Source organism: Sturnus vulgaris, chromosome 2 (genome assembly GCF_052056855.1).
Source record: "Sturnus vulgaris isolate bStuVul1 chromosome 2, bStuVul1.hap1, whole genome shotgun sequence".
Lineage (NCBI taxonomy): Eukaryota > Metazoa > Chordata > Aves > Passeriformes > Sturnidae > Sturnus > Sturnus vulgaris.
The window spans coordinates 2,838,938-3,124,809 of record NC_142244.1 but is presented as its reverse complement, the minus strand read 5'-3'; the positions used below and the strand labels follow the sequence as shown (position 1 = coordinate 3,124,809).

At 40.0% G+C, this 285,872-nt stretch overlaps 8 protein-coding genes across 34 annotated transcripts; 6 read left to right on the top strand and 2 right to left on the bottom strand.

Moving 5' to 3' along the window:
* The first annotated feature begins 5,571 nt into the window (after positions 1–5,571).
* HJURP (Holliday junction recognition protein) lies at positions 5,572–41,646 on the top strand. Of its 3 annotated transcripts, none has more exons than XM_088156792.1 (25): positions 5,572–5,687; positions 6,534–6,600; positions 9,643–9,707; positions 10,601–10,628; positions 13,659–13,714; positions 14,282–14,321; positions 15,641–15,699; positions 16,833–16,931; positions 17,599–17,659; positions 20,098–20,159; positions 21,293–21,391; positions 22,059–22,119; positions 24,558–24,619; positions 25,753–25,851; positions 26,519–26,579; positions 29,018–29,079; positions 30,213–30,311; positions 30,979–31,039; positions 33,478–33,539; positions 34,690–34,788; positions 35,455–35,515; positions 37,887–38,050; positions 38,553–38,616; positions 38,786–38,873; positions 40,895–41,646. In XM_088156792.1, the coding sequence occupies exons 1-25, from the start codon at positions 5,604–5,606 to the stop codon at positions 40,938–40,940; spliced, it is 1,809 nt and encodes a 602-aa protein (XP_088012918.1). In that variant the 5' UTR covers positions 5,572–5,603; the 3' UTR covers positions 40,941–41,646. The 3 variants fall into 3 exon arrangements, with proteins under 3 accessions (XP_088012918.1, XP_088012902.1, XP_088012911.1); XM_088156776.1 differs by having other exon boundaries at positions 36,462–38,050; XM_088156785.1 differs by lacking the exon at positions 5,572–5,687 and adding an exon at positions 5,799–5,875 and having other exon boundaries at positions 36,462–38,050.
* Positions 41,647–43,908: 2,262 nt separating this feature from the next.
* Positions 43,909–56,082, bottom strand: TRAT1 (T cell receptor associated transmembrane adaptor 1). The gene is made up of 6 exons (XM_014892237.2): positions 55,915–56,082; positions 50,502–50,612; positions 48,930–48,966; positions 47,533–47,594; positions 46,181–46,239; positions 43,909–45,032 (listed from the first exon to the last, which is right to left on the bottom strand). Exons 2-6 carry the CDS (start codon positions 50,602–50,604, stop codon positions 44,775–44,777), a joined length of 519 nt encoding a protein of 172 aa, XP_014747723.1. The 5' UTR covers positions 50,605–50,612; positions 55,915–56,082; the 3' UTR covers positions 43,909–44,774.
* Positions 56,083–107,099: 51,017 nt separating this feature from the next.
* LOC106862941 (SH2 domain-containing protein 1B) lies at positions 107,100–117,381 on the top strand. The gene is made up of 4 exons (XM_014892208.2): positions 107,100–107,624; positions 111,435–111,498; positions 113,792–113,960; positions 117,194–117,381. Exons 1-4 carry the CDS (start codon positions 107,239–107,241, stop codon positions 117,232–117,234), a joined length of 660 nt encoding a protein of 219 aa, XP_014747694.1. The 5' UTR covers positions 107,100–107,238; the 3' UTR covers positions 117,235–117,381.
* A 3,267-nt stretch (positions 117,382–120,648) lies between these two features.
* On the top strand, positions 120,649–145,331 carry CIP2A (cellular inhibitor of PP2A). The gene is made up of 21 exons (XM_014892239.2): positions 120,649–120,785; positions 121,709–121,856; positions 123,136–123,248; positions 124,424–124,518; positions 125,153–125,249; positions 126,181–126,303; positions 126,443–126,585; positions 127,292–127,367; positions 128,456–128,683; positions 129,144–129,303; positions 130,072–130,213; positions 130,949–131,048; positions 131,948–132,066; positions 134,570–134,762; positions 136,988–137,062; positions 137,146–137,256; positions 137,995–138,191; positions 140,095–140,208; positions 142,039–142,121; positions 142,624–142,763; positions 143,774–145,331. The coding sequence occupies exons 1-21, from the start codon at positions 120,684–120,686 to the stop codon at positions 143,942–143,944; spliced, it is 2,730 nt and encodes a 909-aa protein (XP_014747725.2). The 5' UTR covers positions 120,649–120,683; the 3' UTR covers positions 143,945–145,331.
* A 19,111-nt stretch (positions 145,332–164,442) lies between these two features.
* On the top strand, positions 164,443–210,723 carry MYH15 (myosin heavy chain 15). The gene is made up of 43 exons (XM_088156587.1): positions 164,443–164,532; positions 167,411–167,559; positions 168,604–168,707; positions 169,233–169,376; positions 170,829–170,985; positions 172,532–172,559; positions 173,413–173,506; positions 174,828–174,845; positions 175,428–175,520; positions 176,789–176,852; positions 176,946–177,044; positions 178,846–178,949; positions 179,361–179,499; positions 180,080–180,198; positions 181,261–181,410; positions 181,687–181,857; positions 182,962–183,141; positions 184,414–184,546; positions 186,317–186,384; positions 187,790–187,877; positions 188,107–188,224; positions 188,459–188,582; positions 189,271–189,407; positions 189,786–190,041; positions 190,467–190,709; positions 191,240–191,416; positions 191,941–192,086; positions 192,679–192,769; positions 193,712–194,101; positions 195,392–195,518; positions 196,632–196,750; positions 197,203–197,399; positions 199,049–199,398; positions 199,936–200,060; positions 201,429–201,544; positions 203,494–203,686; positions 204,347–204,550; positions 205,550–205,675; positions 206,066–206,236; positions 206,715–206,819; positions 208,081–208,176; positions 208,714–208,851; positions 210,592–210,723. Exons 2-43 carry the CDS (start codon positions 167,466–167,468, stop codon positions 210,607–210,609), a joined length of 5,814 nt encoding a protein of 1,937 aa, XP_088012713.1. The 5' UTR covers positions 164,443–164,532; positions 167,411–167,465; the 3' UTR covers positions 210,610–210,723.
* Positions 184,946–232,260, bottom strand: HHLA2 (HHLA2 member of B7 family). 11 transcript variants are annotated; one of them, XM_088156660.1, is made up of 10 exons: positions 225,745–225,911; positions 221,981–222,074; positions 220,168–220,488; positions 219,468–219,731; positions 218,046–218,087; positions 217,378–217,668; positions 215,513–215,601; positions 213,782–213,921; positions 191,296–191,344; positions 184,946–189,300 (listed from the first exon to the last, which is right to left on the bottom strand). In XM_088156660.1, exons 2-9 carry the CDS (start codon positions 222,042–222,044, stop codon positions 191,326–191,328), a joined length of 1,230 nt encoding a protein of 409 aa, XP_088012786.1. In that variant the 5' UTR covers positions 222,045–222,074; positions 225,745–225,911; the 3' UTR covers positions 184,946–189,300; positions 191,296–191,325. The 11 variants fall into 11 exon arrangements, with proteins under 11 accessions (XP_088012786.1, XP_088012758.1, XP_088012762.1 ...); XM_088156632.1 differs by lacking the exons at positions 184,946–189,300; positions 191,296–191,344; positions 225,745–225,911 and adding exons at positions 212,555–213,506; positions 228,995–229,124; positions 231,719–232,260; XM_088156636.1 differs by lacking the exons at positions 184,946–189,300; positions 191,296–191,344 and adding exons at positions 212,555–213,506; positions 224,379–224,434 and having other exon boundaries at positions 225,745–225,883.
* Positions 225,930–259,654, top strand: IFT57 (intraflagellar transport 57). Of its 5 annotated transcripts, XM_088156594.1 has the most exons (14): positions 225,930–226,128; positions 227,516–227,678; positions 229,265–229,383; positions 230,281–230,371; positions 232,300–232,368; positions 232,895–233,017; positions 235,118–235,189; positions 235,782–235,913; positions 236,831–236,893; positions 238,610–238,676; positions 239,196–239,359; positions 242,625–242,670; positions 243,427–243,448; positions 244,095–244,187. In XM_088156594.1, exons 1-13 carry the CDS (start codon positions 225,953–225,955, stop codon positions 243,444–243,446), a joined length of 1,305 nt encoding a protein of 434 aa, XP_088012720.1. In that variant the 5' UTR covers positions 225,930–225,952; the 3' UTR covers positions 243,447–243,448; positions 244,095–244,187. The 5 variants fall into 5 exon arrangements, with proteins under 5 accessions (XP_088012720.1, XP_088012733.1, XP_088012728.1 ...); XM_088156607.1 differs by lacking the exons at positions 242,625–242,670; positions 243,427–243,448; positions 244,095–244,187 and adding an exon at positions 259,598–259,654; XM_088156602.1 differs by lacking the exons at positions 242,625–242,670; positions 243,427–243,448.
* CD47 (CD47 molecule) lies at positions 256,579–277,379 on the top strand. 11 transcript variants are annotated; one of them, XR_015799545.1, is made up of 12 exons: positions 256,585–256,727; positions 259,837–260,187; positions 261,527–261,565; positions 263,769–263,858; positions 265,533–265,634; positions 266,018–266,110; positions 266,627–266,722; positions 268,254–268,346; positions 270,047–270,078; positions 272,254–272,383; positions 273,051–273,078; positions 275,034–277,379. XR_015799545.1 is itself a non-coding variant. In XM_014892232.2 (12 exons), the coding sequence occupies exons 1-11, from the start codon at positions 256,682–256,684 to the stop codon at positions 273,074–273,076; spliced, it is 993 nt and encodes a 330-aa protein (XP_014747718.1). In that variant the 5' UTR covers positions 256,585–256,681; the 3' UTR covers positions 273,077–273,078; positions 275,034–277,379. The 11 variants fall into 11 exon arrangements, 8 of the variants coding, with proteins under 8 accessions (XP_014747718.1, XP_014747721.1, XP_014747719.1 ...); XM_014892232.2 differs by having other exon boundaries at positions 272,359–272,383; XM_088156732.1 differs by lacking the exon at positions 256,585–256,727 and adding an exon at positions 259,615–259,652 and having other exon boundaries at positions 272,359–272,383.
* The last annotated feature ends 8,493 nt before the right edge of the window (positions 277,380–285,872 follow it).

The window sequence follows — 285,872 nt, the reverse complement described above, 5'->3', positions numbered from 1 at the left end:
TTCTTCATTCCCACTGATCTGATCAACAGAATGACATTGATCACAATGAGTGCTGTGTTCAAACATTTTAAACGATTTAATTGGCTCATGCAGGACAGAGGTTAGGTAGCAGTGATGATTACAGCACATCTTTTAGTGGTCTCTGTTACAGATGAATGTGCTTTTATATCACCTCCGATGTACCTGACTGCAGTCATTCATTTGTGCAAGCTGGCAGGAACAAACAGGGTCACAAGCAGTGGTTGCTTCCTTTCCTTCAAAGGCAGATTGAAAAAGACACGACTAGCAGCTGTGCAAGCCTCAGGAGCACCAGCATCCAGGGGGGACATCCTGAGCCTTCCATACTGACCTGTGTGGGAACACCCCAGAGATTAGTTATGATTAGTTAGATGTTAATACTGTCAAGCACAGGGATGCTAGACCAGAATTTAGGGTGCACTTTCAATGATGTGCCAACAGCACGTGCACAACCCTGGGCAAATCACTCAACTCTGTGCCTTGGGTTTTCTGTCTATCAAGGCAAAGTTAATGATCCTTGCCATGTTACATGAAGCAGTTTGATGTCTATGCAAGAGAGGCATGATGTGACTGTTTGAGCTTTACCATTTGTTCAGCACATTGGTGACACTCAATTCTTTGCCAACCCAAGAAGGAGCTACAGAGCTACTTCTACAAAGCCAGAGAGAGTGAAGACTTTGGAGCAAAAGTCAATCCAGACACTTTCAACAGATGTTGAAAACTGAGGACAGTGATGAGTAGTGAAAGGGACAAGAATTGCTCATTCCTTTTCAAGGAAATTCTTATTCTTGGCTTCAATAGTAATACATAATCTGATCCATTAGATCAAATTCCTGAGCTTTGTACCCTGAGTCCTAAATGATTAAAAATTACTTTTGTTCTCACTTCTGCATTCCCACATGTGATGGAAAAAGGATTGACCATTTCATGGTGATTGTTGTCCTAGTAATTGCTTATTTCTCTATCCACAGACAAAGTGGTTGAACTTGGGACCCGTCTTTATAAATGAGCTGGCAATCAGACATATCTCAGAAAGAAGGCTTCAGAAATAACCAGGTAATACAGCAGAAATAACTTGATGTAAGTTGAGTACTGCCAGCAGCCAAGCATCCACATGCACCCCAGGACAGGGGACAGAACAGGAAGAGAAAATGTAAGAAAACTGAGGAGTTAAGATAAAGACATTTGAGTAAGGGACAAAAGGAGGAAAATAATCCTATGAGAACTAAGTGATGCAAAGACAATGACTCACTATTTCCCACATGAGAAATCTGCAAGTAATGGCCAACATGAAAGAAAAAATCCCTCATCTTCTTCTTCCTCTACTTCAGGTTTAATTGCTGAGCATAACGTTGTACAACATGGAACACCCCTTTGCTCAATTCAGATCAGGTGTCTTATCGGGTCTCCTCCTAACTTCTTGCACAGGTCCAGCCTACTCATACTCACTGGAGTGGAGGAGGAGCAGCACAGCAGGGGAAAAAGCAAAAGCCTTGTGTTTGCAACTACTGTTCAGCAATAGCCACATAGCTATTATCTTAACAACATCATTTTCTTTAGCCATAAACCCAAAATTTAACACCAAAGGGCTGCTAGGAACAGTTAGCTTCATCCCAGCCAGATCCAGTAGATCACAACCAAAAAATTAAAATAATGAAGTCCCATTCTGGCAGACGAATGATTAGACTGGAACGAATAAAATTACTCCCAAACAAAATAACATATGGTCTTGACAACTGGGGGCAGTACAAAGCCTTCAGAAAACAAGCCATCCAGCAACTGCAGCCTTAAGAGCCTGCCCCAAATATACTTCCAGCACGACTGCACACAATTTTCAGAAATAGGGACCTAAATAATGTTACTCATCCCAGGACTGTGTTTGGAAGCTCAGCAACATTTTTGACTTGACAAGCAAGATTTTTGATGCCTTCCTGATGGCCAAGAGTGGTTGTTTCTTTGTTTTCTTTTCTTTCATGCTTTATATAAGCAGAGCCATGGAGTGCTTGGGTGTGTTTAATTATGATAAGGTTTGAAAACATTTGTCTGTGTAACAGACACTCATGCAGAGACTGCCTTATGTGAAGAAATTAATTTATGACTTTGGATGGAGTTGTAAGAAGGAGTAAAATAGCACTTTCCCTCCCACTTCTCTGAGAGCAGGGAAGGCAAGGCTCCTTGCAGAGGGAATGACACAAAGTGCCTGTGCAGCACCTGGCCTGCACTGACTCTTTTACTGTGGTGTTTTCCTGGGATGCTCCCGCTTCCCTTTTCCACAGCTCTCCTGCATGCCTACAGCTACTCCCCCCTCCACTCTCCTCAGTGTTTTTTTACAGTCTCTGACTCTCTAATTATATTCAGTGCCTTGACACTAGCTGAGCTGTGCAAGGCTTTCTGGAAAAGAGCAGTTATTTAATGCCTTCAAACTCCCTTGTACAAAGAGAGAGAGCAGCATGCAATCCAGAAGAAATATACTGAAGAGAGAGGAGTTTGTCATTTCAATAGTCAATGTGATGTTTTGGCTGTATCTGAAGATCAACATTTACAGAAAATAAATGTGTAAATTGCTTTTTATATGGTCCTTCAGAGGTTGCTTTCAGAAAATTATTTATTGTTCCAGATGTCTACATATTCAAGGATACTGACTGACTGGAGAAAGTTCAGAACATAATAGTAAAAATGTGCAGATGTTTTATTTTTTAAAACAGTGATAAATGGATTAAAGGTATAAAAATACAGCTTGAGGCTGGACTAAATGACGAGCTGGGGAGGGCACAGGCCTCTCCAAATATGAATAAACAACATGAATAAAACAATTACACACAGCAGTAAACCATAGGGTAAACAATGACACACTCAACTCAGAGCCACAAATTATTCTTCCACAGGTCAAATGAATCAAAGAATAGTTGAAGTTAAATCTTCTGTCAATCAAACATTTCTGCACAGACCTACTCAAGAGAAAGGCAGTAGATGTAGAGCTAGGACAGAAGAGAGGATGAGCTCCTGGTGCTACACAGGCACCAAAGAAGTCTGCTTCTTGAAACATCTGTTTCTCTACCATAATAATACATTCTCTTTTTTCCAGCAAAAAATAGCACCATGTTCACTCTTATTACTAAATAAAGAGTGAACATGGTGCCATTTTCTTTAGCTTGTCAACAGTTTGATCCACAATCTAGCTTTGCAGTCTACATAAATTCACCCAGACATTAGCTAATCCTTGTTGACTTTGTGGTTCTTAAGGTCATGCAGTTTAAAAATTTTTGGTTACACCTTGTCAAATATACCAGTTACTGCTGGTTTAGGACAGTTTTCATACACAGCTGCTGAATGTCAATCTCATTTTCTTGTACAGGTGGTAGAAGAATTTTTTTGCACTTGAGTGCCCCTGTCACTCTATTGAGGTGTACAACGAATTCAAACCAGACAAAAGTAACTTCCAGATAAAACTGAAATAACTGGATCATACCCTTGCTTTCCTAGGTTGGTGATTACCTCAAATATAAAATAAGTCAGGGGCTACTTCTGTTATTTCTAGTAGAAAATTACACATTAAGGTATTAACAGACATTAAGGCTGTAAAGTGAATGAGTCCTAAGGTAGGCAATGTCAGAGGAAAGTAATTAATGTCATCCTGTGTGTGCACTGTATTTCAATCTTAAATTACCAAAGCACTGCAAGGGGACCACAGAACACCACCACAAAGGCCATGATGACTCTAAACCTGCCAGTGATAAACCAGATATTCTGATGCCTCTTTGTTCCCCACACGTGACATAAGGCATTTTTTTCCATATGATTAGCACTTTGAAAGTTGGAAGTGTTGAACAGTTAGTTACCTGTTATTTCCTTTTATCCTTCTTTAAATGTGGGGCTCCAGGTCTCATTCTCTCTACATCAGGCAAAGCTTGCCCTGAGCATGTATAGATTTACTTGTCTACTAAGAAAATCCCTACTACTATTCCAAACTATCCCAATATTTGACCATGTTGAAAATATCACAGAAATTATATTTCACCTATTAAAGTAGTATATTTTACTGTAGTAGAAGTAGTAGTATATTTTACTGATGGGAAAGCAAAGATTATAGGGACTTGCTTCAAACCACTGAGTGCCCATCAATTTTGTCAATCTGCAATACAGAGATTCTAATTTATTCAGGGTAGTTACACTTTCCCCCTCCTATTTTTAAATCTTAGGAAGTTTATAAAAGCTTTGATATATTCAAAGCATGGCTTCCATCAAAGTGAATGAAAAGACAAAGCATTGAGAGCTTCTGCAAATCTACTCCTAGGTGTGTATCAAGAAAATAAAGAATATAGAATTAGGTGTTTCTCAGTGAGACTATGTGGTTTTTACGATGATTTGTCCTGCAGTCATCCAGATGCAAGTACAGTGACAAATGTAGGATTGCAAACTGTTGTGTCACCTTGGAATGACCACACTCATTTTTCTCTTCCTGCAAGCTGAAACGAACACTTCAGCACTCTTCCAGCTGCCTTGCTCAGCACACACATGTGAATTAACCACTGAATGCAGTATTTCATGCAGTGGTGGCAGAAAAATCATGCTCTGAAAACTGGTGAAGCCATAATGAAGAACCAGAAACAAGGTAAGGCCTTACTGCAGAATTTGTCACCGTGAAAACCTCACAATGACATACTAGTAGGAATGTTAAAAGTGTGGATGAAACAACATATTCTTCTGAAGTCCTACCATTTAAAAAAAAGTAATAATACAACTGAGTAATAAGCAAACACCAATCAGCTTTATACAAAAAATGCATCTGTCTTTATGTTACCAAAATTGCCAATGTTTTTGTAACGGGAGGTTCCAGAGATTTTGATGTGCTGATGGTATTTTGCTTTTTCAAAAAAAACTTTATTTGTAGAAAAACAACGGTTACTTGAAGAATATTGGGAAGGAACGGAATGGTATCCAAAATACCAGTGCCAGCGGGAAGGTCACGCTTTGGCTTTGCCAGTTCCAGTCCTCCCCAGAGGCCTCTAGCCTGCAGCCTCAGGAGAGGGACTGGGGAGGGCGTGACTGCCGGGCGCAGAACACCAAATTCCCCAGTCCTGACTCCCGTGGCCGTCTGTGCCGAATCCGTTAGACAAACAACACTGTAAGTCTCTTCTAAGGAGCTGCCCAGGCCGCAGAGAGCCCTCAGCCAGCTTCTCCTCAGCGGCTGCGCGTCCCGACAGTGGGACGCGGGCCTCGTGCCCAGGCAGCTCCGTGCGCCGCAGCCAATGGGAGCCCGCCACCGGCCCCGCAGCCAATGGGAGCCCGCCGCCGGCCGCTGTTGCCAGCTAGAACAGTGACCCGGAGCTGCGCATGGCTCGGCTCTCCAAGCCAGGAGTCGAGGGGGGGTGACCGGGCACTCTGCAGCGGCAGCAGCCAATCAGAATACAAAGCCCGCCCCCCGCGAGCTTGGACTGGCTGCAGGCCCAGAACTGATTTGAGCAAGAGCCAATCGGAGGAGGCGAGCAGGGCGAAGGCGCGCGGTTTGAATCGGGGTGGGAGCGGCTGCCTTCTACCGGTTGTGGCGAGCGGGGGGCGCCCGGCGGTGGGAGAGGCTCTGCGCCATGGAGCAGGATGCGGCGGTGCGGGAGGGGCTGCGGCGCAGCAACGCCCGCTTCATGGCCTCCATAAGCCGCATCATGGAACGGGTGAGCTGTGCGACCGGGGTGGCCGCGGGTTCCGGGCGCCGTCCTGAGGCGGGCGGGGAAGCGGGAACTGAGAGCAGCGGTGCGGTCTGTGCGGAGCTGCGCACTCCTGCGCCTTGGCAGGAGCGGGCTGGAAGAGGCAGCTCCTGGAATACAGCCATAAAACGGGCACCTGAGACTACCAGTGCTGGGTACGGGATTGGTCACAAGTGCGAGCTGACCGGACAGTGTCCTTAACCCCGATTAGTTTGCGTTAGACGGGGGGGGGGGGTTCCATGAATCTACAGAAAGCGGGGGACTCGCTCCGTGAATCCTCCCCCCTCGAGAGCCATTTTGTGTTTAAGGTGTGGGAATGGTTCTCCTCCGTGCACAGACGCTCGCGTTAATCCTGCATGCCGGCTTTGCCGTTCGGGCCGTGTTTTGTGCTGCCACCGGGCTAAATCTGCTCTAGAAGGTTTTTCTCGGCTAGTGGCACATTGGATATTTTTACACGTCATGAGCTGTTGGTCTTAGGTGGGGGCTGCTTTTAGTTTCTACAGTGGAAGTTTGGGTGAAACTTCTTAAGAGAGTGACTTAAGTGCTTTTGCAAACTCTGGAGCCCTGTTTTGGCACTGGCTGGCTTACACCTTGAGGTTGAATGGCTTGCACGCATGCTTAAAATTTATTCTAGGAGTTAATATTTCCAGATTGCTGACTTCTAGTTTTAGCCAATGAAACAACATACTAATAACTTCATGTTTAGGATTAAAAAAAAAAAAAAGTTGTCCTAAAAGCAATATGTAAAACGGACGTTAAAGATATGGCTTTGATCGTTTGTTCTAATATTTAATGTTTTTTTTTTTAATTTAGTATAATCATCCTTTTGAAGATGACTTACTAGTTTCCATGGATACTCTCACTTATGATACACCTGAGGGTAAGAACTCCTTAAACCTACAAGTTTACGTACTGTATCTTTAGACTTAGTAAAGCATGCAAGTATTGGCAGCTACAGAATATTTAAGTGTGACAGATACTGAACTTTGTTCACTAAGGTATGACATTTGATATGTAAACTTGGGTATAATACCGGGAATTTACTCATTCGTGCACTTTTAGTCTATTGCATGTTCCCATTTTAGACAAGACAATAGTTATTAGCAAAGTTCAAGCTAAAAATGGGTAATGTTTGGACGACTTGTAAGAAGAATCGAAATGGAGAAGACTGAGAAGAAGCAAAGGAACAGAGACATTAGCAGGAGCTGATATGCATGAATGGATTGTGTATTTTCATCTCCACTTAATATTCTGCATGCTGCTCTGATAGATTTCTGCTATGCCAAACATCAGGATGGAATAGGTAGACAGTCTTTTTAACTTTTCATTGAATGTTCCCCTGTGGACCTGTGACAATTTTTATCCAGTTTTTCGTTGTAATGGCTGATCCATTATAGAGCAATAATGCTTATGCAAAGTTTACTGAGAAAAAAAAAAGCTGTTGTTTTAATATATATTGCTCAGGTTTTTAGTAGGATTTGTGACTTAGTCCTTAGTATCTTGGTGGCTTTTCTGGGAAATGAAATGTTTCTGGCAGGTTTTATTATCACTGAAGTGAGGATTGTGATACCTTGTCAGGAGCTGATGCTGGCTAAATGCCAGTGCACCTATGAAAAAAATCATTCATTCTCCTCTGCTATAGTTGAGCAGAAGAGGGGAAAAGAACAATTAAAAAGTTCATGGGGTGATAAGGATTAGGAGACAAACACTTTAAAAGGTATGAAGGAAAATTTATTAACAGAATTGAAACTATGATAATGAGAACTAAAACCTTTAGAACACTTTTCCCTTCCCCCCCAGTCTTTTTTTCTTTCTCAATGACAGCATCGGGAGACAAAAACGTGGGTGTTTTGGTCAGTATGTCACTTATAAATTTTTTTCTTCAGCTCACTTAGGGAGAGTAGTCTCTTTTGCTATGCCATGGGGTCCTTTCTACAGGAGAGAGTTTTCTGTGAACTTTTTTAATGTGGTTTTAATTTTTTCAAGTCGCAATTGTTATGAATGATGTTCTATTTGTCCAATTTATCAAACAACAAGATTAAATTTAGCGGCAAATTTTTAATAGCAACAATTGTATATAAATGAATACAATCCAAGTATTAGATACGTATATTTGAGAATATACAAGATTTGGAAGTGAGTAATTTAGTATAATTGAGGCTCGTGTAAAGCATAAGCAAAACCGACCAGGGACAAGGGGAAGGACTTGCCCCTCCTCACGTACCAACGATCAAGGCCAAAAATCCTACCTATATACTAATACATATTAATACAGAATTTTCTGGAAAACTCCTCCTAGTTTCTGTTCCTAAAGTCCACATCACTATGTTGTATGGCACATGCTCTACTAGTAGTTAGGGGTCTCTCATCCTGTTGAGGGTCTTATTTCTGATGAAGGCTCCTCATCTTCATCAATGACCGAGGTGTGACCTGCAGGTAGCACATGTGTCCTATGTAACCGAGCAGATGTTTTCCATAATAAGACTTTAATTGAGTCCCATGCCTGGAATCATCCCATTTTGGCCCATTTCAAGGTTTAAACTTTCTATTTCTAGATGCTGCTTATCAAACCTACATCCTTCTAACATCTGGAGAATTCCATCTACTTTGTCTTGCTCATCTCCTTTTTGCTTTGTAACAATTATTTTCTATGGACTTGAGTACACTTTTGCTAATACAATTTTATTAGCACGAATCACATTTATCAAGTCTACCCAAAACCTGCTTCAACATGGGTGAGTCAACGGGCAGAGCAGTCTTCTCACAACTGCTTTTTTCCCTGGGCCATTACTTCATGGGCTACAATTTTTAAGGATCAGCTGTTCTAGTATAAAAGCAAGGGTCGTTTTCTTCTATCTCTGGAAGCAAGAGTTCTCTCTCTCTCTGTTCACGCCTCTCACCAGTTCACAGCTTCTTAGCATTCACTTCACGAATTACAGGGAAATAATTTGTAGTATTATAGTCCTCACCACAGCTTGCAGAAGAATTTCAGCTTCAAGCACCTCTTCCTCCCCCTCCCGCCTTTAGCGTCACTAAGTTGTTTTCTTCACGTGTGTTCACCTTTCCCTTTTCTCTGATTCGGGAGAGAATTGGTGTCCGTAGGTTCGCCTGCTCTCAAGTTCTATCAATTGAAAAGGTTTGTACAAAGTTCTGCAGCGTGGAAAGGCGGGTCCCGCCCTCCTCGTCTCTCGCACGTGATCACTGGTTCCCGCCTGCTTCATTTCGCGCCTATCCTTCATGCGGCCGCCAAAATGAAGAATTGTCCTTCTGTCCGCGGCACGGCTGGCTAAAAGCGCCCAAACGAATCAAGTTCACTGCGAGCCATGCCGAGAGAGCAGAGGCGGCCCGCGGGGCCCGCTCCCGGCCCGCCGGGCCCGCTCCCGACGCTGGTCTCGCCCGCATGGCTCTGCAGGGAAAGGGACCGGCCGGGAGAGGGAGGAAACATTACAGAGGACTGTAATAGACAGCTTTGGATTTGTAAAGGTTTGGTCATGCTTTTGGGTTAGTGACCTCAATATGGAATGAATATGATCTCCATCTTGTAGAGCCTTAATTATGGCTTTAGCTAACCTCAGATACCATGAGGTCTGCATTCATCAACTAAAAACTAAAAGTATTTGCCCTTTTTTCCCCTCTTGGTAGCATATGGGGCTGTAATGATCTTTGGATTTTAGATCAGTCTTGTTAGACACAGCATGTGATTATTTTCTTGCCTTGCTTGACTTCTCAATTAACTTGAATTACTGTATTCTACTGGTTTGTTTTCCTCTAAATTTTTTTTTCAGCGAATGTGGTGGAGACTGTTCAGATTTGATAATGCTCTGTTATTCTATAATGTGTTCTTCCTAAATGTTTGACTGATATTCAGTATAGATGGTGTTACAAGAAAAGATGTGTTAATATTGTTGCTTTCTTTTTCTAGGGCCAAAACGATGGGGGCAAGTGTCAAGGAAGGATGTTAAAAAATGGAAGAAGGACATATTTAAGGTATTTAATAATACAGTCGTACCATGCAGCCAAAATGCAGCAAAATTTATGTATGTATAGATAGGATTATATTCTAATCTTGCCATGCTATATAATATTTTCAGCTGTATTAATGAGGTCAATATTTGCTTTAAAATAGGGTTTTAGGACAGTGTTAAGTTTTCAGATGCATTAGACTATAATAGATGACCATTTATCACCACTTGTAAACCAGGAGAAATTTTTAATTGATGTCTGTTGGGAATGTGTATTTTTGGAACTGATCCGAATGTTTGAATCAATTTATCTTGCTTCAGGTAATCAGCTTATCTATTCCATAGGGCTTTTTGATTTAATCTTTTTCTTCTTTTCCCTCTGAAATATTGCCAGACTAATTAAAGAATCTTTGCAGTGTGTCAGACAAACCCATGGCCTATATGGTATGTCTTGGTAGTTAACACAGAAGCTGCTCTAAACCCTACAGAGTCAGGGCATGGGGAATGAAATTCAGTCTGAGGGAACAAGAGTGGATTTAATGGAGACCAGAAAGAGGCTGTATTCGTGGTTCCCTTTCCACTCCTGGTAATAGCTCATGCACAGCCTACTCAGCATTGCTGCACAAGTTTCCCCACTAAATCCATTAAAAACTGTAAGGGAATTTCTCTGTCTTAGCCTCTTATGTGGGCCAAGGGATGTTCTTGAAGTCATTTTAGCAGCAAAAGTAATGGAAAAAGTGAATGATCAGGTGGGTTTTGCTAAATACTTGTGGCTTTTCTGGTCAGGCTGTGGGAAACGTGGGGAAATCAAATGGTTATGTAGTTGTGGGCTGTACTAAAGTAAATAAGGGCAATGGTTAAAATTACTTTGCTATTCTTACATTATTCTGTTTTGTTGTTTGGTTTTTTTTATTGCAGCATAATAGACGAAGTCGAAGGAATACAGGTAAAGTGTTAAAATTAAAAAAAGCTACTATAAATTATCTTATCCAGAGAGTCTTGTCTTAAAAGAAGATACTCAGGTTCATGCTAAATCCTTTAGGATGCTCACTGGGTTTTGACTGAGAAACCGTCTAATAAATCAGCAATACTTATGTTCATAAGGATTCAGAAATGTAATTTAAAATGTTCAAGATGAGTAAATTTATTGCTGCAATCATAAGAAGCTGATTAAAATAAGCATCCCTTATCAATTAATCAAAGTTTTTTGTTGTATTTGTCAGATAATCATTAAATCTTAAAAATTCCAATCCTGACTTACTTGCATGTAGTAGAGAAATATGAATGTTGTTAGCTTTTTGAAGATTACTAGGTAAGTGGGCATATTAAGAAATATGTACTGAAAGAATCTCATGAAAGTTGCATAATAGGCTATCAAAAATCTAGCAGATTATTCAGTATACTCAATGAATCAGGATGCCTCCAGGAAAAAGTAGCATACAGTTTACTTCGTTAGAAATCAAGTTCCGGGATAGAAATAAAAGCAAGTCTGTACACCAGAGTGTAAATATGATACTACTTATGGGGGTGTGTGACATCTGAACACTTTTCTGAAAAGGAGCTGTATGTTCCAATAAAATACATATTTCTACTGGGATAAATGATTGGGGGGAGGGGGAATTTTCCAGCATAGTACTGTGAAGGTATGTTGGGCTCTATTCTCTCAGGGTTTTGAAGTGGGGTTTTTCTGGTGTTATTTTATTTCATTGATCTGAGAAACTTTTATTTAGAACACTAGTGGACAGAGCGCTGCCTAGCACCTCTCTTCCTCCACAACACTACCAAAAATCTGTCCATACAATGGTCAGGTACAGGCTTTGAACCAAACAAAGGAATTTAAATGTAGAGCTGGGAAATAAGAGTCTGGTACTAAAAGTTTCAGATGATCCAGACCTTTGCCTCTTGCTCCATTTAGCTGATGGGGCCAAGTAGTACAAAAATTTGGCTATAGTCTGTGGTAAAACTTGGAAAGAAAGTAATTTTTTTTTAATTTCAAAGATACAGTATTTGAAGTCTTTTAGAAGAGATATTTTGCTAATATTTGCCAATCTAATTCAGGGTCTGACTGTGTTAGAAGCTCCTAAAAATGAGTTTACTTGGAGTTTTTTAATGCTGCAAAGTCTTGATGTTACTAATTTTAAATTTAGTGTACTGCATTAGAGATGACATAGAAAAGCAGAAAAATGGATAATATGTATTTTTGCAATTTCTAATGTAACTCGCTAAAAGTATTTTTTAATTTTATTTTAAGTTATCCTAGGGAAGAAATACCTAACTAAATACTAAAGTTGGGTGAACAACTTTCGTTATAAAAAGCAAGCCTGCACAGATTTATATTTATACATGTATATTTACATATTCTATAGAAAATAGAATCTCAGCGAATTTATCCAGGTTAAGAAAACCCTATCTTGCTCTGACTTTTTTTGAAACACAAAGACATGTGAGTAAACATTTGAGCTGTCTGGTTGTAGCTGATGTTAGCCTTAAAAAAAAAACCAACCAAAAAACAAAACAAAAAAAACCCAAAAAACAAACAAAAAAACCACCAAAAACAAACAAACAAAAAAATAAAAAAAAAAAAAACAACAAAAAACCACCAAAAACTCACACAACTAAAACCCTCAACCCAAAAAAGAAAAAAGATACTTCTGACTATGGGTTATTAGAACTAATGTATGTCATTTACTTACTTGTTTACTCTTAACTAGACCTAAATGATTTCAATTAAGATACATAAAGTTTTGTGCTATTAAGTGTAAACATTAAACCAAATATTTATCCGTGAACCCCTCCCCTTAGAATATAAGTAGTGTTTTTTCCAACTCACAACTCTGAATTTTGCTAGATTCAAGTTTTACTGTTTAGATAGAATGTCCAGCACCCTCATCAAGTTTTACTGATTAAAATGACAATGTTTAGAGTGGTGTGCTTTGTTTTTTTTAATATATAGCAGCTCTCGATAAGGGAGGACCGGGTATGTTAAATTTCAGCCTCCAAGAGAAGTGATATTTCTGTCATGTATTAGCCACTTAAAGTGGTTTCTTTCCTTGAGAATTTCTTCAAACAAAATTTCTTCAACAAAATATTCTCTGTAGTGTTTTGTAGACCTTGCTCAGTAAGGGATTTCAACTGGAAACTGTGTTCTTCTAATTTCCTGTCTACTCAATCCAAATATGCTTGGAAAATGCACTATTCAGCTTCTAAAAAAATATATTGTAAAGGAGGTACTACAGTAGTGTTTTGCAAAGTAATGAAGATTACTTTCCAGAGGAGGTTACAACCTTAAGCCAGAGCCTTCTAGTTATATGCTTGATGAATTTTATGAGAGAGTGGTTTTATAGCCATTGGTTGGAAAACTGTGCTTAGAATAATTATCAGTGGTCTGTGTCAAAACTTGAGGGAAACATGGGGGATGTTTTTACAGGATTTGTCCTGTGCACTTACACTTTATTTAAGTAAATAACAGAAGTGGGGATACGCTTAATTAAGTCTCAGATGATACCAGGTAGGGTTGACCACTGAGAAAGATGTCTGACAAATTTGGGCTAAAACTTAAAGTAAAATTTGTTCGATTTCTTGCAAGGAAGTTCAGACTAATAGACTTATTTTGGAATAATCAGATGCTAAAGAGGCAATTTTGAAAGCTGCTTGAGCCAACCAAGGATATCACACCCCACTGTAAAAATAGCACACACCATGCTAGAAGATAGGCACAGGTACCTTGAGCATAAAGCACACAAAGCGAGTTTCCATCACTGTTCAACAGTGATAAAAAATGTGCTGGAGTACTTTGTTTTGTGTTTCATAGTAGTGTGATTGGCTGGAGTGAGTCATATAAAGAAATCAATTACTAAAGCCACTGTGATAGGACATAAATAGAGAGAAAAATAAAAGAAATTTAAAACAAAAATAACAAGAGGGGCTAGATATTGTAAAAGTAATGGAATTTTTTTTCCTTCCCACTCATGCTAAGAAATATCCAAGCAACAGAGCAGTGATTCTGAAGATGAGCACTCAACAGTACACCAGGTATGGGCACCAAATTGCATCTGTTTTTGTGGAGTGTTCCAGGCTGTGTGAGGCTTTCAGCAATCTGGCCGTCACAGAGAGGTTGGTACTAGAAGATCCTTAAGGTCCCTTCTAACCCCAGCCATCCTGTGACAGCCTCTTTGAGAAAATGTGTTTACGTAGTCAAAAGCTAAGAAATCATTTATCAGCGGGTGGCCCTGTACCGCAGTGTCAGTTGTGGATTTAAACTGAATTAAGTTTATTTGGAGGTAAAGAGAGAGCAGTTGGATGTAGGCTTTTAACCATCAAGTGCTTTTTAAGTTAGACAATATGTGGATCTAACTTCTAAAATTATTTGTAAAATCTGTGTAGTCTAGAATAGCTTCTTTTGACTCAAATTAAGTTTGTGTATAGATTTGTTATTAAAGATGGTGTGATTTGGAGAGAATCTTTGGAATACAACTGTATTTATTTCATTACCACCACCCCTCAAAAAAATTGAGCAAGTAGTGAAAGCAGAAAATTTTACAGGTTAATTAATACAGCTTAAGCTACCAGGTATTAAAATTCCTTTCATGTGCTTTTAAGGAATCTTCTGAGAGCTCTGGTGTGGATACATCTGGTACAGGTGAGTTTTTTAATTTACAACTCATCTAACTTTTTTTTAACTTTTTGAGAAAGGTACAACTAACTTTTTCATTACTTTGTAATATAGTAAAATTGGTTTTTATACATGTTCTGTACCCTTTCAGAAGGTAGAGAATACAAATAGCAAGAGTCTGAGGTATGGGTAGTTCTCTGAAATCAATGGTCGTATTCCTCTTTGAAATTTCAGGACTGAAATTATCAGATTCCCTGATACATTGGAAAGTCGGTTTGGAATATGTTCAACTGTCCTTTCTTATTAAAGAAAGGAACAGTGAAATAAAAACCTTGGCCTAGGTGTCAGTAGAAGTTTTATCAGTAGTTAAAATACATACATTAAATATTAGGGGCGTGGTAAGCAGAAGTTTGCAGTCAATCACAACAGTTTTTGGCTGTGTTTGTAAAGGTTTTGACATCAGTCTTGTGAAGTTTTGTGGGGAGCTTTTGACCTTATATTCCCAAGTAATTGTTTGATTGTGTTAATTAGTGGCCACAGTCTTTGACTGGTTTTTTTTTAACATTTAAAACTGGTATTGCTCAACATTTTTGATTTTTGAACAAATAAAAACTTCTACTATTTTTCATAGATTAAGCTATGGCTGGGCATTAGCTAGCAGTTAATGTTTGAAAGAGCAGTTGCAGAAAAGCACAGTTAGCTTAGGCTTTAAATATTCAGGTATTAAATTAGCTTGTTCATATACATAGCTGCCTCTAAGGATGACAATATAGTTTCCTACTATCATTTCAGTGGATAATTGCAAATAAGTATTAGAATTATTAAATATCTGCCAATTTAGAAAGCATGACTTCTTTTCTTAACCTGCTCCATGAAACATAGGAAAAATATTTCACAGGCAGCTGTAGTTCAGCTTTTATAAGAGTCCTTCAACTTCTGCACCTGTGGGATTAGTGAATTCCTTCAGACTGGTATTTTCATAGCAACATAAAATAAAGTGATTATCCACTTCTCCTCCACTAAGGAATGGTCTACGAAGAGATGGGAGAGAAAGAGCTTTAAAAATATTTCACTCTATCAAATGCTTAATATTCTAATCTTACAGAATTCATTGCAAACAAGTGTTCTTTACCCTTCCTTGCTCTACTCAAATCATTTATGACCCCGCACACCATGCTTTTCAATTGGAGTAGAAATGGAAATGTAATACAGGTAAAATTTATGGTGTAGAAAAATGTTTTCTGGAATGAAATTGGTGCGCTCAATAACTTGCACAATGTGGGCTTAAAAATATTTCTGGTTTGAATTCAACTGTATTTTATTTAATAGTTGCCTTAAAATTGCAGGTGGAGAAAGTGGTGATATACTCTCAGTAAGAAGAAAATTGGAGGATATTCAGCTCCAGGTAGAAATTTTGGGTGTCTAATATGTTAATCTAATGATTTTGTGTTCAATGGAAACTGTTAAATATTTGCATGGTTCACACATGCCTGATGAGATGATACGGTTAGAAGGAGACTTGATATAGTCTCCATCTTGATGCATGTTTTTAGCCAATGAGAGGTTCAAGGAATAGCGTCACAAAGAGCAATGGCAAGTGATATATTATTGTCCAGTGTTATTATTGACGAGGAGGCCAGAGAAAGCCATACAATGTACTGCACCAACAGGCAGCCCTGAGAAAGGCTTTCATAGGTGAGGCAAAAGAGTAACCACATGGATCATAAGGTGAATACAACTATAAAAAGTACGGTCTTTTACTTGAGAGCCTTGCATAAATAGGTAACATGATTTAAAGCGAATGGCTGCTGTAACAGAAGCAGCCTGGAATCTTGTGCTGTTGCTGCCCAAACTGGACTATGGTCAGGACTACCCAGAGTATTTACACTGTGGAAGAAAAATACAGCACACGCTTTGTGTGTGCAGCCCATTTTAATCCTGTGTTCTGCTTCCTCAAACACCATTATCAAAAATGGGATTTACCTCCCTTACTTGTTCAGCATAGCGCTTGTGTCCTCTCTCTCTGACAACAGTTTATGCAATCTGCATCTGAAAATGACGGTTTCACTGATGAATTGCCTTTTCTTACAAAACTCTCTTAGATTTTACATAGAGGGTCATTGTCGCATAGACCTTAATTTGTGTATGAGTTCTCACAGGATGTGAAGAATACATGTAAAGATTTGCAGCTGTAATTATCAGAGCTTTGTGACCCTTTTCCTTTTTTCTCTTTTCTTTATTTGGTTGGTTTGTCTTAATCGGTGGCTCTTTAAGGCAGTGTGTGCTCCTCCCTGGATCAACTAGATAATTATTCCATTTTAGATATCTTCACACGTAGTTCCTTCTTTGGCTTTGTGCAGTGATTTTTGGTTTGGGGTTTGTTTTTCTTCCCATAAAATGTGTTCATTAAAAATAGGTTTATGCTGGTTGCATATCCTCATCTGAAGAATACTAATTTGCAGTTACTCTGAATAATCAGTTTGGAGCTGGCCGTGCCAATAATTTCTCTGTGGTTTAATAATTCTATTTTCCTCTAAGAATCTGAATGTAGGTGATGGACAAATGCAGAAGAAAGAAGTGGTTGAAGTGGATTGGATAGTGCAAGCTGGTGAGAAGGATATACCCAGATGGGTAACGGTAATCTATTTCCCTTCTTCTAAGTTATTAGCTAGTTAGAATAAAACTAAGTGGATAGCACAATGAATTCTACCACAAGTTCTCTGGTTCTCCCATGGTTTCTCTGCTTGATGAAATTTATTTTCACTTTTTTCACTTTCATACTTGGTTCTTTGAACCGTGATGTGCAGGTTGATCTTTGAGCAGTAAATTTTCCACAAATTCTAAACCTGAGCTTTGCAGGGCAAAAAAAAAAAAAAAATTGGCTTTGTTTTGCTTTGGGGGATGAGGAAGATCAGAGGTGAAGTGTTACGATACAGGGTACAGCTTCTCTTTTCTGCTGGAGCTGCCAGAGGTGTCCAGATTATTCAGGGGGGTGTGTATGTTTATGTCCATGGATAAATTCTTGTACTTGGGAAAGGAGTTAATACATGATAAATAATGTATAAGTTGGAAAAAATGATCAATAGCTCTCCAAGATTAAACTAGTAACTCCTAAAACTTCTTCCTGAAATCTTAGACTCCTTGTCTTCCATTTTGCCTCACTTTGGCTGAGCCCCTCAAGACCATAACTGTACATAACCCAGAGCAGCAAGAGGAGAGGGAGTCACAAGTAATGTTGTGATGTCCTCTTCAACATTCAAAAAGTTCAGGACATCAGATGGTTTTTTCCTTCTTTGTTTTTCAGATGTCAACTCCATATTTGTCAAGGCGTCGTCGTTTATCTTCGCCAGTCCGAGAACCGTTAGGTGCGCTTAAGTCTTTTGTCTCTTGGTCAAATATATTACGTAGAAAATGTGGTTTTATTAAAATTCTTTAGAAAAGAATATTTCCTTTCTTGTAAACACAAAGGCATTATTTATCCAGCTGAGAAGTTGAATAGGGTGGATTTCAAAGGGAAGTTAGACGTGATTTTGCTTATGGCAAAATGTATTTGAAATACAGAAACTAAATAACTTGTGTACCTAAATCCCGCTTTTCATACGCAGCCTCAGGAACAATTCGCATAGTTAGGAAATTCAGCAGCATTTAGTTCACTGTAGGCAATATTTTCTAGTTTTGCTTGTAAGTGTCCTTTGTCCTTGGCTCTTGTGGGATAAGCAAGTGAAGTGCTTCAGACTCTGCTATTTTCATAGCAGCATACCGTAAAGCAATTGTCCATTTCTCCTCCTCCTCTTATGAATGGTGTATGAAGAGATTGGAGAGCATTTGTAGAAACCTCCGTGAGTTCCAGCTACCTCCGAATGCTGTAAGACGTCGAAATTAGATTCTTGGGGATATGGGATTGGATTCCTCACATAAAAATTTGAGTTCACCCCGGTGTTTGGGATGTCTGGTCTTTTGGCTGTTTTGGTGGGGTTTTCAGGGCTTTTTTTCTTGGCTTGGTCTTGATGGTTTTTTTTTAAACATATAAAATGTTACGAGTAGGGCATACTAACCAGAAAAGACCTATCTTTGGATCTTTTCTCTCAAATTTTAGTTTTGGCAGGTGTTTTCCATTGTTAGTATTAATATAGAACACTTTTCTCAGTGGGGGCAGAGTTCGTTCCAGGTATTATACACTATTTTTGTGTTGAATGTATGCAAAGCCTGTCTACAGCAGGCAAAAGTCAAGTGGAACAGCTCTCACCTGGACCTGCAAGTATTAGTCTGTCCTTAACGGGGAAAGTTATTAGGATTGCCCTCTTTGCTTTCACAGGAAGCAGTATGGTAGAGTATATCTGAACGATTACTTGCATCTAGCAGGATACTATTCACAGAAAAATGAATTTATTTGGAGAAAGGGGTAAATAAGTTATAATTTAGGTAATAATACTGTTTGGATGCATCTCCTGTGAAATAGCTTTCTGTATTATAGGTTGCATTTTTGAGAGAGAAGGGTGGAAGTTTTCCTTTTTTACCTCTCTGTTCTGCCTTTGAGGTGCAAAGGAGTTACTGAATTTCCCTCTTGGCCTTGAAAAGCATTTCTAGATTCGCTAGAGAAAATAGTTTTCTTTTTCCATTCTGTATCATGGCCCTCTGCTAATAACTGAAGTTCCAGTGATTTGAAAGTATGATTTCCAGTACATTGAAGATACAGTAAAATCAGTTTTTTGAGGATTCACACTTATAAGAATATTCCACGAATCAACTCGTTCTTTGATGCAAGCTGTTTCTGAATAATTTATAATTGACGTGATGAAGTCAGCCATTCCTGGACACAGGAGTTGTTGTGTTATCTCAAGAACTGCCCATTTCTGTAGCAGTCCTGTCTTATATCTTGATGAACAATTAAGAAGCAATCTGACAGGTTTGTGCTCAGTTCTACTGGGGGAAGAAGATTGCATAGCAGAAAGCAATTTAAGAATAGCATGATGAGGCAGTCATGTGGTAGGTATTATAACCAAGACTTTTTTCACTCACCGTTTCCAGGGTTCTTCTCCTCTCCTTTTTTCTTTCCTCTGCTGAGTCCAGGGAAATTCAGAAATCAGGGCTTAAAATGCAGTCACATATTTTATTCTTGTGGATGACTGATTTTAGCAAAAGATGAATTGGAAAGCCTGGCTACGTCTAGGAAAAAATATTTTCTCGCCTTTCATTCACAAAGATACCCATAGAATACCCAAAAACTGAGTTAAAAGACTTGGATTTGTTTTTTCATATTCTCAAGTGCGCCTTATTTCTCACTTTGTGAGTTCCAAGGTGATCTTGACAATAGGAAGCTACTAAGAGGAAGTGTGATAGAAAGTCCTTGCTACCATTGTTGGGATATTTAGGAATGTAGTGGGGATTATGCATTAATGAATAATGAATCTTACAGAGCAAGAAAAGAGAGAGCTTTAAAAGTATTTTACTCTCTGAAATGTTTAATGTACGTTTAACATATAAATAATAAGAAAGATTTAGATATGTATAAATAATAATAAATGTTTAATATATAAAATGTTTAATATTCTAATCGTAAAGAACTGATTGCAAACACACGTTCCTTACCCTTCTTTGCTTCCCTCAAGTTGTTTATGAACCCAAAACCCTTCTTTTTCAATTGGAATTGAAATGGAAATGTAATACAGGTGAAATTTATAGTGTAGAAAAATGTTTTCTAGAATGAAATTGGTGCACTCAATAACTTGCACAATGTGGGCTTAAAAATATTTCTGGTTTGAATTCAACTGTATTTTATTTAATAGTTGCCTTAAAATTGCAGGTGGAGAAAGTAGTGGTGATACAGTCTCAGCAAGAAGAAAATCGGAGGACATTCAGCTCCAGGTAGAAATTTTGGGTGTCCAATATGTTAATCTAATGATTTTGTGTTCAATGGAAACTGTTAAATATTTGCATGGTTCACACATGCCTGATGAGATGATACGGTTAGAAGGAGACTTGATATAGTCTCCATCTTGATGCATGTTTTTAGCCAATGAGAGGTTCAAGGAATAGCGTCACAAAGAGCAATGGCAAGTGATATATTATTGTCCAGTGTTATTATTGACGAGGAGGCCAGAGAAAGCCATACAATGTACTGCACCAACAGGCAGCCCTGAGAAAGGCTTTCATAGGTGAGGCAAAAGAGTAACCACATGGATCATAAGGTGAATACAACTATAAAAAGTACGGTCTTTTACTTGAGAGCCTTGCATAAATAGGTAACATGATTTAAAGCGAATGGCTGCTGTAACAGAAGCAGCCTGGAATCTTGTGCTGTTGCTGCCCAAACTGGACTATGGTCAGGACTACCCAGAGTATTTACACTGTGGAAGAAAAATACAGCACACGCTTTGTGTGTGCAGCCCATTTTAATCCTGTGTTCTGCTTCCTCAAACACCATTATCAAAAATGGGATTTACCTCCCTTACTTGTTCAGCATAGCGCTTGTGTCCTCTCTCTCTGACAACAGTTTATGCAATCTGCATCTGAAAATGACGGTTTCACTGATGAATTGCCTTTTCTTGCAAAACTCTCTTAGATTTTACATAGAGGGTCATTGTCGCATAGACCTTAATTTGTGTATGAGTTCTCACAGGATGTGAAGAATACATGTAAAGATTTGCAGCTGTAATTATCAGAGCTTTGTGACCCTTTTCCTTTTTTCTCTTTTCTTTATTTGGTTGGTTTGTCTTAATCGGTGGCTCTTTAAGGCAGTGTGTGCTCCTCCCTGGATCAACTAGATAATTATTCCATTTTAGATATCTTCACACGTAGTTCCTTCTTTGGCTTTGTGCAGTGATTTTTGGTTTGGGGTTTGTTTTTCTTCCCATAAAATGTGTTCATTAAAAATAGGTTTATGCTGGTTGCATATCCTCATCTGAAGAATACTAATTTGCAGTTACTCTGAATAATCAGTTTGGAGCTGGCCGTGCCAATAATTTCTCTGTGGTTTAATAATTCTATTTTCCTCTAAGAATCTGAATGTAGGTGATGGACAAATGCAGAAGAAAGAAGTGGTTGAAGTGGATTGGATAGTGCAAGCTGGTGAGAAGGATATACCCAGATGGGTAACGGTAATCTATTTCCCTTCTTCTAAGTTATTAGCTAGTTAGAATAAAACTAAGTGGATAGCACAATGAATTCTACCACAAGTTCTCTGGTTCTCCCATGGTTTCTCTGCTTGATGAAATTTATTTTCACTTTTTTCACTTTCATACTTGGTTCTTTGAACCGTGATGTGCAGGTTGATCTTTGAGCAGTAAATTTTCCACAAATTCTAAACCTGAGCTTTGCAGGGCAAAAAAAAAAAAAAAATTGGCTTTGTTTTGCTTTGGGGGATGAGGAAGATCAGAGGTGAAGTGTTACGATACAGGGTACAGCTTCTCTTTTCTGCTGGAGCTGCCAGAGGTGTCCAGATTATTCAGGGGGGTGTGTATGTTTATGTCCATGGATAAATTCTTGTACTTGGGAAAGGAGTTAATACATGATAAATAATGTATAAGTTGAAAAAAATGATCAATAGCTCTCCAAGATTAAACTAGTAACTCCTAAAACTTCTTCCTGAAATCTTAGACTCCTTGTCTTCCATTTTGCCTCACTTTGGCTGAGCCCCTCAAGACCATAACTGTACATAACCCAGAGCAGCAAGAGGAGAGGGAGTCACAAGTAATGTTGTGATGTCCTCTTCAACATTCAAAAAGTTCAGGACATCAGATGGTTTTTTCCTTCTTTGTGTTTCAGATGTCAACTCCATATTTGTCAAGGCGTCGTCGTTTATCTTCGCCAGTCCGAGAACCGTTAGGTGCGCTTAAGTCTTTTGTCTCTTGGTCAAATATATTACGTAGAAAATGTGGTTTTATTAAAATTCATTAGAAAAGAATATTTCCTTTCTTGTAAACACAAAGGCATTATTTATCCAGCTGAGAAGTTGAATAGGGTGGATTTCAAAGGGAAGTTAGACGTGATTTTGCTTATGGCAAAATGTATTTGAAATACAGAAACTAAATAACTTGTGTACCTAAATCCCGCTTTTCATACGCAGCCTCAGGAACAATTCGCATAGTTAGGAAATTCAGCAGCATTTAGTTCACTGTAGGCAATATTTTCTAGTTTTGCTTGTAAGTGTCCTTTGTCCTTGGCTCTTGTGGGATAAGCAAGTGAAGTGCTTCAGACTCTGCTATTTTCATAGCAGCATACCGTAAAGCGATTGTCCATTTCTCCTCCTCCTCTTATGAATGGTGTATGAAGAGATTGGAGAGCATTTGTAGAAACCTCCGTGAGTTCCAGCTACCTCCGAATGCTGTAAGACGTCGAAATTAGATTCTTGGGGATATGGGATTGGATTCCTCACATAAAAATTTGAGTTCACCCCGGTGTTTGGGATGTCTGGTCTTTTGGCTGTTTTGGTGGGGTTTTCAGGGCTTTTTTTCTTGGCTTGGTCTTGATGGTTTTTTTTTAAACATATAAAATGTTACGAGTAGGGCATACTAACCAGAAAAGACCTATCTTTGGATCTTTTCTCTCAAATTTTAGTTTTGGCAGGTGTTTTCCATTGTTAGTATTAATATAGAACACTTTTCTCAGTGGGGGCAGAGTTCGTTCCAGGTATTATACACTATTTTTGTGTTGAATGTATGCAAAGCCTGTCTACAGCAGGCAAAAGTCAAGTGGAACAGCTCTCACCTGGACCTGCAAGTATTAGTCTGTCCTTAACGGGGAAAGTTACTAGGATTGCCCTCTTTGCTTTCACAGGAAGCAGTATGGTAGAGTATATCTGAACGATTACTTGCATCTAGCAGGATACTATTCACAGAAAAATGAATTTATTTGGAGAAAGGGGTAAATAAGTTATAATTTAGGTAATAATACTGTTTGGATGCATCTCCTGTGAAATAGCTTTCTGTATTATAGGTTGCATTTTTGAGAGAGAAGGGTGGAAGTTTTCCTTTTTTACCTCTCTGTTCTGCCTTTGAGGTGCAAAGGAGTTACTGAATTTCCCTCTTGGCCTTGAAAAGCATTTCTAGATTCGCTAGAGAAAATAGTTTTCTTTTTCCATTCTGTATCATGGCCCTCTGCTAATAACTGAAGTTCCAGTGATTTGAAAGTATGATTTCCAGTACATTGAAGATACAGTAAAATCAGTTTTTTGAGGATTCACACTTATAAGAATATTCCACGAATCAACTCGTTCTTTGATGCAAGCTGTTTCTGAATAATTTATAATTGACGTGATGAAGTCAGCCATTCCTGGACACAGGAGTTGTTGTGTTATCTCAAGAACTGCCCATTTCTGTAGCAGTCCTGTCTTATATCTTGATGAACAATTAAGAAGCAATCTGACAGGTTTGTGCTCAGTTCTACTGGGGGAAGAAGATTGCATAGCAGAAAGCAATTTAAGAATAGCATGATGAGGCAGTCATGTGGTAGGTATTATAACCAAGACTTTTTTCACTCACCGTTTCCAGGGTTCTTCTCCTCTCCTTTTTTCTTTCCTCTGCTGAGTCCAGGGAAATTCAGAAATCAGGGCTTAAAATGCAGTCACATATTTTATTCTTGTGGATGACTGATTTTAGCAAAAGATGAATTGGAAAGCCTGGCTACGTCTAGGAAAAAATATTTTCTCGCCTTTCATTCACAAAGATACCCATAGAATACCCAAAAACTGAGTTAAAAGACTTGGATTTGTTTTTTCATATTCTCAAGTGCGCCTTATTTCTCACTTTGTGAGTTCCAAGGTGATCTTGACAATAGGAAGCTACTAAGAGGAAGTGTGATAGAAAGTCCTTGCTACCATTGTTGGGATATTTAGGAATGTAGTGGGGATTATGCATTAATGAATAATGAATCTTACAGAGCAAGAAAAGAGAGAGCTTTAAAAGTATTTTACTCTCTGAAATGTTTAATGTACGTTTAACATATAAATAATAAGAAAGATTTAGATATGTATAAATAATAATAAATGTTTAATATATAAAATGTTTAATATTCTAATCGTAAAGAACTGATTGCAAACACACGTTCCTTACCCTTCTTTGCTTCCCTCAAGTTGTTTATGAACCCAAAACCCTTCTTTTTCAATTGGAATTGAAATGGAAATGTAATACAGGTGAAATTTATAGTGTAGAAAAATGTTTTCTAGAATGAAATTGGTGCACTCAATAACTTGCACAATGTGGGCTTAAAAATATTTCTGGTTTGAATTCAACTGTATTTTATTTAATAGTTGCCTTAAAATTGCAGGTGGAGAAAGTAGTGGTGATACAGTCTCAGCAAGAAGAAAATCGGAGGACATTCAGCTCCAGGTAGAAATTTTGGGTGTCCAATATGTTAATCTAATGATTTTGTGTTCAATGGAAACTGTTAAATATTTGCATGGTTCACACATGCCTGATGAGATGATACGGTTAGAAGGAGACTTGATATAGTCTCCATCTTGATGCATGTTTTTAGCCAATGAGAGGTTCAAGGAATAGCGTCACAAAGAGCAATGGCAAGTGATATATTATTGTCCAGTGTTATTATTGACGAGGAGGCCAGAGAAAGCCATACAATGTACTGCACCAACAGGCAGCCCTGAGAAAGGCTTTCATAGGTGAGGCAAAAGAGTAACCACATGGATCATAAGGTGAATACAACTATAAAAAGTACGGTCTTTTACTTGAGAGCCTTGCATAAATAGGTAACATGATTTAAAGCGAATGGCTGCTGTAACAGAAGCAGCCTGGAATCTTGTGCTGTTGCTGCCCAAACTGGACTATGGTCAGGACTACCCAGAGTATTTACACTGTGGAAGAAAAATACAGCACACGCTTTGTGTGTGCAGCCCATTTTAATCCTGTGTTCTGCTTCCTCAAACACCATTATCAAAAATGGGATTTACCTCCCTTACTTGTTCAGCATAGCGCTTGTGTCCTCTCTCTCTGACAACAGTTTATGCAATCTGCATCTGAAAATGACGGTTTCACTGATGAATTGCCTTTTCTTGCAAAACTCTCTTAGATTTTACATAGAGGGTCATTGTCGCATAGACCTTAATTTGTGTATGAGTTCTCACAGGATGTGAAGAATACATGTAAAGATTTGCAGCTGTAATTATCAGAGCTTTGTGACCCTTTTCCTTTTTTCTCTTTTCTTTATTTGGTTGGTTTGTCTTAATCGGTGGCTCTTTAAGGCAGTGTGTGCTCCTCCCTGGATCAACTAGATAATTATTCCATTTTAGATATCTTCACACGTAGTTCCTTCTTTGGCTTTGTGCAGTGATTTTTGGTTTGGGGTTTGTTTTTCTTCCCATAAAATGTGTTCATTAAAAATAGGTTTATGCTGGTTGCATATCCTCATCTGAAGAATACTAATTTGCAGTTACTCTGAATAATCAGTTTGGAGCTGGCCGTGCCAATAATTTCTCTGTGGTTTAATAATTCTATTTTCCTCTAAGAATCTGAATGTAGGTGATGGACAAATGCAGAAGAAAGAAGTGGTTGAAGTGGATTGGATAGTGCAAGCTGGTGAGAAGGATATACCCAGATGGGTAACGGTAATCTATTTCCCTTCTTCTAAGTTATTAGCTAGTTAGAATAAAACTAAGTGGATAGCACAATGAATTCTACCACAAGTTCTCTGGTTCTCCCATGGTTTCTCTGCTTGATGAAATTTATTTTCACTTTTTTCACTTCCATACTTGGTTCTTTGAACCGTGATGTGCAGGTTGATCTTTGAGCAGTAAATTTTCCACAAATTCTAAACCTGAGCTTTGCAGGGCAAAAAAAAAAAAAAAATTGGCTTTGTTTTGCTTTGGGGGATGAGGAAGATCAGAGGTGAAGTGTTACGATACAGGGTACAGCTTCTCTTTTCTGCTGGAGCTGCCAGAGGTGTCCAGATTATTCAGGGGGGTGTGTATGTTTATGTCCATGGATAAATTCTTGTACTTGGGAAAGGAGTTAATACATGATAAATAATGTATAAGTTGAAAAAAATGATCAATAGCTCTCCAAGATTAAACTAGTAACTCCTAAAACTTCTTCCTGAAATCTTAGACTCCTTGTCTTCCATTTTGCCTCACTTTGGCTGAGCCCCTCAAGACCATAACTGTACATAACCCAGAGCAGCAAGAGGAGAGGGAGTCACAAGTAATGTTGTGATGTCCTCTTCAACATTCAAAAAGTTCAGGACATCAGATGGTTTTTTCCTTCTTTGTTTTTCAGATGTCAACTCCATATTTGTCAAGGCGTCGTCGTTTATCTTCGCCAGTCCGAGAACCGTTAGGTGCGCTTAAGTCTTTTGTCTCTTGGTCAAATATATTACGTAGAAAATGTGGTTTTATTAAAATTCATTAGAAAAGAATATTTCCTTTCTTGTAAACACAAAGGCATTATTTATCCAGCTGAGAAGTTGAATAGGGTGGATTTCAAAGGGAAGTTAGACGTGATTTTGCTTATGGCAAAATGTATTTGAAATACAGAAACTAAATAACTTGTGTACCTAAATCCCGCTTTTCATACGCAGCCTCAGGAACAATTCGCATAGTTAGGAAATTCAGCAGCATTTAGTTCACTGTAGGCAATATTTTCTAGTTTTGCTTGTAAGTGTCCTTTGTCCTTGGCTCTTGTGGGATAAGCAAGTGAAGTGCTTCAGACTCTGCTATTTTCATAGCAGCATACCGTAAAGCGATTGTCCATTTCTCCTCCTCCTCTTATGAATGGTGTATGAAGAGATTGGAGAGCATTTGTAGAAACCTCCGTGAGTTCCAGCTACCTCCGAATGCTGTAAGACGTCGAAATTAGATTCTTGGGGATATGGGATTGGATTCCTCACATAAAAATTTGAGTTCACCCCGGTGTTTGGGATGTCTGGTCTTTTGGCTGTTTTGGTGGGGTTTTCAGGGCTTTTTTTCTTGGCTTGGTCTTGATGGTTTTTTTTTAAACATATAAAATGTTACGAGTAGGGCATACTAACCAGAAAAGACCTATCTTTGGATCTTTTCTCTCAAATTTTAGTTTTGGCAGGTGTTTTCCATTGTTAGTATTAATATAGAACACTTTTTTCAGTGGGGGCAGAGTTCGTTCCAGGTATTATACACTATTTTTGTGTTGAATGTATGCAAAGCCTGTCTACAGCAGGCAAAAGTCAAGTGGAACAGCTCTCACCTGGACCTGCAAGTATTAGTCTGTCCTTAACGGGGAAAGTTATTAGGATTGCCCTCTTTGCTTTCACAGGAAGCAGTATGGTAGAGTATATCTGAACGATTACTTGCATCTAGCAGGATACTATTCACAGAAAAATGAATTTATTTGGAGAAAGGGGTAAATAAGTTATAATTTAGGTAATAATACTGTTTGGATGCATCTCCTGTGAAATAGCTTTCTGTATTATAGGTTGCATTTTTGAGAGAGAAGGGTGGAAGTTTTCCTTTTTTACCTCTCTGTTCTGCCTTTGAGGTGCAAAGGAGTTACTGAATTTCCCTCTTGGCCTTGAAAAGCATTTCTAGATTCGCTAGAGAAAATAGTTTTCTTTTTCCATTCTGTATCATGGCCCTCTGCTAATAACTGAAGTTCCAGTGATTTGAAAGTATGATTTCCAGTACATTGAAGATACAGTAAAATCAGTTTTTTGAGGATTCACACTTATAAGAATATTCCACGAATCAACTCGTTCTTTGATGCAAGCTGTTTCTGAATAATTTATAATTGACGTGATGAAGTCAGCCATTCCTGGACACAGGAGTTGTTGTGTTATCTCAAGAACTGCCCATTTCTGTAGCAGTCCTGTCTTATATCTTGATGAACAATTAAGAAGCAATCTGACAGGTTTGTGCTCAGTTCTACTGGGGGAAGAAGATTGCATAGCAGAAAGCAATTTAAGAATAGCATGATGAGGCAGTCATGTGGTAGGTATTATAACCAAGACTTTTTTCACTCACCGTTTCCAGGGTTCTTCTCCTCTCCTTTTTTCTTTCCTCTGCTGAGTCCAGGGAAATTCAGAAATCAGGGCTTAAAATGCAGTCACATATTTTATTCTTGTGGATGACTGATTTTAGCAAAAGATGAATTGGAAAGCCTGGCTACGTCTAGGAAAAAATATTTTCTCGCCTTTCATTCACAAAGATACCCATAGAATACCCAAAAACTGAGTTAAAAGACTTGGATTTGTTTTTTCATATTCTCAAGTGCGCCTTATTTCTCACTTTGTGAGTTCCAAGGTGATCTTGACAATAGGAAGCTACTAAGAGGAAGTGTGATAGAAAGTCCTTGCTACCATTGTTGGGATATTTAGGAATGTAGTGGGGATTATGCATTAATGAATAATGAATCTTACAGAGCAAGAAAAGAGAGAGCTTTAAAAGTATTTTACTCTCTGAAATGTTTAATGTACGTTTAACATATAAATAATAAGAAAGATTTAGATATGTATAAATAATAATAAATGTTTAATATATAAAATGTTTAATATTCTAATCGTAAAGAACTGATTGCAAACACACGTTCCTTACCCTTCTTTGCTTCCCTCAAGTTGTTTATGAACCCAAAACCCTTCTTTTTCAATTGGAATTGAAATGGAAATGTAATACAGGTGAAATTTATAGTGTAGAAAAATGTTTTCTAGAATGAAATTGGTGCACTCAATAACTTGCACAATGTGGGCTTAAAAATATTTCTGGTTTGAATTCAACTGTATTTTATTTAATAGTTGCCTTAAAATTGCAGGTGGAGAAAGTAGTGGTGATACAGTCTCAGCAAGAAGAAAATCGGAGGACATTCAGCTCCAGGTAGAAATTTTGGGTGTCCAATATGTTAATCTAATGATTTTGTGTTCAATGGAAACTGTTAAATATTTGCATGGTTCACACATGCCTGATGAGATGATACGGTTAGAAGGAGACTTGATATAGTCTCCATCTTGATGCATGTTTTTAGCCAATGAGAGGTTCAAGGAATAGCGTCACAAAGAGCAATGGCAAGTGATATATTATTGTCCAGTGTTATTATTGACGAGGAGGCCAGAGAAAGCCATACAATGTACTGCACCAACAGGCAGCCCTGAGAAAGGCTTTCATAGGTGAGGCAAAAGAGTAACCACATGGATCATAAGGTGAATACAACTATAAAAAGTACGGTCTTTTACTTGATAGCCTTGCATAAATAGGTAACATGATTTAAAGCGAATGGCTGCTGTAACAGAAGCAGCCTGGAATCTTGTGCTGTTGCTGCCCAAACTGGACTATGGTCAGGACTACCCAGAGTATTTACACTGTGGAAGAAAAATACAGCACACGCTTTGTGTGTGCAGCCCATTTTAATCCTGTGTTCTGCTTCCTCAAACACCATTATCAAAAATGGGATTTACCTCCCTTACTTGTTCAGCATAGCGCTTGTGTCCTCTCTCTCTGACAACAGTTTATGCAATCTGCATCTGAAAATGACGGTTTCACTGATGAATTGCCTTTTCTTACAAAACTCTCTTAGATTTTACATAGAGGGTCATTGTCGCATAGACCTTAATTTGTGTATGAGTTCTCACAGGATGTGAAGAATACATGTAAAGATTTGCAGCTGTAATTATCAGAGCTTTGTGACCCTTTTCCTTTTTTCTCTTTTCTTTATTTGGTTGGTTTGTCTTAATCGGTGGCTCTTTAAGGCAGTGTGTGCTCCTCCCTGGATCAACTAGATAATTATTCCATTTTAGATATCTTCACACGTAGTTCCTTCTTTGGCTTTGTGCAGTGATTTTTGGTTTGGGGTTTGTTTTTCTTCCCATAAAATGTGTTCATTAAAAATAGGTTTATGCTGGTTGCATATCCTCATCTGAAGAATACTAATTTGCAGTTACTCTGAATAATCAGTTTGGAGCTGGCCGTGCCAATAATTTCTCTGTGGTTTAATAATTCTATTTTCCTCTAAGAATCTGAATGTAGGTGATGGACAAATGCAGAAGAAAGAAGTGGTTGAAGTGGATTGGATAGTGCAAGCTGGTGAGAAGGATATACCCAGATGGGTAACGGTAATCTATTTCCCTTCTTCTAAGTTATTAGCTAGTTAGAATAAAACTAAGTGGATAGCACAATGAATTCTACCACAAGTTCTCTGGTTCTCCCATGGTTTCTCTGCTTGATGAAATTTATTTTCACTTTTTTCACTTTCATACTTGGTTCTTTGAACCGTGATGTGCAGGTTGATCTTTGAGCAGTAAATTTTCCACAAATTCTAAACCTGAGCTTTGCAGGGCAAAAAAAAAAAAAAAATTGGCTTTGTTTTGCTTTGGGGGATGAGGAAGATCAGAGGTGAAGTGTTACGATACAGGGTACAGCTTCTCTTTTCTGCTGGAGCTGCCAGAGGTGTCCAGATTATTCAGGGGGGTGTGTATGTTTATGTCCATGGATAAATTCTTGTACTTGGGAAAGGAGTTAATACATGATAAATAATGTATAAGTTGAAAAAAATGATCAATAGCTCTCCAAGATTAAACTAGTAACTCCTAAAACTTCTTCCTGAAATCTTAGACTCCTTGTCTTCCATTTTGCCTCACTTTGGCTGAGCCCCTCAAGACCATAACTGTACATAACCCAGAGCAGCAAGAGGAGAGGGAGTCACAAGTAATGTTGTGATGTCCTCTTCAACATTCAAAAAGTTCAGGACATCAGATGGTTTTTTCCTTCTTTGTGTTTCAGATGTCAACTCCATATTTGTCAAGGCGTCGTCGTTTATCTTCGCCAGTCCGAGAACCGTTAGGTGCGCTTAAGTCTTTTGTCTCTTGGTCAAATATATTACGTAGAAAATGTGGTTTTATTAAAATTCATTAGAAAAGAATATTTCCTTTCTTGTAAACACAAAGGCATTATTTATCCAGCTGAGAAGTTGAATAGGGTGGATTTCAAAGGGAAGTTAGACGTGATTTTGCTTATGGCAAAATGTATTTGAAATACAGAAACTAAATAACTTGTGTACCTAAATCCCGCTTTTCATACGCAGCCTCAGGAACAATTCGCATAGTTAGGAAATTCAGCAGCATTTAGTTCACTGTAGGCAATATTTTCTAGTTTTGCTTGTAAGTGTCCTTTGTCCTTGGCTCTTGTGGGATAAGCAAGTGAAGTGCTTCAGACTCTGCTATTTTCATAGCAGCATACCGTAAAGCAATTGTCCATTTCTCCTCCTCCTCTTATGAATGGTGTATGAAGAGATTGGAGAGCATTTGTAGAAACCTCCGTGAGTTCCAGCTACCTCCGAATGCTGTAAGACGTCGAAATTAGATTCTTGGGGATATGGGATTGGATTCCTCACATAAAAATTTGAGTTCACCCCGGTGTTTGGGATGTCTGGTCTTTTGGCTGTTTTGGTGGGGTTTTCAGGGCTTTTTTTCTTGGCTTGGTCTTGATGGTTTTTTTTTAAACATATAAAATGTTACGAGTAGGGCATACTAACCAGAAAAGACCTATCTTTGGATCTTTTCTCTCAAATTTTAGTTTTGGCAGGCGTTTTCCATTGTTAGTATTAATATAGAACACTTTTCTCAGTGGGGGCAGAGTTCGTTCCAGGTATTATACACTATTTTTGTGTTGAATGTATGCAAAGCCTGTCTACAGCAGGCAAAAGTCAAGTGGAACAGCTCTCACCTGGACCTGCAAGTATTAGTCTGTCCTTAACGGGGAAAGTTATTAGGATTGCCCTCTTTGCTTTCACAGGAAGCAGTATGGTAGAGTATATCTGAACGATTACTTGCATCTAGCAGGATACTATTCACAGAAAAATGAATTTATTTGGAGAAAGGGGTAAATAAGTTATAATTTAGGTAATAATACTGTTTGGATGCATCTCCTGTGAAATAGCTTTCTGTATTATAGGTTGCATTTTTGAGAGAGAAGGGTGGAAGTTTTCCTTTTTTACCTCTCTGTTCTGCCTTTGAGGTGCAAAGGAGTTACTGAATTTCCCTCTTGGCCTTGAAAAGCATTTCTAGATTCGCTAGAGAAAATAGTTTTCTTTTTCCATTCTGTATCATGGCCCTCTGCTAATAACTGAAGTTCCAGTGATTTGAAAGTATGATTTCCAGTACATTGAAGATATAGTAAAATCAGTTTTTTGAGGATTCACACTTATAAGAATATTCCACGAATCAACTCGTTCTTTGATGCAAGCTGTTTCTGAATAATTTATAATTGACGTGATGAAGTCAGCCATTCCTGGACACAGGAGTTGTTGTGTTATCTCAAGAACTGCCCATTTCTGTAGCAGTCCTGTCTTATATCTTGATGAACAATTAAGAAGCAATCTGACAGGTTTGTGCTCAGTTCTACTGGGGGAAGAAGATTGCATAGCAGAAAGCAATTTAAGAATAGCATGATGAGGCAGTCATGTGGTAGGTATTATAACCAAGACTTTTTTCACTCACCGTTTCCAGGGTTCTTCTCCTCTCCTTTTTTCTTTCCTCTGCTGAGTCCAGGGAAATTCAGAAATCAGGGCTTAAAATGCAGTCACATATTTTATTCTTGTGGATGACTGATTTTAGCAAAAGATGAATTGGAAAGCCTGGCTACGTCTAGGAAAAAATATTTTCTCGCCTTTCATTCACAAAGATACCCATAGAATACCCAAAAACTGAGTTAAAAGACTTGGATTTGTTTTTTCATATTCTCAAGTGCGCCTTATTTCTCACTTTGTGAGTTCCAAGGTGATCTTGACAATAGGAAGCTACTAAGAGGAAGTGTGATAGAAAGTCCTTGCTACCATTGTTGGGATATTTAGGAATGTAGTGGGGATTATGCATTAATGAATAATGAATCTTACAGAGCAAGAAAAGAGAGAGCTTTAAAAGTATTTTACTCTCTGAAATGTTTAATGTACGTTTAACATATAAATAATAAGAAAGATTTAGATATGTATAAATAATAATAAATGTTTAATATATAAAATGTTTAACATTCTAATCGTAAAGAACTGATTGCAAACACACGTTCCTTACCCTTCTTTGCTTCCCTCAAGTTGTTTATGAACCCAAAACCCTTCTTTTTCAATTGGAATTGAAATGGAAATGTAATACAGGTGAAATTTATAGTGTAGAAAAATGTTTTCTAGAATGAAATTGGTGCACTCAATAACTTGCACAATGTGGGCTTAAAAATATTTCTGGTTTGAATTCAACTGTATTTTATTTAATAGTTGCCTTAAAATTGCAGGTGGAGAAAGTAGTGGTGATACAGTCTCAGCAAGAAGAAAATCGGAGGACATTCAGCTCCAGGTAGAAATTTTGGGTGTCCAATATGTTAATCTAATGATTTTGTGTTCAATGGAAACTGTTAAATATTTGCATGGTTCACACATGCCTGATGAGATGATACGGTTAGAAGGAGACTTGATATAGTCTCCATCTTGATGCATGTTTTTAGCCAATGAGAGGTTCAAGGAATAGCGTCACAAAGAGCAATGGCAAGTGATATATTATTGTCCAGTGTTATTATTGACGAGGAGGCCAGAGAAAGCCATACAATGTACTGCACCAACAGGCAGCCCTGAGAAAGGCTTTCATAGGTGAGGCAAAAGAGTAACCACATGGATCATAAGGTGAATACAACTATAAAAAGTACGGTCTTTTACTTGAGAGCCTTGCATAAATAGGTAACATGATTTAAAGCGAATGGCAAACGTGAAAGAATGGCTGCTGTAACAGAAGCAGCCTGGAATCTTGTGCTGTTGCTGCCCAAACTGGACTATGGTCAGGACTACCCAGAGTATTTACACTGTGGAAGAAAAATACAGCACACGCTTTGTGTGTGCAGCCCATTTTAATCCTGTGTTCTGCTTCCTCAAACACCATTATCAAAAATGGGATTTACCTCCCTTACTTGTTCAGCATAGCGCTTGTGTCCTCTCTCTCTGACAACAGTTTATGCAATCTGCATCTGAAAATGACGGTTTCACTGATGAATTGCCTTTTCTTACAAAACTCTCTTAGATTTTACATAGAGGGTCATTGTCGCATAGACCTTAATTTGTGTATGAGTTCTCACAGGATGTGAAGAATACATGTAAAGATTTGCAGCTGTAATTATCAGAGCTTTGTGACCCTTTTCCTTTTTTCTCTTTTCTTTATTTGGTTGGTTTGTCTTAATCGGTGGCTCTTTAAGGCAGTGTGTGCTCCTCCCTGGATCAACTAGATAATTATTCCATTTTAGATATCTTCACACGTAGTTCCTTCTTTGGCTTTGTGCAGTGATTTTTGGTTTGGGGTTTGTTTTTCTTCCCATAAAATGTGTTCATTAAAAATAGGTTTATGCTGGTTGCATATCCTCATCTGAAGAATACTAATTTGCAGTTACTCTGAATAATCAGTTTGGAGCTGGCCGTGCCAATAATTTCTCTGTGGTTTAATAATTTTATTTTCCTCTAAGAATCTGAATGTAGGTGATGGACAAATGCAGAAGAAAGAAGTGGTTGAAGTGGATTGGATAGTGCAAGCTGGTGAGAAGGATATACCCAGATGGATAACGGTAATCTATTTCCCCTCTTCTAAGTTATTAGCTAGTTAGAATAAAACTAAGTGGATAGCACAATGAATTCTACCACAAGTTCTCTGGTTCTCCCATGGTTTCTCTGCTTGATGAAATTTATTTTCACTTTTTTCACTTTCATACTTGGTTCTTTGAACCGTGATGTGCAGGTTGATCTTTGAGCAGTAAATTTTCCAAAAATTCTAAATCTGAGCTTTGCAGGGCAAAAAAAAAAAAAAATTGGCTTTGTTTTGCTTTGGGGGATGAGGAAGATCAGAGGTGAAGTGTTACGATACAGGGTACAGCTTCTCTTTTCTGCTGGAGCTGCCAGAGGTGTCCAGATTATTCAGGGGGGTGTGTATGTTTATGTCCATGGATAAATTCTTGTACTTGGGAAAGGAGTTAATACATGATAAATAATGTATAAGTTGGAAAAAATGATCAATAGCTCTCCAAGATTAAACTAGTAACTCCTAAAACTTCTTCCTGAAATCTTAGACTCCTTGTCTTCCATTTTGCCTCACTTTGGCTGAGCCCCTCAAGACCATAACTGTACATAACCCAGAGCAGCAAGAGGAGAGGGAGTCACAAGTAATGTTGTGATGTCATCTTCAACATTCAAAAAGTTCAGGACATCAGATGGTTTTTTCCTTCTTTGTTTTTCAGATGTCAACTCCATATTTGTCAAGGCGTCGTCGTTTATCTTCGCCAGTCCGAGAACCGTTAGGTGCGCTTAAGTCTTTTGTCTCTTGGTCAAATATATTACGTAGAAAATGTGGTTTTATTAAAATTCATTAGAAAAGAATATTTCCTTTCTTGTAAACACAAAGGCATTATTTATCCAGCTGAGAAGTTGAATAGGGTGGATTTCAAAGGGAAGTTAGACGTGATTTTGCTTATGGCAAAATGTATTTGAAATACAGAAACTAAATAACTTGTGTACCTAAATCCCCCTTTGGTAATACGATTCTGCTGTGTTTAGCTCTCTGAACGCAGTATTTTTTAGTTGTCCTTATTTTACATTCATGGAATGTAATACAGCAGCTCTTTGGTCTGTTGGTCGCTGGTAGTTAAGGTGGTACTTTTCTATAAACTTTCTTGAGATGTTTCCCAGACTTGGTGCAAACCTATGAGTTTTGGTCTTAATATTTTAGACTTAACAACTCCAAGAAGCATTATTTTCATCTTCTTTCTGGAAAGCAAAACCTGCGCTTTTACTAGCCAAGTACAAAGCTTTCAAGCAACACGGAAAAAAAAGTAACAAAATGTTTTGGGTTAGGCTCTTTCTTCTGAGCAGGAGTCCAAAGGGCCAAGAAGTCTTCCTCTGCAATGAATATCTTTATATTATGCTACTTTGAAGGTTTTTGTCCAAGACCTTTAAATTCTTTCCTTTGTAATATTTGAACTCCATACGGTTAGGAATTTTATTAATTTCTTCCCTAATTAATTGCATGTTACTCATCCATTTAATTTGGCACTAATGGATGTTTAATTAACGATTAAGCTTAGTTCTTAATGAAATATGCTATTATAGTGAGGCTATCTGGATCATCTGCAGTTGTTTTTAATTCATATAGTATATTAGTGGAAGTGCCTTAATAGATTTGGGTTTTTTTTCTGTCTTCTGTTGTTTTTTACTTCTGGTTTGTTTTGGGGGTTTTTTTTCTGATTAGGCAATCAAGCTGCTGTTTGCAGAAAGAAGCTAGAGTTGTCAAATGAATGTTCTTCATCCAAATATCTACACTTACAACTTTCTGATGCTCCCAGTTCATCAAATAAAATAGCCTCATCTATGCATCAGCCTTGTCCAGAACTGAGCTCAACTTTGTCTGATAGTATCCATGGAGAATACCAGTCTGCAGATGAGGAATGCTCCTGGAGCAATACAAGTCTTGCAGACTTGTATCCAGGAATGTTAGAGATATTTACAGAGCTCATGACAAAGCATTCTCAGAGGAAAGTGTTAAAGTACATGTTTGGACAGTTAAGGTCCAAGAGATGTCATTCTAGAAGACCAAAGCTCAATGTCACCCTAGACAAAATGAGAGGGTTCGGACCCTGTAAACTAAAGAAAGGATTTCACAGCACATGTAGCTGTAGAAGTGAAGACAACCAGAGTACAACTTTCGGAAATGAGGGCAGAGAGTTCTCTTGTGATAGCTGCCTCATTAGTAGTTCATCTGGTCTGCTGCCCTATGCTTCTACTGATACAAATGAAATCACAATGGGCTACTCTAACGCAAGTTTACAACATTTGACATCTGGAAAGGGCCAAGAAGTCTACAAGCACACTGCTTTTCCTGATGTTACGGTTAGAATGGGAGAGACATCTTTAGTTCAAGATGATTTACAGACTCCTGCCTCACCAAAGAATTCAGAATACGTAGAAAGTGAAAAATTGGCTTACAGACGTTTCTCAGAACCCAGTTTTATAACATCTACTGCCAGTTCAGATTCAAGAGTGCTTCATCTTGTAAAAGAGAGTGAAACTCAGAAAACTGACTTTTGTGTTGGTACCTTAGAGTCACTTTCATCTGCTTGTAGTTCCTCTGGCAATAGGAACAATTCAATCCCTATCCTAAGTTGTTCTCCTGCAAGATCATCAAATACTGCATTCATATATCCTGAAAAAATAATTTCTAAAAGACAAACTTCTTTCCAGCACAAAGGCTTAGTTTCTTCCTCGTTTATGAAGCAGAATCCTTCAAAGATGCCCAATAAATATGAAGATGCGTTTGAGGAACTCTACTACAAAGTGTGTTCTGAAGAATTCCAAAAGTCTTTGACATTGACAAGACCTCTTATAAACTCACAGAACCTTGAAGAAAAAGGAAGATTAGTGAAGAGCGATTTAAGTCGTTTTAGGCAGTCCATGAAACAGATTGTTACAGAATTTGACAAGATCTATGGGGAACTGTGTAGGAATTCTGTTCCAAAATTTCCTGGGTTTCAGACAGCTTCAAATTTCAGAAAATATGAAGAAATACAGATGCCTGAAACTGTAAATGCTCTTGTTAATTCTCCTGTCCAAACTTATTCTGCAATTTCCAAAGTTAAAAGAACAAAAAATTTTCAAAACTATCTTCTTTGTTCACCAGTAAAGCGACTGAAACTTACACCGGAACATAGTTCTTCTTCAAAGAAGTGTCAGGAGGTTTCCCCCAGTGAAAAGGGTCATCTTCAGAGAACTGATACGGATCTTTTGAGCACATACAACTGCAGCAACCCCCACTTTTTTGGACATCACAGCTGTCATTGTCAGGTATTTAAAGGACCTTGGGGAAAAAAAAAATTGTGCATCTTTAGATATTTGGAAAAGAGCTTAAGAATGGATTAGAGCTGCAAGCTGTTGGAAGTAGTGATAGCATACTTGCAGTGCTTTTTGGTCAGTAGGGACGTTTTACAGCTCTGGGAGCTTCTGGATAGCAGGTGTCCCCTGGCTCATGTGAGGAAGCAGTCAATACTTATTAAATTTGAAATGGTTTTAAATGAAAGATTTGATTCCATTTTAATAGACAATGGCACTGGATAAAATGGTCTCAAATAGTGACTCAGTTATGGTCTTGTCCTGAAATGATGGCATTAATTTTTTAGATGGACAAGGTGAAGCAAACAAATTGATCTTGGTAGGGTTTCACAGGAATCATTAAACTTGTTTATTTAAATCAAATGCTTATTTCCAAGTTCAGAGCCATTTCTTCTGAGACAAGCTGTGAAATAGTATATTTTTTTATGGATGTTATATATTGCTGCTTTATTTTCAGGGCTCTGGATATCATGATTCTTCAGATAAAAGTTTTCTTGGTGATCCTGGCACTTCCCTGCAAGGTTAGGTTCAGACACTTTATTAATTTGCACAAGAGTATTTTTCTTAAGGAAATTTGCCCATTCAAGTATTTCCAGTGTTTAAATAGGCTAATACTTAAACAACATTCTGTAATGTTCAGGCTATTCAACATTGTTCTTGCCCTTTTCATCCACTGTTTCTCATCACCAGAATCTGGAACTGCAGGTGTGCACCCTGGTTGGCCTGGGGCAATGGAGAATTGCCGCTCTCTCAGAAATGTGAGGAAGCGTCACCGAAGGTAATAATAATTGCCTTTTTAAAAAAAGAGATTTCAAAATGAATTCTTACTCCTCTACACCTGTATTAAAGGTATGGAGGTGACATACATACTTGTAGAATGAATATGAGTGTGGGGAGAGCCCAAGACTTGAACACTGAGAGGCAAGTGTCTGTGGTCAAAATTAGCCAGACTCCAGCAAGGAGAGCGGCTGAGCACAGGACCGGAAGTTGACCTAACTGAATACCTGCTGTAGTCCTTATCTGATGTTCATTATAGTGGCATTTATTACTTTAGATATGCTATGGAACTGTTTTGATTGTGGCTGTGTGTTTAAGCTGCAAGTCTCCTCAAAGAGGAGTGCAGCATATTGTCATTTAAAAGGATTTGCAAAAGTTGGCCTCCTTGCAAGTTGGGCATCATTACCTGCATTTTGGCTCTGTGTAAACACGCAGTGGCTCTGCTTGGAACACATCAGAGATCCTCTCCTCCTGCTATTATCACTACTAGCAGTGTATTTAGATCTCTGGAAGCAAGACATTCTTTCTAGTTCCCTTAATACTGGCCTAATATGTCTGTTTTTATTAGAAGATATGTAACTTTTAGAGGAATATCAAACTTCAGATCTCGGATTTTTAATTACAAACATTTAATATTATAAGGATTTAAAAATCATTAAAAGCTTTCTAAAAAATTCCTAATTTTATTTATCAAAACATTTCTTACATGCTGGTTTTTGCCGTAACTGTAATTTGTCACCACGAGCTGTTGGTTTCCCAAACTCAGTCAAGAAATATTTTCACTATGCTTGAGATGATCATACAGCTGATATCAACATTTTCTGACAATGGTTGAAGTAGAGGTTCAAAGGAAGGCTGAAAGCATTTTTAAACTACTTGTATGGAGAATTTTAACAAGAAAAGAAAATTACCGATGTAAAGAAACATTTGTTTAAGCAAATGCGGAATTGAAGTTTAAAGACTTGTATTACAAATACATGCAATATTGATAAAAATTATATTTGGATTATTTATTATATAATGGAAGATTGGAGACAAGCTGATGAGTATGCAAGGACATTTCTGAAATGCTGAGTGTGCCCACTTAGCTTAGCAAAATTCTCCTTAATTCTTGGATTTCCTTTTTTTTTTTCTTCACTACATTATCCTGTCTCCCCATACAAAATAACCATTCCTGTAAGATTAGTTATTGTTCTAAAGGAAAAGGTTTTTCTTAATGCATATAAGTAGAGAATTCAAGATTTCAGAGTTTTCTTCTATGTCATCTGGAATAAAAATCTATTTCTTTGTTCTTTAATTACACAAAGATATGTTTGCTGATTTGTAGCCAGAATGGACTGTCAGCTGGCAAGCTTCCTGAGGCCTGTGGTGTGATATTTTTAGCTTTCTATGGTTCCCAGCAGTGTAGCTTTTTAATAGCTTCAGATCTCTCAGAAGTTTAATGCCTAAGCCATGTGGCAAAATGCTGTACGTTGTAATGAATAGTTGTGAAAAGAAAAGGAATATTGTCTTTCTATCTGGAAATAGATTGCCTTGATCTAGAAGTTGATTAGAAAAGAGATTTCTGAAAAGGAAGTGTTCATAACTAATGAACTTTTCTTCAGCTCTATGTAACTGCTGTCCTACAGCTTTACTGCTATACTTAATGTCAGATGTACACCAAATTAGCTCAAAATATGCGAGAAACTTTATGCAATTTTTAAAGTAATATGCAAGGTGTTCTCACTTGTGTCTTTAACTTTTGGCTAGTTGTGAATACATTCCAAGATTGCATCTCCAAGTTTAATAGATATAACTATTTATATCATAACTTAGATTGATATAGTAGCACTACTGAGGCATTAAAATGGTATAGCATGAAAAGCTTCCTCTGAAAGCACATGGGAAAGCAGACAAGGAGCTGTGCTGCTGTTCACAATCAAGATGTTTGTTTCATTCTGTTCATTGGAGTTTCAGCAAATATATTATTTTTGTGTAATTTACTTGATCACCTAAACAGAAATTTTGGTTTTTTTTCCTTAGGGTGTACAGAAAATTAAGCTACACTGATGGGAAAGACCAATCGTAGGAATCTCACCAAGAAGCATTCATGGACTGATAAAATATGACAGTTTCATACAGGTTGGGTTTTATTCAGTGTTGTTTGTTCTTCCAAGAGTTAAGGGTTTATAATTGTATGTAGGCAATACACAATTAGTTCTGGTTTTTACTTCCTTGTAATACAAATCTTTGGGAAAGGATTCATCCCTTTTGACAGTTTGTCAAATACTTGATTTATAGCCAAGTTGGAATTTAATACTTGGCAGTATTTGTGATCTGTATTTTTTATTTCCTAATGAGCTTTAATTCTTACTGTATTAATAAGGAACAAGTTCATTTACCTAAATTGCTGCCTATTCATATTTTTGAGTGTATCAGTACAGAACCAAATTCAGTGCTATATGCCGTGTTTAATGTTAACATTTTTTAAGTAGATCACCAAAGTTGTTATAAAAAGCTTTGATTCTTACTGTGTTAATAAGAAACAAGTTCGCTTACCTAAATTGCTGTTTGTTCGTGCTTTTTGACTCCATCAGCACAAACCCAAAATGACTGCTATGTGCTATGATTTGAGTCTGTTATGCAATGTTAATGTTAAGAGTTTAAGTAAATCCCTAAAGTTGATTGTTCAGTAAAATGTTCTACTCTTTAGTAGATTTGAGAATTGTATTGTGTTTTGACAAAATTTTACCTGACACAATATACATTCTAAATAAAGAACTGTTCTGAACAAATACCTGCCTTCAACATTTTTTTTAATACCTATGTAAATTCTCAGGGGGAGTTTGTATACCTGCATGAGCAAGTCCATAAGAATGAGGTATCAGGGGTCCCACAGGTTTCACTGCTGTGGCCTTTCCTGGCAAGGGGATTGTGTTAGTGGTAATTGCCAGATCATGTACTTGCTGTTTTGTCAGCACTGCCCCTTGTTACCTTTCTGAGCTTCAGAAGAGGAAGAAATTGGAGGTTTTTTTTCTTTATTTCCAGACACACAGGAGGGTTTTATTTTAGCTCTTAAAATCAAAATCTTTTTATCTTAAGTATTGTTCTTGAATAGGACAAGATGCCAATTCTAGTGAGGTTTTCTCTGCAATGAGAACTTCTGCACACACATTTTCTCCTTCATAATTTGGATGTTACCTTTCTTTCTATGACAGCAACAAAATACTGTCTTTTAGAAATGCTCTTGGGGCTCTTTTTTCTTCCTTTTCCAAACATGGATGCACTGTAGGGAATATGTTTTGTGAACTATCTTCCTCTTGGATTTGTTAAGGTAATTATTTCCCAGTATTTCTTGATACACCAGTACTGAGACATTGCATAATTCATTGTTTTCTGCTCTGAAGTAACTTAGAAGTCAACTGGAATTGGGTTTTGGACCTGTTCTGAATCTAGATATGACTTCTATACAGCAACTTTAATGCGGCTCACACAGGTAAGGAAGGTAAGTTTGTTTATTCAACATAGCAAAATTGTCTCCATGAAGATTACTTTGAAATAATTTAAAGAGGTCATTCTTGGAAAATCTTTAAGTGTTGGAAGATAAGATCATGCCAATGCCATGTTTTGGTGCTAGCAGTAGCAAAAAAGGGAGAAAGAGTAAGAGTTGGTATTTTTAGAGTTGATCCTGTATATCATGTGAGTCAGCAGACTTAAAAGCATGATGCAAGCAAAAGTCTGTATTGTTTTTCCTAACGATACTGTTTGGCCAGGTACATCTGCAGTGATTATCAAAGACTATAATTACTGCTGGATTACATTTGTCTCAAAAAGATGTCAGTGGTGCTACCTGCTCTCTCATGTTTTGAATTCCATTCTTCTACCCTTCCAAACAGTTTTGCTTTTTCCACCATATTTCTTCTTGTTTACTCATTCTTTACTGTTCCATTGAACTTGAATGTTAAGCTTACTGTTAATAAGCTTGCTTCTCTTTGCTATAATTTTTTTTTAAGGAACAGTGGAAAAACAGATGAGGTTACTGAGACAATATGAACCTAGAACTTAGCACCTCGTATGTGGTAGTTAGTTAAAATTTGTTTTATACATAAACTATCGTATACTGGTTAAATTCTTTATGTAGATATTTCTTTAATATCTCGATCTTCAACAATATTGAATATGCTTTTAGATATAAGGATGCAATAGTCACTTGAAAACTATCTCAGAACTCATTAAAAAACTTAGGTCATTCGATTGCTTATTTAAGCAGATGGGGAGGGTAAAGAGCCAAAAGAATAAAGCTAAATTTGAATGTGTCAGTATTACAAATGCCTTGGGAATAGTTGATAGGATGTTAAAGATCATCCTGTCTGAGAGCCGCAATCAGTAATTTATTGGAGGCAGTGATTAAATGTGAAAAGGGAGTGTGTGTGTGTATATATATATATATATATATATATATATATATGGCTAATGTTTACCAAAATGCTCTGCTCTTTGAACAAACTATGTTGCAAAGGAAATCAGCTGATGAAAATTGGCATAGACACATAGCTGGACTAAACAATGAAGACTGAGAATAGAAAGGAAACTAAATATACTTAAATCCCATGAAGTGGACTAACTATTACATGTACACTCAATGAGAGAAGTGGATACTTCATTTGCATTAAATTAGTTATCAGACTGAAATGACAGGTTGAATTTAATAATTGATTTTTTTTATTTTTTTTTCCCATTATTTGTCTCATCCCTTGATGTGTCTATCCATTTCTGCTGTTAAAAGGTGTTGGTTCTCTGTACTATGGGACTTTTGTTTCCAGGACTATCTCTTTCAGAACCTCACACAGTTTTAGGGCTTTGTGTGCTTCATAGTTTCAAGCTCCTAGGCACTGCTCTGTGTGGATTTTAAAGGCTCCAATATCCTAGTTTTTTGCGAAGGTGGGAGTGTCTGACACCTAGAGGCAGACACATTACATCAACTTGCTTTATTGTTTCCTGCTGCAACTGCTTAATGACTCCCAGAATATAAAAATAGATAACCACTCTATAAAAAGTTACCATTTACAGAGTTTATTCTTCAAATGAATGTGCACACAGTGAGTGAAGGGTTTGGGGAAATAAGAAGCTCTTTGTTTTTGTAAAATAGTAAGGATGGCAATGGAAAACCCCATAGGAATGTAAACATAACATAGAGTATTAGAAGGAAGAAATCCTCCCTGGATTTATTGTTATAGATGGTTCAATAATATCTTTGTGGAACCTTGAATACAGCTGTATACAATATAACACTAGTAGAGGAGTTGAGATTTGAGATGTATTCTAATATTGCTAGAGGAAATTAAAGGTATATAAAGGTACTGCTAAGTCTCATGAAATGTACAATTACTACTTTAAATCAGCTGTTAAATTATTCTCCAGTCATTGCCATAGACCAGTCGCAGTCACAAAGCTCACAGTGTGGAGCAGCAGATCAGTTCTTAATTGGTAAAACAGCTAATCACCAAGTGTGCAAGAATGAAACAATCTCATTTCAAAAGTATTGCAGTTAATATAGAATTGTACTCTGCTTGAGCTGTATAGACAGCAAGGGGGTCTTTTAGAAGTGCTTGAAAGTTGATGATTGTTGAAAACAGGATCAATTTTTACTGGAACCACAACCATGTGAATGCTGAGCTATCAGCTTCTGCAGCTTTTTCAAATTTTCTTCTGAAAGGCAGATGCATCTGAGTGGCAGTCTGGACCTGTGTCTTGCTTAGTCTATAAATATGCTTGGCAGGCAGTTTGGAACACTTAACTTACCCATTTCATACCACTGTTTAGTATGTCAGCTTTCTGGAATATTATCCCTAATCCTTCATTGTTCCTCTAGAATGAAAAAGCAAATCTCACTTTATTGTTACATCTTTGGCTCATTGCATATTCAGTTCTCCCCCTTTGTGCTGTGAATCAAGCCCATTAATCTGATGGGATCATCATGAATGGCTTCTACTTTTGCTGTGTTTTCAGCAGCCAGCTGCTCGCTGTTGAGGTAAATGCTAACTTTGGAAGCCACCCTGGGGTTAGGTGATCTTTCTTCATCTTCTTCTAATGAAGGATCTTTCTTTCTCCTTGGTTTTCTGCATTTTCCCTTGGCACTGTGATTAAGTGAGGCATAACACATCTGATTGGCAGACTCCACCTAAAAGAAAATTCACTTTAACATCCAGTAGTTATCTGTGCTTTAAATTTATATCTAAGACTTCAAGTATATCTAGACTCTAATCATAATTCTACCTGAAATTTGCCTAAAGTAGCTGAAAAGCAACTCATTAAAAGTACAAATGATTAAACTCTGGGAACATGGAAAACAGATCAATATAAGCTAATGGTAAATGACTCATAGTGGCAATATGGAAAAATTTATTAAGGTATCATTGGAAAGATTCTCTGTGGGAAGGAGGGAAGCTTATAAGTCCAGGTTCTTTGGGATGCAAGACATTATTGATCTAGTTTCCTTCTCATTTTTTTATTTTTTAGTTAGAATCTAGTTATTAATGTTATTAACAGGCTTTGTCTGTGCAGAAAACCAAAGCTGGATGATTCTTGCCTGTATATACGATCTCATTTCCAGTGCTTTTTGTTGCTATGTATGCTTTTTGTGTCTCCTGTATTTTTGTGCTTTTCAAGCCAGACCATCAATGACTATTGATACTGGAATGTCTAGATTTAAGAAGTTGTTCCTTACCTCCTGGCAATACCCTGTGACAATGTCTGAAAATCAGTCCTTATGCAATATGTGGCAGTCAGCTCAGGAAATTAATGCTAGGAATGCTTCAATTAGAGGCAAATCTCATTTGAAGCTTACATGCTTCAAGGCAAGCAGGTATCTCAACAAAGTATAAATCAATAGAGAGCAATCTTTCCCTGGTTAAGGCATATAGATTTTGCACTAGACAGGAGAAAGCCAGTCAAGCTCATGAGTACCATGTGATGAAGCTTGTGGTTTCACTTGGTTGATAATTAAACCAAATAAAATTATTTCTTTACATAAGCCATGGTCACGGATGCAAATTTAATGCCACGTGATCAGCATGCCTGTGGCTGAGCTTTATTATGCTGTATTGTATGGAACTGAACTCTCTATAATTATGCTTCCTTATTAATAACTATGGGCCATTAATGGAGAGTCAAGTTTGTACTGAAATACCTTGATGAACTGAGATACCAATGCATTGTAATTTTTGTGAGAGTGTGAAGATTTTTGTTATATACTCTTATAGGATAAATGAACTCTGAGACAGACCATATTATCCTAATTCAGAAATCCATAACTAAAATTAGAAATACCTGTAGCTGATTAACTGGTCTTTGAGGCCGGGACTTCATCTGCTCGTAACAACATTCTTCTGTAATTTATCAAAGTAGAAAAATCTTTTTATTAAGACATGCTACTGAGTCTTAAAAGATCAGGCCAACCGATTCTCTCTGCTAGAGAATGCACTCCCCCCAGTTTGCTTTGGTAGGATGTTTGTTTTGAAATCACACACAGATCTCTCCCTATAATTATAGAGAAGTAAATAGCTAAGAAACTAAGACATACTGTGAAAATGAAAATCATGTTGTGTTCATATGAAGAAGTTTCTCATTATTTGCTATATAGGCATCATTTTAGAGTGGTGGGAGGACTTCTTGCAATTAAGAGGTAGCCACATACTGATGATTTTTTTCAGCACAGCAGTCTTTTCTTTGGCTGAGAAAGAGGTTGTGAGTTGCAGCAGCTGGTGATTAAATTATATTCCTGAGTCTACTTCAGTTTTCTGTGAATTTGATTCTCGTTATTTTCTCATATCTCATTTTAGCCACCAGTAGAAAAGATTACTTCCTTACAGTTTTCAGACTTTTATAATGTCACTGCATTTGAGTGTTGACTTGATTAAATTTATGCAAACTGTGCGTGAAAAAGTTGGGTTTGTTTGGGCTTCTTTTTTCCTGCAGTTCAAGTGCTTTAGTTTTGCTTAGCCCCAATTACGGCTTTCAGAAGAAGTTGTGTTCTTGCACCTTAAATACTGCTTTAACTCTTTAAGGGCTTCAAGAGACAAACCCTCAGCACATTTGGCTCTCACTGCAGTTATATGATGTTGCAGCCTTTAATGTGGTGTCTCTCTGCCAAGGATTAACTAGAGCACAGTAAAGCAAAGCCAAGCTGTCTGTCCACCTTTCAGCTGCTGGGCTTCAGCACATTTGTCAGTGTTGCTGGTGATATGTGGATGCCACAGCAGAGAACTGGTATGTGTTTGTTTCTGCCTGCTTTTGTGAGAGCACTGACCTTGGGCCGTGAGTAATACGTGCTTTAGATTGCTTTGATAGGCATGGATCAAGCTGTTGTTTCAGTCAGTGCAGCTTTACATTTAGACAAGCTCTTTGCTTTGAGATACTTGGCTGAGCAGGACCATATGGACTGTAAAAAATCAAATTTGGTATGAGATCTGTTCATATAAATAGTACTGCAATATGAAGGTTTGCATTTCTATCCCAAGTATCTTTTAATAATTACAATTATAACAATAGTTGAAAAGATGTAGAGTATAAAGTTTGCCATTTGAGAAATGCAAAATATGTCAGTCATTTTTTAATCATGCATTTCTGTAACCACTGAATGGCTATAAAATATAGACATATGTTCCTAAAATGAAGCTTACCTAAAATATCTTGATTGAGATTGCCATAAACTGGATAATCTTCTGTGTCATAGCCATCATAGCTACATGGGGAATGAAAAAATACTTTTAATTCACAGAATATGCTTTATTTAGCACACCCATACTCTATTTTATTAAATGTTTTATGCACATATGCAGATTGTGTGTGTATATCTTCTATCTATAGCAGATTGTTTATGATCTTATAAACAAAACCAAAAATATCAGAAGGCGCAGAAATTGCAGTGTTGGTATTGTCAGGAGAGATTTGTTACCTAGCCCAGAATTGAACTCTCCTTTCCTGTAACCTCATTAAGTACAAAGCTAATCTCAAGACTATTAAGCTACAGTTTGAGGTAGGGTAAGAAATATTAATGATCACTGAACGGAACCCAATTCATGTCCTCTGAGACCACTCTGCAATGTAAACTAAAGCACCATATGTGTATTTCTGGGGGATGTTCTCAAAAGGTCCCCTCTTGATTCAACTAAAATGCTTCTGTTGATGCAGACAGGACCAAAGCCAAGTTCGGCTTTGCATTTTTAATTGTATGTTGTGTTTCATTACGTAGTGTTAATTGAAAATGTTTCTAGGTGGGTCTGTAAAATGGGAATTGCTAGTGCGAAGTGCTGTGTAACCTTTCCTGCACCCATTGCATCTCATCAGGGGTGAAGTCGTGCTCTAACACCACATTCAGGGGTGGTTTTCATCTGAACAGGCAGTAATAGACAAATACAGACTTCACAATTTCAAGAAAATTTGTAATTGAGAATTGGTTTTGGGTATCAGGTACAAGCTTTTGTATTTTTATTTCAAGGGCCTTTTATATTTGGGTTGAGATGAGACTTTAGCCATCTCAGTTTTCTAAAGTTTGGGCTTGGTTTGGGATTTTTTTCTGTACGGCAGAAGAGAGAGACTTGGAACAGAAATGTGTAACAGATCATGAGGTATCCTGCAGCTGTAAACAGACTGTTTTATTGCTTTTGGCCATGTGTAAAAGATGGCTATGAAATGTAAATATATGTAAATTATTGCTCCACAAGTATTAACTATCAGACCATAATTTATCACTGTTTTGTGAGAACCGAGAGTTCTTTTAAATTATTATGGAATTATTAAGTGATAGGTAATGGTGGTTTAGCTCAATATCTTGCACTTTCAGATAAAATTATAGTATTAGCATGCAATTATTTCATTGTTGATAAAATGACTGGAGGTTTTATCTCACATGTGAATTTTTTTCCCTGGGTTTTTTTGAAAACTCTTTTTCCACAACCAACATTGCTAGGCAGACTGCATGAGATGTTGAATCTTCTTCTATGCCATCCCTCCAAAGCTGTCATAATTTATTGCATATTTACCCTTGCCAGAAATAAACTCTTTTTATACAACTTACCTTGGATTGTTCTCTTCATAGTCTTTATGCATTTTAGCTGGAAAATTTGTTTAAAAAAAACAAGAGAAAATGAAACATGTTATTTTAGAACACTCCAGATAATTGTCTCAACAGGCATGCTTTTGGTTTTGTTTTAGAGAATAGAGTTGAAAGCTCTGGTTCTCAGCATCTTCAGTTGTCCCTCTACTTTTCTCAAATACTTTTGTCAAATACAAGAAATGTTTGTGTTATGGCCCTGTGCTGTGGCTGCAAAGTCTACATTAGTTTAAAGTACCCAAAAAATGTAACACATACGATTCGGTCTTTATTTCCTCTACCTTCTGCTTCTCCCTTATCTTTTTCTCTCAGATTTTCTCTGTCCGGGGAGGTGAATCATGTTAATATTACGAAGGATTTATTTATTTTATTAGTTCTGCTGCTATGTCTGAAAAAGATATCCTGTGATCCACACAAATGAAGAAACTGAAGCAGAGAGGCAATGGCTACAAAGAAATTTCATGCTAGAGCTTTATTAATAATTCAGGAATGCCTGATTTTCTTAACTCCGCTCCAAGTCTCCAGAATTTACCACAGTAAGCTCCAATCCGATGAATAATGCAGCATCAGCCACTCTGACCTAAACCTTGGTCAGGTTAGTTTTATAAATGACTGTGATTCTTCCTCACAGAAATACCTGCCTAGTAGCCCTAAACCACAAAATAAACCAAAAAGCTCAACCCACACCCATCCCAAAGGACTCCAGCAACTCTCTTAATAATACTTGGTGAGCTCAGTTTGTAAGCACAGGCCTTCTGTTTATGTAGGTTATATGCACATGTGTATTTAGCCTTGTTGAAGTCACCAGTGTTGGCCTTCCCATACTTAAATGTACAGCACAGGTGCAGTTTTCCCTGGATAAAGGGAATGGGGAGGATTGTACAACTTTCTAACCATAGAATTGATCGTGTAAGACAGGTTGCACTGGCACAACCTGCCAAAAAGTAAAAGTTGATTTCAACCAAAACCAGAGTATGACTGTAGTCATATGAGACATATTAGCTTAAGAAATACAGTAGAATCCTATTATGAAAAGCAATTAGAATTTTTTTTTTTCCAAAATACCCTGGCATAAAATCCATATGAAATCTGAAATTCAAATGAGCATTTGGTAATTTGGGGGGGAGAAAATTTTCTCCAATTTATTTTGTACCAATGTGTCTACTTAAATTTAAATTCGAAGTATAAATAATTAGCAGTTATAGGAAAAGTATACTTCCTAGGCAAGGAAATTGCAGGTATTAAAAATATACTTGAGTTCTGATTAGATTTTTAAACTCTTCTTGTTCTGCTGGTTTGCCTTCAGAGAATGATTTGGGTAGCTGGTTTTAGCAGTGGATCAGACAGTGAGCAATCACTCTGTAATCATACCTAACTCTGCTAAAAGTTTTCAAAAGCTAAATCCTCTCTAGTAAAATCATCCTTGCCAAAATACAATTTTAAGATGCAGAAGCATCAATTTGTCGACTTGATATCTCTGAGCAGGGATGGCTTCAAACACTGAAACTTGATTCCTTACAAAGAGATATTACTTACCTTGCTTCTTTTTCATACAGTGTGAAATATTCAGTGTCAATGAAACAAGCAGAGCCAAACTCAGGAAGGCCAAAACTCCCCAGATAGAAAAATGGCAGTCCATTTCTGTAACTGGAAGAAAATCTGCTATTTGTGTTGTCTAACAGTTTTACTGCATTCTTCATGCTTGGCTGATTTTTGCTTTCTGTAATCGAAGCTGCTATTTTGTTTACTCTCTGACAGCTATCGCTATACAAGCTAAATAATTAATATCATAACGAGATGCTAAATACTAAGAAAGCAACTTTAATAAACTGTTAGCAGAAATACTATTTCATTGGAATTCAGCCAAAGATTAAGCTAGTGGTTTGCCTGTAAGATGCAGTAAAAATCAGAAATTCATAAAGAAAAAAAGCCATTTTACTGGATAGTTTTGAAATTATTTTTGCAGTTATCTTTAAGTTAGTAAATTCTTAGCTGAATTCTGGAGATCATGAAAGTAGTTCTGAATTTAGTCAAAACAAATTTGCCGATGTGTCTCTGAATTATAAGACTGTAACATTTTAAAAATCCCTCCCAAAAAAAGTCAAAATTTGGTTATGTTTTCTTGCATTGTTTTCCAGCTATTAAAACCACTTGTATTTATTTTCTTGCCTGAGAAACCAGAGGAAATGATGTTCAAGAGTAAGCATTAGCTGGGAACCAGTATTACTGCAAAGAAAACAGCTCCTGGAAAATCACTTGGTAAAAAAAACCAAAACAAAAAAAATCTTCTTTTGCTCTAAACTTGCCTCTCCTTGCAATAAGAAAGAGAGGAAACAACCCTCTGCACGAAATCTGTTTTTTTCATTTATTAATTCTTTGATTAACCTAGCTCATACAAGTTTTCCATCACAAACCATGCTGAAGAAAATAACCCATTTGTGGCTGTGTAGTGGCCAAAATTATCGGCGTTGCTGTGAATGGCTTGCAAAAGCCTTCCTTGACAGAGGAAACAATGAGCCAAATAAATGAGTGAAAGGAGCTTGCAGCTGGGTTCTGAACTTTCCCCAGGGGTGTGGTTCATGTTTGAAATAAAGCCTGCCCGATGTCCAGAACCAACGAACTCCTCTAATAGTGCAAAAAAAGAAGAGTGTAGCTGGAGCAGAGCGGTCAAGGGGCTGGATTGGACAATGCTGATCCTTAATGCACTTTGTCGTTTTTTGACATATCTGGATTCCCTGGGCAAGCTGCCATTTTGTTTGTTTCTGCAGTAAAGCCGGGTTGAAGGAGTACAGGAATGCACTTTTCCATGTTGCTGGCCAGGGAATGGTGGCAATGCATTTGCTCCTGCTGAGAAGACACAGTGCTGCTGTTCCTTGACTGACTGGCTCCAGCTCAAAATCTTCCTACAGGTTTTGCTCCCTCATTGTGCTGGTGTTGCCAATGCTTTTTTTGTTTTGTTGTACTCTAACCCTCAGATGCCTTTACAATGACAAAACAAGATAAGATAAGCCCTGGTAGTAAAATCACAAATCACCTAGAATCGCCTAGGCTTCTGGGATGCAGGTTTCTTTCCTGATCAGAACTCTCTTTTAAAAGGAACAAAGCAAAGCAAATAAGCTGTAATTTTCTGACAGGCTTCTTTTTTTTTTTTTTTTTTTTTTTGCACATGGTTCTTTCAGTGACCATTTATTCTTCTTTTTAAACTAAGTATCCTGTTTCCCTTCCTTTCTACCACTTGACGTTTTCCAAAGGTTTTTGAGAGTTCTTTATCACTGCAATACTCCTTTTCATCTTGAAAGGCACTTTTTTTGCAATGAGATACAGACATTCATGAGGAGAGACAGCATCCCCAGGAAGCAGCTCTACATCAATCCTACTTTTCAGGGAAGGAATTAAAAGAATGGGAGATCCTACACTGAGATGATGTTATCAGGGTGTATCAAGAATCACCAGTCTTTGGAACCTGGTTACTGTGCAATTAGTCACTCCATATTGCATCCCATGCAACCTGTTCAAAACTACAAGTCTGTCCAGGACAAGAAATTTCAAGTTTCACTGTTGTGCCTAAATAATCAGAATCATATCTCATTCTTCTCCTGTCTTTTTATCTTTTCTGATATGATTGGTTTCCATTCTTCTCGCTTTATTTCATATTTCTTTTCCTACAAGCACTTTTTCCAGGGAGCAGAAGCAGTATTATGGTCTATGAGAAGCGAAGAACATGTAACTGTGATAGAATCACAGAATCAACTGTGGAAAATCACAGAATCCATGTTGGAAAAGTCCTCTGAGATCATTGAGTCCAGCCTGTGACTGAACAGCACCTTGCCAACTGCACCATGGCACTCAGTGCCACGTCCAGTCTTTCCTGAAACACCTCAGGGACAGGGACTCCACCAGTTCCCTGGCTGGGCAGCCCATTCCACAAGCCACAACACTGTGATTCACTAGAATAAAAAGAGTGAACAGGTACCTAAAGTAGTTATGACCTAATGTTGTTCCTTTTTCTTCACATAGAATATTGTCATTTATCTCTATGATTCAGGAATTCAATTTTTCCCCAGTGTTTCCAGAGTAGAAGGAAAATTTAGTTTCAATTTGACTATTTTCACCCCTTAACTGGCATACGTTTTGCTGACAAGTATTATTTTCCTGTTTCAGCTTTTGATTTAAATTGAAATTATTATCTGGAAAATAGTAAAGGTTGGATATAATTTTTTTCTTTTTAGCTTTCAAGTTTAAATTCTATAGTATTTGAGCAATCCTATTTCTCAAGAACTTTAAAAACATTCTAGGAAAAAGAAATATATGAAACTTGTATTTCTCATTAAATGTACCAGTGTTTTAAATCTCACAATCTATAGTTCTTTCTTAACCATGAATTAGGAAATCTATGGGTGTGGGTAGATTAAGAAAAGAACATTTAAATTTCTTCCTGGATGAACACTACTTTGTTTATTTTTAAATTTATTTTCCACAACACTGACTTAAACATCTGCTTGTGTTTCAGTAGAATGTATACAAACATATGTGTGACTTCAGTATATTTTTGTTTGTTTGTTTTTGCAATACTAGCTATTGTTTTTCAGTCAACACTACTTACATGGGAGAAACAACAGCAGTTTTTACTTAACCAATAAAACCATAGTAAACACCTTGATCAGAGGTGTAGTGGTGCTGTTCTGAGAGCTCTATGCCATTCTAACATTAGTTTCAAGCTAATCATATCACCCAGGCATAAAATATGAGAAATTCCAATTTTATATCCTAGCTTTACAGATATGCAACTCCCAGATCTTTCCCATGTCTTCTTGTCCTTATAGGTGTTTCTGATATGTTGCTTACATTTATAGATGCATTATTTCAATATTAACTACTCTGACAACAGCAGCATTAAAAGGAAAGCTGACTGTGTGAAGAACACTTTGTCTCCACAGATAACTACACTGCACTCCCTAAATGTACAATAGCAGATGCAACCTCTCACAGTTAACAGGTTGTGCTAAAGACAAAAATATGATAAGGAGACTGTAGATGGTGAGTGAGAAATAAACAGTAAGTCTATTAGACTAATTATATTCCATTTTGAAATTGTCTTTAATTCTATTCTCTAATTTTAATTCTCATTCAAGTAATCTATTCTCAAATGGAGCAAAAGTATATTAATCCTTTTTATGTAACATATAATTAGTGCAAAGAACCCGTGACACTGTATTCATTCAAGCCATCAAATTGAATATTTTTTTTTAATGTTGTATTTTTTGAAAAAAGTCATATGGAATAAATAGGCTGCTTGGGAATAGGACACTTTGATTCTAAAACGATAAATTCCTTCACAGTTTTCTGTGATAGTCTGTCTGTGATAGGAAAACTTAAGGGTGGTAGTAGTTTGTTACAAAAAATAATATTGAAGTATTCTTAAAGTAATATGCTCCTCTGTGAAAGGAAAAAGTTCATTATTATACCCAAAGGTTTCAGGAGAGGGACAACTATTCTTGTTCTATTGTTAGAAGACTTTGGGATGTGTGAGTGGAGAAGCAGTATATTTAATTATGATAAAGATGACAGTATTTTGATTAACTAACATCAGACTCTCTCTAGTATTAATGATATATTCTTATGCTGCTGTTCTTCCATTTCTCTTTGAAAACCAGGTTAAACTTGGAGTAGCATCCAAGTAGAACATCTGTCTTAGGTAAGTTACTTCATTTGGATAATATTTTTACTTTTCTGACTTTAGGGATGGGGTTGCTCACCATCTCTTAGTATATTTTACAGTGTTATGAACTGAAGGTACCAAATTCACACCACAAAATAGAGACAAACAAAAGACCTTCTAAATACGTAGTTAATTGTGCTTTTTCTCTTTACAAGTCTATTGATAACTTTCTTCACCAACAGAGACAAGACATGGGAATAAATAGAGTTTTGCTTATTTGTTCTTAGGTTTTCTCTTTACAGGATTCATTATACTGTCACTGGAGGGTTGTGAGAGAAAATAAATTAAAAAAAACCCCAAAAGAACATCAACACCAATAACAAAAAGCCCAACCAAAAAAACCCAAAAGCCTCCAAAACATTCTAATCTTTCCTGGATTAATTTCTGCTATTCATTTTACTGCAACTCAAAGGAGTGGACATAATCCTGTACTTCTGTGCAGGGAGTGGAGCCAGATTTAACCATTTGTGTTGGATATTTGTCCTCTTAACAACATAAGAATAGGTAGCAGGAGTGCTATGTTTTGTTCCTCCTTGCTCTAATGTATTTTGTGTAGAGAATCCATCAGGAAGGATAACAGGGAGATTAGCATACTTCTACCAGGTTTTTGTACTGGAAAGGAATGTGAGGTGAGGAACAGATATCATCTAGCTGGACATGCCATCTGTGGTATCAACGTGTTATCCACAGAGGGAGGTTAATTGCTACCAGATTTATGGTGAGGATCTGGAGCACAAAATGGTTTTCCTTTCTTTCCTCTTGTTTGTGTCTACAAATTTGTTAAAGATTAGATAAAACTGTCTTTCCTCCCCCCTTCCAATTAAGTGTTGATTATAAATAATATTTTGTACTAATGGCCCTTTGAAGAAGAAACCCGTTAAGAGACTGATGAATGTTAAATTAGCATTAAAAATGCTTTCACCTGCGTGAGATTTTAATACAGGATTAATTATCTGAAAAAGATTCCTTAAACTGTAATTAATTAGCGCATAACTAATTGGTTTGTAAGATATCAACTTCATACTTCAGAAGGGAAACAGCACATTGTAAAATAAGAAGGCCTACAGCACAGTATTTTCAGCATAAAACTAATGCCAGTGCTTAATCTTCATTACCAAACCTTAATTAATGAAGGTTTAGCACCCTGAGCCACCTTCTTGGAAGGCTGCTAATCTACCATAGCGTGGTTCTACTGCTCCTACGTTTAAAAGTTTAAAAGATAAGGCTTACCTGGTTTTGTTGTTTCTAGGAATACTCCCCTCCCCTTTATCCAACAGGAAATCAAGTTATGTTGGCAGATGTTGGATACTCTCTTGTTTTGAACCTGGCAACGTGAACCTGCCTTTAGAGTTGCTGTCAATCTCAAATCCCTCCAGTCTTCTTTTTCACCTCCTTTCTTACAAACAGGAAATGTGGTTCAGCTTTTACCAGCAAACACGCATTCTCCTTCAATGTTTGCCTCCAAGAGAGAATTAAAGTATTTATGTGTACCCTTGTATTTATTATCCACCTGTCTTGCCTCAGAGGAACATTTATAGGACTATTTGTTTCATTTATCTTTTGTAATATTCATATTCACACTCTAAGTCTCCTTGGGTTTAACGTTATGTTGAATTCAACAGAAGTATTTAGTACTTGTTAAACTAAATTACAGAATTGTTTTACCTAGGAGTGTTATGTGATTCTTCATCTCTTGAAGTTTCTAAACCAAGTCTGAAAATCATTGCTGAGAGCCTACAGTTTAGCAACATCAAGATTCAGAGGCATGATGAAGGAATTATAACACTGCCAGCTCTTGAAAGTCAGGTTAGAATAACATATTGTCATTCCTCCATTCTTTAGAGTTTATGAATCTGGAGCCACACTCCAGTACTGTTGTGGAAAGAAAGGATAAATCATCATGTGGCTTACTGTGTGTATTTCTCTTTAGAATTTAATGCAACATGTCTGTGTTTAGGTAGAGAAGCCATTTTATTCTCAGAATTGGAGTAGCTTCTTCCAGAGGAAGCTTGCACACTGAGCACTGTCACAGAAACCTTCTGTGAACTTCTGATGGTTTAGGTATAGTTTGGGTTTTGGGGTTTTTCTTCAGAGCAAACAGTTTGATTTCCTACAACGTATAATGTAGAAGTAGGAGGGGTTTCTTAGGAAAAAAATGTGAATCACATGACCATGTTTGTCTTTTTGGAATACATAAACTGAAATAGCCTTCAGTGTAGTCTAAGGAACAGTGTAAAGCTCTGCTCTTCAAGAAAGACTCTCATGTGAGAAAATGTCCTCTGCAATCTGTGTTTACTTGGCATGCTATTACTTTGGATTATTATTTTTGTATTAACTGCCCTGGATCAAGGCTTAAGAAATAATTTACTGTATTAGTATCTTATTTGAACATGAAGGAACAGATTAGTGTTTATTAGTTTAATATATCCCATCCAAGTCTAAGGGTGATATATTCTTAACTACTCGGAGCTTTATCATAATGAAGTGAATAGAGCAGGAGGAAATAATCTGAAAATTCTCAAAATGGTGGGAATTCTTATAGAAGGATACCAGACTGAGAGAGAAACTGGAGAGGGTGGAAGACATGCATTGTGAAAATGAAGACAGTTGCTTAATTTCTCAGCTAAGAGCTCGAGGAGTAAATCTGAGATCTGCAGAGGATTCAGAATAAAATGCTTATCAGCCTGAACAAGAAGCTTACAAGAAATAAACTCCTTTGGAGATAATTAGGAGCATAATGGAAAGGTGAATACTGAGAATGCAGCAGGGGATTTCTGGGTTTGTAGTCCTGCTGGTGTGTTAATAAATCTGCTCTCCAAGAGCAAATCATTGCTGTACTGTATCAGCTCCAAATGGCTGCAAAAGCAAAGTCTATTGAAATAAATGTGAACTTGGTGTGCTATTTTGGGCAACCTGCAAGAGACAGAAGGCTCTGTTAGATAGCAAGAAAATATTCGCTTCAGGCAGTAAAATCCATTGTGAATATGAGGCTTCTTTTTTTTCCTTTCCTTTGTATCAGTGCTACATTAAAATCTTAGGGAGCCAGTAGTCTGCCTAAAGTGCTGTTATTCAGGATAACAGAGACAAGGACAAATAATAACTATATTTAGAAAGAAAGACAGGACATAAGGTAATGCTACTTCATCCTCACCTATTGCACACAAAGGCATTTCCTCCTCTTTTTTAAGTCCCCAAGCTATAAATTTCTGGGTGCATATTCTGGGAAAGTATCTCTGCCTGCTGAACTACTTATGTGATCTTTGGTAAACGTATGATGCTGGTATCTCAAGAGAAGAGCCTGTCTCAAGTGGACATCTGCCTTGGCTGGGAATAGCTCTTGCTACTAGAGTTCTTAGAGAAGGTAAATGGAGCACAATTAAATATTGATGTCCCCAGATGTATATGAAGGAGTGGGTCTGTGCTGAAATGGAGTCAAACAGTACAGCGAGTTGCATACATAGAGCATGTATGCAAGTTGCCAGCAAGTTGTGCTTTTCTAAGACTGCAGAATGCATGTTTATTCTGGTTTCCTGAAGGTGAAAGAAGTGGCACAACTGACACCAGCATCAGGCCTCAAATGCCTGCTTTCTCTATGACTACTCAAATTGCAACCTTTCTTTGAAAAATCATATCATTTTCTATCCTAAGTGTTGTAGTGGAAATCCCCTTGCAAAGAATGTAAGAGACACGGTTTGTAGTAGAAGTCTTGAAAAGAATAGGTGTTCCTGCAAGATGTAAATTATACTTCTGTTTGAAATGGAAATCTGTTTCTAATACTGAAATTTCAGAATTTTCTGGGCAAAGTAACTACAGCAGAAATGTTTTTAGTTTTGTTTATTGTGAACTGGAGTCTGCTCTGGTTCTAGTCTCACAAACATATTGGAGAAGTAGAATTGTTCTTTTAAGCTGAGCATGTGACTCTTTACTTCAGTGTCAGGTGCAGACCTGGTCTTCTTGTGCAGTGAACACAAATGAGAACAGTGCTACAGGAGAGAGGTTGGTTTAAAATAGCTGTCAGAAAGAGTGAGGCCTTCCAAGTGAGCTTCAAACGCTGCAGAGAGCTCTTCTATCTCTTACAGTGAATTTTGTACTAATAATAAAATTTTAAAAACTAGTTAAGGTGCTTTATGCATTTTAGACAAGCCTGTCTTTAATCACCGCTTTACTTAAAACCAGTGTTAAGCAGAAAGTTATCTCATTAACTGCCCTTGAAATTGTGGCTCCTATTAAAAGCAGTATCATGGGTTTCCTGTGGAGAAACCACTGGGTGGTTTTATTTCTGAATGCTACAAAACCTTATTATCAAAGCCTATAAACAGAAAAATTCCTGTCTTGATAATTCTACACTGAAACATTTCCCTTGAAATCTAACACTGCATACTTGTGCAGCTTTGGGTGGGGTTTTCTGTGCTGCACGCTTTGAGATAGCAGAGCAGTCCCTGTGTGCTTAGCAGAGAAAACAGCCCAGATGCCACTTAATTCAAAACCTGCAGAAGTAAAGTGTGGCTTTTCCATTGACTTCACTAGATTTTATTTTCAGTTTAGACAGACACGGTATCCTGGGAGAGAAGTAATCTCTAGTGATTTTTCTTTCAATAGCCATGAGAAGAATAAATTTCCTGTTAAAGTGCTATAATCTATATACCAGGTTCTAGGAATCTTTTAGTTCCCTCTTGACACACTTGTACAAGAGTGTGAGAAAACACTTTCCCCTGGGCAGCCAAAGGCCTGGCCCTGCAACTATTCCTCATGTGAGGCATCCTAGTGAATCCAGCAGGCTCCACTCTGTGCTTGGTAGCCAGCTTGCAACTCTATCAACTTTGACCAAAGTGCAAGAAGAATTTGTGAGCAAGATGGCAACCCTAAAATACCGACCTTGTTCTTTTAAAAGTTTCTTGGGACTACCACAAGCGTGTCCAGATGGCTCTGTTGGAGCTAGTGTAGAAAACCCAAACTCGTGTGCATGTGTCCTGAAGCCTCGTGGAGGATCACCCTGAGCAGCCTGGATGTGTCCTGAGCTGATCAGCTGACTCCTCGCTTGTCCTGGTTGCTGCAGTGATGAAGCTGACTCCTGCTCTGCAGCTTAGCTTTCATATGGGCTTTCTCATCGTGTCTAAGAGAATGTCAGAGGCTTGTCCTCTGGGTTCCAATCAGTTAAATTTGTTCTACGTCGACTGAAGCGTCCCCAGCCACAGTTCTGAATAAAAACAGTCCTTACAGTGGGCAAAACAACTCTTGTGCTCTACTGAGTGTCTGGTATTGCAGGTAAGGAATTGTTGTAACTCAGGATGCTGTCTCTGCATTTGATTGAACGCTGTCTCTTCCACCACTGTATTATCACAGCATGGTTCATGTTGGCCTGTCCTTCTGGGCACAAGAAAAGTTCTGAGCTCTTTAAAGTCTGGTGGAGACCTAGTCTAGGCTGTCTTGTTGAGGGTTCTTGTAAGAAGTCAGACTCTGGTGTATATGTGAATGCTTCCACTTCCCTTTGCAGTGATATTGCAGGTGAAAGCACTTGAACTACATGGTTTTCTCCTCTAAAATGGAGTAATGAATTTGAACTGAATCACTTGACTACTGAACCCTTCAGCTTAACAGTGTTGTGGTTGCATCTCTATTTAAAGAAGTTTCTGGTAAGCAGATAAAAGCGCTCATCTTGCCACATTCACGGCTGTTAAAACATTGTTTTCTTACTACTTCCTGTTGAGCAGCACATTTGAGCACAGCAAAGGGTGTGCTGCTTCTTTCGTAGTTTAAACTGTCAGAGACTTGTTAGCATTTACAGAAAATAAGAACACAGGTGTGTGGAAAAGGGCTGTCTTGTCCCACAAAATGTTGAAAGCCTATCAAGTGACTGTCCTACATTTTGACATTTCTCAGAGGCCAAAGTAGGTACTGTTCCAGGAGTTTGAGCATGAGAGTTGAGTTAGAGTGTCTGTGTTAAGGAGGCAGGGCATAGGCAGAACTCCTGTCTCTGTGTGACAGATGAAAAATGCAGTCGTGGACCCCTTTAGGTATCGTGAGTGACCTCATTCTGTTATGCACAAATGCTGCAGCTGCAAAGGGAGGACTTTGGTTTGGAACTAGATGATCTTTAATGTTCCTTCCAAACCATTCCATGATTCCATGACAAATTTTTCAAAGAGAATTTTCCCAAGAGAAATGTCATGGCAAATTTCACTAAACTTCCTGGTTAACAAGACCATATTCTTTCAAAAGTCTGGCATTGCCAAAACACTGATAGGCTCTTAAATAAACTTTGTTGTGGCTACCTTGAACTATCAAAATAATCTCATTACTTCCATTTTTGTTTTGTTTATATTCTAGGCTACTAAAGTTCTTTTTATTCATGTTCTGTCCTTAATAACTCTTATTTTGAGTTTGGTTAAGAAAGGTGTTTTTCTCTTTTATGAAACGTGCTCCTCAGGAGTATTTCCTATCTTCTTTATTGTGTGTGCAGCTCCCACTTCCATAGTTGATGACTAGGAAAGAGTTGCTCTGTGTGCTATTCTTGGTGCCAATAAATTCTTGCTGGATTGCTTAGTCAGTTCTTTATTTGTAGCACTATCCAGGGATGAAGAAATATTTGCATGAGTGGATTTCCTCTTTTTATAATCTAGAGAAAAAAATTACTTAATATTTAAAGGTGATAGCAAATTGTGCGATCTGGTTGCTATTTAGAGATTTCTGTTCAGATACTGAGGTAACTGATGCATAAAATAAGATCCACATCCTTCTACATCACCACTGATGTGTGTGTAGGTTTGGTTCTCCATGTCAGATATGGCTGGGGGAGCAAAGATATTGTGACTGAGATGGGAGTTGAATTACTTCAAAGCAGCCAGCAGTGCTATCCCTGTATGTGAGCACTGCAGAAATAGATGGCATTTCCATCTTGAAAACTGGCTGTCATTTTAGCAGAAAGTGTGCTATAGCTATGTAGTTCATAGAATACTCCTTAGGTCACGCTCTGCAGCTGCTGAAAAGAAAGATTCTTCTCAATGGAGCTCAGGAACTTGATGGCAATCCCTTCAAGCAGAGGAAGCAGGTAGATCAAGACATTTTCCAACTTCTCCTACACCTTCCCAGTAAAGAGGTAGCATGGTTTTAAATAGTATAGAGGGGTAGAGAGGAAAAGGGAGGTGGATTAAATGCTGTACTCACATCTCAGTGAGGGAACAGAAAAAGTACCAGCATGCCTGAAGCTTGAAAGCAAAGTGAAGCAAGCAAGAGAATAGTGTTAGTATGTGATCTTTGTGCACAGAGCTTTAATTTCCTCTCAGTACATAAATAAATGCGTGCTTAAAACTGTTCATCTTTGTTGTGACTCAAGCATCCTGGGTAAAGCATTGGTTTCAAACATTGCTCTACCCTTTTCTTGAAGTGAAACATTTTTTAGGAGTTAGAGCATCATGCTAAAATTGAGGGAAGAGTGTAAATTATTTTCTGTCAGCTTTGAAAAGTTATCCATTTTAGCTGAACAGTCAACAGGCTGGGTTTTTCAGCTACTTGGGGGAAAAGAAAAATGTGGTAAAGGTTGACCATTCCGGTTTGTGTCTTTCTCCTACTGAAGGCTTTTTTTTATGTGTTTGAAACCATGAACATCATGACTTTACATCATGGGACAGACAGTTCACAGAGGGTCACTGGATCACAGAGATGACAGGTTCTGATATGTTTTGCACTAGTTTTCCTGGAGTTGTGCTCAGCTCAGTACCAATAGCAAAACTGTGGCTCGCAAAGAAAAGCTGGAATCTTTTCCATAGGTACATGACTGGTTTTCTTTTAACCATTCTTAACTTTCAGTATACATCAAAAGTTTACACTGATAACACTATTGAACAAACATGCAATTTTGACATCAAAACCCAGAGTTTCTTTCTCCATAACTGGAGGCTAAAGAGGTTCTTTTTAAGAAACTGATGATAGCTTCTCTTTTTTTCAATTGTGAGGAAAAAGCTCAGAGGCCTCACTAAGTTTTCTATGTCACTGGTTAAATGTATAATTGGGTGCATGATTCATATGTTAATACTGTGACTTGAAGCTAATTTTTTCCCTGCTATCATATAATGAAGTTCTGTATTTTAATGTTCCTGCTTATTTTAGGCAATGAAATCCAGAGACAGCCATACAAAAAATAATCTGTACCAAAGTGCTTTTTAAAACATGATATTATTACAGGACTGTCTTTGAAATGCAGCAAAACTCTTCATAAAGTGAAACCAATAAATACTGTGCACCATATAGAGGATGATCATACACCCAGCCTTGAATCAGAATGCAGACCTTACCCAGCAGCAGCTCTGTGAGATTGTTTAAAGCCTTGATGGAAGGGTGATACTCAGCGAGGAATGCAGGTTGGCTTCTGCTGAGTGCAGGTAATTACACACAGCTTCCTTCACACGCTGGAGTAACTTTTTCTCTTTGCACAAACAGATCTATGGTATATATGCAGAGTCTTGGCTCTGCGTTTCCTTTGAGCATTACTGTATTTGCAAGTTCAGGTCTCCAATGGCTTGCTGAGAGCATTAATTCATGTCTAATTTAGCACTAGAGAAATCTGAAGATTTAATGCATTTATAGATAAATGTATGCAGGTTTCAGGAAGGGCATTGTACTAGTACTTCTACAATTCCTGGGGTGAGGCAGTTCCTACCCTACCTAACAGGCTTGTGGTTTATAGCATGATTTACTGTATCAACTGGGTAATATTCCCTGTGGCTGTAGAGAGCCTGACAAACTATGAAATACTAACTGTACTTCTCACTTTGATGCCAGTGTTTTTAAAGATGTCATATAGAGAATTTAGATGGTTAAATTTCAGGTTTGGAGAGACAAAGGAGGGAGCAGAGCATTGTTATCAGGCATCTCACTAATGTGTGGCTGGCAGCACTTACAGTGCCATCCTTTTATGTCTCTGCTTTTCTGCTGTGACACCTGATGCTTTGAGCATCCTGGTCCTGTGGTGGGTGAGGGACTCCCCCTGGGCTGAACAGCTGGCAGTTTGCTGTGGGCAGGCTACATTTGGAGCACTGTCTTTCCTGACATGACTTGCTTCCCTAGCTGCAGAGCAGAGCTGGAGTGTCTCTCCTGCACTGATTCACAAAGGAAGGTTCTGATGACAGTGAAGCATGTGATGGGAGACAATTGGGCAAGGTTGTCTTACCTCAGATGAGAGGCCTGACAGCCTTAATAGGAAAAAGAACAGATGCTTGGCAGCATGCACAGCCCTTTAGCAGCATGTCACTGATGTCTCCTAATGGAAGGTGGAGGGGAGTGTGGGGAAATCTTTTAAACTTAGAGCACGCTGACCAAGTAGTGAGGTGCCACCTATGAAACTAGCATTTCTTAGAGCCAACTGGTTTCTTGAGTAGTCAGAGAGATCCTATCTCACTTCAGGGTTATTTTGTACAGATCTGCCATATCCTTCCCTTCCCTCAGCAGCACACTGAGGGTGCCGATTAATTGGCAGCTGCCCTGCTGCAGCTCAGAGATGAAGATGTTTGTTATCCTGGAGTGAAATCAATACCTGTGTTGCTTTATATCCAATGCCTGTGATTTCTGGCAAGCATAATGACTTTTCTGCTAGCTTAACCCTAACTAAGATTTAATTAGAGGATTTTAAAGTGGTAAATACATCCATCTGCCCTGTACAAAGACTTTCTTACAATTATAAGCTGAGCAGCCAGAGTATCAGATCCTTCCAGCAGACATCTGTGTAAATTTGGAGAGCTTTTCAAGCTCCTTTGTTTCAGGTCAGCTCTGTACTGTGCTTATCTTTCTACCTTTAAGAATAGAACCTGTCCCATTCCCTCAGCAGGAGCTAGACTCTTCCCGGTGCCAGTAAATTCCATACTCTTTTGTTACCATTTCCTCTGCCCTTCTCTGCTCAAAGCGTGTCTTATCTAGAGAGAGCAGAGCATGGAGTGTAAATAAACCAATTTATATGTTAGGTAAACATCAGGTCAAGATACATAATTCAGTTTACCACAGCAGGGTGGCATTTCTGAGAGAGATTTTTAAGGTACAGAGGGGGATTTTCTGGGCTATCAGACACATGGCTTCTGTCAGGAGAAAAAATACTGGGGGTTTGTGTTGTTTCATTAGAATAAGGAATGAAAAAGCAGAGTGCACTGAGTGCCAAAGCTGTATTTATCTTCATGCCATATTCAGTGCTTTCTCAAGGCAAATATTCTAGCTCAAAGAAATCATGAAAATGCAGACTGAGATAGCAGGTTCTAAAGTCTCTGTGCATACTTTTCAGCAGCACATTTTGAAGTTGAATTCCTTTGCTCTCAGGAAATTCCTCAGGTTATGGATACTTGAGTTTAACAATTACTCGGTTACATCAAAGGTTGAATGGGATCATGAGTCTTACTGGGAAGGATAACTGGGCAATACTGCAGGGAAAAGAAAGGCAATATTCAAGACGAAAAGAAGTAAAAAATAAATGTGTGGGTGAAAAACACAGAGCAGAACTCTAATTGTTTCAGTAAAGGATAGTTAACAAAGGCCCCATGATATGAGACATACTTCATTAAAGTAGCCAGGAGCACTGAGCCTCAGATGATGGTGCTAAGCTCTGTGGTGGAGCTCTTGGACAGCATCCTTCCTGAAATCTTCGGGAGCCCTGCTGCAAGAGCAAAACTGAGTCTTTATGTAAGGACCGTGCCAGGTCAGGAACAACAGGTAATGGAGATATGAACCTTATCTATTTATGTCAAAAAAATTGTTGAATTTTTTGAATTGAAATGTTGAATCCCCTCATCTGCTCTAAGGAAGTACTGTGCCTCCTGCCAAGCACACAGACCAGGCTCTACACAAAGGCAAAAGAGTAACAACAAACCAACCAAAAAAGAAGAGCTTTTCTGGGTTCAAAAAGGGAGCAGCTGCAGAGGAGTTAATTCTTGAGGAAGTCTAAATTCTCTCTGTGTGGTTTGCTGTAGGTTACCTTCAGTGACAGAGATTTAAAGACTCAGTCTCAGGCCTTTGAGGAATAACACCTCTTGACCAGGTGTAAATGTGCTAGGGAATTAAGGCAGCAGTACAGGTTAAAGATATCCCCTTGAAGTTTGGGGATTTTTTTTTGGGTGGGGGTGAAATTTTTGGCTCATTTTATTAGCTTGTTTCCCCTCTGGTGGAGAAACTCATGGACAAGTACTGCAGTGTATTGCTACCTCAGTGGTGTCAGTGCCACTTTTTGTGGTTTGTGGTCTTAGCACTGTTGTGGACTGGCTGTATTTTGCAATATTCTTAATAAATTTATGTCATTTAATACTACACATTGTCTTTAAAGCAGCTTCTAGAGCCAGACTCAGAAGGTAGCCATGAAGAAAAAAATGCTGTTTATAGAAGCCTATAGACTTAAAAGGCAACTCAAAGGACAGAGTTCTGCTCAGTATTGCATCATTTATAGCACTTTCATGTAAGTGTGCCATCTTCCTTGATTTATGTGTATGTATATTTGGAGTTATTTTCTTCCTATTATCCCAGAAATTGATTCTCTTTCGTCATGCCTCTGAGCCTATTTACAGACCTTGTGATATTCCATCACCTGCCTGAGTTACAGTGAATTCAGTGGAACAAATGCCCAGATGCTCCATTTCCAGAGTAAGGAAAGGGCATTTGTGCCTGCCTGTGGAGATGAGGACAGCTGGATTTGCTGCTGGATAGATCATGCATATCTCTGTTTTGGGTCTCAGAAAATGGGATGGTATTTGTGCTGCTTTCCTAGGATGTGTCCTTCCTCATTCTGCACTTGGAAATTTTATCTGAATGTGACTGTTTGCAGTGTTTAGGATTCTGAGAAGCCTAATAGGAGTAAGTGGTGTTACAGAGGTGTGCAGGGTGGTTTTCATGCACCTTCAATGTGTTAAATTTATATGCTGTCTGTAAGCACTGTGCACCCATAAGCACTTGTGAGAGGTGATGTCACTCTGCTGCTCAGGATAACCACGGACAGAAGCATGGTGAGGCCCCTTCAGAAGCACTTACAAAAGCAGGTTCACACTAGTATTTACTGAGTGGTAGCCTTCCAGAAAGGCACAGAAATCCTACATGTTCTCTGCCTCCTTTGGTTATTTACCATGACAGATAATTCTAAAGTTCCTGATTGAACCCATTGAGCACTAATATGATTGTTGTCCAGCCCGTTAGAGGGAATAGGGTCTGGCAATTTGAGGAGATGAAGAAGGGGGTGTGGAAAAAGTGCGTAGAGATTTCAGCCCCAGGCATAAAAGCACTGTGCTTAGAAGTAACCTCTGAGAGAATATGAAGAGCACCATCTACTGATGCAGAAGAAGATGTACCATTTGTATACAAAGCCTTTTTTTCTTGTCCTTCTCCTTAGACAAGTTGTTGGTGGCTTTCTGAATGCAAACTTTAATCTAGATTTTGATTGTCACTGGCAAGATATTTTAACTATTGACTCCCCTTGCCAATGGTGCTGAAAGAGAAAAGAGTGTGTTTGTACATGGTCTGTTCTGACCCTCAGCAATCCCAGCAAAGAAGGGGCCTCGTTAGCACCCTTGATATGGATAGATGTGCATGCCAAATATATCAGCTGCCTGCCTAATCTTTATTGTCATGGCCACTGCTTTCACTATCAGCTTAGAAAAGCATGTTGAGTTGCCACAGACCATCATGGTCTTTTTCCAGTGCCAACTCCCCTCAGCTTCCCAGCTGAGAGCTGAATGACTTGTGACAAACTTACCTGACATCTTTATGTGCTTTATGCTTGGAGCATTCCACAACCTTTAGGCACTTGACACTGTCAGGGTTTGTTGTGCATGGGAGTGGATCATGAAGGTCCTGTTGCTGTCAGCTCCTAGGCAGACTCTGCTGTGTTCACCTGAGAAATTTAGAATCATCTTAAAATGCACTTTTTGTTCCTCTGGACCTCAGTCAGCCCAACTTGTCCTCCCTCTGCTAGGGAGAAATAACTCTATATTCAATCTTGTTTCTTCATCACTGACTAGTGCTCCATCATCAGGGCCTCTTTTTCAGTGTTAGATTGGGCATGAAGTTGCATCATTCAGAATCTCAAGTTAGTTAATTTAAGTTTGCCTTAAGGGAGCTCTGACTGGAATGATTAGACCTGCACAGATATGTGTCTCAGATGTTGTAATCTTTCTATCCTGTTACTGCCTGATGATGTATGAAGAGGGAGCACAGCCTTGCTTGCTATTTTACAGAAGCAGAAGGCTCCCTCTTTTGTTGTACACCAGCACCACTTAGTGCTGAGATGTTCCAGAGGTCACTAATAGAAAAATATGTTTATATATGCTCATGTTCAATTTCTAAGTGAAGCCTTCATTTGTGAGGCTTTGTATTAGCACTTAACTATTTTTTGGTCTGTCTTTGCTTTTTCGTCCGTGCCTACCTCTATTTAATAGAAAATACAGCATCTTTTCCTACTGGAGCAGTGTATTTGCAAGTACACAACTTATTCAGTGGAGTCTAGGGTACAACCCATGTCTTGGGCTACCTCTTCCCAGTCATCAGCCAGTCAGTTCTAAAATTACAGATCCAGAAACTATTGAAGTTACAGATTTAAAGATTCTGGGTGTTCTGCATTTCTAGGTTTCATAAAATCTAGTAGGTATGAACAGATTGAATAAAGTCAGAATATTAACAAGGGAGACAGAATCTTAGAATTGGTTAGTCTAGTGAAAAAAATACTAAAGTGATCTTCAGGATAGTGAAGTGCTACCATCTTGGAGTTGGCTTTTGTTTAGTTTTTTTTTCCATCCATTAATCAGCTTATTTAGTAGAGGGATTTTCTTCTTACTTTGTTTTACAGAAACTGAACAGTCTGGTGAGTTTGGTTTAGTGCAGATGATTATAGAGAGGGGCAAGGATCTTTTTACCTGCTTGTGTCCATTATCTCTGAACTGAATAAAAAAATATTTCTGGAACCATAGTAGCATCTCGTTTCTTAGGAGGGAAAGGGACAAGTAAACCATTGAACCATTCAACTCTCCTGAACATGTTCTTCCTAATGTCAGAGGAATCTAAGACTTGGGTCAAGCTACTGCTGCCCTACCTTGCTCCAAGACATAAACAAACATGAGCAAAAAGAAATGTGTAAGATTTTTATGCATCATAGGCTTGTACCAAATCATACTTCTGGCACCTTACACATGTTTAAATGTGACACTTTGAATACAGGCTTGAGCTGTGTCATAGCAAATTTGTTTCTTTTATTGTCACAGAGAACGTTCGGTGGCCACTTTCTGAAAAAAAGCATCTTTTGCTTGCTCAACGCTTTATTTAGGCCATTTTCTTATTTTATTGTAAGACATTATTGCAGATTCCTGTTCCCTCAGCAAGTGAACTGAAGACTTTGTTGCTCTTTTTTTTGTGTACTAAATAATTTGGTGGTAGTAACTGATTTGTCTAGTAAAGAAAATCAAATGGACAATTGGTGACAATTTCTAGAGCTAAAAGAATTTAATATTTCACAACAAAATATATTTAGGATCAGAAACAGATCTCCAGATTGGACAGAAGATTTTGTGATCTATATTGTTTTTTACAATAAGTAGTGCAGCTATTGTATCTTTGCATATTGATTAGGGAAAAGTAATGATATAGTTCAATTTTTTAAACTGTTTCATTATCCTAAAAGATATGTGTAGATAAAAAAAAAAACCACACATTTTGGGGGGGTGGTTTACTTTGTATCTCTTTCTTCAGGTTTGAAACTCAGGCAGATCTTGCAGCAAAGATGATGTTTCAGGAACAGCAGTGTGAAATAATTTTCTTCATGACACTTCTCTTCTGTAAAATTCAAGGGTTTGGTCTTAAACTGCAAGGAAAGATTTTTCTGTAAGATTTAACACTCCAGCAAAATAAGGCTAAACAGAAATACAAAAGTGTTCTAGCTGTGTATTTGTCATTTGTTCCATGCCAGTGGCTTGCAAAACTTAAAATTTTATCTTGAGACTTGAACTTAGAAAATACTTTTCTTCTATTATAATCTACTCCTGGGAAGTTTGGGGAACAAGTAGGATAGTGAGACCTTATGTGTCATTTTGGGCTCTGCCAGAGCCCTGTGAGTCCGTGGTGCCATTTGCATCTCATGTCTAGCATTAATGGCCTTTACAGATGAGTTTACCCAAGATAAAGCCGTTCTCTTGTGGTGTCAAACTCGACATCAGCCAATTTTATATCTACCCAATGACTGTATGAATAGCAATATGCATCTCTTTTTTTGAGTAGCTTGTCTAGAAAGCTCACAATTTGACATAACATTCACTGTATGATTTTTCCTCCAGAATGTCATCTTAAATGAGATCTAAAATTTTCATTAAAATTCTTTTAATGTTTCATTTTGGAATTGCTTGAGCAAGTACTTCTTGAATAGGTTCTTGAATGTCCTGTTTCAGAACCATGTCACCATGTATTTCTTCCCTTAAAAATTGTGGATATATAGTACATAGCTTTCAGAAAATCATTTTAAATGGTTGACTTTTTGTCCCTTTTGGGGTCAAAACTCTTTGAAACCTTGGATTCCTTCAAAGGACAAAGTGTATTGTAGCTATGACTAGTCAGACTAATGTGTCACTGCAGTGTAACATGTTCTTCTGAGTTTATTATGAAAACAACTTTTATTTCTTCGAGTGGGTCTACAGAGGAAAATGAGAACGCTAAATGCAACAAGGACTGAAGAGACAGGAAGCTATGAAACAAAAATAATATATATATGCAAGGGAAGTGGAAAAGTATGTGGCAAGAAGCAGTAATTAGGGCAACAAAAGACATACAGCCAAATAAATAATAGAACTGAAGACACCTGAATGAAAGTGGATGCTTTTATAAAAAAAAGAAGACCCTAAAGCAAGAGGCTAGAAGGGTTTTTTTATCACTGTTGAAATGAGATGTGAAGGGATGTAAGGGAGCGAGACCTGTGGTGAATTCATAAGGAAAGGAAGGTGAGTGGAGGAAGAAAGGGAAAATTTTCTGTTGATGCTTTAAGCAGGTTCAAGCCAGATCTTCAGGGGCTGGAATATTTCCCTCCCTTACTGCAGCAAGCATGTCGGGTCACTGGTTAGCACCTGTGAGATGTGAAGTGACTTGCTGAGGGCTTCAGTCACCTGGTGTCTGCTGTCTCTCCACTGTTCAGGATGCTGCCCACCTCTGCATGCTAATAAATCTCAACAAGCCTGAAGGCCCCCTAATGGAAAATGGTTTTATGGGGACATTAAGTAATGTGCATAGCAGTCAGCTCCCAGAGAAAAGCTCTGGGACTCACTGTGGGCAAGAACAGTGTCTCAGAAAGCTCAAAGGGATTGCTGAACACAACTAGGCAAATTAGAGGAACTAGACAATGGTTTAGAAGATGAATGCCAAAGGTAAGAGAAAAGGTCATTGACCTTTCATGATATGCAGCCCTTGTTAGCAGCAATGCTGTACAGTGAATTATCCTTTCCTCCTGTCACTTGCCTGACCGGCTGATAAGCCCATTTGAACCTTTGCAATTCAATCCAATACAATTCATTATACCCTCTTCAAATATTAATTCTGTCCCGTACTCCTACCCCCTATTTCAGCTGCATAAGAAATAAGTGAGGCTAAAGCCTATATTTAATTTTCATGCACAAATTAAAGGCTAGATGACTGTACTGTGCAGAGTCCTTGTAGTAGTAGTGAGCTGTCATTCTGATAGTGAAATCAGTGTGTGGCTGAAGATGGTGTCCTGGAAAATTAATTTCCTTGGGAGGGTCTTGGCAGCAGGGTTTCAGGCTCCTTATTAATATCTCTCAGCCAGTGTCCTGAACCTTAGTCTTTCTCCTTTTAACTCTTGAGTAATTTAGGTCAAGGAAGACAGTGAGAAATCAGCTCCCTTCTGAAGGTCAGGAAGAAAACAACTGCAAGAGCTCCAAGTAAATCCAGACCAAACTCATTTAGCAGCAGCTACATAAAAGATGTAGGGAGTTGCTTGGTGGGTTCATAAACTAACTGCTGGAGCAAATACCAGCAACAACTATACAGAGAAGGGTTATAATGGCAGTTCTAGGCTAAAAAAGGGATCTAATTCACATGTCCTTCAATAATGGGATTCTGAGAACATGTGAATCCTAATTCCTCCTTCACCCACACTTTTATTTAGAATGACAATTTGTAATGAAGGAGCAAACTGGCTTGTGGTAAAAAGAGCAGGCTCCAGGAGGTCTGGTGACAGAATACCCCAAATGGCTAGAGCAGGGTACAGCAGATCAAAGAATTTCCCCCTTCAGTCAGCTATTTTGAATTCAGGAAACATGGGATGAAATACTAAATATTGAATTCAGGGCAGGTGGCATAACTTCAGATGAACTCAGCCATTATGATATCTCATCATTTGGTCAGTACTGGTAACCCAGGACTTAAATATTCTTAAAATAGTTCTGTATGGTCCTTGCAGCTACATTCCAGATCTGCTCTTCTTGGCTCTAGCAGATGCCTCATTACTGTGCTGATGTAAGAGGAAGCACCAAGAGCAAACTTGCTTTGATTGTTAAGTATTGTTAAGGAATTGGGTCACCTAATCCAACCCCTCTGCAGTAATCAGGGACATCTTCAACTAGATCAGATTACTCAGAGCCTTGTCCCTCCTGACTCTGGGCACTTACAGGGATGGGGCATCTACCACCTCTCTGGGCAACCTGTTCCAGTGTTTTACACACACAAAACAGAGTGTAGTGAAATGCAGTTCCACTTTCTTTCAGTTCACAGCTTTCTTTTCAGCAGTTTGTTCATGCCACCAACACAAGGTTGTATTACCTGTTCACTTCAAATCTTCACACACGAGGGAATCATAACTCCTGGTACCTTGTATAGACAGAAATTAAAGAGATCTGTAAGAACTGTTTGTCTCTTGTCTATTAGCTGCTTTCCTGCTAGATGTCATGACTCCTGGTCAAGTGGTTGAGGACATCCAAGAGCAAGCCTGCTTGGAAAACAGTGGTGTGGAGTGCAGTCTGTGGTGTGGACTCTGCAGGGCAGCTCCACCAAGGTCAGCTAAGTATGCAAATTCTTGACTGCTTTTACAAATGCTAGCTGATATAAAACTAACAGGAATTACAGGAGCTGCTAGCCATTTCTGGTGCTAGTGAACACCAACACGTTATTTTAGTGGGGGGAAGGAGGAAAAAAGCAGTGATTTGTGGTGTTCAGTAGTTCCTGCATACTGATGGTGTCATGGCTTAACCCTGGCTGGTAACTAAGCACCACACAGTCTGAGAGTAAGTATGAGGTTGGTCCATGGTCACTGAGTATTTCTCTTGGGTTTTTAGCTGTCCATAAGAGCACTGATACTTTCATAGAATATTTGAAACATTGTTTGAATGCCAATGTAAATACCCAGTGTCAAATCAGCAGTGTTAATGAATGAAGGCATACTGAAAGCTAGCATCCAGATGGTACCTGACATGAATAGTAAGTCTAAAAAATATACTGCTGTGAGTACTGCCCACTGGATCAGCTGGGTGGTCAGTACAGCATGCAAATAATATTTGCTTGAGGTGCTCATCTTAGGATTTCATTATTTTGATTGAAAAGAAGAATTATTGGTGGCTTGTTAAGATAATTTGATTTAAAGCACTTAAAGGGAAAGTCAATTCATTTTTTTCTTCAGGCCAAAGAATAAAAACTGTGAAATACACAAAAAACTTCTAAGGATATCAACATTTGAAATAAAGTTAGTCCCTTTACATTCATAAGACTTGGGGATTGCCTTTATTCCAGGCAACTGAAATACTCTGTTATCTCTGAGAATGGCTTGCAAGTTGCTACACGAAATCAAATTTTAAAGCTCTCAAGAAAAGAAAACAAGCCAGGGTTATGCTCCTTGCATGCTGTGCTAAAACAGTAAGTTTTTCAAAGTAAAACACACCATATATTTAACTTTCCTGGCAAGGTACAGGAAGAATAGGAGGAGGACATAATTTTTTTTATCTTTTTTTTTTTTAGTTCAGGGTCATTCATCTTTCACTCTTCTTCTAATATTCATATCCATATATAATAAGGAATCTCTTGGTGGCTGCAAATGTGATCTGGCAGATTATTTTCTTTGACGCTGGAAAGAACATGAAGGAAACCTGCAGCTATTTAATGCATTATTTTATAGTTGCATTGGTAAATGTACATATTAAAAGACTGGAGTTAGATTTCCTTGTAATTATGTGTATATTTTAGGCAAGGATGTTAAAATTCCTGGGATGCCAGAAAGACTAATGCTGTCTCAAAAAATAGATGTATGCATAAGTAACTATTAGTGTTGCATTGCTTGGTAAACATTACTACAAAACCATGAAAATAGGAATAAAGGACAAATCTTCCATATATTCTAAATATTGCACAAACTACCCATGTAGCTACTTTGTACTTAGTGTTCTGGACGAATATTCCTTTGCATATATGCTTACATGTGTATGTGTATGGAAGTATTGCTTCATGTCCCAGTTCTCACTGTCAGGCTCTCAGAGTAATTCAGCAGTTTACCAGCATAATTACTATAATATTTATGTAAAAACTTGTCATTGTTACAATTTATTGCTTTTTTTCTGCCCAGTAGGCTCCTTTCTTCCAGGGCAGAAAGGATCCTGGAGGAGGGACTTACTTATCTCTGGTTGCAGTGTTCAGAAAGATAGTAGGTAGAACTAAAAATGAACTGACAACAGGTAAGTCCTTTGTCTTCTGGTCTGATATTAAATAAAGGTTTGGGCCTCCTGCAGATCATAGGCAATATCTATTAAATCTATTTTCAAGTGATCTTCTTTTGGGAAAGCACTAAGCTGAAGTACCTTTCACTTGCCTTTGTCTTCTTCAGTAGCATACTACCTAGCCTATAAATGGTACCTCTTATTCCCCTCATGTTTAAACATTTCCTAAAGTTTCAATATACTAATTTCCAAACCTCTTCATCTGAGTCGTTGTTCCCTCTCCAGCACTTAGAATGCAAATGCTGTGAAATAGTGTAGCATTAGAAAGTGCTAATTAGCTCAACGTGAAACACCTAAATGAAGAGAGTGTGGGTAGGTTATCTATCTCCATCAACCTACTAGATTTTTTCCTAATAACTTTCTCATTAATTTAGAAATACATTTTCTAGTCTCTCATGGCTGTTGAATGAGTCCTACAATAGTTAAATAATATGAAAAGACTGAATGCTTTGCAGATCTCTAAATGGCCACTTGAAGTTATTTAAATCTTACAGCTGCTTTTCTTAGATAATATCTTCTGATAATTAAACTGAGCCTTTTGAAAGCTCATCTTTTTTCCTTTTGAATATAAAAGGAGACCAAAACAGAGTATTTCATGGGAGAACAGTAAAATCTAGAATTATGGAAAGTTCTTGCCTCCCATGAATAAACCAGAGATTGCAACATGCTCAGAGGGAAGCGAGTTGAGTTCCATAATTTCCAGTAAGACCCTCGCTGCTTCAGTGGCAGGAAGGAAAAGGTGGCTCAGAACTACTCTGCTTAGCCTCACACTAAAAGGGAATGTGTTCCCTTATTTCCAGCATCAGCAGTCAAGAGAAAACATTCCCACTTGGGTATTTTAGGATTTCAGATGGACTTAGGACTTTCCAACCATTTTCCTAAAGCTGTCTTGAAATACTGTTTGACATCTTAGTAGAACATTAGAGTAACAGAATTAACAGAAGAAATTTGAGTCACAGAGAAACTTGAGGCAATGTATTGTTACCAGGTTAGGGTTGTGTGGTTTATAATGATAAACTGCAGGGACTTTCTTCCACTTTCACTGTTTGCAGATTAAAGAAACACTGCAGAGCAGCTTTGTCACACTGAAGTTTCAAGACCAAAGTTTAATTTAATTGCTTTGCATTTGGGTAACAAGGACAGCAAGTGAGGACATAGCATGATGTCCTGCATTGCTGGGGTGTCTCTTTGTTCAGATTATCAAGATTTTGGCAAAGCAACAGGATAGGAAATGTGACAAATTCAGAAAAAAAGAAGGAACCTGTAGGAAGAATTGGAGAAATGAAGAGTTTGAGCTAATTATCAAATCTGGCATTGCTGGCAACTGGTCACCTCTATGCATTTAATCAAATTTTCCTTAATTTACACCTGAGAGGTACATTTAAGAGGTATTTTAAAACATATTTTAGAGGGAAAAAATAAAAAATAAATAAAATCAGCAGCTACTTAGTTATATTTTACTTATTTTCTTCAGTTTAACAAAGGATCTACCAGCTCAACTCAGGTTTCCCAAGAGGATTCAGAAATACATTGTTGAAGATGCTTTGTTTTATCTCAACCTCTATTTTTCAGATTATGTTAGGACAAAGTAGGAAACATGCATTTTGTCATGACTCAGAGCAGCTGTTGCAGGTGTTGTGCGTTGGAATTTGTGGGATCTTACACTGATTATGGCATTAGAAAAGAATTACTCAGGAAATCAATTACATATGTCCTTATGCAAAAAGCCATTGCTCAAATTTAATTGGGTAGGATTACAAGTGAAAAATGGCCTTCATTAGCATAATGTTATTTTCAGGATACTGGTAGGGATTAGGAGTTTCTCCAGAGAATATGCAGACCACATTCATCAACAGAAAACAACAGCAATTCTCACTTCAAGAAAAACTGATTTACATAACTAGCCTTAAATCATGATACAGGTTTTATAAATGACTCTGTCAATCTAAAAGATGCTTGCTATTCAAATTATGAAGCCTCTGTGAGTACAGGCCCATTTCTCTGAATAGAGAGACCATGAAAACATCTGTAACTCTGGCATAAAACTGATGTATTGTGTAATAATGTTTCACATAGAACCTGGTGCTTCATTTATCATCAATGTCTATATAGCTAGGTTTGGTACAGGTTACAAATGAAACCCTGAATGCTTCGGTCACATCACAGATGGTAATAAAATGGCATAATAGAGAGGTTGAGCGAGATGAATTTGAGATATAATGACTCCTTCAAGCCAAATGCTCATGATTAGTAGAGGAGGACGGATGGGAATCTGTGCTTTAGAATTATGCTGAGCATCTTCCTACCAATAGCAAATTGATCAATCTGCTGTGGAAGAAGTAAATAGATAGAAGGCGGGTTTCTTACCTATCTACTTGCCTAATTCAGCTCATTTTAGCAGCTTTGACATATCACTAGTTGCTGGTTTTGAACATTTACTTTCCCTAAGTGCAGATCAAAATCACAGGGAAAAGTAGGAGTTAAAATCCAGCAGAATGCAGATTTGGTAGGAAAGGTGAAATGGGGTAGAGAACAGGGTAGGAAAAAGAGGGTGAAAGAGACAGGATTCAGGAAAGTCTAAGGATAAATTTAAAGCTTAAATGCAAAGCAACCCATATAACTGAAAGCTGGGGTGCTTTTTTTTTTTTTTTTTTTCTCTTACAGTAATCCATGTGTGAATTAACAGTGAGTAAAGAGTTAAGCCTTCTTGACCACAGCCTGGATCTGGAACTCTTCTGACCAAGCCCTAGAGATTTAGTTTTATTTCCTTAAGAGCTCTTGGCATGTGTCTGCAGCATGGGAATAAGGCTACTTCCTGATAGCACTGACTTGTGTCATGTGTGAGCAGTTCAATGTGACAAGAGGGACTCATGCATGGGAGGTCAAAGTGGTTTAAGTTGCTAGTCAAGCCAACTGCAGCCTGGCCACTTTGCTCAGTTCATGAACTCCGCTTTGTATCTGAAAGCAGCTGAGGCAAAATTAAAGTCAGCAATGCCTCCTGTGAAGTCTAACTGCTCTTGCCTTTATGTGTCTTTAAATATTCTACTCCCTGATCCTTATTCTTTGCCAAATACTCTGCTCATGGATGGGACAAAGGTTTTCAGAGGTGTCCATTACAGCATTAGGTCCTTACCTAGAAGTATCTTATACTGTCGTTGTTCATGTTGCATTCAGGCACAGGAACATCAGCAAGGCTGTAAGAGGATTTTTAGGTAACGTATCTTAATTTCCGTGGTAGGTTGTGTGGATGCATCTGTGAGCTCCCGTGCTGTATACTTCTAATTAACTACTGGGCAGTGGGGTTTCATAATATCTCACCATTCCACTTGCTAGAAAATAATTGTTTATAGAAAAAAAGGAAATTATCTATATAAACTGCAGAATTCTAGCAAATGTATCAGGTTCCTTTTGACTTGCTTCAGAGATGCAATGATAAATCTTACTTGATGTTTTATGCCACTCTCTTTCTAAGGAGAAAACTACTTTTAACAAGAATGTAGAAGAGCTTGCAGTTTCCTTAGTTCTCTCCTGAAATCTCAGATTATAGTTAATCCTGTGCTTTTCAGATTTACTCTTTTGATTCCCACAGGACAACAGATCTGCTTCTGAAAGCTTTTCTCTCCCGCCTCTCTCATCTTGATCCCACATGCTGTTTTTCAAGGTGACACACTACTCTTCAAACATAGGAGGAGGTGGGGAAGGAGGGGAGGGGGGAAAACCATTCCATTTTAAATTGGTGCAAAATGAAATAAGACTATAAAACGTTACAAAGAAAACATTTAATCTCCCAAAGCATTACAGGGCCAGCACATCCCCACCTTCTGCATCCCTGTAATCCTATTAGATAACACCAGGAATAAGCAGCTGGCACAATAAAAAATGCCATATAAATGATTTTGAACTGCTTGAAAGTATGAGCAAATAAAAAGGTAAGATGGATGAAAAGCACTGGGAACGTGACAAGAATATGTGAGTATTCGGCCCCTAGTCTTGTGCATAATGGCTGTCACTCAAGTGTGTCTAGTTCAGACTTGGGAAGATATTCATTCCACTGGAGACTTTTTGATCTGGGTATCATTTTGCATGAAAGTTTTCATGAATTGTTTCTTTCAGTAGTTTGATGATATTTCTTTCTTGGCTAAATGAAGAGAAGTATTTGTGAGAAATCTGCAATTTGAAAATGTTTCCAAGGAATATGATCACCTGAGTGCCTATCTCTGCTTTTCAATGTGTCCTGTAATTCACTAGTCAGGAATGAGGAGGTGGTGAGGGGCTGCTGATACCTGGTGCCCCTGCTCCTTCAGGTACTCCTTGCAGCAGAATGCTCTGGTGAATGTCCTGGTAATTGCTGGGGTTTTGGTTTTTTTAATCTGATGCCTCTCCATTCATGAAGTGCAAAGTATTTACAGAGCTGTCACTTCTGCCTCTGGAAGGAAACTAAGGCAGAGGAGAGAGGGTTGACTTGCACTCAAGGAGACAATGTAAATGCAGAAATACAGTTTAGGTTTTAGTGCCGTGTTTTCTCTGGTGATGTGTTCCTGTCTCCAGTTCTCCAGCAGAGCAGGGTTACTCACTCCCTAACAAAGGAAAGTGTTGAGCCCATATAATGTTCCTTTCAGATGCAGACTGTAAAAAGCTACCCAGGTGTCTAACCCCAAGCCAGTGAACCTACATCTGCACCAACCTAGATTTTCCAAAATTTAATTAATTTGTGAAATTTGACTTTTGAAAAGTCAGATGTAACCGTGGACCTCCTACATCCTTATTTCCACTGTGGCAATATGAATAGGCTGCATCAAAAATTTCTTAATAGGGTTCCTTTTTAAGGTTAATTAAGGCCTTGGAAGAGGTGGTTGGGATTTTTCCACCCCATTCAGGACATATATGACTTTAAAGCAAAACAATTACCCATTACTTCTCATGGCTGTGACTATGCCAGATGCACAAGTTGCCACAATTATAATGCAGACAAGAAACTTTGCATGTGATGTCCCAGAAGGGGCTTGTGATGTTTTTACTCCTAAACAGAACGTAGCACAACTTTAGGATTGAGATCCAGTCCTGGTAACTTTTTCCACACTTTCTTAAAATTAAGTCCAAGTATTAGTCCCAGCTACAAGCAGGGCCAAATTCAGGAAATAGGGAGGAAAGGCAAGGACAGGTGAAAAGATTTCATTGTTTTAAACCAGATCCACAGATTAGAAAGAAGATGAAAACATATACCTGTCAGGAATGTTTAAAAAAAAAAACCGAATGTTTCTAAATAGCAAATGTACACACCTTTTCTTTAGAAATCGTTTTTGCTTCAGAACACTTTGTTAAAGTTGAATATTAGTAAACAGGGAAGACATTGGCAGAAACTGACACCTTGGCAAGCTCTAAACCAAAATCCACACATTTGCCATCACTGTTTGCTGATTGCATGGCATAAGTGTGGCAATGAATATAGGCTTTCATTTCCAAGATGTAAACTTTTGAAACTTTGATAAACAAGAAGCCCCTTTGAGTGAACTGCTATGTGAAATCCATGATTTGTCCATCACCTTGCTACTGCCAGGATTTCTAGCAGCCACAGGTCTCTTACTTGCTCCAAGCCCATGATTAGAGCACACCTTCATGCCAAAACAGGAGCGATGTGTAGGACTGTAAGAAAATTTGGGAATTATTTGTGGTCATACTGGGACTCAGCCTGTGGATAAGCACAGGCTTTCAGTGTCCATGGCTGCCTCTTGTAGATTAGAGGCTTTAATGTCATTGTGAATTTAACATTCTTTCATTACCTGCCATTTAGTTGTGGGGGTTTTTCTCTTTTCTTTGCCGTAGAGTCTTCACTTACCATGGTTTCCACTCAGAAGATTGCCTTCAAACTTGCTTTTGCCATCATGTTCAGAGATTATGTCTTTAGTTTCACCCTGTGTGTGCTCAGAATAGAGGGTTAGTTTCTTCTGGGTGTTGTTTAGGAGCTGCCTGTTCCAGTAGACTTCAAATGCAGCATCAGACAGAGACTTGAATAAAAAAGCAAGTAGTGCTGATGTGCCATATTTAACACAGGCTGTGCAGGGAAATCAACCTTGAAATATTTGTGTTGTTCTGCTCCTTCTCTAGTTCTTAGGTTAATGTTTCAAAATTATTCCTAGGTCTTCGTGGTAGCTTAAAGAATAATTTATATCCTGGTGTAGTCACTTATTAACATTATTGTACTTAAAAACAGCCTCTATTCTAAGCCTAAAACCCCTGTTAATATTGTGGAAGCAGCACTGTTAATATTGTACAGCAGTTGCCAACTACACAGCCTTGGAGTGGGGAGATGCCCAACTGCTGTCCTACAACAACTAGTTTAACACCACTGGTTTGTGTGCAGGTCAGTGGGGGAATCCTGTTCATTTTGTAATTCACACAATTTATTCTGTAAAAAGAGTTTTTAGGGGAATCTACATAAAGTAAACCTCTCGCATCCAGAAATGGTCCAGCTTTGATTAGGCACCAGAGCTGGATACCCCAAATCCTGTTCTGTCCATCACCCACTGAAGAAGGTTTGGTGATCTGCCTTTCTACAGAACCAAGTGCTGTAGGACTCTGTGATTTTTGGAGCACTTCCATGAGCATTGGCCTCTGGGGGCACAGAAGCAGCACCTGCTTTGTGCTCTCACCTGAGAGGGATTTATGCATGTGCACATTACACTGAGATAACAAAACTCTGAAACCCTGCTCTAATTTTAATAAGTGTTAAAGCACTGGAGAAACCTAACTCCAAACCAGAGCATCTTTGTGGGGAAGTCCTCTGACTGGTTCTGAGTTTCTTCAGAGGGTGAGAGAGCTATTGCCTTTTTCCAAGCTACTCAAGGGCTTAGAGATTTCAATGTGAAATATTTCAAAACAACACTGCGCTTCATTTAATGTGGAGCTGCAAAGGATACTTCTAAGTATCAGGCAGTGTTTGTGCTACATGAGCTGTGAAATACCTAACAGCAGCAAAACACCCACAGCAGTCAGCACACCTTTGTGGTCCTGAGGCTCTGGAGCATTTCTGAAAGTGTTAAATTCAGATTCGCCGCTTCAAATGTTATAGCTAGAAATAGCCCTACCCACATTAGTTTCTTGATTCAAGAAAAGTCTACCTTTTTCTGCATGTATTTTAGGAAAAAAAAAAAAAAAACAAAACAAAAAGAGAAAACAAGAAAAAAGAAAAGGCTAGAGATTTCTTTACCAAAAGCTGAGAGCCTACAGAGCTGTCTGAGAGGTAACTAATTCATGGTGGATCCTGGGAGGACACACAGCTAAGGAAAGTGATGCAAATAATTGCTTTTTAAAATTTATGTGTAATAATCACTCCAATGAGTGAAAAGTGATTTTTAGGTTAGGATAATGGGAAGCAGCTGGCTGCACGTAGAATAGACCAAAGAACATATTAATACTTCTGCAGAACAGATAAAATTCAATTTACCCTTCCAGTGCTCATAGTCACAACAATCATCACATTCTGGTGTAAGAGGCATGGAAGAAGAAGCAGGTGGAGAAAAGATGGAGTATTTCAGCCAGCTCATGAGAACTGAAGTTTTAGAGTAAACTCCTGCATTTAAAGTCAAGGCAGGTGTATTTTATATGAGGAAAACATTATTTATTTCCTTTTCCCTTTTTAATCAGTACAATTCTCCCAAATTTGTCATAGTAATTATTCTGAAAGCTTCATGGAATAACAAACATAAACTTTTATCATATTGTATTTAATTACATATGTCATACTTCCACTTTATAATTACCTTTCATTTATAAGGTTGTGAAGATTACTTTAATGACTTTTCAATTATTTTGCAATTAATTGGTTTTAATTTCCATGCTCCTTTCATAGGGATGTCTGCAAATTACTTTGTGGATGAGTGAGGAGGAATGTTGCAGAAGGTTCTGCTTCTGTTTCTTTTTCTGAAAAACAAGCTGGTGAAATAGAGTCAAGCATTCAGCGTACATTAAAAGCTCACACACATGACATTTGGAAAACAATTTGTAACTATAATTTTAGATGTGATGATAGAACTGAATTGATGGCCTAGAAACAATATCCTTGGTGAACATTTGAAGCTTATAGAAAACTCCTTGCTGAATGCCTTGAAGTATAGGAGCTCCAGATCTAGACCAAGAATCTCACCCAGCTCCTGGACTCTCATGATTAAATCAGAATGTGTTTTATTCTTGCTTTTAGGAAAAAAAAACCGACAGCCACCAAAAAAAAAACCCCACAGTGTAAATGTAATTTTAAAAATATTTGAGACAAATAATTCAGAGGTAGACTACTTTTATTTGCTTCAGCTCTGAAATGGCTTCCCAGTGAAAGTATGGGCTGTCATAGCAGCAGGGATACAGTATGCAGTTATACAGTAGAAGTTCCTTGTGATGCTGCTTTGCCTTTTGAACTGATAATCTAAGTTTTTAATTACTGAAGTGCTGTGTCTGAAGGCAACCAATATTTGATATTTCAAGGGCTGATTAACATTTCCTGTGACCCATAAAACCATGCATTTCCTCTTACATAGCAAACAACCTGGAAAAAGAAAAGCCACTGTTTATTTTCCCAGATGGTGAGAAGGAATCTGCATCCCACTGGTAATCAGTAAACCATTTACTTTGATTATTTCCGGGGTTTGGATTCTTACATTGCACTGCATTAGTTCTACATGGAATAACAATGCTCACCTGAACTAGAGGAAAGTAAATAGCAGATGGGAAGGGGTAGCAGTTCAACAGTCTATAAAATATGTATGAAAATTATCCAAATTCTCAACAGATAGGCTTTTTGAAATAGCTGGAGGTTAACTCAGCAGAACCACAAGCTGAAAGAGATACTTAAACTCACTTATACTCAGAGGTAGACAGACCAAAAGCCAGGCTGATTAAATGGACTCCAAAGAAAAAAGTTTTGTTTTGGCACATGAAACTATGGAAGTGCTGCAAATTAGAGATTTCTATTACAAAACTAAATGTCTGGTGAAGAACATGAGCTTTGTGCATAATTGGGACAAATACAGGTGCACAGGAATTCTGTAAGTTTAAATGTGCCTCATCCTCAGAATATAAATGTATCATTATTGCAGCTGTTTTTACAAAGAAATACCAGTATTTCCTATTACAAAAGAAAAAGAAAACAGTCTCAGATTCAGATTTGGGTCGTAAAAGGTGTAGTTGAAAATGAAGGGTTTTAAGAAAGCAAAGCTAATGCAGAGACTATTTCAAATTCAGATGAAATCAATTCACTGTAATTTTGTATGCATATTAAGTAGAAAGACAATCTGGGGGGGCGGAGGAGGTAGGAGCAAGTGAGACACAGTGAGTTGAAGAGGAATCCATCCCACGTTTCAGCAAATCAAGGAGATGAAGGAGCAGTCTGGTGTGGACTTAGAGCACTGCCTGCCTACAGCAGCTGAGCTGCCCAGGAGAAGCCTCGGTGCTCCACGGTGATGGAGATGGTTCAGGGACGTGCCAGCAGCTGCTACTCAGATTGAGTGAAAAGGAGAGCAGTCCATGCAGGAAGCAGGTTATCCCCCCAGGTGCTGGAACCCTGAAGCCTGGGAGTTTGGAACTTTCTGGGCTTTCAGCCCCAGAAGAGCACTGCTTTTGACTTGAGGCCTTGGAGAAGGCTTCCAAATTTGAGGGATAGAGTTGGAATCACTAGTGTATAGTTTGAATAGAGGTGTGTAATTTCACACGGTGAAGGGTTTAGAATTTGGGGTTTTAGAATATAAGTATGGGATAAGATGGAGTTTCTTAGGCAGTGGATCTTCTTCCTTCTTGTTTCTTCTTCTTGATTTCAGGTAGTGGTTTTTGGTTGGATATAAAGTACTGCACTGCAAGTCACAGGTGTTTCATTATTAGGTCAAAAGAATAAATAATATAAATGTTAGCTTTTAATTAGATAGTTTGCCTCTAAAAGACCTTGTAACTAGCAAGATACCCAGCATTTTCTCTTGCTTTTGGCTTGTTAGCTAGAAGTGCTGCAGAACTCTCTGTACTTTAAATAAGAATTCATAAACAACTGAGTCCGACCAAGAAAATCTGTTTCTCGTGCATTCAATCCTGACTCTGAGTAAAAACAGGAAAAAAAAAAAAAAAAGATAACCACTAATATATAGAACTGCTATTACCCAAGTACTACAGCTTTACGTGGAACAAGGTTTGTCTTTGGTTTGTTCTCACTGGAGCATCCAGATGTAAAAGTGCATATATGGACACGATGCTCTTATGATATAGAGAAGAGCTGGCGTTGATGTTTTAGGAATAGAAACTGAAATGTAGAATAGTTCTCTGCTCACTCCAGTGCAAACAAACACTCAAGTTCCACCCTGCTGTACCTCATACAGCAGAATCTCTGAATATATGAGAAAAAGGAGGGAGGATTTTAGATTTTTTTAGTCATGCTACCTGTGGCTGAAAGGAAGTTCTAAAATATAGGTAGGGTTACGAGTAACTCTGTGAAAGCTGCAGGGAAGAGTCTGATTTATCCCTCCTCCAATTTCACCTTTACTCTCTCCTGCCTAAATCTTGCTCAGCCTCTTCCTACTTGCCCCAACAGACAAATTTCTCTACTCCACTCCTGCAAAAACCTAGAAGAAAAAGGAAAGGTAATGTGTAAGCAGGGGAAGCTCTCAGAGCATGTAAGGGATGAAAAAGGTATTGGAAAACTGAGGGATAGCCTGAACCAAAAAAACTCTCCTTTGATTTTGCAGAATTTTTGAAGGCTGTTATCCTACAAAAGTATATCCTTGCTCCCACTTGTGCCAATAGAAATGGCTCCACAAATAGTTGCACATGTGAAAACATTTCACATCAGTGAGGTAGTTGTAATTATGTTTTTGTTTTCCAAGTAGAGCCATAAAAAGTACTTCAGATTAAGGCTCATCCTACATGGGGATCGACTAGCTATTTACTGAAACTCATGGATCCAGAGATAGGCCGTTTGTTGAGAATGTGCTTGTTCCATCTATGGAAAAGGGGATGCATGAGCCTGGCCATGTCATGGTCTTGCTTTTAGCCCTATGTGTTTTTCATGTGACAAAAGCCTAAAATCCTTTTTAGTTTGGGTCACTGACTACTTTGTCACTACTTTAGCAGGTTCCTATCCACTATGGTATTCTTCACAGGTTTAAAGTTGTGAGTACCAGCAGAAGAAAGAGTCTATATTTTTGACTCAGTAGCGAAATTAATTTTGTCAAAGTCCTATAACCATGTAAGACCTGTAATAGATGCCTTTATCCAAAAAATGGCGCTTTTTTTGCTTTTTTTTTTTTGTCAAGTAAAAGAAGTTCTCTAACTCTGCTAGTTCTGTAAGGATCACTAAAAGAAGAACAAAACAGGTTCCAATTGGAAAGAAGAGTAGCCTTCTGCATTTAAAAGTAATTTTCTGTCTGGGATTCTCGTTCTAAACTGTAAAATCCCACTTTGCCTAGGTATGATTCCTGGTGTCAAACATGCAGTATAAACGCTGAAATTTTAAACTGCTTACTTTCATAGACCAAGTTGTTATGCTTTCCAGCTTGTATTGGCCTTAAAAGTGATATCCCCATAAATATCAATGTGAGTATCAAGGACAATGAAAATAAGCCCTGTGTGATGCAATCCTGCAGGTTTTGTGCATTCTGGTCATGATTCACCAAAGCACTGAGTAGCATATATTTTGTCTTATATGCACCTCTTGAACTCAGCAGGGACATTTGCATAGTTAAAGGTAAGGATGCATTTGAGCACTCAACTGGATTACATTCAGAGCAATTCTCAGCTATCAAGGGCTTGTTTACTGAAAATAAAGTAGCAGAACTTGCCAGAGAGAAACACTGATGTGTCACTGTCAAGTACTGCTTTACTTTTCAGAAACCACCAAAGTTTAGTTATATACAACCATTGTTAATTATGAGCCTTCCTCCCAGGCTATAAATATTTATTTAACAGACAGAGGAGTGTTAATGTACAGAACAGTGCAATGCAACTAAATAGTTAAATTCTCAGTCTTGAATGCTGATAAGATAAATTTCAAAGGAAAGACTTCTACACACAAAAATCCAGCTAATGTTGAGAACGCAGACAATTATTCTAAATAAATGTATAATTATAATAAGATTTGGACAAGTTTCTTGAGAGCTGGATCACTGTTACCCAAATGAAGGTGTCCCTATCACCACCTCACCCCACCTACATCTTGCTGGATTCTTTTCTGTTAGCACATCTCTACTAATCAGTGAACTTCTCTTAAAGAACTCATTTTTTCCTTTGTTTTTTGATTCAGCAAAGTTTACTTCTAGATCTTTTATTCTTGACTTGCACGCAATTCATAACAAAATGTTTCCTTCTTTCTAAAATCATTCTCCTCCTTTAAACAGTGGAAGGGGAAAGAGTTTTCAGACAAAAAATTAGGCAAATCTTTTTAATCAACAACTGTATCAAGTTTGGGGTTTGGTTTTTTTGTTTGGTTTTGTTTTTTTTTAAATGTTGTTTAGCTCTAATATTATTTTTATATGATAGATCCAATGAAAAATCAAATCTTTTCAGTCAGTCTATTGTTCTCAAAGTTTAAATATACCATGTTGAACAGGAACATTCAACTAGCCTAATGACTGCTACTAATAAATAAACAAATTTGTGTTATAAGAATCCTAAAAATCTGCCCTTTCACTGAAGAATACACTCAAATATGCTTAAGAAGAATGCAAGTTAAGTTTGCCCCTTCCATTAGTAATATATATACAGCACTAATTATACTAATTTCTTTTTTAGAATCAACATAATAATGATGAAATAAAAGTTCAGACAGCGACAATGGGGAAAAATATATATTAGTAACAAGTATATTGGTCCCATACCTTCCTACTGGACAGGTAAGTTCTTCCAATGAGTTTTAGTTACAAAAAGTACAACAATTCAAAAACAAATTGTGAATACATTGTTTAGCGTGGCTTCCAAGTTAGAAAAGTGTCACCTCCCATATAAACACAAAGTGTAACTTAGCTTGTTTGTCTACAAATCTGTTGGATATGCAGCACGTTTTTCAGTTGCTTATGCAAGGATTGTCAGTGGAAAAATAAAGTGCTAACCACAGAGGCTATGTAAAGCTAAACCATTCCTAAAGAGGCTGATAAGAGATGGCAGAGATGGGAAAACCTAACAAAAAAAACCTGATGAAGTAATGAAATAAGCCCATGGATACGATCAATCTTTAGGTAAATAATTTTAAAACAACCTTTAGCCTTAGGGAGATCATGTTTCTTTTAGACATAGAATGAGCCAGCTGCATCAGCAAATCCATCTCTCAAGGGTTGCCATTTATTCTGATGTTGAATGTTAGAGCTGCAGGCAATGAAAATTACTGATCAAAATCTGTATTTTTAAAATGTTTGCACTGGGGTGATAAACTTCAGTGAGCTATAGTTGATGTTTCTTGGGGTAAGGAAACATCTGAGTATTATAATGGTCAAGGTTTTAGTTGTTTGTGAACCTCTCTGACTTGATCACAGCTCACTTACCAGATCTGTCCTTCATGTTGAAATAACATTTCAGGGTCTAGCATGTAACCAAAGACTGTCCTCTGATTCTTTGCTTGTGTTTCTTTTTGATTCAAGGGTGCAGCCAACAGAGCTTTTCCATTTGCTTCCATGTTTTAGCAATCCAGAAGGGCTGTCTGTGATCAAGACCCTTGCAATGGGACCCTCAGCATGGCTGCAGTAAGAATAGTGCATGGTCCAAAGGGGGATGCTGAGGGAGTACTGGTGTGTTAAACACAGAGAACTCCCCAACCTTTTGCAACAACAGCCTTTTGCAACCAATACAAGTTGAGAAGAACTCACAAGTGCAAATCATCTGATCTTCATTCATCCTAGCCACTGTTTGTTTACTGGAAGCAGTTCCTTCTGAAAATTGAAATGCTTGAATTTACTGGGGATTGGTAACAAAAAATTACATGCTCACCAAAGGTAAGAGACATAATCTCGAATTTCATCAATGCTGTGTGTTGTCTCTTTTGGACCTCTTGTTGCTTCTTGGAAAAGAAGTTTTAAAATCTGAGTTGTAAAAAGCTTTCAGTCTAAGTGTTGAGAAACGTTTTACTTCTGTAGCCCAACTCTGAGCAGACTTAGACAGGCATTTATGACAAACTCTTTGAAAGCTTAATCCTCTGAGTTTTGGCAATGATGGTAATGGTTGTCCCATTATAGTGAGTCCTAGAACTGGGAATAAAGAGTCCAGACGGTCCTGTTTATTGAGGGCATTTTACTATTGGGCTTGCCTATGCCAAATCAAGCACAAACAATTAGTCTACATAAACTGCTTTGATCTGTGTGCTTAAGGAGAATGACATAGTGCAAAGCAGAGTTAAACTGTTAGGGAACTCTTTCTGATGCAAAGAGCTGCCCACTGTCTCTGCCACTGAGCTCTTCAACCAACACATAGAGAAGAAGCATAAGCAAAACTTAGGGCTGATCCTCAATGGTGCCAGAAAGATGATGGTTTGGCACTTCCATTCCAAAAGCAAAAGTAGGGGACAATTCCAAGCCACGCTTGGACATGTAACTGCTTGCCTTCTCTTAGCTCCTAGCTCTTCCCCAACATCAATCTGCTTTATTTTTTTGTACTATGAGTATGTTTTATTAAAAAGCAAGGATAAGTTAAGGTCTTGAAAACCCTTAACTATTATGTGATTGTAGAAATATGGTTTTCTGCCATATTTTTCTGTTTTGCTCTATCTGAACTAGAATTTATTTCTGGAGTCAGTGTTTGTCTGCAGTAGGCAGCCTGACAAGGCCACATGAAGAGCAAATAGTGCATATTGGACCAGAAAGCTCCAATTCTTCCTTACTGATCTAGAGCACATAATCACAGCCTCTGAAGCCATTCTGGGCAACTGGGGAAAGGTTAGGACATGGATAGGGAATACATTCTTGAATCTGGCAGAACAGGGCTGTTAGGAAAGTGTCATGCTAAAACACTGACATAAAGAGGAAATCTTTTGAAAAGCACTGGCTTTGTGCCCCAAGCTTGTCAGAGAAATTTCCAAGAAGCTGTGCCTATTCTTCCAATCACTCTTTTGCCTGAATGGTGTATGGCAAGATGACCCTTGTGTAACACATGTAAGGGCTGAATTCATTAACCACCAGCACTGCCTGAAAGCTTCTTCTTTGCCTCAGAGCACGAGGGTGGTATAATTTATGGAATTCAAGACTGATAGATGGAATTATTTTGACCTTGTTGGTTACACAAGCAAGGTTATGTGTGCTAGTCCAACTCTAAGTACAAAGAATATATCTAAAATGCTGGGTTAGGGGATACAGAGATCAAAGGCATTATGAACCATATAAAGAAGTCACTTTAAAATGGGCAATAGTGCTTGCCTTGAGAAATCAGAAAGATTCCTAATTTCAGCTCCTTATTTTCAGTCATGTACTGTTGAATCCTGTGCCTACAAAGCAAAATGAGCACTAAATAATTTGCTCAAAATGGTTTAAGAATAGCATTTTAGTTTTCTAGCCAGCATAGTTTGATGCATAATTTTTCACTTCTCTAAGGAAATACTGTGATTGCTCAAAAGAGGTTCTTCATACAAAATAGCTTGATTTGAAACCTGAGACAGAAGCTCTCTGCACCAAAAAAATTATGTTTTTCCCCCCTGAGCACCCTGTATAACACACCCAGAATATGCTGCAATCTGAATAGTCCATTTAAACATAACCTTTGGTTTTCATCCTTACTGCAACTGGAAACACTACTATTCTACAGTTTCTATACTTTGAGATTCAGAAATAAAGATTTATAATTAAGTAATAGAAAATGTATGGGATTGACTAGTATATAGGTGGCACTCAATTGTAGCTGTCTACAATAGGCTTAAAAATATGAAAGTTGTTAAATGTAAAATAATAATTACCTTGCAATGGAAGAAAATTACTGAGAACAAATGTTTTAGCACTTGAGTCCCTTAATTTTTGCAAGTTTGCACCATTATTTAAATACCACAGGTCATCTCCTGACTTGCTCTGGAAAAAACCAAAAATTTAATTTCCCTCTCCATTTAGCAGTGACTAATATTACAACTGGATGTCTATATTGATAGAGATCTTATGCCTAAATTACAGATGGCCAAATTTGGCAATCACAAGACCTTTTCTCTCTTTATTGATGCAACCAAAGCTGATATTTCCTCTAAGTGATTTGAAGTGACAGGCCAGAAAGCAAAGCAGTATCTGGCTTCTACTTCAGCAGTATTTCTGCACAGCAGTACAGAATCAGAAAAAACTTTTTTTTATTGTTCTCTCTTTAGGAGCAGGATATAATATTTGACCAAACAGGATTCCCTTGTGTTTCTGCAAATCTCTGAAGTCATATTTATGACTGTAGTCATATCCTACCTGGGGGCTGCACCTGGGATGTGATTACTGCCTCTGCTAGTGCTGGCCTCCACCAGAAAGCAGGCAGGACCCTTGTGGCCAGCAGGGAGCATGAATATTCATTGCAGAGAGCAAGAGCCATGCTGGGTTCTGGGTCAGCCCCTGTGATCGGGATGTGGCCTTCAGCAGACTGAGGTTCACCTGTGAAACACCAAAGTGCAAAGGAGCTGACACCCAATGCAACCGCGCTTGCTATACAGCAACACTAGATAGCACATTTCAGGATCAAAATGCCAGACAGCACTAAGAGAGCCACTGGCAAACAGCTAATAAAAAAAGACGTTACCACAACAATTTCAAGTGATGCTGGAGAGCAGAGCTCCAGTTTCAAGAAAGCTGGACTTGCACAAGCACATTCTAATCCCCTTTAATTCTGTCATGTGAGAAACATCACTACACTAATGGCTTGGGTGTTTTGTTCTGTTCACTTTCAAATGAATAAATGGAAAATCTATATTAAGAAAGTAAGCAAGCAAAGGTGAGCCTTGTTTTTTCTGTGAACACCTGCAATAGAGATTTTAAAAGACTGATGTAAAACAAAGCACAAGACAAAATGCGTCAGAAGCATTTGAATAACAAGGAAACAGAAGGAGGTGTAGCAAAAAGCACTGGTGATTCAATACCATTCATCAAGATTTGTACTTTTACAGACCTTTTAAAGATAAACAAGGACACACATGGACAGAAAAATAACCAAGCATAATTGCTGAGACTCTCAGGGCACAGCAAATTGGCTGGAACTACAAGAGGAACTGTTAACTGGCAGTCACTATTGCACTCAACTAATCCTTTCATATCATAGGCAAAGAAAGGAAAAATGAGATTCAAGTAAAAGCCAAGGGAAACCCCAAGTTAAAATGCTGAAAACTTGTACTAAGTGCCTTGATTTTAGAAGTTTTACACAGCCTGTGCCTATGAAGAGTGTCTTGACAAAACAGAATAAAATGCTGTTTTTCCCTTAGGGAAATAAATTAATAGTTGAATTAATAAAAAATATTCAGTTGTAACAAATCTAAATTACTTGAAACTGAACAATCAGAAAAAGGATGAAAATATTCAGGCCGCATGTTCAGAAGCACAGGAGTGCTTAATCAGATGGCCAGGGCAAACATTGCCAATGCTCTGCTGTCAGCAGAGAGGGATTACTGTATCCCTATCCATATTATCCCAACTGGTACACAAAGGCTGCTCTCTGTATAAACTCCAGTCTCATTTTGCATGAGGAAAGCCTACATAACTTTTTCAGGACAGTCAAAGTGCAAGTTGTGATTTGTAACATCGGGCAGATATCAGAGAAGCTTCTCAAAGAAGGCATTTAACTGTTTCCTTGTCTCTGTGCTTGGGGTGTGTGATGAGGCAGATGCAAAGGAAGATAAAGAAGAAAATCACAGTGCAAATCAGGACATTTAAAAAATTGAATTTCCAGTAGGAAAATCGGCTAAAAGTTGATACATTTTACTGTGAAGCAGGGCAATGGCGATTCTCAGAGCAAAGTTCTGAAATATTCAAATCCCAAACTTTGAAAAGAAATAATCTTTTTAAACCTTTGAATTGAAACAAATGAGTTTATATTGAGGTTTTTTCAGTCAAAATCATGAAAGAATCATAAATCTGATTTAAATAAGAAGTTCTGAATCAAAATCTGTACCCCCTTAAACAAGCAGATTGCAATCAAATCTGGAACTTCATGGCAAAAATGCATAAGAAATAAGGCTTACCCTCTTCAAATCTTTCTCAAAACAACTTTTATCTTTCATAATCACCTTTTATGTTTTCCACTGATTTGGAAGCCAGATTTGTGAATTGTCTTTGAATGTTACTTCTGTTCCCTAGATAAAATATACTTCTCATCTTCGCATAGAACAAGCTTGGGTTTTCTTTTCTGTAATATAGCAAGAAAACAGATGTGAGTTAGTGTTCTGGAATCAGGAGTGTTAAAATGACATTAAATCTTCAAGTAAATGGCATTTGAGAACCAGAAGCAGGTAGAACTTACTGGCAAGTCATCTCTTGTAGCCTTCTGCTATGAATGAAACCAATCTTCAGATTTCCTAGGAGCACAGTATAAACTGGCAAATGAGATGCAGAATTATTGAAGTGCCATATTTACTTTAAGGTGCACCATTGATTTAATCTTGTGTTTGAAAGAAGATGTGGGGAATGGGAGATAGGACCAAAAAAAATGCAACAGCTGTTCCATTAACAAAAACTGCTTTCACTTTGCTACTTCTGTGTGCATGGATGGTAAAAATATGGTATTCATTTTGCAAAACAGAAACTAGATTATTTCAGATTAACTTCTCATTTAGTTCCAATTTCTAGCTAAATGTGGGTCAGAACAGTCTCATTGACACTGAGGGAAGAAGCAGGTATAAAATTATTTATTGCTGTAATTCTATGCCTGCCTTGGTCCATCCATTTCCATAAGCCCTATGACAGCTGAAGTGCACATCATCACGTGCCTTAGTTGTTGGAGAGGATTTGCCATCTTCAGAATTCAATCAGTTGTAATTGCTATTTCCACCAAGCTGCTGCTTGTATAGCAGCATATTTACACAACAACAACAACAAAATACACTTGTTGATGTAAAACATTTCCTCTCTAGGCTGGTCAGGGCTTCAGTCCAAGCCTGCCAGATGTACACACTGCACCAGCAGCACCTGGAGCCTCATCATTTCCACCCTGCAGAACAGGACCCCAAATAGCCATTGCTCCTCTCCCACCTTGCACTGGCACCAGGGAACACGAGTTTGCTTCAGGCAATGTTCAAGCCCACTTCTGAGGGCTTGGCTGTTCTGGTAAAGTTCCTTGTTGCAATGAAAATTGTCCAAAACAGACAAATAATCTTGGAGGAACATTGGTGATATTAGAAAAATCAAACATGGTACTTGAAAAACAACTTAAAGTTAAAAAGTTTAAAGTTTCCTCACTTCATCTATTCAAGAATTTACTAATTATATCTAACAGTTGTGTCTTGTTTTCCCACTGAGATCTGAGTCACAAAATCATGAGCCAGCATTATGTATTGGCAATATTTGTGTGGATCATCCTTACACCATAATACTCTCCAGTCCCTGATGGATATTTTAAAGAAATTTGCTACATGGAGAGACTTGTCTAGGACTAAATGGAATTCAGTGGTCATCATTATTTCTCCCAGTCCTCTTACCATCTTTGTTGATGGCTGTGCTAAGAAATGACTAACACCTAGTCTGAATACAGCCTGCATCCATTCTGTAGGACAGAAACTGAACCAACTGATTGTCTTAGGCTCTGTGGCCTTGGCTTAGGCTTCTCCCTGTAGCAGTGAAATCATCTTTGTGCAAATATGAAACATTTGATTTGAATTTAGGAAAGATGCATACTTTTGCATCCCAGAGGAGAGAGTAAAACAGCTTAGGCCTCTTTGGTATGTGACCACAAAGAATTCTATCATTTTCACTTGATAACTTTATTCCAACTGTTCTTTCATTATGACATTTATTTATATCTCCTTTTGAAACATAGGTGAAACATATACCCATATTTTAAAGTATTTATTACAAATAAGAAAGGATTATACAATGCAGTGGACTTCTCAGTGGGTTGGAACAGATTAAGCTTCTTTATAAAGAAATCTCTTCTTCTTTCATCCTAATTCTGTAGTGCTCTTAGAGACAATATCCAACTGCAGCCCAAATACACAGAAAGCTCATACAAAATGTTAAGCCTGATCTTTCATCATCACAGCTATCATGCTGCTTTCCATTAAGGAAGTCATGTTAGAGGCTTTTATCATGAATCGGGAGGTGACTAAATGCCAGTGTCTGGTAATACAAAAGATCCCTGTGATCTTGAACCTGCTTTTGGTTTGTTCATCCCCCACCACCTACACTTGTGTTTCTGCAAGTGGCCATTCTGAATAGTAAAGTAGATTGGAAAGTTGATTTATACTTGAAAACTTTTAAATTATATTCATTTCCAGTTTGGAAGCAGGAAAAATTATTATCTCTATTGATTTAAGACTTTGGATAGTATATCTCTCCATGTCTTTAATAACAAGATGGCTAGCAGTAAATTCACTAGCACTGATTGATCACTGACTGATACCCTGCAATTGTGAACAGCTGATTAGCCCTTCACTTATGTGCTTCTAATCAGACATAATAACCTGGCTATAGGTACTGCTACCTCCAGAGTACATGGACTGAATAGTAGGGAAGGGACTCTCTAATTGGATAATTCAGATTACTTAAGAAAGAACACATGAGTAAAACAGCGCCAGCTGGCTGTATTGTATGCGTGGTATTAACTGTGAACACACTGAGGGAGGTATTTTATGAAGCACGAGCTTGTGCTTTGACCCAAGAAGTAAATAGGCACCATAAACACAGCTATTATTACATGTCTGATGTATAAAGGATGGAAGATAGTCACTTGGTGGCTGTGACTTCTTACTCAATTGGCAATGCACTTTTTTACAAGGGTTGGTAATTTTACATTAATCATTATAAAGAGTCACAGTGCCATCTAGAGACTGCAGATAGGTTTCAGATCTGATACTAGAGGAACAGAGAAGGCATTGTTGTCACACTTAGGTATAATACATTATGCCTTGAGAACGCTGCTTTTCACTGAAACAACAGCTTGCTTTGGGGTTACTAATATCCAGTTTTGATCAAGAGCCTACCTCTTGTCTTCATGGGATTTTTTTGAAATCCAATCTTAAACACGAAAATGCAAAGAAGAATGGGGACTGGTGGGGGCAGACTTAAGTAAAACTAACCTGACAACCAACCTGAGCGCCTTAAGTATTTTTGGCTGAAGTGCAGCTGTGGTGTTATACACCAGAAGGCACTAGGCATGAGATAATCTGAGGGAACTTCAGAGTGAATGCAGGTGACACAAGCTTTCCCTTGCTCTGTTTATTGGGGTGGGAGGCAAGGCTCCTATAAGGAATTATTGTGCATTTCCAGCCTTTCTGGTTAGGGTTGTGTTGGGAAGGCTGTGTGCTCAGTGTTAGCTGTGAAAACACAACCTTCACACCTATAGGAAGGAAGGAGGAAGGCAGAGTGGCATGAGTGTCTGAAGAGCATTACCTGTCTCTGCTCCATATTTATGGGGGAACACTTGGCAAAAGCCAGTTACCAGAAATATCAAGGTAATCTGGGATTAGCAAAGGAGAAAAATAACACCTTCTGATTTTTTTTTTTTATTAACCAAAAAGATTTAATTAATGTCTTCTAATGACAAGAAGTCACTCTGAATTTTCCTGAGAACTGAAGCAGGAATTGCAATCTGCCCCTGTAAACAGTCTCCTGCATCTGCGTCAGATAATTTGAGATTCAGATAGCCCAAGAGGAAAGAGTCAGTTTTGGGAGTTGGGGACATGGTTCATGGCCATAGTTTGTATAATTCAGTCAGGTGTCCAAAATCAGTTGGGTTTTGTCTCCTGTCTCTGTGGAGAAGATGCAAACATTTCATTTCATCCCCACTTCTGGGGATTTGGAAACCCAAGGCCCACAGAGGTGCTGTAAATTTGGCTTATACTTCATATTCCTGGTGCCTTGAAGGAGAAGGAAGAGGAATATTTGGAGGCCTGGAGGCTTTGCAGGTTATTTGGAAAGCCCAGCAATTCCCCAGACCTGGCAATCCCCCATTTCACCCTGCTCAGTGTCTGTAGAGCCATTTCAGAGCTGGGACAACAGGTACCCACAGCCTTTACACTGGATGCTGTCACACAACTGAATGGGAACTTGGGGAAAAGTTCATCAGGGAGATCCTCTTGCTGAGTCACAAGATGCAGGGTGTATCATCATGCTTTCTAAATTCTTTCTCAAAGAGGAGTCAAGGTACAGCTGGATCCAGTCCTGTCCCCAGACCTGACCATTAGTTTATGTCCAAAAAGTTGTATAGGTGAAATAGAAACTCTATCAAATTTGTCCTGGAGGATTAAGGATGGCAAAACAGATATTCAATATTAATAAAATGAACTTCTTTTTTTTTTTAATTGTTAATGATTAGGTAAAAAGGTAAAAATTGAAAAAGTGAAAATGGATAAAAACAACAGGTCAAAAAGACAAAAGGTTTTAATCAGAATTATTTACTACACAATAAAACTAAAAATATAGTGCACTTATTAAATCAATATCAGAGCTAGCTTATCAAATACATATTGATGTTACTCACTCATACCAATAGCCGTGGGCAATTACTTTCACCCAGCCTTGAGGGGTATCCTTGAGAGGCATCACCATGCAAGAGAAGGATCTTCACACACCTTAGAGAGGTATGCTAGAAATTCTCTCTGTGAAAAAGCTGGACAAGTCTTTTTTAGTATAAAATGATTGACTGTCAATCATATACAATTATGTGTTGTTGTGCCCACAGTGGTGGGCTGAACTTGGCTGGGTGCCACATCAAGCCACTCCACCACTCCCCTTCCCAGCTGGACAGGTGAGAAAGTGTTTGATGGAAAACAACTCATAGATTGAGATAAGGCAGTTTACTAAAGCCAAAGTAAAAGTATGGGAGTGCACAAGCAAAGAGGGGAAAAAAAAGCTTATTCTCTACTTCCCATCCTCAAGAGAAGTTCAGCCACTTCCTGGGAAGCAGGGCTTCAGCAGGCAAACACTGTGAAGAGCAGAAGTCACACACCCTGTTCCTCCTCCTTTCCTTAGCTCTCATATCTGGGCTGACACCCTGTGGTGTGGAATAGCCCTTTGGTGCATCTGGGTCAGCTCTCCTGGCTGTGTCCCCTCCCAGGATCTTGATGGGGCTGGGGTATTGTGGAGAGGCAGAGCCGATGCTGTGCCAGCCCCACTCAGCAGGAGTCAAAACACTGCTGTGCCAGCCACACCTTTCCATGCAAAGCACAGAACAGCTTCTAAGGGAAAATGAACTCCAGCTCAGCCAGACCAAACACACCTACCCAGCAAAATATGCTTTAATGCTGAAAGACATGTTAGCAGCTCTTGGGTTTCTCCTACTTTGCACCTGTAGTTCTCACACTCCTCTCAGGGCCTGCTCTACCTTACTGATGCTAGCCTCAGCCAGAAGTATCTGTCTAGCACTTGTTCATGATGGGTCTAAATTGAGATTGTTTGGCAAGATGGTCTCAGCATTCTTCAATACCAAAAATCCTCTCTGCTCAGTCCATCACTGCCAACTTGTAAATGAAGCAAAGTTCAAGCTGCTGTACCCTAGCCTAGGCATAGTGTCCTGCTACAGATGCTTGAATATATGACTTCTTTGCATACCATGCAAACTTAAAATCTTCATTTTTTTCCTTTTAAGCAGAGTGAAAATGGAGTTTGGGTAACTGTGTGATAATAATATACTGTGTGGATTAAGGAAAAATCACTGGCAGACCTATTGGACCCTCATTTCTCCCAAAAGTATGTCTTGTTGAAGAATTACTCTTCCCCTGGCAGAGGAAGAGAGACCCTGCTTTTTGTTGCTTCAGGAATCAGCACATGAGGGTGTTTAGCTATTCATCACTATTTTGTTTTTATCTCACGAAAGGGTTTTTTCTCTTTGAGAAATGAAGGTAGAATGGTGCTAGAAGCTCGATGGCTACCACAGCCAACCCAGGATTAAGCTCTTGCAGGAAGAGCCATTGTGCATGCCTGCATCCAGTGACCACTATGCAGGGTAAGTCTCAGCCCTTCCTGAGACAGCTGGTAGAGTGACTGTGTTGGGGCACCGAGGATATTTGTTAGAGCCAAAGGAAGCCCTGCCACTGCTTTTTGCTCCTGCAGTTGCTGGGCATGGGGCAGCCCTGCTCCTCCTGCACCACCACAGGGCTGTCTCCGAAGAAACCAGGGCAGCCCCATGCTGAGGTGGGTATGTAAATCCCTGCCTTGCTCTTTTCTGCACCTGTCCTTTAACATGTAAGAGTGTTGAGAATGGGACATATCAAAATTTGAGGCTGGCCTCAGCATCCTGCTGTAGCCCTCAATCCAGGGAGAAAAGTCAAAGCAAAAGGAATGCAATGTACTGGGAATTATCAGTCACCAGGGGACACAGGGTGACCACGTACCCATCAGCCTCACTCTTTCATGAGATGACAAAATGAACTTTCCTTTTCTTTTCTCTCTCTTAACTCAGCCGTTTGAAATGTAAAAAGGAGGAAAAAAACTGACAGTATGTTCCAACCAAAAACATTGATACAAGGGAGCCCCATGGAAGCCTCTTGAGATTGGTCTCAATTAGAGGTCCTATCCCTTCGGAGTTACTCTAAGCATGGTGGTAAAAACCCTCTCTGCCTCTCTTTAGATAGATACAGAGAGATGTGTATTGCCTAAATATAATATGCTAATACAGAGATGAGATTTCTCTGTTTTGTCGATTTATATAAGTTCCCTTGTTAGTTCCTTCTTATTTTCTATACATAATTGAATTGCAGTTTAAAACAAATAACTGGACAAATTCTGAAATGTTATCCGGAAATCTGTTTTCTCTCTCACTATGAAAGGAATTTCTCACTTGTTTTGTGGATCTAAAGTTTAACAACTGAGTACCTTTCTAAAGCCAAAGTCTACCCCGCCTGCTGTTATCCCAGCATTAGATGTAACCATTGCATATTTGTCTGTAACAAGCTGAGTGAGATGTTATTTTATGGAAGTTGTTGAGGAAACCTACAGAGCAGCTCTCAGTTTGAGAAGGCAATTTAATGGATCATGAAGTGACAAAGCAGCATGACAGACCTTCCATATTTTTCAGCAGTAAAACTGATGAAAAAGCTCCTCACTAAAACAAAAAGCCCAGCATGTAGTAAAGAGCAAGAGAAGGGCCTAATAGGGCTCTCAGAGGGCGTGCAAGAAAACAGATCTACTTGATAGTCTGCTGAAAGCTCTGCTGTTAAAAATCACCTTTCAGTATGAGACTAGTAATCTCCCATTTTGCAAGGAAACTTGTGGATAAAATCTAGTTTTGCCATATATCCAGATGTTCCACTTGCACACTTTTTCAGTCATGTTCAGGCCTTTTTCCATGGGGCTGGAGACAGGCTGGCACCCAGGGCCAGGACCAGGCAGTCATCCCTGGGTTGCCAGTTTCCTGGTGGACTGGAAGCAGCTCCTGGTCACTGTCCCTTGGGAGCACCCAGGACACCCCAGAGCCACGCAGTCATCCCTGGGGACTGCATTCAGGGTCCTTGAAGTTTGTATGTAAAGGCTTTCTGCACTGCAGTTGCTCTCTTTTGGTCCTAATTACAGTTGCAGAACGTTTGAATTTTTTTGCATATATATTAAGTGGTGTCTCATAACAAGTCTTGTTTTCACAGGTGAGTAATAAGGTCCTTGTGAATCTATATCCAAACAGATGTATTCTCTAGATCACAGAAGTGGGCTGCAAATAGGACACACTCAACAAAACAAAACAGTGAGGGCTTGCCACATTTACACTGCCAGTGTGTCAGGTTGCAAAGCTGAGCTGAACCACAAATGATTACATAGTAAGGTGTATTTTCCTCCTTTTTAATGGAACATATCTATACAGACAGGTAGAGTATAACAGTCTTTATGTAAGCACAAATTCTTACCCCTCTGTCCTCTACAGGAGTTAAGTAAGTTTTGTTGATCAGCTCCCAGACTTCCAAGGAAAAATTGAAGCATTCATGCCATTAATTTTCATTTCTGCTTCCTTCTTCATGATTATTTTAACCAGTGCAGTGGAGTTATTTTCAGAGGCACCAAGTCAGAGAATCATTGCACTCAGCTTTCATGCTGTGAGATGGAGCATTTGGGTTTGAATATGAATTTGATAGGAGCAACAGTAGCAGTGGGACACTTTTTATCTGTGAAAGGGAGTCAAAATGGAGCAGAACTGAGAACTCCATCAGCAAGAGAGTCTGTTATAGCTGTGCTGCAGTAGTTCAAGTCCTTTCTTTTTCCCCTCTTAATCAAGTGACAGAAAATGTGTTCCTGCCTGGCTCAGCACTTCTAATCCAGGCATGCTGTAAAAACACAAAGCCCTTGATAAACGCTGGCCTCTACTAATTTGTGTCAAAAAGAACAAAGGTTCTCTGACTAGTTTGGGGGTCTATAAGCACTGATTTGGGCTTAAATGCTAAACTATAATCTAATTTTCATCTAACTATTTGCAAAATAATGAAAACTAGCAGGAGACCAGCTAAGGGGTAGGGAGAATGTTTCTCACTGGGAGAGTCAGGTGCCTTTGCAGGCAAATAGTAAGCTGCCATACTGAAGCTCTTAGGCTCTAAACTCCACAGAAAAGCTGGGAATCCTCACATGGTCTCCACTCAGGTCACTTTTATAAACTGTCCTTGAAAAAGAGAAAAGTTCACCTGCTCATATACAACTGTGCTGGAGAAGATCAAAATTAATTTGATCAGAGAAGCTGAAGCAGTGTGGGAAAGCCATCCTGCAGTGCAATTCATGGGCTATGTTCACATGAAAGTCATGGTACCTGTACTTCATACTGCCCTAATGAATCACTTCTCAGTGCTTGCTTTAAGCAAAATTAGGTCAAATGATCCTTAGATATTTTCTCCTTTTCATTATTCTCATCAGCTTTGATTGTTTTTGAGGAAAATCAGGTTTTGTTTCATTCATTAGTATTTTTTTTTCCTAGTTCCTTTCCTTCCCCTCCTTTGTTGCCTTTCCCTTTCTGTGTGGCAGCCTCAGGCACTGACCTGCTGGATGAGTGTAACTGGCCTTGAGACCCCTGCCACTCTTCCCACGGTTTTAGTGACCCTCACTTTAGGGACTCCTTAAGGATCTCACTTATGCTTCCTATTGCCTGCTGCTCATTCTGTGCCCTTTTGTCTGCATCCCTCCCTTCTATCCTATCATTTGCTCTGTTGTGATTTCCACTCTCCTGGAGGGATTCCCTTTGCTTCTTTCTGGCTTTCCTTTGAGGAATCACAAAAGATTCTGACAGACAACTGGCTGAACAGACCCATTTAATTTAATTGATGCATTCTCTTGGAATCTAGGGCTACCAAGCCAGGTTTTTTTCCCTAAAACCATTCTTCAGTTATGTTCTCCACCACACACCACAACTAAAGAGACACAAAGCTGTATGTCACCTTTGATGGGGCATCTGTAGCTTCCCATATTTAGCCTTCATCTGAACTTTGCAGCTTCTGTCTAGGAGGACATGTATTTTCCTACTGATTTTTACAGATAAGGTTCTTAGCCTGGTTGTCTTTTTACACTATTTATCCTCTTTAGTACAAGAACTGTACTTACTTTTGTACAAAAAAAGTGTATCATATTCTTTCTACATATCTGCTAGTAACCATTTTTGGAAATGGGATATAAAAATGGCTTTTGGCTTAAACCAGATGGGCAGCCTAAGTGCTTTCTTTGTTTTTGATAAGCCCCACAAATTATTCTTTAATCTGTTCTCCTAGCCTATCCTTTTGACCCCAATTTTTTATATCTATGGCTTAAACTCCAATTGTGTTTTAGCCTCTAGCTTTAGAAAGTTGATAGTTTCAAGCATAAGCTTCTGTATGGGGATTCATGTCTGTCCTGCCCAAGATATGAATCCTAGCTCTGTGTGAACTTGTCCTGTAAATCCTTGAGAGCTGGGACCATAATTTTGTCCTGTGCATGCAGTGCATGTGCTTGGAGAGTCTGGTTCTCTGATCACCTCTCTGTAGTACTGCTCAGACCATCAGTAAAGGAAGAGGATTATGTGAAGGAAGTTTGGTACTTGTGGGACAAAAATGAAATGCTGGCACCCACGTGCTTTAGAAAATGCTGCAAGAGCCCTCTGAAGTTTATATGTTGTCATCCTATTTTTCTTTACATTATTCAGTGCCTCATTACTGAAGGGGAGGGAGGGGAAATAACTGTAGTTTTCAATATTATGCAAACTGTTCCAATGTGGCAAGCTGTACTGCCATGTACACAGCATTCTGGACAGGACACTAAGTCAGTGACTAGGAAAATATTAGTAATGGTAAAAAGATCTACTAGTAAGAGAAAATTCACAAGGTAAAAATGATGACACTGTTAATATGACTCTAGATGTGAAGTGCAAATAAACACCCTGGTGAAAGTCTTGTCAAATATTAAGACAAAAGCCCCAACTTTTATAGTGCAGTTATATTTGATGGAGTATGTAGCGGAAGTATAGAAACATGATTAGGTGTAAGTGAGGTTTGTCACTTCTACCATGAATACCTTCCGTTACTTGCACATTTCTTAACAGGAAGGCAGTACTTTGGGGGCATTATAATGTGAACTAACTTTTTACTGAATTTCATTAATTGATTTTTGTGATATTTGAGACCAATGAATGGTGTCTTAGAAGCTGAATTATCAGGATATATTTTTATATTTTTGTAGAAAATAACTAAAATTACTACATTCCTTCTTTCTGCCGCAATGGGATTGTTTTAAAATAAATATGGCTCATATATACACTGGTCATTCACTTCAGTTTCACTCTAATTCACTCCAAGGGATCTATTAACAAAAGCCTAAGTTACCTTGCCTCAAAGGCAGATCATAACATTTAAATATAAACATTGCAGCTATTATAAGCCCAGGGAGTAATTGAATATGGATTACTCTGAACCCTGACAATGTGGTTGCCAGTGAGAAGAAAATTATTGTTTTATGACTCTATCCTGTAAGTAAACTTTTGAGCAAAGTGCTAGATAATTTTAAGACCAAAAGCCACTACTTACACATATTCATGTATCTTATAAACCTTTTTTAATTGTTTGGTTCTGTGACTTTTTTATTCAAACTTTAGCACAGACAAGTTTGAACTACTGTTCTCAGTTCATTTTGAACTACCATTTTCTCTTTACTTGTATTTAAAAAAACAGGCAATATGTTAAGAGGGTTATAAAACAGGCTTTTTCTCCTAGGTTTATATTTTCTTAGAAAGCTAATGGCAGAGCTCTGATGCCTTGGGGCTCCACAGACAGCTCTCTAAGCAATCTCTAAGTAATAGACACACTAGTTCAATTTTCTTGAATTTGCATCATAATGATTTTTCCTTTCAGTCTCAAATAAATTTTGCCATCAACAGATACCACCAAAAAAATCCCTCTGTATCTAGGCAGAGTAAATTGCAAAAGTACAGCCTGGTGTAGATACCATGCTAAAGTTGTAAATTGAATTTAAATGTAATTTTTTGCTGTAACAGTTCTTCTTGCAAAAATATTATTGGTTCTGTTGGTAGAGTAAGCCACAGGACTGGGGCTGCCCAGTGACACAGCTCAACGAGAACTCGTATTTCAGGAGATTTAGCTAGAACTCGACTTGCCTCCTGTTTTCTTAAGTTGTGACTGTTTTTTTCTTTCTGGCCAGATAACAAACGACCCTTCAGCTCCTTGCTTTGCTCACAGCAGTTCAACCACGCTGGTTTTGCTTTTGACCACAGCTTTTATTTAGCCCTGGTATCCCACATTCTGCCTGATGATTCACTGAGTGGCTGACCCTCAAGCAGCCAAGCTTCTCCCCAGACTTCCTGTTCTTGCAGAGGCCACTGTCAAGAGCTTTGCTGTGCTAGAGCTGCAGCGAAGGAGGAATTCCAGAACCAGAGCTCCAACTGTGCTCGCTAACATGAGGTGTCACTATGAAATGGCCTTGCTAAGTTTTACAATAACAGGAGGATAAAAAAAGAAAATTAGTCCAGGCAGCCAAATGGCAGAAAACCAATTAAATATATGATCAACGAGGGCTTGGCATTGCTGCCAAAATGTTGCAGGTCTTGTTTCTCTAGCAGCTATTCCGTGAAGAGTGGGTAACTATCCTGCTCTTCTAATCAAAATACTTTTCTTATTGATAGGCATCAAATTTTATAGAAGTAGTAGCCAAAGTTATATCAGAGAAAAAAGAATAATTGCAAGAAAAGGTGGCTTGTGGAAAAAGACTGAAGAAAGTGATTGCATTAAGTTCAGAAAAGATAAGATTGACTAAAGAATGTAATTGTTTGGACATACAGAAGATATTTAAGAAGCAAAACTCTGGGTTTTTTCCCCATCCTATGGTACAAGCAGGCCTAGAGGCAGTCTCTCAGGAAAAAGGACTTTGTTTTTCCCCTGTTCTCCACCATCTGAAAGGATAGTCACTGCAGGAGGCTATTCTAGGAACTCTGAAATCTCCCTAAGTGGATGAGAAATATAAAACAACCCAATTTTATTTTGGAATGGTCTAAAATGACTTTAAGTACAGATTCACAACAGTTATTGCTTGTTTTGGTGTAGCTAAGATTCCCAGAGGCTCAACCTGGTGCAACTACCTCAACCACCCAAGTCCCACTGCCTTGGGGCATCACTGCCATTCCAGCTCCCCAGGTCTCTCATCACACATTTAATCAGACTCCATTTCATCAGATCACATTTCTTACCACTCTTCACACTTGGCTGAGAAGGCAGCCTGGGTATGCAGGTTTGTGTAAGCCAAAAATATTTGTGAGATTTGTTAAGATGGAAATACTTGTATTAGGAAATGTTTGCTCAGAGTTCATAGCTATATTGGGCCCATGGAAATATATTGTTATGTGATCCCTACATACACAGTAAAGATTCAGTGCTGTGTGGTACAAGTTGTGGTGAGGCTCATGGTGCAGCTCTGTGGTGACTGACAAGGAAATCCCCAACTTTCCAGGTTTACATAGCATCCATCAACAAGGATCCCAGGCTAGCATCTGCAAGTCCTGTTGTGTTTTTGCCAGAAGCTGTGGGGATTTTCCCCTGGATTAGCCTTCAAACAAACAAACACACACACACACACACACACACACACACACACACACACACACACATATACATTTAGTGACTGACCAGACCATATTTACAGCCTCTCTCCTTTCTCTCTCCCAGACCCCTTTCTTTGGTATATTTCAATGATTTCTGCTTTTAAATCAAGCTCCTATTCTCAAGTCCATTTGAATACTATAGACAGATAAGGGGGGGTAAAAGGACAATGTTAATTCCTGAATGCTCTCAGGGAGCTGTGGAGACAGCTGAGGAGGAAGGTGATCAGGCCAGTGAGTGGTGACTGCTGCTGTAAAGAGATCCCAGTCCGATTTCTCCTTAAGCACTTTCTCCTTCTTAAGATTTTTTTTTATCAAACACTCTGCTAAGCCATCAGCAGGTAGCATGTGGTTGCCATTTCACTTTAAGTAATTTCTACCTTCAGGTCTGCAAGATCTACTGAACTTACTGTCTTATATTTCTGCACCTAGGTAATGAGATCTTCAGGGAAAATGGTGAAGAACATCTATTTGTTACCTTCTTGAAAGAGGAATTTGCAGTTGTTTCCTATCTACCTTCCTTTCAATGCAAGGGGAGAATCTGCCTGAAGCAGGACAGTGCTGAGCAGCTGCTGCTCTTCATTTGCAGAGCTGGGCTTCTGGAAAAGCCATTCACCTCACAATACCTCATAGAAATTGCTTATTTATACAATGTGTAGGAAAAAAGCTACAAACAGTTGTAATCTGGGGAAAATACAAGTCCAATTGATCAGAAGGAGAATCTTTGTCACATGTTCTTAAGGATGCTTACATGACTGGGGTATTTCCCTCCCAATATCACTATCCCCATCCCATTGGAGGATAGAAGAAGACTTATTCCAAATGCAGCTGGTTTGCATTTGGACAGACCAGACAAGCTGGTCTGAAACCAGAGGAGCTAAGTATATAAATAAGTTCATCCCCTTGGTGATCAGGACTTGTTTTATCAGTAACCTGTCATCACTGCAGGACAGACCTCAGCAACAGCATCACCTTGGACTTGCCATTTCTCAATTTCTGTCTTGGAATATCTTTTTCCCTTAAGTCTCTACATTTCTTTGAGACAATGCAGTACCTTTTTAGAGGTACTTCATTCCTGAACTAAGATACCATCTGGAAATGATCTTAGTGTGATGCATGATCAACTTGCAGTTAAACACACAAATGTTAATGTAAAATTTTTGTTGTCAGAGAAAAAGCATGAATGTAACAGCTACATGTAAAACACGGTTGTTTTTGCTTAGTGTTTCATCAGTATTTACCTTGGTTTTTTCACAGGTTGTTTTTCTCTGTGATCAAGATGACAGTAGCCCCTGCATCTCACACTGTTCCTCTATTAAACACCTTGTGTCATTCTACAGCTTATTTTGATGAAATTTGTTTAAATCTCTGCATGAACAGAAAATTGCCAAGTTTTTTCTGGCATTTTTTATGGCTTCTGACTGAGGCTGATTAAAATATCACAAACACTGATTTTCTCTTCTCAAAATCACCTGAAAAGAAGACAAGAGTGCTTTTAGATAATTTTATCCTCCCCTACACAGTCCTGTTTTATTCCTGAAGCATAGGACCCTATTTGCTGGCCTTTGAGCCACTTTAAACATAAAAGTTAACTTTAAAATATAGCTATACCTCAGTGTGAACTTGGTGATTCCATAGCTTAGAGGTGTGATACATAAACCAAAAGTCTGCTGGTATAATGTGACAAAAAGTGTCTTCCTTTTTGATGTGCACTGTGACCAGTGTAGAGCAACCCTTTCCTGCCTCCACGGAGCTCATTAGCTGTCAAGCTGCAGAGCTAACCCACCTCACTGAGGACAATTCAGTAAACACCACAAACGAACCCTGTGTCCTTGGCAACCTCCAATTTCAGATACCTGCAGGAAGTTGCCTTTGGAATAAGTCTTCTTTCCATGCCAGGCTTCTGACTCGCTCTAGAACTGCTTTGAAAGGCAAGACACCTTGTTTTCTTTTGTCCATGGAATTCCCATTTTTTCATGGGAAGATAACAAGAAAAGCCTGTGAAGAGCTGCTGAGCAAGAAGAAAAAGAATGGCAGCTATTTACTACGGGAGAGTGAGAGTGTGGAAGGAGCCTTGTGTCTCTGTGTTTTGTAAGTACTCTAATACTGATTTTTTATGAGTTTTCAGTTGGCTCCAAAGACAACAATCACCTTCTCTAACATTAATAGCTCTTCCCTGTATGTCTGTGTATTCAAGTAGTGCTGGTTGCTTTAAGTTTCCTTTATAGTGACTAGTGAGAGGATGGCATTTCCAAAAAACCCTTTATGTAACAGATGGTAAATGAACTATAATCTGGTGGTGCCAGTCTCTCTCTGCAGAAAATAAGGGGAGCCTGGAGAAAACAGCTCAGCCTGCCAAACCATGCTAAGAACCTTACTTAAAGTAACTGCCTCTGTAATGATGAGTATACAGCATTTTAGCAATGCTGAGACACTTAAAAGTCTCGTGGCGTGCTACAAAACACTTCCTTTTTTGTAGTTCTGTCTGATTAAAGCTCAACCTTGTGTTTCAAAAGAATTTTACCTAAGGACACAGGCTGAGGCTGAAAATTACAAAGTTCTGTCTGAATTCGTATGACAAATCCACAGACAAAATTGGCATAGAAAACTGTTATTTCTAGTCCGAAGCTTTAGTAACTACAGTTAAAATTTTATTATATTATTTTTCTGTAGGGAACAGCACTTTTATTTCCCTTTGTATATTTTTCATAGATAATTGATCTGTTCGTAATGCATTCAAAGTTTAAAAACTAGAATCTAGGTTTTTGTTTGAACCTCTGAGGTTTTGCACTCTCATTGCAGATACGTTTGTGACATGAACACCTTTTAACAGATCTAATTAATTTAAAAAATACGAGAAGATGCTTTTATCAATCACTTAAAACGAATTTCTTATGAAACAAATCAATTAAGATGATTTGTAGAAAGACTCACAAAGTATAAAGTAGGTATATGTTTTATTCAGCACCGCACACATGTGGGATTTCTCCAACAAAGACATGTGCGCCTTCCAAAGAGCTCAACCCTCTTTTTATTCCCTATTTTTTTTTTTTTTAACATTTCTTATTATGAAATGTTACATGTGCATCAAGTTCCACCACACATCTATGCATGTTAATTTCCTAGCCCCGCTTTGTATGAGAATTAGCTACAAAGTCCTTTTGGGCTTGTGCAGTGCTTTCTGGTGGTCCTAAGGTGGTGGTCAGGATGAAGTAGGACGAGTCTTCCTCGGAGCTGAACTTTTCACCTTGGCTCCTTGCAATACTCCCTGGTCTCCTGGTTGCAGTTCAAACCGCAGGGCTGGTTTAGGTCAGTCCAGGGGTCCGAGGAACCTTTCTTAGCTCAACAGCCTTGCAAGTCTGGCATTCTTTCATCTTGCTTTGGCAAGCAGTCCCTTTCTAATCAAAATATCTTTGCATTCTCTCATCCTGTCTTCACAAGCACAGCAAATGTTAAGCAATATATATTATCTAAACTGCTACTCTTAACCAATCACTTTTTTAGCTTCTGACCCCCTTGCTTCAGAGAGAGGAGAAAAAGGGAGAGAGAAATGGAGTACTACTGGGTTGGCGGGTAGAAGAAAGGAGGTCTGCAAAATAACAGAATGAGGAGAAGAGAAATAGCAAGTGGGGGACAAAGAGAGCCCTCAGCAAGGGAGCTACAGGAACCTGCTTTCAGTATGGTGTGGAAAGAGAATGCAGGGGGTGAGGGGAGGGCAGGGTGATGGGAGGTAAGGCACCTGCATATCCTATCAGAAGGGAAAAATGGGGAACCTGACACACAGGAAGAATGACTGTTAGTTAGAACCTGACTTAAGCTTTGTGCCACACCAACACAGTTGCTTTTCCTTTCTTTTTTTTTTCTTTTTTTTTTTTTTTTAATGGCAAAGGAGATTTGCCTTGTGATGTCTTGCAGACATACTTTGGCCTGTCACATCTGCCTGCCACAATATTCTGTACAGGCATATGAAAAAACATGTGACTTCCAGTGTGCCTCTGTGGGTTTTAGTGTTAAAAGCTGATTAAAAACTGAAAACAGTGGATTTGACTATAATCCCGACAAATGCCATAGTTAAACTGCAAGAGTGGCAGCAGTGGTGCACAGGTGGTGGCTTGCACAGGTGCATCCCACAGCACGTGGGATGGTATTGCTGCACTGGCTGAGAACTGCCTCTAAAACTGGACTGCCTGGCCATGGTTCCCTAGGCAAACTGCCCTAAAACTGGGGGCAATCAATAATGAAACTCTTAGTGATGTTCAAAAGCAACATGTGAATTAGAACTGCATCTTAACACCTTTTTTAGCACCTAAGATGGTTGATGTGCCAGCTGATAAACCCTTCTCAAATTAACTGATCTGTGGGCAGAGATACCGATCCACTTGCTACAGCAAACAAACTTTCTTGTCCTTTTATTTGGGATATGGGAAGGAGTGCACTCCCATGGAGGACCAGGGAGCCAGAATGGTGGGACCTGTTCAAATGCATCTCTCCTCTAATCGGGCAAGGTTCTGCTGCTACACCTTCCTCCACAGCACACTCTCTCTTTCATCCACAATTATCCCAGGTCTCTGACAGTTCCTCGGTTTAGACTTGCTGTTTTTGCTACTGTTCTTACTGTTCAACATGCCATTCTCCCTCTCACCTCGCTTTTCTTCCAGACCAAACATTTCTTTTTTTTGTACACTATTACTAGCTCTTGGTAAGCATTTAGTAATTAAAGAGGAAACAGAAGTTTCCATTTTAATGTAGTTACATGTTCATTTAGTAAAAATTACAGTAGCTGAATAATATCCAGACAGTAATGGTTTAAAATTTAATTGATCAGTAAAGAACAAGTTTCAAAAAGATCACTTCCAGGTAGTTCTTTTTCTCACTTCTCTGTCTCTGTGCAAAGAATGAGCACTCACATTTATAAAAGTACTCTTTAACAAGGAACATGTGGATTTCCATAGGTATCTCAAGAAGGCAAAAACCAAAATATGCATCCCTGTGATACCACTCTTTGAACTAAAATAAATCTGTTATAACTGGAAGTCTTGTTCTGATCTCAGTTCATAGTCACTTTTTGGCAGAATAAAGTAGTTTATTTTCAGAGTAACCATCCATTTCTCTGCAAGTCCCCTGAGCCAGGTTTTTGCCCCAAGATTCTCCTTCTCATGACAGTTCACATGACCAAATAGGTACAGCTGAAGTCCTCCTGATGAACAGGCACACCAGTTAAAAAAACTTGTTTTCAGATGCTTCTCTCCCCTCTCCCCAACTTCCTCACTTATTTGTGATGCATATTTTCTTGCAACTCTGCTACCTTTTTTGACCACAGTCATGATCTCCAGTTTACCTCCTTAATTGCTGCTAGTGTGTTATCTGATAAAGCTTTTATTTCTGCTGACAAAATATATATCCAAAGACATCAATAGCCTCGGTACCTGCATATTATCAAGAATAACAATAACTAAAACCCTGGGAAATGCAAAGGAAGAATATTATTCTTAGAAGTAGGAGCCAGACGGTCATTTTCGGGGTACTGGTGGCTGGAGGCCATTTTCTGCCAACATCTCTCCAGGAATTCAACAGCCTTCTTGTGACAAATGCAAAATGAAGGTTAGAGCAACTAGGAAGATAGGAGAGAGATAGGAAGAGGTGATGTCTGGGGAATAAAATTATGCTTATTAAAGGCCTGTGTTAGACTTAGATTATATGTTCCTTGAAACCCCTGGTTAGAGTAATCTTGTATTTCAAGATATTAAACCTTCACTCATTTTGTAATCTCTAGGATCTCTTCTCTTTTGCTCTTCTGTCTCTGCTTTATTCAATTTTACTGCACTTCTCATGTCTTTAATACTGTTTGCAGATATATCACTTTGTTAATGTGATGTATTATGTCTATGATGTTTCTCACAGCTTTGAAGACCTCATCTACACTTACCGTATCTTCAGAGAACACCAAGGATATTTCAGAATACAGGTGAGTGACTCTCACTACATCTCTAAAGACTGCATTAAGGATCATAGACTTTTTTTTAAATCATAAATTAAAATATCTTAGATTCATCTATGATCAATCATAATTTTAATCTATTGTCATTTTTAGTCTATGATCATAGATTTTAAAAAAATCCATAAACACAATACTGTAGAAAAGATTTCCAAGTTTGCTCTCTACTCAATTCTTATTATAGATGAGCTCAAAAGGTAGCTCTTGTGTTTGTAGAATTTCCTTATAATCTAAGGGGCTCTGTTATTTATTAACCAGCTGATTTTTCATTTGACCATTTTTTTTATGGCACTGATGAAATATCTATTACTTTTCTTACTTTCGCTTCTTCCTAATTACCTTTTTCTACTCGAAAGTGCTGCTATTGCATGCAACATCTCATACAGATATGGGATATTGCAATGATCCTTTTGATTTAAAGGATCTATAATTCTGTGTGATTGTGAGGCACCTGAAGTGACAATGCCAAATAATGCTGCTTATTTGAGTAAAACAAGTGTAAGAGAGACTAATGCATCAATCAAATCCCCAGGCAATGTGAAAGGACATCTAAAAGCTGGCTCACTCTCCTTCTTGTATTAGCACAGCCAAGAGGACTGCCAATATTAAGCAGCACTTAAGTGGAATGAGGAAATCACTTCATAAAGAACACTCCAAGCTCTCATATGCTGGTAATTTATTGCTTATTAGTGGTTTTGCCTGTGTATGAAAGACACAATTTCCCATGAAGAAGAATGGTTTGCTGACAAAAAATATTCTGGTTTGGACCTTAGCCACTCTACTGGGGTTATGCTGTCATTCCTGTCAACATGTAACTCAGATATTTTCAGACTTTTCAAACCCATTCTTCCTTATAAAGTTTCACCAATAATGTAGAAGAAGAATTCAGTTCTTAAAAATTTTAAGTCAGATTATTTTGGCTTAATACATTAATTGACTGAAATAATAAATTGAAGGTGGAGGAGAGGTTGTTGGGGTTTTTTTAAGGCCAGATTCAGCCATGAGCCTTCTAGAGTGCAGCAGGCTGGCCCCAACCAGCTAAGCACCCCCCCAGCTGCTCACTCCGTCCCTCCTTGGCAGGACAGGGTGGAGGAAGAGAACACAAAGAGCAAAACTGAGGAAACTCCTGGAGCAGATAAAATACAGTGTAATAGGTAAATAGGCAAAGTCGTGCTTTGTGCACAAGCAAGCAAACGAGTTTAGCAAATCCCTCCCATCAGGAGGCAGGTGTTCAGCGACCTCCTGGAAAGTGAGGCCTCAGCACACACATAACCACAAACATCCTCTCTTTCCCTAAGCTTTTATTGCTTTTATTGCAGTGTCAGATGGGGTGAGATGGGATAGCCAGGATCTAGCACACACCCAGCCTATTCTCCAGGGGAACCAAGTGCAAGAAGGAGACATCCTTAATGCTGCACGAGCACTGTTCAGCAACAGCCAAAAGGTGGCTATGTTATTAGCATTGTTACAGTCACAAATTCAGAGCATAGCACTATGTAGGCTGCTATGAAGAACATTAACTCATCCCAGCCAGACCCAGTACACAGAGGCATTGGCACCCAGTCCATCCAGGGCCGAATGGAAGATGAAGGATGCAGAAAACCAAAGAAAACAAATACATGTTTCTTTGTTAGCTAGGAGATTAAGCAAAACCAAAGCCCCATTCTCTTTTAATGACTACTAGTAGACTGCTCACTCTCTGTCACTGCCCTGAAGTCACAGCACTGTAAAGTCCACGCACAGACCCCTGCAGGGCTGAGCTGCAGGAGCAGTTCAGTCCTGTCATATGAACCCACACTTAAGGAACAGCTTTTTGAGCACGACCTTTGCTTGCCAATGCTGCTATTTTGTAAAAGTTTAGGTTCTGTTTGTCACCTAGTTATTTAAAGGAAACGTTTTAAGTGAGAGCTAAATATGTTATCCCTAAAATTTTGCTCTCAGAACAGAGTGCAGTGTGTAATGCTGTCACTCTTCAACACTCTGCTCTACTGGATCGCTGCAGCACTCATCTACACCAATAATTTAACTGATGTTCTTTTTGAAAAAAAAAGGATGGTGAGGGAGGTTACTTTTAGTGCAATAACCATGGCTCCAAACAGGTGTCCCTAGTGTTTTAAGGACAGTGCAATATTCTGTCACCAAACTTGTTTACAAAACAGCTCCTTGGAAAATAGAAACAACTTATTTTTTTCATTTAGGGAACTTCATGTGAAGGGAACTTGCAAACACATTTTGTTCTCCTTTTGTTATCTTCTCCCTACAGACTTCTGAAGGTGTTCCAGAGATGACCTTCAAAACATTAAAGGACTTAATATACACTTTTGAAAAGCCAAATCAAGGACTGATAATAAACCTCCGCTACCCAGTGAAGAAACCGAAGGACTTGCGAAGAAGTCAGAGGTGCAAGTCAGGAATGGACAGCATTTATGATGGTGAGAAGCTCTGCCTTTGAGGTTTTTTAAAAGATAGCATTGACAGGTTTGTGGTGAATACCTGTTAAATGTCTTCTTGCATGGACAGAAGTTTTACATCCTCCCTTCCTTCTTACCTTCACTGAAAGGGTTATTCTTACCTCACAGTTTACTTACCCTCACTACAACAAATGAACAAATTAAAAATGCTAGAAATACACAATGATGAAAAAGCTGCCTACAGCTCTCTCGTTCCTGGATGTTGATGCTTCTAGGCTGGAGAAGGCTAAGAACCAGTCTTACCCAATGTGCTTCTGCCAAGGTACCAGGCCCTTGCATTTCACTGGGGGTTGAGGCTGTCCTTTACTTTGATTTTCCAGGTTCTAAGATATTTTTATATGAAAATCTTACTCAGTTCTAAGAGGGCAGGTAAGCAAGTGAGCTTGTGATTTGTAATCAAACATGACTAACTGATAACAAGCATATAGCCTTGTGCTCAGGATCACAGCTTTGGAACCAGAGTTCAGCCACTCATTACTCTTCTGCTAATTTATGCTCACAAGTCCCAGGTGTAGGACAAGGATATGATGCTTCTACCTGACAGAATTATGCAGATGGATACAATAAAGACAGAAGTTCTCATAAAGCTTTAGACTGTGTTGCATAGCCCCATGTCATCCTTACATCCTTGTTTTGAGAAGCATGACTGCAGATACTGTTGGTAACTTGCTAGTATCTCTCACATCATTCTTAATGTTCCTGCTGTACAACACTCAGCAGCAGCATCCATCAGGACATGGGCTGCAAAATAACCCTGAGACTGTTCTATGACCTCTGGCAGAGTGTGCTGAGAACTCCAATCAGGGCACGTGTGAGCAAGGGAAATCCTTTCGTTAAGTACAGATATCATAAAGGAAACAAAACTTTGGAGTCTCCACCCTACCCATCCCCAACAGTGTTATGATCCAGTTATTAGTTATTAGAAATGCCTCTGCCTGAATTAAGGTGCAAACGAGACCATATGCCAGTGACAAGAGTGTGGGTTTTATTTGATAGTAAATATGAGAGGGAGAGAGAGAAAAAGGAGAGTAAAAATAAGAGAAAGGAGAAATAGGGGAAGGGAAAGAGAGTGACAGAAAATATCACCACTCCATGGATCGCAACAATGTTCCCTTGATCCTTTCCAGCTGGTCTTCTTGGTGCTGAAGGTTCCCCCTGAAAGCACAGAATCTGATGGGTTAATATAGACTCAGGCTGGGCAGGAAAACCCAGGCACTTCCCTGGGGCAGGAGGGAGTTTGTCATTGTCTCTTACAGCAGACTCTGAGTTTGTTACATCACATGCAGTGCTGTGGTGCAAGGCTTCAGGAACGACTCTGGGGAGCACTTTATGGGGTCTTTGATGGATTAAGACACTCCCTCAGCTGCCTCTCACGTGGATGTCCTGTGGATGTGGCCTTACCAAGGTTTGGGGTTCCAGAGATGGGCTGGTTTGTGTAAGGGAGGATGGGTTCACTGCCTCTAAGCAGAGGTTACAACACATCCAAGCTTCCTCTCCCCACCTCGTTTCAGAGGGGAAATCTGTGCAAACCTGTTCCTAGCAAATGGGTCTGGGAGCTACAGTCTCCCTCCACCAGAAGCGAGGCAGAGATGATTCTTTGCATGGCTCCTGGGTTTGGTTCACATTCCTTTCCTTGTTTACTTGTTTGTTTCAGGTGATAGAAAAATGGGTTTTCCCTTTATCTAATCTCAGCAGTTTGACTTTCAGTCCAAAGTTCCAGTCAGGCATCTTCAGGGAGGCTTTTTTGTTTGTAGCTTTTCTATATAGTTTTTGTTACAGTGAGCAGAACTTTATATCAAAGTTTGAGGCATGAACTCTTTCAGTCTCTGACAGGCAGCCCTTCTGTGCTACAGAGGGTTCGCTGGGGTTTCACACTCAAGAGCAAGGCAACCGCTCTGGCCAAGCTCCCCCAGCACTGCGTACACTAAGCTGCAGTTTTGGGGCCTGAGCCCCAGCAACCTTGCTGAGGGGAAGTCACAGAGACACATTTGCCACGTCTTCAACATTACCTTGTCACCTGTGTCACAAGCCAAATATGCCACATTTGCACCAAAAATGTTTTTATGGTTTCTTATCATTGCTGTTCCAGGGAGACGGAAAATACTGCAGTAACATGGATATGTTTTTAGGAAGAATCAGGTGTAATACATATTTTATTTTTGGTCCTGCAATAGGAATTCTTCTAGAAGATGCACAATGTCCTCATCTGGACTCACAGGGAGGAAAACAAACCCTTTCATTTCAGTGTCAATATATGTGTAGTCTTCCATTAAAAATTGAGGCTTTTTAGAAATAATCAAACTACTTTGGAATTGTTTTTATTAAATTTTGATTTTAATTTCACTTATACAGCATTCCAAACTTCCCTCTCAGACTGTATTATTACATGCCCACAGCAGAGGCTTATGTAAATGGTCATGATGGCTCTCTCTTAAACTACCCAGAGCACTGCAGTACTCCCTAAAGCAAGCACCCTATTTCCCGTCCTGTGTCCCTCACATGCCACCAGCAGCTGGCTTTGCTGCACACGTGGGACTGAGGGCTCCAGCATAACCAGTGGAACACCTCAAGGGACTGGGGTCACATTCCTGGTGGTTGGAGGTATTTGAGCTTTGTTTTCTAGCCTAGGAACAGCTTTTCTGAGGGCAGCTGCTTGAAGAGCAATCGGTTTCCATGGTGGAGCTTTGAGTTTCAAGCATTGAATTTCTGCCTTTTCCCTGGCTTCTCAAAAATCGTAACCAATCTGACAAAGTGTAAGAGAGAACAGGATTTTTCAGGCTCTCCTCCCTCAGTTGGGATAAGGACTTTTCTCTTGGGTATTTATTTACAGAAGAAGGGATGTGTTCTGCAAGTCACCGATATCTTGGCTATTGATCTGATTTACCAAGAATGGATGCTTTCTGACATTTGACTGTTCCTCAGGAAGGAGGGGGGGTCTCATGTGAATACAAATGTTTACAACAGTGCTTGCTGGCTCAGAAAAGGCAATGCAGGCTTTGCCTGCAGGTGTGTTCCTGGAAAATCCAGCCCAAACGACAGGGGGCCTAAACATTGGCCCTGCAATAGCAGAGAACACCAAGAAACCAAACTGAGTTACTGATACCTGCCCTGCCACAAGCAGTGCTGCTTCCCATGGCCTTTCAGAAGGGCGCATTGCAATGACATTTTTTTTGTTTGTATTGATTACTTCACAGAAGTTGATGACAGCGGTGATTACGTCCATGTGTTACCCTGACGGATCTGCACCTGACGCTTTGGGAAGCTGCAGTTCCAGGATGTGCACAGCTGTTCCAGCACAGTGCCTGAGCTGCAGAGGGCTTCCAGCTGGGCAGCCTCTGCTCCACATCTGGAATTAACCTTCTCCTTTTGCAGACTATCAGAGCAGTTGTATCTTCTACCACCAGATCCAGTACAAGCTAGTCTACATGTTTACTCAGCAACAGAAGAAGTACTTTTGTCACAGACACACACACACACATAGGTATGGGGGGAAGTATCTTGTGTCCATGTATGTGTCTTCTGGTGGTTTTTAGCCAGGAAATTGTCCGAGACGTTGACTGCTAGAGTGAACATTCTGTTAGAAGGCAGCAATATAAATACATTAAATGAATAGGCAAAAAGCAGTAATTTATGGCAGAATTGACAGGTATTGATAAAAACCACGTATGACAAAACTACCGGCATTGTAAGATGTTTTAAATCTCCCAAACTCTGTAATTTTGCACATGATTCATGTTACCTCATTGTTGGAGTGAACAGTATTTCAGGAATCAAGGAATACTAGTAGTCTGTATAACTGAATAATGCAATTAAAACAAAAATGCTGTGTTAACTCCATGCCATAAAAAATTAACCAACTGGAGGAAAATGGTTTGAAATACTTTTAATGTTGAGGAATGGTTTTGGCACATTACAAGAGGACTACAAGTCAGCATGAACGCATCTTTTTTTAATAGGTGCTGTACATATAGGAATGTTTACTCCATTTAATTTTCTACTGCCATTAGTCCTGTATTATGTATATGTCTTTTGTTGTTTGGCTGTTTTTTTAAGTGTAAGAATTTGCTTTAATATCACCCCAAATTTTAAACATTTAATAAATACTTTAGTTCTTGAGGTGGCTTGCAACTAGCAGCCACAGCCAGAACTGGAATGTATGTCCTGAGTCTTCCAGTCACTACTACAGGCTCCCTCACCATTTGAGACTGTGAGGAAGACATTTGTATCGGTGGTATGTTTAAGACCCTTCACAAATTATTTATGTGTTTTAATGGGTAATACTAGTTAGAAATTTTTTTTCTATTATGTTTCTCACACACCATTATTTGTCAAAGGCATTTTAAGCCTTCCAGTGCTTTGGACTTCATTATGAATTTAACAGTGCTGCAGAGTTTTTGGCTCCGGGCTCAACTAATATTTGTAGCATGAAAGAGACAAAAACCAAAAAACAAAACCAAAACAAATAAAAAAGAATAAAAAGAGACTATTAATTAGCCCTAGCAATGCCAAGAAATACTAAAATATATGTCCAAAATGTCATTAATTGACAAGAAAGTAGTTGTCCATGAAAAATGGTACTATGTGTGACAATTGATAAAAGATTCCTGTTAATCACAAAAGCATTAGGGTTTGTATAAACCAGAATACTAAGCTCTAAAGTGAAGCATGGACACTAGATAAAGAAAATTATATGATTAAATAATTCTGTTTAAAATCACCATATTATGTTATATTATGTTGTATTATGTTACATTATAATATGTTATGTTTTTCAAATAAGTTGTATCGGCTACCAGCTTGCAAAATCAGACTTCCCAAAAAGCCCTTCCTGCCTTTGTCTAATCAATACTGCCTATCCCAAAAACCAGACCTCCAGAACTTCCCTGGTGGTAATCTACAAGGACCGGATGGCTATCTGTGACTAATTATCACCCAAAGGCTTTGTGAATTTGTGTACAATGAGAAACCACAGTATAAAAAGAGGCTGCAAACGAGGTTCAGTGGAGCATGGAGTGGGCAGTGACCCCTCACGCTCCCCTCTTTCTCTATCAAATAAATCAATCTAAATTTTGCTGAATATCGAGACTTTTGTCTCTCATTTATAACATATGGGACATAAACACCCCAGCCCTTGCCTTGCAGAAGCACATAACTGATGTGTTTCTTTACTAGCAGAATCCAGCAGCCTGTCTGAGAGCTGGTTATCACAGGTACCAGACTGAGGAAGTGCTGTGCTAAGACACCCCACCTCTAGCAGCACGGTCCTTAACAAAGCACAAACACTGCAGGATTTTTTCTGAAATGACAAGTCTCAGTAGTTCCCCAGGTGCTCACTCAGTCACACTGATGTTCAGCCTTGGGAAAAGGCCAAGTGACAAGGAATCCCAGCCTGTGCCTCACTTGCCTTCTGAGTGACTCTGATGGCTGAGCAGGGGACAAGGGCCAGGCTGTGGTGCCTTTCAGGTGGCACTTGGCAGTGTGTTTTGGATTCAGATTTACAGCAGTCATAGTGGGTACAGCTCCTGGTGCGGCATCCAGGACTGAGGGTGACTCCAAGCCCATGTTCCAGTCACTTCTCCAGTGTTCCCTTGCAGCAGTCATGTGAAGCAGGGGACACAAGAAGGATCAAGGACTTAAAAAAGGAAAAAGAGACACAATGACACTTACATTACCTTCACATTGCTCACCTGCACTTTACAGCAATGTTTGTCCTATTAACAGTATAGGAAAATACAGAGGCCAATATAGACATTCCTACACATATTTGCAGGCCTAATATGGCAGAAAGCAATCTACGCACGAGTTGAGAAAACAAGTTCAAAAGCTTCACACAGCAGCATCTACCTGCCGGCATCCGAAAGGTGCGTGGGTGAGTGTGTGTGTCCATGACGGGGGGTTGAGCAGCGAGGGGGTAGAACCCCCTCTCGTACCTCTTGTACCCTCGAAAGGTTCGAGCCCACAGTGTAAGGAAAAACACGGTCCACGAAGGACATGATCCCGGTGTCCCGGGGCGCTCCAGCCACAACGGATACGAGTTAAGGATTCCTGCTGCAGCACGGGCAGGCGCTGTGCCCGCGGCGGCCTGCGGGGGTCGCTGTGCGAGCCGGACGAGCGGCCGGACCGCAGTTTCGGTGCTCGCCATAGTTAAGACACCGCCAAAACTTCCCCTTCCCGCGGGAGAGACCAGGGAACCACAGGCGGAAAGGGGAAGCTAGCTTCCGACCGGGCTTAAGCCCTCCCTAGACGGACAAGAAAGGATAATGGGGACTAGAAAGAAAGCAGGAAGGCAGGGCAGGGCTGCGGGCGCCAAGCGGGAACGGACGGGAGCTCCAATCGGAGGCGACCCTCCAGAGGCTGAGCGGCTGGAAGATTCAGCTCACCCCAACCACACAGAACTCCGCTTAGGAAAAGCATCCCTTTGGATCGCCCCAACGGCACGGGAGCCCTAAAGCCGGTGTCACCGAACCAAGCGCCCACACCGCCCAGATCCCCCGGCCCTCGCCATCTCCGCCAAGCCGTAGCTCTGCCCGCCCCTGTCTCCCTTAAGCAAGATGGCGGCGGCGGCGTCTCCCGTGGTGCCGCGCGGCGGCCGCTCGCGCTCAGTGGTCGCTGCGTCACGATGGCGGCGCCGGCGGGAAATGCGAGTGAGGGCCGGGTGCGCAGCGTCTGAGGGGTCGGGCCGCCATGGACATCCCGGGCTGCATGAAGGCCCTGCTCCTGGCAGCCACGGAGTACCGCGCCGCCAAGACAGCGCACAACGCCGCGCTGCTGCAGCGCAGCCTGGAGGTGCGAACGGCGCCCGTCCCGGGGCCGCGGTGGTAGCGGGGCGTGGGGTGCTGTGGTGTCTGTTATTAGAAAGTTTTGTGTGTTTACAGAGGTGTATTTTGAGTCTATATGCACCCAGGGCAAGCAGATAGTACGTGTTACAGGGGGCTTATTTTTTTACTTATCCCCAAAATTCTGGCCTGCATGAATCATTTCACAGCTTAAAAAATAGCATGTGAATGACGAACTGGTCTTGTGTCTGGAGTCTTCCGGTTCCGTGCAACACGTATACAAACGTGTTTTCTGCTAAGGAGGTGGGCCAGTGCATTTCCCTGATCTTCAGCTTTGTGTACAAGTTATGTGATGGCCTTTGAATTCATCTCCAAGTTACCTTTTTCAAATACAGATTTATTTTAATTGCTAGAACGTTTATATGAGAGTTAGTATCTCGCTTTGCTTTCTTCTCTGTATCTCTTGTAAAGAGACACAGGGAATACACAAAACCAACGTGATATGTCTCCATTATGCAAAATATAAACCGTGTTTACCTGTATTGGTGTGAAGGTGTATCATTTTTGGCGTCTTATACAGAGTTCCCCGAGCTCAGGTTCCTTTGGGTCCTTGTCCAGGCCTTTGGAAGGCAGGCTGATTGCTTTGTGTTTGTGTTGAGCAATCTGTTGGGTTATTCTTTCAGAATAAATAAACCTGGCACTTTCCAAGCATAAAGGAATGGAAAACAGATTTTTTTTTTCCATTACTGCTTCTTTTTTGTTTTGTTTTGTTTTGTTTTGTTTTTCCCGGCAGATGTGAATAACAGTGTACCATTAGAGCGGTACTTATATTAGGACAAAATCTTTTTTTATACAACTCTGTGCTTTGACTTCTGTGTCAGTTACCTTGTTGCAGTTGAGTAAGTTGATTTGTTTTTCTCCTTTCATCTCCAGGTTATCTCTGGACTGAAGCTTACCCGGTTTTTTGCTTCAAACCAGATTCTACCAAGTGAATGTCTCAGTTGCCTTGTAGAGCTCCTGGAGGACACTAATATAAATCCTTCTCTGGCTTTGTCCGTGGTTACTTTGCTATCACAGCTAGGTAAGGTTTGCATCTGAACTTTTTATCTTTTTTCTGGGCAAGGGAAGACAAGACAGATGCTAATTTTGTGGTGTAGGTGATGGATTTCTTGGAAGAAGTAATGTGTGAAAGATTTTTCATTGTAGTGGAGTGCTTGGCTAAGCCGCTTGTTAAGATGTTAAATTGCAGTTGAGAAGGAGGTTTGAAATCACCACTATGAATGACAATGATGATGCTTGTCAGAATTTGTTTATCCACGGGGTAGGGTGAGGGATTATTCTCTTGTCCTTTTTATTTGAACCTGGAAAAAACTACCTTTTTATCAAGGGAGAAACCTGGCTAGGGCATGCAAGGATAGGGAAAAATCGTGTCACATCCATAGCTGTAATCACTTCAGTTTACCTCTCCCTCTTGAGTGTTAGCTGGCAATGTGGGCTCTGCAATAGTCTGGGCCTGTGTGCATCAAGTTATCCAACTGCAGAAGAGGTTCTACTGCCTTTTACTTGTGTCTTGAGATGCCTTTTTGGGTTTTTTTTTTTTGCCCCTCTACTTCATGGAAATGAGACTTCATTGTCCAGGGAGCTCTGTGCTCAGACCAGAACCTACATATACAGGGAAAAGTTAGGAAAAGTTATCCCTTCACTGCTTAGTTTCTCATCATATACGAATAGTTATTCAAGATTTGAGTCCTTTATGATGTTTATTTATCTTCCTTGATTCATGGAGTTTAAGCCTCTCTGAGGTTCCTTTTATGTTTTTGAAACAGGTATTATAAAATTATATTTGTTGCTGGAGTTCAGTCTGCAAAATTTTAAGAATTAAGTCCTCTTCCAAATGATCTATTGCTTTACCTGTTTTGCTACATCTCTTTGAGGATTGCCTAAGCAGTACTGGCTTCTATATATTTATTTAACTAATGCTAGGTAACCTTATCAAGTTATCAGTTTGATTCTACCTGTCCACCATAGCATGAGGCAAGAAACTGAGCTCATTGAGCTTAAGATCTAAGCCTTCGAAGTGCAGGTCTCAAGATCTCAGAACTGAAACTTGGTAGGTAGGAAGTAGACTATTCTTTCAGTGTCCAAGCATCTTAAGGAAATGTATTAGTGTAATAATTAACTGTATGTCCAGAAGTGAGGTAGAGAGGCAAGTGCATAGGAGCTGTCATTTATTTGTAGTTACCTTTAAAGCATATGTGAAGAACTGGTCAGAGACTATAGCTTCTGCTTCAGCTGGTAGCTAATACATCAGTTTCTTTTGCTATTAGATGGGGCTTTTGCTAATAATTCCTAAATTCCAGCTTCAGACACGGAGACTAGAGAAGCTCTCCAGGACACCTACAATCTGACCAGTGTGCTGGCAGGAGTGATTCATCGAAGTTCTACTAATCTGAGTGACCCAGTCTTATTACAGGTAAAGGAACTAACGCTTAATAAAATTTGGCTACTGTTGCATAAAAAACATTATACTGTATGCATATAATAATCAGAAGATTGATTTCCAGTTGAGGTATTTGTTGTTTCTCTTGACACAAGCCTGTTTCATAACACAAGCCTGGAGATCATTTTGTTTAATCAGTACTTTGACAGGTAACTGTGAAGGAGTGAAAGGAAAGCTGTGGCTTTCCTTTTCGAAGCTCACAGGTAAAGTCTGACATCTATCAGTTTGAACTCACCAATTTTAACCTGCCCTTAAACTTTTTTTTATTTTTTTCAAATATGCACAGGTTTTCCCTTAAGTTTTCAACAAGTACTTGCTGGTTGCCTATAGTCACTTGTCTTTTTTCTGTTAATTTTTAATTGACATATTTAATTTATTTCTGTTATTCTTTGATAATATTTAATTATGCTAATTCTGTTAATTTTTAACAGAAAATGTATTACTAGTAGTCCTGTGGCTCTTGTTCTGTGGAAAATAAGTCAGGCATGCAGTAAAGATCCCTTTTCTTGTGGTTTGTGTATTTCTCAAAGCGCTAGGAGTACTACACGATCTAGGGATCCAAGTGACTGGCCAGTCAATAGGAGAGATTTTGTAGTCACCAGATAGAGATCTAAATGGTGAGGCTTTGTTTTAACTGCTAACTTCTGCTGTGATTTTTATCATGTTTGAGTGTATTGGCTTCAGTTATGTGCCTGAAGAGTTCTGTATGAAGGACTTTGCTACCCTTAGATCTGTTGGCAGTCTTTAGAGCAAACCTGTTTTCCTGTAAGCATCCTTTCTGCAAGAGCTCACAAAGTGCTTTTTGGATTTTGATGAGACTTCTAGACCTTTCAATAGGACAAAGCCTATTACTGACAAAATGGAGAACTTGCTGGTGAGGCAAAGGTGGTTAATTGAATAGGCTGAAAAGGTAACTCCTCTGTAAAAATAAAATCTTAATAATCTTTTTGGGCTTTTACTAAGTACATCAGTATGGTAGGACATTACAATGTGCTTGCAGCAACTTGTATAATTGTTATGCTAATGTTAGAGTCTGAAAATTAATTCAGTTGTGATGTCTTGATATTTGTTCTTTCAGTTTCATTTTTTGTAACTTTCCTCCTGAGATGGTGTAGGACAGGCATGTGAACAGCTTTCTGTTTCCTCAGGGTATTCAGTTGCTGCAGAGACTAACCTACAACATTCCCATCTTTTGTGCTGGTGCCAACATCGATGGATTAATTTTGTTTCTAATGCATCGTGTGTAAGTGTGTACTCTGCTGCCTTTTCTTATGGGAAACAGCGAGCTGAGTTTCTAAACTTTCAGAAGGCCATTAGAGTACTGTACTAACGTGGTCTCCAGAGTGAGCTGTGCTCTGAAGTTAACAGGCTTTCCTTTGAAAACCATGTATGTACTTGTTACAGATTGTCAAATGCAGTGATTGTGGGACTTTGGGTGATGGAATATTAATTGGCCTCAGCCCACCTCCACACCTCTGGGAGCAAGGAACTAACAAAGAGAAAAGCCAGGAGGAAATTCATGCTTGTCACTAGGGGAAGACTTGTTAGATTAATAAAAATTTTATTCAAGTGCCCTTGTAAGAAATCTGTTGAATCTTAGAAATATATGTAATAAATGACCTCTGATAGCAGTGATCTCTGATACTTTGGGTTTTTTTTTTCTGATGTATTCAGTTAAAAGCTGCCCACACTGCACGAATTAAAATCCGAATTTTGATTTGTATGGTGAAATGGTGTCTCATTAAAAAACAAGCTCCCACCAAGACACAAAACAAAAGTCACCCAACCACCCAGCTCTCCCAGCCCCCACTCTAAAATTTCTTGTAATTAAATTCAGGATGCTTCAATGAACACATCTTTTGGGCTTTTCTTTTAAGTCAATCCACTGAAGATGAGTTAACAATACCGTGTTTAGGACTCCTGGCAAACCTCTGTCGTCACAACTTGTCTATTCAAAGTCAGATAAAATCTTTGGTAAGAGCTTTGCTTTTGTGTCATGATTCTCTGGCTTAAGGGTAAGAGTTAATTGACTCTAGGTAGCTTTCTTTCTGCACTGATAATCCTGACCTGCTTGTTCTGCCCAATGGGCAGTTTCTCCCATGTTGGAGAAAATAACGAATAGAATATGAAGTTGGATATTCTCTCTCCCTTGGTACATTGCTGTGTTGCTCTGGCTTGTATTATGCGTTTGGTTTTTGCAACTGTTCTCTGCAGCTGAAAGGTGAATTTAAAATTGGATTGTTCTTCTTTAGAAAAGCTAAATGTTATTAAAACCTAAAGATTGTAGGTGGATTTTTGGTAAGCAAGAAATCGCTTATCTTTTGCCTTTCAAAAGATAAATCTATCTGACTGGCTGATCTTCATGTCAGGGCGCTTGAATCCTCATATACATGTACATATCTGAACCACTTGGTTCTTGTGTCTTCATAAATCAGTGCAACCATTTTTTAATTCAGCAGGAGCAATACATCCACATAAAAGCAAGTGTTGTTGTGTTTACCTTGGAAGAGAGGCAGGGAGCAAAAAAAAAGGGAAACTATTGTCACATCTGATCATTAATCAGAGAAGGGATGGGAGTCAATTTTCAGTGATTATTTTCTTTTATAGGCTTTAGCAAAGTGACTTTCTTATCTTTCTTTAAAATAATGATGGAATTTCTTCCTTGGTTGGTTCTCTGTTGTTTTGGGGTGTTTTTTCTCATTTTTTTCTTATACAGGTTCAAAAGAGAACATTGGCGTCAATGCCAGTATTGTGCAGTAGAATAGTGAAATAGCTTTCCTAGGGAAGTGTTACAACACTTACTTATTTTTGTATTATTCATTATTTGTATGGCTTAGGTATAAATATGTCAAACCTGTAAATTTGGTGGGTTTGTAATAACTTTTTTTTCTCCTTTTTACTGTAGAATAATGTGAAGAGTTTCTATCGTACCTTAATAAGTTTCTTGGCCCATAGCAGTTTGACTATGGTTGTGTTTGCACTTTCAGTATTATCAAGCCTTACCCTAAATGAAGAAGTAGGAGAAAAAGTAAGTGAGTCTTTGAAGTTTTTTCTATTCTTAAGTTGTAGATAAAACCAATTGTCACACAGGCCAAATAAAATCCTAATTCCAGCTAGTTTTAATAAGCACAGTATGTGCCTGTACATAACTTTCTTCTTCCTTTCAGCTCTTTCATGCTCGAAATATCCATCAGACATTTCAGTTAATATTCAATATTGTTGTAAATGGAGATCCTCTAACAAGAAAATATTCTGTTGATCTACTCATGGATCTTATGAAGAACCCCAAAGTTGCAGATTATCTTACCAGGTATGGCTTAATTTCCTAAAAGTATTTTTCCTAAGCTCTAGTTCAGTTTCTTTGCTGTATGCTATTTGAATTCTAAACCAAACACTGGGGGAAAAAAATCCCAAGATGCTTTTTGAATGTTGCTAGTTGATTATAATTATAACTGCTATTTCTGAACCGAAGGAGTTACTGGGTTACTAGTTTGACACAGAAGTGTGACTCAAAACCTGTTCTTTTCATTGTCACTGAAGGAATATTGCATATCCTGTTTTATAACTTTTTGTCTGGGCAGTGTTGGTAGTAAGACAACAAGATGAGTAGCTATCCTGCCTTTTACAGTGCTATATAATCTTGAAGTGGAATAGTATGGTTCAAGTTGTAAGAAGTAATTATTTTACAGGGGGAGGGATATTAGAGTGGTTCTGTGGAGAGCTTGACTAGTAGTTCTGCAAATTCCGCTAGCACAACTTAGGTGCTGATTTTGAATCTAAAGCAGTAAGAATAGCTGAAAAATCATATCTTATTTTAAGGAATTTGCTTTCATTCCTGGAATATTTTTAATTTTTGTGCTTTTTCAAATAGAAATTATCAAAATTATGTCTGTATTTGAAGTGTTGGGGCTAAGAAGGAAAATAGGGCATTTTCATTTATCACTTGATGTAAATGTGTAAACATGCTGAAATTTCAATTGTATTTATAATTTTTTTCTTCTCTTTGCATGCTGTAGATACAAGCACTTCACCTCTTGCCTTGGTCAAGTATTAGATCTTCTTCATGGAAGGGATCCTGATTCATCATCTAAGGTATTTATAATTTTTCAGTTAAAGGCTAAGAGGCTACAGTCCTAATCTAGTTTCTCTTCTGTTGTTATAAATAGGTTCCTTGTGTACAAGGGTTGTTAATGAAATACACTGACTTCAGGATTCTTAAATGACCTAGAGAATTCACCAAGTTTATATTTTCTAGTTATTCAAAAGGCTGTCAGGTTGAATATGTAGTGTTGGGGTTTTTGCCAGGTTGTGTGTCTGCTTTCAGGTAACAGATGTAAAGGCAAAAAGCCAACATAAACACCTTTTGTGCTTTGGCTAATAAGAAATTTTGGGACCTGCTAGGAATGCAGTGTATCCCACTTTGCTCTCTAAACCTTGAATTAATACTACTCAGACTTCAGCTGGTGATCAGGGAATCCTGATGCTAATTTCAAACGAGTAGGAATGTGTTCTCACCTTAGCTGAACAAAAAGATGCCACTTCTGTTTAAGCCGTGAACTGTTACATTCAACTTTGTCTCCCTACCACCTTACGTAAATGAAACATCAACTATCTGTCACTAAAGGCTAAAATATGAAATGTGAAAATGTTGGGGCTAAATATATCTGTGAAACAGATCTGGAGCTTTTCTCTATGAATGTGTTACACATCCTAGTTAATAATAGATGCTACTATTTCTCTCTGTGTGATTATTGTTGTTGTTTGTTGGGTTTATTTAGAGAGGCATGTTCACAAAGAGCTTTCCAGGGTGGTTTTCTCTTTGTGCATGCTCAGAGAATGGATGTGCATCTATTCCTGTCTCAGAATGTTTTCTCTTCAATGGCTTTCTTCATGCTGAGTGTATACACATTTGTACTTTTTACTGTAGCACTAGCCAGCAGTCCTGTCCAAAGAAAATAAAGCAATACACTGAATACTGTCACAAACTTTCACCAGTCCAATGAACTGTTTCTGCTGCTGACTTGGCTTTAAAGAAAGAAAATTATTCCTCAGAAAACTTTCAAGTGGTAAAAGGAGTTGCATAGAACTTGCATATCTCTTTAGACTTGTGTTAAGGGAGTTGCAGTTTCTGTGTAAGTTCTTGATTTAAAAGCATTTGAACTCTTCTTCACTTCACACAGATCTTAGAGCTGCTGCTTGCCTTCTGCTCTGTGCTAGAATTGCGTCACACCCTGCGGCAGGCGATACTGCAACCAGCTGGCCTGCCAGTCTCGGGAAACACCAGACTTGTGACTCGCTCAAAGAGCTTTGAACCATCTGTTGCATTGGTGCACTTGTCAAACCAACCATTGGAAGGCTCTGAAGACTGTGCAGGCCTAGCATTGCAACTGTTCAAAGAGATTTTTGAGGTACCAAGACTTGATAACTGAGTTTAAAGAGCTTCTTAGCAACTCTTATTTTTAAATTATTTTTAAACAAATATTATACTTTGACTTGAAAAATAGTGCATACAAAGAATCTCTGTAATAAAGTTCACTGTAAAGTAGTTATGTTGAAATAAACATACTTCATAAAACAACCATTATTTTAAAGACGTGTAGTATTTTAGAAATATGTCTGTGTTGTAAGTGGAACTCATGGCACTTTTTGAAGTCATGAGGTAGATAGAAAACTCAGAATTCCTTTCTAGGACTTACGAAATGAGGAAGTTCCTGCCCTTTCTGTTCCCTGTAAACTTCCTCCTCCACTGGTAGCCATCGTAAATCTGAATTACAAGAGCTGGGAAAGCAGGAAGGGGTTTAGAGTAAGCTTGGCTTCCTTGTACTGTACTTTTAAATATTGACATAAAATAAAATGTCTTTATTACAGGATGTTATTAACAATAAGAATGGCGAATCAGCTGAACACTTTATGGATCTTTTGCTGCCTGTTCTTCTTGATCATCTTCAGATGCCAGAGCAGATTGTGGATGAACTATTAGTGAAGAAAAAGTGTGAAAGAATGGTCAAGGCTATTAATGTCCTGACAAATATCCTTTTTATGTGCTTATTGGCACCTGATTTATTATTCCTCCACCATGATCTGCTCTAAGATGTTAAAAGACATGTCCACCTTGGGTCACTTTAATAGCTTCTAATGACAATAACTGTCCTGATTTTACTTAGGAGTGTCATCTTGCAAGATCTAAAGTAGCTTTCTAATTGCTGTGAAGTTATCTTGTAATACAGTTGTACAGGATAAAATGTTGTGGCTATTCAATAGAACAGAAGCACTTTGCAGATAAAAAAGGAAGATGAGTGTTTTCTCTTGAAATTGTGTGAGGAATTTGGTCAGCCGTCTTCTTGATCCATGTAGTATTGTTGCCTAGCTAAGTGCAGCTCCCAGCCATATATGATATTAATTTAGATCAGAGAAACAAGGAAAAATAATGTGGAATGATACAGTTTTACACTCCTCTTTGAGTCCTTAGTGTCCACAGTTAGTTTAGTAAGGAGCACATGACTGCAGTGTGTAGTCCTGCATCAAAGCTGAGTTCTGTGGAGAAGTCTCTGCTAGTTCACTTATAGGTAGCTGGTTCTTGTATTAGGGACTGTCTGGTTCCTGCTTTTTGTTCACTGTGTTTCTTTATGCCACCCATTTTATTGAGGTTTCCCTTCACTGTCTCTTTCCAATAAGTGTGTGTATTAACTTGTGCTTTGATGCCCTAGCTTTTGTGTCCCTTATTATTACAAAATGTTGCCTTTTGGTGGTAATACCTATGCATAGGTGTATTGAATTTATTCTTAACCCTGCCTACTGCTCTGCAGAGATGACACACTGAAAATGCGTGTCTCGAAGGTGCTGACTGCCAGCCAATGCACATGTCTGATAGAACACCAGTTTCCTTATAGTGGGATTGATACTGGTTTTGGGACAAAATTGGTGGACTCTAAAATGTGGTGAGCACACATATTTATCTAAAATCTAATTAAGCATGACTGGTGTGAGAGTTGTGATATTGTTGCAATGGAAAAATATGGCAGTTGAAGTTAGCATTTAAATGCATATAAATCAATATTGATATTGAATCAAATTTAGTATTTTTGTGGAATAAAAAGTAATCTTGCTGGTCAGTTCACTCAGATAATGTTTTTGGCATAAGCTGGAACTCCACTTATGTGAAACCTTAAAACTTGTGCAGTAGTTCAGGCTGATTTAAGTTAAAGCTTTCTGGAACTGCTCATGGCATTTGATTTGTCATTGTGTTTTTATGCAATCAGAGTTCCAAAATATCACACATCACTATGGGGGGCAGTTGTTGCACTGAAAATTAAATACATTCCTTCAGCTCAGTGTCATTATAGCTAAAAATCAGTATAGCTGTCTGTTACGTGGCCAAAACCCAGTGAAATATAATTGGACCTATAGTTAAACCCTCCTCACTTTCAATCTGGAAGTGATGGTTTTGGTCTTCCTTGTTGCCATGCTTGGCATGCTGGAGAAGCTCAGGCACACGTCCAGGGAACTCAATATGATCTCTTTGGTTCTAGCATTGTTGCCTTGCTAGATATATTTATTTTCTTTGTGAAGGTATTCATTATTTTTTTTTAATTGACTGAATTTGTCAGGGCTGATCTGACTATCTCACCTTTTTTTTTTTCACCCAATTCCTTTCCTACTTGGATGTTTTAAAGCAATCTTGCTGCTGATATTATTTTGAAAACTCTTGATCTTATGAGCAGATTGCAGCAGGATGTACCTGGTATGAAGGTCAGCTTCTACAAAATGTTACAGGTATGATTTTAAAATGTTTTATGAAATGTATCTGTGAAATAAAGTGTCACTGCACTACGGTAGTTTTAGTTATAAATGTTTTGCATGCTTATCTCTGAAGTGGTAAAGCTTCTAGGAAAATACAGTCCCTTATGCAAAATTCCTAAAGGTTGTTTCACTATTAATTCTTCCAAAATAACAGTTGTTTGCTTTTACTCCAGTCTTTTTTTTTTTTTTTGTAATGCATATGAAATTGTGTTTTAGATGCCTGGTAAGAATTATCCTTTTAAGATTGCATTATGACTGCAGTTTAAAGGTAGCAAACTAGAAGACAATTGCCACAAGAATATAATTATTTGTGGGGTTGATTGCTATTAAATATGTACATCTAATTTGGAACTTTGCATGGCCAAAACAGTTTCTGGTACCTGTTGGTCAGATGATACCGTAATAATTTACTTTACAGATAGAAAAGCAATCCAGACAGTCAAACACTGCTTGCTGTTTTGGAGATTTTTCATTCTAGAATGAGAGTTGTGTAATTTAATGGGTAACAATGAGTTTTATAGTCCATGATTAATCTTAATAACTTGAGCTTGTGACCTTTTATGTTGAGTATCAAGCACCTGAAAACTTGCAGGAATTAACTAACCTCTTTACCTGTTGTGTTGCCTTTAATGTAAAACATGATTTCAAATACTCAGAAGTATAAACTATTTTTAAAATCACTTGTCTTCCATGAACTTCAGGCTCAGAAACTTAGAAGGGCAAACTTTAAGAAGGTAACTTAAGTTTTGAATAAAACATTTATGTGCCCATGGGCCTTGATATTGTGATGTTTTGGTAGTTTGTGTTTCATGAGAGTTTTTGTTGTTGTTGTCTGCTGTTTCTTGTTTTGACCAAACTAACTTCTTTATTAGGATCAGCGCTTGATTACACCTTTGACATTTGCTTTAACATCAAACCATGGAGAGCAAGTCCAAGTGGGGCTTAAAATACTGTTTGAGGCTGCACCCTTACCAGATTTTCCTGCCATTGTGTAAGTATTTTTGTGATATTCTGGTTAGATTTGCCATTTTTATGGGCTTAGTGATGTTCATGCTTTTTGGAGTACTATTTTCAGCTCATCAGAGATAGAAGTATAGAAAAACTGTCTTGTTTCTGCTGTATGTGCAGTTAGGAGACAGCAGTGATCCTGGAGGCCAGAGGAAGCCGTTGCAATGCTGATGGGTGTTCAATTTATGTCAGATCCTAGAGAGCAGTGGAGCAATTGACTACAGTCCCTAAGTGCTCATTTGTCTGAAGTCTGTGCTTGGAGCTTTGGGTGCATCTAGTGTTCTGACTGTCAGATTTCTCTCTAATGAACTCTGTCAGATGTGTCATTCTTCAGTTCCTAAAGCTTTGCTCACTCTTTTGCAGTAGCTTCCAAGAGAGAACAAATTAGGATAAGACACAGGAAGATGGCAGTTCAGGTAGTATTTAATGTGGTTTAAACAATGGAAAAAGTATTGAGAAACTCTGTTTGATGGAGTCCTTATTTCCGTAGGTGTAATAAAATACGTAAATAAATAAAATAGAAAAAAAAATATTTTAAATTGTATCACAACATGGAGTTGAACCTGACAGATGTCAAGGCAACCAGAAAGACCATTACATCAGCAGCAAAAGCCAGACATGAAAATGTGTGCCATTCTGCTGAGTGGGGCAGGGGACCTGTTGACAAAGGGCATGGAAGAGGTTGACATACTGAGTGCCTTGCTTGGTCTTCACTGATAAGGATTCCCAAAGGCAGAGCAATGTCTCTGAGAGCAATGGGAAAACCTAGAAGAGGCAAGACATACTCTGGGTGGCACAGGGTCAGGCTGTGGAACACTGAAACTAACTGGATGTACAGAAGACCTGACAGGACATGCCCTTGAGTACTTAGGGAGTTGCCTGTTGTCATTCCAAGGCCACTCCAGAATGTCTTGGAAAATTCATGGTGATTGGGAGAGATTCCTGAAGACTAGAAGAAAACAAATGTAACTTCTGTCTTCAAGAATGGCAAAGATGATCAGTAGCACCCTGAACTGCTCTTGGATAGAGTCCTGATGACAGGGCAAAGGAGGTGATCATTCCCCTCTGCCCAGCTGTGGTGAGACCACACCTGTAGTGTCGTGTCCATGCCTGTGCTCTCTAGTGCAAGAGACTTAAGGACATCCTGGAGTGAGTCTGGGGAAGAGTTTGAGGTGTGAGCATGTATTACACAACGTGAGACTGCAGGAGCTGAGCTTGCTTACTTTTGGGAAGACTTGCAGGATTCTTATCAGTGTGTTGAAATGTCTGATAGAAAGGAACAAAAGAGACGGAGCTAGGCTTCTCAGTGGTACCCACTGACAGGATAGATGCAGGCACAAACTGAAATATAAGAAAAAACTTTTAGATTTCTTTAACTATAAGAAAATAAACCCTTTTACTGTAAGGGAACGTCACACTGGAAAATGTTGCCCAGAGAAGTTGTGGAGTCTTCATCCTTTGAGAGAGTCAAAACTGCAAGGCATAGTCCTGGACAACCTGCTAAGATCAGGAGTGTTGAACTAGGTACTCTGTAGATGGGTCCCTTTCAACCTTATTTATTCTATAATTATATGGGGTTGTGGATATAAGAAACATTTTTATAATGCCCAGTCATGAATAGTCTGGCTGAAAGAATGAAGGATCTGTACAATTAAATATGTCTGCAATTGTACAATGGGACAGCCAAATAACATGTCTGTAAATGCAAGTTGAAAATAGGCTGTGCTCACTTAGGAAGCAATTGAGATAGCACTTCAGTGAAGTGGTTGGAATAGCTTAGTAATTAAGGAATTTATCAAGAGCAAAAAATTTATAAGTGCTGCCTCTAAAATCACCTTCTTTGGTTTATCATTCTTGTTTGAAACATGTTATTGGTACCTGCCTTGAAAATACCAGCCACAAATTACATACAGACACTGGAATATAGCTGCTGAAATTACTTTATCTAAGCTTTTAAGTTCTCTATACAAATTCAAACAGATTGCACTTTTATTTACATACTTCAATTTTGGTTAAAACTTAAAAAATCAAATGTGCTGTACGCAATACAGTATTGTAAAATAGAATTGCAGACAAGGAGAAAATGAGGTTTATTGGTTGCACTCTGCCTTTTCTTGATTCAGTCTTATTTTTATGCCCAATAAAAATTCTTACTAAATACTTTTTCAATCTTCTTTGAGAAAAACAGTGGCCAAGTTAAGTTGAAACAGGTGAAATAACCTGTTTCTCAGGTTCATAAGAGACATGATCTGTTGCTCAAAAAAGCTGAGCACTATGCCTTTTCTGATGAGATTCTGTATTTGTTTCTAAAGGTTAGCCATGATACCTTTTTCCCCTTTATCTCTGGCCATTTTGAGCACACAAAACACGTCTTCGTAATGTGTGGTAATGCAAATGTGACCGTGAATTTTATTACGAAATTGTTCTCTTCAATCCTTGCAATGCTATTTGTAGCAGGTTGTGTTAATAGCCTCATGTTTATACAGGCTGGGTGAAAGCATTGCAGCAAATAATGCCTACAGACAACAAGAAACACAGCACACAGCAAAGAGAATCCAAATGCAGTCACCTGTGACCAACACTACTTCAGTGAGGTCTTCTTCATCCTATCCTCCAAGTAATGAATCCAAAGCTTCAAATATTGAGGAATTAATACAAAAACTTCATTCTGGACTAGAGGTTAGTAGAATTTACATACCCTTGTGAAACATTTGATACTTTTTTTTTTTTTTTTACTGGGAGGAATGGAAATTAAAATCCAAATGTCAGACTACCGTGTCTGACAAACAGTTAAGTTTGGGTTAGATTCCTGTCTGGAACATATTCTTTTTACTGAGCTCCTGAGCAGAATTCAGAGATGCTATGTTGAGCTACACCTGAAGGTAGGGCTCCTTACTGAGAGCCCTCTCCAGTGGGTTTGCCCACAGTTTTCTTAGCTGTCAGATGTGGAAGCAGGAGCCAGGTACAGTCCAGCTGCTTAGACTTGCTGGGACACATTCAAGGAACCTCCTTCCTCTGCTTCCTAAGGAATTAGTATGGAATAAAATAGAGATGCTGGGCTGCTTTTGAAAAGTGTGGTGCAACTCTTGTGTGCCTAAACACACATACTGACATTCTCATTTTGTTGGCTGTAGCTGGCTCAAGCATTTGCAGTTCAGCTTTTGTGGCCTTCTTGGACAGGTGCTGTTGTTATTTCAGAAGGCAGCTTTTTCCTTCCTCTCCAGCAACTTGCATTGTGAATGAGAGACCCAACCAGGCACCACGTACAGTGTGCTGCTTTTGTGGGCCATCCTGGCAGATACTGAATATCTCTCCTCTGTCCCTTTTCTGTTCAAAGCAAGTTAGCTGCTTTATAGCTGTTTTAGACTGAGAGATGGATTATTGATTCTGTTTTCTTTTGGCTTAAAAGAACAGTATATAAATTGGGAAAAGGTATAGAAAGTTTCTTGATAACAGCTTGATATCTATATTAGTGGTATTGCCTCCAGCCTTTGCTTTGCAACTACTATCTCTTTGTTGTGACTGATAAAAGTGAAACTCGGATAGCTACCAGTTCCAGTCAGATGCCAGAATAACAGTGAAAAAGGTCAGGTGAGTCTTCCTTACTTTTTACTCTGCCACTGTATGCTCCCATTGATCATCCTTTTCAGGACCGCATGGCACAGTCTGTGGGTGCATTGCTGTGTTTATTTTAATGTAAATCAAAGCAACCACAGGTGCCTACACAGCACTATTGCAGCAGCTTCCAGTAATGTGACAGAGTAAAAAGTAAAAAACCTGCTTCGATTTTTCTTTTTTAGGGGAAAAAGTTGTTGATGAATTTTTGAGTGATTCTTTTCTTAGACCTTCTAATTAGTAATTCAAAATCAATATACACATTCACTTAAAATAACCAGTACTTGAATTATGTCTGTATATTGTATGAAGCTCAAATGCTTGTAAAAACATAATTGAGAAAATATCTTTCATAGTATCACTATTCAGAGTGGATGAAGGGAATTTCATTCTTAGAGCTTCTCCTAGAATCATTTCTATGTCCTTTAGAGAGTTTAAGTTTGCAAGTAGGAAAATAAACTACATGTTTCATACTTTAGAGACAGAAAAATGAGCTGAGAACTGGAGCTACACAGGGTCTCCTGTTAATTTGCAAAAAGCATTCTTATGTAGTGGTTCAGGATGGTGCAGAGATGGTGGCTTTTCTGTAGGTGTTCAGTGTTTGAACAGCTGGCATAGTTTGCACTTGGTCATGCATCAGCATCTGTGAACAGCTGCTCAGACCTGGTGTTACAACAGCACTGCCTAAGAGAAAATATCGTGAAATCACTAGCATTTTCACTTAAGCATATACTTTAATAAATACTTAGGACTTGTTGTGCCACACATAGTGCATTTCCTCTTGTAAGTCACTGGGTTAACACAGTATGTTCTGTAGGTCCTCAATAGTATCCTTCCCAGTATCCTAGAGAAACTTTCCTAGGCCTTTTCTCTTAATTTGTATGTAGAGAAGGCCACAGAGAATGAAGAAGGAGTTTTAACCATATGCATTTTGTGCTGTTAATGTTAGGGCAGATTATTTTAGGTGTCTTATGACGGAGCTGCTAATTCTCCAGCAAAGATTAAACCAAGGGGAATGATTTTAGAATGGTGATTTTTCCTTTTCATAATGCTGGACTGATAGTCTTCTGCAGATGACTCCTATTAAGCGTAAAGATTCAATTGTTCACAAATTTTTGTCAAGACTCAGGTGGATATCTTTGAGTATATAGCCTCAGATACAAAAATGAGAATTCAAAAAGCCTAGTGGCAGGTGGAGTTGACAAAACCACTGATCTCTTTAGGTACACGTTACCTGTGTAAGTAAATAGAAATTTCCAGTATCAGTAATTGGAAACGTTTCCCCACAGATGAAGGAGCCCTTGGCTGATGTGAGGATATCTGACATAATGGATGTCTATGAGCAGAAGCTGTCAGCGTTAGCAGTGAGTATAACCTAATGTGCATGGGGAGACTGCAGTTGGTACTTTCAGAAAATGTTAATGAGAAATGTTCTCCCTATATGCAGTCCAAAGAAACGAGGCTGCAGGATCTTCTGGAAGTAAAGGCAGTAGCTCTGGCTCAGGCTGAGAGGTTGATGGCTCAGTACCGGTGTCAGAGAGCCCAGGCTGAGTCTGAGGTAAGTTAGGGGAGCTTCAAGGTGGGACTGAGTAATGATTGTCTGGGTAGCTTTAACTGTGATCACATGTGGAAATTATACTGCTTATATCTAAACTGTGCTTGCAAGTTAGGGCAGTCTTAATTTTCACCATGAACATCCTGTTTTCCTCTGGATTGTTCTTTGACACAGTTTTCTTTAATGTCCTTTCCCTTACAGGAATTCAACAAAACCAACCTCCTCATTATTGTTTGTTAACCATTACTGTTTATTCAGCAATATTAAAAATTAAGAAACCTACTTATTAGAATTCTCTATAGAATTTGCTGATATATAAAGAACTGTTTCCTGTTTGTGCCTTTTGATTCACTGGTCAGAGGTGAACTTTCAAATAAAGTTTGCTTTTGTGGAGTCTGTATTTGAGCTGCATGTTGAAAAGTGAGAATAATTTCTATTCTTTAAAGGTTATATTCAAGATTGTGCTACCAGTTACTAAATCCACAGTTAAAATGTATATTTTTTTACTTTATTCTTCCCTCCTATTGTCTATAAAAGGAGCTAAAGCAATTCAGTGAACTAATTAATTTGTAGTTAAAATTAGGTGAGAGAATTTATTCTCTTAATGTAGATGGTGACATTTTGGTGTTAGATCCATGGCCTCTAGCATGCCTAATACAACTTGAGAAACAGAATTCCCTTTACTGTATGTGGCTTTTTTTAATTATTATTTTTATTTTGGGGGTGTCATTCCACTCAAAGGCAAGAACTCTTGCTGCAATGCTGAAGGATGCAGAACGAAAAAATGAAGAGCTTAACGATTTGCTGAAAGCTCAACAGGTAGAATCTGAAAGAGCGCGGACTGATATTGAACAGCTCTTTCAGCACAACAGGAAGTTGCAGGCAGTTGCTGAAGAGCATGAAGTACTAAAAAAATCCTCTCTTGATCTTCTTCAGAGGTAAAACATGTAGGATCTCTAAACAAGTATTTCATGTGAAAAGTTATGACACCCTTCACTGGGATAGGCTCATTAGAAGAGCAACATTACATGCTGTGTCACTTCTTTAAATGAAAAGTTGTTTGTTTTTTTTCTTCTGTATGCTTGTCAATAAGATTAACTTAAGTCATTCAGGATCTCAAATTTGTGTTAAATTTAACATAGTTAAATTTATTAATATATTAACATTCAGCTTTCAGTGGAATGAAACTGAATTGTAGGTGCGGAAGGTCCAGTTCAGAAAATAGCACAAGCTTTGTGTAAAAAGGGAGCATTGTTCTCTAAGACACAGAACTAACAATGCTTAGTTTCTGTTAGCATGATACCATGCTTTCAGTGTCTCTCTTTGATCTTACATGCTGTCTTAATGACATGCTTGCAAGAGTTCTGGAGAAACAGCCAATATCAGTATGTGTTAATTTGCATAATGTAGGACTTAGCATGGTTGCTCAAGTCTGTACCAAATTTGACTTCAATTAGGTAGAAGTGAGGTACAGAGGAAGGAGGCACATTGTGTGTCCTGAATTATTTATAAGACTTATTTCTTTGGGATCTTACACTAAAAAGAATATGTGAGACGCATAAAGTACATAGAGATAGAAAATATTTGAAATTAGAATGTGCTTTGGAAGAATAAAGGCTTAAAAGAGCTTTGACTTCTCACATGAGCTGATCTGGTCACTAGGTGTCAGCAAGGTAAAGAAACTGATAGCATTGAGATCAAGTTTCTTGCTTGATAACGGGAACAAGCATTATTAGACAATTTTGAAAGTGTATTGCTGCCAATAAAGGAGTCATTGAGGGAGGAAAATTTATAAAACTTTTTTCCATTACTAGATCTCTTGAATAAGTGTCTAGTATGGTCATTGTGGAAGTGCCTCCATTTTTGCTTGAATTGTATGCAGTCATACACTTTATGAACATGTATTGTCTAATTCATGGAAAATAAATCAGCTTTAATCTAGTATCTTAACAGTTTTAAATTTTCCAAACTAGGAACAAAACTTTCTAATCCTTACAATGTGTTTCTAAAACAAAAGCTTACTTTCTAAAACAACCTTCATACTTCAAATACGCTGTTTCTTAAAAGCAATCAATTAACTCACATTAGGGGATAGAATTTGCCTTTTGGTAGGAAGGTAGGAAAATGTTTGCTTAGACCATGAAATCTACCTCATCAGCCTGTATTAATTACATACTGCATTGTCTTCAGTATGTTCAGTTTTTAGTATAACAAAACAAGGTGATATTAGGTCATGGACTAACTTAAAGGGTTCCTTAAAAGATGACTGACATACACAAACTGTTACAGATTAGCCCTTTGCAAATTTCTAAAGGTATTTATAATTTTGTCAATTCCTACAAGTTTTCTGCTAGAGGGAGATTGTTTCCTGATCATTAATGCTTCAGGATATTTAGGGGATCCTCTGGAGCTTGGATGGTTTGTTTGTCTGTTTTCTTCTTCCAAGTCAAGCATTGGAACAGGCTTCCTGGGGAAGTGTCTGAGTCACCATCCCTGGGGTATCTAAAAGATGTGTTGATGGGGCATTTAGGGACATGATTTAGTGGTGGACTTGGCAGTGCTGGATTAATGGTTTGACTCAATGATCTAAAGCCTCTTTTCCAACCTAAATGAGTCTATGATTCTAAGTATGTTCATTAAAAAAAAAAACAAACTCAAAAAATCTTAACACATTAACAGCCGGCTGTCATCAAAAAACCACTCAACTGAACACCCCCCCCTTCCAAAAACACCGTGAATGTTTCTTGAGTGGGATGATTGCTTAGATCATGTCAAATATTTTTATTTGGCAAACTATTAAAGTAAAAGCTGTCTTCAAAAGCAATTACATTTCATTTGTAGGTATGAAACAACTGAAAGACAATATAAAGATCTACAGATTACATGCAATTCACTAAATAAACAAGTGGAAGCAATGACGAAACTAAATGAATCACTCAAGCAGCAGAATGACAGGTAAGTTCTGTTCAGTCTTTTTAAAGCAAGTCAAACAATAGAACTAAATAGCACTTTAGTCTCAATTTTTCAGCTGTGCTTTAAGTAACATCTGAGAAGTGAAGTTAGAGGAAGCTGAAGATGCTTCAGGGTTGGTTTATATACTTATGTTAGATGAGAATCTGTAGTACTGACTTTGGTGGTTTATTTTATTTCTCCATAATTGGTTGGGGGTGGTGAGGGAATATCGACAGACTTCAGCAATTGTAGCAAGAGAAAGAGAATGACCCAATTCTTAGGTGCACTTGGGAGAGTAGGGAGGTGTTTTTTGGTTGTTGTTGAATTTTTAAATGCTTTTATCACCCAAAAATTTCTGTGTATTCTCTTTTAGTCTGCAAGTTGTCTCTTAATTGTTGTCAAATTGGGAAAAAAAAAACGAAACAACCAACCATACTAAATGATACATTTTAAAGTTGTATTAGAAATCGTGAGGGGTGGTATTCTGCCTGTGGTATAAAACATCTTTTTCAACAATACAACTAGTATTATCTATGTCTTCTTGAGGAGTGCTTGTAATTTTTCCATTTTGATGTCTTAAAATAGAGGTCTGATGTACCTTTCACCAGTGTAACTAAGGGAATATAGGGCTCTTATTTGACAAATTTTATTTAATACATAACTTTTCAGAAGATGTCTTTAAAATATGTTCATAGACAGGCCTTGTATTCAGTTGAGAAATAAAATGCTATTCTTGGTTTTACTTGCAAAGTTCACTTCACCCTTCCAGGCTCTTGCCTTGTCAGTAATCAGAGCAGTCCAAATCACTGCCTTGAGTTCTGATTCAGATGGAAAATTTTCATACTGATACATTAGTTTGCTACTGAATAAATTTGGTTACTTACATCTAATGGTGCAATATGCAGCTCAGGGTAATTGGGGAGATACTCTGATGAAAGCTGATCCTTGTTAATGCCAGTCTGGAGGAGCAGTTTATTATATAGATACTTTGGAAATGCCACAGAAATTGAGACTGTGGAAATACGTCTCTCACTCTTGCTAGAGGCTGCAGCTTAGAATCTGGTAGATAAGAAGTGGATAAACAAGTAAACAAAAGTGACAGCAGATGCCATCTAGGCAAGGCACGTGGCAAGTACGATATGCCTTAGAAATTAGGCTGGTAATGGAAAAAGCAGATTAGTTTCAGAGAGTGTAAAATGTTCATGTTAGAGCTGTACTGCTGATAGATACCAGTTCCTCTGTATTTAATGGGTGTAGAAACAGCATTATTTGTACTAGTGAGAACTGAGGCAGGCCTGTACACAAGCTGTGGCACTGTCACATGGTGTGGTCACTTCTGAGTGTTGTGTGACAATCCAGGAGATGTGCAGAATGGTATTTTTTGTGTGTAGATGTTCTTGCAGGGATAATACCTGAAAGAGGTTTTACAGATTGATTGTCTCTTCAGGAGCATTGTAAGAGCTAAAACCCCAGCATCCTTAATCACTAATGGCAGGGAATTTTTGCTTGTATTGAATGACAATTTTAGTTCTGCCAGAGTATTTTGAATTATTTGTGTCTGTGGTCAAAGGCACCAGTTTGTGGGCTTTGTGCTCCAGGTATCAGCCTTTTCAGTAGTTCCTACCATGATCAGAGAAGGGCAGTGACTGTGTCATGGTGGCAGGAAAGAAATAAGATCTATCTCTGCTCATACCATGCACATTCATAGGTTTGATGATTTGAAGCTCTTGACAGCAATTGGAAATAATACAAAAATCATTTTAGCTTCCTAGGACAGGAAAATGGTGGCATATCTCATTTTAATAATTAAAATTTATTTCTCTGCACTTTTAGGACTGCTGCACAGTTAATAGAAAGTGAAGATCACAGAAATGAATTACAGCAACAGCTACAAGAGAGAGATGGCACAATAGCAAGTAAGTCACCTACCTAAAGGTCACTGAAGCTAGAGAACTAACTCTATTAACTAGATGTTGTTATTATGGGCTCTAAATAAGCTGCTATTCCTTACTGAGCAACTTGTAAACCTTAAAAATTGGCCACAGATACATAACTTAATCGTTGAATGAAACAAATAAAAATTTTAATGTTTTTGTTTTTTAAATATGCATGAAGTTGATTTTCCAGACTTCACTGAATTTCTGCATAGCATGTCCTTTCAGGATCTTCTTGCAACATATCCATTAGGACAATTTTCTGTAGGAACTGGAAATTAGAAGAGCTTAATTTAACTCTCTCTGCAAATGACTGGAAGCAACCACTAAAATTTAGCAGTAGGTGGCACTACTCAGTAATTCAATTAGCAGCCATGTTGAGTCTAAAAAAAATTAATTAAAAAAGCCCCTTGTTTCCTAGGCCAATGCAGTATCTGTTTTCTAAGTTTGGCATCCAATCTTTTAATGTGTTTATTTTCTTAAGCCTTGCAACAGAATATAAATGTTCTGGAAGAAAAAATAAAAAATCAACAGAAAGAAAAAGCAGATATGGAACAAACTATTGATATTCTTAGAAAGGAATTAAGTGAAACACAGCAAGCAAGGGAAGAACTGAGTGTCAAGGTAAGGAATTACTTACACCTGCATTCCCGAGACTGGAGTTCTAGGTATCTGTTTAATTAATAGAGTTGGTAAATCAGTATTTTGGCGGTTAAGTCCCTAACCCTAGAGTAGCTGATGTAGTAGTGGACAAGAACAAATTCTCTCAATTTTACTTGTGTACCTCTTGAGTTTTAAGTCAGGATCAAGCTCTGTGAGGCATGGTGTGTGTGTGTATATAATATTGGGAAGGGGTAAAAACCCACCAAACCTGTGGTATAATGTTAAATAACAGAGTGTAACAAATTCCTCTTCAGTAGTTTTTACTACTGAAAATGTAGGTCAGCTTGCTTTCCCTCCCTTTCTTACATTGAATTAAGGTATCTCCAAGAAAAAGTGTCTTTGTTCAAAAGAGAGACTTTAGCTATATCAAGTTAACAGGATAATGAGGATAATGTTAACAAAAAAAAAAAAGAAAAAAAACAGCCAACGAAAACAAACAAACAAACAAAAAAGAATCTAAATCCCTCAAGCTTCAGTGCAGCCTTCATGTCCTTGACTGCAGGTAAGGCTCCTTCTAAAATCACAAGGCAGAGGTTCATTTTACTTGAAAACTGATGAACAAATGCAAAATGTGCAGTCTGTGTGCAAAACACATTTACTGTATTTCCATTTCCTGGAAGCAAAAGCTTAATCTCTTCAGGCAGTATTATCCAGTATATAGCAAATTTTTTTTGTTCTCAGTAAATATATACTGGTGTTGTGTTTGAAATGAAATGTAGATGGTAGCACAATGATAATAAAGAGATTGGTGCTTTCCCATGGTATCCAACATTTTGCACTTTGGCAGTAGCTGTAACCATTCATGTGAACCAACTGTACAGCTGAGGGAGATTTCTGAAACGAGCTTGTAATTTTAAAACTGCCTTATAATTACTTGTTTAAGTTCATCACCAGGCCACTCACCTTTCACTGTATTGTGTGGTTTTTAGTTGGTAATGGACAAAACTGTAGCATTTTGTTTTTTTCTGCAGGCATCTTCTCTGGAAGTTCAAAAATCCCAGTTGGAAGAATGCTTGGCAGAAAAAGAAGCGCTTGTAAATCTGCAGAAGGAAGAACTGGACAAACACGCCAGCATGATTGCGATAATTCACAAACTAAGTGGTGGCAAGCTAAGTGCAGAAACAGTGAACCTCAGTTTGTAGGGCTGTGTTTCCTGTGCTTTGTATTCTGTTAAGTGAGCTAAATGATGGGGTGACTGCCAGCTTTGTACACAACATATGCAATTTGGTTACCTTTTTGCATAATGCAGTTATTGTTTAGAAAGGTTAGCAACAAAAAAAAGTGTTATCAGAGCTGCTAAATTAAGGGGTTTTGTTGGAGTTTTCCAAACTCAGTTGGGAAAGAAACTGTCACTGTAATGAGTTAGAAACTTCTAGTGCCAAAGTAAATTTGTAGACATGAGTTCTTTCCCTTTAAATTTCTTGGTCATGGGGAAAGGGTAAGTAAATGTTGGGAGGGGTTTTGTTGTTTGGGTTTTTTCCCTCGTTTTCTACCAGAAAGTGCTCGAGCAAACAAATTCTAGTAGGAAATGGCAAGCATGTTGATAAGTAAATTGATAAATGCCAGTTTGACTTTGTGAAATGGTGGAATGGGAGGGAAAAACATCAAGCTGCTCACCAGAGTAAGGCGGCAATAAAGTATATGTCTTCAGAAAATGGTGAATTAATCTTTAGCATTTATATGACAGAATCCAGAGTATATAGATATTGATTTTTTTCTTTTCCCACTGGAAAAAATGTACTGTTTCAATATGCTATTCTAAGCTAAGTGTAGCTGAACTCTGGGTTGCATAGCAAATAAATGCATGGACACATCAAGACACTTTGACAGCATTTCTGTGTTTTTCTGTGGCAGCGTTTTTCCAAATGGTAATGAATAGTGGCTAATGGAACTAGCAAAAAATTGATGTCTGTTTAAAATTTTGTTTAAAACGTATATCTCTTTACTGTAAATAACCTGGAGATTTTTGTACTTAATTCATGCAAAGAAATACCTTTGTAAGGGGTTTGTCTTTTAGGCATCTTGATATTAGTGGTTCTGTAATCAAAATAGTTCTGTAATGAAGTTCCCTGTGCTGTTTTCATATTCGTGTTGTGTGCCATATCCACTGTGCTATTGGACTTTTCTTCCTTTTCCCCACAGGCTTTCTCATTTAGTGCAGGGAGTAGCTGGCACCAGCACAAAAAATAGCTCTGCAATAGTCGATTTTTAATTATCTGCATCATGTCAGCTTGCCAATTGCATGTTCTACAAGCAGAGACTTTTGTGCTGTCTTAGTTCTGAGCACCCTCACGTCTCAACATCGGGCACTCCAGTACTTCTTATCTGAAAGTAGCTGCCTTTAACTCTATGTAATCTGGAGAAAGTTTTCCATTTAGCATGTGGTTCTGTATGGCTTTGTATGTGATTTCATTCATGCCTAAAAATACCTTTAAATGTGTATTTATTTTTTTTGTATTATGTATTTTCTGCGCTATTTTACTTTTGGTGTACTTATTGGGAATAATGACACAATAAAGGGTTTGGAGTCAATTCATCGCTTGTTGTGTGTTGTCTTCATTTTAACACTCCTTTTTAGTCTCAATTCTGCATCCTTTGATCTTTTTCTATTTCTCTGCGAGGGGTTTATTTTAGGCTTTCACTTTCCCCTTCCTCTCCATCTCTTCACCTCTCTTTCACCACTGACTCCAACTGACAGTGCCTACCATTTGCTTTTCCCTGGTGAAATCTGTCTTTTATTGAAATTAGGAAGCTTTCCTTGTGTGCTATTTGGATCTATTAGTGGAGTCTTTCCCACCTCTGGGATAAAATAGGCTGTGGAATGGTACTTTCACTTCTGAATTAAGTGCAATTGATCATCCTCACCTACATGGAAGATGGAATGGGAAGCTTTACCTGAACCAATTCTCAGCTTTCATTGTCCCTCTCACCCCACACTTATCTATAAAAGACAGAGCTTTTTATTAGTAGTGTGACCAAAATATCTGTGCTATGATATTTGTGCTAGTACATGCAACTTAATGTAGACAAAAAACCTTTTCTTCCCTACCTTCCCTACCTACTTCAGCTGGAATTTTCTTAACTTCAGGATGAAGTTAATATCCTGCACTAACAGTAGGAATTCAGAGCTTTACAAACTGAAAGCAAGGCCTTGCTGTAAGAAAGATCCTAAATGTAAGGGCTGGTAAAAAAACCAAAACAAGCAATCTAATGAATAGCTGCTGTGATCTTCGACAGATTTTCCAGGAAGTACTTAGTGCTCATGGTGACCAGTAGGATTTATTCAGTGATGGTGTAAACAAAACATAAAATTCTGAATAAAGAAATCTACAAACCACTTATGCTATGGATTCAGCAGTGCCGAAAGTGTTTGCTGCTGTCAGGATTTATGCCAGCTCTCTTATGCTTACAGTTTTCCTGATTCAGAGGTACATGTCTAGAATGATCCAGCAGTGCACTTGTCTGGAATAAGTGCAGGCCAAAAATAGAACAGACTCCACTGAAATTGTGACACCCAGATTTATAGGTTTGGTTCAACATTCTTGTGAAGATGTAAGAAGAGGTCCTCTGCTCCTTTTTCTTAGAGTTTACTGTTAGCAGCCAAAGATGAAGTATTTTAGGCGAGTACTTATTTCTCAAAAAATGCTTTCAACCTTGCAAAGTTGGTTTATATATAAATAAACTCCTCCATCCATTCCCATCTGGTTGCTTTAGAAATCTTCAGATCTGTTCACTGAAGCATGCTTCCTTTCCATCTCCCTCACCAATTTCCCTTCTGCAGAGTGATGAAATTAGGAACAGTCTGCTAGCTTTCTGTCCCCAGTGATACATCCTTTTCTCTCTACCCCAGTCCAATCTAAATTGGATCCTTTCCTAGGAGTACAGAGAAATGAGGGGTGAATAAGCTGAGTGATGCCACACTGGAAGCTGTATAGGTGTTGATGTAAATACCCTGGGAATCTTGGACCAGGCCTGACAGCAGGGGCCAGGTGCTTCCCCACCTCCTGAATGCCAGTCTGGGTTGTTCTGCTCAACTGTTTCCACAGGGGCATCCATTTCAGAGCAGAAGTAACAAGGTAGTGTGAGCCTCATTTTTATGCCCAGCTTCTGTTTGAATCTGCTGTGCCTGAGGTTCTCATGGTTGCAATATGTTAAACCTTTCCTAAGGATCAACCTCGTGTCCCTTCTGACATGTTGCTCTGTGACCTGAAATTGCCTGATGATCTTGGCTGAAGAGCTGCTGGGTAGCTGGAAGGTTTTGTCTAGCTATGAATGATTCCTGTAAAGGGCAGTTACTAAGAAAACCCAGCTGGGTCCACGTGTGTGTTTCATGCTCAGCATCACAGCTGAACCTCTCTGTGTTTCCTCTTATGCCTGCATGACCTTGCCCACGTGACTTCTTAATTGAGCTTTAAGTGCAAATTTGACTGCCGAAGGTGGAGTTTGGTTTGGGTTGGGGTTTTTTTATGGCCATTAGCTTTTTACCTAAAAATGGGAACTCGGGAGTTATGGGATCCTTTATGTAGTGTGTTGCTACCAGTGTATAGTCTGTCTTCCTGAACCATTATTTTTAGGCTGTGTTGGGTGTTGAGCAAACATTGCAGCCACTTTGTGCTTTGCCAACAATGGATTTGGTTTGGTTATGGAGAATGCCTTTGGAAATGGAAGTACACAAACTCCTGGTGCTTAACTATTAAAACTTTGATGGTGCTTGCCCCACTGTCCCATCTTTCCAGGAGAAATGTGTAAGAGCATCACTGTGTGCTGCATTCCTCTACCATCATCTTCCCTTCTGAACAGAAGGTTTGTGGAGAAACCCCTAAAAGGGAAAGGAATGTAACAAAACTGTTGGGATACAACTTTCTCCTTTAGTTAGCCTTATGTATTTTCAATGCTGACTGGGGAGACAAAGAAACAAAAAAGACAGTGTTGGGGGTAAGGCACATGGCTGTGAGGAAAGGTGTGTGGGTTCACCTCCCACAGAACTTAAGTGTGTCAGTGCAGGCCCTGGACTAGCTTGGAAAGTGGACTGCAGAGACAAAAGGCACCACAGGCCAGGCAAGAAGTCTTAATGGCAATAGGAAGTATTCAACTTCTTTGTATCAACTGTGCGTCATTGTAAAACTGAATCCAAAGCTGCTGGGACAATGGCTGAGCCTTTGCATGACCTTGCAGAAAGCAGGCAGTGAAACACTTTATTTGGTGTATGGAGGCAGGAAGGAAGAAGAGGATCTTTTACACTTTGGAGTGATCTGAAGTATCTTTTCAGCCAGTACCCACTCTCAGTCCTGAACACAGCATACTGTGCACATGTGATACAAAGCTCCAGGCCTTCTCCTTAAAGAAAGAGGTGACAAGCCAAGGACAATGTGTTACTTGGGAGTGGGCATTGTACTCTTGTTGCTTAGACGGACTTTGAAAGCACTGGTTGCATGCAGGGCATTAAAGCATCTTTTCATTCTAAAGCTCTGCATCAGAAATGATCGGTTTTTGAGAAATGTGGTGGAGGTGGTTTGCACATTCTTCATTGCAACATGGCAAGCCTAGGGAGACAGACAGCACAGTTTTGTTTGCTTGTTCTTCTGGGACATTTCCAGCATTGCCTGTACTCTGGGATAAGGAAAGAAGAGAGTACATGGAAAAGGGAGATTGTGTCACCAGATCCTAAGACAGGAGTGAAAAACTCCCAGATTTCTTTGGCTAAGCTAGTGTAGTATCATAGTTGGCTGCAGTTTTCTTTGAAAGCAGCTGGCTCGTGTTACAGAGACTCTAGTCCAGCCTGTGAGTTGTCACTGAATAGGCACTGATTAAATTCCAAAGGATCTTGTGCATGTTTGAAAAGGTTATCTCTGCTTGCAGAACAAGCACCTCATACTGCTGGGATCCCCCTCATAGCAAGGATGGCCAGCCCTTGATTTACCCATATATAGCTAAGCCTTAACATGAGAGAGCAAATACTGTACCTGTTAAATGTTTCTTCAGAGTAACTGAGCTAACAATCTGGTTTAGGTTTTTTACACTGTATTAAGCTATTAAAAACTAATTTTGTAAGCAACCAGCACTTGTTTTGATTCAGTTTTACTTTAGAATAATTTATCTGGGTGTATTATTTGCTTATATTGATACTCAAAAATTGAATTTCAGCTATGTTTTACAGCACAGGCAGAATGTCCTATAAGGAAATATGAGGCTATTGTAATTTAAAAAGCCAGAGGCTACTGATAAGCCTGATATTTAAAGGAAAAAAAAACCAGTGGTGATCAGTTACAATATATTTTGTTTAACCTTGGTTGGAGTGTGGGGACCATCTCTGCTTGCTCATGTGTCATGGTGAGTGCCTTAATTGTTCTTCTTTTTATTCTTTGAGGCTAAAGCTGAAGAAAATATCTTTGGTTTATTCTTGTCATGTATCTAGTAATTGGAAGTGAATCTAGTTTTGAAAGAAGCATTTAATTTTCTTGCTTATATTCAGGATGAGGTGAAACAATGTCAGTTTTTTGTTGTGGCTTTCTAAGGCAGTGGGATATCTCAGTTATTGTGTTCATTTCAGTATCAGTTGAGCGGTTTGCTTCAATACCAAAAAACTCAGTATATGCTTTGAGGCATTGTGCTATTGATGCCTTGAGTTTTAGCTTTTATATTTTTCAGTTTCTCTGCTGCTTAGTGTGTAACTCTGAAACTTCATATTAGGCATTAATTAGTAAGTTCTCTTCACAGGGTAGTTGGACAAAACAATCCCTTCTCAGCTAGAGAATCAAGGACACTCGTTACCCAAAAAGCAGAAACAACAGCGAAGGGAAGGGGGCAAGCCAAGGGGTGAGACTTCATAACCTGAAACTGTGGTTGGACAATTAACCCCAATATGCAGATGAACCAAAACTTATAAAAGTGTAAAATCTCGTGACTGGGACCCATCTTGGAATTGATATGGATGTAGCCCCGGCTAGACTCTTGCACTGCCCAAGGTGCATCTTTCAATAAATACCTATTTTATTCCTTTTGCTCTGTCTAGTCTCTGTTCCAGGTCAGCCTTTCCAGGCATCACTATTGCTTTAGTTGTGTTCTGCAAAGACCAAGTAAATGCCTTCATGCCTTTCACTATCCAGGGCAAGTCGTTTTGTTGGGGAGGAGTGTGTATGGATATGCTGGGAAACAGCATCCTCTCTGACTAGTGTCTGCCAAAGTGCTCTGTATTTTTAGGCAAGGTGTGCTTAGATTGCACAGTCTCTGGGCTGGCTGATGCATGCTACCCTCCCAGATGACTGCTCTCCCCAGAGAGGTTAAACCATAGAGTCTCCAGAGGCTGCTGTGCTCTGGAGTGCCATGCCAGAGGCTGCTCTGCCTCTCCCTGCGTGAGCAGAGCTGCTCAAAGGCTGCTGATGATGCTCAGACAGTGCTCAAACACTCCTGAAGGAATGGCATGAGGCTGTGTCAGGGAAAGTTTAGGTTTAGGTTGGATATTAGAAAAGCTTCTTCCCCAGAGGGTGGTTGGACACTGGAACAGACTCCCCAGGGAAGTGGTCACAGCACCAGCCTGACAGAGCTCAAGAGTGTTTGGACAATGGTCTCAGGCCCAGGGTGTGACTCTTTAGGTGTCCTGTGCAGGGCCAGGAGCTGGACTCAGTGACCCTTGAGGGTCCCTTCCAGCTGAGCATATTCTGTGGTTATGTACATGTGAAGATATGCCTGCCTGTAGCTATTAAACCCTAAGATAGAATGTGTAGTATTCTAGTAGTACAGCCTTTCTCAGTCACTCACTTCTGTGGAGTACTAACTGTTACAGTACCCACATTCAATTGTCTTCATGGTACCAAGATGCATTGGGGTAAACTGCTGATTTGGAGGTCACACAGCAAGGTCACACAGACTCCAATTTGTGTTCTATTTCTGCAGCCTGGAGTACTCCAATGGCATTTTTCCTTCCCTCTTTCTCTCCTGCTCCCAAACCTTGTTTATTATATCTCTAACTACTCGAGGCCTGATGATTCTGTCATGTTATGTGCAAAGTTGAAAGCCTCCATTTCTTAGTCCATAGCACTTAAAATCTCCACCTGTTAGACCATAGCACTTCACACCTGCCTGCACGAGTGTGCTTTCCATCACTCCAGAGGCTGGTCCTGCTGGCTTTGGCTGCAGCCCTGGCATGCCATACTTCCATGTGCTTCCACTCAGCATTTCCATGCAAATCAGGGGTTTCAACCTCTAGCTGCACAGGAAATGCAACCAGTTACGGAGTTTTCTGTCTAAAAGTTGGTGTAAATGCCTTGCTTGCCATCACACAGGTACTTTGTACTGAAGCCTCCTGACATACTAATGGAGCAAGCAATTACTTGAATCTTAAAATCATCTTTCTTTTTCCACTTCTGACTCATTCAGAAGGCAGCTTCTGCAACAGAGTGGAAAGGGACAAGCAGACAGCAGAGTCTCCTTCACCACCTGACTCTGCCTTCCTCCCCACACAGACCTATCTCATATGCAGAATGAGGCAGAGCCCCCAGGGGAAAAACAGCATCTAATCACAGCCCTGGAAGCAGAGCGCTAATGCACGCAGGTGCCGGAGCGAGGTCACAGCCTCCAATTTGTGTTCTATTTCTGAAGCCTGGAGTACTCAAATGACATTTTTCCTTCCCTCTCTCCCTCCTGCTCCCAAACCTTGTTTATTATATATCTAACTACTCGAGGCCTGATGATTCTGTCATGTTTATTCATTAGTTGGTGAGAAGAAAGGATAAAAGCTAGACCTAAGCTACAGTCAGGATTTTATTAGCTTACCAACTCTGCTTGCAAGGGAGGATTGCAAGTGACCATGGATGGAGGGTGAAAAGCCTTTTTGCCAAGCCCAAATTCCTGAGCTGCAGTTCTTCAGGTGATAACCTTGCTGTTTGTTGGAGGGTAATACTTGTTAAGTCCCTTCTATCTTTCCTTATTAACCTGTTGAGATAAAGCTGAAGTTTTATGTAAATAAGTCTAAGAGGGAAAGTGTTTAAAAGTGTTTAAATCTGTAAGAATTTTACCACCGTGTGTGACGTGTGTAATTTAAAAGACTATTATACTACAGTCAAGGATAGAAGGATGTAAGAGTGGGGGTTGCCCCACAACCTAAGAAGCATGGGGCTTGTCTTACACAAACCAGAGTATGCCCTACACTTCATCTCCCCAGAGTTCTTCCATTTCTCAGAACTTAAAGTTGAAAGTAATTGGAGGAGAGATAGAATGACTGGTCCTAATCTTTGGGAACTATTTTCCATTTGTTGAAGTGTGATAAAAATTTTATATCAGGTAGCTGAAGTCTGGAATTAGTCTCTGTCTGTTATTCAGTGATAACATTTTCCTGGGTTTCTCCCAGACTCATGAAACATCATCAGTCCCAGGAAAATCTAACAAGGACATGTGCTTGGATGAGAACTCTGCTGGACTGAAATATTAAACTATGGCCATTCACAACACTGATAGAAACTGGTAGTTTTTTGTTGGATAGTTGCACTCGTGCCTCACAGCTCAGGGATTCCATGGGCCACTGATGCCAGCTGGGCTCTGGTAAACTCTGGACTCGGGCATTTAGGTCAAATCTGCTTTACTGTTGTCTAAAATAGTTGTTTTCCACAGTCCATGCATATAGCCAGCCCTTTCATTCACTAAAGTACTGTGTAGCAATTAAAAATATCACAGTAGCTTTAGGCTTTTTCTTGGTCTCTATATATTCCTCTATACAAAGGTCTCTGTAACCTCTTTAGGGCTCTCTGGGGAAGGAGGTGAGATTTTTTTTTTTTTACAGGTCTGTAGTCTAAGCTGCCATAATAATCTTTTATTTTATATATAAACACCACTATTTACCATAAAGTACTACTTGCTGCATGCCCTTTTGAGGTAATCTTTGCTGCTTGGCTCAGTTCTTCAGATTACATGTGTTCTTCCTTCTTTGCAATGTTTTTGTGTCCATAAAGGGCAAGAAAGGATGTGTTTATTTTTACCCATTTAGAAAGGGATAAAGCTTAGATCATATCTGGGACTTGAGTTCAGCACTTGAGTAGCAACACTTACAAAGGCTGATCGAGACAAGTGAAATTGGATTTCGTTATCTTGTGTTAAAGGCTCTGGCATGCTCATATCTTTAAAGCATTAAAAGCTAAATGTCCTCAGATTCAATATCCTTTAGGCAGGAGAAATGCTAATGTGAATGTTAGCTACAAGCCTATTTTGCTATGAAACTCCATGAACTCGTTGAAAATGTTTTTCCAACACCTTAAAGCTATTAATGCCTTAACTAAGAAATTTGTTTGGAGATATTACTGCACATTGATGTCGCATTTTTAATAAGCCTGCCTAGGAAAGAGAACATTGGCTGGTTTTTACAGACTCAAGTGGGTTGATAAGTGGGTAACAGATGCGTGTGACATGTTGGAAAACCACTTAGAGAACAATAGCCAAGGTCACTCCTTGTCATGTCTGCAGCGTGTGGCAGAACTTCAGAGCCAGAACTCCCTCTCCTGCTCTTCCAGACAGGAGAAATGTGAACTCCTCTTCACAGAGCCATGCATAAATGGATTGCCTTCAGAAGAGGAGGACTCAGTGGCAGGAGCTGGTTACTATGGCTATGTGCATTGCTCACTCTAAATGGAGGAATCAAGCCAACAATCACTGTATACATTAGCTATATTTGTATGTGAAGGAAGCTCATTGCCAGCAGCTGTGTGAAGGTGTTGTGATGAAAGCCCAACTTGGCTCATGCCACTCAAGGACTTGGTGACTTTCATGCCTGTAAAGCAGCACAGACTGAAAGCAGCAAAATCTATGGGATCAGCTCCTTTGTCCTCCTTAAGCCTTTGCTTTCCTCTTCAGAAAGGATTCTTCTTTTCTGTGCCCCTAGTGATCATAGAACACAGAGATCATAGAAGCCCAGGTAGTAAGGGATCTGGAAAGGTCATCTGGTCCACCCTGTCATGGCAAAGGGAGCCTAGGAGGGATTGTACAGTACCTGGTCCAATGCCATCCTACAACTTTCCAGCAATGGGGTCTCTCCTCTGTCCTTGGGGAGGTTGTTCCACTGGGGTGGAAATGGCATGTCATGATGCTGGCTTGGAAATTATGGAGGGGCTAGCAAGCCTGGGCTCTGCGGTACAGAAAAACAACTCCTAACTGTGTTGGCTTCATAGTCCAGCCTGCAGCCAGCCACTGACTTGTTGGGCTGTCATTGCAGCCACTTCCCCTGTGTCCAACAACATTAGAAATCATCAGTGAAGGCAAAAGTAGCTGTGGGTGGTGAGACATCTGTAGCACAACCACAGCCTTATTTCTGTTGCTTACAAATTTAAAGTCCTTTGCCTTTTCTTTTTGAAGCTACCCACTGAAGCTAGAGGTTCTGTGGAGTAGCTAGCAAATTTTATTACAGGGTGGCTGTTGGTGACTGTCAGAGGAGTCATTGGTCTCCCCCTTTATCCAGTGCTGCACAAAGAGGTAAGTATTTGATAGGTGAGGGGTTAAGCCAAGGCTGTTACCACCAAAGGCTTGCTGAAGCTCTTGTTCCTGTCTCCAGTGCCCAAATTTTCATGCAAGTGGACTTGGGTACACTCAGGAGGTGGTTTGCAGCATACAGCCCAAGCCAATGGAGCACTTCTATTGCTTGCTGTCACTTGTAATTCTGCTGTTAAGGCTGAAGAGGGTTTTGCACTTCAAATAGGGGCTGGATCTTTAATCCCAATGGAAAATAGAGCATATTTGCTGCAGATGTAAAAGCTTGCCTTTTAAAAATTAAATAGGTTGTTGCAGTCTACAAATATTTTAATTAGCCTGAGTTCAAATTAATTAAAAACTGTCATTTAAAGAATTAAGCGCTTGCAGGTTTTACAGAGCTTTGAATGATCTTAATGGAATAAAAAAGACACTTGGAACTTTCCATATAATTAAAAATAATTGAAATCGTCTGCCTGCATGTATATGAATAAATCAGCTAATAATTAAGCTAAGTTATTAGCAGTGCCTGTATTTAATGTTACATCTAGGGTATAGCCTAAAAAAATCTAACTAGTTCCACCATGAAATTGGAAATAATGCAACTTACCATCAGTCTTCTTCCGAATGTCACTCTTATGGGGAGCCAGAGAACACACAGACTTTCACTGGTGGATTAGCTGTGTCACTTAGCTTTAGTCTTTAACGGTTAATGGTTGAATGGCTTGCATGTTTCTGCTTGAAATGTCTTCCCATACCACTGAGACCTTGCCTGCTGCTGGGAACAAGGGAGAACCACAGAGAACATCTGGTGCTGGTAGGATCCCTCCAGCATTTCTTTGTAAGTGTTCTCCCCTTAGAGAAAAGAATGCCCTATCCCATATTAAAAGGCAAACCCGTGGGGAATGGGCTGCTTTGTGTGAGGTTTCAGCCAGGCAAACCAGGTGCCAGCCTCTTTAGGGGCTGGTGACTCCTGGTCGTCTTATGCTTCTCCAGTGGCTCTGCCCTTAAAGTGCTCTGCTCCTTCAGAAGGACAGAAATCTTGTACAGGAGCCCCAGCTGGTGCCTCTCATTCAGTCTCCACACAGACATTTTGAAATGGGAACTTCCTGAAGGAGAGGAAAGGAAAAAAAACCCTGATAAAATGAATGAATGCTAGTGATTACTCATTCAATGAATCCAGAAAGGTGGAATCAGCTCTAAAAAGGCTCGTAGCAATACAAACAGATGCCTTAGTCACAATCTGTCCTCACTGTGCCACATCATGAAGAATTTTTGAAGGCTGTAGCTGCATGTTTCTTACTTCAATTCAGTTGGGTTTCTTTTTATCTCATCTCTTAATTTCCTGGATTAGTGATGCTTGCTTGGAGGCTATTGGAGGCAACATCATTGTCATATTCCTAACTGTTATTCTGTCCTTAATATTTTACTTCAAGCTGAGTACATAAATGCTGGGCTGGACTTACTTAACTGACTGATCAGAAATACCATTGGTGTGGGAGGCTGGTATATATACTCTCTGTATTTGCATTTTTAATATTAATGATCTGTTCTTATCATCAGTTCACACAGAATTTTAAGCTTTTCTTTTATTTAGAGACTCTAATCCTTTATGCCTAGGAAGATAGTCTCTTAGCAAGTACTGGATTTCTTTTTTTTTTTAATATTTGAGATCTCCAAAGAAACTGATAAATATGGCAAGTGCTGAATCTTGTTAATTATGTCAGTGCTTAATATTTTCAGTCAGGTTGCAGTAGCAACCAAGGTGAAGTGTCTACACCATTCATTCAGTGGGGGGTTTATTCTGGGGAGGAAGGGGTTATCTTTGAAGGCATTAATGAATAAAGGAGAAATAAATTGAAACAAATCTCTGCTAACTATTCTTTTCTGCCCATGTCTGGTCATCTTGGTTTGTAAATGTGGAGCCACAGGCAAGGTCTGTTGGTGTTCTCCTTCTGCCATGTGTTTTGCCCAAGAAGAGAAAAGTGTGAAGGGAGATCAAAAGTCACCTGCTAGACCATCTTGTCCTTAGGTGAGGGCAGGAAGGTGACACTTAGGAAAACCAAATGGTCTGAATTTGCTCAGATGTGGCTGAATGACTGACCTGGATTCTCTTTGAATTCTCCCTTCCAAGCAACTGTGGTGGCTGGGTCCCCACACACACACAGGTGTTCCCCATGCTCAGTTCTTTGTGCTGGACTGGGCAGGGGGACACAGACAGGAACCCCATCCAGTGAGGGAGCACAGGGCAAAAATACCTTTCTATTGCTAATACCTCTTCACTTCTGTTTCTGCTAGCAGTGGTAGGAGACACTTAGAGGAGATAACAGGATTATGGCAGGCGTTGCTGAGCCCCAGAGCCTGGCTGCTGTGAAGGCACTCAGGCTGCCCTTTTTTCCATGTCAGGACTTTATCAGTGATCCAGGGTCAGGGGTGTGGAGCTCATCTCAGCAGAGCCCCATGTGACATGTCACACATTGTTACTGCTAACACTGTGGTATTGGGAATAGGGAGAGTGTGGAAGGTTCTGTTTCATTTGTCCTTTTGGAACTGCCTCCCATAAGCTTCATACTTCTTTTAAATTTTCATTTAAACACATCTTGAATCTGTAGTCTGGAAGATTGTGTCCCTTCTGGTTAAGGAAGTATTTGGGTTTGAACTTTGAACTTCATGCATATGCTATGTCTGCGTTGCATGAGTATGGGACAGAATGGTGCCTACTGTTGGACTTGGTCTTAAATGTTGTTTGGTTTATTATTTCTGGGGAATGGATCTATACATCTGCTTTCTGATTAGTTGAAATTGAAACAAATTCTGCTAATTGTTGTCGTACTTCAATGGACATGCTTTTTAGCTAACAGCATGCAGACATCCAGTGTGACACTAGAAAACTGTAAGCAGTTCAGGTGTATTCAGGATAGTTTTCCAATTGTTGCAAATAGCTAAAACTCAGGTCTGTGTTTCCAGTGAAGAGTGAGCCAAATCTTCCTTCAATGTAACTGGAAGTATAATGAACATTGTCATTGCCTTTGAATGTATCTTCCTATTCAGTCGTGAACAACAGTGCCAATTAGTGCATTGCTACTTACATTTGCGGCATCTAAAATCTGCTCCTCTCGTTCTTGATTCAGAATAAACTGCTTGGGTAAGAAACAACTTGCCATTCGTTTTCACACAGGTAAAATTCTTACTTTTAAAACCAAGTAAGTGTGACAAAGATGACCCATGTGGTGAGAAGCCTGTCTCCCCATGGAGAAGGGTGGGACTTGCTCTGAGGGCACTGTCAAATTCTTGCAGCCCTATTGCCTGGACAATTCTCCTGGTCCAACAGCATGACCATGAACACACTGCCTAGTCCTTCTTCTTTGAAGGTAATCAGCTTGTAATTAAATGCTTCACTGTTTATATGGATGTAGCCCCTACCTTTGCCTCAGTTTCCCTTTCCTAGACAGGTGTCAGTAATTCCTCCATCATACTGTTTGTTTATTTAATTTGATTCTCCTTCTGATCATGGATGCCTTGCATATCTTGAATTATGAAGGTGTGTCAGTAATGGATAAAGGTAGGCATCCAGGCCATGCTGGCAATCCAGTGGAAATCACCTGGACTTTAGATCTGCAGTTCCTTCTCTGTGGTTTTGGTGCACATTTGGGTGATGACAACTGGGGAGATTTTTCTGCTCGGGAAAATTCCTGTTCACCAACTGCAGCACAAGAAGAACCAGAGATTCCACCAGAGATTCCTTACTTGACAGGCAAGAGGCAAAATAATCCAACTCAAAAAATATAGCTTTCTTTTCTTTTCTTTTCTTTTCTTTTCTTTTCTTTTCTTTTCTTTTCTTTTCTTTTCTTTTCTTTTCTTTTCTTTTCTTTTCTTTTCTTTTCTTTTCTTTTCTTTTCTTTTCTTTTCTTTTCTTTTCTTTTTTTCTTTTCTTTTTTCTTTCTTCATATTTCCATACCCAAAAATAGCCCATCTTTTTCTCAAAGTTCTGTGTTAAATTTGCTGTTAGCCTCCTGCTGTAAATTTGGATCCTCAGAAAAACATCATGTTGATTTTTAAAGCAGGATATACATTTTTTCTATGGCTATATAGACCATTGGGTGAGACCGAAGTGCCTAAAACTACTTACAAAGCAGATACTTTGACTTTGTGCAAGAAGCCTCAAATATATGATCTGATTTTTTTGATCCCATCTCCTTAATTATTTTTTTCCTGTAAAGACAAAGTGTGCATTTCAGTCACAAAAGAAGAAGAAGAAGAAAAAAAATATATATATATTTAAAATCTACTCAAGTAAATTCTCTTACAACAGGATTGGCTGCTGCTGGTGTGACTCAGAAGAGTTGTTCCTGTAGCCTCACTGGCAATCTCAGCTGCTGCTCATTGTTGCGGTAAAATTGGTTGCCCTCCTCAAAGGCAATGCCTGGCTGGCATCTCCGTGTGTTTTGGGCTAGGTAGGCAGTGCAACCTTTCTCCAGTGGGATCCATAGGTTCCTCTGGGTGGTCCAGCACAGCCTTTTCTCACCAGCCCTGTCTCCTGTCATCTCATCACTCCTGGCTCTGCCCTCCCCAAACAGCTCCCCCCCTTTCCCATCTCACCCCTCTGTGCCTCTCCAGAAATTACCCTGGGGCTAGACATGATGTGCTGGCCACACAAAATAGGAGAGCCCTGTGCAGAGGAGAGGCTGAGCCCAAAGCTCTTCAGGGAGGTTTTCTGGGGGCAGGATTTCAGCTCCAGCATCAGGGAGCACACCAGGGTGGGGTCTGCCACAGCTTGGCTGTGGTATAGCAGCACCAGCAGGGTCAGATCTGCAGGTCTCCCAAGGAAAAGGCTGGTTTTTTTCTAGTACTGAGCTGTAATCACAGCTGCATCACAGCTGGGAGGGGAGAGGTTAGAAAATAAACTTGTTTTCACATTTATTAGTCTCTATATATGTATAGATATGTTTAGATCTACACACAGATATATAAATATATGCATGCCTCTCCTATATATACACTTATATGCACACACCAGCCAGTCACTCCAGAATATTGCTGTTGGAGAGAAGGATGTCATGTCCATTTTTGGAGGTGTTTAAATTCAACTGACAAAAAGCATCAAATCATTAGGCCATGTGAGAAGCACAGACTTGTGCTTTTTCAGGCAGAACATAATACTCCTGGAAATAGACTTTCTTTAAAAACTGGCCTTAATAGTTCAAGAAGCTTTGCTGTCTGAATTTTCAGCAGAGGTGACCAGCCCAGTGTATCTGTATTTGGAAAGAAATTATGTTTTGTTGTTGCTTACAAAATGTAAATGCTGAAAAACTCACACAGTCTCCTTCCTGCAGTGTTTTCCTGCTATTTAGCACCGTGCCAATCACATTGGGTTTATTCCATCAGCACTTGAAAAGTTAATAAAGTATCCTCATGACAATTGTTTCACCAATTAAACTCTCTGCATGTTTTAGTGTAGTTTGCAGTTGGCATAAGGTAAACAAAAGATAGCAAACAATCCTTGACTGAAAGTCGAGTTATGACTCACAGTGTTAGAGCAGCGAAAAATTGAAAAATCACAAAACCTCCTGTGTCTAAAAGGGCATGAATATTTTACTTATTTCCCCCTCAGCTCCTCTGAAAAATAAGCTTCCAGAGCAGCAAAGCCAGGCATTCAGCAAGGGCTGTACCCACCCCTACCCATACCTGAAGGGCAGGCTCTGAATCCTTGAAGCTGAAATATAAAAAGGGCAAAAAAAGGCAGGTTGTCTTGCAGGAGCTTGGCACCAGGAGCTAGAATATGTTGTGTCTGAAGACCTAGGAGTATTTTAGGACAGTGCTGCCTATTGAAATGGAAATGTGGTTTTCAGGCTGCTTGAGCAGACAGAGTGCATCATAGTCAGAGCTGAAGTAGGCTAATGAAGTGCCCTGTCTTTGAAGTCAGATTGTGTAATACAAACCCTAGAGAGACGCTTAGAAGATTTCTATTTTTCCTTGCATTGATCAAGACTAAAATACTTCTGCTATTAGCTTCAGGACGTTTTAATGGAATTGGTGGCAGGACTACGGTAATTCCAATGACGTGCTATGCAAACAAATGCTTCGTTAATGAATACTCAAAAGATTAACCTGAACTGCCTACATGCATTATTAGTGCTTTTAACCCCCTGCCTTCCCCCAGTGGTTATGGATAATGCAGAGTAGTTTAAGTAGGGGGGGAACCCAAAATTCACTAATGGCGATTAGGCTATGTGATAGCTGGGAAAAGGATGCACAGCCATTCTGAAAACATGCCATTAATCTCTGACCTGATGGGCAGGGCGGGATGCTCAAGATCACTGGAGATGGAAAACTTCCCACAGAGGGCATTGGTGGAGTGGGGTTGTGGTCAAAGTTGGAAAAAGAAGAGTGACGAGGCACATGACAAAAGCTTTCTTTTCCTCCCCGGAACATCTCCAGAGCCGAAGAACTGAGACCATTTATTTAACTAGGCTCCTTTTTCATCTTCTTATTTTTCTTGTGGCTGTGAGTCAGCCTGAGATTGATTTATCAGCGCTGTTAATCTGCTCTCAAAAGGCTGTCAGTCTCACCCCCAGAAGCCAAGCTCTCCCATTAAAAACCTGACCTATTCAAACGTTCTTAAGATACCGTAATGATCGAGTGTCAGCAGGGGAGAGGCAGCAGTGACAGCTCTGAAATGTTTATTGTCCCGGGCATCCCGGAGCTCTGCGCTTGGCATGGGATGAGACCAAGCTGGGAAGATCGGCTTGTGGTTTAAAGGGTTAATGCTCTGCAGGATCTGCTGACCCCACGCTGCTCAAAACGGGAAGAGGTGTCAGGGGTTTGCATGTTGATAGCAGTAGATCACGGATTACAGTGGCTTAAAAGGCACTTAAAACATTTTTGGTGGCTTAGGAATTATTTCACCAGGCATGTTTGTATGAAAGCAGATGCTTTCCATAGAGAGATTTAAATTTCCGTTCTACTGTCACACCACACAGTAGCTGTCAGCAAGGAATTAATTGAGGGAAAACATTTAAAATGAGGATGCTGAAAGGAAGGTAAAGAGATGCTCCTGATACCTCTCCAGACTGCAGGAATGTGTGTCCATGGCACAGTGAGCACAGGCACTGCAGCAGGGGGAGCACAAAGGCTGGCAGAGACCTGAAAATCTCCAGTCTAATAATGGGAATCTAGCTGTCATAAACACACTTTCAATGTACTGTTCAGTGCCTATTTTCTCATCCTTAGGAGATGTAGCAGAGTGCAACTATTTTTAAATCTAAGTTTCTCTCCCCCTCTAGTTTCTCTTTGGGCCATGAACAGTTTGAGGAATTAAACCATAATTCTTCATAAGGCAAAATGCATCATTTGTACAGAATGGGCCTGGTTTTGCTCCAGGATACGATGTTAGCACCTTTCTTCGCCCGAAATTATTCCCAGATGGATGAACTTTCTCATCCAACTAAGAAATTTTGGTTTTTTTCCCATTTGTTTTCTAAATAGAGTCTGCAACAGCAGCAGGGACCAAAAAAAGCCCCTGAGGTAAACAATAGGTTCTCAGTCTCTTTAGATGCATCTCGTGGAGCAATAGCCCTGCTTTCCTATAGAGCAACCCAGAGGATCCTGACTCCAAAGATGTTTTCTCCAAGCATCTATATCTTGAACTGGCATCCTTCTTTCTCACTGATCTTGGTTTTCATGAATGCCAGGTTATTACAGCAAACATTTTATTAAGAGTAGTCTAAAGGCCAGCTTTTGTCAAAACCCAGCTGGCTGGTTGATCTTTTTGTCTAAGAAAATAGAGAGGGTTCATAGCTGAGCTTTTACAGCTTTTCTATATTAGACAATATTGACACTATCTTCTGTCTAGAGCTGATAAATCTTATTGCATTCCTTTCCAATATGTAATGTTATTAAAAATAGTTTAGTCACAAGAGCTCCTTATCAAAGACCCTTGTTTCCCTAGAAACAGTGACCAGCATTAACCTTTCTAAAAGTAGCCCCTGCAGAAGACAAATGTCTTTGGTTGTCCCCATTACAAATTTAATCTAGGGAAAATGTGCTGCAATTTCTTTTTCATATTAAGAGAAAGCAAATAAACTCCAGACAGGCAGGATTAATGTGCAGTATCCATTCACATCAGGCTAGCAAAGAAAATAAATTGATTATATTTGAATCAGTGAGCTCCATCCCTTTCTAAGAAACACAAGCATTGAAATTGCTTTAGAATTAGCTATGGAAACAGTTGTTTGCAACCCTAAAAAAGAAAAGGGAGGCGTAGGAGCAAGATTGTAGTGTACATGCAGGACTGATGAAAGCTGAATATTTGCAGAACAGAAAAGATGTAAGTGATAACAGCATATTTGTAAGAAGATGGCTTCTTCTAAGCAATGTAGGTGGTAAATGGGAATATTGTGTTTAGAAGTAAAGCTCCTGGCTATGTGAGAGACAAGCAAAAGGGAGAGAGTATCAATATTTTATATCCTCATGGCTTGTAATAATCATATTCTCAGTCTTCGCAGCAGATAAACAATGTCGTAAATCTTGGTGATGCTTGAGATTTACCTAGTTTCAAATTATGTGATCAGGAGCATCTGCTTGAGTTTACACAACCATTCGCTGTTCACCTCAGCAGCAAAAATCACCACCTCTCTTTTTTGCCAGATATAAAGCAAAAGAAGAGTGCTTTAGATCCGGCACGGACACACATCTGCGCTGCAGGGCACCAAACACCTCTAAAGCTGCAGGCTAGGCAGCAATTCTGGCGTGAGTGTGACAGCCAGTCAAACTCTAGAACATGACACAAGCTGTTTGTGTTCAGCTCCAGTGCAGGTTCCTGTCACAGATGAATCCAGACCGGGATGGAAAGCTTCATCCCTAGCTCTTACCCCTATCTCTGCTCCCTAGCAGAGCATTCTCTTCTCCAGTCTGTCTGGAGGTGAGAATGTCTCTAGCACAGCAGTAGTGATTCTCAGTCTCTTGGTTGCATTCCCCAAATGCTAAAAATACCAAGTTACTAAAGTGCTCAAATCCTCCGAGCTGCCACATCAGTCTCCTGTCTTTGAGCCTGTCACTTCCAGAAATTCCTGTTTCTTACAAACCAACTTTGTCTGTACAACCTGTCCCTGTCCAGTCATCAGCATAACAGCTTTAAAAATAGCAGACTCACTATGCAGACATTTTCCTTCTTGCCTGGTCACAAACCAAACCACTTGTTCCTGTGGGTATCTAGGAATTCAATGAAGTTGTGGATAAGCTCCCTCCTTGCTTCCTTGGAATTGAGTTTTGTAGAGCACAAATATATTGTCTTCCTGTGTGGCCAACAAGTATTATCCACAGTATTTATTTTCCTTTCTGCTTTTATATTCAGCTTATGCTCGAACCAAAGGAAATCTATATATCTACCTATGCTGGTAAAAGCAAATCAATCCGGCAGTGTCAGTTGTTTGGTTATTTATGGGTAGCAATGAAATGATTCCTGAGTTACTCATGGTGCTTGTTTCACAGGAAAAATGAGTTTACAATAAAAAAGCCAGACATTGCCTAAATTGGGACTCATAAATTAGTTTCCTGCAGCAAAGGACTCACTGAAATTGATGCTTACTTTGTTCTTTACCTGTGGTTCACTTTCCGGGCAGAATCAATACATTCTTAGATTTCTTCCATGTCTTGCTTTGTTCATAAACTGGAGAACCCATGTGTACTCCAAACCTGAACCTATAGTCTTGGCTTTAAAATTCCTGGGGCCCAAAAAGGGAATTAAAGCCCTTGTCTGGGATGTGAGAACCCACATCCTAGCCTTGTTGCTTGAAGGGAATTTGGCTCGTGCAACCAAATTCCCTTAATAATCACCTATTCCTGGTGCAAAAAGCTTTGCTTTTCACACTCCAGAGGAGTTGTCTGAATAGAATAGTCTTGATTTACACACACACACACACACACCCAAACACAAGCCCACGGTAATTAAGTTCCGAAGCACTTGGAAAAGAAATACTTGCCCTAGTGAAAACACAGAAGCAGGAAAGGCTTCTTCCATGAAGTCATGGAGCAAGAATGGTGTGGCAAGGGGTGGCCAGGACCGAGAGTGCCACTCCCCACTGACATTCCTGCCCCAATTTGTCAGGACACAGCCACACGTGTCCCCTCCTTGGGCATTGTCTCCTCAGCTGGGATCAGCGGACAAATATAGGCATAGGGGAAAACTGCTGATGCCTTCACAGTTATCAGCAGTGACCTTGAGATAGGGGCATATAAAGTCTGGACCAGGCAGAGCTGTGACACTTTCTGTGTGCTCTCTGGGGTGAGTACCAACCTCTCTCACTTTTAAGTGTGGGTGCTGTGCTCTAACACTGTACCGTGGGTTTGATATGATTAAGGTTTTCATGTGGCTTAAAGTTTTAGCAGCAGTATCAGTAAACATCTAGCCTGTGGTAGTCACTGTAGGATGCTTTTTGAATGGTAGAATAGCAAATACATGTTTCTTCTCTAACACCAGTGCATTCATTTAACCAGCTGGAATAACCACTTAGGGAAGTGTCAAGTCCCTTATAATTATGCATCTGAGTGAAATGATTAGCCAGTGCCTGCAAGTCATCTTTTTGCCTTCTCTATCATCTGCAAGACATGATGGCTTATGCAATTTGCAATTTTAAGCAGCTTGTTGGTCGGAGGCATTCTTTAATCCAGCCTGAGTTACAGCCCTTGGAGCGTTACTGGGCTCCCTTTCCAGACCAGGCAGTGCCACCACCGTTGCTACTGCATTATCCCTGCCTGCCCTCAGTGCTACAGTCACTTCCAACAGCTCCAGTAAAGACAGACAAGGCCCCTTTTTTCCAAGTCTGGACTCACCATCATACTGTTGGTCCTGGGCGTGCCACTTCACTTCGTGTAACAATATCAGCCTTCCACAGGGAGCAGGCGTTTTCAAGGATCTCCCACAGCTGATATACAAGGGCTGGCTCTTTTTGTTGTTAGCTACAGCAGGTTGAAAGGGAGCACCTTTAGCTTTAGCCTTGTCTTTCCTGACTATTCTGCGTTTTAAAAATAATCTTGCATCCATAACAGAACAGAATTTCCCACTTCTTGTATCTGCCGATGGATTTGCCTCACTAAGTTCTCTGCACCCCAAGGTGTGTGCTGCCTGGGCTCCAGGCTGTGCCCTAAGTCCAGACACCCAGGCTGCTGAAGGAAAAGGGATTCTCTGCCAGCCACCAGGATGCTGCTTTACACCACAACATTCTCGCTGTAGTGATCCACCCTGAACATGAGAGGGGAAAAAGGAAAAGATAAGAAGGTGATAGCTGAGGAGCTGTCCCTAGGAGGTCTGCAAATGGAGCCAGGTTGCACAAAAGTGGTTCAGAGCACTTCGGTGTATTCTAGGACTTGTGGGAACCTGCCCTGGGTCCTAGAAATTAACACTGGATGGCCCCTCTGGCATTTGCACGTTTAATGTGAAATGACACTTTTGTGCTCTAATGCTGTTCTGTTTAAATGTCTGAACTGATATAATTTCATTGCTCCACTAGAGCTGAGACACACTTAGAGAGAGAGAGAGAGAGGCTCTGCCATTGAGTTATGTCTCCAGCTGGGAATTTTGGTCAGTTCAGATGATGTTAAAATAATTAGCGATACTTGTGCTTATGTAGGTGTTTAATCTTTAAAAAGATTAAGGTTTAAAAAGGTTTACTTTAAAATCTAGAAAAAATTAAGGCTAGTTCTGAGAAAGAAAATTTTTGCTCTTCAGCAGCAAGACAGAAGGTATCAAGCTTTTACTGCAGCAGTGGGAGAGGGTTGGATGTAACGCTTTGGCAACTCTGCTGTCTTAGGGCTTTACGTTCCCTAGGAGGAACATGTTGAAAAAAAAGCTGCCTTGGTTGATGAGGAGTTTTTATCTCTACCAACATTTTGTTAGAAATAAACTGAATTAAATTTTGAAAGACTACAGTGTCTGTCTTGATAGGGGTCTTGAAAATTTATTCAGCTGCCCTGCATATTGCAGAGTAAATACAATAAGAGAAGAGATTAACCTGGGGGTCACTTAGTCAGCTTTAAATAGGAGTCAAATGGTGTCCTGACTTTAAAAAAAAAAAAAAAAAAGAAAAAAAGACAAACCTGAAATTCTAAAATTGTGTGTGTACAGCTTGTAGCAGTGGAACTTCTTTTAGACATTCTCTGGACAACATGCTGAGTAGTTTATGTGTGTGTAATTATTTATGTCTTTGTCTGTAAAAAAATCCCAAAACAAAATTAAAAACCTCAATATATCTGTTTGATCATTTTAGAGAGTACAAGACAAATTAATTACTTGGCAGTACAAAAGCATCAAATTAGTCTCACTGAGACCCATGCCCCCTGCCCTCTCTTTCATGAAAAAAGACTCCTAAACACTGTGCCCTTGTCTTTTGAGAAAACAAGTGAAGGAATTGAGCTGGACTGATAAAGCAATCTGAAAGCTCTGCAGAGCCACTTGTCCTCAGCCATGCACTGCTCCAGGGGGATGCCCAGCCTGGTGAATTCAGAGGGAGCAGCACCCTGGGAAGCTGCACCAGCACAGGAGCTCCCGGAGCCATGCTAGTCCTGTTTGTACTGGCATGCCAATTCCTGAATCAGGGAAGGGCAGGGAGCAGAGCTGTTTCCAGCTCCAGTGCTGACTTTCTGCAGAGAGCATGGGCATTCATCCCTGCAGCTTTGCAGCAGTGAAGCCTTGCTCCCTGTTTCCCAGAAAGCGCCGCCTAGGATGTGCTTGAACCAGCTGAGTGGCACAGCCCCAGGGAGACCTGCAGGACAGCATACCTTTGCTACAGGCGTGTTTGAAAGGGGACAGAAGAGGCCTCTGCTAAGTGGTTTTTAAAATCACAGCTTCAAGTGGTTCCTCCTGCTCTTAAGCACCATTTGTACCACAAAAAAAAAAAGAGACAAAATCCTCCTGTGGAGATAACTATGACCAATGTTGATGTGCGGAATCCTTCAAGACCTGTCTGACTTTTAATAAACTGAGCCAAGGAAGGGTTTTAACTAAAAGTGCAGTAGAGTCCCAAATCCGTATTAGACCTTTGTGTTTAACATTAATCATGCCTTTGATCAGCCACCTGCCATGTTATGCTGAGCATTTCATATTGCCTGATATTGTTCACAAAATAGATCATTGTTTTGATTTTTTCCGCCTCTTTCTTTGGTAGACTGGGTGCCTTTCTTTTTCCTCTGTGAGCTGTGCCCCCTTGAACTGTTGCCAAGATGATGGTCGATATGACAGAGTTTGGGGAGGCTGCTCCCTACCTCCGGAAGAGTGAGAAGGAGCTGATGAAGGCTCAGACTGTTGCCTTCGATGGTGAGTTGCAGGCTCACAACCCTTTGTGCTGCCAGGGGCTGGTCCAGAGGGGTAAGGATTACAAATAAATGTAGTCAAAGAAATGCAGAGCAAAGTAGGATGCAAAGCCTCCCTTGTCACTGCTGTGCTGCTGCTGTTGGAGGTAGCTGGTTCAACCAAATTTGGGTTCCTTTATACCGCAAAGCTGTTAAAAACTCCCAGATAGTAAAAACTAAAAATAATCTATGGCAAGTAAGTGTTTATCTAGATTTAGAGGCAAGGTGTATTGGTAGTACTCTGCTAAAAGGGGAATCAGCTCTCTGTTAGTTTTAGAGAAAAACAACATTGATGTTTCTGTGGCCTGACTAGATGTCTTATTTGCTTTGCAGCCTGTATAATAATGTGATGTTAGTTTTATTTCCCCATAATTTATGTTTCATTAAGTGGATTTCTATGAGCCCTGAGGTTTAGTAGGAAGTGTGAATGCATCAATAACTGCGGCCTTTCACTATTCAAAACAGTTGTAACTAAAGACCTAAAGTCTAGTGCAGCTGCTCCAAACTCTAAAAAGGCACGTATGTAACTCAATGTGAGTTATTAATATTGCTGTATTTCAACACAAATCTCAGATGAATGTGAAGGAATAAGGTTAAATCTGATAGCTGGCAGTCAAATAATGTGGGCTGGATTCTCTGAGCAGTTTGAAATTCTCTGTGTGACTTTTTAGCAAATGCCTTAATTTGGGCTTGGATCTCAGTTCCTCCATCTGCACACTGGTGATAATGATTATGGATTTCCCATGGAGGCTGAGGCTTAGCCAGCATTTGTGAAATATTTTGACACCTTGTGCTAGAAGGATCTAGAGGAAACCGAGCAGTAGTTTCAAAGGAAGGCAACATTTGGGAGCGCTATGCCTTCTGCTTCACCGTGCAGCTTCCCAACACTGCCAATCTGCTTCAATCCCAGAGGTTTTGTGTTGCTTCTGCAGAAAAAGTAGTCCAGCAATCTCACGTAGCTAGGCATTTGATGAAAGGCTATGAACCTTCAGTCTTCTTAATTTCACAGGGAAGAAGAAATGTTGGGTTCCTGATGAAAAGAAAGCTTATGTTGAAGCTGAAATTACAGAAACCAGCGAAGGCAAAGTGACCGTGCAGACAACGGATGGAAGGGTACACAGCTGGTTTTGTCTGATCTGCCACTAACAAGGCCAGAGCTGCAAGATACAGAATTGTCCTGGTTTCAGCTCAGTTGCCTGTTTCATGAAATAGGCTGTGAATGGGAGGCCTCAGTAACTGATGCCAGCTCAGGATAGGATAACACACGAAAAACCACCAAGGGAAAGCCAGCAATGCAGTGATGGGTGGGTGAGCATCAGCCACTGCACAGCCAGGGGTGGGCTGTGACTGGAGGTTTGCAACCAGCCAGTTCTGATTTGGTGCCCAGGGTAAAAACCCAGGCTCTAGCCAAATTTCATGGCTTCTTTTGCAGCCATGGCATCGTGCTTCTTTTATCATCTCAGCCTTCCCCCATTCTTCTGATACCTGTGAGAACACAAGGTATTGTGCAAATAGGCAGGGATTAGCCTGGAGAACTTCCCTCTGCTAGGGGAAAAATGTGTTTCCTTCCATAAGGTGAATAAAGCAACAGAGAACCCCAGTGCCTTCCAGTGTTGCTGTATCTGTTTGTCTTTGCAGACCATGACTATAAAAGAAGATGACGTGCAGACAATGAACCCTCCCAAATTCGACATGATCGAGGACATGTCTATGCTGACCCACCTGAACGAGGCGTCCGTGCTCTACAACCTGAGGAAGCGCTACAGCAACTGGATGATCTATGTAAGGACCCCTGCGTGGGCAGATTTAGCAACCTGCTTTTCAAGTGCTGCCACTGTGTGTGAACATGTTGTGCTCTTCATGTTCGTTTCACAACTCTGATAAGTCACAAAAGTGAGGGTCTTGATCTTCACCTCAAGAAAGATGCTGCTTGGAGCTGGCTGAATACAGACACAAAATTGAATGAGTAAGATGGTGCCTGGCTCCTTAGTTTTGCTTGCTCGCCTAGGAAAGGGGTGTTAGGGGACTCAGTTTATTTTCCATCTTCTAATATTAATCCATGTCAATGCCAGCCATGGGGATTTCTTTTGCTCTCAGTTAGCTGCATTCAATTGTGTTTTCAATCAGTCAAAAGGAATACATTGATTTTACAGCCAATCCTTGCTCTGTTTTTTGGTATTCATCAGAAGAGCAAATCCAACTATACCAATTTAAATTCTAATTGTCAAACATTTCCTGTGTTTCTCTAATAACCCCTGTATGGACATGTGGGGCCTCAAGGATAGCTTTGTTTGCAGATCAGTATAGGTAGAAAATTAAACTGGCATCTTGCCTTAATCGGTTTGCTGGTCGGGGTATATTCTTTTTCTTTCTAGAAAACGGGGCAGCGGATTCATGCCAAGGCCATTCAGGAGCATGTCCTAATGCTATTTTTAGGGGAAGGGACCTGGATTTCACCTGAAACTTTTAGAACTTAATTGAGTCAATAATCTATGTGCATATAGTGATTGTGCCCATATGGTAACTGTGTTTCTTTGAAGATATTGCCCCAATCTGGGCTAAGCACTTGAAAAGTTACCAGCTGACACCAATTGCCTGGGGTTACAAATCAAAGCTCATTCTTCCTCAGAGTGACCAGGCCCCAGATATATATCATCCAGAGAGCAACTATAAAGATATTTTTATCAACCTGGCATCTCCAAAAGCTGAAAAAGGTTCCACAGCTTTGGGGTACAACACTATGAAGTGGTTTTTCTCTTTGAACACCCACCAGAAATTGTCTTGAGGTTCTTGCATAAAATTAATAACAGGAGGTTTTTCTCCTCCTGAAAATGGAGCTCAAACAGGGAAGCTGTAACTTTCCACCACAACGTCTATTTTCAAGAGGAAACAACACCCATGGAGCAGCACAAAGAAACAAAAGCACAAAATCAGACGCAAGCCTATTTGCTGCTCCTTTGTTTTATTGAAGGGGATGTTTCCATTTCTGGTTGACACCTCAAAAACACTTTTCCGCTTTTGAAAACTGTTCAATATCTGTAGTTTTAGTATGAATTGCAATTAGGAAGTCTCTTAGCAAACCAGTAGCTTCCGAAATTCAGAAAGCCTGAAATTCAAGTCAGAATCCGAACCTAAATCAGCAGCTGGCAGCGCCACATCCTGCTCGGTTAACCAAGACTTTTTTCCTTACCACTTGAGTGAATATTTTCACTCTGCCTTTGTGTCGCTCTCTAGACATACTCGGGTTTATTCTGCGTGACCATAAACCCCTACAAGTGGCTGCCAGTCTACAAGCCGGAGGTGGTGGCGGCGTACAAGGGCAAGCGGCGCTCGGAGGCTCCTCCCCACATCTTCTCCATCGCCGACAACGCGTACCACGACATGCTGCGGAGTGAGTACCACTGCCCGCCTTCAAACCCACCCTCCTGCTCGCCATGGTGGCATCGTGCTGGGGGGAAGCGTGTGAGAGCTCCTGCAGCACGGAACAGACGTGGAAAGAGTCCACAAGCAACAGGGGCTTGGCAGTCCTTTGGTGCCTTTATAGATGTCTGTGCATCAAACATGAAAATAATCCACAAGTAACAGGGGCTTGGCAATCCGTGATGCTTTTATAGATGTCTGTGCATCAAACATGAAAATAATCCACAAGTAACAGGGGCTTGGCAATCCATGATGCTTTTATAGATGTCTGTGTATCAAACATGAAAATAATCACGAGAAGCAGGGGCTTGGCAGTCTGTGATGATTTTAAAGATATGTGTGCATCCGTACACTTGTTTAGCTCCTAAACTGCCCTGCTGTTCCTCTGGCTGTCAGGTGCACGGATTTAGCTGCCTGACCTGAGTGAATCCATCAGCTCGCAGCAGAAATGGGGCCAGGTCCCAAAGGTGTGTCAGTGCTTTTCCGAGCTCAGGGACAAACCTGCAGCCAGTTTCCTCTCCATATCACAGTGCTGATAAGATGTGAGTGTTCAAAGCCAAGCCCGGTGGGTGCTGCTGGCACACTGCCAGCATGACCCTGACCTGCGGGAATGTCGCAGCCGTGGCACCAACCCCGTGTCAGAGAACTCCAGATTCCCCTGGGAAATTCCTCGCCTTACTGGGGATTTAAAAAAAAAAAAAAAAAAATAGTTTATCAACAGAGGGCAGCAGCGATGTGCTCACACCAGGTCCGAAAGAGACACGACCAGAACGCATGCTGCTGACGCTTGGTTCTAATAAAATGGGAAAGCGCCTTAGCTATGAAGGGACAAAAATCCCCGGGCAGAGGGGATGTGTGTGGCTGCAAAGAGATGCTCGTCTACCAGATAAGGCTGCTCAATATGTAGCCTGCCATGACAACGAATTATAAAAAGAGGAATTTAGGCTCAATGACTTGGGAAGCTGCCATGATTTAGCGTTTGCTGCACTTGATTAATAATATATTAGGGTTACAGAGTGTTCTAATAAATGCTTGTTTCTGATCAGGCAATTAGGCGTGGACAATAGGCTGCTTAGTTCCAGCAGCATGGCCAGCTGAAGGGGAATGCACATGCAATTTAAGGAACAGCCTGTGAAAAAGATCAAAATTACTGGGGTTGGTCTAGTATTGCAGGAGCAGAAAGGTCAGACATGAGCAAAGACATATTCAGGAGTAAGAGGATAAATGTTTTCAGAACAGGAAATTACTTTCTTTATTATAGTTTCCCAGACATAGATGAATGTGTACAACTGACACGTATTTAATACCAATTTGAGCAAAACACAAGAGAAGGATTCAGGGCAGGGCTGGAACTTGCACTTCTGGAAATCATTCTAAAATGATACCAGTTTTTATCTTTCTGTCTTTGCTTCATGTGATTCTCTCCTGTCCTTGCATGACTGATTCTGTTACCCATTTGCAATTATAATATGTGATTTGTTTCTCTCTCTTTTTTTTCTTTTTTTTCCCCTCCACAGATCGGGAGAATCAGTCTATGCTGATCACGTAAGTTTTTATTTTTTGACTGATTTGACACTCTGTTGCTGTGAAAAACTTCGAAGAAAAAAGCCCTGATAATATACAGGTTGACTCTTAAAATTTTCAGCTAAATTGCCCGGAACTGAGTAACTGTCAGTTTGGCCACCTGATGGTTAACTTCACCTCCATGAGAAAGTAATAGCTATAGGTCTGATGATCCCCATTTCTGATCCCTATCTGGTGAACATTCCGTGTAGGCATGAAAAAAACTCAGCAGGCAATTAAAACTGCTCCTTGCAGGTTTAGCCTTTCTGTGGCTGTCTTCTTTGGACACAGAGGATTCCTTCTGTTCAGTGTGGTTACTCTTGCTGAAAGTTATATTTTCAGAGTGTTGTGTAGATGAATCATAAGAAGGGGAGATGACCAAGGTAGAAAAGAAGGCGTGTGGTGTTTACTGGCAAGCATGAAAGGAGGGAGACTTGGGTGTCTCTACAAAGTTACATGTGCTCTTGGGTAATGCTGGCAAATTACTGCAGCTTTCCTCTACTTTATCTAGCTCATTAGCTGTATATATGCATACCCCAGAGAGTTAGTCTGCATGTTTGTAATTAAACTTCACACCCCTAAAATAAGCTCGGAGTAGTGTGGGTTTGTACAGGACTTCTGAGCTGAGTTGTATGTAGAACAAGTTCCTGCTGTCATAGGACTGCACCTCTTTATTCAGTCAATTTGATGTATTTCCACAGAAATGGTTGAGCAACAGGATGCAGATACCAGCGTTAGTGAGTCTGAGAACAGCCTTGAGGGGGGACCTGTCTGGTCAGGGTTTAAAAGGATGAGCTGCAGCTGTTTGAGCAATGTTTTCATTTTCTTCCTCTAGTGGAGAATCCGGTGCTGGCAAGACTGTCAACACAAAACGAGTCATCCAGTACTTTGCCACAGTAGCAGCCCTGGGTGAAACTGGTAAAAAGAATGTAAGTCTGCTGACTCATTTCAGACTCCCAAGGTTCCTCTCTTGTGTACAACTCACCTCACGAGTCTGCAGTACTGAGAGCATGCTGTTCTGGAGGGAGAAATGCACACATGAACGTACCACGCTCCAGATGGGGCAGAAACACCACCTCTGGTTCTGGACAGATGCTTGTTGCTGCTGCTTATCTTGTTTTCCTGGGAGTTTTGTTTTTTGTGTGTGCTAAACATCCTTTTGATTGTTTTAAAACTGGTCAAAAGAGATGGGGAGACTGTAAAGAATAATACATTTTATTTTTTTCAAATGTCTTTTGACATTTAAAATGTCAAAAAATGAAAATAGTCTTCAAAGAGACTAGGATTATAACTTCTCATCAAAATGTCTGTTTCATTGAAAGCTTTTTTGCCCACAGAAAAAGGATTGTTTTGACAAAAGATATTTTTTCAATCAGCTTTTCTGTATTTCTGTTTGGATAAGTGCTGTTCTGCTTATAAGTGCTCTCTAAGGTTACAGTGAATACTGTATTCATGCTGCTTTTCATCTTGTGTTGCTGTGAGCTTATTTGCTATGAGCTTCATTGCACTTGCAGGGTTCAGTGCTCTTTTGTGGTGAATTAACTGATTCCTATGAACTGTATTTACAAGGCCAAAATTTCAGCCATGCTTCAAATCTGTGCGCAGAACTCACGTCATCAAACTCTAATATACGTTCTCCTGAGGCTGCAAGGCTTTCCTAACAAATGGTTGAGTTGTCCAGAGCCAGCTTCCTGCATGCAGTGAGCCTGGTGCTCATCGAGGTGTCTAAAACCTGCTATGCTCATGCAACAATGGTGCTCTTACCCTGAGCTTGTTGTTTGGACTTCCTCAAAGGCAGAAATCTACCTGGTTTTGCTCTGGAGATGTCTTATGATAGACCAAAACACCAACTAAGTGAGCAGAGAAAAGAGGCTGCTGCTAGGTGGCAAGAATAAAAGAGCGTAAATGTAAACAGACAAGTTCTAGGCAATAAGATTGTGCCACACTTCAACATTTGGATAATTTGGGGGGAAAAATAGGGTGATGATAATGAAAATAAAATGCAACCTGACCTGATAAACTACATGAAACATCTTCCAGCTGCAGTATTGGTTTTGCACCACTGTGATGTGTGGTGAACGCAAAGTAGCAGCCTCATATGCTTTTTGAAGGCTTCAAGAAGTACTGCTGGTGTGTTGGTGCCCACAAGACAGCTAACCTTGCTAATTGTTATATTTCATGTTGTTCTCTGTGTTAGCATTCATATTCTCTCTCTTTTTTCTCTCCATTGTGTTCCTATTTTGCCAACAGCCAGCTACCAAAACTGGGGTAAGTCATCAGCTTTGCTATTTTATTTTTGCCACGTTATTTTATTCTTGTCAGATGTGCCACAAGCCCCAGCATTTCACTTTGTGTGGTTCCCAGGTGACTGATGAATGATCCCAGAAGCCCCAGCAGGAAAAGTCATTCACTTCCCAAACTGCACCCTGTGTGAGCAGCGGTTCAAGCTTTTCTCAGCTCCAAAAATCCCAAATGTTACAAGCTCCGAGTGCTTTTAAATCAAATGCATTCTAGTGCTTGTCACTGTCTTCAGTAGCCCCTCTCCTACACACATTCCTCATTCCTCGGATGTCCCCACATACACTCGTGGTTTCTTTCTCATGCAGATGGCACAAAATATAAACCTACAAAGCCGAACAGTAGGGAGCAGCAGAATGTTCGAGGCCTTTTAAGCGCTCATAATTGATTGATGGTCTCGCCATTCACACTGTGCCGCCCCTGGGGTGAGGCTAAATAAATCACTTTGCTACAGAGGCTCCACTCTGTAAGAGAATGCATGGCTGAACTAGAGCTGACAGATGAGTCTGTGGCCTGTAGGTTTCCCAACAGTATTTCAACCTTGATTTCTAGGGAACCTTGGAGGATCAAATCATTCAAGCGAACCCAGCCCTAGAAGCTTTTGGAAATGCCAAAACCCTGAGAAATGACAATTCCTCGCGTTTCGTAAGTCTGCAGCATAACCTAGTGATATCTTATTCAACAATGGCCAGTTAATAACTTCTATGTCATAATACCTTCGTAGATTGCATTTTGCCCACTAAAATTATTGGATTTCCACAGAGTGGAAAATAACATAGCAGGATCTAAAAAAAACCTGAAGAGAGACAAAGAAAGATGAAACTTGAATAATTGTTTAAACTGTTTAAATTGTTCAAAATGAGCAGAAGACAAGCAAAGCCCAGTTTTAGGAAGCCCTTTGAGCAGCAGTGGTAGATCTTCCTCAGAACTGCCTCTGCATTATTTTCCTACCCCTTTTTCCACTGCCCTGTCTTTCCCCATTCCCATGGTAGCTGTACTTTGCCACTGAGTGCCAGAAATACACCACAGTCCCTGTTGCCTCCCACATCCTCCCCTGTGCAGACTGCCCTGCAGCAGTTCTCCTACCCTGGAGCCATTAGGTTTACCTCTTTGGCTCAGTAAGCTGTCCCTGCTTGTCCCACCTTGTCTCCTCCTCTCCACTGGGTTTGCAGGAGAGCAATCCTCTTGGGAGCTCTGCCACATTTAGTTGACACTCTCTGAGGGGTCCAAAAGGAATGGCATGAGGATGACAAGCCTGAGTTTGGAGCCTATGCTTCCCTTACAAATCCTGTTAAAAATTGAATTGGAAAGGGTGGAGAGGACCAGAGGTTTTAAGCATCTGTAAAGCTACATAGTTGCGTAAGGAGCTTGTCAGCTGGAATGAAAAGTAATTAATTTTAAAAGTTTGTGTATTTGAATATGAGAAACTAGATGAAAACTGCTAATTTTTTATGAACTGGGAGAGATGGATATGTAAATACAATGGGCAAGGCTTTGTAAAATCCCAGCACTCTTCTGATATAAACACGTGCATGTAAGTTTGGACTGCAAATGAGGAAAAGCCAAAAAAAGAGCCTGTGTGTCTTAAGCCCAGACTTAATGCTCTGAGTCCTGCATTACAGTAAACCTGAATCGTGCAACTGGAAGCCATGTGCCTTGCCATATCTTAGCCTGGCTGATAAGTACACTGTTATCCTTTCTCCACAAGCAGATTACATAGCTCTATGCACAGATTTAGGCTTGGAAGACAGTAATATCATTTTGATATTTTTCATTGAAAATATGCCTGTGCAAAGCCAAGGGGTTTGCATAAATTGATTCTTTAGGCCAAGTGATTGCCTTCAAGCTGCATTCTTTGTTTCCTTCTGTGTATACTATATGCACTAATTAGAATATTCTTCTGTGTGAATTAGGGTAAATTTATCCGAATCCATTTTGGAACTACAGGCAAGCTGTCATCTGCTGATATTGAGATTTGTAAGCAGAAAACTCTCTCCTTTTAAAAAAATAAAATTGCTCATCTGAAAGCTGCAAGACCCTTTCTCACTGAATCTTCTTTTGTGCAACTAGATTTATTGGAGAAATCCCGAGTGATTTTCCAGCAACCTGGTGAAAGAGATTATCACATCTTCTACCAAATCCTGTCAGGGAAGAAACCAGAGTTACTAGGTAAGCACTATGTGGATCAACAGGTTTTAAGAGCCCAAAACTGAATAGACAGTGGATAAGGGGTTAGGAGGTAAAACCATGTGCAAAAAGGCCCTTATGCTTCCACTTGATGAAACTGAACTTCCACTGTCAAATACAATATTTTAGAGATGTTTTTCCAGTGGCAGCAGCAGAGACCATTTTTTCTCATATTGCAGATTAATCTAATGGGAGTAAGATTCAGGCAGGACTTTTAAAAGATAACACTATAAAGGCAAAAAGTGTCACATTGAATTTGTGTAATCCAAGGTCTCAAAACATCTGGAAAATGCTATGCCTCCAAAGCATTTGTGGTGATAAAACTTTAATTATCCAGATTTTCACATATGAGAAGATTTTCTTATAGGTCCACGAAGAAAAGCTAGTCTCTCCTTTCTGCCCCAAGTGACAAAACCGACATCCCAGCATGTTGTGTAGCAGGAGAGAATATTCAAAGCTGCCTGCTGCTGATTATGTGGTGATTACCTCTTTCAAGCTTCCCTGGCTCAGTGTGGTCCCACAGACCCGCTGGAGAAGGGCAGAGAGGGGCCAAGATGCTTGGAATAAAACCTTCACTAGTTATTTAAGCAATGTGCTTTGCTGACTTCAATTTGTGCTCTGAAGGAACACATTCTGTAAAATATGTTGGAGAGTCACTTTATTGCTCTTCTAAACTCCCACTAAGCAATAGCAATCATAATCTCTTTTGAAGTCTTATTATCCTGACAGTGCGTGGTCAAGTCCCTAACACTCTAATCTTTACGTGGCCTAATTAGTGACAATTATGGGAAAGATTTCAAGGAAGCTTTGCACTGAGATCCCTGTGCTGGGAAAATGCTCTGTTTCTCATAAGCTGTCTGTGTGCTCCACAACAGCACATGCCTTTCTGGCCAGCAGGAACATGTCTGCAGGCTCTTGAAGAGGCTGAAACCAACAGGGGCTTGTGTTTTGTAGACAAAAAATGTATGTGCTTGTATATAAACGCATCCATATCTAAATATGGATAAGTAAAAATATCAATAAGTATGGATGAACATAATTATAGATAAAGTAATATATATTAGGGTGACTACATAGCAAAGTAAGACAGGCTTATAGAGAAGAAGATTTCATATTGTCATATATTGATAGCCATTTTTATACATACATATTTAGATATACAGGGATGTGTGTCTGCATATAAAAGATTGAAATCTAGACCAAACCTCTGTCTGGTGAATGTGGGTGAAACTTTCAGTTGATTTAAGGAAACAGGACTCTGCCTGTACTTTTAGACCCAGCTAGCCTTGTAGAAAATAACTGCATTTTTGGTTTTGATATGAAGGAATGACAGTGGAGCAAGCCCTTTTTTAACTATTGTTTATCAAAAGCCAAGTGTCTTCTACAAAGAGTGAAAGAAATCACTATTCTTTGAGTCTGTTATAAAAAAAGGGAGCCATGCCCATATTCTCTGTCTTGGATCATACTAAAATCTTTTTCTCCTCTCTATTTAGGTGAGATTTTTATCCCTAAAAGCATGTGAGGCAGGAAGTAGGACTATACAGGAAATTATTAACTCAATAGATGTGTATGCATAGTAGATGTTAATATGCAGTATTTCCATATTGTTTTTATTCACACTTCCTCTACATCTTCAAACTAACATAGTAGAATAAGACAGCTGGTTTCTGCCCTGCAATTATTCAAATAAAAACAACAAAACAACGCAGTAGTGCAGAGACAAATGTATTTTGGAGGATAACCTGAATGGATGGCAGTTTTGACCTTGGCAGTTCTTTTACAGACATGCTACTGATCTCTACCAACCCTTATGACTACCACTTCTGCTCACAAGGAGTAGTTACAGTGGACAACTTGGACGATGGAGAAGAATTGTTGGCAACAGATGTAAGTCTGTATGAATTTGACTTTGGCTTTCCTAGATCAGGGGAGGAAGGCTGCTGAGAGGAGCCTAACGTCTGTTCCTGAAACTATCGGACTAAAGCAAAAGCAGGATTGGGTCTTAACTGCATTCAGACTGTGAAACACAAGGCCTGGTAAACTGTTAGGCTTTTGAATCTGGCCTTGCTCCATGTAATGTCCACCTTGTATAATTTTTATATATATAAAATGCTAGATGAAGAGAGCTCTCCCCTGTCTTCCCTGCCACTGTTGGGTCTTCAGGGTGTTCCAGTGGCTGCTCTGGGTGCTAAATCCCCTTGGCAGGATAGTAATATCTGCCATGCAAAGGTAGATTGCAAACACGACTGCTTTTGAGCAGGGAAATGACAACAACAAATCTGTGTTTCCTTTTCCCAGCAAGCCATGGACATCTTGGGATTTGTGCCTGATGAGAAGGCTGGTTCCTACAAGCTCACAGGTGCCATCATGCACTTTGGGAATATGAAATTCAAGCAAAGACCCCGAGAAGAGCAGGCAGAGGCTGATGGCACTGAAAGTAAGAATAACACCTAAAATTACTCCTCAGCTTCAAAAGTCTGGCATGTACCAGGCACTGTGCTGAGGAAGCAGCAGCCTGTTTGCTTTGTTCTTGCACAATGTACTCCTGATCAGCCATGAGTGCTGTATTTGTAGCAGGCTTATTCAGGGGTGGATAACCTTACTCAGCAGGAGATGAATAGACACAGTCAGACTAACAGGATCAAATTCCATTTTTGAGGCTATTTGCATAAAATGGTTGTGAAATCCTGCTGCCTTAACCTTCTTTTTCATGATTTTAGGTCCTGATTCTTTATTTACTATTGCACCTGAAACTGTCTATAACCAGTGTGGAGATATGTTCTTTTCCCTAAACCTGGAGAATTTTTAAAGTGAGATTCTTGCAGCAACTGGGGTATAAAGTAGTCAGATGACCTACCATAAGGGAGAGTACAGGCATACCTAACACAAATCATTAAAGACACCAAGGCCTTTATTCAATTTGTCTTTTGAAGTGAATGTACTTAATATTTCTTTTAGCTGGATATGTTTTGATGTAGACGTTTAAAGCCAATTGAAACCTTATTTTTCTTGACCAGGTGCTGACAAAGCTGCCTACCTGATGGGAATCAATTCCTCTGATTTGATTAAGGGTTTGCTGCACCCCAGAGTGAAAGTTGGCAATGAGTATGTGACCAAAGGTCAAAGTGTTGAGCAGGTAAGGAGACACATTTAGGATATTTGGATACGTGTCCTGCAAGCCTTCAGGGTTTGCCTGTAACATCTCGGAGAGACAGACAGCTGCTAGAAATATTGATGCGAGCCTCTAGTACCTGTTCTCATTTTATATCCCCAAACTGGGGAAATACATGGTGAAATTGAGGGAAACTGGGGAAGAGACTGACAAAGAAATATTGGCCAGCACTACTTTTGATAGAATTGTTTTTCTAATGTGTTAGTAGCAGCCACTCCAGGAAACCAGGGGCAGTAAAACCACATGGGGATTGATAGCTAAATCTGGATGAGAATAGTTACCTTGAAGATTTGAGCCATGGATTATTTATTCACTCATCACTCATTCATTATTCATGTAATTTTAATCTCTGTGTGACCTCACTCAGCTAAAGGCAATATCCACTTAAAGTCATCTCCTAATTTAAGGGAAAAAGAGTCCTTGAGTTGCTATGCTGCAGCTGTAGCAATATCGTAGAAGATGCTGCAGCATTTTGGTTACAATAAAAGTTGCTGTTTGAAGACGTCCTGTGGTACAGGCTCAGAAACTAGAAAACTGCTACAGAGAGGTGCATCTTCATGATGCAGAGGTGCACAGGCTAAAGGAGAGACTTTAGACACACTTTTCCTATTGTCTGCTCGTGCCATAGCATCCCTCAAAAATTAGAAGCAAATGTCAATTAACAACTTGAGCATAAACCTCCACCCTGGTCTGGCAGTAGCTCTGGACATCATCTGGCCTGTGAGTTTCTGCTACCTTACTTCCACAGAAATATAATGGATTAAAACGTTTGAAACTTGCTGTCTAGTTGTTTCCTAAGATGTACTTTACATACATGTTAGTAGACATCCATATATTTAGCCGTGATTTGAAGGAAATTCAGCAGAGATAATCGGAGAAACTGTGTGTTGTATTAACTATGCCTTGGGCTTATACAAACCATTGGGAAATTTCATTTAAACCATAAACAGACATTGAAATAGTCTACTGCACCAAAATCTTTGTGTTCCACAGTGGATTGGTTTTCACACTGTAGTATTATTTTAGGTTCTGTATGCTGTTGGGGCCTTATCTAAGGCAGTGTATGATCGAATGTTCAAATGGCTGGTGGTCCGTATCAACAAGACCTTGGACACTAAGCTGCCAAGACAGTTCTTCATTGGAGTCCTGGATATTGCTGGGTTTGAAATCTTTGATGTGAGTATTAATACGTGAGGAGTGGGTGGAAGGACATAAAAGATAGCTCTTGGTTGGGTGTTTCTCTTTCAAAATGAACAGAAGGCAAAGTGCTGAGAAAGCCATAAGGCAAATTATGTTTTTACATGGAATTTCCCCCTATGAATAGATATAAAAACCATTTGGCTGGACATGCCAATAGTTCTTGGGAACATCTCATATGCTTTGGGCTGTAAACAGTTTCCTTCTTGCTGTTCCACTGCAATGTAAATGCTTCTTTTTTATCTCTTTCTACAGTTTAACAGCTTTGAGCAGCTGTGCATCAATTACACTAATGAGAAACTGCAACAGTTTTTCAATCATCACATGTTTGTCCTGGAGCAAGAAGAGTATAAGAAGGAAGGCATTGAGTGGGTATTCATTGACTTTGGCATGGACCTGCAGGCCTGCATTGATCTAATCGAGAAGGTATGGACATGCCAAGGGATATTCACTGAATTAGTTTTATTTGTGATGCTCCCTTGGATGCATCCTCATGGCCCAGGACTCTATCCCAGCACAGGATAAACAGCAAGACAAGTTTCTTGCCTTTCTACCTGCAATACAGAATAAAAGGAAAATCAGTATTTGTGGAGACTCAGCTTCACCTTTGGAATTCTGCCTTACAGAGCCAACAGCAGCCAACAAGCTGTAACTGGTAATTTGTATGGCTGTATCATCTTCCCTGGTTTGCACTTTTATATTTCTCTGTCACTGTTGTTCCTCCATTTAGTCTGTACCACATATGCTTAACATCAAACTCGTCAGCTTTTCAGGGCAAATGCAATGTTTCAGTCTTGTGCCCTGCCTCTCCCGTGAGGCTCCTCTTCCTCACATTTCATGCTGATGTATAAAGTCCTTTGTGCTCTTTCTACCCTGAAAAGGAAAGAAACCTCTCACCACTTCCCCAGCATGGGATATGCCTTTCCTTTTCCCTTCTTTGGGAGTGTAATATGGTCCTGGTGGGGACAGCTGTCCCCTGCTGTATAACCTCTCTTTGTATCTCTCTTTCTGACATGTTTATGGCACAGCATGTTAGATGTGCTGATCTGTGAGGAAATATGAAATTGTGCATCTTGCATTAGCAGGAAACTTGTAACAGCAGAAGTAGAAAGTCTGATTATTAAGTGGTCTTCTATTTGATCACTTTCTTGTCCAAGGGTAGGATATCTGTGCATGATCCTAATCCCTCAAAACCAATCTGCCCAGTGCTATGAGGTTTGTTGATCTCTTCCTGAGACATGAATGATAAAATGCTAGTCAGCCCAGCTGCCCTGAAAGAGAAATCAAACTCTTTCTGGAAGCCATCATAAAGCCTCCTAAGGCAGAAGTGACATACTGAATAGCCAAAGGTGACATACTGAATAGTCAATGGCGTGGTTAGTATTTTAACAGGATAGTCAAAGACTTCCTCCTCAGGTGAGAAGACATTTTGCAGGCTTAAAATTCCATGAGATAAAACTTACAGGCTGCATAGCCACTGAAGGCAGGTAGCCTAAACATTTCCCAACAAAGATGTTCTTAAATCCACAGCCACTGGGAATCCTGTCTATCCTTGAAGAGGAGTGCATGTTCCCAAAAGCTACAGATATGACATTCAAATCTAAACTCTACGACAACCATCTTGGCAAGTCACCCAACTTACAGAAGCCCAGGCCTGATAAGAAAAGGAAGTATGAGGCTCACTTTGAACTCCTTCATTATGCTGGTGCAGTAAGTTCCTCTGCTGGCAGGCAGACTTTATATCGGAGATCTTCCAGGTGGGGTTTGGCTGTAGCACACAACGAGGGAGAGTGGGAAGGATGAAGAGGGAAAGAAAGGAAAGGTGAGAAGTAAAAACAAATATCTACTCTCTCTGCACAAGTGTTGCAGCAGAGTAAGATGCCACCAGGCTCCAGGACATCTGCTCCTTAGATGCACAAATTGAATGAAATAAAGTGAGGAGGGCTAATAGTACTTTTGCTGGAAGTATGCCTTGCTTTGCATTTATCACTTTTCCTCCAATCTGCATAAGACTAGTAATTAAACAGCAGCAGCATCTAACTTTTCACCTTGGTTTCCTGGAAAAATGAACTAATTTCTGCTTTAACTCATGGGATGGTTAAAAAAAATGAATCACTGTTTACACATTTTAGTGTGTCAATAGCAAAAGGAAGTGTGGTTAGCTATGATGTGGTGGTTCAGTTTACGGGTTCACTGGTGATGAGGTGAGTGAGAACATAATCCAGTACTGTGATACCTGAGCCAAAACTCATGTTTTCAGACTTCTGTTTTCAGACTAGATAGGCAGAAAGAATTTGAGAGGGTCATAGAAATTTTTAATCAAACTACAATTGATAAGAAGCCTCAGCATAGCAAAGCAGGAATTTACCTGATGCTGTTAATTTTAAATTGTAATTGAGCATTAAGCTGATTTTGTAATTATTAAAAGAAATAATGCTGATCTTGGTATTTATCTGTAGTTGTTAATGCATTCAGCAAAGAAAATTAGAATTTCTATTCCTTTGTGGTACTGATAATGGAACATATTTTCCCACTAAACAGAGCTGTGGCAAAGTCCTGGAGTTAGTTTGTAATCATTAAAATTCTATTAGAAAATCCTAATTATTCCAGTGTAGCATGCTATTTTGATGTTAAATTATTACTTGTGTGATTTATACTTCGGCACTTTTTAATAGGATTCCTAGGACACCAGTGCCACATGGTATCTCCAAGATAACAGCATGGAGTCCATGAGAAGATGTAGGGACCAGATAGTTTGGAAGGGATGTGTGGGATTCACATGCTAATTATTGGGAAGAGAGGTTTGGGAATTAGGAAGCAGAGAACTGGAGGGGAAGTGATGAAAACTAGGGCAGCTGGTACTGCTCTGAGCTCAGCTCTTCGCAAAAAGTCATTGGCTTAACGCCGAACTGCAAAGAACTGCTGGCTGCTCTGAAGGGGAACATTTGCAACCTCTGCTTTGTTTTTCATGCCTTGCTGTAGGTTCCCTACAACATCATTGGGTGGCTTGAGAAGAACAAGGACCCGCTTAATGAAACTGTAGTAGGGATTTTCCAGAAATCATCCAACAAACTCCTGGCAAGCTTGTTTGAAAGCTATGTTGGTGCTGACAGTGGTAAGCAGAACCAGCTCACATGGGCTTTCCTTGGGTTTTGGGATGTGTGCTTGGGCATGAATTTCAGAAACTAAGCAAATCTCCCCACTGCAATTGCCTCAATGCTACATGAGGCGGTAACTAATTATTTAGATGTGCACAGCAGCTGTAGTCTGCCAGTTATGGGAAGGAGACCATTAACTCAGCTAGGCTGGATGTATAGTGCCTCTGAGCAACTGTGGCAAGGAAAGCTGTGTTGTGAGCAACCCAGTGGGAGTCTGAGCAGGCAAGTGTTCAGATATGCAGCCAAGTGTTGCACAAAAGATTGTGTACATAAATGCCAAAAAAGAACAGCTCCTGTTTCTTGTGCTGTGGTACTCCTTGCTAACCCCCCTGAAATAAATAAGAAATACCAAGTTTATGAGAGAATTTTGGAATGTTTTATTGGATTAGTGGCAAGTACATCCTGAAGGTACTGGAACACCATTCCACATTGGCCACAGTAGAAGGCTTTGCCAATATATCTTCCTTTTTGCTTGCTGCTCTTTTTTTAAATTTGACAATATAATACTATATATCTGAGGATATATTTAATCTCTATCCTGTACACAGAACTCATTTTTTTGTGAGAAGACACGTAGCAAACACTCAGAAAATTGATCCTAAGTACATAACTGGTATTCCTTACAAAGATGTAGCTCTTACGTCCTGAAGTTGCAATCACTTACAGCCTGTTTATTAGAAACCTTATTTCAAGAGATGCTCTTGTCATGAATCACGTGACACTTTCTTAGGAAGCAAGCAGGCTGAAGACTTCCTAATGGGAATGAGATGAAGCTGAATGTAAATAACAAACATCCTGCCACGAGCAAATCCTTGGAAGTTATTCACTGCCTATTTGCCTGTGGATATTCCTGTCTATCTGAATGCAACCTTGCTTTTCTTTGGTGAGAAAGGAACAGCCTGTCCAGATTAGTCTTTTCCAGTCTCAGCAGTATCACCTTCTGAAGGGGGAAAGGCTGTGGATAATTGCATCAAGCACATTGCACTCTTCACTTCTCCTTTTATGTTGACAGGTGACATGATGACAGATCTCCTGGGAATGATCTAATGGCCCACTGCTTAGAAAGCTGCAGCAACTGCTGTACATTTTGGGGTCATGTCAGGAACCTGTGAAACTTTGTAAAGGTCTTGTCAGAAACTAGCATTCCTTGGGAGAATCTGAGTGATTTTGACTCCAAAGCTTTAAGCAAAATTCAGAGGATGCAAAGTTACTATATCTAAAATTACAAATACTTATTTCCCTCTATTCTAGACAAATCTTACTTGCACAAGTTCAATGTCTGCATAGGAGAGAATCAGTTTCTGTACAGTACAATGTGCAGTACAAATTTTCTGTAAGCATTATTTTTCATAAAGTTTTTCTTTTTCTACATCATCTAACTCTATGGAGCTTTTAACAAACTACAAATTACTTTTGTTAAAAGTTATTTTTCTGCCATATTCATATTTATGGGCTTTTCTGCATAAGAAGCGATGCAGTATAGATCTGAAATGCAAATGCAATCCAGAAAGTTTACAGTGGTCTTTGACAAAACTCCTAACTATGGACAGAGAGCTGCAAATGTGTGATGTATCACACATGATTTTCAGAATGTCTTCTACAAGATTTGAGCAATCAGAGCCTTTTAGTCAAATAGAGCAGCACTATTAAAATGGTCTGTTTTCCACACTCTGCCTGCACCCCTTACTGAGATACAGACTGGTTTATGCTTCTTTTTCCCTCCTTAGGTGACCAGGGTGGAGAAAAGAAACGCAAGAAAGGTGCTTCTTTCCAAACAGTGTCCTCATTGCACAAGGTTTGTTACCTCTCCACACCTGGCAGTTTGAGTTAAGACAATGTGTTGAAGAAGAATGTTAAGGATTGCAATGGACAGGAAAAAATTGAAATCCAACGTTGAAATTTGACTTGTGGACAGGGTTATTGACCTTGGCTAAGGAAATACACTGCTATTAAAACTGCATGCCAGGGGCTGCTCCATTTCATCATCTCGGAGCAGTCATGAAATTGTTCTTTTTTACTATGTTGAAGAAAGTATCACAAAATGGTGCCAACAACTTATATCGCTTATTTTGCTGCTTACAGCTTCGTGCTTGTCTTTGGAACAGGAAATTATTACAAATTATTTGCTAGTCCCTATCTGATTACTGCTTTGGATCCTAAGGTTAGAGCAGTCATGGAAAACAAAAGTTGTTGAATGAAGTGGCATAAAGCCTCCTGTTTCCTCAGTTATTCCCTTCTTCTGGACTGGCATGTGCTCCTGGTGGAAGCTGTCACTGGGATCGTGCCTGAGGAAAAATGGGGCTATTTACCATTTTTTTTACCATTATTCCCATTTCTATGGGTGACATTGAGGAAGCTGTAATGTAGATAAGCCTCAGGTTGGGAAGGATGTGGATACCCACTAGCCATGTTCATTTTCTCATCTCCTTGTGAAGGGAAATCACAGAAAATGGAGACCTGTATCTTACCAGCTGAAGAGGTATAAAAGTGGCTGAAGGAGCACTCAGAAAATAATTAATAAGCCACAGATAGAAGCTCACTTTCCAGCACACAGGCAGCTGTTAGTACCCAGCTCAGGCTGCTTGTTGTCCTGACTAGTGTATGAGAAATCTGCAGTTTGCACAGTTGTGCTGATGGCATTGCATCCACCTCCCATGGTCTCCATCTTCTACTTACTGGACAAAACACCTTCCCCAGAGCCTGATGATCACTGAATGGTTGGCTTCTTCTGAGCTTGCTTGCTGTCTGCCTGGGACATGTCTGATTAAGACCAATAAAGGGAAAATATTTGGCCAGGAGATAAAAACCCAGCCTTTATGAGGAACAGGTGTGAAAGGTGAGCTCTCCTCACTGAGTGGGGAAGTGACTAGGCAAAGATGCAGTTGGCTTTACAGAAATGCTCCACCAGATGATGCTGAGTCTTGCTTGCTGTTCATCTGGGGGTTTGAGTTTCTGGGGTTATAAGTAAAACACATATCTTCTTTGCTAAAACTAATGTAGAATCTTATAACAATGTTAAATTGTTCTTTGGTTTATTTGAACACATTTCTCTCTAATCATTTTGGTAAGCTTATAATTTTGCTGGAGAATTTTTTAGAAAAATGAGCTTCTTAAATTAACAACCAGCAAACCAGAGAAATAGTGATTTTAATTCCACTGAACCGCTAAAGCTAATAATATTTTTAATGTGTCTGTTCTAGGAAAATTTAAATAAGCTGATGACTAACCTGAAATCTACAGCTCCTCACTTTGTACGATGCATTATCCCAAATGAATCAAAAACTCCAGGTATGAAAAAGACAATAGTCTTAAAATTTTAGAATATTTAACTCTGTCATTCTATTACTTACTTCTGAGTCACCAGATTGTATTTAAATACTGTCTCTGCTTTTTACCTTATCCAGTCATGTTGCTCTCTCAGGAGATGTCATCTCACATTTTCCAGTTTCCTTGGGGAAATGAAGATGAAGCCCTGCGGAGAAACTCCTTTTAATTTAGCCTTGTTTTCCCCCTGCAGGCGAAATGGATGCATTCCTGGTCTTGCATCAGCTCCGCTGTAATGGTGTCCTGGAAGGCATCCGCATTTGCCGGAAGGGATTCCCGAACAGGGTGCTTTATGCTGACTTCAAACAAAGGTAATGCAGAGATGTGATTGTCTCCTGTTCCATTCAAGCTTATCTTCCATTCAGTTTGCCTGACATGGAAAGCAGAATTCTGCTCTTTCCTGTATCTGTGTAGATCAAAAACAGGTGATTTCCCTCGGTGTTTTGGTTTGGGTGGGTTTCTTTTAAGTCTTTGGGGGAAGAGGGAAAAAAAACCTAAAGCAGAATCTAAGGCGATTTGTTGCATTTTTGATTTGTTATTAACAGGTACCGCATCCTGAATCCAGGAGCAATTCCAGAGGATAAGTTTGTGGATAGCAGAAAAGCTGCTGAAAAACTGATGGCATCTTTAGATGTTGACCATAACCAATATCGTTTTGGACACACCAAGGTAACCAGAAAAGACTATCATTGCTTATGTAAAGAGAAAAGTGATATATCTGGTATTTAACTTGCAGAACAGGACACTGCGATTTCTGGTGGTGGTGTTTGATCGAGATTTAATAATACAAGAAACCAGCAAAATAGCAGCAAAATAGCAGCAAAGTGATAGTAGGTTCTAAGCTATGCTAGACGAAATTTAACTCTGGCTCAGGTTCCCACAAAGCTTTTATTAGAGCAACTCTACAAGCAGACACAGCAGCAGCTGATGCTCCATGCCCCCCAGTAAAATAATAGCTTATTTAGTATAATATAGGTACATTCAAACATAGATGGACCACAGAATCAGCTGCATCTTTTGAAATGAGGCCATGTGGAATTCTCACATGATCCCATTAGCAGGGATTTCTGGGAGTCAGGAATTGTGGTTCAGCTGACCTACTTGGAACCCTGCCACAGCTGAAAGGTATTGTGGTGATAAAATAGTTTGCCCTGTTCAAAACTGGGGAGATAAAACCGTGTTTTCAAACAATTCTGGAATTGTACAGTGAAGTCCCTTCTGCAAAGTAGTGTTTGGCCCTTTATACTTTCCTTATATACTGTCAGTGAGAATACCAGTGTGAGCCATTTCAGCAAGGTCATTGTAGCTCTGGTATAAATCCTTCTTTGTGGTGAACTGACATCTGTGCATGTACCAGGTGTTCTTCAAGGCTGGTCTCTTGGGCCATCTGGAAGAAATGAGGGATGAGAGACTGGCGAAAATCTTAACGATGATCCAGGCAAGAGCGCGCGGCAGATTGATGCGGATTGAATTCCAGAAGATAGTGGAGCGCAGGTACAAAGGCACCCCCTTAAATCTCAGCAGATAATAGTAATTACCATTTAATCATGAGTTGAATAGAGCCATTAATTACAGTCCCTAAGGCTATAGATAACCCTAAATTAAAAGCTTTAAGTGTATGTGTGATAAAAATAATAGCAATTGTATATTAGTTGCCTGCAGCTTTAGTGAAAATGAGATTTGGAAATTTTTTGCGCCTCCAAAAATAAAGAGATCTGGGGGAAGTTTCCTGTATCTTTTGGAAATTAGTACAGGTTCCTAATATTGCATAGAAAAAACCTATTAAACTGACTAAGAATGAAAAAAAAAACCCTCTCACTTTTAAAATTCAGGCTAAGATTAAGGAATTTTGTTCATTTTCTTTTATACCAGGGACGCCCTTCTAGTAATTCAGTGGAACATCCGTGCTTTTATGGCTGTCAAGAACTGGCCTTGGATGAAGCTCTTCTTTAAGATCAAGCCTCTCCTGAAGACTGCAGAAACTGAAAAGGAGATGGCCAATATGAAGGAAGAATTCTTGAAACTGAAGGAGGCCCTGGAAAAATCTGAAGCCCGGAGAAAGGAACTTGAGGAAAAGCAAGTGTCTTTGGTTCAGGAAAAAAATGATTTGCTTCTCCAGCTCCAAGCTGTGAGTAGACACATAGATTATACACTTATTAGACATTCTTTGAAACTCAAAGGTTTACAGACTAGAGTGTTTGTGGAATTTAATAAAAATAAGCTGTTGATCTTGTCAGAGCCTTGCCAAAACTCAGAGTGGATAGAAATTCTCATGTTTTAGCCTATAACCAGGTGGGCTAACAATGTAAATCTGTTCAAGGCAATGTCCACGCCAGTAACACATGCAAGTAGTCTTGTATGTGACTAGTCATGCTCACCACTATCTCATACTGCTCTGTTAATTATTTGTCTTCTGAAATCAAGAGTAGGAAATTTTCCTTACTCTGCTTTGTTGCTCTGTATCAGGCTCCTTGACCAGTTACAGGCTAGGGAACAATTGAGGGAGAAAAAAGGCCAGGCAGTCATTGCTGTTCTCTTCCTTTGCCACACCAGGAGCAAGACACTCTGGCAGACGCCGAGGAACGCTGTGACTTGTTGATTAAATCCAAGATTCAGCTGGAAGCCAAAGTCAAAGAATTGACAGAGAGAGTTGAGGATGAGGAGGAGATGAATTCTGAGCTGACTTCGAAGAAGAGAAAATTGGAAGATGAGTGCTCTGAGCTCAAGAAGGATATTGATGATCTTGAAATAACACTTGCAAAAGTAGAGAAAGAGAAACATGCTACTGAAAACAAGGTACATTCAGAACTTCACCATGTATTCACAAGAGGCTGGGCATGTTTACACTGTTTGTTACACAGGCCACACCGAAGGGTCAGTAGATACAGTAATTTGACCTTATGAGGTAAAAAATTGTTACCTCTGAGCCTAAGTTTCCTCTTTTTTTGGGGGGGGGTCATTTTTAAGTAAACAATCTGCTGTAACCATGAATTCCTGAATCTCTCCTCCTTAAAGCCTATAAATGCAAAAAGCTCATCTCCTACTCCTCCCACAAAGAATCAGAAGCTGGAGTCCATCACAATGGGAGTGACTCTGAAAATAATTTAGTATGTTTGAAATAATGTACTACCCCCACACGAAAAACTGGCAGACATGAACTCCCTTGATGGTAATTTAATTAAAAAACCCATGAGGTGCTGGGATGGGAGAAATCCCTTATTTCTCTTGTTTTCCTGCTAGCAAGTTCAGACCAGACACTCATTTGAGACATGTTATGATACTCCCTTCTTCAAAGTCTTACAAACACATCTTCCTTTCTCACACAGGTCAAAAATCTGACTGAAGAAATGGCAACACTTGATGAGAATATCAGCAAACTTACCAAGGAGAAAAAGTCCTTGCAGGAATCTCATCAGCAAGTTCTAGATGACCTACAAGCAGAAGAGGACAAGGTCAACACACTGAGCAAAGCTAAAGTGAAACTGGAACAGCAAGTGGATGATGTAAGCTGGGTCTTTATGTTTCACAAGGCTCGTTTGACCACCACTTACAGAGGACTTTTCATGAGACTGAAAGGTCGCAAAACTTTGAAATACATTACTCACCTTTTAGAAATGTACTCCTTGTACTGTCTGTAAAATGTATAATTACAGGAACACCACAAAAATTGATCTGTGCTCAGCCTTTCAAAGGATTGCAGTAACAAGGGAAAATCCTCCCAACTTGCACTTGCAGTGTAACTGGCATGAGGTCAAACAGAACTTTGCTGCTAAGAGAATTGTAATGCTTGCACGAATGTAAAGCATTGGGCTAACCCTTTTGTTCCATTTCTTTAGCCCTTATGCCCACTGGCTGCTAGAAAACAAACCCTGTAAACTGGGATGCTTGTGCTTAAGTGCTTCTGCTTCACAACTCTCTCAGCACAGAACTGGGCACAGCCTACATCTGACTGTTGTAAACCATCTGTATGCAATATATTTATTAAGTTTATAAAGTTTATAATATATTTCTATTTTTGCTCCTAAAGCTCGAGGGATCACTTGAACAAGAGAAGAAGGTGAGGATGGATCTAGAAAGGGCAAAACGCAAACTGGAAGGGGATTTGAAGCTGACCCAAGAGAGTGTCATGGACTTGGAGAATGATAAGCTGCAGATGGAAGAAAAGCTGAAAAAGTAAGAAGTTGATTCTGTTGTACCAAATAAAGCAGCACAGTTACAGTGTCATTTAAGAGCCTTCAGGTGTGTCATCCTGCTCTGATGTTGGCTGTAAGAAAAGTGCATTATGAAAACGTGTAGCCAAGGAGGGAGGCAAAATTACTCTTGCATATAATACCTGAAACACTAGAATTCATTAATTAAACTTTTTTACATTAAAAATAAGCAACCCAGAAACTTACTGATGTTTTTCATTGCTTAGAGGAGAAAGTTGAAGAAATTCTCTAAAGCTGTTCATCCTAACTAGCTGTGATAGTGCTGTTAGGAGACCTGACTCTGTTAAATATGTTTTTCCATTGAATCTTAAAATAGCGTTGTTTTTGTACGATACAAAGAACCAGAAATATAATTGCACAAATGCATGCAGAGGCTTAACATGGAAACTGCTGCTCAGAGGAAAATGTGTTTTCATGCAAATTGCAATACATGACAATTGTTCTCATTTTTAGATATGCTAGAAGTTTTATTGAACAACTCTTTAAAAATTTCAAAATCCTAACTTGAAGCTTCAAGGCAAATTGTCACAGCAGGACTTTACTTTTTGTGCCAGGAAAGAATTTGAAATGAGCCAGCTGAATTCCAAGATAGAAGATGAACAAGCTATAGTGATGCAGCTGCAGAAGAAGATCAAGGAACTTCAGGTCAGCTTGCTTTGTTATCATACATCTTAGGACAAGTTTTTCTTTGTGCCTCAGTGAAAGACCTTGCAGAAACTTTTCATGGCTAGCTGAAGCTCCTCTTTGAGACACAAAGTGGTACATCTCCATAGCTTCCCAGTTAAATTTCTTTTTTCCCTCAGGATGGTCACCTCCCAGTAGCAGGACAGATAACCACAGAATGGTAGTGGTTTCAGGCAAGGCAGAAAGGCTCTGGTGTTTTGTTTTAAGCAAATAATATTGTTCCAAACCATAGAGGTGAGGGTAGTTGCTGGAGAGCAGTTCAGCAGTGATAAGTATGGATTTGAAATTTAGAGAAAAGGGTAAAACACACAGGAAATTTTCAACAGAAATTAAAAAGTCAAAGAAATTCAGCACAGTCCAAACACAATGTCTGGACCTAAAAATAACAGCTCAAACTCTTTTTTTGTTAATAAAGAATATTTGTATAACTCGGATGTAAAGTGCAGATTGGTGAAAATAATCTTTTAATAATAAAGACTGCAATAAATATTCATTATCCAGGCAGTTCTACACACTGCTATATTGAAACCCTACCTCTCTTAGGGGAGAAATTACTTCAGTCATGGAGGTCTCAAAATGAGAATTTGTTGCTGCTACTCCTACTGGCATGTAACTCCTCACATGTACTTCAGCTGAATGTTAAACATGTGGGCATAAGTTCAATGCACTATATGTCTTGAACTAGAACATGCACAGCAATCTACTGCAAGCTAGATGTGACTCATCATCATTAGTGCAGCTTAGGATCGGATTTACAAATGGGCAAGTCCTTTAACTGCTGAGCTTCTGCCAGCGAGGTAAAATGTGGGCTGGCAGGGGTTTAACAGTTTGTAAGGTGCCTCATGGCCTTCTGATGGCAGTCATCGTAAAACTCACCGACAAGTGCTCTTGTTTCTCTGTCAGGCTCGTATAGAAGAGCTGGAAGAGGAGTTGGAAGCAGAAAGAGCTGCTCGAGCCAAGGTGGAAAAGCAGAGGTCGGACCTGGCCCGGGAGCTGGAGGAGCTGAGCGAGCGGCTGGAGGAGGCGGGGGGAGCCACGGCAGCCCAGCTGGAGATGAACAAGAAGCGCGAGGCCGAGTTCCTGAAGCTGCGGCGGGACCTGGAGGAGGCCACGCTGCACTACGAGGCCACGGCCGCCACGCTGAGGAAGAAGCACGCCGACAGCGTGGCCGAGATGGGCGAGCAGCTGGACAACCTGCAGAGGGTCAAGCAGAAGCTGGAGAAGGAGAAGAGCGAGCTCAAGATGGAAGTGGATGATCTGACATCCAACATGGAGCAGATGGTCAAGGGGAAAGTAAGGGTCCTGAGGCTCCCCAAAGCCCCCAAAAGTCATGGTCAATAAGGCTGGTCTGAAGGTTTCCCAGGACACCTGGTATGGCTGAGGTGTTTTAGAAAGTGGTGTCCTGCACCATGTCTGCCTTACCCAGCTGGTGGTAATGTCGCTGTTAGCTACACGATTAGCTATGGGATGGCGAGAGTGAAACACAGCGACGTGGTCTCCTTTCAAGATAGGAAAAGGACGACTTTATTGTAACACTGCATTCCCTTATAAACACTAGATTGTAGAACCAAGGATAAAATCACACTCATTGGTCCGAGGAAGACAACACCCCCTGTAAACAAGCGTTCACCAAAACACCATGTTTCTCACATATCCCTCCTGTCACAAAGCCAAATGTTAGACGTTGTTATCAATTCTTTCGCTCTCTGTTTTCCTTTGAGCAGCCTGAGAAAACTCAGACAGCTCTTTTCCCTGGCTGTTGAACCCTTCTTCCCTAGAAATGGGACAGCGATTAAGATGTCCTGTCTGAAACACACAGCGCATCCTCAGTCCCAGGCATACTGTTTATCCATGTATCTCAGGGCACAAAAACATGTCAAGTAAATTCGGCTCGTCCAGGCTGGTGACAACTGGAGTGATGCCATCCAAGCCAGGATATCTCTCACCCTAATCAGAGTCCTCTCAGATCCTGCCGTTGGTTCACAATTTTCATCCATGTTAGCATGGAGTGCTAAGCAAAGGCTTGGAGGATCACACCATGTATTTTCACTTCCTACAGCTGAATTGTGGATTTTGTTTCCTAAGTAGATAATCTCAGTAGCTTTCAGAGTACTCGAAATAGATTTCTTTCAGTGCAAGTGAGGAAAAAGAAATGTCAGTATTCTCAGAGTTAGAAAGCTGTCATCAAACCCAATTTATGATAAATGGCAATTAAAGCAGAATCAGTAGAGCAATTTTCATTGGAGGTGATTTTCCCATCTAGCAATTATGAGGCAGTTATGCCTGAACTTCATGGGCATGTGACTGCTGCTGAAGTTGTTGCAGAGTCTTTTTACACTGGTGCTTACATTCAGAACACAATTCAGGGAAAACAAATGTGGAAGGTGGTCTGATGGGGAGTCCTTGGGATCACAGACATGGGGCTGCTCTTCCCGCTCCACTACTATATTTGTGTCTTTTCTGACTCCCATTCCTCTGAAAGACAAACACACAGAAAAACAGGATACATTTTGAAGGCTACAGCTTCCAAATGTTTGCCTGGAGGCTGCAACTTTCTTTGTCTTTTCTTCTGATTCCCATTAGGCCAATGCAGAAAAGCTTTGTCGCACTTATGAAGACCATCTGAATGAGACAAAAACAAAACTGGAGGAAATGACTCGCCTCATGAACGACCTCACTACTCAGAAGACTAAACTCCAGAGTGAGAATGGTATGTGCATGTTCCACCCTGACAGACTGTTTCCCAGGAATTTTTATGGGGCACCTCTGCACTGCGTCAGTGAGATGTGTTCTCCAATGGCATCTGCTCTGAAGGTGGCAGGGTTGGAGTTGCTGTATGGAGCAGTAGCTTTGTGCCTTTTGACATTTCTATCTTCAGCATTCTTATAACCTTGGTGGGGAAAAGTTGCCTTGGACTGGTTTTTTTAAAAAATCTATGCCCACATTTATCAGCATACAGTGATATTATCTCATGAGCCAAATTGGATGTGCCAGCTTGGGACTGTGCCAGGCTGCCTAGGTACCTATTGTTTCAGGAACAAGGATATGTGCATCTAGAAATGCTAGAGGGAGAAAGGAGTTGGTGAATCCCATCTTTCTCAGCCTGACCTTGAGCATTGCAGCCTAAACCCTAGGGTTGCAGCCTGACCCTAGCATTGCACTTCACATATCCTCTAAATACCATGTATCCTCTAACATCTTGCTACCTTTTTGGCCAGAGCAGTATTATTTAATTTCTGCATCCTCATCAGACATCACTGTTCGGTGTATATTCAAATACACCGAATATTTTTTCATTTCCTGTTGTAACTTACTCCTGTAAGACTGTGGGTTTTGGTCTGCAGTGACACACTTCCTGTGCTCATCTGTTCTATATGCTGGTCATTATGAGGTTCTCAGGGTGCTTTGCAGCCCTCTGAAAAGAAGTCTGTGGAAAAGCAATAGATAATAGTGAAAAAAAGTAAAACCAGCTACAACTGCCCATGAAAGTAAGCATCAGTCTAGTCTGATCCACAAATTGAAGTAAAATTAATGAATCAAGCTATTGGCAGTACAAAAAAACCACAACCGACCAAACAAGAAAACTCAAGTCACTAAACCCACCCAAAAAAAAAAGACAAAAAAAAAGTAAATCTAAGAAAAACTATCCTGGTGAAGTATCTGATGATTATAACTTTGGAAGAAGCTTCACAACAGGTCAATCACAATCACTGTGAGTTCTTTTCCTCAACAGAATTGGACAGGTGGGACTATGATTTTTGACTGAAACTTTGTCATATCATCATCTTGCTCTTTTTTGTTTATTTGTCAAATTTTCTGGCAGGTGAGTTTACTAGACAACTCGAAGAGAAGGAGTCACTGATAAGTCAGCTGTCCCGGGGAAAAACATCCTTTACACAACAGATTGAAGAACTTAAGAGACAGCTAGAAGAGGAAACCAAGGTAGTGCTTTGTGTCCCATTCCTTGAAATTGAATGACACAAAGTGTTCATGTTCAATTGTAGCCTAGATAAAAGCTGAAATGAGCCATAGGAGTGACAATGATTCCCCACTAATTGTACTGATATAAGTTCCTGCCCCTGACTGAGGCAAGTCACAAGAGAAGAGTTTGGGAAAATCATCGGCATACATAAATGCTAAATAAAATTTACCCAGTAGGATAGCCAAAATCTCAGATCTTACATCTTGAAAGTTTGGGTTGTTTCTCCGAAGCTGATAAATTATCCTCAGTCTTGATAGCTTCCTCCTCATGTCACCTCACTTGACCTGGACTGTCAAAGCCAGAGGCAAAAAGGAAAAAAGAAGCTTAAGCCTCCATTTGAGTTTCTAGGAGCTGTTTGTTTTGGTTTTGCTGTAGGTAACCTTGCAATGTGTTGACCTTTCTATCCCTGCAGTCCAAAAATGCCCTGGCTCATGCCCTGCAAGCAGCCAGGCATGATTGTGATCTCTTGCGGGAGCAGTATGAGGAGGAGCAGGAAGCCAAGGCAGAGCTGCAGCGGGCTCTCTCCAAGGGAAATGCAGAAGTGGCACAGTGGAGAACCAAGTATGAGACTGATGCCATTCAGAGAACTGAGGAGCTGGAAGATGCAAAGTGAGTTACATGGGCTTCAGGGTGCCCTTGACTGGCAGCACTGTGCTCACCAGGTCTCATTGTGTGCTAAGGAAATTGGGTTAGAAACTTTCCTGGCTGGAAAATCCCTCTGACTCAATGCTGTAATTTGGGGCTGTCCTTCTGTTCCTCATATTGCTTGGGCATGTCAATGTTTCTGCTGAATGCTTGTCTCTGGAGCAGTGGCTGTGGATACTGGGGTTTATTTGAGGACTAACACAGTTAGATAGTCCTACTTACTTACATCACACTCTCTTACTTTGCCCTGGCCCTGTACTACATTTCCTTGGTCTTGACTTCACTTTCCTACTGGGACATGATGGCTGCCCTGGGAAAGTAAGGCAGAAAGTCATGTTGGCTCACACTGTACAGCTGCTCCCAGTTACCAGGCTCAGGTTGCTGGGCAAGGTCTTTGACCATCTCCAATTTCTGCCTCTGCAGATCTCTGATCTGCAGGATCTTACCACACTTTCAGCATATTTTCATCTAGTATCTCCATGATCCTCTGTGTTGGTTTGAAAGTAAAACCAGTGCGAGACTCCAAGTCAGTAATACAATTTAATAGGAGAAAAGAGAAAAAATAAAATACATGCAATAATATAAAAGAAACAACCACCAACACAGTCAGAAATACAACCTGACACCCTGTCAGTCAGGGTGTTGGTAGCAGTCCGTATAAATGGTGGCTGCAGTCCTCCTGGATGACAGATGTGGTTCTGTTGAAGCAGTGCTCCTGTAGAAGGTGCAGTTTTCCTCCGAAGATCCAGCAATGATGTGGAAATGGTCCGACTTTCCTCTGGGATCCAGTGGAAAGGGCTGCCCTCGGGTCCCAAACCCCAGTTTTTTATCTAGGTAGGAAAGGCTTGGCTCCTGCCCCTGGTTGGGGCATCTCCCAATGGGATGATGTAATCTTATCAGTCACACAATAGGACTTAATGGCCCATTAACAGAACATATCTTCTGGAGGAAGGATGGGTCGTGAATAGATAACGATGATCATCCCCCGATCTTATCAGATGGCACATCAGCAGAGGATATCTCCCATAGAGATAAGGATCACCACCCCCCCACACATTTTAACAGATGGTGATAGAATACACATTTTTGCATTGTACCCCAGGACATCCTCTTTCTAGGCAGTCCTTTCTTTCCAGCACCTCTTCTAGCCAGGACTCCCTGTTTTCCCAACCTAAATAGTCTATGAACAAAAGCCCGGGGCATGACCAGCCTCCTAACTGGTGGTTGCCTCATATCTCTTAATTGGAGGAAAATGACACTGTCAAATTAGCAGGTCTTATAAAAATTTTACAACCAGCCCATACTGGTTACAGCTAGTAAGTAGTTATCTGGTGCCTGAGAGTTCAGAAGGTAATTTCAAATATTCACAGACACACACAAAATGTTTTGCCACATACCAGTATTCATAATTTAAGCTGTTTTTTTCCATCACAGTCCCTTCTCTCTAGAGGCTCAACTTCCTTCTCTGTTCCTCTTTCCCTTGCCCCATCCTCACCCCTTCCCTGTTTTCCCTTTCAGAACCGATTTACTGAGTTACTGCTTTGGTGTCAGTTTTTCTGGATAACATGCAGCAGTGACACTTGGTCATTTCATTATGTCTTCCCACCTGGTAGGAAGAAGCTTGCTGCTCGCCTGCAAGAAGCTGAGGAAGCAATTGAGGCAGCCAATGCCAAGTGCTCTTCTCTGGAAAAGACAAAGCACAGACTGCAGAATGAGCTGGAAGACATGATGATTGACCTGGAGAAGGCCAACTCAGCAGCTGCCTCTCTGGACAAGAAGCAGCGTAGTTTTGACAAGATCATCAGTGACTGGAAGCAGAAGTATGAGGAGTCACAGGCGGAGCTGGAGGCTTCCCAGAAGGAGGCCCGTGGCCTCAGCACGGAGCTCTTCAAGCTGAAGAATGCCTATGAGGAGACACTGGACCACCTGGAGACCTTGAAAAGGGAAAACAAGAACCTCCAAGGTAGGCTTCATTCAGCTCCTGCAGCCACATCAGCAGACAGCTGGAGGGATGCAGGTGCCCTGCAGCAACTGTGGGGGAAGATGTTTATCTCACCCTGAGATGAGCTTTCTGATGTCTTTTGAGACACTAATGCTGCCAGTGAATGTTTTGAACACAGAGACTGGTATGGCCAGACAGAGAAGGCATCCCTTTGCCCCTCTGTCAATGAAACCCACTGGCAGAGGAGGCAGTCTCAAGGGAGGAACAAGAAAGATGATAGAGGTGCAGTGCATGAAGCCTAAACAGCAGAGAATGGCGCTCCTAGCCTGCAGATCACAGATAAAAACTAAATCACTATAGCCACTTCAAAAACCATTATTCCCAAGAAAAGCTGTGCCTTCAAGTTGTACAGGTAAAAAAATCTTTCTGTAAGTGAAAGACAGGACTCTTGTACAGAAGAGCCCTTGAGGTAGCAGTTTGAGGCACTATTCAACACTCCATGGATTGCAGCATGTTCCAAACTCTCTGTTTGCTAAATCCATTCATCTTTTGTTTCAGAGGAGATTTCTGATCTGACCAATCAGATTAGTGAAGGAAACAAGAGCCTCCATGAAATAGAAAAAATCAAGAAGCAGGTTGAGCAAGAGAAGTCAGAAGTTCAGCTGGCTCTGGAAGAAGCAGAGGTAAGGAAAGAAAGCTCAAGGACAAAGAAAGAGGGTGTCTTTATGAGGATTTTCCATCCTTTTCATCTGCCCTACTTTCCTAGAGCATGTCTTCCTTCCACAGCTCTGAGATGTGGAGAATGATTATGTACTGTCAAAAAACTTCCCTTGCTAGGAAGAATACATCAGTTCTTGAGGGATCTAAGTGGTGCAGTTTACTTTCCTGGACTGTGTGGAATGACTTTCTAAAACTCAGTGGTATTAGGAACCAACAAAAGTGAAGTGATGATGCATCTTACTCTAAATGTGAAATAAATGGGTTAATGCAGATTTTCTCCCTTTCTGGTGAATTTGGGCCTCTGGCAGTCACTGCTGATGACAAAGAATTTCCATGTACTGTTCCCATTAATATGTTGTGGCTCCTGGTCATGACCTGTATCTGACACACCTGCTGCGTGTTGACTGGAGATCAGCAGGGATTTTGTACAGCTTTGTTTTCACAATCCTCATTCTGTTTCCTCATTCTCTCATGGGAAGCATAGCTAAACTCATGCAGATCCACCCTTTAGAGATCACCTCCCATAGTATGACATTTAGTTCTGTGCATTTTTTCCTGTTCAGAGAGAACAGCAGGGAGACAGAATGGCACTGAGCCTGGCCTATGCAAGACCTGAAAGTCAGAGGCCTTGTTATTTCTTTATGGGCGGTTGTCTGCTTAGTTCTTCACTTCCATGTATAAGAAAAATGTGGGAATAAAGACATAAGAACAAATCATCCCTGTCTCACAGACTTGTCTTCGTGTTAATTGGAAAGAACGGACATAGAGTTTTTGCATTTTGTCATACAGAGCTGTCTGTTATTTCTTTCCTTGAAGTCATCTTGCCAAATAAGATGATGTGATTGGGAAGTTTACAATGCTTTATGATTTGGAGAGATTTTTGTGAGTGGGAGGGGATGGATGTGTGGACCCCTTCACTCTCCCAACAACAATCTTGTTTCAGCTTATCCCTGCCCCTTACAAGCCTGTGAATTTCCAGAGGGTGTCCATACAGAGGTGTGGAACAGGGAACATCTGTTGATGTCAAAACCATGCAGGCAGGGCTGAAGGTGTTGGTGTGTTGTTTGGGTTTTTTTTTTTGTGAGCTGTGGACTGTTTGACAATTTGTCCTCTGAGGAGATTGCTGCTCGGTTTTCCAGCTGTCAGGTTGCATTAGAAGGCAAATAAATGTGTTGTTTTGCCATGTAAGCTACTCGTGTCCTTGCCAAGAGAGAGAAGTGGAAGGAGAAACAGGAAAAGGAGTGTGAAGGGATCATGTTTGTGCAGCTGTTTATATTTTGGGGAAAAAAATCAATTCCTGGTTTGCAAGCTCTTGGTGTTTTCTATTTCAGGGAGCTTTGGAACATGAAGAAAGCAAAACCCTTCGTTTTCAGCTTGAACTTTCTCAGGTTAAAGCAGAGTTTGAAAGGAAACTGACAGAAAAAGAGGAAGAAATGGAAAATATAAGGTACTGTGCAGGAAGCAGCATGTTTCTTAAGGGAAAAGTCTGAAAAGACTAGAACTATTTTCAAGACCCAAGCCAGTTAAATGCACCATAGGTAGTTATGCCAGCATAGGCAGATACTGTCCATACCAGAAACCAAGACAGCTCTATTTGCCAAAGGGTAGCCCTGCCACATTTCCCTTGCTCAGTTCAGATATTCCTGTCAGATCAGTCTCTGACAGTGTACAATTAAACCCATCATGCATAACACGCTGCAGCTGTAAAAAAAACCTGACTGGCATAATCAATTCACAGCAGACAGGGCCACTAACTCTGTATGTTGACAGTATGGAGACAAGTAGGTCTAGAGAGTTGCCATCTCCTAATCCTGTGTAGATTAGGCTGCTTCCCAAGGGGACTCCCAGGCAAAATCAGCAGTACTTGCCTCAGTGGTGCTCAAACCTGTTATCTAAAGGCATTTAGTTAATTTATGCAATTACAGCTACACTAAGTGTGGGAGGATGTGAGAAGTTTGCTGTTATGTGTACAGCATTTTGGTAAGCAGTGAGGATTGCAGATGTGCAGAAAGTGTGAATGGAACAGGAGAGGAACTTGCAGGTAAGACAGATAAATAGGAAAAAATGGAAAGCAATTAGGTGAGAGGAGGATGGTGTCTTTTTTCTCTCCCCTCCCACCCAGCAGAAATGCAAGTCTGAATAGTTTTGCCCTTAAGAGGACATGCTAGCCTATCATTATTCAGAATAATATTATTCAGTTATTCAGAAAACTTTGGCCTTGAATTAGTCAGTGTTGTAATGTCATTAATTCAAGAATCATGTCATTGGTCATTGATAGGCTAAAGGGTAGGGAAGTCCAAGGCCCACCCTGGCCAGCATACCCAAAGGGACTGACATGTTAAGTGCTTCAAAACCAAGAATATTTTGGCCCTTTCACTTTCTGGTGTCCTGCAGATGTCTGGATTGCAGAGATCTCAGGACAAGCTGTGCTAATCACTGCTTTCTGCTTCAGCTTCACACTGAGTGTTCAGCAGACATTCTGTGTTGTTTTCTGCCAGTCTAGGGCACAGTTCAGTATCTTGCTGAAGCAATAAAGCCCTCAAGTTTTTTCTTGTTGACTTCGTGATTTCCCAGAACTCCTACACTTTCAGAGGAACTTAGCCAGCAGCAAAATAAATGTTTCCATGTGTGTCATATTCTGTGCTTTGAGTTACTTTCTGGTTGTAAAAGAGCAAAGCTTTTATTACAGGATTTCTCTGTTACAGAATCAAAAAATTAGGCTGTTTGTATCTGTTTTGTCTTGAAATTGACATTAAGCTGCCTTTCCCAGGGGGACCTGGCTGTCAACTGGGTGGGTTTAATAACTTCTAAATTTAGATGTCTGTAACAAAGATTTGTGTTGATGAATCATTCGTCTTATAATTAGCACAAGATAAGTTTTTTCAACATCTATTTTAAGACACAATAAATTGTAGCTTACACATGCCATTTACTATAAAGAACACCTAGAGCTTAGAAGGTAGCAACCTACCTTCAATTTGATTAATCCCCTCCACTAATGCCTTCAGCAAAAGGCTGAGATGTAAATTATTTCAGGAAATTATTCAGTAAATATTTTACTAAGTGACTGTTAGGCTGGAAGTGTTTCTTGTCAGATTCAAATCTGTACTTGCTTATGTTTACAAGAGCTCTGAGAGTGCTCCTTGCAAAGGATGCTAGAGATGCTGACAGATCAGGAGTTAGCTGAGGGTGTGCAGCACACCAGTCAGTTGGACAGCACTGAGGCTCTGGAAACTGTGTGTTGTATGTCTGTTGTATGTGTGCTACCTATGTCAGTCAGAAATACACTACTTCTGGAAGGGAGACACTTTTAGAAAGTGAAGTACTTCTGCAAGTGTTTCTATGTCCCTCAACAGAGAAGAAAATCATTCTGTTCACCCTTCATGTCCATTTCAGGAGAAACCAGCAACGGGCCATAGATTCACTGCAGTCCACGCTGGATTCTGAAGCCCGCAGCAGAAACGAGGCCATCCGGCTGAAGAAGAAAATGGAAGGGGACCTCAATGAGATGGAAATCCAGCTCAGCCACGCCAACAGGCATGCTGCAGAAGCAACCAAGTCAGCACGTGTCTTGCAGACACAAATAAAGGTACTGTTGCCCCCCAAGCACCCAATGCTACTCACAGGCTGGGTTTCCTTAGCACAGGCCAAACCAGCAGTGGTGATGGAAATTAAGAGGAAAGTTACTCCCAACAATGTAGAGGGAAAGACTTGGTGATAACATGTGATGTAAGAGAATGCTGAAATGTGGATTTCTTCTCAGACTTGCATACAAGCTGGATGAGATCTGGTCATAAAACCCTTGCTGGCTGCAGCCTCTTGCAGGGGCAGAAAGCTACAGTACGAGGAACTGAAAACTTGTGATTTTCTTGTGAGCTCACAAGATTTTTAAAAGAAGCAGAGAGCAAGTAGGTTGTCTGGAGTACAGAGAATATGTGTATATTCAGCTTTGTTGTTTGCATCAGCATTTGCAATAGCTTAAAAAAAAAAGAAGCATTTCTTGCCAAGCCACATCTTCTGTTGTTTCCTCTCCCAGAACCACCAGCTCGGACAGATTTGAGCACACAGTTTTTTTTTTTCTCCATTGCACCACGTACCATAAAAGCTTACAGTCTGTAAATAAAATAAAAATATAATAAATTTAAAAAGCACTGAAATTCTTGAGGATGGTCCCAGGTAGCCACTGCAATCTGGGTTTCTCTGACACAAGGACAGAGGCTTGAAATGGAGTTGTGTTGCTTTATTTTAGGAGCTTCAGGTGCAGCTGGATGACTCAGGGCACGTGAATGAAGATCTGAAGGAGCAGTTGGCAGTCTCTGACAGGAGGAACAATCTTCTCCAGTCAGAACTGGATGAGCTGAGGGCTTTGCTGGACCAGACTGAACGAGCAAGGAAGCTGGCAGAGCATGAACTGCTGGAAGCCACTGAACGTGTGAACCTGCTTCACACTCAGGTTGGCTTTTTCTGTGCCCTCTCCCTCACTGGTTAACCTGAGCCTTCTCTGTTGATCACTGACACTGTTTGCCCATGGCCATCAAAAGTCAGACACACCCTGGCATCTCTCCAGAGGGATCATGAGCAGTTAAGTGGCTCTGGAGATGTGCTACCTGACTCCAAGTTGGCTGGAACTGATGATTCATCCAACTGCTTTAAACAGCTTCCAGAAAAAAAACCACTTATGGAAAATAAAAATAGTAAATTTATTTTCTTTCATTCTTCCCTGCTGTAAAACCAGTTTCCTGGTTTAGTTAAGCCATGCCCTGAACAGTGAGGCATTTCTCTGGAGAACAATGCAGGTGCTATTTTTGTGATGTTACTCTGCAGTGAAAACAACAGGGTTGGGCTCTCACAACAGGGAGATGATGCAGGGCAGGAAACCACAGGAATCCACTTGCAGCAAAGTGTCTCTGTGCCTGCAGGTCTCTGTTGAGATCAGCCTTTGGGTGTTGTCCAGGTGGACACTGCCATTTCTAAGGTGCCATGGAGGGGCATGTCCTGACTTGACAGCATTTTTATTAAAACCCAAATTTTCTCTTCACCAAATAATAGCCACAAAGAAATGAAAATGTGCTACAGGCTGTTGATATTTTGCAGTGTTTTCTCCAGTCCACTGTTGGCATTTTAATCACCTCATTGGCCAATTAATGATCAAAAATGAATAGCCTTATTCATTCTTCTATTTCAGCCTATTGCTTATTATTTTATCTGAATCAAAATCTGAATATTTACAGTTTTGAGAGCATTTTTAATATTTCTTCAGTCTTAACCTACCTATGCTAGTCAAGCCAGCCCTTATCACATACTTAGGTCTCCATTCCCAAATATTGCTCTGAGTAATCCACAAGTGGCAAAAATCAAGACGTCTTGGTGTGCTATAGTATTTAGAGGAATTGTCTCTAATCATCACCTTTCCTCCTTTTCCACTATTCATTTGGGGAAAACTTTATAAAAGAACACAAGCCTGATCAATCAAAAGAAGAAGCTGGAGGGTGACATTTCCCAGATGCAGAATGAAGTGGAAGAATCACTCCAGGAGTGCCGGAATGCAGAAGAAAAAGCCAAGAAAGCAATCACAGATGTAAGTAGGCTGGTTCCTTGCTCACTTACTTTCATACCAAGCGTATAAGGATACTGAAGTGTAGTGAATGTCACAGGCTTACTTGTAGGCATTATAAATGAAAACCCTAGTGGTATAGCACAGGTATAAAGAAAACAAGAAAAGGGGAGAGGTGGAATCTTAAATAAAAGCATTAGAACAGAGAAGGGGGAAAAAAAAGTCCTCCAAGGTATTTCTGTCATTCCATTTTCTCTGTCCAGGCAAGATATGCACACAGAATGTATTCTGTGGAGCTTTGGCTACAGTGACTTATCCAAATAAAGGATAGTTCAGGACTGATTTCCCACCATTTATTCTGAAACATAATCCAAAAGCATATGGGATTTCCTGTAAAATGTGGTTGTTTTTCAGGCAGCAATGATGGCTGAAGAGCTCAAAAAGGAGCAGGATACTAGTGCTCATTTAGAGAGAATGAAGAAGAACATGGAGCAAACCATTAAAGATCTCCAGAAGCGACTGGATGAAGCAGAACAAATAGCTCTGAAAGGTGGCAAGAAGCAGATCCAAAAATTGGAATCCAGGGTAAGTTTATGATCCAACTTCAGACCAGTGCCTTCTGCTTACAGAACTGGCACCAGATCATAGCCTTGTGCTACCTGATAAGTTCACAGAGGCTGAGAAGAGGTAGTATGGACACTTTCCTGTTTCACAAAATGCAGGTGAGCAGCTCTTGGAGGCAAACTTCCCCTTCATTATCCAGCAATGAGCTGCTGACCAGCAGATGAACAAAGCCCTTGACTAAATAACACCTAAAATCAGCAAAAGCCTCTCCCAATGCTTGCTTTGGTTAAACTTTTTTGGCCTTTGTACATGTTTGACTGATGGTGCAGCTGGAATATTTTTATGAAAAAACAGAGTGGAAAGGTGACATTTTGATCTCTTCCTGAAATTTGACTCTATGAAGGTACCTAGCAAGTCAGTGTTTCTTGAACTGTGAACGAAATTATCTGCTGCTTTACATATATGTAACATAATGGCAAGGGCTTTTCCTTTTTTGCAGGTTCGTGAGCTGGAGAATGAACTTGAGACTGAACTCCGCCGCAATTCGGACGCCCAAAAAGGAGCCCGCAAGTTTGAGAGGCGCATAAAGGAGCTGACTTACCAGGTATGCTGTAACCACCAGGGCACTGGCAAAAAACATCATAAATAGCCTCAGTGTTACAGTGAAGGATGAAGGATGGCCTTAGTCAGAGCTTTCTGATTGGAGGAGGCTCATCTCCCTAGGGCTTCCATCACAGAGTGCTTTGGGTTGGAAGGGACCTTGGAAATCACCTCATTCCAACCCCTCTGCCATGGGCAAAGACACCTTCCACTAGACCAGGCTGCTCAGAGCCCCATCCAACCTGGCCTTGAACATCTCCAGGGATGGAGCATCCACAGCTTCTCTGGGCAACCTCTGCCAGTGATCATTATCCTCTTCTTGCCTGATTTGCTGTAACTAATGTTAGAAAGCCTCTGTTGCTGGGATTTGGACAGTTTTAGCACAGTATTAATATGGAACAGGCTCCAATGACTATTTACAATGCAAGGGAAGAAAGAGCCCAGCTCCCTCTCAGCTGTGCTGCTGTTGCTAAAAGGAACCAGAAGGACTCAGGTGACCCTAATGCCCTGCTCAACTAGGGTTGCTGAGTCCCAGGGCTCTGTCACCTATTATTGAGCAGCAGGGTCTAGTCTCGAACCCCCTGCAGATTTGCTAACAGCTGCTCATGCTCCTTGCCCTTCAAAAAAGGCCTGCAGCACAGAGCACTTACCTTCTTGCTTTGAACAGCATTAAGAAGATAAACCCATCCATCTGCCTTAGGAGATTATTTAGCCTCCTACCTGTTGTTTTACTTTGACTTTTGTCTGCAGAAGCTGAAGGTTGTTTTCTTCGAATACAGCGCGCGGGCAGAATTAGTTGGTCCCTCTGCTTATGGAGTGTGACAGCTTAAGCTAGGCTTTTTTTTTTTTTTTTTTTACCAGAAATGCCTGCAAATCAAACTTCAAATTAGGCAAATTACGTAGTTCTAGGCTCACTCCTATCTGCTTCAATATATGACGTGCTTTATAATGACAAGTGTGCTCCTCACCCCTGAGCAAAGAACACTGCCTGTGTGTATCTGCACACCTCAGAAAGTGGGTGCACATATACATTTTTCTTTATATACATTTATATTTACACATCTATACATGGGAAGGGTACTCTCAGTCTTCACCCTCCACACTTACATCTTCAATTATGATGTAGCAATTTTTCTCAGGACATGGCTAATTTGTGCTTTGAGCTAAAGGTTTTCTAAAATATGTATGTAAAATAATTACTGTATTGTGGGAGATGCTTTAAACCTTTTTACTCTATCAACCCAATTAATGGTGTTTTGATACAGTCAGAAGAAGATAAGAAGAATATTGCCAGGATGCAGGATCTGATTGACAAGCTACAATTAAAAGTGAAGAGTTACAAGCACCAAGCAGAGGAAGCTGTAAGTAACTACTTGGGCCTTTTTAGCTTTGAAAGATGCATTGTTTTAAACCCATATTGTTTAATCCATAGAAACTTCCAGAAGAAATATACATTTTGTGTCCATAAATATTTATTTTCATATCTATATAAGTCCTGTACTTATACTATATATAAATAAAATATATAGCATATATATAGTAAATACAATAAAATATATACCATATGTGTTGATTATATTTAAGAAAAAGCATTCAATTTTATCTTAACACTGCAGTATAATTTGCAAGAGAAGGGGAGGAAAGGAAAGAACAGAAGGGACTTTTTTCCTCCTAGTCCCTCAGAAAACACGTTGAGAGCCTCTCAGTTCACTTAACATGGAAAACACCACCAGAAATATCAACTCTGTAAAACAACAACAATCTCAGTTCTGCAGGAGGCAAGTGGTGCCCATCCAGCTGTTACCTACTCATGCTGAGCACTTTGCATCCTACTTGAAATTAAAAGCTTTGTTTCATGTGGACAGGAGGAAATCAGCTGCACTCTTTTTTCTCACCAGGAAGCTCAAGCCAATCTGTACCTCTCAAAGTACAGAAAGCAGCAACATGATTTGGATGATGCTGAAGAAAGGGCTGAAATAGCTGAATCTCAAGTTAATAAGCTGAGGAGCAAGTCAAGAGATATTGGCATGAAAAAGGTATGATCATACTGTGTGGGGTAGATGTGAGTGTTTAACACACAATAGTGGATGCTCTGTATCTGTTACATCTCTGAAAGTAGTGTAGACTAGGATAAATTCTTGTGTTTCTACATTTTTTTTGTTTCACTCTGCCCTTTATTTTAATATTAAGGTAACCCTGTAGGAGAGCAATCTGATGCTTAGACAAAATATATTATCTGTATTTTTGTTATCATTTAACCTCTGTTCTCAGCAGCAAAAGCAGAAGTGGTGATTTGGTGGACTTCTTTTGGGTTTTGTGGTTTCTTTTTGCAAGGGATAGTAAAAGACCCCACCTTTTCCTCTCCCTGATGATGTAGATTTCTCTCTACCTAATAGAGCCTGGATATTACCACATTAGCAGATATTTTAACATTGTTCTTTCAATGAACTCGTATTATATGACTTGAAAAGCTGGATGAAAAGAAAATATTGGTGATTAATCACTTAGCTGCTGGGAAGTGATTAGAAAGATACTTGTGGTGTTTTGCACTTGAACTAAATGGTAGCAGAAAAATGTTGATAAAACTAGAAGGCACTTAAGTACGTATTCTAGAACTGACAGAAAACTTACCTATGCTTGCCTTGTGGCAAACAGGGCAAATAAGAGTGGCCTTGTTACTTTTAGGAAAGGTAGAAAGAAGAGCTGGGTCACTGCTAAATCTATTTCATTTGCAAGTGAAAAAAACTTCCATGCTTAACATCACATACATTTTATGGAGCTGATAGCTCCCAAGCTAAGAAAGGGGAGAATATCCCTTTACATTCTTAATTTCTGTTTTTATATTGGCCTAATTAAGTCACCTTTGACTGATATAAATGACTGTTGCTCCACTATCTAGAGCAAAGATACATTAAAACTACCTGAATATCTGATTTCTCACACATTTATGTACAATGGAAGAAGTACTGTAACAGAACCTCAAAAGATTTGCAGCTTTTAAGGATAAAAAATGTCAACAGATTTTTCTAAATTATTCTACCACTACAAAAACCCCCCAAAATTAATATAGATTCATGGCATCACACAAACATTGAAATAGGTATACCACGAGAATAATCTATTTCTTTAAATACTGTAAAGGTTGCTGTTTATTTCCTGTACCTTACTAGTCTTTCTACCTCAAATATGCAGAAGTCACAGGAAAGTGATGCCTGTTTTTACTAGTGAGATGCTGTTTGCCAATACCCATTGCAGCTCTGGCAATGTAGCAGTGTTGCACTGCCAAAAGATGAGCTCAGTGGTGCTCGCAGAGGTGGCAGCTCTACAGGAAGGGTGTGCCAGGAAACACATTCAGGTGGAGACTGCTGTCCCAAAAATCATGACATCTCCCTTGGGGAAAGAAGGGCACGGTAGAGACAACTTTAATCCTGTAGCATTAGAAATACCCTGTCTACTGCTACCAGTACCCATTTCCTGGATACTCTGGGGAGTGCGTGTGATTCAGAGCACCACCATCTATTGAAAAAGGGTTGTAGAAGTCCTCTGCCATCAAAAGGACCTATGTAATCTAGAACAAAGACAGTATACCTGCATTGTTAGCTAGAATAAGATGGCAAATGTTCGCTAGACTGCTGCTAGTCTATTTCAGATACAAACTGGTAGTACCAGGGAACAGAGGCATTAGTGAAGCTTTTGTCTTTTACTTATGAACTTACACTAAAACCCCTTAACACTTCTATTTTTAACAGTTGTATACTATCTCAATTGCATTTCAGGTTCATGAAGAAGAATAAAAAAGTCCAAGCTGACAGATATGAGAAAATACTTGATATAATCAGACACAACTGAAAGCAGTTGTAGAAAAAAAGTAAGCACTTACAGAAATAAACATCAAGTGAAAATCCAAATAGACTGTATAGCGTATTTCATTCATCTGTGTTTCTATTTTGCCAAGCCCCAGGGATCAATAGAAGATTACATCTTGCCAACAGCCGACTTCATTATGTTGGAAAAATCCTAATTGGCAGATCTCAGACAAAATCAAAACTAAAGGCAAATCCAGTCATGCTTCACAGCCTCACGTATTTCATATGCAGATTGTTAAAGCAGTTGTCCTGGTTTATGAACAGTACTTCTCCGTTCACTCTCTCACTCTCCCTCCTTTCTCTCCCTTTCCACTCCCAGAGTGGACTTGGGACTTGAAAGCATGAAAGGTGAAAGATTACAGACTAAGAACAATTTCCTGGAAACAGCAATGACATAAGAAAATTAATAGTAGCACAAACAATGTTAATTTTAAAAGTGTGCAAAAGTGATGCACATGCAGAAATGCTCACCATAGACCCCTCCTTGAAGCAACCTCTTTTACCCCAGAGAGGGTCCCTCTCCTCACTCCCCAATGAAGTGGGGTGGTATCAAATAACATCAGGGTTATGGACATGCACCCTCATGGCTATTGCAAAAGAACCCTGTCCTGGCTGGAACCAGGATAGATTAAACCTGTGAAAGCGGACAGCTCTTAAAGCTGGGATAACCCAGCTTCCATTTGTCCTGCCTTCAGGACCCTGAGCTTTGGAGGAGAAGAGAAAGTAAAGATTTTCATATGAGCAGTCAATTTATAAGCTTCCACTACCACCCATAAAGGGACTTCTCTTTGCCAGCTGCAGGACAGGCACAGAAGATGCTGTCAAGGGACACCTCCCTGTGGCTCAGAGAATTCCCTTAAATCGTTTTTGCCTTTCAACAGGGAACTGCTCCATGGTGGTTTAACAGCAGCCAGAATATTAAACTCCAAATAAACCACTCCTAAACTTAAACTCCAAATAAGCCACTCCCCTTCTCTCCCACCCCTTTCTGGTAAGAGAGGGACAAAAGCAGAGACTATGGGTCGAGACTGTTTAAAGAAAGCAAAGAGCAATAATGTTAATACCAAAAGTATAGAAAAAGAGATGCTTTATCCACAAAAAGGCACTCACGACCTTAACTTAGCTCCAGGTGGCCGCTGGCACAAAGACAGGATGGCAGACACTCCCTGTAGGTCATGTCCGTGCGGCCCTCAGAGCAAGGGTAAGATGACAGCTGTTCCAGTGCTGTTGGCTCCACATGTTTTTCCAGACAAGGACAAGGTGGCAACCATTCCCACATACGATGTAGCCCCCAGGACAAAGGCCAGATGGCAGGGGAGGCTCCCACAGCTAACATGTCCTACCCCTGAGCCCGAGACAATGGAAAACAATGATGGACAAACCCAGGAAGCTGGATCCTCCATGTCACACCGCCCATTTTCCAGACTGCTGTGCTAGGGCTGTGCTTGGCAGCATTCAGCTCCTCACACCTCAGTCTGCCACGGTTTTGTTCCTCACCGCTGTTCCCACTCTGACACTTCTCTGCTCCCTCCACCACTGCCAACCCAGCACACTCTGCTGGGCTCGGACTCACCGCTGGCAACAGCAGATATGATCTTTGCTTTAAAATAAAATAATAAATGAAATGAAAACCAGTAAGCTCTCTTTCTTTTGTCCTGAAAAAAAAAACCAAAAAAACAAACCTCACAATTTAGGGATTTCTTCTTCTCTGGAAACTTTTTTGTCCCTTTTGGAAATCCAATTTTGCATGCTGACTTGTCACAGGACGAGTGGGAGCTTCAGACAAGCCCTGCCTTAGCCTCAGATTTTTGGCATGAGCTTAAATTTAAGAAATCACTCTGGCCTGCAAGTTCTACGGATGGCGGATCAGGTCTATTAATAAAATGAGTTATTTATTGAACACACAGAAGGTAATACATGAAAGGTCTTCAGAGTTACTTACAACACAGTATGAAACAGAAGAACTACCAAGAGATTACACAAAACAACGTATGATATTGATACTAGCAAAATACTCAGCCCCCAGAGGAGTAACCACAAGGCAGGCGTTCTAAGTAGAAATTCCATGTTTCCAGGAAAATGTGCAGATTTCTGCTTTCTGAAAGTTTGATGTAACTTATACAGTTGGTAAAGGTAGATGCCTGGCAGTCAGTAATCCAGTTTCTCCTTCCAGATCTTACTGACGATTGAGAGATGGGGACTCCTGATTTGTGATCAGAATCCGAATTTACTGTGAGCTATGTATGCTTATATACCATTTTTAGGAAGACTAGCACTATTTTACTACATTCATTGGGTTAAACATCACACAGACAAACTTTACATTTCTACTTAGTTCAATATTCTTTCCGGTCGCCAGTCTTGATTCAATCTTCTTGTAATCTTCAAAGCTAAGGCATCTTGGTTATCAAACTGCATGTGCTAATTAAATCTTATCTTCCACAAGATCTCACTTCCAGAGGAAGATGCTTATTGTCAGCTGAGAGATGCCAGACCAGTGGTAATCCCATGCTGCCAAAATAACTCACTACAAGACAACTTTGTCTGGTTTGAGTTAACTCACCAGTTAACAAGCAACAGATAATCTCATGTGGGGGTGAGATGCCCTGCTACATGACTTTTCACATACAAGTGTCCACTGACTTTTTTTCCTCCCCATTTGTCCATTACTGTTGCTCTGAAAATCACATTTCCATGTGGCTCTTAGTGTAACTCAAGGGGATGGGTGGAGGAACTCTTTGTTCTTTTCATCACCAGTCCCAATAGTATCTGTGTGCAGAGAACCATTTTCTTCCTGTATGTTAAGGTGCTCAAAAGGCTTCTCTCTGTTGTGGTGTGTTTTTATGTTAATGGTTTGTCCGTTCCTCCTCCCTCCAGTTGTCAATCCTCCCTTCTGCCAAGCCCCTGTTTGGAGATCCCCTAAACCAGGAGGCCCCATTGGCCCGTGTGACCCATTCTCCCTCATTGCTTCCCTCATTGGTTTCTGTTGTGTAAACTCCGCCTTATGCTCCTCCCCAACTCTGTTATCATTGCTTCCTGAGCCCAAACCCCACCCTCATTTCTGTTCATTAAAACCCCTTATCCAGCCTACATTCCTCACCCTTGCTTCTGGTCTTCCTTTCTGTTAATAAGTTCTTGGTTGACGGGGTCTCGTGTGCTTTCCACGTTGATTGATTGGGACTCCGGGGTCCCAGGGAAATATTGTCCCCTGTTAGCGCACCCACCTCTCTTCCGTATTTTCTAGACAAAATAAAAATACTTGTAAGAACTACTGATGTGTAAAATTAGTCACCTAGTGGGAACAGAACAAGACACACTCACTATAAAGATAAGTCAGCATTTCCCATTTTAGCATTACCTAAGTAAAATAAGCATCCAGACAATAGTGCAGAAACATTCCTGTTTTTTCCATCTTGTCCTCTATCAATATAACCCGAGCTGAGTTAACCTGTAAATTGTTCCACTGCCTCTGATTACAATATGTTTGAGGGCTCAATGGATCCCAAGATAACTTAATCTTGCTTAAATTGTTTAGATGACTGCATCTCAAATTATATTAATCATCTCTAAAGCATGTTCCAACTGTTTAATAAGCTACATGTAAGTGAATCTTCATATAGAGAGAAAAATGAAAAATGACTGAGGCATAATCATTTCAGAGCTTTCTTTCTCGTGTTTTTGCTGTGCCCATCATAATATGTCACCTGAAGCTTACCAATCCAGACTGTGGCAAAACCTTCAGACACAGGAGTTTGAAGGTAAATCTCTCCATGGATAGGGTCAGGCACAGAAGGATGGACTAAGAACTAAAGTCTGGATTCTTAAGGAAACTCACTTCCATTTCAGAGGAAAGAGACAAAATATTCTAAGATAGAGCCAACCTATTATAAACACATGGGAATAAAATGCATCCACTTGAAGATGCTATACTCCAGTAAAGAGGAGAGGTGTGCAGAGAGATGAGGTCAGGGACCATATGGTTCTAAGGACCTCCTACACAAAGCAATTTAGTATCACTTTTCAAACGAAGGTTTTAACAAGCTTTGACACTGGATACAATTAAACAGTAATTTGGACCCTAATGAAGACCAGGTATGAGCATTGTTTGAAAAACTTCACATTTTGTTTTGGATTCTTTTTGGTCTTAAAGACAAGTGAGAAAATTCAGCAATTCAATCTTTCTTTAAGCAAGTTATTGGAAAATATTTGTGAGGGGTAACCAACTCTTTCACCCTTTTGTAAAGCACAGAAGAGCATCTGATCAGAGGCTTGTTGACAATGTTAAAACTGAAATACTATTGCAGAGATGCACCACAAAGGGCCTTTGTACCAAGAAAAATAGCAAAAATGAGAACAATTTATTTATGCTGAAACTTCTCTTCCTACATTTTCAGTCTTTCTTGTGTGCTTTAACCCATGAAAATCAAATTTATGTTTTAGTCAAATATTCAAGGTCTGGATTTAGGTATTTCCCTTCAATTTCAGTTGGGGGTCCATTTTGAAGAGGTGGTCAATGGGTTTCAGTCTCCCACTGCCAGAATTACCTTCCCCCACTTATTGCCCAGTTCTTTCAACTTGTGAAGTCAACTCCTTCACTCCTGGCCCTTGTCCAGCCAGCCCCTTTACATTGGGATTGTCTTTGTTTTTCCTAAAACAAAAGATCAGCCTAGCAAAAAATGCTAACAGTGCAGTTGTTTAATCATAACAATCTAGCTACAGCTACTGATTACCAATTTTTTTTTAAGCCACAAAGTTTGGCTCAAGCCCTCATTCAAATCTTGAGGGGCTTGGTATCAACAGTACCTTAAAAACAATTAATCATTGTACATACCTTGAAACAGTAAAGTGCCACTGCTACCACTGCTACCGCTGCTAGCACTGCCACTACTAGCACAATTATCAAGGTGTTACCTGAATTTTCTTTAAAAATACAAATACAAAACAGAAGTGCTTTATATCACAAACATTCACTATGGTTCAATAAATACATCAAAGCAATGATTTTTTCTTATTTATAATAAAAAAATATGATTTAGGGAGAAAGAAACATTAAAAGGAAACTGAGACAAGGACAACTATGTTCAAGTTACTTGACTCATACTGTAAGATTTTGAAGTGATACTTTACTGACTTAAGTGTGAATAGCAGAGAGCAGATTATTTTACTTAATTGTGCAGATAGCAAATTCCATGTGTGCTCATGGGATAGGATTTGACAACTTCTTAATACAAGCCCCATTTAAAACCCATCAACTGCCCAGTGTGCTAAACACTGTCTCCAGGTTTGGTGCTCAGTGCCATAAACAGCACTGCTGATTTACAGTAGAGCAGCTCTGTAAATGTTATCCAGCCTGGATCATAAATTTCATGACTCCTGCTGCAAAATCTTTGCAACTTTAATCAAAAACAATGAAACATTGCACAGCTTCCTAGTGCAATCCTGCAATCCAGGTTGACACAAGAAATCCTGAGAGGAGTGATAACCACAGTGTCCACAGGAGATCAAAGCCTACCTAGAAGAAAAGTCTGCACAGCACCAAACTGTTAGAAGAACTGCATGGTTCTTCTACCTCAGGTTTTGTTTCCCCTGCTGTGTCTTGTCCAAAGAATTTGAAAAATTCTACATTCCTGTGGAAACTTCCTATGGATGTCTGGAAAACTGCTATAAAATAAGAACTGCTAAGACAGAGCATTTAATCTAGTCATTGCCTTAGCTTGACTCTGTAACTACCAACTTACGTTTACACCTTGCCAATTCCTTTAGAAGAGCAGCTTTAAGCTGCAACCCTTCTGTATACAGCAGAAATGATTGTAAAGTCATCCCTTTTTTTCCCCTCAAAAGCTGTCTTTCCAGTGGCCCTTGGAAACCCTTTTGATGGCTCAGCAGCTGCTGTGCCATGACAGCTATCCAACATGGTCCAGCCCATTCCCCACTGTCACCAACTGCTTATCTGCTTTCAGGCTGTGCTGAAAGCCACAAAGGTACTCATCTGTAGTCATTTTTCTGTTATGTTGCCTCTATTTTTATGTCTTACTGGCTTGCTTCAAGTTCTCTTCTTTGTTTAGAAAAGGTGCCCTATATTAATTCTCAATCTTTTAGGTGATTGTTTTTAATTGTGTGAAATGTCTTTGTGCTACTGACAATGAAATAACTGTATCTAAGATTTCACAGCTGGAAATTTACTATAGCTCATAAAAACACAAGCATGCATTTAAACATATATACCCCCAGGCCTAAAAAAGGCCTGCTGCATAGAATTAAAGCTTTGAAAATAACAACTGTGGTCTCAATAAGTTTTCTTCTGCAGCCCGACTTATACCACATGCTTTTGTCTTCCCATCAACTCTCTGCTATATTTAGAGCTATGTTTGCTGTCACCAGAGCATTTAGGACAGAATTCTGAGAGCTCTGCTATGAGAGCAGCTATGAGAGCAGCTGGTGGCAGCCACTGATTTTGTAACCTTTGCCACAATAAGCTGCTGACTGAAAAAATAAACTTTTAGTATTCAAATAAACCCATCTTAGGTAACTTTTTTTCTCCCTGATCCAACAAAAATAAAATATGTAACTCCTCCACCCAACTGTACCAATCACACCAAGATGTTTTTCCTCAGTATTTTATAGATTTCTGGCTTTTTGGCTGTACATTGTCCTAACTGGTCCTTATCCTCTGAAATGGAAGAAGCAGCAACTTACCAACATGCAAAGTGCTCACAGTAAGTTTTGTGTAGAGAGGTGTTGAAATATTGCACAGATATTCTCCACTGTCATCTGCAGTGAGATAATCCAACATCAGTGAAAAGTCAGTTTTGTCAATCTGGACTCGAGGCTGGTGAGAGTGAGGTGTGCCATTGAAGGAGGCCAGGACTGAGGTCACTCCATTTTTGTGTAAAGTCCAGACCACACTGAAACCATCAGTGCTCACAGCATCATTGCCATGTTCACAAGGAATTGTGGTGTGACTTCCTTCCACTTCATGCAGGTGGTCTGAAACAGATAAAGAACTCTCTGCACCGTTTTTGGAAAATACTGTGGAGGTTACTTAGACATTTTCTGATTTTTTTTCTGAGGTTTGATACTACCATGAACAAATACAAAAACATATTTCACTACTTTGATATCATATTCAAATATCACAGTATGTTTCTAGAAGCATCTGAAGATTTTTAAAACAAACCTATCTTACACAAAAAATCTAATTGGTATTGATAATATTTCTGAAAATCTTTTTTGTAAAATTTGACTATTTTTCCTCTAATTGAGGGGCTCATTAATAAGTGATTCAGTGTAATCTAGGTTACTCTGTAAAACAGCAGGAAATTCCACACGCTAGAAGCAGAGAGAAAATGCAAGTGATCACATACCTGCACATCTGAAGCAAAAGAATAAAACACAACATAATTTAACTAAAAGAATAAAAAGATTGTATGTAGTTACAATAACTTTCAGCTATGGTGGACTTAAGTACTTTACTTGTCTATATTCAACATTTAACAATTAATGAATAGCTTTAAAAAAACAGGAAAGGGAAGAAGGAGGCAGGTAAGTGGAATTAACACCTAATATATAAAATACTAATACAAGACATATTAACATCATACCACAACTACTGATTTGACAGCAGTGTGGCTGGCAGTCAGCTGGAGAGGAAGATAATAGATTATTTTGACATGGTATAACTACACTTGATTTCTGTGGGAAGGGGTTTAATGAACAGAAGTATGGGGCTGAAAAATCATGAAGACAAAACCAAAACTGTACCCCACACTGCTATTATAGAAACAAAAGCAAAGCAGTTTAATTTCAAAATATGCTACTGAGGGGTTAGATGGATGCAGGGAAATGCAAATACATGTGTAATGAAATGTGCCTTTTTCTCTTGTGGATCAGAGGTATAGATAACAAAACAGACACAGTGCACTTGTTAGCTACTATGATGACATACTTGAAACCTTCCATATTGTAAGCTATTCCATGTAAATTAAAAACTGCACTCTTGTTCTGGAGCTTATGCAGTGGGTTAGGAACAGAGTGGGTGGTTAATTTAGAGGGTAATCAGGGTGATGGAAGCATCCATACACATCTCACAAGGGAACTGCTCTTGAATTGCTCTTCTTACAATTAAAAATATTTCCTAAGAAACAAGAGAGGTTGAAAAGCACCGGTTATTTACTTGAACTGAATTTCCAATGAAATTCAGGAGGAAGACAAAGCAGAGTTGAAATTTCATAGTCCTACTTTTCCTTAACTAACAAAATGAACTGCTGTTCACTAAAATGCAAACTGTTTGCATGCACCCCAGCACTCAGATTGGTACTTAAGGTTGCATGTGAAGAGAAGTACAATGAAAGGATCAAACAGTACCAATAAAAGTCTGGCAAAGATGGAAAATGGACAGAGTAAAGACCATACGCAGCTAAAGCAGCAGCAAACTCTCACCTCCCTCACAGAACCCACATCATTCTCTAAGGTTTCAATGTATTTTGTCCAATAGGCAAAATTCTTTTATAGATAGAGGGCAAAGTTTGTTTATTAGGCACCTCTTAAAATGTGAAACTGATATAGAAAAGATGTTAAGAGTAAAGGTAACTTACAGAAAGGTGAGCTAGCTCCTCTCATTCCTACTTCTTCGAAGTAATCCTAACAAATGCATTTCAAAGGGAAAGGTATATCCTTTTGCACTGTCCCATATGCATGTTGCCCCACTGCTGAAAGAATGTCTTTAGTCTGACTCTGAAGCCAGCTGTGAAATTGAGAAGCAATGCAGGAAGGGATTTCATTCCTACCTTGCATCATCTTCCATTCAGCAGCCCACACGTCATGATGGAAATGAACATAACAGTAGTAAGTATCTGTTGTGTTTATAATGTCCTTTTCGCTTCTAAGAGAATGGAGAACTCCATTCCTGGTTTCCTCCCAATCTGTCTCTTGGACAGATACATTGCCTTGTTTCCAAGATATATTTGGTGCTGGGTAAGTGAAAAAGGCATAGCACTTCAGTCTCCTTTCTGTGTTTGTCTTTTGGTATTCCAATGCATAAGAAGAAGGAGCTGTAGATGGAAAAAAAAAATAAATCCTACTACTTACAAAATAGTTTTTATCTTCAAGTGGTTGCTCTTTTGAAATGCCATTGAGGAGAACAAATATAGCTTAGAACAAAACAATCTGTGCTTGATTTCAGAAGAAAGCACAGCTACTTACAATGCCAAGATTTGCATTGTTCTAAGAAGCCACATTATATGTACCATGTAATTGCCCTTAGAAACCAGTGTGCAGTAGGTTATGAAAACAAGTGCTGTACTAAAATTTTCCAATCCACATTACAACATTTCACCAGAGAAAAAAAATTGCTTCATAACACCATCAGACCCAAAAGGCACTCTGCTGGGTTGATTTTGATTCCATGGAAGAAACAACACAAGGAAATCTGCTGGTGCCATCCCATTTGCAGTGGTGCAAACCAAAGGGTTTTGATGTCTTACTGACCTCGTACACGTAGCAGCACTTCCACTTCTGTTCGATCTTGGGCTGTTCCCACGTAGCAGGTGTAAGAGCCCTCATCAGTCATGGTCAGGTTATTAAGTTTCAAGGAGGCATTTCCACTAGGGATGTTCTCATGAAAAAGGTGTGTTCTGCCTCTGTAATGTGGATCTTGTTTTTCCAGCTGATCCTTCTGTTGGTAGTAACTGTGCACTATTTTGTTCTCTTTGCTCCAGTGAATTACTTCATCATGCCCAGGTGGGAAAGGACAAGGGAGGGTGCAATCCTTGGAAAACAGCCCTGTTACTTCTACCTGTTCTGTAAAACCTAAAGCCCATAAGTACAAATGAATAAATTTAATCAAGTCTACAGGTATATTTCTGCCTTTCTTTATCTCTGACAAAAAATGCTCTTGTAGGTGTGCCATCGTCTCTTTCATGGCTTTTCTGTCACATGAGTCTCTTGGGACAGCAAGGGTGTCCATTCAGTTTAATCAGGATTATAACACAGAGCTCTGCTCTTTGAACTTCTAATCAGTTTACATAGAGATCCCAAGTAAGCACCTACATATTCAAATTAGCACACTGCCACCTTACCACCTGAGCTTCAAGTGTGCTTCCACACACATCTTTTCCACCTTAGACTTTAAAAGCCTTTTGAGCTGTGTAGCTGTGGAAAGGGGTATTAACCCTTTAGATGCGGTGGAAATAAGGCACAGCTTCATGGTCATCCCTCAGGACAGGAAGGAGACAAGTTTTATTCAGAACCACACTTGCTTAAATAGAATGACTCACAACTCCAAGGGCAGAAAAAAGATTATTTGTTCAGAGAGAAGACACCTCTTTCCCAGGGCCTGGTCATGCACCACAACAGGTGTCCTATCTTTGTTATTAATTCCTCTCTATTTTGACTAAGTTATCATCCTGGGAGAAAATCTCCCTAACTGAAACTGAGATAGTTTATCAACCTGGGAACAGAGATGAGAAGCTCTGGCCTAGAATATTTTCCAGGCTGCCATCCTCCAAGCTTTCTCAAGCGTGTGTCCACAGAGCTGCAGCTGCCTACATGTTCAAACATTCACAGTGCCATGCTGCAATGCCCCATGTTACCAACCACCCTCACATAGTGCCAAGCAGTTGTACCATCACAGGAAAAAAAGACATGGTGCTGCAACTGATGGGAAGGATAGAACTTCTTGAAACAGCTTTGCCACCACAGACAGCATCAGGAAGCTCTGTCCCAGTCCCTTGAGATAATTAGGGTGTGCATTCCACAAATTCACACAAGTGCTAGCATCTCATTTCTGTCAACATTTAACTTAGGCCTTGCTGGCATACAGGAGCAATTTAAAATTAATCTTTTAAAAAACTGACTTCATTAACTTAGCATTGTCGTGTCGATCTTCTTGGCCAAGGTCAGACAACCTGTTAGACAGTGCCCAGGGGCAGCTGCCTTCTCAGACATTCTGATGCCCTCTCCAGCTCATCTGGCAGAACAATCCAAATTACTTTTCCTTAGTCTTCTCAACACAAAGTCAGCTAATTTGCTACAAACCGTTTCAGTCTGAACTGAAAAGCCCTGGCTACTGAGCTGTGGGGCAGAAACATTGGCAGGCAACAGTCTGGGAGCTCAATGTGCCCAAGGGCCACAGCCATCCATGCAGCCACCTGAAAAATAGTCTTCTGCTTCAGAAGTGTTTTACATTACCCAAAATCGATTATTTACCATTAATAAACAGTGTTTGAATTCATTAACTCTCCTTAATAAAAATTAGGAATAACAGTCTTCTTTATTATTTTTCATAATAATGAAAACCTACCCCAAAGTGTAGCACTGATGAGAAACAAATAGATGATAACAGCTGGTATGTTCTGTCCTTTCATTTCTTCACTGGTTCATAGATTCATATCAAACTGGCAAAATAAAAGCAGGGGAGAAAACCTGTTTAAATGCAGATCAAAGACAAGCCCGTATCATATAATTTCCTTTCGAGAGCTTGTTTTTTTGTTTGCAACAGACTGGGTTCAGACTTTTGCCTTAAAGTCATTTATTATATGACCCTATGCATTACATAATGGTAGAGGCCCTCTCATTACCTTGTAGCCCCTTGCAGATTGATACTTTAATATTCCCTAGCCCTGCAACAACACTGAGAGTAAACACTTTCTATGTATTAAAATTAATCTTCATCATTCCTGAACAGGATACCAAGGAAAACTGGTGAAGTAAAATTTTCAAAAGAATGTCCCTTGTCAAGCCTGATTTTCTTTACTTCTTAAAATATTTTTCTGGTTACTGCAACATTTGACTTTCTGGGGTGGGAAATTTGACTGCATTTGCAAATACTGCACACATAGAGAACTTTTCACACTTTTTACACTTTCAAGAACATGTGCATGGAAATCTAGGGTAGGAATGCAAAGGAGAAGTAGATTCTCTCACCATATCTTCTGTTTTGTCAGACAGCAAAGAAATGGAGTCTCTCATTCATAACAGAAAAAGAATAACCTTACAGTAACTATTACCAGAGTGGAAGAAGACTTACTTCAGTAAGACTGCAGTCTTACTATCCTAAAATACAGCATACCCCAGTGGAGAAATTACCTCATGAATCAAGTAATTTGAAAATACTTTAAGGATTTTTCCCTAGTCCTTTTTTGCTTTCCAAAAGGCAGCTATAGGTACCATTTCTAACTGACCTAGGACACAGGTTTAGCAGGCTTGCTAGCCAGACTTTTTAGTATTATGAATAATTTTGACTGGTGAGACTGTATCTGTGGTGGATGTGAATACTAAATCCCAAAGATTTTTTAATAATATTTCTTTTGAACAGCTAGTATGATTGTTTTATGTATTCTCACTATTCTTTTAGGAGAAAAGAACAGGATAAAGCAAAAAAAGAACAGAGGCACCAAAATATTAAATCTGATACAGAACTAGAGGCAATGGTAAAATATATACTTATGATAATTTTGTTCCATGTCAGCAACAATTGCCAGTATCTACCTTCTTTACCCCTTGCATTGGCAAGTGGTGTACATGGTGTTTTATTGGATTTCTTTGCTTATTTCCCTATGACTTCCGACTTAATCAATACAATATACTGTGCTTGAATTTCAGAAACTGCAATCAATGCTGTATTTCCCTTAGTGAGGGATCTGCCATGTTTAATTGACAGGCACCTTTCATTGGCACTGATGCTCTGAGGGTAACATGGTTCCAGAGGTACCTCTGTGATGCCTTTGGGGCTGCATGGACAGTGCACACAGCCTCCCACCTTCTAGCTGTGCCCCATAACCCTGCTCCAAAATACACAGCTACAACTACTTAGCTGAAAATTTTCATGTTCAGCACAAACCTTAGCTTTGCATCTTCCCATTAGAGAAAAATGTGTGCTGGTCTGTAGAAAAATCTGAGTGTAGGTTCTGGCCAGTCTTATCAGCAAGTTCTTGGGTCTTATAGGAATAAAGTGTTTGCTGATAATTAGAGTCACACTATAAAGGACTGAACAATCATGCTTTTCCTATTTGTCACAGACATAAGTGGCACAACCAAGAAATCATGCCCTAAGGCTTTGGAGTGAAATATCAATATGAAATGATATATACAGACAGTGCACAACCAGACTTAAGATCACTGTAGTCATGTTAGTTACTGATGGTCTAATTTTCAGGAGAATTATTTCATACAGAATCACCACAAGCTCAACTGGAAAGCAGTTCAGCCAGGGTTCTGAGAACAAGGCAAGTGCTAGACTGCATCTCCAAAGACATACTGAACAGCTCAAATAATGGTAGGAGGAATGCTGCATTTGCTTTGGCCACTACAGGATAAGAACACTTTTTTCAACTACTTTCTCTTTCTTGTTAATCAGTGACCAAACTTTGAGCTCTGCATTCAAGTTGAAACCTGACCAGAGCACTCCTGCAGCAAACAGCCATCGGAGTTGGTGGCTGCTCAGTGTACTTTCCTCTGTTGACCTCTTTGAGAACAGATATGCATGTTGAAATATCCTCCTTTCAAATAATACATTTCTTAGTACAAAGGATTCTGATTAATTCCTTTTCAATGCAACTTAAGAACAACACATTTCAAGCATACAAACACGAGCACTGAGAAATACCAGATTTTCATTTTTAACAACAAGGAAACAAGAAAAACAAACATGCGAAATTCTCAAAAACACATGTTAATGACATCCTGTTAAAATCTCTTACCTGCCACATTGATACTGGCTTTCTAGAATTTCCTCATTGAATCTTCAGAGGATTTCCTTCAGTAAAACCAAGAAATTATCTGCCTCCCCACAATGAAACCCTTACAACTTACATGCTTCATACTTCAGTTGTTGAGAAATGCTCCCAGTGGAAGAAAGTTCCACAATCTCTCTCCCTGTTGATCTCTGCCTCTCTCCAGCTGCACTTTGAGCGCCCCACCCACATGGCACAGGGCTCAAGTAACTTACATGCAAGTTCTAAGTAACTAACATAAAGGGAAGCAGCTGTTTCTACAGTGAGATCTACGATCCAACACACCCGAAGATTTCACACCTTTTACATTCCTTTTTTGGGCTTATAAAACCTTTTCTCTTAACCATTTCCTTTGCTGGCAAGCCCAAAACTCCTGCAGTCTCTGAAAAGAAATGGGTAAGAAATACCATTTAATATATGGTTTTAAGCAGTCGCGATGCGCTCGGGGCGGCAGCGGCAATTCTCTTACGGGATAGAGCGCAGGAACCCGGCACAGAGATAGAGCTCAGATCTCTGTGGGCTCAGCAGAGCATGAACAAGAAGTAGGCGCCTAGGGCTAGGTTAGGTAATTATTTTCTAACAATATTTTAACACTGACTTATTCTCTCCTGGACAATTCAAGTCTTGTGTGCGCCACCTGGTTTCCAGCAGAACAGAATGACTCAAGTATTTTCGGGAAAGCAAACAAAACGCAGGAAGAAGTGGCAAGAAGGGGTGTCTCCCCTCAATGACCTTTGGCTGGTGCTAGGAGCATACATTCTTGCATTCACGGAATCATTTCAGTTGGAAAATACCTCTGAGACCATCGAGTCCAACCTTTGAATGAATTAATTTCTCAACTAGGTTATGGCACTAAGTGATACGTCCAGTCTTTGTTGGACACTCTCAGGGATGGTGAGGTCCCTGGACAGTTCATTGCAATGCCTGAAAACCCCTTCAGTGAGGAAATTCCTCCCAGTATCCAATCTAAATGTGCCCTGGCGCAGCTTGAGGCTGTGTCCTCTTGTTAACAGGGAGAACAGACCGACTGCCACCTGCTACAACTTCCTTTCAACTAAAAAGAGTGGTAAAGTGGTAAAGTCTTTCCTGAGGGGCTCCTCAGGGGAACTGCCCTTCACCAGCTCCCTTCTCTGGACACGCTCCAGCACCTCAGAGTCAGTCGGGTAGCGAGGCATCCAGAGCTGGACACAGCCCTCGAGGTGCTTCGCCAGTGCCATGCACAATCCCACCGGGAGACGGGGCCTTCCCACCTGCTGCCTTCCCCACCCCGAACCACGGCGCTCCCAGCCGGTACCCGCGGCACTCTGGGCTACCCAGACTCACTTCTCCGCACCTCAGCCCGTGAGCTGCAGCTGCTGATGATCCGGACCTACACCGAGCGAGGTGTTCCGAAGTCCGTCTGCGGCAAGGGAGGACAGTGTAAAAGTTGCCGAAATTCCAGTAAATCGCTGAGCAGCTTTGAGGCGAAAACTTAGATGACGGGACTGTGTGGGCCGTCACCGCTCCTGAGCCCGCCCCTGTCGCTATGGCTACGAGTAAATATGGCGGAAGAAGGCGCGGGCCGGCGCGGGGAGCGGGCCGAGGAAGGGCCGGCCGAGCGCGGCCCCGGCGCGGCTTTTCACATGTTCGTGCTCATGGAGGACCTGCTGGACAAGCTAAAGCTGCTGAACTACGAGGAGGAGGTGCTGCGGCGCCACAACATGCGGCCTCTCTCCAGGTGCTGCCGGCCCGCGGCTCCTCCCGGCCCTGGCCGGCAGGGTGCTGGCGTGGCGGCGGGGGGAAGGAAGGAATCTCTGCAAAGGAATTCCTGCGAAGGGATCCCGGCAGCTGTCAGAGCCTAGGGAGGAAAGTGGGATGGCATCCACATGGCAGCCTGCCTGGCCCAAGGGGAAACTATCCATTACTAAAGCTTCCCGTGTGAGCTGGAAGCTTTCAGAACGCGAGGCCCCTCGAAAGGCTGAGATGCGATAAGTAAATACTCCCTTGACCATCCCTGCCCGCGGCAGGTACTGGGTATCTGCATCCCAGGGTAGCTGTGCAAGAAATAATTCTACCTATTCCCCAGAAAATAGCTCTACCTAAATTCTAAGTTATTCTAAGTAACTCCAAATATCTGGAATTCAGAATAGCTGTTCGTGGGGTGTGTATATTTTGCGACCCTTTAACCCTTTACAAAGAGGGTCTTGGACCTGTTGTTGGTAAGGCTGGGATTTTCTATCCATACATATTTGTTTCGTATGTCATGTTTTTTATGTCTTTTTTTTAAATTATGGTGGGAGACAGGAAGCCTGGGAAACAGGACTAATGTGCTCTCAAAATCCATCTGCCCAAATAACTTTTAAACCTGTCTGTCAGTTTCAGCCAGGCTTCACAGCAGGGTGGAAAGTTAAGGATTATAGAATTAAGCTTTTTCTAAGCAACAATGTGGTAAGGGAGTCCAAGTTATTCCCTTTCTAAGAAGGAGGCTAAAGTGTGAGCATGGTGGCTGTCAGTTGGTTTTAGCCTGCTCTTGGACCATCGAAATGTTTGGAGTAGGGCAACAAACCTTTGTGTACCTTAGTGAGTAGCTGTGTCGGTACAGGGAAGCATTTGGTTCCCAGTATCCAGTGTGCATGTAATTTATACTTTGGTGGGAATAACTGTGGTCTGGTTTTATGGACTGAATTCTTGTTAGGTCCACATATTTGAATTTGGTGTGGTCCAAATCAGATCCAGTTTTCATTGCTCTACAAAGCACAGTACATAAGGACAGGTGGAGGATCACTTCAAAACATGCTCCTGATCTGAGCTGAATTTGCAGATGTAGGAATGCTATTCCTCTTACTTCTCTTGAGGAAAGTGTGAAGGAGAGGTGATTTGGGGAACTTGGCAGCCAAGTCTGGTGTTGACTAATAACTTACTCAAAACTGGAAATAAGCAAATTGGGTGTAGAAAACTTGGTCTGCTGTGGTTACGTGTGAAACCAAGCATCCTGAATTTAGTTCAGATGGGTTGCTCATTGAGAAAACTGGGTAAAGAAACTGCTCTGTAGCTTGTGCTTACCTGTGAAGTTGTAAGAACTCCAGAAGGTTACAATACGTCCCATGTGTCCCCTTTTTGAACAGGCACTACTTTGCGCTACCCACCAATCCCGGCGAGCAGTTCTTCATGTTCTGCACGCTGGCCGCCTGGCTGATCAGCAAAGCGGGACATCGCTTCGAGCAACCGCAGGAGAGCGACGACCCCAACGCGGTGATTTCAAACGTGCTCTCGGAGCTGCGGTCCTTGGTGAGTGCCACGCGGGTTCTCTTCCCCAGTGTGCTGCAAATGTTGCCCGATGCCCCAAACAGAACACAAACTAACAGAGTGTCAGTTTATGCGGTGCTTTTTTCAGGGCCCCGGGAACCTGCGGACTAGCGTCCAAAGTCAGGGTCCCACAGTTCCCTTTTTCGTCAAGTTTTTTATACCTTTTTACAAAGTAGTCTACGTGCAGAGGTACACATTCTTCAAGACAATACAGATACATAAATCTTGTAGATATCATTCCTAAAAGTTATAAATTTTGCATGCTTGTCTATTCAAAACTATAAGCTACCCCCCTTTAATTCCCCCTTGCATGTTTTCCCATCACCAGAACCCTTTATTTATTATTACACTCTAGCCTTATCCTGAAAGTTTCTAAATGTTCTATATGCTCCACTAAATTCTTTAATTATCTTTAATTATTGTTTCCACAGTCCCCAGCTCATTCCCAGGGCTGGTTCCCAGGGCCTGTCCGAGAACTGCAGTTTTCTAAGCCTTAGCATGACTACTACTATATCTACATTAGTCCTTTTTCTCATTATTTCGGTATCAACAACACCGGCATTCCCTTCGGAAATAACAGCAGCCTCACGCTGCTCTCCTGCTGGCTCTGCTCCCGAGGACCTTTCCTAGCCGTTTGTACTATGTTACTTAGTCAATAGGAAGTTTACATAGGCTGTACCTACTCGATGATTTTTTTAGCGCTACAAAAATGGTCTTATAAAATGATTCCAGTTAGTTTTGTTCTGCAGTCTGTAAAATGGATTAAACCAGGCTTACCTTTTATAGTGCCACATATGTTGCTCATTTATAGTAGCATAGTTTTCAGAGATTTTATCTGGAAGGTTTACACAGTTTGTGATCCTGCTCCTGCCAAAGCCAATGACTTAATTTGTAGTGTAGGAAATGACTAAGAATAGTGTTCATGTTCTTTTTTTTTCTTTTTTTTTTCTTTTTTTCTTTTTTTTTTTTAAGGAGTAAAAAGTTGCACAAACTGTCAGGAACTACTGAGATTTTCTTTTAATTAAAAAAAATAAAAGAAGGGGAAAAAAGCCCCCAAAGGTTAGGAGAATGTATCAACTGACAAGAAGCATGATCATATAGAAGATTATACTCTGGTGCAGCTGTGAATATTGTTAAGGACACTGTTCCCTAAAGGAGTTAAGCCATAACAGACTACTATGTTTGTTCTGCATGACAGCAATAAAATATTTCATAAATAAAATCTGGAGCAAACAGGGCACTATTGAAAAGTTGGTAGTTAAGTCTCAGTATCTGAGTTTCTCTGTAGCTGTTCTTACCTTGCCTTGTCACTCATGGCTTCTGCCTCTTCTGCTCCCTGGGAGTATCCTCGTACCACGTGCTTAGAGATTTCTACACTGCATCTGTTCCTTGGCTTCGCTTTTCCTTCTGTTGCCTCACTGGGGCTGCCTAGGTGAAGAATGGAAATTGTCATTAATAAAATCTTCATAGACAAGGGACACTTTATTTTTAGAGTACAAAAACTTATCTCCCTATGAGGAAATTTGGGTTGTTAGGCCATTAATAAACAACTTGTCTCTTTATTTTAGGGAAGGACTGTGGATTTTCCTCCCTCAAAATTAAAGACAGGCTGCGGAGAGCAAGTGTGCTATGTCCTTGATTGTTTAGCTGAAGAAGCCTTGAAGCACATTGGGTTTAGCTGGAAAAGGTACAGTACACTTGTAAGCATCCTCCCTTATGCATTGTTTTCCAGCAATCAGTTGTAAGTTGTAGTGGTAAAATAAAACATAGGAATGACTAAAAACGTTTTACTTGACATTTCACGAGCTGGAAAATTCAACTAGGCTTAAAGCAGGGCAACCAATTAATTCCTAATGCAATTTCACACAACTGGCCTGTTACCAGCAAGGCTGAGTTTGGACCATTATACACTTAGTTAATTAAGGTTTAACTGATGAATTTTATTTTTTGTTATTTCCCTACACGTAACTCCTTGTTAATCTGATATTTGAGTTGAAACATTTAATGTCCTTTTAGGTTCTATCAATCAATAGTAAATTCCTGGAGTTATGCACAGTATGATCATGTTACAAGTAGACTAGAGTAATTTTATTTAGTCTGAAGAAAATCTTAGGACAAACTAGATGACAGATAATCTCGAGTATATGAAAATGTCACTTTTAGTGTTCTTTATTTCATTCTTTTCCTCTGATGGGTCTTGAAATGGACATAACAAAGTAAATTCTACCTTGGAAATGTTTTACTATTACTTTTCTTTAGTGTGCAAATTCTACTGTAGGCTGAAAATAAGCCTATGGTGACTTGCACTTGCATTTCAAGAGCTTAGACCAATAGAGGAAAAACCCCAGAATTTACTTTCTGAATGACTTTGTAGTGTGAATGTACTGTACTGCCTTTAATTTTAAGACGGTTCAAGATGAACAAGACTTTCAAGGTTGAGTGTATATTTATTTAAGTTGTGAAACACCAATTACTGTCTAGGTATGTTCCACATCATCTGTTTTTCTCATGAAATGTTTTGTTTGCAGAGGTATTTACAGTTTATTGTGTTTAAAAGCTCTGCTGTTCTTTGAATTAATTTCAGGCCAGCATACCCAACAGAAGAGCCAGAAGAAGAAGAAATAACAGAAGATGATGCAGAATTAACACTTAGTAGATTGGAAGAGGATGTTGCAGTAGGTTTATTTGATTGGTTTTGATTATATTAGTATTGGTCAACTATGAGGAAGTTTTTATTCACTGTTCATTTTGTTTGGCTTTGTTTAAGAATTCTTTTCAAATAGCTGTTCAGGATTTTTCTTGCAGCTCCATTCCTGCATTGTCAGATTCTCTGTAGAGTGTTTTGTTGCTTTTCAAGTGAGATTAACTCTTCAAGACAGAACGTATATTCTTATGTGCAGTGGAATCTAACTGTGCATTAAAAACATGGAGATTCAGAATTGTTTTTTTTCTACTGATAAATCTACTCTTGATGTTAAACTGAAGGGTTAAAATAGGAAAACAGTTACCTGCTCTTGTCTATATCTTGTTAAGGTCTAAGCTGCTTAAATTGGGAAGTGGGAATGAAACAGTTAACTAAAGCACAGTTGAAATCCTTCAAAGAACCTCTTGATTTGCTCTCAGGTATTGTCCTACTCCATGATTTTCACAACTAACGTGTTCTGTTATCTCTTTGGAACGTGTGTTAATAAAACCACTGAGCTGTTATTCCTTTACTAGGTATTACATTACCAGGAAGTTTATACCAAAAGAATACTCATTTTTTTAGAGCTCCTAGTGGTTCTACAGGGATTAATTACATGCCAATGTAATTTTTTTTTTGCCCAGTCTGTTGTTGCTGCCAATATACTGATATTAGTTGTATCCATAATTGAATTTAGCAGTATTTCCAGCAATTAAATGCTAATGATGAGGTTCATTAATTGTTTTTTGGTTTTGATTCTTTTGAATAGAAATTATGAGGCTGATAGAGACAAGCCTAGTTCTGTAAGTCTTGGGGAATGGGATAGTCTCTATTAGGTGGCCAGCAGTAGGCAGTGAGGCTAGGTGTGCAAGGAAATCTGCACAGTTTTGTTTCTCAGTTCTGATAACCAGTCTTCTTGTTCTGGTGGTATGTTCTTTTAAATGCTGCACAAATATATATTGTCCATTTAGCAAAAGATAGTCTCAATCTAGTCTTCATTTCTTGCAAGTATTCAAAGGACTTGGGGTCAGACATGCCAGAAGAAAATAGTGGTCCCCATTAGTTAAAAACTGGGTAAAGTAGAGGAAAGAGGAATAAACTCCAAGGTTTTCACTGAGTCTTGACCCATTTTACCCTAAGACCTGTGTTACTGCAGCTTTTATGATTTGTTTAGAAAGAAGGTGGATGAAAAAATTTCATTTTGGAAAAATTTTGGTGAAAAAGGCAGTCAAGAGTGGGCCAAGGTGTATAAGAGTGAAGTGTAGGGGTGATAAAATGGCAGATGAAATACAGAATAGATAAATAAAGTTTAATGCACAGAAAAAGCATTGTTACTTACAGGTGATGGCTCTCAGCTGATTGGAGGAAATTTGGAGACTATACCAGTTCCAGAGTACGTGAGCAGACTGCGTGGTCTCATGGGCAAGAAAAAAACAATTGCCTCAGTTTCAGTTGTGTTATTCTGCACACTGAAGATCATTCTGTAACCCCAAATATGTAGTGCAAACAACATCTTGAAAACTATGTTGAGATCTGGTTGTGGTTTGGTTTTTGTTATGATGGGGTTTTATTTTTAAGGTAGAGCTTTAAGAAATACATTTAAAAATACAATTACCATACAGCTATTGGTAATGGGCCATTTGATGTTAGAGGCCTTAGCTTTAGGGTTTGGGGTTTGTCAGTTGGTTGGTTTATTTCTGTAATACTGTGGTGCTCCGAAGGAAATGTGGGGTAGCTTTGATCTTTAGCTTGTCCTAGGTATTGTGTCTCTCCATAAACTCCATATCATAAATTCTCCATGTCTTGTTTTGTTCAGAAATATGGAACTTAATACTCTTTGGTTTGTGCTCCTGCAAAATAAAATCGTGGAGAAACATTGTACAATACTTACTGAAGTCTTACTTTGAAACTTCTTTTAAGGAAGAAGAGTCAGACAATGAAGAAAATTATATTGACCTGGATGTTTTAAAGGCACAGACGTACAGATCAGTAAGTTGTTACCCATCAGTCCTCTCTTGAGAGATTTTTACATTTATTGAGTCTAAAAATCCTTGTGTAGTCTTTACTTGAAAAAACACTCCATCTGAAATGAATCGGATATTATATATTAATATTATTTTGAAAGAACAATGTGCAGCCAGTTTCTAAACTGGTATCACTGCGGGGCTGCTGGGAACATTTGCAAGAATTTTTTTGCAGAGTATTTAGAGAAACATGGTATTAGTTTCATGAGTATATTTTAATCCCATGTGCATACACTATTTCTGAAATGTATTATAATTTCTTTATATATATATTTGTTTTCAGTTTTAAGTATGATGAGAAGATATACTTATTTTAATTCTTTATGAATTCAAAGAAAGCCATTAAAGAAATCTGTTTAATCTGTAGTTTAGATCATTCTGGATATAAATATTTTTTTAATACTAACACTGCAAACCATTAGTGATTTCTAACAGTTCTCACTGTGCATAACAATGGTATTTTGTGTATAAACTTCGTGATTTTTACACAGAACATGAATGACACTCCAAAGCAAGAAGAGATTTTACAATCCACAACAGATGCAGCAGAGTGGAATCTGGAAGTGGAACGTGTGCTTCCACAGCTGAAAGTCACGGTCAGGACTGACAATAAGGTATGGAAGAATGGATTTGTCTGTGTACACGTGGTGATTAAAATGTGATTTCAGTCGGTGCTGTTTACTTTCTGTTTGCAGTTGATGTCTTTGGTCATGCTAAGACCTGTGAGTAATGGGCTCTCCAGTGCTACCTTGTCTGAACCTTTGTCAGTTACTTTGACCCTAGAAGCAATAATTTTCAGTAAGGTGCTTTTTCAATATCATATTTTTTTCCTGCTCCTTACAAGGCACCTTATTTCTATATATTTATTCAGTGGGGATTTTTGTCAGTCCTCTGACATTTCCAACGTATTCACACTTCTAAAAAATTATATCCTCAGTTTAACAACTGTTAAAACATCTTCTTGGAGGACAGCTGATGGTCTTACCTTTCAACCCTTCCATTTTCAACCACATGAAAGGCTGATTGTATGGAATTCCTCTTGGTGCACTTTACATGACTGTAAGGTAGATCTGTACTCTGGTCTAGTCATCCTGAACTCTCCTTATGTTTAGTGAAAAGAAGTGAGCACTTTTTCAGCTGCTTTTGCTCACCATATCCTGGTAACTGTCTCGGGGTGAAATTCATCCATCATGTCTTAGAACTGTGTATTTCTCTCCATAGTCAATTTCAAGAAATCTATGATGAGCAGCTTAAAAGTAGGCATTTTTCTTTGGCAAGTCCAAACCTAAAACCTGCTCCTGGTATTGCCATAAGCATTCTTCCTAGGAAGCTTGTATAGCACACACAGATCAGTGCAGTATTGAAATTGTTCATTTGCAGTGACCCAGGTAGTTGGGGGTGTTGGAGCAATCTGCAGCACTGATATAGCAATACAATACATACACATGAATACAATAAAAGACAATTATCTTGCCAAAAATAGGGGAAACTTTCAACTGTCTGCTGAGCTGCTTGCCTGTCTTACACCGTACTGCATTTTTCTCTGTGAAGAATTGCCTGGCTCGACCCACTCTTCTGTGATCCTCAGTAAGCCCATCTGTTGCAGAGAACATGATGCTTGAGTCTCACAGTGAGGAATTAAAACTTAATAAAGACATACATGAAAAATTAAAGCCACTGTAGGATCTGAGGTTTACTAGCTTCTAGCTTAATGTACCATCTCTTGGCCTTAAGGAATATGTCAAAATGAACATGAAAAGATGATTATTCTTCTAGCCTCTTTCAGAAATAATCGGAGAGAAGTGTTTGGCCTTTTTCCATTCTACCAGAAAACATGATGTTCTGTTTCTTAAGCTGTGTATGTAAACATAGTACCAGGAGAGTTTTAATAGTTTAATCAATGGCACTAGAAACTAGAACTTACTGTAAAGTCCTGGACAGAGGTGGGTGTGGATTGTGTGCCTGTTGTTTTTATTTAAACTCCAAAGTTTGGCTAATTGTGAATAAATTTTCACCAAATCAATAAGAGCTCGTGAGTCTCCTGCAAACCTGAAACACAATGTAAGCACATTTTCTCTAGTGGCTCATTACCTGGTGTGCAGTGCCAATTCACAGCACCTTTTCTCAGCCCTCACCCCAGAGTCCATATATGTTTCCTATGATCTTGAAGCTGGAAATAATTTTCCCCCTTCTAATTGTATCCTGTTATCAAAACCAAATTTTGGTATTTCTGACTCTTTCATTTCTTTCCATTCTTCTCCTGGTTACAGTAAGGACTAAAATAGAAGGGAAAGAACAGATAGACCAGAACTGGTAGGTTCTGGTAGGTTGGGCATCAAAAAGCACTCATTTTGTGTAAGAATAAGCTGAACTAGTGCAGCTACAATCAATATTTTTAGTATTTGTGCCCTGAGTGGTTTCCAGCAGAAACAGTTCCATGAGGATCAGATTCTAAAAAGCATAGCTACTGTGGTATCAGTGAGGATGTCTATGTTTGTTTATGGATTTGAGTGTCACATGTGACATTTAGGAGATTTATAAATTGTGTCACATTGAGCCAGTGCCCCTGGCTATGAACGTGGCAGTGGCAGGATGATACATGGCAATAGTATAAAAGATAACTGACCCTGCTTTGCATACCTTCTGTTGTTCAGTAATCAGAGAAGGATGAAAGTTGTAGTTACCTGTGTTTTAATTTGTGATGTCTCTTTTAGGATTGGAGGATTCATGTAGATCAAATGCATCAGCATAAGGATGGAATTGATTCTTCTTTGAAAGAAACTAGGGTATGTCTTGCATGTAGAGAATATTTTACTAATCTGTCAACATTTTTATTTTCTCTTTTATTTGACATGTATTAAGAACTAGTGGTCTTTTTTTTTCTTCGTTTTATTTGTGCTATTGCTGTAAAATTAAAAAGGGAAAGATATGACAATGATCATTAAGGACAATGCTGGTGGCAAAATACCTTGTGGGAAAGAGTTGTATGTGTGAGGATTAACAGGGCTATCAGGGTTCAGTAATGAATACGTTATCATAAGTACATCCTGACTACAAAGGAAAAAAGAGAAAAATACAATCTGAAGGTGGTGTTAAAAACCCCAAAATACTCTCAAATACTGTTGCTAGAGTAGCTTACTGACATTGACATTTGTAATTAATTGAGGAGGGGAGAGTGATTTCAGTAAAGACTGAAATATGTGCAAAGGAGGTAGGCAAACCAGAACACGTTGGGAATAATTTTTTGTTGGCTAAACACAGTATTTCTGTACTATTTTTCTCTCTCTCTGTAGGCTTCCATAACCTTTCTTAACTACAGCACCATTTTGATATTGTTTGCATACTGTCTGTATACTGTCACAGAATGTGTTTTTCTAGGGTTACCTTGACAAACTCCATAATGAAATCAGCAGAACACTGGAAAAGATCAACAGCAGGGAAAAGTACATCAACAATCAGTTGGAGCACTTGGTTCAAGAATACCGTTCAGCACAAGCCTTGCTGAGTGAGGTATTGCTGATCTTTTGTTGTTGCCTTCTCCAGGATTAACTTGCTTATAAATGAGGGTGGAGGCAAAGATGACATAGAGTGAGCTATCTATGAATTCTGCCGTTGGATTTAAAGCAGGGGAAATGTTGATTGGCTGTCAAATTATGTTCTTCCTAAGCTAAACTAGCAATTTTTATTCAACTGTTCTGCAGGGGAAAATAGATGGTTTTGCTTGAATATTATGTGTAGCTGTTGCCAGTCTTGAGCAGCTAGTAAATTGCTACTTCTGCTTTCCCTGTGAAGTTCACACATCTGTCAGGAGGGGAAAAACTACAGTCTCAGTCCAGCATTCATCCCTTAGATTGAGTACTGGTGCTAACGTGCACAAAGCACTCTGATTACTTCTTTGCTTCATTTAGTTTTTATGCCAATAGGGTGTTGTCTGAGAAGCTTTTTGATCCCCTATTAAGGAGCCATTATCGTCTGCCTTTTGGCAAGCCCTCCTGGTTGTGACCATACTGACAATAATGCTAACAGAATTTGACCTCTGCACCTTCGTTTGCCTTGTTGTTAAGGTATCTTCGAGATAGTAATTTACTGTTGATGAAGTATTATTCTGGATTTCAGTATTCAATCTTTTCTGCATTATGGCAGATTTTCTTCATGTAAATTGTTGGAGTTAGCAACCTCACATAAATGATTAGAAAATATAGTTCTTATCAAGTGTGTATTTGGACTATTTACTGTTTTACATATTTGAATAAGAGTCATTGCAGGGGCTGATGTTTCAAGCCTGTCCTCATTTGTAAACCTCACTGGGGCTTTGTGGGAGCGTTTCTGGAATTGGAACATATGAGAGCAAGTCTTGAAGTTTTCTCTGAGCTATCTGCATACATCTCTTCAACTCTGTCATTACAGCAAAGAATGTTTCTTTCCAGGCTAAAGAGAAGTACCAGGAGGGAAGTGGAGGAGTAACTGAAAGGATTAGAGTGCTTTCTGAGGTAAAACACATCTTATTTTAAAACAGTCTTCAGAAGGTTGGCCTTCAGTGGTTGCAGTTTAATGAATCCAGTTCTTTTTGATTTGTTTTCTCATGTTATTCTTTGTTTGGGGTAGGTTAACTAGTCCAGTCCCTAAATTTTAAATCCAGGCTGCCATTGATTTTCAGCTCGTGAAATGTGAGCTCAGTTTGTAAATGAAGGTAAATGTTCTGTATTTTATAACCTGTGTCCTAGAATTATGGAGGATTATTAATCATGCCTATAAATTCTTTGGAAGAAGAAAAGCTTAACTCTTATTTTTAGTTAAAATTAACAATTTCAAAATTTTATCTTCCAGGCACTTAAAAGCAATATTTGACTAGCAATTTTTTCCCATACATCAAATTATCTTATTACCTAAATCTGGTTTTCTGTTGCAGATTTTCTTTTTCCTTTATATTGATGCTCTGCCAAATTTTAATAAACATCTCCTGTCTCCTAAGTGCCTCCCCATGTTAAGTGTTTCATGGTTTTTTATTTAGAATTATAGCCCAATTTCCAAATACTTCAACTCTTTATCCAATTCTGTTTGGGTTTTAGAAACCAACTTTATTTATTAGACAATAAAGTCTCAGGAACAGTTGCATAAAATAGGTCACACAGTAAGAATGTGTTAGAAATTGTACAACAAGTTTGAGATGTTTTAGAACAGAATAGATTAGTTGAGTTGGAAGGGACCTACAGTGATCACCAAATACAGCAGTTTAATGTGAGTTTTCTAGCAAAGATTTCTGAATGCATGAATTCTTCAGAATTAGAGCTGCTTCTATTTCACTCTCAAAGACATAAGTTTGAAAAAGTATTTTGTGATGACTTCAGATTTACAGCGTGTGCTTTGGGAGCTGACTGACTGATAAGTAATGGTGAATATGTTACTAGCTGGCATCCCTCAAACTGCTTAGGTGCAGTGGTACATGTCTAAGGTAAAACAGACACATTGGATGTTAGTACTGATCTGTTTTCAGACCTCAGCCCACCTGGCAATACCATTACCACTGCAGGAATGCAGTAACAATGCAGCAGGGATTCCTTTTTGCTGCTGAAAAGGCTTATTGAAGCCTTAATGAAAGGGCTATTTTCACATTATAGAGTAGAATACTGAATTATTGCCTTGGCTATACTTTAGAATCATATATTTGCTTCTTTTCATTGTCTACATAGGCAAACTGGTTGCTAGAAGTGTTGAAATGCACTTTTGTTCTTCATATGTGGATTTTGCATATCTGTACCGTGCCAGTGCCAGCAGGCTGGACTGCTGCACCTTCTTTTGCTGCAGTGCTGTTTCTCATGTTTACAGTGTAACATGCTGAAGGCCTGATGCTTGGGCATCTGAAGGGCAGCGAGCATGGTTATATGATGAATCTTGATCTGTAGGGATATTGGTTCCTTTGTTCTTCCGTCCAGTGTCACATTGAAACACTTATATTGTTGTTTTTATTGGGGGTGCATAGATTTTCAATAACACCATGGTGTTGGGTCAAATTACTACCCTTTTTCTGTAATTTTTTACAACATTACTTTAGTTAAAGTTTCTGAATTTTTGAATGTTTGAAAAATCGTTCTTCATATAACAAATAAGATAGATTAGTTAAAATTTTTAAATAAAAACAGTTATTCAACAGAGACTTTTTAAATTCAATATTCATCTGGTTTAATTAAGAAAAAATCTATTTTAAGGTTACAGAAGCATTAGAGAAAGTAAAGCAGGAAACAGAAGAGAAAGGAAGCAGTATGACTGATGGTGGTAAGTACATTTTTGCTTCAGACAACATATCCTTTTTCTTGGTGACAGTTTTATGATATGTACTTCATTAAAATAAGAGCAATTACAAGGAGCAAAATCGTATCAGTGGGAAGGGAGGGATTAGAAACAAAATATAGGGCACGAAACATTTTAATAGCTTTTCACAGGTAAGATTTTCACACCTTGCTGAAGGTGTCTTCAGTTCTATACCAAACCTCAAATCAGGTATGGGGGTAAGGTTTCAGCTGAGCAAAGTACATAATTAAAAAGCCTGTCTTAATGTTGATGCACATTTTTATGAAGCTCTTAGATGTCAAGAAGACAGCAACATTGTCATTGCCTACTTCTGTCTTTAAAGTGTTTTGCATATTAAAAATGATGTATCAGTACAATCATGTCTTTAGAGTAGAACACCCTTTTGTTCATTCAACTCTTCAATTTTGAGGAGTGAATTACTGCAAACAATGCTTTTGTGTTAGGTGGCTGACAGAGTTGTACTGTTTATCTTTTTTTGGACAGCTCCTCTTGTGAAGATTAAACAGGCCTTAACAAAATTGAGGCAAGAAACCATTCAGATGGACATACAGATTGGTGTGATGGAACACACATTGCTCCAGTCAAAGCTGAAAGAGAAATCCAATATGACTAGAGATATACATGCAACAGTGATTCCAGAAGCCACAGTAGGTGCCTATTAAAATTGGTTGGATCTGACTCGGTTTGCCAAAAATGCAGTTTTCTACCGTTTGCTTTTTTTGTGAGCTCAGAGGATTTGCTTTTGTTGGAGTAGGAGGATTGTTTTTCCTGTTCCTTTTGAACAAGATGCTTGTTAAAAGATGCACTTTTTAAGAAGTAACATGCACACTTCAGACTCAAGAGGGAGCCATGCTTAGTTTTGTGCTGTAAAGATTTACTGCATATTTCTTCCAAATACATGAAATAAATTCTTCTTAGTGAAGATGTCTATATTTCTTTGGAGAATGTTATGTAGTGTGAAAGTCTGTAGAATGCTGCTGACAGCCTGTAATCTTGATACTCTGCAGTGCTGAAAGGAAATTGCTTGCAGAGGACTCGAAAGGAAGGTAAAATGTCTGTCATTGCCACTTACATACATTTAGATAAAGTGTTTAATTGATGATGCTGAAATAATACAGCCTTACCCTTTCTAACAGGCTGGGTCAAAGCTGTAATCAGCTGCAAGACTCTAACAGCAACAGCAATATCAAAATCTATATAAGACCAAAGAAGGTGAAAAGTATTGTTTGGAAATTACTCCTGGCTTTCTAATTTTTTGAAATGTGCCATCACTGTTTCAGAATCACTTTATATTAGCATTGGGTCAAATGCTGCTTTCATTTATAGTATTTAGAAGAGCTCTGTGGACATAATGTGGATTATTCTTGCTTTCTGTTCTTGTGTCAGAACACCCACTTTTGATTTCTGTGAAGGAAAAATGTTGCCAAATCTAGTTGAGTAATACAGAATGAGAAAAAAAATGTAGGAGGAAGGGGTTGGTAATGTAATGGCAACAGGGAGCTTGCTTTGTCTTAGTAAATGTGTAGGTAGGGAGTGATTCTAGATGTTAGTGGTAATGAAGGAGTATGGAGCAAAGAAATAACCTTATTAACGTACTAGTACATCCGTTTGGTTCTGGTTGGTCATGAGCTATGAACGATGTTAGTACAATTCCAGTTGCATTAAAATCCTCGCCTAATTTCTGCAGGCTGTGTCATTCATCTGATAAATAATTTGTCTCACTTAAAGGTGAGCAGTATTTTGCAGAATCAGTGGATCAGTTCTGTGTCTGAAAGTCAAGATACTTGACAAAGTCAGTGCTATGAGCCAGTGTAAGTTTGTTGTGCTTCAGTATTTCATTTGCCAAAAAGAAAAAGCCCTAAACCTATTGGATTTTAATAAGTGAAAGCTATCTGTAAATGTCGACTATTAGAATTTACCTGTGCAAGCTACTGCTGAAAATCTCTATGAATCACATTGGAAATTGGTTTCCAGCTCCTTTTGCTGCCTACCTATATCCTCCCACATTCAGCTGAAATTAGAAAAGTTATTATTCATGTTCCCTTTGTTAGGTGCTGTTGCTACTGCATATTTACTTTAACAGTGGCTTTACTTCAACTTAATATAAAGCAATTCCCTTTTGCATTGCCTGCAATGAAGCTCACCGATGCTTTTGGATTGCAGTGTTGTGTTGTGTAAATACTTTCCTGAAAAACTCCTCCTTCATGCTAATGTAACAAACATGATTAATCAAAACCTTTCCTTATGAACTGAGCTTCTAATTCTATTAGAAGTGAATCTGTTAAGACAAGCATGGCCAAAAACCCTCTAATGTGACAAAAATCTCCAGAAGAAAAGCCTCCTTTGTGCCAAAGTAGTTCTAAATATCGTGCTAATCATCTGGAATTGATTTTTAAAGGTACTGTCTGAAACTGCCTTCATTTAAGTAGAACACTTCTGTTGTGTTCTCAGGAGTGGTGTGGCATTTAATTGTCATGTGGCAAAGAGTGGCATTTGCCCATTGAGACAGTAAAAGCACTTGACCCTGCTTTGAAAGTAGCCTTACTGATTCAGCAAGTGGCCACACCACCTTCCTTAAAAGCAGAGGAGAGCAGTGAGGCCTGTCACAAGCAGCCTGAAAGGCCCTTCTAGAGAAGCAAAGATCCGTGTAATTATTCCACTGCTGAATCAGTGCAGGAAGCAGAAGCCACATTAAAATTAAATCACTTGGTTCACATTACTTCCTGCACTGCTCATCTATGCAGTGTCAGAACAGAAGACCAACAAAACAAAGATGTCCCTAAGTTAGTAGGATGCACGTAAAGCTGTTCTATAAAAAAGTCTGTCTTCATCTGGAGAGGATTTAGGAAAGGACTATTCACAAGAGTTAACTTTTGTATCCAGCTGTCCTCTTCCACGGTCTCTTAACATTTTCAGTTCTCTGGAGCATCAGCATGGAGGCAAAGTGTCACTGTCAGATTTTACCTAGAAGCCAGGTAGAAACAGCCCGTAGACAGACCCAGAAATCGTGCAGAGAGAAAGGAGCTTCCTTTGCTCACTTTGGTTAGAGAAGCCATGGGCTTTGTCCTTGTCATGAGGACTGCAATAGTTCGGTCTTGTATGTGGCCCTGCTATGAGCTGGCACTTGGCTCTTGGAAACATGTTGTTGAGAAAGGCTCATCAGTAGCCAGCTCACTCTCCTGCATGTACTCCTCACAGTTCCAGGAAAGGAACACTTGCATCACATTACTTCTTAGAGTTTCTTCAGGTCTGAAATACCTGTGAGCCTTATAAGGTGACCCAATGTCTTATATCCCTGTCTTTTGTCTAGGCTAGGATGTAAGTGCCCTGCTGAGAACTGGAAATAGCCTTAGTGCTAGGTACTCTATTAGAGGTGCTCTTTATAGGCCACTTAGGGTATTTGAGACTGATTACATGCATTACCCTTTTACTTTAATAAATATAATATCCCGCTCCCCATTCTCTTCTAATGTCAGCAGATAGCATGAATTGCTGTGCTGATAAAATGTGCAAAGGACTGTATTTTTACCTTTTAATCCATTTCTCTCACAGACAACCTCCTATAGACTTAGTGACTTAACACTGAAATCGCAAGAGTTTAACAGTGGCTTTTAATCATATGCCAGGAATTCATTGTTTCAGCACTGAGACGTTAATCATTTGAACTTAGATTGCTGAGTGCTGTGCAGGAAGCTGAATGAGTTCAATGAGTTCGAGAAACGACTGTTATAAACAACTCTCAGATCTGGTCAAAATATTCTCACTCCTGTCTGTTGATGGCGTTAAAGGCCTTCCCCTCTTCACCCTCCCAAAAGAGGAACTTCAGAGAAAATTTTTTCTTGAAAGGGAGAACCTTTATGTCCACCAACTATTAAACTTTTTTTTTTTTTTTTTTTTTTTTTGGCAATACAGCCCTACTGTGCACTACAACATACAAAAAATCACTGTATTGCTAATTGTAAGTTACAGTAAGGGCAAGCAAGTCATCTGTGCGTGACCTATAAAAAAAACTAAGCATAAATGAAGAGCCTGTGTGTGAACATTTCCAGCTTCTGTGCTCTTTGAATTTTGCATCCAAATTTTGCATCCTGGGCTTCCGTCCAAGTTTGACAAATGTTAATGAGAAAAAGAAGGAGTTGGTTGATGCTGTGCTGGCACGCTGGCTGTGTGCCCGCGCGGGGATGTCAATGCTGCAGTGTACCCCCACAAGGCAGCTGCACGTGCATGCGCACAGGCCTGCGCGCCGGCCTCTCCTGGCGCTGGAACCAGCAGCGCGACAACATGCCTGTGGAAACCCTGGCCTACTTCCTGCAGCCTCCCTGCTTTCCATTTGCTTCTGCATGGATTCGTGTTTTAGGAAATAGTTGGGCGATACCTGGCAAAGGCATGAAATAAAGCTCAGGAAAAGTTAATCAGTACCTGTGACTTTAAAGTAAACAGAGGATATGAGTACTGGCTTTTCTGCATGAATACTGCTCATAGGTGGGGACTTTCCACAGAAGGCATGGAGATAGCAAAGGTTCTTTTCATCTGCCATTTCCTCTTTTCAATATATTTTTCATTCAGCAATGCCATTACCAGGGCTTTCTCATGTATTAGCTAATACTTAGCTGTTGCTCCAGGGCTTGGTGTTGCTGGAAATGTCTGTCTTTCAGCCTCCTAGTAACAGCCCTACCATTTTGCAATTATTCCCACGCAACACTGGAATGAGCAGGGTTGAGAGCTTTTTACTGAGAGTAAGTAACGATTTGAATAATGTTAGTCTTTCACTTACTGCCTAGTTTTACTCCATTCTTTTTTCATTCCTGGTCTCAGTAGTTGGGATTGGCTATATTTCAGTGTACCATCCCAGAAGTAGCTGGGATGCATCCTGTTGTAAAAATTAACAAAGGTGAATATTTTAAGGCGAGAAGGACAGAATAATTATTTCTAATAATATTCCTCCTGATAACACACTAATTGCAATTGTTCATTCAAAAATATTTTTCTGTTTCTGTCGTTTTCAAAGGATGACAGTATTTCAAATGACACCTTAGTGTTATTCAATAGTAACACAAAGAATTAAACTGTGGAGTGTAGGCATCCCTTGGACAAAAAGTTTCCCATCCCTCCTCTAGTTTTAGGGCAGAAGTTTCTTGTTGTATCTTGGCATGGGGGCTCTTGTAAGGTTTTAGAGAGTTCTCCTTATCCCTCTTCAGCATGGCTTGTCCATGAGCGTTTTGCCTCAGTTTCCCTCCATTTGGGAAAGGATACAAGCCAATAGTCAGACCAAAAGGGAGGGGCTGTTTGTCAAATTTTCCTGGAAACCAGTGCCCAAAAAATGGTGCAGAAGGTTTCAAAAGGTTTGACAACATCTGTTGAACATTATTTCCTTTGTTACAGGAGGTGCACAAGTTCCCGGTATGATGGCAGGAAGAATTTCTGACAAGTTTATCAAATGCTGTCTTGCAACAGTAAAAACGATGAAAACTGTGATCTTGAAAGTGTCACTCATTTATTTTGTACTAATTTGTCTAGCAGCCATTTCATTACAGCCTTCTGTAGAGTGCCTGTAAAATCAAGTAAAACATTCCTGAAGATTTTCATCATCTTCAGCGATATAATACTGACCATGAAGAAGAAAAAATATTGTTCTGAGAAGACTTTTCCTGGGACAGAAGAGTGTACTCTAAGTGTGGCAAGATGTGGCAGGTTTGGAGGGTTCTTTCTATAAGTAGTCCATTATGCTGACTTTTGTTTGAATAAGGACATACCTGTGAGTGTGTTTGGGTTTGTGAGGACTCTTACCGAAAAAAGGAATTGCAGGTAACTGTGTTAGAGAAGATAAACAACTAAAAGCCAGTTCAGTTTTCTATCAGTTGAGAACAGGATTGAAATACAGGTAACAAATTCATATGGATAGAATGAAAGAGCTTCCTTTAAAAAGCTCTTCCATACTGTCTTGGCTTAAAATGTACAAAACATGCCTTCGCTTAGGTATATTCCATTTGTTGCTTCTAGTTAATGTGCATCTCTCTGAAGTGCACAGAAGTGTGACAACATGACCTGAATATAACGGATGTGGTCAGTCCAACTGAGATCTGCTAAGCTGAGTGGAACTGATTTGGTGTGTCTCTGTAGAGTGCCACCTGTGAACAGCCACTGGTGACACCGATGCAGTGTGGGTGTCAGGAGATAAGAAGCAGGAAGCTGGTCCCATTTCCTGCCAGAAAAACCGCAGGTTCTACAGTGCTTCTCTCCTGTAGGAGACTGTAGAAGGCTGGACAAACTGAATTTGTTAGTACAGCTACATACAGAGGGAAGATGAACACCATGGTGCTTGCCACCCTTCTGCTAAGACCAGCTAACCAAAATTCAGTGTCCCATTGATTGCTCTAATCAGGGCGAAGAGGAAGTGAGGAAGGGTAACTTTTGTGCCTAGAATGAATCAAATAAACAGCAGAAAATAAAACACACAACCTGCTCACAAATTCAAGTACTCTTCTTGAATTAATCTCTTGACTAGTTTCTGGGGTCAGGCTAAGCATTCTGAGTAAGGATAGGCTTTCCTACCTCACCTGTGTTTTTCCAGATCTTCACCACCTCTCTCTTTTTGATATGCAATAACCTTTTTGCCTGAAGCCTCGGAATTTAGGCTGGATCATTTATCTTTGTCTGGTGGACAGACATTTTTATCTTGCACCTTTCAAAACCACCTGCTTCTGGAAAAAAACTTCCTTTTTATCTGCACCACAAAGAGTTGTATTGAAACCCAGAGTTTCAAAGCAGTTTAACTTGACCTTTACCAGCATAAGGTTTGGCTAGGAGGAGCAAAGCTTTCCTTTGTGAAAAACAGTTATTCTGTTCAATGGTAGAAGAAAAGAAGAAACGAAGAAGATGGGGCCAGACAATGTCTCTTCTAGAAGGCTGTAATATTCCCTGCAGGACCCCAATTTTTATCCTGTGCCCACATACTGTGTCTCTAAACACCCGAATTTGCCATTCCTGATTTTAGCAGAGTGACCCCAACATAAAGCTTGAAGAATATAGCAGTGAGCAAGACCCATGGCATACAGAAAGATCTTTCAGTGCTCAACAGTAACTAAGTCTGCATTTGAGATGAAACATGTAATTTATTTTTTAGAGACTCAGAATACAAAATACCAGTTTATCAGTGTGAGAGACCTTCTGACAAGCTGCGGATAAAGCTTGACTGTGATGCAGAAAATGCAATAACAGTAGAGGGTTATTAACTCTTCTTATGACAATCCATCCTATATTTCATTCCAGAACATGCTGATAGCTCCTTTTCACCATGTCTTAAGTGTGCCAGCTCTATTATACAGATCCCAATCTTTAAACCATGCTTTGGCAAATGTATCCTTTGTGGCACTTGCGTGATCGATTATTCTTTACTCAGTGCCGTGATTGTTTACAACACACCACAGTCTTCCACTGCGAGAAGACACATTTATTACAGACAATGGTGCCAGTGCTGATCTGTTCTTATTTGCCATTTCAAAACAAAAGCCAGACAAAAAGGCATCTGTTTTCAGTGTCTGGTCAGGTTAGTACTGGAAGTCTCTTCTTGGTGCTTTTCAACCTATGTTGGAATACAGCTGCCAGTGCTCAGGGACCCCTTTCACTGGGGGCCACCTCCCTAGAAGAGCTGCTGTGGACTCAGGCTAATTCTAGCACTGACCTGCCTTTCACAAGCTGTTTAGGCAAATCTTCACACTGAGTCATTAGAGCCCTACAAATGGTATACAGTTAAAACATCCAAGAGTGTCAAAATGAGTCATATTTTCAAGTGACAATTGCTATTTCGAGTGACTGTTTTGCATTACACTTACCAGGACATGCAGGAAACAACAGTGTTTAAGCTTTCCTGTGCTCGTGGTTCCTAGCACGTGACCAGCCAGGGCAGTTATATCACTGAGCCACACCTTGCTCTTATCCAGAAATCATATTCCCAGCATACGTGTCATACTTATCAGAAGGAAGTGACTCTGGACTTCTTCAAAAAGTCGTTTCAGGCAAAGAAGGGTGTTGCTTTCAGTGGCCAGCCTGACTTGCAGGCCATACACCCTCTGCCTTGGAGAGAGCTGAAAACCTCTCGGTATCTGCAACAGTACCAACATGCCAAGGGAAGAAAGGCAAAGTTAAGGACATGGTAGTAGTCACCATTCCCATGGACTAGAGACTTGAAGACAAAAGCTGGGGAACACAAAGAAACAACTGGACATGCTCATGCAGAGAAACAATTCCAAAAAGGAAATGGTAAGGCTGCAACATCAGTAGGTGGAACAGCATGTTTCTGTCATGCAGAGGGGCAGAAGGGATTGCTGCACTTGCAGAGAAGAGCCAACAAGGAAGAAAAATAGCACTGGAATGAGCATATTGGCTATGAGAGTGAAAAGTGAGACCAAAGCACACAATAAGAAAAAGGTGCAGCTCATTGAAAGAGGTGAAAAAAGAGGTACTGAGGGTGAGGAGGACAGACTGATAAGGAATTGAAGTTCTCTACAGCCTAGCACAAGTCATGGGACATTCCCACCAGCCTCTGCACACACACAAACACCCCAAACAAACAAACAAACAAACAAACCTGTTTACCACTGCTGCCTTTGGTATCCAAAAGCCACAAGAAGAAATGAAATAAGGAGAGGAAAAAACACAGGGAGGAGTTAAAAGGTTAGGTGAGGACAAGAGTCTAAGCCACTTCAAAAACAGATACACAAGCAAAGGAAATTCTAAACGGAAGAAGATGAAGGGGGGAGGAGGAGGAATACAGAAACCAGTGAGCTGAGTATGCGAGAATAGTGCTGGTTTCCACATAAACCTCCTTTGTTAGTAGCTCTTCGAGTTCTGGTTTCTGAATAGCTGGAGCTGTTCCCACTGTTCTGCAGGGAGATACTGCATTATTTGCTGCAGCCACAATGAAACAGTTAAGCAGGGTGTAAACTCTTGCAGTGGTACAAGCAAGGCCCTACCCATAACAGCTACAAGCCTTGTTTGGCTACAGCCTTGAGGAGAAGGGGGGAAATTCTTAAAGCAACACTTTCCAGGGCACTGTTTTCCCTCTTGCTTTTTTTTTTAATCTCTTCTCTATGGAGATAAGCTGCATTTCACTGCTGCTAATTGGTAGATAAACAGGATTTAATTATTTAATGTTGCATGTTTGGTATAATTTTCACAAGTAATAGGGAAATTTCAAACAAAACTAAAGCTGTTTTACAGTTTTTTTCAGTTGACCAGTGGTACCTCCAGTGGAGTTCCTGTTGAACACTTCCCTTTTTTTTCCTGTTTGCAAGTTCAAATTTGGTCAAAGGGCAGAACCCACAATTATCGCTTCAGGCAGATTTAAAGACAGTTACAATTAAATACAACTTCGTTCAAAGCATCCGTTGGAGACCTGCTCCTTGAGGAGAGCCATAAGCCCATGTAACTCAGAAAATTAATTTCATACTTGTTTCTTCTTTGTCCCTACTCCAAACCCTAGATTTGTGATGATGAGTAGGTTGAAAATACTCATGCCTAACTAAATTCAGGTGGAAAAATGTCCACATGAGGAGGCCAGAATGCTGTAGAAACCAGTAGCAGAGTTCCAGCTAGGGTTCGGCTGGAGAGCTGCCTGTCCCTGGCATCCTGCCCCAGAACCACGACCAGCCATATGTCTGTGTGCCCTGGGCCTGGGCCAGTCTGCCTGGCAAGACTCCTGGCCCCACAGGGATCTACCAAGCTGGAGATGGCAGTGCCTTGTGGTCTGCCTACTGGCTCTGAAAACCTGCGCAGCCCCAGCTCTTTAGGGCTGCTTGGCTGTACAGGCAGGCATTGGGATGAAGCCTGTACAGAGATGGAGCACTCTGCCAGACAGCTACAGTGGGAAAAAAACAAACATGGCCCTGGGATTCCAGCTTTCCTGCTGGGATAAGCTGAGCTAATGAGAAGCTGCTGTGGGTGTGTTCAGCTGTCCCTTTTGTTTCCTCATCTGGACGTTTCTGTCACTTCCCTGCAGGAGTTCCCAATGCACAGCAGTGTGATGAGCAGGAACAGCTCACAGATCAGGCTGAAAACTAATCTGGTAGGAGCCCCTTCTGCCCACCCACCCCATGCAGCCGGCTCAGCAGCCCCTTGAGAAGACAGAGAATTGGAAACAGAGGAAAGGAAGGCATTGGAGAATTTTCTGTTGGCAATGCACAACCAGCTTGCACTGGTGGTCTGGCTGCTGCCTGCAGTGCCAGTCTATGATTCCTCATTAGCCATTACTGGGTGCCACCAGTACTGAAGAGTTTCACCATGCAGGCAGGTAAACAGTACGTAATAACTAAAAGTAAAATACTCTGCTAATTATTCCAGTTATTTCCAAAAGTAAAATACTCTGCTAATTAATTTTTCTTACATTTGAACTCATTCTTGAGAGGTTCTGTCAGAGAAATTATTAAATGATCCTACCTCCACCTTGCAAAAGCTTTTACTTTCAAGACAGAATAGATTCCTTGCTGGTCACTCCCTTCTGAACTCTCATGAATATAGTTTTGAAAGACCTTCTGGCTAATTAAATATTTGGGAAAATAATGGCAGAATGTCAGCCACTTTATCTCATACTATTATAATAATAAAGATCTTGTATAATATTATCCTTTTATACTCATTTCGGCCTTTTTCCTGTTGTCTTGGAATATCTCCTTTGTCATTCATTGATTTTATTCTTAAGAAGAGCATTGCACTGAAGCACAGGGTAGGCTGAGGCTCATAGCCATACAAGAAGTCAGAGCAATCACATTCACCCATGGTGTTTTCCAGTGTAATATCTATCGTCTTTAGTGGACGTTGCATCTCTCTCTCTCCATTGTGGGCTCTAATATATGCAGAAAATGGGAGCTCAGGGAGTCTGAGGTAAAATAAACTGGAGGCTGAGGACCCAAGAAAGTAAGGACTATTGCATATGTTTGCCCTTGTCCCCAGGCACCCACATCTGGGTGCTGTCATTATAGAACATGCCAAACTGCTTTTAGGGCAGACCCAGCACAGCCGGTTCATATATTCTACAGCATCTGAATTTGGCCCAAATCTCAGGGAGTTCTTGCCATCGACTGAAACTTTGTGGCTAGGAAACTACACATTGTCACAAATCATGTTGCACACTCACTGGGGAAACATTCCTCCGACAGTCCAGTCTCCCTGCTCAAACAGCTTCATGTGCTACTCATAATGCTCTATAGAAGTAGCATACATGACATTACATGCACATAAAAAGTCTCTAAAAAAATTAAACACTTGTTAATCTTGTGGGGACATTGTGCTGAAAGGGGCGTATCCATCAAAAGAAAACCAATTCCATTTCATGCAAGCTTATCAAGAAAATATACACAATATGCAACCATTCCACAGCTGCCAAAAGAAATCAGTCTAATTTCTTTTTTTAGCTGGAAGGGGAAATTTAACCAGGCAAAGCTGTTGGAAGCCAAGAAGACTATTAAAAAAAAAAAAAAAAAAAAAAAGAAAAAGTAGAAACCATCCACAATTTCATCGAAAGGCAGAAGTTTGTGAAATCAAGCACTTGGCCAAGTGACATAGTTTAACATTAATATGGCTGCATGTGAGGCCACATTAGTGAATTTATTGGTGGACTGTCTATAATCCTGAGAACTAAACATAGAGAAAACATTTTGTGCAGTTCTGTTTCTGGTATTTCTCTATCCTTATCTCTCCCATCCTCCCTCCTCTCTATTCCCGTCTTGTCCCTCTCCCATACAACAACTGGTTGCATGCTAACAATATTTTTCTTTGTATTTCTGCAAATACCATTAGATCCAAGCATGTCTCATGGAATTTGAGGCTATCATCTGTTCATATGTACTGGGTAGTCAGCAACTTCCACAAGACAACCATTCTCCTCACCCAGATTTAATTTGCTTAAAAACATCTCAGGAATTCTTTGAATTGTTTAATTGTTTTAAATTAGCAACAAGAGATGCCCTCCCACTAGCCTCCCCAATTGCACCCAACCTGAATTTGGATGCATTAAGAAGAAAATCAGTGAATGCCAACCTGCATGCCATTAGAAACCATTCAGGCCAAAGAGGGGCCAGATGTTAGAATAATTTGCAAAAAATTACTACTGGGAAAAAAGAGACTTTGTGCAGGGTGGCTGGATTATCCTGTCCAGTAGGAGACTGAGAGCTGCTGAACCAAGAGAGGGGGAGGACAAGGTTGAGAGTGCTGGGGTTGTCCAGCCTAAAGAAAAGAAGGCTCCAGGGAGCCCTTAGAGCAGCCTCCCAGTACCTGAAGGGACCCAAAAGAGAGCTGGAGAGGGACTATTGACAAGGGCAGGTAGTGATAGGACAGGGAGGAATGGCTTTAAACTGAAAGAGAAATTTACATTAGATGTTAGGAAGAAATTATTAACTGTGGGGGTGGTGAGAAACTGGAACAGGCTCCCCAGAGAAGCTGTGGATGTGCCATTCCTGTTGAAGGCCAGGTTGGATGGGATTTTGAGCAACATGGTTTAGTGGAAGCTGTCCCTGAATGTGGCAGGGGTGTGGTGGGAAGTGGAACAAGATGATCTTTAAGGTCCCTTCCAACCCAGACCTTTCTATGATTCTAAAGCTGCACAGTCCTTGCCTGGGCTCCACTAGGAAGCTGAGTGAAGACAGCACGGACTTCTCCTGGGGATGGCATGTGAGCTGCCACAGGAAAGATGGTTCCAGGAGATTCTGCTTCAGAGATACACCTAGGAATCAAAACGTTTCTGTTCTCTGGGAGAGGGCAGTTAATGACTTACTCTAGGAGTAAGTGATCCATGTCTAGTAGTGGATCCCCATGCAAATAACCCTTACAGATACTATGTGAATATGCTTACATTTTTCTGTGTTTGTGGTGCAGTCATTCTTCAGGTCCTTGTGGCTTAATTATCCTCTTGGGACCTCAGTCACTGCCTCTGAGTGAAGTGATATGTCTCCATCTAGGTATTCCTCAGATGAAAGCAGTGATATTATAATTACTACAGTACCATCATGCTGCAAATGGACTGCTTGTGCTTGGTTACCTACCACAGACTTAATCCATGGGCATAACAGTCTTCTCTTTGTGTTTTCACAGCCTGGCTCTTCAAAGGAAGACCTTTTGTTTCCTTCCAGGATGATAAATGGGTTTTAGCTTTATTTTCTCAGAGGGAAGCTTATGTGATTGTACTGTCTGTCATCTGTCTACACCGATAAGTTTTTAACTGCCACAGCCAATTATAATTATTTCCAAAGGAAAAAACTGCCAGAGGCAGACATCTCCATGATAATGATATTTCTATGGATTTTGTGAAAGACAGCAGCAGACTGGGCTGGAGCTAAGGAGGAGGAGGAGGAGGGACAGGACAAAGCACAAGACCACACTGAGAGCGTGCCATGTCAAGGAAGTCTGGGAGGCCTCAGCTGATCCTCAGCCCGTCCTGGCTGAAAGCAGACAGGCAGCCAGTCTGCAGCCCTGGAGAGTCAGTGGGCATGGGTGTCTCTGCAGTCATCTAACAAAACATACTGTTCTTGTCCATGGGTGTGATTTCATAGGGGACATCACTGTTGCTGTGGCTGCTGTGGGGGAGAGGAGGAGCAGGCGCAGCCCTTCTTTCTGCTGGCTGTATGCAGGGATCTCGTAGTGTTGATGCAGGCAGTAGCACTGTGTTGCCCTGGGCCTTGCAGGCTGCAGAACCTGGGTGGTGGCTGGGCTGGGCTGGTAGGTGCCCCCAGGCCAGACAGACAGGCAAAGTGCAAGGCACGGTCAGCATATGCTCCATGCTGCCACTAATTGAACATAATGGGTTCACTCCTAACAAAGACTCCTAGTGTGGGGGACAGTGTGTTCTCTGTTCTCAGAGACCTGCCAGCCACTAATGAAAGCTGCTAATGCCAGCTTTGTAAATGCATTTAGGTGACTGAGCCAGAGTTTTGAGGACAGGTAGAGCCTAATTCTCTGACATCAAAAGGGACTCTGACTTGCACTGCATGGGAAACCATGTCTTTAAACAACTTCAAAGCTATGACCATTTGTCCTTAAATATTTTAGAAGAATTGACCCTCTCTCTGAGCGACTCTTGCCTGACATGAGAGGTTTCTAGAACCCTTGAGAACCAAGTAACTTAGGTGAACCTTTCCCTGGAATGATACATATTACTTCACCGCTGCAGGTCGTTCCTGAAAGAAGCAAAATGCCCAAGGTGAAAGCAGATCACCATCTTCACTGCCTAGCTACCATGACGTGTAATTCCTCTTGGCTTGTCAATAACCTGATCCAGTTATCCCGGTCTTCTGTAAGTGGAGGGCAGCTGCAGGTAACCCCCAGGTTGCTCTACCCAGCTGTCTCAGCCGTGGCCTGCAGCAGGGGTTTAGTGACCTGGAACAGAAATCTGCATTCAGAAGCCCTCATGGCAGGAGAGTTTCACAGGCTGGAGTTTCACCCTCCCTTATGTCACTGTTAGCTGAACCTTCCCCAAAGTGGTTTTTGTTGAGCAAGAGTGAACAGGATTTCTTGTCTCCCACATCCCCCTACTAAGTCACTAATGTCACTAAGTTGCCTGATGAATCCCAGCACCTAAGCAGCAGCTGAAGAAAGAAAATTGCAAAAAAATGCATTCAAGTACACAACAAGAGTAGAAAGAGAGTATGCGAAGAAGGGGAGGGTTGGGAGCATGAAAGAAGCACTGTTTCCCTAAAATAGTTTGTTTTGAAACGGAGGACAAATGACTGCATTTTAGCCCTACCAAACATCTGTGAAAGGTTAACATTTCTTCACAGCATTGCTTTATTTTTGCCTAGGTCTTCAGCAGCTATTACTCAGTTAATCCAGGCTTTGGCCCTTGGGAACTTCTTTTATGTGCTAGTGCTTAGAATTCCATTAATATTTATAAATGTCACTTGAATTCCATTTTTACCTTCTTACCCAGGAAGGAACACTCTTAAAAAGAAAATATTGTTGCTTTTCATTTTTAATTTTTTCCCCATGTTTTTGTTGGGTTTGGTTTCGTTTTCTTTTTTTTTAACTGTAGTAAGTTCAGGTTTGAGCCTGTTCTAAAAATGTCATATTCTATAGAGCTGTGATATACAGTTTTGCTAGTCCTGCCTATGCCCCCAAGAAGAGCCTGAGAGTTAGATGTTAGGCCTGGAAAAATGGAGATGGTGTCTATTTTCAGCTCTGCCACTGGCTAATTTTGCAACCTTAGTCAGTTCATTTAACCTCGGCACGCTTAGGTTTCCAGATCAGAAGCGAAAGGGATAAAAGGCTTCTCTGTGAATCCTTTGTGGTGGCTGAGGAAGAACAAGGTATTACCCATCACATTGCTGCCTTGTGAGCTCTGGGTGTGGGTGGTTTCTGTGTTAGGGTAGGGTACCTGTGGTGAGTGAATCCGGGAACCCAGATGGAGGCTGGCCACTGCATTTCTTGCCAAGGGACACAGCCCTCACAGTCGGTTTGACAAATCACAGCTACTGACACCCTTTGCTTTAGGCATTCAGGCTTTTATGTCACTCTGCAGCAGCTTCCTGCCAGCCACAGCAGTCGCTGCCTCCTGTTCATTGGCTTTTGTATGTGACTTGTGCCTGTCACAGCTTGCTGACCCCAGAGAGTGATCAATGGCACTCCAAAGAGCTGTAAACCAGTCAGTATAAAATGGCAGATCCGTGCCTAGTAGTGGTAATAAAATAAATTGTCTAATTTAAAGACAGTTAAAGACAGAAGTATGCCTTGGAAGTTGTAAATGAGATGCAGTCTTCAAAATGTATGACCTCTCACTTTTGGAGCACTTGGACTTAAACACAAGTCAGCGTCGGAGATGTGCTTTTAACAGCTGCTGAGATGTGTTTCTCTGTGAGCTTCTACAGCATGAACTGCTGGGCAAAACAAGAGTGATGTTTAAAAGTGGTTAAAAACATGCAGCTCTTGTATTACAGAAGAGGTTGCTCTGTGTTCCTGGTTCAGAACAGAAAGCAGAGCTGCCCACACTTTGTTTCAGTGGGCATCTGAACTGCCTTGTGCTGCACAGTCCTGCTTCGTGAAACCATCAGCAAGCAGAGGCATTACAGACATTTCTCAGCAGCAGACGGCAGAGCACTACAAGACAAAGTATTTCAGGTGCACACCTAGCTGGATGGCACAGCAACCTCCAACATAACAATCCCCAGGGAAACTGCCTGCGAAGAGTTATCTGTGAGGGATTTGTGAGACCCGGCTCAGTAGTACAGGAGGCAGCAGCACCTGAGAGAGCAGTGCTCTCCCACGCGAGGCTCCTGGCCCTATGAAATTTCCCATGCGCGCTGTTTTTCTTCTAGGCCAGCGTGGGTGTGATATATGTTACCTTAGCAACAGGGACAAGTGCGTGCTGCAGCTGTAGCCTTCTCTTTGCAGCAGGAGAGCATCCCTCGTTTTCTTACAGAAAATGCTGTGCAGTTCCCCACAAAAGGGACCCCAGTGTCTGTGGCTATCAACGTGCTGGCACGCAGGGCACAGACACAGATATGAGCTACGGCTGATGCAGACATGTCTTCCCTGCTACCCTCTGCTCCAGCTCGTCTCTTCTGGCCTCCAGAGAACATCATCTGAGTCAGTCTGGCAGGAGCAGGATCAGCAGCTTCGTGCCAGCCCCCTCCATCGTTTCTCAAGTCAGATGGCTCAAGGCCTTTGACTAAACTCGAATGCCAGAGGATGTCTGAGTGCTTTATGAATATCTGGAGGAAACAAACGCAGCAGTCAAGGCCTCAGTACTCATTAATCACTTAGGGAGGGCCGGGGAAAATGTAAGAGAATAGAGACTCAGGAAGCAGGGCGGGGGGTTGTGGGGTAGACCCACCCAATATAAGCCAATATAAATGTTGCAAAACCCAATAAATGCAGCAAATCCACAGGAGACATAAAACCTATGGAAATTCAGTTTCTGACAGAATTTTGATTCTGCCCTGGCTTTCGTCCTCTGTTGAACCTTGAGACTCATAACAACGTTGTAAATATATACGTCTATAAATGTACATAAAGGTGTATTCCCCAAATGTATTTAACAGACCTCTTTTTTAATGCCTCACCAACACGTTTGAGAAAAAAGTATGCAGATTCAAGATTTTAAGACAACTCTACATTAAAAGTTCTAATAAGAGCTACTACTGAAAAAAAACCAACCCAAAACAAAAAAAACCCCAAACAAACTCGTTGAAACATTTGCTGAAATAGTCAAATGTATATCTTACTGCAAACATAGGAAAAAGGAGCATTTATCCTCGTTTTCAAATGAAGTGCAACAACCGATCACTTACAAGTTCTTCCGTGTTTCTGAACACCTTGTGTTTCCCTTGCACTTAGTGCGTATGACTGCAGCCAGGAACAAACATACCCCTGGAGAGGCCGGTCCTCCACAGGCTTTTAGCGACAAGGAGGATGCCCTCAGGCCCCGGTCAGCTGACTACGGGGAAGGGACGGGGGAAATGAAAGCGCTCCCTCGGTCCTCTCCCGGCCCCGCCGGGCCGCGGCCCTGCCCACCTCAATGGGGCTCCTACCCTTCAAAAAATCAAGCTCTTTCGTAATCAATAAAGCGTTGGAGGAGTCACCCTGTGAACGCTTCCCCTTTTATTGGAGCCGGCACCTTCCCCTGGCAGCCATTTTACCCGGCGCCAAACGCGACCCTCTGAGCTGTGCGTGCGGGGAAACGCAAACCACACCACCGCAGCCCCGGAGCTCGGGCAGACGTGGGACACACATCCTGCTAATCGCTTTGAAAAGACACAAAACACCACCAAAAACAAGCCTTATCACAGCTCTTCCCACGGGCTGCTGCGGAGTCCCAAGGCGGGGGGAGAAGGGGGGCCGTTCGTGAAAGCGGGCCCGCCCCGCGCGCCTGCCCCCGCGTCAGGGCCGCAGCCAATCAGCGGCGCGGGCGCCCCCTCCTCCGCCACCGCCCGCTGCGGCGCAGCTCCAGCCGTCGTTGCGCCGGGCCGCTCCGCCGCCGCCGCTCCGCCATGTGGCTGCTGGCCGCCTCCGTGCTGCTGGGCGCCCTGCGCGCAGGTGAGTGCCCGCCGCACCCACCCTCCTGCCCTCTCTCCTCTCCTCTCCTGTCGTCGTCCTGACTCCTCCGGCTGCGGCCGCAGCGATCCCCCTCAGGCGTATCCCGTGCGGTCCCGGCGCGGGTATCCCGGCGTGTCTCCGGTGGGGCCCTCGGGATGCGAGGGAAGGGCTGAGCCGCCCCCCGAGTCACGGGAAGTGGAGGGTCGGGTGGCGGCAGGCGGAGGCCGGTCCCGGGGCCAGCGGGGCGGAGCGGCCGCCGCCCGTCCTGCCGCCTCTCCCGGCGCTCGACGAGGGGGCTCGGCGGCGCTCCTGTCCGGAGCTCCCGGCTGTTGCTGCGGGCAGCCGGCGAGTGTGGGACTGCGGGCGCGTAGCGGTAGATCGCCATCCTTTGGGAAGGAGCGGGGACGCACACGCACACGCAAACAACACACGCTGTCATCTAGCCCCCGCCGCCGCTCCCCGCATCCTCCCCGGGCCGGCGGAGGGCTGCTCCCCGCAGGAGTTGCGGGGGAGAGGAGAGCCAGCGTGCCCAGGGCTTTGCTCCTCACCTCCATGTGCATTAGGGCAGCCCAGCTTCCTGTGCTTTCCCGCCTGCTGCACAGGGTCTAGGGCTGGCGGCGTCTCTTGGCCTTTAATATTAGGTTTGTGTTCCATCGAAGTGCAGTTGACATCGCCCAATCTAAAATTCTTATTTCTCTGCCTTGAGAAGAAACTCGGTGGGGGGGCAGAGCTAACAAGATTTCAGCGAGGTGCAGGTGCTGTAGTGTTCTGTCAGTAAGCAGCATATCGAAACTTAAGTGTTTAAACCTCGTGTCGAAATCGCAGTCTGGGTTCCGGGATTAGCAGTAGACTGGCTTAAATGTCAAGGTCCCCAGCGTGGTTTCCATGATAAGGTGACAAGGGCCGGCTCCCATCGGGTGCAGTGACCAAACTCTAACAGTTTTGCCGCCTGTGTGCGGCAGTTTTAAATTTGCAGTGCATGTGCAGCAACCTCTCCGTGGCAGCTTCGCAACTGCAAGTTCCTCAGAAGCTCCCACGCTGCTTACTGTAAGGCTCTAAAATTGCCACCTTCATGTGACATCTCTAAGATGATAATCTACGAGAAAGTTGGAGGCTAAGAGCCCAACCAGTAATCCATTGCTTGCAGGATTTGGTAGCTATTGGAAGAGGGTTCTCTTGGCTTGTTCTTACCACCAGAATTGTTGGGAAGTTGGTAGTGGAAGTACTGCCTGGAGGATAGGGCTTCCTTCGGTGGGAGAGCAGCCACGCAGGCTCTTCCGTGAAAGCAGCCAGATCGCAGAGCCCGCAAAAATGTAAACGTGCTGTCTCTGAAAAAAAAAAGAAAAATCCTAACAGTTATTATCATGATTTAGTGTGGAAACAGGTGTGAAATTTATTTCTCAGGGAACCGTTGAAGGTTTTAATTGTGTACGTTTTTTTTATTAGGGCATAGGTTGAGGTTTGTGTAGGGTTTCCTTTTGTTGTTCTTATTAGTTAAAAAATGCAACACAATGAGTAAACCAGAGAATGTTTCTTCCTTCATTGTGAAGTGCCATCATGTGTATTATATACAGAGCCAGTTTATTTTAAACTTTTGCTATTCAGTTGTGATCCAGGAAACACTGTTAGACTGCTAAAGCAATATTTAAAACAGGAATGTTTTTTAAATGTGATCTGAGACTCTTGATTTGAGGGGAAAAATAAAAGAGCTACTGCAAATAGTGACATAAGTTTCTTTTCCCGTTCCTTTTTTTTCCTTTCTTCCCTTGCTCTAATTAAGTTTAGTCATTAAATAACATATTATCATTCTGAGCTGATTTTATGCATGTGAGTATCAGCAGTTCCCCTGAAGTCCTGGAGCTATTGCAGTTTGTGTCAGTGCTTACAGTATTAGATTGTCATATCCTTTCCCATATTTGGTTTTATCAGATGAATGTAGTAAAGCACTTTGAATTATTAATGTCTCTGGGACTTTGGGGAGCAATTACTATGGAGAAAGCTATTAAACTTTGTTATGACTTCATACAAACAAGGAAAAATAGAGAAAATAAAATATTCAAAACCTTCATAGCTTACAGCCAAGCTAGTTTAATTAACCTCTTTTTTTTCTGGTTCTTGATGTAATTTTTATACTGCTTTTACAATTTTTTATATTCTTAAGAACTGATGAATGGATCTTCACTTCTGATAAAATCTTGGTATGGGATTTAGGTCCTTCTAGAAACAGTGGTCAGTCAGTACTGCTATTTTAGAGCTGTGGTGCAGTGTGGGAGAAAGATGGAAAAACCCAGCAGTGATAATATAATCCTGTGAGGTGTTTATTTTTCCTTACTTGCATTGAATGTGATTGTTAGGGACATTAGTCACAGTGATTTGTAATACAGGTTGGTAATTTTTACAAATTCTCCATTTTCAATTCTGTTGTGTATGCAGCTAAATACTAAGTAGTAATCTTTTTTAATATATGATGTTGTATGTGCACCTTCTTCCCTGGAAAGGAGAGAGAATTTGCAAAAAATGATCTAAACCTATGGGCATTTGGCTCCACCTTCAGAGATAAGAAGGAACAAGTGACAAAGCTTTCTTGATTGAGCTGCCCTGCCTGACTTCTCTCAGAAGTGTAATAGTAGGACTTTCTTCCCTGTGTCCTTAATGAACTCTAAAGGAAGCTTGTGTGGAGCTGATGCCTGGACCTCAGTTTCCAGATACTTGTGTTATCAGCAGGAAAAAACTGAACATCAGTGGGACCAGCCTGTGGCTAATGTTATCTGTATGCCTTGCAGAAGCCAGGCAGTGTTTCCACATGTGAAATAGGAGAAGTGTCCAAGTAAATAAATGGCCACTCAAATTTTTTTTTTAATGTATTATAGGTTATGGTATCTATACATTAAATGAATGTGAGAATGGCTGAATCTGTGTAGAGGAGTAAGTAGAATTATAATTAATACCTTTTTTTCATCTTCTGTTGATCCCTTAAAGCATGATTCCCTTTTGTGATTTTATGGGAGAGTTTTTGTTTTCCCAATCAACTTTGTTGTAATTACTTCTTCTTTGTTCTCAAGTATTAAGAAATAATTCTGAATGTGTCAATTTTCATTTTTCTTTATAGGTTCTGCTCAGTTGACGCTTTCTGGGACAAAAGTTATAGAAAAAAGTGACTGTAATAAAACTGTAGTTTTACCTTGTCTTGTGACTAATCTAAGTCAGAAAAGTGAAAGTACCATGTTTGTTATATGGAAAAAGCAAGGAGATACATTTTTTTCTTTTAATGGAGTAAGCAAAAAGATTAATGTTGATTCCTCGTTTTCGTCTGCAAAATTTTTACACCGCGAGAATTTAACCGACGGTGATGCCTCCCTGGTGCTCGACAGCAAACAAGCAACTGTTGGAAATTACAGCTGTGAAGTAACAGAATCAAACAGAGAAGGAGAATTTAGAATGGAACTTATAAACAGCTCGGGTGAGTTGTCTGCTGTTGTTTCAGAACCTGGTGGGAGGGAAAGCAAGCAAAATCTTAAGGGAAGTAGAAAAAAATGTACATGGCAATGTAATCCTTCAAAGTGAAATACAAGAAATGTAGTACCCAGGCCTTCTAACCTGTAAGCTAATATGGCTTATTTTGGTTTACGTTAGAGGGGAGTGCTTCCATGGGAAAGATCTGAACATACTTTTTCATTCTGTAATAATGTCTGAGCGTGATTTAGGTCCCATACAGGAAAATCTCTACTTTCCCACATCTTTTTTATTATGTAGGTGCTGATATATTCAGCAGTCTCATGTTATTGCATGAAATATTTCTGATCATCATCATAATACTGAAATGTATGCATCCATCACAGTGGCTGCAGAGATATTTTCTTGGAAGAATTGCTTCTTGCAACTTTTAACTCTGCTGGAAAACTACAGGTAGAACTAATAGAAATTCTGGTTTAAGAGCCATAAACTCAATCTGAAAGTCAGAAGTTTTCTAGCGAGGTTGAAAATGCTACTGCTAGATAGCATCTTATAGTTTTCTAGCATTGTCATCTTCAAAAGATGGTGTTTAAAGTGATGTTAAAATGAATGAGATTCACTAAATTAATTTTTCATCTAGAGAGCTATTTTACTTTATCTTGTCGATCTCAGCCCACATTCTCCAGCGCCTCAGCTGTTGAATAATGGGTTCTGCTGTACATGGGTTATCTTTCAAGTGCTATGCAGATGTGACAGTTTCACTGGACACAGGTGCCCTGTTCATCTGTGTTGCACGGGAGACTTGCCTCTGGAGAGGTGCTCACAAGCACTGAATGTGTTGCATGTTGTAGCACATGGAGCCTTACCCATGCACTTTAGAATTTTGCTTGCTTTTGCTATTAGTTTTTGCATTTCACAATAAAATATTTGCGAAGCTCAAACAGATGTTGCTTGTGTCCTGCTGTAGACATTTGGGTAATTCTCAGTTGGGTCTAGTTGTTGAGTTAACCATATACCATGCAAAGCAAATGTGATCCTGAAATTGAGAAGGGCACAGCCATTGAAAGTGAAAATGCTAGAAAATCATTCATTTCTTAGAACGCTGCTAAAACAGGGGAAGCGGTATACACAGTCTCTGTTTCCTTCATTCTCTTACAGCTTACTCACGCTTTTGTGACCGTTTATGCAATTCAGTGTTACGCTCCAGAATAGGAAGCAAGGCTTGAGAGTGCAGGAGAATCAAGTCCCATTTGCAAGTTTTATTTTCTCTGTGTTTATAATTATGAAATTGATATAACGACAGCAGAGCAGGAAACTGACACAATTTTTCTAATTTCATTTTCTAGTTGTCAGTTGCGGCGACGAAACACCAGAGGAAAAATGTGGTTGGTGAAAAATTCATAGTTTTGAGGCTGCATTAGGTTTGAGACTATATGCTAGAAAATGTAAAACTTAGGTTTGAGGATGTAGCTGAACTTGCTCTCTCTCTCTCTCAGTACTTCTGCACAACTTTTTGTTGCTTGCTCCTCCTCAGTGTTCTAAAGGAACTCTTGAGACAATAAGCTAATAGAAGGAAGTATAATAAGTGAGTTTTGGAAAGGGTTAGTGGATAGTGGAAATCCTGTGCCAGTCTTCACTTGGTCATTTCTAAGCAATGAATTCATGCTGTCACTACTAGCATGTTCCAATCGATGCTTTTGCAAAGATAGTCATACAAAGATCCAGCTATCCTGCATCTCTCTTTAGAGAATTCCTTGATTTACCTAGGCAGTGGGTAGCAGTGTGTGCAAAATTGCTGTGCAAGTGCCCTCATCTTTGTGCACAGACACTCTTTCCTGATCAGAAGAGTGACTGTCAAGTTTCTCCGTTTTCTGTTCTTTTTCCTCTCTTTATCATCTTTTTTCTTGCTGCTTTTTCTCTTTTCTTCTTTCCTTGTCCTTCTCATTTTCTCTTTTTGTCCTTGTCTTCCTCCCCTGTTTCCTTTCCCTTCTTCTCTTCAGTCTTCTTTCCCCCCAGTCTGGAAGTCTCTCTTCTTAGCTTGGAACTGATTGCCCTATTTTGGCTCTTAAAACACTACTTTATGCCAGGAGTTTACTATGATTGCTATGAAGCACCAGAGTAAGGGAAGTATATTTCCAGGAAAATGCATTCAGCAGTTCCTCTTCCTTGCATGTTGCATGTGTCTGCAGTATTGCAGCTTCTGTACAGGAAGTTCTTTCTGACTCCAGGACCAGACCACACGTGGTTCTGTGTTGCACGCTGAAGCCCCAGCAGATACCGGGCTCCTTGGCTGCTTTCTTTTTTGTGATACCAGGTAGTGTCAGCTGGAAATGCTGAAGAGGAAGTGAAGTGGTTCTCAGAGTCTCTGCTTGCAGTTACTTCCTTTAATTATTCTCAGTTGCGTCAAAAAGCATCGCTGGGATTTGGCTTATTAGGGAGTGGCTGCTGTGCACTGAAGTTACTCTTCAATATTAGTTGCTTTTTCCATACTGTGAATGAAGCAAAAAGTCTTACTTTAAACAATTCAATTAACTAACCTGTTTTGGTGAGGTAGAAGTTAGCAGCTATTTCTCCATTTTCTTGTCTTCAGCTTGTCTTATATTTGCATTGTATGCACTGTATCTACTTCTGTGACCTCTTGTGGGAGGAGGGGAGGGAAGGGAAAGAGGTAAATTTGTGAACTTAAAAGCTGCCCTCAGGGTATTTAATTGACATTGAAAATTGTGAGGTATTACTGCTTAATTACATGTTTCTGGAGCAACAGATGCAACTTTTATGTATGGAGAAAAATGCAACAAATATGCATCTTAATGGAGATTAGAAATTTCTTTGGAAGCAAATGTGCAGGCAGAGGAATGGTGGCAAGTATAATGTAAGAAATTGAGACTTTGGATTCCACTGAATGAGCCTAAATGAATATATGAGCAGAGATTCAAGAATTAACTGCATTTTCTATTTCAGTGGAGATATTTTCAGAATTTTATGCTGGAAGGTGGCTTACAGAGGCTTAAAGCATGACTGACTGCACAGCCTAAGGCATCCAAAATGCAGAGGAAAAAAGTCTAGATGGATGATGTTGGGAAGACCTACAATTAACAAGGCAATGTTTCCCTCTCACTTAGGCTAGCTCGTGTATTCCTTACCACACATCTGGATTTCTTCCAGAATTACTGCCATTGAAAGTAGAAGAGAATGGCTGAGGAGGCATCAAATTTGACTTCTCCTGTCTTCTCTGCTTAGCCTAAATACTGTTTTTCTGATTTACAGAGATTTTTGCACTTCCACAAGTTCAGTAGCTTGTAGTGCCAAACGTTAGTACCAGCATATTCTCTGCTCCAGTGGAAGTTAATACTTCCAGTTTGGAAAATACTGGGAAAATACTAGAAGTACTGAAAAAGCAGGTTGTTACCCAGAAGCTCAGGGAGAAAAATACATAGGTAGAGGACATAGGTTTCTTAGCCAATTGCAGTTCTTAATGTTAAATTGCATTGGGCAATCTAGAGTATAGCCTAAGAGGAATGATAAATATAAAGCAAATAGCCTCAGTTTTTGTTTTCTTCCTACTATTTTTCTTTGTTTATTCTCTAGGATCATGGTTCCTTCTAGTGGAAAGGGCTATCATCATATCATTGGTGATCTTACTTGTTATTTTGTGTGCAGCTCAGTTAATTTTTATTGGTAAGTATTTACTCTTTAATTCTTTGTAGTTACTGATTTGTCCTGAAATCACTTCCATGCATAAAGGCATCTATGTAAAATGAAAGATGGTGCTCACATCTAAAAGATGTGTGGGAATTGATCCAGATAATACACAGAGACGTGGTGTGTGTGAAACTTTTCTTCACTGTTGATTCACCATGACATTATTGAATAATTTAAAAATTTTTCATTATATGGCCATAAAATCAATATGAGAGAAGGATGGTGTGCTCTCTTCTTAATGTAAAACTTTTCATTATTATCATTTTCATTCAGTCTTTTAGCATTGGCTTAGTTACAACTTAACACTGACATTGGTGATTTTGTTGAATGTTTTTAGAGGCTATACATTAATTCACCAATGTCAGACATCCTTAGATGTTCTTTACACGCTGTTGTCCAACGTCTGTGCAATGCAGAGTGTGCTTTATGTCCTGCTCATTCAGATGGTGCAATTTGCTACATCAGTCTTTGAGGTTTTCCAGCCTTTTTCAATTTGTAGACTTCTAAAAAATAAATTAAAAAAGAGAAACATTTCAGCTAAGAGTCAAGTCCATAAGAAATGGAATCAGAATGGTTTTTAATAATAATATACGTATTTAGCCATCTATATATAACTTCCTTTATTATTGTTTCATGAATCTCTGGAAGTGTTATGTGACTTTTCAAAGGTCCATCCATGGTCCAAGGTTGAAAACTAATACATACTTACAACAATACAGAGATAAAATAATTTTTGAATTCCTGATTCTCATATTTTATAATGATATAGGAACCTCTGATGTTCAGGGCTTGCCATTGCCCTGCATTCATAGCAGAACTTCAACATTTTTAGGAAAGTAATAATTTCATGGAGAAGCACTGTCATTTTATAAGAGTAATTTTAGCGTGCTTGGATGTTTTTGCACCTTGGCAAGTCATTGAAAGGTCTTGACCTCTGTGGGGAAATGAGGTGTTCTATCTCTAACTTGATAAATATGGGTGTACTTACTCTTTGTTGGGATTTTTTTGCGTTGGTGCATTTTTTTCCTTTAATTTGTACTCTCTTAGATAACGTGGGAATCCACCAGTGATGCTTTATGCCTTTAAATAGGTTGCTAAATTTGGCATGATTTTTCTGTGTAATATTTGAGAATGTATGTTTTCTTGGTTTTGTGCACTGGAGGGTGTTGTGTTGGTTTGTTTGAGGTGGGGTTTTTGGGACTTTCATTTACAGGATTGGCTTTTAGGATTTAAGTTCCTTTGGGGACAGAGGTGATGTGATGTGTCTGAGCTCACCCAGTGTCATGAGGAAGAGAATGAAACCTGAAATTTCTAAATCCTTCTCTGACATTCACCTGAGTAACAAATTTCCTGGAGCATTTGAATGTCAGCAGTGCATCTACCCAAATTAAGCTGTACCATGTCTGTTATTCTGAAAACATATCAGGTGTATTGTATGGAAGGAGAAAGTAAGAATTTGACACTGATGCCAGGTGTCATTTTTCTGAGTAAGCTATATTAACCATATCAAACAGTGAAAACAAATCATGTGAGTATATATAGTTTTTAGAAGTTTGAGTTTCTTTATTTAGGAACAGTCCAAATCATAAATCTGTGTATTTTAGTGAGAGAATCTGTATGCCTGATTGTTTTCCTCTCTGTCTCTTTAAGGATTAAAATATGAAATTGAATCTCAGAGGAAAGTGTGCATTATTGTAGCACTTGTCATCTTTGCAGTTGTAGCTGGTGTAGGTGCTGCTCTTTTCATCCAAGGTAAGTGATTAAAATAATTGCTCTCTTAATTGAATGGAATAAGGGCAGAAAAGAATCTCTTCCATTCTGTAGTATGGAAGTTAGTATCATCTATTAATTGCCATCTACTAATTTTTAAATAAAAATATACAGACTACAGCAGAAACATCATTGGAGTTGTCAGGCCCTCAAGTGAAAATAGGAAGATACAGACTCCAAATTTATGTATATTTTCTATCCCACTGCCTTGGGTAAATATTAGAGACTAGAGAATGACTTCTGGTCCTTCTGTGGGATTTCTTTCTGGACCCAGGAAATTTGGTGATTTGATTTATGTTTGTTGCTTTGTGTTGTAATCCAGTTAACAATTTTGGTTTTACTGATTCCCACATAAATGTTTGCAGATGGCTATACTGTACAGAATCAGGCTGGTCTTGGCCTAATGGCAATCCCTTCTGTCATTTTGGTACCACTTCAGTACGTCATGTTTGGAGTTGGTGAGTATTTCTTTACTCACTAATGTATGGATAGAAAAAACTGAGCTCCTCCCAAAATCTACAAAATAGTCTTATTTTTATAAACAGGTGCTACAATAGCATCCTGGGTTCGTCACGTTTGTAATATCTTGAAACAAAATGTTCAGCTTGTGTTTGTTGGCTTGAGTTGCTTCACAGAAGTAGGAGTTACCTGTTTGAGCAGTGAGATTTAGGGTAGCACATCTGAGTGATTTCTGCTCTCTCTTCCTGGGTTTAGGGACTGGGTTGAATAACTAGCTCTGAGAATGTGGATTCCATTTTTTTCTAATTGTGTTTTTTTTATAATGTTATTTTTATAGAGATAATTTTATATGTGTAGACATACAAGAGCCTTGACTTGCAGTGACTTGTGTGTTTGTTATCATGCTGACTGGCTGAGCTTAGAATTTAGGAGAATCTGATTTCTAGCTTTATGCAATAACCTGTCTTTTATGTCTCTGTAGTTAAATTTTATAATTTTGTTTCTTTTTTCCCCAGTTTTTGACAGTCAACTGCAGGCAACCTTGGCTCTGATAGGTTTGAAACTTCTTGGTTTTATAATTACTGTCGTTGGTTTTGCACTGTGTGTCCCAGGTAAGCAGCTAAGTTTTCTGGGAAACTGTGCTTTTTACTCCCGTCTGAACCTGATATTTGTTTATTTCTAACAGCAAAACTTTGTGTAAATGGCTTCACTACATGTAATGTTAGCTAGTAACTTCTGTAAATGTTACTGTCCTAATGCTTTTTTTATCTGGTGAAAGAAGAATAGCCTAAAGGAAGTATTACATACATCAGTTTCATGACTGCATTCTGTGAGCAGCTGCTTTAAAAAAAAAGTAAATTGTTTTAATTTTGCATGTTAGTGTTGATTTTGGGTGAGTATTATTGTTATTCTTACTGAGGCCTAGGGTAGTTAGAAATTAAATAATAATAATTTTCTCATGTTCAGTGATTAAATCAGAAATTCCTTGCTAATCTCTGCTTGTATGCAGCTGAGCCATGAATATTTCAACGAATACCAATAAAGCACATTAAGAAGGTACATGTAGAAGCAATTAACTTGGAAGTGTTCTCAGGCTGTTGTAAGTGTGGTTGTGGCTGACACTCTGTTTCATTGCTGAGAAGCTGTCAGGGTGGTAAAGGAGCACCAGCTAACCACCACACACAGTGATGTCCCTTATCCCTACCCCTGGCCTCCCTTTGTCCCCTCCCTGCCCTCCCCTGTGCCACTAGGGAACAATACAGCAGACAAAAGGGTCAGTTTAGGACTTGGCAGTATATTTAGTAGGAGAATACATATTTGTGTTCCCTGTAGGCACTTTATGCTCCTGATTTATTGTTTTGTACAGATAATCTTCATGTTAGTCATTGATTAGGTGGGGGATTTAAGGCCTATTTTTCCTTGAAGTGGTTTTTAAAGATTTGTCTAATCTAGGTGAAATGATAGCCCTTTCATTGGAGTTGTGATTTGAATTTTATGCTTATTGTTCAGTATTTACAGAAGTATTTGTGAGTTCTGTAAGCTATAATAGTAAAATAAACTGATGAGAGATTTCTGGTAAAGCATTAATACAAGGATTTTTTTGGAGGATGTTTTTATAATGCTTGTAAATTAAAAGTGTCCCTGGGTTTTTTCAGGGTGTTCTTCTCCCATGTCATACACGATAATGTTAGCTGTATCTCTGGGATTTCAGCTCAGTGATCCTGAACTGTCAAAAGAAACAGCTCATCCTGGGTTGAGCTGACAAATAATTGTAATAACAGTAACAGTATTGCATTCTGTCATCTAATACAACTACAGTCCAAAACAGTTGGGATTGAAGATGTAAATTTAAACTGATAATACTGTTAATGAAAGAGTGTTGTCAACTGCAGTGAATGAGTGGAGTACCTAAACTAGTAGAATAGTTGAGGTAAGCAGGATAAATCAGTAAATGCCTCTGTATCACTAAAGAATGTATACCAAAAAAAATGCAGGAGTAGTTCTAGGATAGCTTTGAAAGTGAAATTAATCATGCCTGTCTTTATCAGGTTTATTTATTTTACTAAACAGTCATATCTGAAAATAAAAGTTTGTGCTTTTTTTTCTGTCAGTTGATACAGTTCCTTTATTGTGTTTTTCCAGCATGTCCTCCATTACATGGGTCTGTTCTGATTGCTGGCTTAGCTATTATGGCTATTGCAAGTTTGCTCAGTCTGGCTTACGTGTTTATTATGGGTAAGTAGCACCTAATGTTCTGCATTACTTTCCTTCCAAGTAGACATAATTTATTTGAGCACAAGGTGTGATTTCACAGTTACATAGTTTTAAAAATTACTGAAAAGTTGTCTGTACGTGTTGGCTTTGTGTGGGGAATCTTGAGTTAAGAAATCCACAGTTTATCATCATAAATTGTTTCGAGATCAACATAGCCAGGTTTCTTAAGTAAGAGTTTTAGGAGGGATGTTGCTATTCAAGTTCTGCATTTACACAGTTGGCCAGCTGAATCTTAGAATGAAGAGAGCAAAAGGATGTTAGGGATTGTGTAGAGTGGATTGTGGGATAGTGGTGACAAAAGCTTATCAAAAGATGGATTTAAAGAAGCAGCAATCTGCCTATTGATTTGCACTGGTTAGAGGTAGGTTAAAAGAAGAGCAATTTGAATGCACACCTTTCATTTTAGTGAACCCTGGTTTTCCTCCTGCTGAATTTTAAAACCCAGGAGAAAAGAATAGCAATGCATGGTTTCAGAAACTGATCTGTTCATCAGATCTCAAAAGGATGACAGATTTAAGGATGTGCTAAATAAGCAAAACCCAGCAATGCTGTCACACCACAGCATAACATTGTGTGGACTCTACAAGTCGGGTCAGAGTGACATTTGTTTCAAGCTGTGCACCAAGGCTCTTCAAGCATCTTGTTGTTGTCTACCTTCTGTGGATACAGAACTGTGCAACTGAGGATGTGCTGCTTCCAGACTCAAGCTGAAGTGTTCACAGTGCAGTCACAAGTCTGCTCTGAACCTTGCAGTCTCCCAGGTTTAGTGCATGCGCACCATGTGGGGCATGGCCAGAAGTAATTGATCCTGAGACAAGTAGAATTTCCAGTAGAGAAGAAATAAAGGCAGAATGCCTAATATTTGATATCCAAGATAAATGAAGATGAGTCAAAAATATGGCAGATGTGAATCAAGCCTTTTAATAACAACAATACATTTATATTTTATTGACTTAGATTTACTTGTATAGTATTGACTTCAATGCTGTGTGCTCATGGTCTGCATAAATGTTGCACTTCTGTTTTGCTTGTGCTGGCTGAAGAAGTCAAATGTAACTGTTGGGGTAGATTCTAGCATGCCAAAATAAGCACAATGAATAGTGAGTAGCCTAATTTACCTTTAGAGCTGAGTGCATGAGTGAGGCAATTCACACACTGAACATGATAAGTTCATTTGGTTCCTAAACAGAAGGGTGCTTAGAGGCTCCAAGAATTTCCAGATCCTAGAATTAAGTACCTTTGGGTGGGGAAAGCTTCACTTATGTGTGTTATAAGTCTGTTGCAAACTTTTTCAGTAGACAATACCTTTTCCAAGGTAAGAAGTGACAAGATGAGAGGAAGTGGCCTCAGGTTGTGCCAGGGGAGGTTTAGATTGGATATTAGGAAAAATTTCTTCTCTAAAAGGGTGGTCAAACATTGAGACAGGCTGCCCAGGACACGGTGAAATCACAATCACTGGAAGTGATGTTTAGGTGTGGCCCTTGGGGACATGATTTAGTGGTGAAGGTGCTGGTGCTGCTTGGGTTGGGCTTGCTGGTTGGTTAGGTTTGATGTTCTGGGAGGTCTTCTCCAACCTTAACAATTCTGTGGTTCTATGTTTTTATTTGGTTGATTGTGACATTTATTCATCTGCTTGGTCACTTCTTTTCTAATTATTTCAGGTCCCAGAATGAAAGATCATCCTCGTCCGGGGGTAAGCTTAAAATTAATAAATTTGGGGTGACTAGATGGCTCAGGGGATTGTAGTGAGATACTGAACCTTTCTTCACTAGTTCGAATTCAGACCAGGTTGGTAGCAAGCAACAGTTCTGGCTGTGTAACAGATGTCTAATGTTGAGTGAGTTGGTGGTCTCCATTGTCCCTCCTGAGTGTGTCTGTGGTACTGTAACTGCCACCCTGGCATAGGGCTGCTCCGACTGTCGTGCCCAAATGGAGTTTCCATTGCTGTCACTGAAAGGTGGTGGAAGTTTGGCATTCTTTTACAATGCACTCCTCCACCTGAATATTTAAGAGCCATTTTTCTCACCTTATGAAAAAGCTTTTTCATTAATGTGAGTGCAAAGTATCCAGGTGGCCTATAACAAAGAATTAAGAGATTTTTTTCCTATGGTCTTGTACACCAGAACCCTTTGGTATTCTCTTCAGTTCCTGGCTATACAGATGGCATAGCCTTGACCTTTTTTTCTGATTTCCCTGTAATGCCCCCCAATTTGATGAGACCTTCTGAAAATAAAGTGCCTGTCTTTAGGTAACACAGAACAAATTGAAAAATACCTTGTTGTTTTTTTTTTTTTTTTAAGGTTTTTTTAGTTGGTATTTTTTGAATTGTAGAATAATAGTTACCAGAACAGTAATTTTCAGACTTGCACAGTGCTTTCGAGCGATCCATGAATGTGAATTGCCTGATTTCTGGTGTTTTCCAGAAGCAAGGAAAGAGGCACAGCTGTAGAATATCAGTAAAACTTCCTTGTAGCAGGGGAATCTGGCAAATACTAACTCATCCCACCTCTTGGATGCCAGCCATCATTTGAATTTTCAGGTCTCCAGTCTGGAGCCTGAGACCCAGCTGTGAAGGAAGATGGTTTCTAAAGAGCTGACTGCAGTTAGGACAAGAGATTTTTAGGTTTTTTTACTTCCTTTGGTTTTACTCAGCCATTTTCATTGTAAGGAAGAGTATTTCAGAGGATTAGTCTTTGTTTACGGAAGGAATACAAGTGCACAGAGGAAGGAAAAGAGGTTAAGAGATCATTGTGATAAAAGCGAGCTGAGAAGTGAATTGAAGATATGCTTTATTCAAAATGAAATCTTGCCTTTATCTAACATCCTTGTGCTTAGTAGTAGAATGGAAGTAAACAGGGCAAGAGAAGGGTGTTTTTTTTCTTTAACTTAGTTTTGGTTGTAAATAAGCTTTGAACTAGAAACCAGCATGCAAAATAGAATCCTTTGATGAGAACTCTGTTCTCTTTGAGCTTCTCTCCTCACAAGGGGGTCTTCCATGGCAGCAAGGAATTGAGAAATAAATAGCCACAGCAACACAGGAATGAACATCATGTTACTCTTTGAACTGGGGACAGGAATGAAAGCAAAAGAAGTTTTTAAAACTTAGAGGTCGTTGGAAACCTCAGCAAGTACAAATATGTTCTTTGCAGCTGCAGGGCTGCTATCTAGCTGAGGGCAGAGGAATTCAAGGGATACAGTTTGTGACCTGGTGGAAATTGGAGTGTGTTAATATGCTGCTTGGTTTTTTTCCATTAAGGGCTGTTCAGCCTATATTGCTGTGCTTTGAGGCAATAAATTGATGTGAAGTAATTTTAATAATACACTTTGACTCTGTGTCATCTAAAGAGTATGGAAAACTTAATATTGGTGAAGGGCATCATTTTGACACTGGGGCACACTTAAAAAATTATTCTTGAGATTTTCCTGAGTCGGAGGGCAAAAAAGTGTGGTTTTGAAATTTACCATCTTAACCAAGTACTGTTTTGTTTTGGTTTTTTTTTTTTTAAGCATTTCTGTAGGTTGCATGTGTTGTTTCTGATAATTGTCTCCCAGACTAAATGCACAACTGTCATGTATTTCTTTTTGAGGAGATTCCACTTGATTTGCTTGGCTACTAATTTTCTTTTATTTTTTTAGTCCTGCTGCTTTGTTACTAACCATTGATAAAATGACAGAAATAATCAGTTAGGTTTTAGAGCTTAAAAGTACTATCTGCATGGCTTCCGCTGCCACCTAGGGGTATTTCATCTGGGTAAACATCACAGTAAGGGAAAACAACCTGGAGAATGCAGCTATTAATTGACATATTTTTTTTTTCAGTCCTTTAGTCATTAATTTGATTAACATTAAGCTTTCTTCGTTTTTGTAGAATCACTACTTACTGTATATGTCAATTAGAGTAATTTAACTGTGGCCAGCCAGAAGTAAACATGAAGGCTTTTTATACATATATATATTTTTAAATGTTTTGCAGAAAGCTGTAGAAGAACCACTAAATGGTAGGTGATATTCAAGGTTTATCTTCTCATTAAGGGATTAATTATGGATAAAGACGGTTCTAATTCCCAATACCACAGCACTAAGATGGCAGATGAGTGTGGCAACTTATGTAGCTCTGTAAGTCAGTAAGAGTTTGACTTCTCATGAAATGTTGCCTGCAGCTCCAGACTCCCTTTCTTTTGCCATTGTGCTTGCTAGCCAGAGGCGCTGTTTGACTATTTTAGGACGAATCCAGTATCTCACGATATTATGTCCACCCTCTTTGCTTTGCAAAATGTCCAGCTTTTAAGGGAAGAAGAGGGAACTGGTATTGTAAATTGATGTTAATTCTTCATAAATATTTATTTAGGTGAACTGCTTAATGATCACAGCAAAATCTATTCTTCCCACTCTATTCTTTTCATATTTCCTTGGGTTGGGGAAATTCTCTCATGATGTTGAGAGATTCTGATACTACTTAAGGTGAGGGAAATTTACAATGAAAAGGGATGACTTTGGTTTTTGTTTTCTCTTTTTTTTTTTTTTTTTTTTTTGCTATTCTGTTCACTAATTGGCATGCTGAGTAGTAGCATTCTAACCTGAATTTTAGAATTAACATGAATATTAACTGTGAAGCATTTTTTTTCTCTTCTACTCATTACTAATCCATTCTTTTGACTTTTCAAGATGCAAAAGGAGTGATGTTAGAATGATGGTAAGTCTAGCAGATATTTCATTTAATGGCTAAGCATTTGAGAGTTTTGATATTTAGAATTACTCAGTACTAATTCAATGAAACTTGGAGGACAGGTTTCAGGGCAGGTGCTTTTCTTATTCTAATTATAATTAATTGAAAAGGAAGAATACATGTATCCTATATCAAACACAGAGGAAGAATGTGTATTCCTAAACAGTGAAGAGGATGAGTCAGTGAGAGAACTGTGCAATAGTATGCTTCTGATCAAATGTGGAAAGTCGAATAGCTTTGTTTCCTTTATGCTCATGTAGTATTTAAGATGCATGGAATGTTTCCTTGGTGGTGTGGGTTGTTCTATTTGGGTTGTTTTTTTTTGTTTTGTTTTATTGCTGTTGATATAACTGCACTTTCTCTCTGCATTTAATTGGTGATCTCCAATGGAAATTCACAGGAAAGTGGCTTAAAATTAACTTTCTCTGCCTCTCCCCCTCTTTAGGTGTTACTTGAATTTCTGGGTTTTGTTGGATTGTATTCCAGTTGAATTTTACTCATTTTATTATTTTACAGATTGCTCTCATTGAAGAGCTTAAATTTTAGGCTAGATGATAAGGTTTGAAAATAATAAGAACAGTATTACTGAATCTTTTCTATTCAGCAGCTGTACTTTCAATGGGAATAGGATAAAAAAGCACTTGTTGATGCTATTGGTACTTATGTTTTTCCCTGAATACTGACCAAGCTTGTCATGAGGCATCACTAGACCCTTAGCCTAGTACTCCTGCATTCAATTACAACATTTTGTTGCTTGGGATAAAGAGTAAGCCCACTCCAAATCTGTTAGCTCACTTGAAATATTTTTATATCATGCCATTTCTAGGAAGCATGAATTGACAATGAGCAAATGAATGAGGTACTAGCTAGTTCTAATTGGAAAAAAGTGCATGAGTTTTAAAAACAGGCTTCCTTACAAATACCATGTGTTGTTTGGTTTATGTTACTTATGACTATTATATTTGGTTCTTCCAAATATCCCATATAATTATTTTCTAAACCAACAGGAATACAAGCACTCCTACAGTACAAAGGACAAGTGCATTGGTGTCTCATATGCACGTTGATAAATGTGTTACCAGTTAGTGTAATCTGAGCTGGATGGAGTGGAAGGCAGGGCCTGCTCCAGAATTGGCTACTGCTTGTTCTTGACAGAGTTGAGACCAGGAAGCAAATTTGCCAGTCCATTGCTTTCAAGCAGACCAGAAGGGAGATCAGGATGGGCTCTCTGCAGTTGCCTCATCCTGCTAAAGAACAAGGCAGAGTTTTGCTTGGAGATCCATTTATAAATAAGTTGCCTGTTTTTTTCTTGGGTCTCATTCAGGTTATGAAAACCTACCTTCTAGTGCTGAGGTGGAGCTTCCAAAAGCACAGAAATTGTCAATTACCCGTTTAATTTTAGGGTAGAGCTAGAAGTCTGTCTGCTTTTCTGCTCTGAAAGATGGCTCCTAACCAGTGACAGAAGGTTTTACAGATGGAAGGCAAATGCTCTGACTCACACGCTGGAGGCAGTAACCTCTTGAGGTCTACCTGCTCTGTGTGAACCTTCCCTGGAAAATTCACACACAGACTGAAGCAGGGATGAATCAGATGCTGAAGCTGACTAGCTTACAAAATAGCATGTGAAGGTAAACTAGCATTTGAATATATGGACAGGGTGGGTCAGACAGCTGAGCCTGAGCCACTCAGCTTATTCAAATTCACGAGTGAAAGCTCCAAGATAATGTCCACCTTTCTTTTGTGGAGAGGCTGAAACATCACTTGCTCTTAGTAACACATTTTTCTACTATTTGAATGCTAAATGTGCCTTCAATTTTGAAATGAAAAAAAAAAAATCTGTAAGCTGTGACTTGCGTAGGCAGCACAAAACATTGCTGTTCCTCCCAAACAATGTTTCTTTTTCTTTGTTTTTAAATTCCCAGAACTGCAGAGTTATGTGATGCGTATATAAAAAGTACACCGTTGTTGATACACCGTGGCCTTGAAGATGCACTACTCAACGAGAAGAAATTCAGGAATCTAGTTGTTTTGCATGTGTGGCAAAAGTGCTTTTGATATAAATGACATAATTTTATAGTCACAGCAGCTGTAGCAAGGAACACATGTGTTTGCCCACATGTGATCTTTATTTTCTTTTGTTATGGTGTATATGGGATGGTGAGGGTGAGAATATAAAAAGCACTATTTGCCCAGTACAGAGTCTCCCTGCAGTAATCCTTAGTGGTATTATTTTCAAAAACTATCATTAATCACTGCTTTGATAATGGGCCTGCTGAGCCCAGAGATTGCAATACCATTTAGGCTATTGTTTTCTTTATTTGTGTGCATGGACAAAGTATGGTTTACGTGTATGATACAAGCAGGAAGTAGAGATTGTACAATACAAATCTTTTCTGACATTCAGCAAATTTTTATTAACAAAAAAAGAAATGGAAATTTACACACAAAGTTGCATAAGTACAAAGTATACTCCCAGCTCTCCTGAAATTATTAAAAGAGTTCTAATTCCATGAGACGTAAGTATTCCTCTCTGTGGACAGTAGTCATGTGTGCTCTGGCTGATATTTTTGTCCAGTGAGAGGGCTCTCCGTGCCTCTTCTGTATCCTTTGATAAGAAATTGCTCAGCTGTTGGAGCCTAATTCAGCACTGGAATTACAGAGCACAGGAGCTGGTAATCTTAATGCTGAATGTGGTTCTTGTGTGTGTTCATGTTGTGCAGTGTGTGGAACTGGAAGCAATTTCAGGCTTTCTTAACTCAGTGAATTTGTGAAAGTCGTGGATGCTTCATAAAAATAGGAGTTGTCCTATTTAGTATATTTTTGACAGAGTTTAAAACCTTGTTTTCTTGAATGGAAAAGAGCTATATAATTCCTGGCCCAGGTTTATGTTGCTGCCATTACATCACAAATACATAAAATAAAAAGTAGGAGGAGCTGATGAGTGAGGAAGCTCAGTTTATGTATATATCTAATGGTATGGTTAAAAATCAGTTTACTAGAACTTGCACATTCCATGAGATTCTGCTATGTTTTACAGCTGTTTTGAGAGTTGTTCCAATATAGTTGGCTGCTCTTGGACTTTGTGTATGCTTTGTAGAAATCTTGACATTGTTTCCTGTTTGTACTAAGGTACTGTATTTCAAAGGCACACACGGTTTTCTCCTAACAATTTAAAACTTGGTTTGGAAAGGTGTTGCCAAACAGTCATGTAATAAAATCTATGCTTTTAAAGATACTGAGTAATTTGGCACTTCTCAGAGTTGAATGTTACAAACCAAGGTTCATATCCATGTTGTGGGTGCATGTTGCAGGGATTTGGGTCTCTGCATTAAGAATTCAACAAAGTAAAATTAGGTGTCTAATTTCACAGTAGGTGCTGTCATAATCGTCCCTCTTGCCAAGGCTGCAGGATTGAGCCATTGAAAGCAAGGCATGGGCCAGCCCACACTGGGATCAATGGAACTGGACACAGGGAAGAGGGTTACCCGTGAAATGAAATATGGGAGAAGTATGTATGGCTCACACTGTCCTACTTTGCCAGTGGGAGTATTCACGTAAGGTTTGAGCTCTTACATATGAATCCTTTGGTGCAGGTTTTTCCATAATCTCAGTGATATCTAACTAAAGATGGGAGATGGTTCTCCATTACAATTCAGTATAAAAATTTTTCTAATTTAGTACTGTGCAGTGCTCCCTGTTTATAACTAGTGATTCCCTCTGGCAAGTTGAAAGTCTTAGCAGCAGAGGAATAAAAAACCAAATCAGCTGGAATTCTGTTGAGGTATTCTGCCTTATAAAAGCAATTATATATAATAGCTTTATGTTAATTTCTGTAAAGCAAACTGCAGCAGAGCCCCGCTGTGTCACCGTGGGATCAGGCCAAGCTGACAATTCCTAGGAATTGTCAAAAACGTTAGCTCAGTGGCTGTCTATGGGCTGCAGAATTGTGGCCCCGGAAATGGGAGAACCCCACCATCCTGTTGTGTTAAGGGCTGGATTTCTTCTAGGTGGGAATTTAAAAGTGAGAGTTCAAAAAGTCATTGGTACACCCAGCCAGCCCTTTCCCACCAGTAGTTTAAACCAAAGTTGTTCATAACTGTATGCTTTCATTGTGTGTGTACATATGTGTGTATATATAAATATATAGACATTTTAAATATCTATAGATCTATAGTCTTTACCCGAGAAACTTTTTATTTATGAAACATGAAATGATTTTGTAAATACTGTGCTAATATACTTAAAAAATAAAGTCATTTTAAGTTGTTTTTGCGGGAGATTTTCTTGTTGTTAGTACGCTGAATGTCTGTAGCTGCTTCCATAAATTCATAGTCATAGCTGCTCTTCTCCCTGCCTTTATGTATTACTTACTGGATCTACAGGAATGTTCAGTGTTACATGGGCTGCTGTAGATGAGTTTGGGTGGATTTCTCCTTAAAAAGGTCATCCAGATGGTGAAGTGAGTGTGTAGGCTGCCGTGTAATAACTTCAATTGCACTCTCCATCAGCCATCAAATGTCACCCGAGTGTGCTGTGGGAAGAAATGAGGAGTAACAAGTTGCTGATGCCCCTGTAACTTCAGAAACAGCAGAGCAGCACCTCTGTCCAGTCTGTCTTTGCAGCCCTGGAATGGTATTTCTGTGAGAAGAGGATCCCTTGTGTTACTGCTAAAGCACTGCTGGATAAGTTCTGGATTTCCTGAAGTTGTCTTCAATGTTCGTTTGACTGAAGAGAGAGGAGCTGCATGTCCTGCCTGGTGAGCTTTCCACTCACACATCCTCTTCAGTGGAGCTGAGCTGATGGGAACAGTGCAAGTTATTGGCAATTCCCTCGTTTGTTCAAGGTGGCTTTAACTGTGGCTGTTGAACTTCAGTGTCTCTTCAGGAGTGTTTTGTGACTTCACCTCGACACACACTTTCCTCTCTAAAACCACAATTTGAGCTATTTGAACAGAATTTTAACAGTTTTAGAATTTTATGTGCAGGGACCCAACTGCAGGGTGAACTGCAAGCTCAGGGAGACTGGTCCTAAAGCTCAGGAAAACTGCATGCTTGAACTTAGGGTTGAGAGAAATGGCGCTAATCTAAATGCATGTGACTGGCAAATATCTCAACACAGTACCATCAGTGATGCCCAGTACCTGTGCTCCAGACTGCTCCAGTCAGTTGGACCAGGAAAACCAACCCAAACCTGAACTTGCAGTCCAGAAGCCTTCTGAAAGTGCTTGAGGAGAGCCCTGTAATTCAGCAGTTGCTACAGTGACCTGCCTAAGAGTAGAAGTGGACGACCTCTGGTTCATTTCCACTTTGCAGAAGAATTTATATTTCTTTCCTATGGAAAATAATTTTTTGTGCTCTTCTGCTCTGTGCTTTTGTCAGAGATGCAGCCAGCACTGTCTTGGACTTAAGTACCTCTTGCTTCCTGTATCCTTGAAGACTCTTGCAAAGCTTTCACCGTGAAAAAGTGTGAGCTGGACTTCATTTGGTTTCCTTGTTGCTTCCCTCCTGTGTCTGTGGCAGAAGGGCAGCAGGGATAGGGCATGGCCTGTACCCCAAACCCTTCACACTGCTGTGGGAAGAGGACAGGGAGTACTCATAAACTACAAAAAAAGGGGAGAACCAGACTATTTTTCAATGAAATGATGAATTGGCAAGAAACTTTAATACACAAATGTAAATAGCACAGATACAAGGATCATCTGCTTTGGGGGAGGGAAAGCTGCAGTGTTGAAACAAATTTGCTTTCCTTCTGTTCTTTTGCTTGCTTGTTTTTCAAGACTACAGAATGGGAGCTTTTGAAATTATTGGGCTGGAGAGTGGGTGCTATGGGGGGAAGAGAAGTCTGCCATGAATACAAGTTTGGTGGGAGAATTAAAGAGCATAGGAACTGCAAGTTTGTTGGAAGAGTGTGAAAAGTTTCTCCTAACATTGCTAAAGTTTGTACTTTTGGACCCTCCAAAGTTATAAGACTATTTCTGTTTCTTCACTGATAGGGTTGTCAAGCATTGGAACAGGCTCTCCAGGGAAATGGTGGAGTCATTGAATTTGGCACTCAGTGGTAGAGTTTTGTTGACAGGGTGGTGTTCAGTTAAAAGTTGGCCTTAATGATCTTGGAGGTCTTTTCTGACCTTAATAATTCCACAATTCTGTAGAGTGCTGCTGTCTGCATGTGACCAAGCAGCTGAGCATGTGGAGGTTGTTGGGGATGTGCATTTGTCACATGAAGTCAGACTCTACCTTCACACCTCAGTGATGTCCCCTGGGCACAGCAACTGCTTGGTGCAGAGTAAGGTCTGGCACACCTTCAACTTGAATTAAAGTACTGAATTTTACTGTCATTCACAGTTTATGTACCTGCAGACAGTGAAAGATCTTGCTCTAGTAATTAGTCTTCCCCCTTTCCTACCCCATCCCACACCCCCTCTACCTTTCTTTTAAGGCTGCACAAGAGGTGAGTGCAGATTAAACTTGGAATGGCTACCAGACCTGTGGAAAAACAAAGGAGGCAACATTTTTCAGAACCTTGCTTGAGGATACTTGTATTTGGTTGCATTCATTTAACTTTCCTCTTTGTCTTCCAGAAGTGCTGCAGGAATAGCTTTTAGAGCAAGAACATTTGATTGTATTTTGGGCAGTTGGGGTTTTTTGTTGGTTTTCTTTCTGTTTGGTTTTGTTTTTTGATTTTTTTTTTCTGTGTAAGAAAGCAGTATTTTTTAATAAACTAGATACATGGGAAAGAGGGAAAAAAACCCTGACAAATGAGTGGAAATCCATGGTGCTATTAACCAGGAGGTTCATCCAAAAACAAATGGAAGTTCAGACAGCAGTAAGGAGAAAAGAGATCTTTAAGATCTATTCATTGCAATTAATTTCATCTAAGTTTGAGCATAGCCAGTTAAGACTGTTTCACTGAAGAAAAAGGTAATCAGGGTTCTCTGACATTTTGTACTAGTTCAGCTCAGTAAAAAAGAAAATTCAGCTATTGAAGATGAAGTAAAGGCACTGTGTTGTGTGCACAGCTCTGCAGGTATGGGAGTTAGGTAGAACTTGGAAGCTTTGATTTGTCCTGCATGAAGAAATGCTGAGGATTTAAGGATCGTAATAAAACGATATAAATTGTAGTTAAGGGAGCCCAGCATGGAAATAGATTCCTTTGTATCCTGCACTGTAATTACAAAACAGGTTTTCAGAAACAATCCCGCTGTAGCTGGAGTTACAGTTAAGAATGAAAATGCTGCTGCACCAGGCTTTGATGGGGCCAGGCACTTACTGTTCTATGAAGTTTGTGAGGTTTTGGCTGGTACAGATAAAGAGGTACCACAGTAGGAACCTAAAATGTCCTCCCTTACGTGGTCTGTAGGTAGGAAAAAAAGTTAGTTTTTGATAGACTGAGCAATCTGAAAACTACTGTGATGTTATTTAATGTGACAGTGTAAAGAAATTTGGGTTAAAAAGGTGGTGAGGGGGAGGAGGGCAATTGTTTTTTTTTACAGTACCACTTACCTGCCCCGTCCACTGATGCTTCCACAAAGAGGATGAGTGGGGATGGATGCTCAGTAGAGCCTTGGAGCAGGCACCCTATCACCCTACAGCTCTGTTTATTTAACAAAGGTGATGCCTTCATACTATCCTAGCCCTGTTAGGTTGCCCTTCATGCTGCCCTTTTTTCCTCATACCAGTTCTCTGGAAATGATATAATCCAAATAGTAATGGGTAATTGGGGAGTAAAATCACCATATCCTGAACCATGAGATGGGTGTTGGTGTTTGCAGTGACGGTACACCAGAACACCAAAGCATAAAGAGCTGTAAATATCTTTCTGTACAGGAAATAAAGCTGATTACAGCATCAATGAGGAAGTGCAATTAACATGGGATAAAATACGTCATGACTGGCAGTCACAGGGAAGGTTCCTGTCCCCCAAGGCCAGCTAAAGGAGCTACATCTATTTCATTGGTGACAGTGGGAGCTCTTGACATGCTCTGAGGGTGAATTAATAGCACAGTGCTAAAAGTTGCTGAAACAAATCAAACAGCACAAGAGAAAAGCCTGTGCTGAAAGGTGCAAGTCACTACTTGTTTGTTTACCCACCACAGAAAACAGCCCGTTTATCATGTGCACTTGGTGACAGACTGGTCCATGCCCTGAGCCTGCTCTTAATCCAGATTACAGCCTCAGACTGGGAAACCTGAACAAAACAACCTCAGTGTGTGGCTGCAGGAGCTGCCAGGATAAGGGCTGGGGAGCAGCCAAGAAAAAGTACTGGGAGCTCACAAGGCTTTGTAGAGAAGAGCAGAGACTGGCAAAAAGGAGGAGGGAGAGGCTCCAGCAGTATTTCCTCCATGCTGAGCTGGTGGTGAGGGGGTCACAGCAGCAGCTGTAGCTGGTACAGTTCACCAAACTATGGGCAAGGCCTTCCCTTGCCTTCATGCTGCTCCAACACCTTTAACTTCCTCGGCACTGTTCCAGCGAGACACCTTTGGCAGGTGAGAGAAACCTGTCTTACTTTGATCCTTAATCCCTGTTGTGTGTCATCACCAGTGCAGCTCAGGTTTCAGCCTTCCTGAAGGGGAGAAGTGAGATCAGGTTTTTTGTTGAGTTGCTTCTTAGTATAAATACCTTTATTTGGAAAGTGTCCCCCTTCTCCCAGCACAAGTGAGGCAGGACCTATTGCAAAGCTTGTGCTTCACTTGGATCCCACGGAACTGGAGAGATGTTAAACCCACAAGACAAAAGGAGAGTGTCCAAACTCTAAGCTCTGAAAGCACTGCCCTACAGTGGTCATACAAGTTTGAAGACCCTGTGAACCTTTTTCTGGGATAGTTCCTAAAGGGAGCTACTTCCTGGATTTATAGGTAACTTTGCCAGCCCAGTCAATCCGTGGCTAAATTTTATTTTTTAGTAAAACAAACGCATGCATTTGCTGGTGTAAGCATGTCTTTAGCATAACGTTCCTCAACATGGTGATCTCACAGGTCTGAAAAGAAACCCAGTGAAAGAGTAGCTTTGCCAAGGGACTTTTAAAGCCATACATGTAGGTGACAGTCAGATCTCATTGGACTCCAAGCATCCCTAGGTGCCAAAGTTCCCTCAGTACCAAAGAGGAGCTGATGACATCTGAAAGTCCTTGAGGTCTGCATCACCTGTATCTGGGTGGCTGGAGAGAACATGAACGCTCTGAGACCACCTCTTACTGTCTGGATTCCTGAAGGTGTTCTGGTGACCCCAAAGGAAGTAAAACCCAATTTTGCCAGGGAAGGACTAAAGATGAGAAGAAGGCTGAGTGTTGTCATTACAGAGGCACAAGGGGCATGGAGGGTGGCAGGGAGCAGAGCTTCATAGCCTTCACCTTATTCATAGCTCGGCACACCTGCCACAACAGGGGTCTTCACAAGGTATAATAACGAATAATAAATAATTTATATAATAATAAATAATTTTTACCTGACACAGTAAAAAGCAGCTTTTTGCTACCGCACTAAGGACCTCTCCTTTATAGTACTAGATCATGCTTCCTTTGTCTGATTATACCAAAGTGGCTTTCTTTTAACTCTGCTGCATGAATAGGTCACCCAAAATAAATAAACAAGACCAGTGGGAGGGGTGGGGAAGAAAACTGCTTTGAAGATACTGCCACTGGGTCATGTGGGTGGTTCAAGGCCAGTGCTCATTCCAGGCTTCACAGTCCAAGAGAACACCTGGCAAAAAGAGGCAGTCCCTCTTCCTGGTTCTGCAGAGTTAATCATTAGTAGATTTCTCTGCATTTCAGCCTAAAATAGCTAGAGTGGGGGAGTGCTTTCCCCACTTCCCTTGGGTGCCCCTGCACACAATCATGAGCCTCAAGGGTGGCTGGTGGATCAGGTTCCTGGTTTAGGTTTTGTCTCATCACTTCTAACCCTCACCGAGGGCAGCTCAGCCAAGCTGGCTGGATTCTGCGAGCTGCAGCCTCTGAAACACCAGTTCAAGCACCCAGACTCCCTCCAGACAGCACAAATGCAAGGTTTCATTTGGGTTTGATTTAATAGCAGGCTGGCCTCTGTTAGCATCACAGGAGTGAACTGAAGCTGCTCAGAAAGACATAGCCTGTGCCAATAGAAGCAAAAGGTTATTTGTGCTTTGGTGTAAAGGCAAATAAAAATAAAAACCCATAACTGCATTTAATGCAAAGCTTTGACAAATGTAGGTAAGAAATGTAGAATCTGTAGTCCTTTCTGGTGGTATTGTCCCGCACATGTTGTGATTTTGGGACCAGTTAGTGCTTTTGAGTCTGCAGTGAATCTCTCTGAGGCACAGAAAGAGAAAGTCACAAGTCACATAGAGGAAAAGGATTAAAAAGGGCCAATGGAGGCTCCAGGCCACAGCTGGGTTTTTGGAGCTGTGACTTTGTTTCAGGGCCTCCAGGGAAGCCCAGGATAAAAATGACCCTAAGTCCAGAAAAACATGGGCTTGGACGAAGGACTGGAACTAACAGGTTAATTAAAAAAAAAAATTAAAAATAATAATAATAATTTTAAAAGTCTGTGGCAGGGCATGACAACACAAAGAATGAAAGGTGCAAGAATTGTTTCCCCAGACCTGCAGCAGAGCAGACAAAAAGCTGACAATGCACAGGGATGGAGAGACAGACCAGACACTTTTAAAGCTCCTTTTGCCAATGCTCATCTTAATGTTTTAACAACTCAAGAAAAGCAACCAAGGAAAAATTTTCCACCACAGTGGTTCCTTCACATCCTGCACAGGGAGCTGCTGCCATGAGCAGTGCTGGGAGCACACAGCAACCAAAGCAGAAGGTTGGGATGGACTGAACCCCTCAAACAACAGATCAGTATAGCAGAAAGGTGACACACATGCACACCTCAGGTGACACAGGGCTCAGGGCTGCACTGATGGACCTCTCCATTTCGCAATGTCATGTGTCAATGTTGCCATGGGTTCTAGGTCTTCTGGACTCCATGGCTTTATCTCTGCCTGCAGGAGGTCAGAGACCCCTGTAAAAACTGTAAAAATGGTAATCAGACTGCCAGGATGGATGGTGCTGTTCTGGGAGCTAGACTACAGGAAAAACCTCCTGTCAAGATGGGACACACATGACTACAGGTGGGGGAGTGTGTGAGGAAGGATACAGTGAAGGTGTGAAATGAAGTTTCATGTAAAGGGAAAAAAACCCCAACTCCTTGTGATTTCTGGGATAGGCAAGGTGTGCTTTGGGCTGGAAGAAGACTGGGGACTTGAGGACCCATGCATGAGGCGAGATAGGGTTCTGGGTGATGAGAGATCATGGTGACAGTGGTTTGTGGCTCCTTTCCTTGGGTACAGCCTGCAATTCACAAAAAGACTGTTGTTTCCTGGGAAGCACTGAAATTCTGTGTATGTCCTGTGCCAAAAAGGCCAACAGCCATCCTGTGAGGAGGATGGTCAGCATTTTAATGACCAGTCCATGCATTTGGGGGAGCAGAGCCCATCTTGCCTCTTGCTTGTCTTGAATGCTCTTCAAACTGGTGTGAATTCTCTTATGCAGAGGATTGTATCTACTAAAATAAAGCTAGAAGAGAGCAATCAGGGAAAAATGTCATGATTATTTATAAAGACCCATTAAAAACTGTCTTTAGTGGTTTAATTCTTCCTTAATGAGTGTGGTTGTTGGGTTCATGCTTTGTTTTGATTCAGATGGTATCTGCATCAGAGTGAATCATTTGAACAGAAGCCCTGATCTTTTGAAATATGGCCATTTCTTTAAGGATGGAGAAAAATAGAGTCAAAATTTAAATTCAGATGATTAAAATAAGCAGTTTAAAAACACCTGTTTAAAAGTTCTCGTTTATTTTAACTTATTAAAGCAAAAAGTGCTGAGTAACAAATGAATCCCTGATCTTTCCCACATCCCATCCTTGCACATAGGCAGCTACCAAGCTGGTGCTAGACTGGAGAAGTGATCCAGATAAACCTTTTTATTTTTTAAATGGGACGTGTGAGTGCTTTTTTTCCCCCTCCACATTTCCTAGATAGGCTCTGCACCACGCTGTGTCATTTTTCCTAAATGGCAAGCCACGGTTCTTTTACAGCTGGCTTGTAGCAGGGGGAGTATTTTGTCTGAGTCACCAGAGCCATCTGGTCTAGGCAAATATTTTAGTGAATGATCTCTCTTTCTTACTTAGACTGCTTTTATTCTTCTGTTTATGTGCAGACAAAGGCAGGGTGGTCTCTCACTGACGAGCTGGCATTAAACCACGGCCTCACCCAGCTTCAACACCACCAAACATTACAATGTCTGTGGGCAGATTTTCAAGCTGTGATTGAACTATGAATTAAAGTTTTAAAAGAAATGTTTTCCTACTTCCTGGGCATTTGCAAACATTTCAGTTCAATGCAGATTGCTCAGGGTTTAAGTACATCATGTGGGGGTGGGGGTTCCTCAAAACATTGACCTGTGTGTGCTTCCTGCAGCACTTGGATATCACCCCAAGTTCACAACTAGTGTTTCCTTGAACCAGCAAGTTCCTTCTCTCATTGCAAGTGGGTTTGGGTGGTTTCAGCTTTATCTCCCTCTTTGGCTCTCAAATGACATTTGCTGGTGCTGGTTTGTGGTGGTGTTAGACACTGGGTCATCACCACCAGACCTGCCATTATCACCCAACAAATACTTGATGTGATATAAATATTTGTTCCGATAAAAACCTTCCACGGAAGCAGCATAATAAAAGCATAGAGCAGTTAGTTAGAAATAACATTTCTGGACAGCAATAGACTGGCTGCTGGAAAAGC

What these genes read in the sequence shown, in the direction of transcription:
- HJURP (XM_088156776.1), top strand. Translation starts at nt 5,604, where the DNA reads ATGGAGCAGGATGCGGCGGTGCGGGAGGGGCTGCGGCGCAGCAACGCC. An exon ending in CGGAGGACATTCAGCTCCAG is followed by an intron (nt 24,620 to 25,752) that starts GTAGAAATTTTG and finishes TTTTCCTCTAAG; the next exon opens with AATCTGAATGTAGGTGATGG. An exon ending in GCCAGTCCGAGAACCGTTAG is followed by an intron (nt 31,040 to 33,477) that starts GTGCGCTTAAGT and finishes TTAAAATTGCAG; the next exon opens with GTGGAGAAAGTAGTGGTGAT.
- TRAT1 (XM_014892237.2), bottom strand. Translation starts at nt 50,604, where the DNA reads ATGGACTGCCATTTTTCTATCTGGGGAGTTTTGGCCTTCCTGAGTTTG. An exon ending in CTGTATGAAAAAGAAGCAAG is followed by an intron (nt 48,967 to 50,501) that starts GTAAGTAATATC and finishes CAAATTTTCCAG; the next exon opens with CTAAAATGCATAAAGACTAT. An exon ending in TATGAAGAGAACAATCCAAG is followed by an intron (nt 47,595 to 48,929) that starts GTAAGTTGTATA and finishes TTCCCCATGTAG; the next exon opens with CTATGATGGCTATGACACAG.
- LOC106862941 (XM_014892208.2), top strand. Translation starts at nt 107,239, where the DNA reads ATGTGCACTGTGACCAGTGTAGAGCAACCCTTTCCTGCCTCCACGGAG. An exon ending in GCCTTGTGTCTCTGTGTTTT is followed by an intron (nt 107,625 to 111,434) that starts GTAAGTACTCTA and finishes TGTTTCTCACAG; the next exon opens with CTTTGAAGACCTCATCTACA. An exon ending in AATGGACAGCATTTATGATG is followed by an intron (nt 113,961 to 117,193) that starts GTGAGAAGCTCT and finishes ATTACTTCACAG; the next exon opens with AAGTTGATGACAGCGGTGAT.
- CIP2A (XM_014892239.2), top strand. Translation starts at nt 120,684, where the DNA reads ATGGACATCCCGGGCTGCATGAAGGCCCTGCTCCTGGCAGCCACGGAG. An exon ending in AACTTCATTCTGGACTAGAG is followed by an intron (nt 134,763 to 136,987) that starts GTTAGTAGAATT and finishes GTTTCCCCACAG; the next exon opens with ATGAAGGAGCCCTTGGCTGA. An exon ending in TCTCTTGATCTTCTTCAGAG is followed by an intron (nt 138,192 to 140,094) that starts GTAAAACATGTA and finishes TTTCATTTGTAG; the next exon opens with GTATGAAACAACTGAAAGAC.
- MYH15 (XM_088156587.1), top strand. Translation starts at nt 167,466, where the DNA reads ATGATGGTCGATATGACAGAGTTTGGGGAGGCTGCTCCCTACCTCCGG. An exon ending in GAAGAAACCAGAGTTACTAG is followed by an intron (nt 177,045 to 178,845) that starts GTAAGCACTATG and finishes GTTCTTTTACAG; the next exon opens with ACATGCTACTGATCTCTACC. An exon ending in ATGGAAGAAAAGCTGAAAAA is followed by an intron (nt 192,087 to 192,678) that starts GTAAGAAGTTGA and finishes TTTTTGTGCCAG; the next exon opens with GAAAGAATTTGAAATGAGCC.
- HHLA2 (XM_088156632.1), bottom strand. Translation starts at nt 222,044, where the DNA reads ATGAAAGGACAGAACATACCAGCTGTTATCATCTATTTGTTTCTCATC. An exon ending in AGTGCTGCTACGTGTACGAG is followed by an intron (nt 219,732 to 220,167) that starts GTCAGTAAGACA and finishes TTCCATCTACAG; the next exon opens with CTCCTTCTTCTTATGCATTG. An exon ending in TGTGAGCACTTTGCATGTTG is followed by an intron (nt 215,602 to 217,377) that starts GTAAGTTGCTGC and finishes GTATTTTTAAAG; the next exon opens with AAAATTCAGGTAACACCTTG.
- IFT57 (XM_088156594.1), top strand. Translation starts at nt 225,953, where the DNA reads ATGGCGGAAGAAGGCGCGGGCCGGCGCGGGGAGCGGGCCGAGGAAGGG. An exon ending in CTTCTTTGAAAGAAACTAGG is followed by an intron (nt 235,190 to 235,781) that starts GTATGTCTTGCA and finishes GTGTTTTTCTAG; the next exon opens with GGTTACCTTGACAAACTCCA. An exon ending in GGATTAGAGTGCTTTCTGAG is followed by an intron (nt 236,894 to 238,609) that starts GTAAAACACATC and finishes ATCTATTTTAAG; the next exon opens with GTTACAGAAGCATTAGAGAA.
- CD47 (XM_014892232.2), top strand. Translation starts at nt 256,682, where the DNA reads ATGTGGCTGCTGGCCGCCTCCGTGCTGCTGGGCGCCCTGCGCGCAG. An exon ending in TTTTGCACTGTGTGTCCCAG is followed by an intron (nt 266,723 to 268,253) that starts GTAAGCAGCTAA and finishes GTGTTTTTCCAG; the next exon opens with CATGTCCTCCATTACATGGG. An exon ending in AAGATCATCCTCGTCCGGGG is followed by an intron (nt 270,079 to 272,358) that starts GTAAGCTTAAAA and finishes AATGTTTTGCAG; the next exon opens with AAAGCTGTAGAAGAACCACT.